Source organism: Hylobates moloch, unplaced genomic scaffold, assembly GCF_009828535.3.
Source record: "Hylobates moloch isolate HMO894 unplaced genomic scaffold, HMol_V3 SCAFFOLD_10, whole genome shotgun sequence".
NCBI lineage: Eukaryota > Metazoa > Chordata > Mammalia > Primates > Hylobatidae > Hylobates > Hylobates moloch.
Window position 1 is genome coordinate 31,883,147 of NW_026652285.1, and position 285,824 is coordinate 32,168,970.

A 285,824-nucleotide genomic window follows, 5' to 3' on the forward strand; every position below is an offset into this window, starting at 1 on the left:
AGTGGTGCAATCTCAGCTCACTGCAAGCCCTGCCTCCTGGGTTCACACCATTCCCTTGCCTCAGCCTCCTGAGTAGCTGGGACTACAGGTGCCCGCCACCATGCCTGGCTAATTTTTTGTATTTTTTGTTGAGACAGGGTTTCACCATGTTAGCCAGGATGGTCTCGATCTCCTGACCTCATGATCCGCCTGCCTCGGCCTCCCAAAGTGCTGGGATTACAGGCGTGAGCCACCGTGCCTGGCCTAAAATATTAAATTCTATACTGTAGTTAATAGTATTATGCCAAGGTTAATTTGTTTGTTAATTATTCTATGGTTTGAAAGATACTAATATAAGGATAAAGTATGGGTGAAAGGTATATAGAAATTCTTTGTATTATTTTTGCAACTCTCTGTAAATTTAAAATCTCAAAACATTTTTTAAAATTTAGTGCCCCAAATTGGACATAATATTTCAGTAAAGATTATTTTGAAAATTACTCTCCTGAATAAGATAGGAAGAATATTTTCCCATAGTTGGTGAATTCACTTAATTTTTTTCAGCTTTTTATTATTATATATTGAATAGATATAAAGTTTATAACAAATGTGTAGTTGTAAAGAGTTAACAATAACAGAAGCACACGTATAGCTTGAAGCTCCCAGTATTCTCTATCTTACCCCTTTCCTTCTCTCTAACCTCTATCCTAAATTTTCTATTTTTTATTTTCTTACTTTTATTTATAGGTTTACCTTGATCTTTAACTTTATGTATGTAAATGATATAATACTGTATGTCTTCTTCTTCAAATTTTTTCCCTAAATATTATACTCCTGAGATTTATCAATGTTGATGTCATTCACTGATTTTCACTGCTGTATAGCTTTCCATTGTATGACCATACTAGAAGATACTTATTGATCTTATTGTTAATAACCATTTGCTGGTTTCCAGTTTTGCTGTTATAAGCGGTGCTATTACATACATCCTTGTTTCTTTAGGATATACACCTAAAAATGGACATGGTAATAAAAAGTTTCTTTAGGATATACACCTAAAAATGGACATGGTAAGATATCGAGTACATGCTTGATCAACCTTTTAGATAAGGCCAAATTGTTTTCTAAAGTGGTTGTCCAACTTTTAATACCACCACCAATATATAAGTGTTCTAGTGGTTCCATTTTTTCTGTAACACAATATTATTAGACTTTAAATTGTTTTACTTATATGGTGGGTATGTATGTTAAAATATTTAACCATTGCTATTTATTGATGGAGTACTTTGTGCCAAGCACTGTGGCAGGCAATTTCATACATTAATTAATTTCTCTCACAACTCTTCTATCGTAGCCCCATAATGAAGACTAATGCTATACTTCATTTTAAATACGTAAGTACTCCTAAACCTCTTCTGACAAATTTATTTATTAACTGGTCTTTCTCCACCCTGTATCTAAGTTATTTACTTTTAAAAAATTATTTTAGAAATTTGAGGCAGAAAGTTGTTAATAATTTATCCCAAGTCACATTGTTGTTAATTAGTAGCAGACCTTAAAACCCAATTTTCTGGCTCCTAGTCCACTTTTTAAAATTTAATTTTTTAGAACAGTTTGTGAATCAAGCAGCCCTCTGAACTAGAATAGGTTCAAAGAGACCGTCTAATCTATTTTTTGCTCCATCTCTTCCCTTTTTCCTTCTACACCTCAGTTCTTCCTCCTTTCCTTTCACATTCTTCCATGCCTTCTCTGAGTTTAACAGCTTAAATATACTTTCCAGTTGGCTGCCATGTGACATGATGTGTGTGCAGAAAACATTGCAAGATTGATGAGCACGTGGTTCCAACTGGAACAGTCATTACTCAGGCCCCTAGTTGGCTGGTATGTGCCTTATACCCATTTCACATTTCAAGGTGTGCTGCTTATAGGGATTTGGCCAGACTACCCTCTCAAAGCTGCTAGTGGCCCTGAAGGGGTGGGAGAGCTTCCAGAACTTCAGGCCATCCCATCCTTGGCTTTCCTTTTTCAGCCGTGGTAGGAACCCCATGCATGCTCTGGGAGTACAGGCAACTGGGAGTAGGTCTGGGTGCCCAGAAAATGGTGATATTGGAACTGCTAACATTGTTTAGGAGAACACAGATTCTGTGGATAGAAGAGACAGACCTGAAGTGGGGGTACAAAATGTGCAGCCCACAAACACAAGTAAATTTTGTTTGGCCTGCACCGTATTTAATTTTCTTTTAAAAAAAAATCTGGATACTTTTATAGGAAGCATTTGCTTACCAATTTGTCACAATGCCCAGCACTTCATTTCCTATAGTTTTTATCTGACTGCTGTTAACTTTCTAGCTCCTAAAGGTTTAGGATGCAACTCTGCCTAGATTCCTGAAATACAAATTGTATTCATAATGAGGTCACTTGAGACTCACTGAGGGCAGAACTAGAAGATGTATTATCTTTCCAAAGTGATCACAATTGTCAAGGTTATTTTTTTTTTCTAGCTGTTGAATATATCATGGCTGGGAACACCATTTTAGTTAGACTTTACACCTCTCTCAAGATTATTTTTCCCCTATGTTGGGATGTCTGGGAAAATTGAGGTGAAAATACCTATGAAGTTTTCTAGTCTTGACTCATCTATACTTTAGGGGACCTGAAAGAAATTGATTAAAATACATATACTTTATTGGCCTTTTTTGAGTTGGGTTAAGAATGGAGAGAAAAATAGGAAGCAAAGAAGGATATGTCTGTATAGCAAATCATGGGGTTTGATAAAGTATAATTTTTCCAAGTATTAAAAAATTCGACTTTTATATAAATATGAAATTAATAGGTCTCCAATATTTTATTTAATTTATTAATTAATGAGAGAACCAGTAAGATATTAAGATCAGTTCAAATGAAAAACTAAGAGCTAAATATTTATAGGCAATTTAATAAAGGAATGTTAAAATCTGATTTCTGAATGATATACAAAACTAATTAAGGTCTTAAAGTGCAATAAGTCATAAACTTTGGAGTCATCTTTTCCACCAGATATAAAAGATTTTTATCACTACTAGATAAAAATCTGTAAGTTAACCTCTGCCCTAACGAGTTATAAAATAGTCCAGTCAATAGAAAACTAATCAAAGATATAAGCCCAAAACTGTACTAAAACATCACCCAATAATTTCTTTCACCTATTTCTAGGTTTCAGATGATTTTTCTGACAATTGTAGTCATCGATTTCAACTTGGTTGTCAGGAAATGAAATCTGTTTCCCAAGCTTTGAAACTATAACTATGATGAAGATAAATAAAGTGAATTCCAAACTACCGTATGTGTCTTAGAGATAGATCATTTTGGACTTCAGGGATCAAGTTCCAAGTTTCTTAAGAATGTTTTTGAATGACACAGTATCAGCATGAGAAATTCTCATATTCTGAATCTTTATTTCCTTTATAGAAATTCCATGGAATTATAGTTGGTCTACTCTGCAATGTCTCTATTTAAAAGCCAAAGTGAGGACAGACAAGATGAACGTAGGTAAACTCAGGAAAATGTATCTGAGTATGTCATTGTTATTACCTCTGAAGTGTGTGTGTGTGTGTGTGTGTGTGTGTGTGTGTGTGTGTGTACATGCACATATGGCAGATCAACCTGGCAATCAGATTGTTAACCTACCAAACAACTGATCAGGAAAGGAAATATATTTTTCAAAAGTAAATACTTTGTACTTACAAGTACAAGCTCCACTATGTTATCATCTGAAAATCCTAATTTGAGTACTGCTCTCTTAACTTTTATATTTGGAAATTCACCAGTAAAGCTTGTGTACCTTTCCTTCTCTCCCCATTCTTCGTAACTGCCTCCTGCTAAAAAGAGGTGATCAGTGTGAAAAAAGGCTGCTGAGGCAGATAAGGTCCTCCTTTGCAGCCTTTTTGTGGACAGAACAAATGGATCTGTCTCTGTAGTAAGGGAGGATTTCCATACCATTTCCGTGCTTTCCTTTGGTGAATCAAGATTCTAAAGGGAGGCTGGGCGTGGTGGCTCACACCTGTAATCCCAGCACTGTGAGAGTCCAAGGCCAGCAGATCACTTGAGGCCAGGAGTTCAAGACCAGCTTGGCCAACATGGCAAAACTTATCTCTACTAAAAATAAAATTAATTAATTAATTAATTAACCAGGCATGGTGGCACATGCCTGTAGTCCCAGCTACTTGGGAGGTTGAGGGACAAGAATCACGTAAGCCTGGGAAGTGGTGGTTGCAGTGAGCCAAGATTGTGCTATTGCAGTCCAACCTGGGTGACAGAGGGAAACTCTATCTTTAAAAAAAAAAAAAAAAATTCCTAAAGGGAGCAGGAGTAATCACACTCCAGCCATCTTTCAGAATGGAACTGCCTGTTATGTGAGAACAACAACAACAAATTGTTTCTAACGTGAAATTTTGAAAAAGGAAGATTCAGATTTAGGCTTCCTTTTGAGGAATGGAGAAGGTGCAGAATGAAATCAGTTCACTAATTGAAGGTCGCAGTGTACTTTCTTTTCTTTTTTTTTTTAATAAGATGGAGTCTCGCTCTGTTGCCCAGGCTGGAGTGCAGTGGTGTGATCTCAGCTCACTACAAGCTCCGCCTCCCAGCTTCACACCATTCTCTTGCCTTAGCCTCCCGAGTAGCTGGGACTACAGGTGCCCACCACCACACCTGGCTAATTTTTTGTATTTTTTTTTAGTAGAGACGGGGTTTCACTGTGTTAGCCAGGATGGTCTCGATCTGACCTCGTGATCCGCCCGCCTTGGCCTCCCAAAGTGCTGGGATTACAGGCGAGTGTACTTTCTTTACTTGCTGTCATTGGGCGGTTGTCCGATTTCTTCCTGGAGGAAGCCCATGTCAAGGACACTGGTCCTAGTTCCACAAGTAGAAAGTCAGGAAGCTTCCATCCAAAGGAAAACCAAGGAGTCCTCTGCTACCCTCAGGAGAGCTAAAGGGCTAAATAACCCAGAAGATAATCAACTGCTCTGCATATTCTTATGAACAGAAAATACGGAGAGCAGAATACTTTAGGGAGTGGTAAGTTCCAGGCAAATGAAAAATGTAGTAATCATCGATAAAGACTGATCAATTCATTTGACAAATATTTATTGATTATTAAATAAGTGCTAGCCACTGTGCTAGGTATGGCAATACAATAGCAACAAAACTAGACAGAATTTCTGCTGTTAGCGAGATTATGGTTTAGTGAGGGGAAACGTTAATTAATTAACAGCATATTTAATAGCACCAATAAATATAAAATATCTGCCATAAATGCAGTGAAATAAATACCATATGGGAAGCATAGTAGTCAAGAGCATGAATTCTGGAGTCATACTGTCTAGGTTTGAATCCTAGCTCCACCACTTACCACGTTATCTTGGGCAAATCTCCTAATTTCTCTGTGCTACAGTTCTTCTTCTATAAAATGGGGATAATAATAAAAGTGGTACCACATAAGGTTGCTGTAAGGATTAAATTAGGTAATATTTATAAAGCATTTAGGATGGTATCTGCCACATGATAAACACTGGTAAATGTGTAAAAAATAATCTATAAGAGCTTGACACTTTCAATCAGAAAGATAATTAAGAACTTCATTTATAAATGTGTGTTATTTCAAAAGCCAAACATTTTACCAAGGAAAAAGAATTGAAACAAGTTTTCCTGGCATAAATCCCTACAGGTAGGCTAGGGTACTGCAGGTAGAGTTACTGCTTCTGCTATTTTGAGCAGTAAGCAATTAATACTGGTTTACTCAAGATTTTGGCCTATTGCACTGAATTTACAAAACAACAGTGCTAAACCCAATAATTTGGCAGGTAACACTATTTTGAATATTCAGAATCTTCAGGCCTATTCTGGTTGGAAAATCTACAGTACATAAATACTGGTCAGTTCTAACATCTTGGTTGTCTACCCTCTCCTTTCTATTTTCTTTTCTTTTTTTTTTTTTTGAGACAGAGTCTTGCTCTGTTGCCCAGGCTGGAGTGGAGTGGCATGATCTCAGCTCACAGCAACCTCTGCCTCCCAGTTCAAGCGATTCTCATGCCTTAGCCTCTCGAGTAGCTGGGATCACAGGCACGCACCACCATGCCCGGCTAATTTTTGTATTTTTAGTAGAGACGGGGTTTCACCATATTGGCCAGGCCAGTCTTGAACTCCTGACCTCAAATGGTCCACTCGCTTTGGCCTCCCAAAGTTCTGGGATTACAAGCATAAGCCACCATGCCGGGCCTCTCCTTTCTATTTTCTACCACCTCTTAGTTCAGCCTTTCATAATTTTAAGTGTTGACTATTACAGCCGTCTTTTAAGTGATCCTTCTGTCTGCACTCTGTTCCCCTGTAAATCTATCATATTAATGTTTCTGAAATTCCAGTTTATCACATTTTCCCCTGCTCAAAATCTTTGTAGGATTCTCTGAGATAAAATTTAATATCATTATCCTAATGTTAAAGTCCTGACTTGAAGTTCTTGTTTTCTGCCTCCTTCAGATTTTTGTACTTACTGTACTATCATACAACTTGTCTAATCTCAATGCCAAGCCTTTCATTAAGTCCTTTTTCCTGCCTACAAAACTGACCCCTGCATCTCTACCTAATTAACCTGTGTTCATCTCTTGAGTTTAGTGCAAGTCCTTCTCCATGAAGCTCTTTCCAACAATTCTGCCCTGCCTCCCTTTATCTCTCCTTCTTGAATTCCTGTAGTGCTTGGGTTCTACAGTCTTTGTTTGAGGCAGAGTTTCACTTTGTTGCCCAGGCTGGAGTGAAGTGGTGTGACCTTGGCTCATTGCAACTTGAGGCCCATTGCTTGAGCCTCCTGGGCTCAAGTGATCCTCCCACCTCAGCCTCCCAAGTAGCTGGGGCTAAAGGCACATGCCACCACACCCAGCTAATTTTTGTACTTTTTTATAGAGATGGGATCTCACTATGTTGCCCAGGCTGGTCTCAAACTTCTGGGCTCAAGTGATCCACCCACTTGAGTGGGCTCCCAAAGTGCTGGGATTACAGGTGTGAGCCACCATGCCTGGCCCAGTTTTTTAAAATAACAGTCTTATTGAGATACAATTAACATGTCACAAAATGCACCCTTTTAAAGCATGTAATTCAGTGATTTTAAATATATTCAGAGTTTTGAAACCATGACCATAGCTTAATTGTAGAACATTGTCATAATCCCAGAAAGAAACCCTATACCCGTTAGCATTCACTCTCAGTTCTTTCCTCTGCTCTCCTATCCCCTGGCAACCACTAATGGATTTTTCTGGACTTGACATATAAATAGAATCATATAATGTGGCCTTTTGTTACTGGCTTCCTTCACTTATGTTTTCAAGGTCCATCCTTATTGTAGCATGTGTCCTTTTTATGGCGGAATACTATTCCAGTGTTTGGATATACCATAATTTATTTATCTCTTCATCAGGTGATAGACGTTTGAATTGTTTCCATTTTTTGGGTATTATGAATAATGTTGCGGTAAACATATGTGTACAAGTTTTTGTGTGGACATATAATTTTAATTATCTTGGGTCTCTACAATTCATTTAACATCTTATGTATACCCTGCCTTGACATGCTTTGCTGTTTTACATCTATGTTGTGTGATTCCACTAGATTTTCTGCCTAGCATAGTGCCTACAGAGTTCTCTCTGTCCTAGAGAGTTTGCAAGACTGTCCCATTATTATATTTCTCCTTTCCCTTTCCTTTACCTTCCACACACTTCTGCAAATACCATCTTCACCACCACCACCACCACCACAAGACAACAATAAAAATTATCAACAGTTATCGAGAGGTAGCTTAATAATACTAGGTAGTAATTCAAAAGGTTGGAGTAAATCTATATGTATTGACATGGGAAGATGACCAATGCATAGTGTAAAAAGAAAAAGGTAACTTGCAGAGCAATACATTTAGTAGGATCTCATCAAAAATATATAGAGAGAGAGATGTGTATATATGCATAAATATTTGCATATAAATTCCTTGAAATGGAAGGGACCCAAAGGATATACACCAATCTATTTTTAGTGGTTTCCTTAGGAAAAGAAGGAGTGGAAGGCATAGGAAAGGAAACTTTAAATTTTTTCTGTATATATTTTTGTTTTTGAATCTTCTACAGTGAAAATGTATTTTTACATTACTTTGGGTAATTCTTAAAATTAATAAAAAGAAAAAAGTGTAATCACGAATGGAAAATAACTAAGTTGGAGAAACTAAAAAGAAAGGACAGGAAAGGAAAAAAAGAAAAAGAACTCCAGGAAGGAAGAGGGCATAGATATTGTGGCATGTAGAGAGGAAAGTTAATCAGAGTCTTAGTAACAGAATACTCTACAAAAGAGCATTTAAATAAACACAAAAGTAGACATTTAGGTTGCACAACTCTGTGAACATACTAAAAACCACTAATTTTTATACTTTCAATAGGTGAATTGTATGGTTTATAAATTTTATCTCATAAAGTTGTTTAGAAAAGACAGCTCAAAAGTTCCCAGTGGCCGGGTGCAGTGGCTCACACCTGTAATCCCAGCACTTTGGGAAGACAAGATGGGCAGATCACTTGAGATCAGGAGTTCAAGACCAGCCTGGCCAACATGGTGAAACCCTGTCTCTACTAAAAATACAAAAATTAGCCAGGCGTGGTGGCGTGTGCTTATAATCTCAGCTTCTCGGGAGGCTGAGGCAGGAAAATCGCTTGAACCCAGGAGGCAGAGGTTGCAGTGAGCCAAGATCATGCCACTGCATAAACAAAGAACTTTTTAGTATGTGTGTCCCATCAGATATTTGGGACATACTTATCTTGTATCTGAATGTTTTATTTGCTAAATCTGGCAACCCTAAACAGAAGGGGTTAAGGTTTGAATCTTTTAGATTTAAATTGCTTTTTTAGCATCACCAAGGCATTTTGTTTCTAACTGATGGCTTTTCATATAACTCCCAAACTCTTGTCTCCTATCCCAGGGAAGGTTTTATGATTGAGAAGCACTGAATGTAATGTCTAGCAGTTCAGTCATACAAGACTGATTTTACCTTTACTGCACTGATGAGAAATCATTGGTCCCAGATTCCAAATGTGGTCAGAGTACGAAAGCACAACTCCCAATTTCCATCCACCTGGATGTTCCTGTCAGCTTCTGCCCTACAGAAAGGGAGAAGCCAAAGGTCTGTAAAGGGAGTAGGGAATAGGGCCTTTGGTTTTTGAGCATGTCCTAAATTGTGCCAGCCAAACCAACCTTCTATGGACCCTTGTTAATAAATTGGACAGTTTTTATGATTATTTTGATTTTCTTTAGGCTCTTATCTTTTGAACAATTTTAGACTTGTTTTTGCTTAACTCAGACAGAAGAATTAATGAAGCTTTAGGGGATGGTCAGACTTAGAGGTGCAGGAGATCAGTAGTAGCTCAGGAGCTGGACTTTTCATGACACTCCAGACTTTAGTGAGCTTCCTCTCAAAGCTCTTCTTAACACTGCATTCAACACACCCTCTTCAGCCATGCTGAATATCCTCTGATTTGCTGACTTTTGCATAGACGTGTCAACAAACCATTAGCCTTAGCTGAGGCTCCTCTTTGAGTCCAGCTGTTCTGTGATTATATAGATCTTCCCATAAGGAGGAGGTGATTGTCCTCTACTGGAGGAGTTTGGACAGCAATCTGACCCCAATTTAGCAGAACATGTTTCTAAGCATTTTTCACTTGTGTACTTGTTCATTCAACAAATCTTTATTATATCCAGAGCCTAATGCTGAGCCAAGCAGTAGGCTACAGAGATTTAAAGAAAAGAAAAAACATAGTCTCTACCTTTTTTAAATAAATTGACACGAAATTGTATGTATTTATTGTGTACAACATGATGTTTTGAAATATAGCTTGATATACCTTCTAGAATGGTTATATCAAGCTAATTAACATATGCAGTACCTCACATAGTATCTCTGCAGGGAAGGCTTATGGCCTGGGGCAATTTTTAGTTCTGAGCAAGACGGCCTGGACCTTAGCTTGCTGCTGCTAGTGGATTACTGGGACTGTCAGATCTGTCTTGTCATGTTAATGGGAGCTGGGTGGGGCTTACTGCTACCTGCTACTCTTCACTCCTTGTGCGAACTCTTCTATACAGTAGAAACAGCTATACTTCTCCTTGGAATAATATCCCAGTGGCCAGAGAACTGCCCCTTGAGCTCCACAGGGGCTGCTACTTGCCCTGCATGTGGAGAGCCAGAGCACAGGACCTGCCTTATCCAGCCTCCACCTGGCTTTGCCCCTCCACCCGCCCTGGTAGCTTAACACAAACAACAGAAACTTTTGGGAGCTTTATGGCCCTACCCATTGCCTGAGAAATCAGAATACCCTCCCTGGAGAATATAAGGCAAGCACAAATCCCACCACTACTACCACAGCTGGTGCTCTTTTCCAAGTGCCACCTTGTGGCTAGAGGCCAACACAGTCCATTACAGCACCTCCAGGTAGAATAACACTGCACCCAGGAAGGAAGAAACGTGTGCCTAACCTCAGCTATCACCACTGTCTGCACCACCTTAGCTGACCAGGAGGTCCTGAGTCTGTTCACGTGACCAGGTCATTACTTACTACCACTGGCATTTGAGAAAGCCAACACACTAAGTCTATCTATAACCAAGGAATCTCACAGAGTCTATGTAACTCCCCTGCAAACCCCATCAGAGCCAGTGCTAGTACCTGCTTCTGGGAAACTTGAGAACAGGTCATATCACTGGATCCCTTGCAGACATTCCCTAGTACCAGCCTGGAGTGTGGCAACCCCTCTAGGTGGCTAGATCCAGAAGAGCAACAGAATTCACAGTAGTCTGGCTCTCAGGGACTCCTACTTCTAGGGGAAAGGGGAGTATACTACATCAAGGGAATACCCCATGGGACAAAAGACTCTGGATGGCAGGCCCTGAGTCCCAGATCTTTCTGCTGGTGGAAGTTTCTTTCAGCAGGGGCACAGTTGCAGTGCTGGGCTTAGCAGGGAAAGTCTGCAGCTCTACTCCAACAGCCAGGCACCAAGCCTGCTGCTTGTGAAGAGTCTCAGAGAAGGGGACTTCTTTTCCCCCTCATCCACCATTGCAGACACAGCTGGGGCTTCTCCCCTGGGAGCTTGGTGTGAGTGCATCTATGCATAGCCTTTCTGGAACACTTCAAGGTGACTGTATCCTCATAGGAGGAGCACTCTCCAGGTTCAGGCTTGCACAAGAGGTAAGTCACAATTCTTCCTTACTTGAAACATCAACATTCCTGCAGATGAAAAGAGGTACCTGTCTGATCTGAATAGCTAGAACACGGTCAGGAGTGTGCCCTGCTGGCCTGGCAGGGGAGCTATGTGGCTCCCACCCTTCCCCCGATAAAACCTCAGTGTTTCTCACTGAGAGCTCCCCCAGCCACCTCTGACAAAGTTGGGACCTCTGCCCACCATTGGGTACTGCATTTACCCACCTGCTTCAGCCACAACTGGTTTCTACACAGGAATACCTCCTCTGCTGGCCTGAAGCCCAGACTGTTCAACCAGTAAATAAAATACTAGGGAAAAATAAGTAAGCAAAAAGGTGTATACCACAGGGGAATGAAATAAGTAAGCTTCAAGAGAACTCTGCCATTCCAACCTCCTGTGAGACGGTAAACTTGCGCACACACTGTGCACATTGTTACTACAAACTAGCATCTGAGAAGGCCATCATACAAAGACTCCCAATAACCAAGGAACTTACATAGAATCTTCACCCCTGAAAGCATCAAGAGCCGAATTAGGCTATAGTAAACATTAAAGTCAGATCCTTAACAGGGTAAAAATAAATTTTTAAAAAACACAATAAAAATAATTCTATAATAACTAGAAGAAATGGTCTACCCAAAAGAGAGGGAACCAGAAAAATAATTGTGGTAATATAGCAAAACAGGGTTCTATAGCAACCCCAAAAGATCACATTAGCTCTCCAGCAATGGATCCAAACAAAGATGAATTTTTTTTTTTTTTTTTTTGTGATGGGGTCTCCCTCTGTCACCCAAGCTAGAGTGCAGTGGCGTGATCTTGGCTTACTGCAACCTCCGCCTCCTGGGTTCAAGCGATTCTCCTGCCTCAGCCTCCCCACATAGCTGGGACTACAGGTGTGTGCCACCACTCCCAGCTATTTTTGTGTGTGTATTTTTAGTAGAGACGAGGTTTTACCATGTTGGCCAGGCTGGTCTCGAACTCTTGACCTCAGGTGATCCACCCACCTCGGCCTCGCAAAGTGCTGGGATTACAGGCATGAACCACCACACCCAGCCAAGCTGAAATATTTGAAATACCAGATAAAGAATCCGAATGGTTGATTATTAAGCTTTGATTATTTCCTTGAGTACAAGGAGATACCAGAGAAAGGTGAAAGCCAACACAAAGAAATTTTAAAAAAAAAAATTCAGGGTATGAATGAAAAATTTTCTAAAGAGATAGAGATCTTGAAGAATAGCTAATCAGAACTTCCATAAATGAAAGACACATTTAGGGAATTACAAAATGCAGCAGAAAGATTTAAAAATAGAACAACCAGAAGAAAGAATTTCAGAGCTTGAGGACAAGGCTTTCAAATTAACCCAATCAGAAAAAATAAAAAAGAATAAAAATAAATGAACAAAGTCTCCAAAAATATGGAATTATGTAAAATGGCCAAACCTAAGAATAATTGATGTTCCTGAAGGAGAAGAAAAAGCAAAAAGTTTGGAAAACTTATTTGAAGGAATAAATGAGGAAAACTTCTCTGACCTTGCTAGAGATTTAGATATCCAAATACAAGAAGCATAAAGAAATCCTGGGAGATTCCTTGCAAAAAGGACATCACCAAGCATATAGTCATCAGGCTATCTAAAGTCAATGTGAAGGAAAGAATTCTAAGAGCAGTGAGACAAAACCATCAGTTAACCTGTAAAGGAAAACCCATCAGACTAACAGAAGACTTCTCAGCAGAAACCTTACAAGCCAGAAGGGATTGGGGTCCTATCTTTAGCCTCTTTAAACAGAATAACTGTCAGCCAAGAATTTTGTATCTATCAAAATTAAGTTTCATAAATGAAGGAGAAATAAAGTCATTTTCAGACAAATGCTGAGGGAATTTGCCACTACCATACCAGCCCTACAAGAAATTCTAAAGTTCTAAATCTTGAAACAAAAGCTTGATAGGCAGCAAAATAAACCTCTTGAAAGCATAAAACTAACAAGACCTATGAAACAATAACACAATGAAAAATACAAAGTACCTAGGTAACAACGTGATGAATGGAACAGTACCTCACATCTCAATGTTAAATATAAATTGCTTAAACGCTCCACTTAAATGATACAGATTGGCAGAATGGATTAAAAAAAATCACAAACCAAATATCTGCTGTCTGCAAGAGATTCACCTAACATGTAAGGATTTATATAAACTCAAGGTAAAGGGGTAGAAAAAGATACTCCATATAAATGGAAACCAAAAGCAAGCAGGAGTGGCTATTCTTATCTAAAATAAAATAGACCTTAAAGCAACAACAGTGAAAAAAAGACAAGGTCATTATACAATGATATAAGGCTCAATCCAACAAGAAGGTATTACAATCCTAAATTTATATGCATCTAGTGCTGGAGCTCCCAGATTCGTAAAAGAGTTACCACTAGACCTATTAAATGAGATGGATAGCAACATAATAATAGTGGGGAACTTCAGTATTCCACTGACAGTACTAGAGAGATCATCAAGACAAAGTCAATGACAACAAAAAAATGGACTTTAAATGACACTCTCGAACAAATGGACCTAACAGATATTTACAGAACGTTCTACCCAAGATATGCACAATATACATCAATACATTTAACATTCTCCAAGATAGGCCATATGATAGGACAAAAAACAAGTCTTAATAAATGTATAAACATCAAAATTATATCAAGTATTTTCTCAGACCACAGTGGAATAAAAGTAGAAATTAACTGCAAAAGAAACCCTCAAAACTATACAAATACATGGAAATTAAACAATCTGCTCCTGAATTATTTTTGATTTAACAGTGAAATCAAGATGGAAATTTGAAAATTCTTTTAAATGAATGACAATAGTGACACAGATTATTAAAACCTCTGAGATACGGCAAAAAAAGTGCTAATGGGAAAGTTTATAGTGCTAAATGCCTGCATCAAAAAGTTGGAAAGATCACAAGTTGACAATCTAATATCACACCTCAAGGAACTAGAGAAACAAGAACAAACTAAACCCAAAGCTAGCATAAGAAAAGAAATAATAAAAATCAGAGCAGAACTAAATGAAATTGAAACAAAAAAATGCAAGAGATAAATGAAAAAAAAAAAGCAGGTTCTCTGAAAAGATAAAATTGATAGGCTATTAGCTAGATTAACCAAGAGAAGAGGGAAAATTCAAATAAATTCAATTAGAAATAAAACTGGAGATATTACGGTTGACACCACAGAAACATAAAAGATCATTCGAGACTACTAACAACACCTCTATGAACAGAAACTAGAAAATCTAGAGGAAATGGATAAATCCTGGCAACATACAACTCTCCTAGATTAAGTCAGGAAGAAATAGGTCCCCTGAACAGACCAATAACAAGCAGTGAGACTGAATGAGTAATTTTTAAAAATTGCTAGCAATAAAAAAGCCCAGGGCCAGATGGATTCTAATGTGAATTCTACCAGACATTAAGAGAAGAATTGGTACCAATTCTACTGAAATATTTCAAAAGATTGAGAACGAAGTAATCCTCCCTAAAACATTCTATGAAGCCAGTATCACCCTGATACCAAAACCAGGAAAGAACATTTAAAAAAAAGAAAACTACAGACCAATATCCCTGATAAACATAGATGCAAAAATCATCAACAAAATACTAGCTAACCAAATCGAACAGCACATCAGAAAGATCAAGTGAGTTGATGAAACCTACCATAATCAGGTGGGTTTCATCCCAGGGATGCAGGGATGGTTTAACATATGGAAATCAATAATCATGACACATCACATAAACAGAATTAAAAACATATGATTGGCTGGGCACGGTGGCTCACACCTGTAATATAACACGTTGGGAAGCCAAGGTGGGTGGATCATGAGGTCAGGAGTTCAAGGCCAGCCTGGTCAACATAGTGAAATCCCATCTCTACTAAAAATACAAAAATTAGTCAGGCATGGTGGCATGCACCTGTAGTCCCAGCTACTCAGGAGGCTGGGGCAGGAAAATCACTTGAACCCGGGAGGCAGAGGTTGTGGTGAGCCACGATTGTGCCACTGCACTCCAGCCTGGCAACAGAGCAAGACTCTGTCTCAAAAAAAAAAAAAAGTATTATCATCTCAATAGATGCAGAAAAAGCATTTGATGAAATCCAGCATCTCTTTGTGATACTCTCAATAAACTAGGTATAGAAGGGGACTTGCCTCAAAATAATAAAAGCCATATATAACAAACCCACAGTCAACATCATACTGAAGGGGAAAAGTTGAAAGTATTCCCTCTGAGAACTGGAACAAGACAAGGATGCCCACTTTCGCCATTTCTATTCAACATAGTCTATTAGGAAGTCCTAGCCAGAGCAATCAGGCAAGAGAAAGAAATAACGGGCATCTCAATTGTAAAGAGGACATCAAACTATCTCCATTCACTGGTGATGTGGGCATATACCTAGAAGACCCTGAAGACTCCTCCAGAAGACTCCTAGATTTAATAAACGAATTTTGAAAGTCTCAAATTACAAAATCAGTGTACACAAATCAGTAGCACTACTATACACCAACAGCCACCAAGCTAAGAATCGTATCAAGAACACTCAATCCCTTTTAAAACAGCTGCAAAAAATATAAAATACCTAGGAATATATTTAACTAAGGAGGTGAAAGATCTCTACAAGGAGAACTATAAAACAATGCTGAAAGAAATCATAGATGATACAAACAAATGGAAACACATCCCATGCTCATGGATTAGATGAATCAATACTGTGAAAATGACCACAGTGCCCAAAGCAATCTACAGATTCAATGTAAGTCCTATCAAAATGCCAGCATAATTTTTCACAAAATTAGGAAAAACAATTCTATAATTTATATGGAACCAAAAAAGACTCTGAATAGCCAAAGCAATCATAAGTAAAAAAAAAAAACAAACCTGGAAGCATCACATTACCAGACTTCAAATTATACTACAAGGCTATAGTTACCAAAACAGCATAGTACTGGTATAAAAGTAGGAACATAAACCAATGGAACGGAATAAAGAACAGAGAAATAAAGCCAAATACTTACAACCAACGGATCTTTGACAAAGCATACAAAAACATGAATTGTGGAAAGGACACCCTATTTAATAAATGGTGCTGGGAAAACTGGTTAGCCACATGTAGAAGAATGAAACTAGATCCCAATCTCTCACCATATACAAAAGTCATCTTAAGATGGATCAAGACTTAAATCCAACACCTGAAACCATAAAAATTCTAGAAGATAACCTCGGAAAAACTCTCTTGAACATTGGCCTTGGCAAAGAATTCATGACTAAAACCCCAGAAGCAAATGCAACAAAAACAAATAAATGGGACCTAATTAAACTAAAAAGCTTCTGCACAGCAAAAGAAATAATCATCAGAGTAAACAGATAACCTACAGAATGGGGGAAAATATTTGTAAACCCTGCATCCATCAAAGGACTAATATCCAGAATCTAAAAGAAACTTAAACAAATTAGCAAGAAAAAAACTAATAATCCCATCAAAAAGTGAGCAAATGACATGAATAGACATTTCTCAAAAGAAGATATACAAATGTCCAACAAACATGAAAAAAATGCTCAGCATTACTAATCATCAGGGAAATGCAAATTAAAACTGCAATGATATACCACCCTGCTCCTACAAGTCTAGCCAAAAAACAATAGATATTGGTATGGATATGGTGAAAAGAGAAGGATGTGGTTGTAAGTATTTGGCTTATACACTGCTGGTGGGAATGTAAATTAGTACAGTCTCTATGGAAAGCACTATGGAGATTCCTTAAAGAACTAAAAATAGATCTTCCATTTGATTCAGCAGTCCTACTGCTGGATATCTACTCAAAAGAAAAGAAGTAATTATGTGAAAAAGACACATGCACACATGTTTACTGAAGCACAGTTCACAGTCGCAAAGATACAGAACCAACCTAAGTGTGCATCAACCAATGAGTGGATAAAGAAAATGTGGTATACATACACCATGGAATACTACTCAACCATAAGAAGGAATGAAATAATGTCTTTTGCAGCAACGTGGGTGGAGCTGGAGGACATTACTCTAAGTGAAGTAACTCAGGAATGGAAGACTAGCTACTGTATGTTCTCACTTATAAGTGAGAGCTAAGCTATGAGTTCACAAAGGCATACAAAGTGGTAAAATGGAGTTTGGAGACTCAGAAGGGGGAGGTTGCAAATGGAGTGAGGAGTAAAAAACTACATATTGGGTACGGTGTACATTGCTTGGGTGATGGGTGCACCAAAATCTCAGAATTCACCACTATATAATGCATCCGTGTAACCAAAATCACTTGTACCTCAAAAGCTACTGAAATATTTTAATGGTTTTTTAATTAACATGAAATTACATATATTTATTGTGTACAACACGTTTTGAAATGCACACACACACACAAAACCCCTTCCAGAATGGTTAAATCAAGCTAATTAACATATACATTACCTCACATAGTTGTCATTTTTACGGTGAGAGCACTTAAAATCTCTTTGAATTTTTCAAGAATACAATGTATTGTTATTTATTATAGTCACCATGTTGTACAATAGATCTCTGGAACTTATTCTTCCTATCTAACTGAAATTTGTAATCTTTGATCAACATTTCCCCAACTCCTCCCTCATCAGCCTCCCAGCCCCTGGTAACCACCATACTATCCAGCCATAAAAAAAGAGGTAAATCCTGTCATTTTGCAACAGCATGGATGAATCTGGAGAACATTATGTTAAGTGAATAAACCAGACACAGAAAGACAAATACTGCATGATCTGACTCATATGTGGCATCTAAAAAAGCTGATCTCGTGGTCTCTACCTATAAGGAGCTCTTTGTTTAGTGGGAGAATGCTGGTATTGTAAGTAAGTATGATAAGTAAGTTAAATATAAACCATGGGATGTAGCTGTGGGTAGACTGAACCAGAAACACATAATGAAATGGTGGTGAGAAAACAAATTAGTTACTGCCCTTTCTGCAGGGCCATGGATACTGGCCTTTTCTGTGATGACTCTGCTACATCATTTAGCTGTTCTTCTTACCATACGTTTTTTTTTAAGAGATGGTGTCTTGCTGTGTTGCCCAAGCTGGTGTTGAACTCCTGAGTTCGAGCAATCCTCCCCCTTCAGCCTCCCAAAATGCTGGGATTACAGGTGTAAGCCACCATGCCCAGTCATTTTACCATTCCTTACGTGGAAATATCTGGTGGTTATGCTCCAGATATCTCAGGAATGAAGTCTGGAGAGATGAAAAATAAATTTTCTTGTGTATTCAAGACTTTAAGCCATATGGTTAGCTAAAATCTACTGATAGCTGTAATGTTTTAGATTATTTGACTACCATAGGATAAACTGTGATCATTTGGAATCTGTGTGAGAAATTCCAGTATTCTTAATGCAAACTGACTCTGTATTAGTTCATTCTCATGCTGCTATAAGGAAATACCCAAGACTGGGTAATTTATAAAGAAAAGAGGTTTAATTGACACACAGTTTCCACATGGCTGGGGAGGCCTCGGGAAACTTACAATCATGGCAGAAGGCACCTCTTGGCAGGGCAGCAGGAGAGAGAATGAGTGCAAGCAGGGGAAATGCCAAAGACTTATAAAATCAGATCTCATGAGACTCATTCACTATCATGAGAACAGCATGGGGGTAACCACCCCTGTGATACAGTTACCTCCGCGTGGTCCCACCCTTGACACGTGTGGATTATGGGATTACAATTTAAGATGAGATTTTGGGTGGGGTCACAGCCAAACCATAACTGTCTCCAACTAATCTGACCTGAAATTAGCCCTTTATCCTTCCCCTTGCAGCTATCTTCACTTATTTTTAGAGACAGGAAAAGGAGATTTCTATGACAGCCATTAAGTGACTTGGCTGAAATCACCTAGGCATGCTAATCTAGAACTACAGCAAGAGGTCATTGCTAAATTTGCCCTGCCATCATGTGGGCTTAATAGAACTGTGAATACAATAGTATATGGAGAGTAAACCTTGACTAATCCAGTAGTTAAGAGACTTGCACTCCAGAAGATCATCTCATTGTTCTTGCATTAGCTGGAAAATCCCATTTGTGATCAATTCCCCATTGTGAGCAAGGCAATATTTGTTCAGAATCTCCTAAGCCTGATTGCCACCTGACTAACTGGCCTTCATTCCTTTTCTGCCCTCCTCCTTCTTTTCCTGGTTACTTATATTTCAGTGTGCTACTTTCTTTTGTTTCATCTTACAGAGCTCATTTTCCATTTTAGTTTCTGCCATTTCCTTGCTAGGATAATTGCCAATCTTCTGTAGCTTTAACCCCTAAAACCTGAGGTGGTATTACATATATTGCATAAGAGCTAAGTCTTTCACCCTGGCATTTGAGTCAAAACTCTAAGCATTATATCCTTAAACAGAGGCTTCTTCTACTTTGAGACTTCTACTACCTTTTTACCAGGTAGACAGAATTCTCCTCACTAGACTATAGCTTTTGTACACTTCCTTTTCCACTACCTGGATTAGCCTAGTGCATCCACAGAAGGTAGCTGAAAGTTCAAAATCTATTTTGGGCACAGACAACTATATCAGTGATGCATATGGAATCTCCTTGACATATTATATGATAAATAACAGAATATAACATTTAATGTGTACTCTTTTTTTGGTTGTTGTTAGAGGCAGGGTCTCCCTCTGTCACACAGGCTGAAGTGCAGTGGCATGATCAAGCTCACTGCAGCCTCCAACTCCTGGGCTCAAGCGATTCTTCCACCTTAGCCTCCTATGTAGCTAGGACTACAGGTGTGTGGCACCATGCCAGCTACATTAAAAAAAAATTTTTTTTGTAGAGACAGGGTCTCGCTACCTTGACCAGGCTGGTCTTGAACTCCTGGCCTCAAGTGAACCTCCCACGTTGGCCTCCCAAAGTGTTGGGATTACAGGCATGAGCCATTGCACCCAGCCTAATGTGTACTTTTGTGTGGTTCTTATTTTTTATTTATTTTTCATTCACCTTTTCTCAGGTTGAAAATGTGTACTTTTGATTTGTCAGGAATCAGATAGGCGCTTTACATTTATCACCTCATTTAGCCCTATTAGCATATACAGTAGGTTTTACTACCCCATTTTACACATGAAGAAACTAAAGCCAAGAAATGAAAAGTGACTTGCCCTAGGTCACTTAACAATTTAGTTGCAGAGTCCAGTCTAGAATAGCTAAAATGTCCTGAGCATTTTTAATTATTAGGAATTGTTCTCAAATATTTTGTGTGCCTTAACTCATTAATCCTCCCAATAACCTTATGAGTAGATATTATTATCATTTCCATCTTACAGAAAAACAAAATGAATCTCAGGCTAAGTTACTTTCTCAAGGCTAAGAAATCTGGCTTTCTAGCCCCCAATTCCTCTTCTCCTCTTGGTGAAAATCCTACTTTCCTTTTTCCTTCTTTCTTCGTGGCAGGTCTGTCATCAAAGAACCAAAACAAGGTGAAGGTTAATCCTGCCCTGACTTTGGAGTCTCAGTCCGTCTTCGCCAACTCAGGCTCTGAAGTAGAAGACTAAGATTTGAACCCTGACAGCCTGACTCAATTGTCTGTGTTCTTAACCACTATGGGAGCTTGCTATATTTTTTAACTTTAAGTCTACTGCACACTTTATAACACCAGATTGCCTCACTTCACCAAGATGTCTGGCCCTTTTAGTTCAATTATTTCACCATGCCCAGGCCAGCTTTTAGGACAGGTCCTTTGAAACCAGTCTTTGACTGAATAGGCTGTAGACTCAACCCTCAGTTCCTAATGGAGAATGAATTTTCCATAGTCACAAGTGGCTAGAAGTAGGTGTTTGTCCCCTTGAGTTCCATAGCTAGAACTTCTTCAGCTAGACTATTTCCTAGACTCTCCTTGTCTCAACTAATTTCCAACCTTCTGTCATTCTAACCTCTCACCCATAATTCATATTTTGTCATTCTTGTTTCAGCCAAACAGGAATAACCTTTGAATTAACAAGTAATGGGGAAAACAGTCACCCAGTCTTCTCTCACAGTATTTACATGCCCCAGGGAATCTTGAATTAATTTTTATTATCCAGTCTGAAAACTTTCTTCCTGCCTTTATGATCTCAAACAAGACTGGTTACTTTCTTTCCTTACAGCCTGCCTTTTTTCTCTCTCAAACATTTAGTTTATTCTCTTAGATGGTTGTGCAAAGTGATGTTTTAACCACTTTTCTCATCATTCCTTCTTTTCATTCATCATAGACCTCTTAGGAAATCTGGCTTTCTAGCCCCCAATTCCTCTTCTCCTGGTGAAAATCCTACTTTCCTTTCTCCTTCTTCTTTCTTCATGGCAGGTCTGTCATCAAAGAGCCAGAACACGGTGAAGGTTAATCCTGCCCCTACTTTGGAGTCTCAATCTGTCTTTAGCAACTCAGGCTCTGAACCTTGGGATCTACTGCTTTACTTTACTCTTCAACTCAAAGAGGGAGATATGTGTTCAGTATTCAGTTGTTGTGTAGAGGCTGAACCCCAGGTATCCCTCAGAACTAGTGAGAGAATGGCCTGTTTCACCCAGATAAGCTACTGGCAGAGGCTGTTAGACCCTTGTTAGGTTAAAAAATAATCAGGGATATTTAGGATTAAATTTAATAAGAAATGTGAAATCCAGTAAGAAAATATTATAACTTTATCAAGAGTTATAAAATAATATTTTTAAACAAATAGAGAGGTTTTACTGGTCTGAAGGGATAAATGGCATGGGAGAAACTGATTTTATTCACTAATCCATTAATATATTGAGTATGAACATAGCCTGTCCAAGGACTGGAGAATCTCAACACTAGTAGAAACACCAATACTTCTCTGGTGCCCTGCCTTAATCAGGTAGCTATCTGTGCCCCCTGAGAAAGTCCCTGCACAAAGGGCATAGGCCATACACCAGCTCTAAATCCTAGATGTGACTAAATTATCTGAGCTATGCATATTCCACTGCTTCAGAGAAGCTAAGCTTCAATGATTAGCAGAAGCCCTTGCATCACGCAATTGTAAATAAGCCACTAACCAGTCAAAATAAAGCTCCACAAAATATATCAATCCCATCTCACATAAGTATAAAACTTCTCCCACGTTTATTCAACTAGTAATCATCCAGTAACCATCTGAATAATCACAAGAATAAAATATAACAAGGAAGAAATGTCCTAGTCCAGTAGAACAAACTACAAGCTGCATAGCTGGGTTGTAAGCATAGTCTAGAGAAGACTCATAGCCATTTGCTTACGTATTGCTGGTAAGCTGACTATACAGACATGATCATCATGCACAAACGAGTGGCGTCCCAGGAGGACACCAACAGCTATCTCTCTGTCTCTCCCACAGGAATATAGCATGTTACCAGATAGGGGACTAATATTGCAAAAATGTCAACTCTATGCAAATTAGTGTATATAATCTAAATCTGTTTACTCTCAAATCCTTGGGCAAACCTAGCTGAACATCCCAGTTTCATATTGGTCACAATTTGTACAAATGGTAACCACAAAGAAAAAGCCTCTAGTAGATACAGAAAAGAGAAAGATAGGAATCAAAGCACACCACTACAAAAGTCATCAGATCACAAAGGAAGACAGCAAGAGAGGAACAAAGGAACTACAAAACACTCAGAAAACAACAAAATGGCAATAGTAAATACCTATCTATAATTACTTTAAATGTAAATAGATTGAATTCTCCCATCAAAAGACTGACTAGAATGGTTGAATGAAAAAACAAAACAAAACAAAAAAATAAGATCTAACAATATGCTACCCACAAAAGAGTCACTTTAGCTTTAAGGACATACATAGGCTGAAAGTGAAGGGATGTAAAAAGATATTCCGTGCAAATGGTAACCAAAAGAGGGCAAGGGTGGCTATACTTATGTCAGAAAAATCTGTCATAAGACACAGAAAGGTCATTATTTAATGACAAAAGGGCCAATTCATAAATAGAATATAACACTAGTGAATATAAATGCATCCAACAACAGAGCACTTAAATGTATAAGGCCAAAGGAAGACAGCAAGAGAGGAACAAAGGAACTGCAAAACACTCAGAAAACAATTAACAAAATGGCAATGGTAAATACTTACCTATCTATAATTACTTTAAGTATATAAGGCAAAGATAAACAGAACTGAAGGGAGAAATAGACAGCAGTACAGTAAAGTAGAGAACCTCAATAATCCACTTTCAGCAATAGAATCATTCAGAAAGAGAATCAAGGAAGCAGTGGACTTGAATAACACTATGAACAAATGGACCTAACAGATATATACAGAACATTCCATCCCCAAACAGCAGAATGTATTGTTCTTTTCAAGTGCACATGGATCTGTTCTCCAGTATAAATCATATGTTGGGCCGTAAAACATGTCTTAACAAATGTAAAAAGATTGAAAGTATATTAAGTATCTTTCCTAACCACATGGTATGAAACTAGAGTAACAACCAATGGGTGAAAAAAAAAAATCCAAAAGGTGAGATAAAAATACCTTTATACAAATGGAAACATAACAAAACTTACGGGATGCAGCAAAAGTTGTTCTAAGAAGTTTATTGCAATAAATGCCTACATTAAGGAAAAAAAAAGAAAGATCTCGATTAAACAACCTACCTTTATACCTTAAGGAACTAGGAAAAGAACAAATTAAGCCCAAAGTTGGCAGAAGGAAGGAGTTAGAGTAAAAATAAATAAAATGGAGAATAGAAAAACAAGAAAAATTAATGAAACTAAGAATTGGTTTATTGAAAAGATAAACACAATTGACAAACCCTTAAGTAAACTTTTATTTTTAAAAGAGAAGACTCTAAAATCCAAAATGAAAGAGAAAATGTTACAACTGATGCCACAAAAATAAAAGGGATCACAAGAGACTATTATAAAGTTATATGCCAACAAATTAAATAACCTAGAAGAAATGGATAAATTCCTAGAGACATGCAACCTACCAAGCCTGATTAACAAAGAAAAAATCTGAACAGACTAATAAGTAAGGAGATCGAATTAGTAATCAAAAACCTCCCAGCAGGCCGGGTGCAGTGGCCCACGCCTGTAATCCCAGCACTTTGGGAGGTCGAGGCAGGCAGATCACTTGAGGTCAGCAGTTTGAGACCAGCCCGGCCAACATGGCGAAACCCCATCTCTACTAAAAATACAAAAATTAGCTGGGCGTGGTAACAGGCGCCTGTAATCCCAGCGTCTTGGGAGGCTGAGGCAGGAGAATTTATTGAACCAGGGAGGTTGCAGTGAGCTGAGATCGTGCCACTGGCACTCCAGCCTGGGTGACGGAGTGAGACTCTGTCTCAAAGCAAAAACAAAAACAAAACCTCCCAACAAAGAAAAGCCCAGAACCAGATGGCTTCACAGGTTAATTCTATCAAACATTTAAAAAATAATTAACACTAGTCCTTCTTAAACTCTTCCTAAAATTGAAAAAGAGAGAACACTTTCAAACTCATTTTATCATGCCAGCATTACTCTGATACCAAAGCCAGACAAAGACACTACAAGAAAAGAAAATTATTGGCCAATACTCCTGATAGATGCAAAAATCCTCAACAAAATCCTAGCAAATAAATTCAGTATCACAGTAAAAGAATCATATATCATGACCAAGTGGGTCTTATCTCTAGGATGCAGAGATCACTTAACATATGCAAATTAATCAATGTGATATACCACATTAACAGAGTGAAGGATAAAAACCTCATTATCTCAGTAGATACAGAAAATGCATATGGTCAATTGATTTTTAACAAGGACGTTAAAACTATTCATTGGGAAACGAATAGTCTTTTCAACAAATGGTGCTGGTAGAACTGGATATACACATACAAAAATATAAAAATAAAAACGGACCCCTATTTCACACCATATGCAAGAATTAATGCAAAATAGATTAAAGACTTAAATGTAAGAGCTAAAACTATAAAACTCTTTTTAATTTTTTTTATTTATTTATTTTCGGAGACAGAGTCTTGCTCTGCTGCCCAGACTGGAGTGTGGTGGTGCAATCATGGCTCATTGGCCAGCCTCAATCCTGGTCTCAAGTGATCATCCCACCTCAGCCTCCTGAATAGCTAGGATCACAGGCTGCACCATCATGCCTAATTTTAGTTTTTGTAGAGATGGGGTCTCACTATGTTGCCCAGATTGGTCTTGAACTCCTGGGCTCAAGCAATCCTCCTGCCTCAACCTCCCAAAGTGCTGGGATTACAGGTGTGAGCCACTGCATCTGGGCTATAAAACTTTTAGAAAAAGAAATAGGAGTAAATTCTAATGACCTTGGATTAGCAATGGTTTCTAAACTGTGACACCAAAAACACAAGTGACCAAAGAAAATTCATATAGGACTTCATCAAAATAAAAAACTTTGTTGCTTCAAAGCCAACTATCGAGAAAATGAAAAGACAACTCAGAATGGTACAAAGTATTTGCAAATCATATATTTGATAAGGGCCTTCTATCCAGAATATGTAAAGAACTCTTACAGTTCAGTGATAAAGAGACAACGCAATTTAAAAATGGTCAAAGACATTAACAGGGGAACAGTAGACACTGTGGACTACTAGAGGGGGAGGGGTTGTGGGTGCAATATACCTATGCCACAAAACTGCACATGTATGTCTGTAAAACAGAAGTTGAAATTTTTAAAAAATGGTCAAATAATCTAAATGGACATTTCTTCAAAAAAAATACAAATAGCTAATAAGCACATGAAAAGATAACATCATCATTAGTCATTAGGGAAATGCTAATCAAAACCACAGTGAGATACTATTTCACAGCCTTTAAAATTGCTAAAGTAAAAAGCATGAGCAATAACAAGTGCTGGAGAGAATGTGGAGAAATTGGGACACTTATACATTGTGAGGAGGGAATTTAAAATAGTACAGATACTGTGGAAAACTGTTTAGCAGTTGCTCAAAAAATTAAACATAAAGTTCCCATTTGACCTATTGATTCTACTCCTAGGTATATACTCAAGAGGAATGAAAACAAGTTTACACAAAAACTTGTACATGGATGTTCATAGCCATATTCTTCACAGTAGCCAAAAGGTGGAAACAAACCAAATGCCCATGATGGATGAATAGATAAGTAAAGTGTGGTACATCCAAACTTTGACATATTGTTCAGATGTAAAAAGGAATGAAATACTGATACGTACTACAACGTGAGTGAACCTTGGAAACATTATTCTAAGTGAAAGAAACCAGTTTCAAAAGACCACATATTTTATGCTTCTGTTTATGTAAAATGTCCAGAATAGACAAATCCACAGAGAATACATTAGTGTCCACCAGGGACTGAGAGGGGAGGTGAGAATTGAGAGTACAGGTATGAGGTGTCTTTGGGGGGTGATGAATATGTTCTGGAATTAATGACGATGGTTGCATAACCATGAATATACTAAAAGCCATTCAATTGTACACTTCCAGGGGCTGAATTTTATATTATATGAATCATAGCTCAAAAAAAAAAAAACTTGAACAATTGCAGAGTTGGGTTTCTAGGACCTGGAGCCAGAGACTCCTCTTGGAGGAGTGAATCAAGTAGTTCAAGATCAGAGTAGGAGTCGGAAGCCTAGGATAGAATTTTTGAGGGCCAAGGAAAGAAGTTTCTTTTTAATCTTGGGAGCCATGGGCCAAGGAGGACCTTAGAGGGCCAGAAGAGCTTTAAAGTAGATACTCAATACAACTCAGAGGCAGAGAGGTTGCTACGGCCCACTCTCTGAGGGGTCAAATTCTATGGAGACATTACGTAGGAATTACTAGAAGCATTAAGGGCAGAAAGCTTAGGAGCACTGTCAGCCTTCAGGCTAAATTCTATATTGCTTGGTATAATACACAGGCTTATGAGAACTGGGAAGCACTTAATCCATATCATCCAAATAACTAAGGCATCTTCTCCTCCAGGAATACTTCTATGTCCTACTTTCCCTGACTTCTATCCCCTCTTCTGTGCACCTCCAACCTGTATCTCTTCCCTTACATTAGATTGAAATTTTATTTTATATTTGTCTTTCCTACTAGGAATAGGAGTACCAAGATGGTCAGGATGATGTTTTCCTCATCTCGTAACCCTAGGACCTAGCACAGGGCCTGAACCTGCCAAGAACCCAGCAAATGCTTGCTGAACCAAGGAAGAACCAAAGAGAATATAAGAATGTTTCATTCAAGGGAGAAAGATCTATTGATTATATATATATATATTTGTTTGTTCATAACATGGTAACAGGCTCACTATTTGTAGTAGTTTGTAACAAACACCTCTATGTTTTGATGTGATGATTTTGTCAAGTAGTTATCAGGCTTACTCCTATTATACTAAAGTCCTTGAAGTCAGAGACTGTCTTACTCATCGTTTTATCCCTCCACGGCATCTAGTACACTGGCCTCTGTGCAATAGATGCTCAGTCATTATGTATTAATTTAAATTTAGTTAAGCAAGTGTAGGACAAGCTGACTTGGAAAAGAGCCTCAGATATATTAAGACAAAGTGCTAAAATTGACTTCTGAGGGAAGGCTGGGTTTCTGTGTTTGGCAGTAAAATTGGTGCAGACCATCTTGTTGCCTGTGGAGACATGATCTAGGAAGTACTAGAAGCATTGATGGTGGAGAACTCCTCAGGAGTTACTTGTCATGTTGCCTCCAGAAAACTTGAATACTTGAGTATTTTTATTTTTATTACATTTCTTGATTCTTTTGATTAAAGAGACAAAATCCCATGCTTAAATAGATATCTTCAGCAAGAAAGTGTGGGGATCTGGTGAAGTCTTCACTGGCAGCCAGCATCCCAGTCTGATATATACAGGGGCATCCATCTCATCGTTTATCCCATCTTTTTTCAGAACATGAGAGATATCTGCAAGCCAACAACAAAGAATTCAACAGTATTTTTGGATATCCGGTGAGTGTCATCCCTCTGGCTGTTTCAGAAGGGGGTCAGTATTCTCCTATAATATTCTTCTTTGTTGGGGTAGCATGAAATTCTTTGTAGATGTGGATCCTATAACACAGATTCTATTACACTTTCTTTCAAGCTCCTATACAATGAGTGGTGCAATGAAGGCTCAGAAGCCAAAATTAATCCAGTGACATAAGCTAGGGAGAGAATGTCTCAGATTTCAGGTTTATATATAACTCCCAGAAAATAAATACTGTAGTTTTTCTTGCACAAATGAAAGCATAGTTCTACAATTTTCTTTTTTCACTTAGACATGTATCTATGACGGCACATACAGATATCCCTCATTTATTTAATAGCGACATTGTTTTCCATTATATTGATAAACCTTAATTTATTTAGTTAGTCTTCTACTGATGAACATTTAAATGTCTTCAGTGTTTTGCTATGCTAAATGGTGCTGAATGAACACCATTATACATATATTTTGGAACATTTGTGTGACTGTATCTTATGAAAGTTTCCTAAAAGTAAATTGTCTGTGCCAAAAGAAAAACACACTAAAAATTAAAAATTATCAGAGGCCAGATTGCCCCCAAAAAGAGTTATATCCATTTATGTTTCTACTTAAAGTAGAGACTGCTCGTTTCTCCACGTTCCTGTCAAACTCATTATTATCAATCTTTGTCATCTTTGGCAGCTCTTAGATGAAAATGACATTCATGTTAATTAGCCTTTTGTATTTCTTTTTCTGGAAAATACCTATTAATGATCTTTGCCCACTTCCTATTGTATTGTTCATGTTTCACTTATTTATGTATCTATAACTAAGTAATTCATGAAAAGATATATATTGAAAAGGCATGCTCCAATACCCCATCCTTGTCCATATCTGCTCCCCTGAGGGAACCACTGTTAGTTTTCTTGTGTGTATTAATCAAATTAGTGTTTCTTTGTGCAAATAAAGCAAATACAAATATATAGTCTTATTTTCCTATTTTTACACTATTCTGAACCTTAACAGTATATCCTGGAGATGTTTTCATCATCATAATTTCATAATAGTTTTTTTCTTTTTTTTCCTTTTTCAGCTATAATATGTAGTATTTCCTCTGCAGATTTAACATATTTTATTTAACTAGTTCCTTTTAAATGGACATTTGGGTTGTTTTCAATCTTCTGTGATCACAAGCAATGGTTTTATACATAATATAATTCCATGCATGTGTAGCTATGTATACATACACATAGCTATAATTATATAAAAATATATGTCTGCAGTCTGTGGGATATTAGTTTATGATTTCTGAGTGAGAGTGGTATATTAGTCCAATCTCACACTGCTGTAAATAACTACCTGAGACTGGGTAATTTATGAAGAAAAGAGGTTTAATTGACTCACAGTTCCTCAGGCATAATTGGAAGCATGACTGGGCCACCTCAGGAAACTTACAATCATGGCGGAAGGCAAAGGGGAAGCAAGCACCTTTTTCACGGGGTGGCAGGAAAGAGAGAGAGAGAGTGAGGAGGATCCTGTACTTTTAAATCATCAGATCTTGTGAGAACACAAGAATAGCATGGGGGAAATCCGCCTCCATGATTCAGTCACCTCCCACCAGGTCCCTCCCCAACACTGGGAATTACAATTCAACATGAGATTTGGGTGGGGGACACAGAGCCCAACCATATCAAATAGTTCTGGATAATAATAGTATCCAAGATATGACCATGAAAGCAGGTTTTTCTCTTCTCTATCTTCTAGACCTACGTAACAAGCAGTGGGGACAGTAAATCTAGGTTTGGGCATCAGACAGATCTGAGTTTGAATATAGCTCAGCCTTTACTAACCTTAATGTCTTAGGCAAGTTTGTTAATTTCTCTGATCTTCAGTTCTTTCATCTGTAAAATGGGCATAATAATGTTCACCTTGCATGGTGGTCACAGGAGTTAAATATGGTTCTGAAAATGTTAGTTCTGTTTCTCCAAAAAACTATTAGCTCTTGGAAAAAGGGTATCTCATTTATCTCTGTATACACAGTATATTTGTGATACAGTTTCTATCACAATGTCGTGCACGCAGCCAATATTCAATAAATATATATTGAATATTTAATGAGTGAATGAACAGATTTGACTGATTGTGATATATTTAATACCATTTCATTTCCCTGGCCCTGAGCATTGCTCATTTTCCTATTTCTCTAACTTCTTCCACTGTGACTTCTTGTCATCTTCCCAACTCCTAACTACTGATTCTCATTATATCCTTGGCCTTTTATTCTCTTCTATTTTCCCAGTTAACCTTCAGTCCCATATCACTGCCCAAAGAAAAAAATAACCAAAACAAAATTAACCACCTCTATCATATTTAAATTTTATCACCTCTGCCAAAAGGACTAAACTCTGAGGAACTTCATAGTTAAGGAGATGCTATTAGGATATTGCTTCTGGTTTTACGTTTAAGAGCAAAATGAAACAATGTAGTTGCCAAGTTAATAAATAAATACCTGTACTTCTATCGTGAGGCAGAATGCTACCTACATGAGGAGAAACCTGAAATATATTAAACGGCTATAAAATCAAATGGAAAATCAACAGTGAAGGCTAGCTACATCAGTAAGGCCACCTCTCAGAAGATCTTTGGGTCCAAGTATCACAGCCATCTGGACTTAAACACTGAGAAATTCAAAGTATCTTATGATCAAAGAAAGCTATTTCCATGTTAGAATTATATACTCTCATGACAAGAAGGGCCTGTAGAGATCATTTCACTAGAACTTCATTCAAGACAGACCATGAGCTTCTCCAGAAGAGATCCTGTCTAATTATTTTTCAGCCTCCACTAGTATAGTCCAGCATAGGGCTGTGAACAGAGCAAGCCTTGAGAAGTGCTATAGTGTCTGATTGATTATTATTTGGAAAATCATGGAGAGAACACCAAGGAAATCTTAGTTTTGGCTTGGATCTCTAAACTCCTAAGTGCTAAGCTATTTGACCAGCTTCTCATCCCTAAGGAAATAGACCTCGGGCAGTGCTTGGCTGGATAGCCTATCTAACTTTCTGGGTGGGGACACAAGATTCAGGTTTTAGTCTTAGCACTGAATGGTTTTAATTCTCTGAGATAAAGACTTTGATGCCCTCTTAAGGCAGGGCCTAGCAAGAATTCTTCATGCTTGAGCAGTATCTGTACTCCAGGCCAGCAGGTAGGTTCTTCTTTTTAAAAAAACAAAAACAAAAACAAAAACAAACAAACAAAAACTTGTATTTAAGTTCAGGGGCACATGTGCAGGATGTGCAGGTTTGTTACACAGGTAAGCCTGTGTCATGGGGATTTTTTTGTACAGATTATTCAATCACCCAGGTATTAAGCCTGGTATCCATTAGTTATTTTTATTCTTTTGTTCTGTCCTTTTAAATGGAAGAGGTAGGAGATAAGCCCTGAACTTAGGGAATTATTTGGTCCTATTCTTCTGCTTTTAGAGCTCTTAGATTTGAGCTCTGACATCTTAGGACAAATGATTTAAGACTCCAAGGTAGAAAGTAAGATGGTCCTGTGAACATCTTGAGATCAGAATTGAGGAAGTAGACAAGTTCCCATTTTCATTCAGCAAAATATTAGCTTAGATATAAGCCAAAACTCTTTAAATCCTCTTAGGACAATTAAGGGCCAAATGATTCTCCAATGCTGATAGTGACCCCTATAGAAAACTTCAGTGGGCTAGGGTTGAAAGACAGTTTTTTACTTTTAGCATCTGACGTCCTTCAACATTGCAAAAAACACAGAGAGGCACACCAAACTGAGTTTGCTCGGCTAAGAAAAGCTTTGTTAGAGAGCTTTGGATGCAGTACCTCAATTTCCTCATCCTCAAAAGTACCCCCCTCATAGGATTGTTGTGAGGAGTAAATGAGTTGCTACATATAAAATGCTAGAACAGTGCCTTTCACATAGTAAGTACTCAATAAATGTAAGTTTTTATTGCTGTTGATTTGATTATCATTATTACTGTCAATAACATCAATAAGCAAGAACTCTATCAGGGCAGAGATAAATTGCCCCAAGTACCCTAGCAGTCTTGCCATCTTTCTATCCTCTAGGCCTCTCTAGGGGTAGACTGGCAAGTAGGGGCAGCTGCTTATCAACCCAGTTTTGAGCTGTCTTTTTTCTAATTGTGTATTTCTTGTTTGTTTGTTTGTTTACTCACAGAACAATACCATCAAGACCTCAAAATATAGTGTCTTTAATTTCCTGCCCCTGAACCTATTTGAACAGTTCCGGAGACTTGCAAATGCATATTTCCTCATTTTGCTATTTTTACAGGTATTGCTTTTGGGGGCCTTTTTCACAGAGTATTTTATGAACCTCTCTGGGGTCAGGCTGTATAATCAGTTTCTCTCCTCCCTAAACTGGGAAATGTCTTCTCTCTTTAGACAACAGGAACGTGGATGGCTGGAGTCTCAGACCAGTCCCTTAGAATAGCTGTGGTCAGGATTAGCTAGTGTATAGCAAGCCTCTACACAAGGAAAGGGACAGGGTCACCACATTCCAAGGAAGGGGAGCTCCTCATCGTGGCTGCATTGCCGCAGTTCAGCTTGACCATAGGGGGCTACAGAATTCTTCACCCCAACCACAACTCCAACTCTATTCTTCCTTCTTGTCCCAGCCTTCCTGACATAAAATTAACGTATGGGAATGCTAAAGAAGGTTTAGAATGGTTTAGAATATGAGTGCCAGCATAAGAACAGGAAGCAGGGCAGGATAGGCCCAAACTGGGAGACAGGGACACATGTTATCTCACTCCTACTTGTACTGAAGGGTGTGGGAGAGCATGTAGTTTTTCTTTATCTACTTTTACCCACTCTCCACACCCATTACTTTTCACTGTCAAAGGAGAAATGGGTCTTTGCCATCAACACAAAGGTAGTGGGGTTCAGGATAGATAGGTAGCAACTTATAGCCTTTTATTCTTTTATCTTCCCTTGGGAAATGTTTACTTATATTTGGGAGGTTATATGAAAGATACAACAGTGGAAAGCAACTAGGATAGTTGGATTTAGTATGAACAAATGGAGGTGAAAATGATGTTGAGGGTAAGGGATGTGGTGTGGGGGAATGTATTATCCTTTCAGTTTTCTGACCCAAGATCCTCTTCCTTTCCCTCTCTTAGTTGATTCCCCAGATCTCCTCCTTGCCATGGTATACAACTATGACACCCCTGATGGTGGTGCTGTCCATAACAGCCGTGAAAGATGCCATCGATGACCTGGTGAAGTGGCTTCCTGGGCCTCTAGTTCCTCACTGCACCTAGTCAGACTGTGGGCATGAAGGACTTCCCAGAACTACCTAGTGCTAACAAGAAACCCTGAATGGAAGGAGATATTTTCCTTTCTTCTTTCCTTATTCATCCCAGAGTAATATGCAGTACCTTTAGGCCCAAGATTGGTGGTCTATGTATGGCCAGAAAGGGGCAAAACAAGGCCTTTCTCTGTCTTCCTACTGCCACCACTTTTAGCCCCTCTCTTGAGCCTCCTTCCATCTTTAGTAACCCACTCTTTCTTTACTCCTCTCTTAGCTTTTTCTAGCTTTGTTCTCATCCTTTTTCCTCTGCTCCTCCTTCTCCTACTCTATATTCCCTTTCCCTTCTTCCGTCTGCCCCTGCTCCATCTCTCCTATTCTTTCTCTTTCTTCTCTCCACATTTCCTGTCTCCTCTCCAACTCTATTTTCCTTTCCAACTTTCAATTCTGTTAAGTGTGCACAGCTAGGAACCCTCTGTCCTGGCCTTGAAAGAGAAACTGGCTCACAGTGAGTGCTGCATGGCTTCCTCTTTGCCTCTTACAGCAGGCCCAGCATAGAGGGGTGAGAGTAAGGACCCAGTACCATGCCTACTGGTGGGATTTGGAAAGCCAGTCCTATAGACCTGCTTGCAGTTTCCCTAAGAGGGTCTTTCTGATTTTGCCAGAATAGATTTTTAGCCTAGTTTGAGAGCACCTTGTTTCCTCAGCACTTTATCTCTGTAAACCCAGGATTAGCATGTTGTGGTTTACCTTTCAGTCACAACTTAGATGTACAAAAATATAACTTTATTTCTCTATAACTGAACTCAGTTTAGCTTATAACCACATGCATACCCCATCTTAACTCTCTCCAGTGAGAACCAAAAATTAATTTGCCAGTTCATGGTAACCCAATTACTTCTGGTTTAGAATTCAGTCTCTTTGTGATAAATATTTGGAAAATTTTGAATTCTGACAAATTCAGGATTCTCTCTGCCCACTCCCAGTCCTACCCTTTACTCAGGGAGTAATCTCAACTGGAAGGAAGATATTTATGTGAATCCTGGCATCAGGACATAGCCTCTATTTGTTTCCCTTCTATTTGATCTTTAAATATTGGCCTCTTTCCTCAGCCACTATAGAAGCTTCTGTATGTCAACCATGGTTGGAGATAGGGTAGGAGTCTGCTTGAGAATACTCAGCTTTCCCTGCACCTACCCAGGCACACAGAATTCTGTAGCCCTGCCCATCATTTGTATTGTGTCCTCTGCAGCTTTTGATATGTTATTCTCGTTCCCCCAGGTTTTTTTGCTTTTGATATTTAAAACTAAAATTTTGTCTCTTTCTTCTCCCTGGATTATTTTCCTGCCCTCTCTTCCCAACTTCCCAGAGATAATCAACCTCTTGGCCTGGTTTGAAGGAAAGAAGGGCTTGGGGATAGGGGAAAAGGAGAATTACAAAGAAGGGAACTACATTGTGTAATATTTCAAAATGTTAATCTTCTATATGCAGTTTGTTATAGGTCTATTTCCTGAACATTTTCTTGTGTGATTTTAGAAAAGGCATCAAAGTGACGATCAAGTCAACAACTGGCCTGTTCTGCTACTGGCGAATGGCAACTAGTTCTTCTAGCGAAGCTAGTTTAGGTAGGACCAGTCCTGAAAAAGGGTTGGGTTTAGCTCAGGACAATGAAAAGAACCTCAGACATAGAAATAATTTTTTTCTAGGTCTAGCATGCCCTGAATTTGTCATGTCACCTCAGATATCTGTGTGGGCCTCATTTTTCTTTTCTATAAGATAGAAATAATATTCTCTACCTTAGAGGATGCTTGTGAAAATAGAAAGGAAATAATATATATTAAAGCAATTAATATTTTATAACATGATATTACTATGCAAGTGATATTATTAGTGTGGTAGTTAGCATGGAAACATCTGTCTTTAGAACATTAATGGATTCTGACTGGTTTTTGTCCATTCTACTATAGGCTTTGGTCAGGTCATCTTTTCTGTTAACAATCTAAACAGAGTACTGATGTTGGCTCCACTGCTGTAGTGTTTGGTCATAGCTATCTAAAGTGTTGCAGGAATGGAAGAAGGCAGGCATCTTCCTATGTGAGGCAAAATATGAAGACTATCCTAAGAGGTACAAAAAATTACTATAGGAATTAATAAAAATAAGCAATTATAACTGGTTAAAGGAATCAAGGAAGACTTTCTGGAAGAGATGTGTTTGTACTAGGCCTTAAGGGAAGGGGAAGAATTCAACAAGTAGAGATTGTGTGAAAGGAAAAGTGACCAGTGTGGGCAGAAGCATGATCACAAGAAAGTGCAAACCTGAAGGAGTTCAGGATTGAGGTCCAGCCTTTATCATGGTGGCCTTACCGAACACCCGATAGCTATAGTATTTATCATATAATTCTATTATCTCAAGAGCTCGGGCAGCTAATCCTGTTGTGTATTGTGTCTGCTGATTCTTACACATGATGGATTGTTTTCTCAAGAGTTTTGACCTGTTGAAATGTCCCATAAGATACCACCAAAAAAGTCAGTTGTAGTTAAAAAGAAAAGAAGGGAAATAGAAATAAAAAGAAAAGACAAAACTGAGTATATTAGGAATTGCTGACCAAAAGGATTTAGTCAATTGAACTCACCCAAGTAGCTTGAGCACTTGGGTTTTATAAGATTATTGAAGAATTTGTCATAGAGAGATTTTAAGGTGGGAGTTAACAGGCAAGGCCCTGGTTAGACTTTGTAAGCTACCGAGTATCTGATTAGATTAATATGCAGAGGTGAGGTTGGTTGTTGAAACAGTCTGTGTTCCAGAAAACAGCTTTCTTTTTCTAGAACACATGAGTATAAACAGAGCTGCTATTTTAAAAGTTTGTCTGTTTTATAAGTTGTAATTTTTGTCCTTTTTCATTTCTCAGTAATTTTGTTTACAAACACATCGTTAGCAGAACTTTAAGGGAATTCTAAGTGGCTGGAGGAGAGGTTGTATCCCTCTATAAGGGTTTGTGTTTGTTTCTGCGAGTTGACTCAAGGGTATTACCTGCTGATACCTAATTTGAAAGAAGTATAAATTTGAGCCCCATCCAATATGAGGTTACAGATTTTCAGGGAAGAGTCCTCCACTCACTGACCCCCCAACCCTCCAGACTAAGATAGACAAACTTTCTTGCCAGTGAGCCGATTTTTTTTAGAGCACTCTTTCACTAATGATGTTGCCTTTCAAGGGTCCTGACTTTATGAGAAATTCTTAGTTTCAACTCACTGACTCTCAAAATCATAAGGCTTTATCTCTTGTGCCTCTGGTGGGAGAAATTGAAATTCAAATTATTAGATTATTAGGATTGGCAATCCCTCCCCAACCCAAGACAAGAACAGCTTCAGAACATGCTTACTATTTTGGATTACAGGATTGAGTATTTTAAATCAGTAAGGAATGTCTTGACCTCTCCCAAATCTGGGACACATGATTGTTACAATGTCCAGGAACAAACTGGTAATAGTTTGGCAGCTCCTTATGTAAGAAATTATAAATTTGTATATCTCCAGGAGAAGCCAGAATGTGACAGCACTTGTTCTTCATTATGTTTTACTGGTGACAACCATGGAAGATAGAATACCAGAGTAACAGTGAATGTCAGGTCAAGACAAAATAAAACAAAGACCCAGATGTCTGTCTCCAAGGCTTATAGCTACTATTCTACAGTACTATCAGAAAATTCTTTAGAAGAAACAGTGGATTTATATAAAAGGACTTTTTTGGAAAATTTGGCCCTCCTCAAAGCAGCTGTCTTCTTAGAAAAGGTGTTCTAGGAATACCCATGCCTATGTGTAGCTGGCAAAGTGGTGATGTATGTCATGCCCTGCAGATAACAATCCTGTGTTCAGAGACAAAACTGACAGTGGCCTGTAGACTTTTTCCCACTCTTTGGGTGCTTGGCATAATATAACTGTTGCAAGGATATAGCTCATGTTTCCAAAATGCTTGTGGCAATATGTACATTCTTCTTAGTCCTTTCTCAGAGAGGAAGGATTTATGGACGCTGTGTATTTGGGGAAATTGAGGTTAAAAAAAAAAACAAAAGAGGAGGGCAGAGAACCACCATTATTGTAGAATCTGCTCATACTGCCAGGTTGCCTTTTATGGAAAGTAGGGATTTGAGGATCAAAGATAATCTAATTTTAACATAAGTAGATAAAGGCCGGTCGCAGTGGCTCACACCTGTAATCCCAGCACTTTGGGAGGCTGAGGCAGGCAGATCGCGAGGTCAGGAGTTCGAGACCAACCTGGCCAATATGGTGAAACCTCGTCTCTACTAAAAATACAAAAACTAGCCAGGTGTGGTGGCGCAAGCCTGTAGTCCCAGCTATTCAGGAGGCTGAGGCAGAAGAATCACTTGAACCCGGGAGGCAGAGGTTGTAGTGAGCTGAGATCATGCCACTGTACTCCATCCTGGGACACAGAGTGAGACTCTGTCTTAAAAAAAAAAAAAACATAAGTAGATAAAATTGATGTGACCTTATGATAGAACACATTTAAGCTATCAAAAAGAATGAGGTACATCTTCTATAAATGCTCTCCAAGATGGATTGTTAAATGAAAAATGCAAAGTGCAGAAAATTATGTATCTAGTATGTGGCTTTTAAATGTGATTTAAATGTGTATTATATGTGATTACATGGATTGATATTTTCTAGAAATAAATACAAAAATATTATTAACAGCGGCTATCTTTGTGGAGCAAAACTAAAGGCTGGAAATAGAAAAGACTTTAATTTTTCCTTTTACACACTTTACCATTGGAACTATTTTACTTTAAAAACCTTTTTTTTTTTTTTTCTAAATGTTTTTGAGGCAGGGCCTTGCTGTATTGCTCAGGCTGGTCTCGAACTGCTGGCCTCAAGCAGTCCTCCCAACTCAGCCTCCCAAAGTGCTAGGATTACAGGAATGAGCCACTACACCTGGCTAAAAAAAAAAAAAAAAATTATGTGCCTGTCTACAGATACTTTTGTAGGGCTTTAGAACCCTTCTAGCCTGAAGTCAAGAGAAATGGGCCCCACTCTTGATTGCAGCAAGGATGCATCACAGACTAGTTTGAGCCTTGTCTTTATTCCTTTCAGCCTTTTTTGGAGGGTGGGGAATCATCTTGATTGTCAAAGCAGAGCCTTGGGGAAATTCTCAGAGCAGATATTCAAGGGTCATTTTCTTACAGGATGAAGGAGGACAAATGGATGAGTGTTCAAGTGGGAGATATAATAAAACTAGGAAATAATCAGCCTGTCACAGTGAGTACCTCTTTTGGCTGTGACTTGTTCTTTTTTGGATTGAGTGGGTACCAGGGACTCTTGGAGCACTTCTGCTACCACTCCTTTTGGTGACCTTTGTTGCCTCATTTTGCATCAGAAATCAATAGCTCTTGCAGTAAGAAGCTTGTTCTTGCCTATTTCTCACTGTAGTTACAGGGAAAGTGAGTAGCTTTGGGAGAGGGTGTATGATAGCAGTGATAGATCCTAGGCAAAGAAAGTAAATCAGTGTCTGTAAAATGCTTAGGGTGAACATCTGTTCCTAAGGTGACTGCTTTTGTCACACTGTAATGTTAACAGCCCACCTTCCTTCTTTCCTGACTTTCTTTGACTTTTCTGACTACAGGCACATATACTATTACTCTCTAGCAGTGAGCCATATAGTCTGACATACGTAGAGACAGCAGACCTGGATGGGTAAGTGTTCCCTCCTGATGCTCCATTAAGATGATTTAGCCAGCTTAGAGTGGTCTCTCACTGAGGGACAGCATTAGTCAGGGAATTAATTTTATTCTCAGATGGAACATTGAATATATGAGACAGAGAGCCTAGAAATATCCAGATAAGAGAAGATGGACACCACATCCTTGGGACCCTCAAATCTAAGACTGAGCTCTTGACAGGAACAGTTGAGCATTGACTGGGCACAGAATAGGGCAAATAAACCCCACATTCTCCATCTCTAAATTGGAGACACTCTGGCCATATTCTATAAGGCTGAGTAGCAGGAAAGAGGATAACAGAACTGTAACATTTCAGAGTACAGTTTCAAAGTTTCCAAGGGAAAAAATGTGAATATAAACATATCTATTTACTGTTAAAATACCATGTTCTATAAAGGATTTAAGGTAGACATTTATTAACATCCAAAAGCTAAGGTCTTAGGAGGACAGAGCCATCTGCAGAAAGCTTATCCTGGAGAGTTTTGTATTGATCTTCATTCCTACAAATGTACTTCTTGATGCACACAATTTTTTGAAACATGGATTCCATTTTTCTTTTTGTCTATGCATTCCAGCAAGCAGTTACTTAAGAGCCTGTCCTGGGCCCCATAAATATTTATGAGGTGTGGAGTATGTTTCCTCGGAGGTATCTGCAAGTTTTTACCAGGATCTGCTCCTTACTCTTTTTTAAAAAATTAAATTTAATTTTAAAAAATAGAGACAGGGTCTCGCTGTGTTGGCCAGGATGGCCTTGAACTGCTGAGCTCAAGTGATCCTCCAGCCTCGGCCTTCCAAAGTGCTAGGATCACAGGCATGAGCGACCATGCCTGGCCATACTCCTTATTCTTTTTTTTTTTTTTTTTTTTGAGATGGAGTCTTGCTCTGTTGCCCAGGCTGGAGTACAGTGGTGCAATCTCGGCTCACTGCAAGCTCCGCCTCCTGGGTTCACGCCATTCTCCTGCCTCAGCCTCCCTAGTAGCTGGGACTACAGGCACCCGCCACCACGCCCAGCTAGTTTTTTGTATTTTTAGTAGAGACAGGGTTTCACCGTGTTAGCCAGGATGGTCGCCATCTCCAGACCTCGTGATCCACCCGCCTCGGCCTCCCAAAGTGCTGGGATTACAGGCATACTCCTCATTCTTGAAGGGAGAAGGTACTGTCCCCAGGTTGTTTATGATGTTTCTTCAGCCTCTCTAGAGCACCTGACCAGCTAGATCTCGTGAGTTGATTAAGTAGTGGCAGTGTGTTGCAGGGAGTGAGAGGAAAGAGACGGGAGTGAGTGGGCTAACACTCAGCTTCCTTGAAGAGCCATCTCACCTCAATACTGAGAGAGGAGCAGTGGGAGTGATTTTTACAGCTCGGACTCATAGCCCAGGCTCTACTGGTAACATCTATTTTCTAAAACCCCATGAAAAAGTAGGAGATACTGCACCCGTGCGACAGTTCTGTTTGTGTCCTGTACTGTGGTCACTTGTCTTTTACTCTAGTGAAACCAACCTGAAAGTGAAGCAGGCCATCTCAGTTACCAGTGACATGGAAGATCGCCTGGAGCTTCTGTCTGCCTTTAATGGTGAGTTAGGAAATGGGTTTTCCTACCTAAATTTTCATCAGTAGAGTACTGATTAAATAAATATGGTACATCCATAGTGATTTCTATACAACTTATTACAACAATATGCAAGTTGATATTTATTGAAATATAAAAAATACAGCATGTAATTAAAAGAAAAATACAATTTACAAAAGACTGCATAGTATATATAACATAAACCTGTTTTTGGAAACATAGGTATGTTTATGAGTACTTACATAAAAAAACATAGAAGGATGTACTTCAAAAGGTAAATAGCACTTTTCTCAAGACAGTGAGTGAATTTTGCTTCCTTCTTTACCATTTTATTATTACTTAAACATGTACAAAGGGCATATTTACTTTACTAATCAGGAAAAAGTCAAGTTGTTTCCATTTTGAAAAAAATACTAGGTTCGCTTTAAGTCATTTTTGAGTTTCTTCAGATTCAGAGCTCATATGATCTGGCAGTACTGATGTCACCATCATGTGGGGTTTTCTGTCTCTCTAGATGATCCATGTCACATACAGAATTATTCTTCTTTAGTTTCCAGAAACCTTTGTCTGCCTTTCTTGAAGGAGCTGGTGAGAAATGGGCAGTAACTGAGAGAGGATAGGAAAAAGATGTGTACGTATTTTGGAAGAAGGATTTTATTTCCTCCTTTCTATTAAGTCTCCTTTCATCCTTAGGAAAAGCCTAAGATTACAGATCCAGAACTCTTACACCTTCATTTTTCTGCAGGAGAAGTGAGATGTGAGGTTCCCAATAACAAATTGGACAAATTCTCAGGAATACTGACCTATAAGGGAAAAAACTACTTCCTGGACCATGATAGGCTGCTACTCCAAGGCTGCATCATCAGGAATACAGATTGGTGCTATGGCTTGGTGATCTACACTGGTACGTTTCCCTTGGCCCCCAGCCTGCTAAATTCCATTCATGGCTGAGCTATGGGTACTTAGTTTTCAGGATGTGGATATGACACTCAGATATATATCAGAACACTATGGCTTTGAGATAGATAGGCAAGTGGAAGGATGGATGGATGGATGGATGGATGGATGGATGGATGGATGGATGGGAGATTTGTGGGAAAAAACCTTGTTTCTTAGGGGAAAAAAAAGTGACTTCTGTTTCCAAGCAATGAACTTCCAACATGTCGGTTCTACCTTTGTTAGAGGAAGGCATTGTGTTCCAAAACCACAGGGCATTCATGAGTCTCTTTAACCAGATCTGGACAGAGGAGAGGGTATACATACAGAGGAAGTACAATAGAATTACCATGTGAAGGGGGAGAGTATACATATGAACTATTCTCATGAAGAGAGGATGGATACAATGCTTATTATAGCGAAAAATATAATGTAAAAAGTTCATGCCAGAGAAAAGTCACATAGGGATCATTAATATTGGCCCCTCTTGAGATGTCATTTAGAATCACAATTCATTATATTTAGTAAGAGATTTTCTTGGGTTATGATGTGGTTCAGGAAAATGGAGGAAGCCTCTGTGCTACCCCATTCCCTCAGTGACAACAGCCATAGTAGGAAATATCAAGAAAGATTTACCACAGTGAATATTATTCAACTCAGATTCCCAGAGCTCCCCTTTTAGAGCATCTACTACTCATAGACATGAGGCTTCTAGACTCCTTGCTTCTGTGAAAAGTAGAGACCAAATCCCTAGGGAGAAGCTTAAGAGTCTAGGGAGGCCCTGGTGGAACTTCCTTCATTGGTTCTTGATCTAGAGTGGCAATGATTAGGCTACCTAATTCCCAAACTCAAAAGACTTAAATTAGACTTACTTTCTTCACTATATGTACTTCAGCAGCTACTCACACACAATTGCCACTCATAAAAGCTCATTTTTCAGCAAAAGGTTTTTTTCCTGAAGGCAATAACAGTGAGGCTGCCAACCAGCACAAATGTAGTTAAATTTTCCCAAGGTTGGTTACATGGTAGTGAGTATCTTTGGGAAGCTCTGAGCAGAGAACTAACGCCACCTAAAAGCATTTTGAGGTGTTTGTATGGAATTGAGTTGCTGTTCCTGCTACATGATGTCCAAGTTCTATGATGATTTCTACCTTCTTCCTGAAGCCTGGGGTAAGGTCAGTCTAAGGACCCTTAGAAGATATGGTCCCTGTAGCTTCCAGGCTATGAGCCAAACTTCTCATGTCTTGAAGCCCTTCAAGGAATGCTTAAGAGGAAAGAATGTCATAGCTTATGCTCTGCACTCCCATTGTTTGCCCACATATCAGAGATGTCCCAGCTCCCCATGTGTAAACATTGATGAAATTCCTTTTTCTGTCCTTTATCAGAACACTTGTTAGAATAATGTTCAGATGGTGAAAGGCCAGAGAAATTGCTGCTTACAGTTTCTTCTAAACCTCTTACGTTTTCTCTGGAGCCGTAGCTCGAATTAGTAATTTCCAACTCTAGTCCCATTGGCCATTAAAAGCTCCTTACTTCTGCCTACCATCTGTCCTGTCATGAAGAAACATGGAATCTCTGTCTCTCAGCTCCAGAGGAGTCTCAGCTCCCCTGCTTCCACCTCAGAAGAAATCACTGCCATTGCCTTTTCGTTTCTTCCATTCTGAGTTAGAAACTTTCAATATAGCCTGAGCCAGCAGTGGGCTTCCTCAAAAGATGGTGGGGATCTCTTTATCAAAAAATTCCTTCTCTAAGCTAAATAAAGCAGATGGTGATAAGAGAGAAGCTTGCGACTCCTCTTCTAATTTAACTCATCTATGAAAGTTGAGACTGTCTGAGGTGCTACAAAGAGAGGGATCTGCATGAATGTACTTTACAGAAGTCGTTGGAACTATCCTTAGAAAAAATTTTCCGTTTTTTGAGTTACTGAAAACCGTGAGCCTTTCTCTAGGGCTTTATCCTCTAGCATTGGAAAGTGGTTAGATTAGATTATCATAAAGGTACAGTTCAACCAATTCCAAGCCTCTGAGTATATTCAGTGATTCTAATATCTGATATCTTCCTGTTTTATTTAGGGCCAGATCCCAAATTAATGCAGAATAGTGGAAAGTCCACTTTTAAACGAACACAGATAGACCATCTCATGAATGTCCTTGTACTCTGGGTAAGTTAAATACTTTTTTTTCTTTGTTTCTTTACAAATAGACATACTTCCCTTCCTTTCACAGGAAAAATGGTATTTCCAATTCAGAATTTAGCTGTTTGAAAGTCTCAAGCACAGCTTCAAGTGAAGTTAATCTGAGGTGAAGCAAACAGAAAATTGTGGAGGTTTTGTTGGTGTGCAATGGAGGAACATGGCTCAAGAAACTAATCACAGCCAAGTGCCTATGCTTTGTTCCACTGGCTGCAGATTTTATGGAAACCCTCGTACAAATGGCATGTGTTCAGTATGCTATAAAGAACATCTTCAAAGACTGAATAGTATTAATGGTAGACTAAGCCTACCTGCAACCTCTGAATCTTTACCAGTTCAGTGCACAGATGGCAGTGTCCCAGAAGCTCAGTCAACATTAGACTCTACATCTTCATCTATGCAGCCAAGCCCTGTATCGAATCAGTCACTTTTATCAGAATCTGTAGCATCTTCTCAATTGGACAGTACATCTGTGGACAAGCAGTACCTGAATGAGAAGATCTGCAGGCTTCAGTATCAGACATGGCACAGCAGCCATCTGAAGAGCAATGCAAGTCTCTTGAAAAACCAAAACAAAAAAAGAATCACTGTTTCATGTGTAGGAAGAAAGTGGGACTTACTGGGTTTGAATGCCGGTATAGAAATGTTTACTGTGGTGTACACTGTTACTCAGATGTACACAATTGCTCTTACAATTACAAAGCTGATGCCGCTGAGAAAATCAGAAAAGAAAATCCAGTAGTTGTTGGCGAAAAGATCCAAAAGATTTGAACTCCTGCTGGAATACAAAATTCTTAATCATCTGCAAACTAAAAATTGACTTGAGTTTTTTTTTTCCTAGTCATTGGGAATGTAGAGCAGTGTATCTTGCATGTCATCGGAAGAATAGATTTTTGTTTTGGTTTTGTTTTGAAAACGACTCTGAACATTTATTTCCATTGCAATTTCTGTGGCTGAGAAGACTTAAACTTTGTAAGTATTACCCTTTTAAGATCATTTTAATTTTAATTGAGTGCAGAGGGCTTTTATAACAAACGTGCAGAAATTTTGGTGGACTGTGATTTTTCCAGTATTAAATATGCATGCATTAATCTTGCAGTTTATTTTCTCACTGTGTATGTATATATCGCTTTTCTCTGCAGCACGATTTCTCTTTTGATAATGCCCTTTAGGGCACAACTAGTTATCTGTAACTGAATTATCTTAATCGTTATGGCTGCTTCTGTTTTTTCATTAACAAAGGTTATTCATATGTTAGCATATAGTTTCTTTGCACCCACTATTTATGTCTGAATCATTTGTCACAAGAGAGTGTGTGCTGATGAGATTCTAAGTTTGTGTGTTTAAACTTTTTTTTGAGTGAGGGAAGAAAAAGCTGTATGCATTTCATTGCTGTCTACAGGTTTCTTTCAGATTATGTTCATGGGTTTGTGTGCATACAATATGAAGAATGATCTGAAGTAATTGTGCTGTATTTATGGTTATTCACCAGTCTTTGATTAAATAAAAAGGAAAACCAGAAAAAAAAAGTCTCAAGCAGTCTTAGGATCCCAGAGATTAAGTTCTGAGGCAGAAAAGAAAAGACAAATTACAAGAGAGTCTAGCTTAAGCCTCTGTTAGGAAGAATAGTCACAAAGTGTTTAAAAAGATATTATGCTTTGATTAGTGGTACAAGAATGGATCAAGGACCCAGTTTAGAAATTAAGACATATTTTTATTTTCTCATAATCAGTTTTACTCATGACCACTTTAATAAAACCTTACTTAGACTAATAGAACACCTTATTTGAACTGATGATTTTCAAACTCTTTTCTTAGAGGACTCTTAAGGTCTGGTGCAGTGGGAATAGGGGAGATCAAGTGGATTTTATTCTAGCCTCCTCATTTTGAAGTTCTTGCTTTAAAAAGAACAGCTTCATGTTTATCTATTTTATAAAATTTCAGCTGTAAAAATAGAAGGGGGTTCTATTAAGAAGTGAAATTTGAAAAGCACCGCAATATATAATAATCAGCTTTGATAATAGATGTTTAAATTGAAGACTAGTTAATAAATTATTTCTATGCTATCTGATATAAGCTGCCTTTATTCTTATTAGTTATAGACAGATTAATTTCCTCTCTTAAACAGCTTCTTTGCATAGCTGAGCAGTTCCTGTAATGCCTACGCTTGATCTCATAACTTTTCATTTTTATTTTTACTCTATTATTTAGATTCTGAAAACTCAAAAAATACCTTTTCTTTGTACACTGTTATCATTAATATTTGAATTATAAACTGCCTTTTTTCTTTATTATGGGAAACATCCCAGATCCTTTTCAAAATCCTTGGATCTGGCAAAAGGGGTTTTAGAAAATTAGGAAGGTTCGTTCAGCTCAGAAACTAGTATTCATTCTTTATACTTCTCTTTCTACTATGGAGTAAGTAGTTTTCAGCAGTTGATCAAAGTTCCATTTCCTAGTTTCTTAATGAGGAAGACAATCATGGTCAAGAATTCAGGAAGGTAACATGAGCAAATATGCTTTTGACAACATTAGCAACATATATCATTAGACAGTAAGCTAGGTCATTTAGCCTAGGCTTGTGTTCAAAACAGGATGTCTTCAAATGGGTGTGATGGCACACACCTGTAATCCCAGCAGGTTGGGAGGCCGAGGCAAGAGGATTGTTCAAGCCCGGAAGTTTGAGAGCAGCCTGGGAAACAGTGAGACCCCATCTCTATAAAAAACAACAACAAAACACAAAAACACAGGTGGAACAAGATGGCTGAATAGAAGTCTTTATTAATCACCCCCCCCAAACACTCCCACAGAAACACCAAATTTAACAACTATCCACATATAAAAGTACCTTCATAAGAAACAATAATGAGTTGAACAATCACAATACCTGGTTTTAACGTCATATCACCAAAAGCAGCATTGAAAACAATCTTAAATTGCTGATGCCACCATTCCCCCATCTCCTGGTGGCTGTGCATGGTGCAGAGAACTTGTAAGCTTTGGGGAGGGAGAGCACAGCAGTTGTGGAACCCTGCATTGAACTCAGTGCTGTTCTGTCATGGTGGAAAGCAAAACCAAGCTGAACTCCGCTGACACCCACCCATAGAGGGAGCATTTAGACCAACCCTAGCCAGATGGGAATCGCCCATCCCAGCAGTCAGAACTTCAGTTTCGTCAAGCCTCACCACCTTGGGCTAAAGTGCTCTGGGGTCCTAAATAAGCTTGAAAGCAGTCTAGGCCACAAAGACTACCATTCCTAGGCAAGCCCTAGTGCCGTACTGAGCTCAGAGCCAGTGGACATGGTGGGGCGGGGTGGGTGCACACAACCTAGTGAAACACCAGCCAGAGCAGAGAAGGGAGTGCTAATGCTACCCCTCCCACAGCCCCAGGCAGCACAGCTTGCAGTAACAAAAGTGACTCCTTTCTTCTGCATGAGGAGACGGAAGAGTAAAGAGGCCTTTGTCTTGCAAATTGGAGACCAGGTCAGCCACAGTACCACAGGGCAGTGGACAGAGTCACGAGGCCCCCATTCTAGGCCCTAGCTCCCGGACAGCATATCTAGACACACCCTGGACCAGAAGGGAACCTGCTGCCTTCAAGGGAAGGACCCAGTCTTGCCAGGTTCATCACCTGCTGACTAAAGAGCCCTTGGGCCCTAAAGAACCAGCAGCGATACCCAGGTAGTACATTGTGAGCCTTGGGTGAGACTGTAGAGTGGCAGCATCTAGACGTGCTGGCTTCAGGTGAGACCCAGCACATTCCCAGCCATGGTGGCTATGGTGAGAGACTTCTGCTTGAGAAAAGCAGAGGGAAAGGTAAAAAGGACTTTGTCTTACAGCTTAGGTACCAGCTCAGCCACAGTGGGGTAGAACACCATGTGGGTCCTTGGTGCCCCTGATTCCAGCCTTGGCTCTTGGATGGCATTTCTGGACCTGCCTTGAGCCAGAGGGGAGCCCACTTCCCTGAAGGGTGAGTCCCAGGACTGACAGTATTCAACACAAGCTAACTAAGCCCTTGGGTCTTAAGTGAACATTGGTGGTAGCCTGGCAGTACCCTCCATAGGTCTTTGATGGTGGACATGGGGACTGGCTCCTTTGCCTGTGGAAATGGGAGGGAAGAGTGGGAAGGACTTTGTCTTATGGTTTAAGGGTCAGCTCAGCCGTAGTAGAATACAGTACCAGGTAGACTTCTAAGGTTTTTGACTTCAGTCCCTGGCTCCCAGGTTGCATCTCTGGACACCCCGGGGGCTGAGGAAATTTGCCGCACTAAAGGAAAGGACATAAGCCTGGCTGGCTTCACCATCTGCTGATTGTGGAACCCTGGGGCTTGAAGTGAACATAGGCAGTTGCCAGGTAGTGGTCACAGCAGGCCTTGGATGAGACCCAGTGCTGTGCTGACTTTAGGTCTGACTCAGCACAGTCCCAGTGGTGGTTGCCTCAGAGTTGCTTGTGTCACCCCATTCCCAGCTGTAGATGGCCTGGCACAGAGATAGACTAAATCTGTTAGGGAGAAAGGAAAGAGAACAAGAGTTTCTGCCTGGTAATCCAGAGAATTCTTCCAGATTTATTCAAGACCACCAAGGTGATACTTCTATGAGTCTGCAAGAACTGCAGCATTACTGGGCTTTGGGTGCCCTCTAATGCAGATATGGCTTAGATCACAACACCCAAGTCCTTTCACATACCTGTAAAGCCTTCCCAAGAAAGATGGGTAAAAAGAAGCCCAGACTGCAAAGACTATACAAACAATTAATATCTAACTCTTCAATGCCCAGACACCAACAAACATCCACAAGCATCAAGACCATTCAGGAAAACATGACCTCACCAAACAAACTAAATAAGGCACCAGGGACCAATCGTGGAGAAACTGAGATATGTCACCTTTCAGACAGATAATTCGAAATAGCTGTTTTGAGGAAACGCAAAGAAATTCAAGATAACACAAAGAAGGAATTCAGAATTATATCACATAAATTTAACAAAGAGGTTGAAATAGTTAAAAAGAATTAAACAGAAATTCTAGAGTTGAAAAATACAATTGACATATTGAAGAATGTATCAGAGTATTTTAATAGCAGAATTGATCAAGCAGAAGAAAGAATTAGTGAGCTTGAAGACAGGCTATTTGAAGATACACAGAGAAGACAAAAGAAAAAAAAATTAAGCATTCTTACAAGGTCTAGATAATAACCTTAAAAGGGCAAATCTGGCCAGGTGCAGTGGCTCACGCTTGTAATCCCAGCACTTTGGGAGGCCGAGGTGGGCAGATCACGAGGTCAAGAGCTCGAGACCATCCTGGCTAACACGGTGAAACCCCATCTCTACTAAAAATACAAAAAATTAGCTGGGTTTGGTGGCGGGTGCTTGTAGTCCCAGCTATTTGGGAGGCTGAGGCAGGAGAATGGCATGAACCTGGGAGGTGGAGTTTGCAGTGAGCCGAGATCGCACCACTGCACTCCAGCCTGGGTGGCAGAGCGAGACTGCATCTCAAAAAAAAAAAAAAAAAGTCAAATCTAAGAGTTATTGCCCTTAAACAGGAGATACAGAAAGAGATATGGGTAGAAAGTTTATTCAAAGGGATAACAGGGAACTTCCCAAACATAGAAGAAGATATTAATATCCAAATATAAGAAGGTTTAGAACACCAAGAAAATTTAACCCAAAGAAGACTACCTCAGGCATTTAATAATCAAACTCCCAAAGGTCAAGGATAAACAAAGGATTTTAAAAGCAGCAAGAGAAAAGAAACAGATAACATACAATGGAGCTCCAATACTTCTGGCAGCTGACTTTTGAGTGGAAACATTACAGGTCAGGAGTGTTATATATAAAGTTTCGGTACCACAAAGAAATAGCACTTGAATATAAAATTTTCTTTTTAATTCTCAGCAAGGCAAGTTACTTCTATATAGAAGGGTGTGCCCTTACAGATGGAACAATGGTGAATGCACACTTGGACAAGGGAGGGGAAGGGGTTCTTATCCCTGGCTCACGTGGCCCCTGCTGCTGTGTTGTTCCCCTATTGGCTAGGGTTAGACCGCACAGGCTAAACTAATTCCGATTGGCTAATTTAAAGAGCATGATGGGGTGAGTGCTTTGGCGGGAGTCAGGGCAGAGCAGGTAGCAGGTAATTGGAATGAGTTAGGGTGGTGCAGGTGATTGGAATGAGTCAGGGTGGAGTATATAATCGAAAAAGGTTGCTTAACGAGGAAGTTTAAAAGTAGAAGAATTGAACATACGGACATATTAATTCTTTGAAAAGAAATTTAGAACTCATTTCTAATAATCCCTCCCCTTGTATTTCCTTACAGCTTTCTTTTCAAACTTTTTTTTAACATGTCTTGGCTTAGTTGTTTTGCTTGATTTTCTAAAAGAAGAAGCTTCTCTGGATAAGGTGGAGGATAGTTAAGGGAGGTTTTAGTAAATGCCATTTTTATGAGCCTCTGCATCTACTTACGGATGCATGGTATGACACAGCACCCGACAAGAATAAATACACCTATTACGGCTGTGAGGGAAGTAAGAATTGAGGCTATTATTCCCTTCCATTTACTGGACTTTTTTTTTTAGCCATCCTGTAAAGGGATCATTTACCCCTGAGTTGCTGGCTAACTCATTGGATAAAGCAGTCAGACCTTGCATTGCTTTTGTTATACTTTTACTACGGGTGGTGGTGTTTGGGATGAAGGTGTAACGTTGAGTTTTAATCATGACGCAAACTCCTCCTCTTTCTGCTAATATCATGTCTAAGGCTATCCTATTTTCCCAAGTCATCTGGCTAGTAGCCCCTAATTGCTCAGCTATTCCTTTAACAGCATCTCTAGTGTAGTTAATAAATCGCTATTGATTGTAATAGATGTAGTTTATCCAATCTACATTTTATTAATTGTCACCCACCAAAATATTGACTCAAATCCTGCAGCTATTTGATTTTGGGCTTTAAATTGATCTGGTATTCCCTGTGGGACTTTAATTGTGTCTAAATAGACATGAGAGTTGAAAAACCTATAATGGGCTTCTCTCGCTTTACAATGTCTTATTTTTCCTTTCTCTAGTTGATGAAATGCCAGGGTGAAAGGGATAGCCAATTGGACTAAAGCACAAGTACCACTCCAGTTATTTGGCAAAGTGTCCAGTAAAGGTCCACCACAATACCACCACACATCCGCTTGGGGATGAACAAGGGCTGACTGATAAGCTCTTGAAAATTCTTAAGCTCACTGCATCCCTTCAGGTCTCCAAGGAACGCTAAGTTTCCTCCCTGTCGTGAGAGACACAAAGGGAACTTAGTGTTAGGAGATGGAAACTGGATGGCCCTCGGGGGCTGACCCTCAGGGTGCCAGAGTTTGGGATATAGCAGAGTGAGAGCTTAGCATGACTTGTTACCCCAGGCTGTAGAATCTTGGAAAAGAGCTACCATGCAGCCCATGCCTGGTTGACTGGAGGACCACCCTAGTGGAAAGGGGACAATCTGGGCCTCTGGCCTGCCGTGCACACAAGCCTAACAATTGCTTTTGTTTAACGTGCGGACAGAATATTTGATCCATTTCAACCAGGGATTTACATCCTTGGTATCCTGTCTCAATTGCCAAAGTTTGTTTTAAGTCTTTAACTTCTACCATCACTATCTTGGCTTTGTCGCTAGATGGAGGAGGATCAATGGTTCCGTTGTGAGAGGTTTTGGAAAAAGGCTTAGAGACAGGTGTAGGCGGCGGGGGATCAAGGAAATGTATTTTAAAGAATCCAGTAGGGTCTGTCCCTGAAACCTCAGCCCCCATAACATAAAACTGGCTTAAACAAGGGAACCAGCTTAGAAAAGGGGAGAACTTTGGGGGCTTGAAATAATAGCCTGTATAGGGTTGCACTGGTTTAGCTGACAGTTAGCGGGGCTGTCCCTTTAGTAAAATGAATGTATGGTTTTAGGAAATTATAAAAACTGGTTGGGGCAGTCTATCCTTGCTCTTTAGTGGTCCACAGAACATTGGACCAACTACGGCATAAAAGTTCTACATCGGGGGGCAAGACTCATGGTTGACACCAGGGTCTTTATCAAAATCTCCCTGGATTAAATGGTCCCAATTTACTAAGGCCCATTCTGAGGAGAGTCAGGAGGGACAGAGGTACTTTTCTGAAGTAGAGAGCTGTCTTTGACTTGGCAAGTCCCCACAGGGTATAACAAGGCAAAAGCATTAAATGCAATAGTTTGAGGCGAAATTGACTTGGTTATGTTAATAACTAGATGGTCAGCAATAGAGTGAGGAAAGAAGAAAAAGTAATGGAATAGATGAAAGAGTTAAATTTTTCTTAGCTTTAGTTTGGTAGGGTTTTCCCCTGGGATTGTGGCCCACGACTCTGGAGGGGGTGGCACTTTGACTCGTGTGTGATGAGTCCATCCCTTTTTCACTGTATGAACAGCAGTCTCGGTGGTTAGCAGCACAAGGTAGGGTCCTTCCTAGGCTGGCTCGAGTTTTCCTTCTTTCCACTTTTTGATGAGAACGTGATCTTCAGGCTGGTGCTGGTTTACTGGAAATTCTAGGGGTGGTACCTGTGCTAAAAGACTTTTAGTTTTGAGGGAAGATAAACCAAGTATATAATTTCTAAGAAATTGACCTTTTGTTTTAAATGTGGGGACATCAGCTCTTCAACATGCCTCAACTTTCTTTTTTTTTTTTTTGAGACAGAGTCTCGCTCTGTCGCCCAGGCTGGAGTGCAGTGGCGCGATCTCCGCTCACTGCAAGCTCCACCTGCTGGGTTCACGCCATTCTCCTGCCTCAGTCTCCCGAGTAGCTGGGACTACAGGCGCCCGCCACCACGCCCAGCTAATTTTTTGTATTTTTAGTAGAGATGGGGTTTCACCATGTTAGCCAGGATGGTCTCGATCTCCTGACCTTGTGATCCGCCTGCCTCGGCCTCCCAAAGTGCTGGGATTACAGGCGTGAGCCACCGCGCCCGGCTCAACTTTCTGATTTGTCGCAAACATCCCTTTTTTTTTTTTTTTTTAAACAATTAGTTAATTTATTTTAGGACAAGAATTTACCATATAACATTCTTTTTACATAAACTCTCTCCCCCTTTTTTTCTTTTTCCTTTTTAAATTTTCCTAGAGATGATAACCATTCTTTTCTAAAGCGAACTTCCTTCATGTCTGTGGACTAGACTGCCTAAGGCCATAAGATTACACGTTAGGATAATACATGTTACATTGATAACTTTTAGCAAACTTTACTTTTGTCGAAAACCTTCTAAGTTTCGGATTTCAATTATCCTTTGCTGTTAATAAGACCTTGGTTAGTCTAAATTAACTTAGAATTGGTATAGATGGTTCCTTCCTGGTTCTGTGAGTACGTTAAAGCTTGGCTGAGTGCAAACAGCTAGCAGGTTTGAGCAGACCAGTTATTAGGAAATTTTCCTAACTCTGCTTCTACAAGAGTTTCCCTATGAATTACTGAATACCCACTGTGGTTTGTTTTTTTTTTCCCCCTCAATCAACCGGGAGGAACCATCTATCGTCCTGTCCTGAAGGGGGTTCCAACTAGGTCTGGTCGGACCTTTGTATGGTAATTAAGATTTAAATCCCCGGTTAGGAAACCTGCTGGGTTAAGGGAATTTTCAGTGGTTAATGATAAATCATCTTTTTCTAACAGAATAGCCCCATACTTTAAGATTTTTTAGTTAGTAAGCTACGTTTTTGCTTTTTGACTTAGGATAGTTCTGAACTGGTGAGGTGTGCTCACAATGAGGTTTCCTCTAAAAGTTATTTTTCTACTTTTTTCTGTTAGTAAAGCAGTTGCCGCTATAGATTGGGCCATCTGCAGGTTACTGGGTTAAGGATTTTTGATAGAAAGGCTACAGGTTGTCAGTGGCCTCAGTGCTTTTGGGCTACACCCTTGTTTACACTGACAAAGAGGTGGTATTGGAGTGTTATAGGGTCACAGAGAAGACCTTCAATTATCAACTATAGGTTTTAAATTTACCCTGGCTTTTAAAGGAATAGGGTACACTGATTTTTCTTTACTACTTCTATCTTTCTCTTTCTCTTTGACTTTCTCTCTTTCTCTCTGACTCCCTCTTGTCTCTCTGCCTCTTTCCCCTCTGTCTCTCTGCCTCTTCCCCCCCCCACACCTCTCTTTCCCCTCTCTCTCTGCCTCTTTCCCCTCTCTGTCTCTCTCTGCCTCTTTTTCCCCTCTCTGTCTCTCTTCTCCCTCACCACCGCCTCTTTCCCTCTCTCTCTCTCTCTCTCTGCCTCTCTTTCCCTCTGTCCTCTCTGTCTGTCTGTCTCTCTCTTTCTCTCTCTCTCTTCCCCTAGGGTAGGGACCTGCCGGAGTGGAGCTACTCTCTCTTCCCCCAAGAAGAAAGGAAAGGGCGGTGGGGGGGTTGTGTCAGGTTCAACCCTTGAAATTAGCAGAAGGCTCAACCCCTCAACACCAGAGATATCTCGCCTTGCCTGTCCCAGAAGGCTCAACCCCTCAAACCGCGGGGTGTCTCGCCTTGCCTGTCCTGGAAGGCTCAACTCCTCAAGCCAGGGGGTGTCTTGCCTGTCCCGGAAGGCTCAACCCCTCAAGCCAGGGGATGTCTTGCCTGTCCTGGAAGGCTCAACCCCTCAAACCAGGGGGCATCTTGCCTTGCTTGCCCTGGAAGGCTCAACCCCTCAAACTAGGGGTGTCTTGCCTGTCCTGGAAGCCTCAACCCCTCAAACCAGGGGTGTCTTGCCTGTCCTGGAAGGTTGACTTGTTTCTCCCCTTTTCCCCCTCTGAAGGTCCTTTGCATGCTTCCTACTCGTGCTGCCCTCTCTGGCCGCTCCCCCAAGGTAGAATCAGGCCCTTCTTAGTGTTGGCATGCCAGTATAAATCCTACGGCAGGATCTGCCCTAAGCCATATGAGGTAGCTGTGGAACCTCAGAGAGGACCCACTCACTCTATCCAGCAGTAGGATTTGTCACCGTCCACACTAACAACACCACAAGCAGGGTTGTTGGTCATCATTCACGCGCACACACATTTAGCCCTCCAGAATTTGACCACCAAGGAAGTACTTTATGGGCTCCTATGGCATCTCCTTCCTTGGTCTGTGCAGAGTCATCGCTGCAGTATGTGAGGATCCTTTAAGCTAGGTTGCTGGCCAGTACCCCCTCTCCCTGACCCCCCGTTTTGTTAAGAGCTCAGGTTATTCCTCACACTGGGTGGGTCTTGATTTCTCACCCCTGAGGCCGCCACAATAGGGCGGGGTGCACCTCCTCACAAGAGAGAACCAGAGACAGTCCTGGAGGGGAATGTAATCCCAGACGAGCCCCCCAAATTGTTATATATAAAGTTTCAGTGCCACAAAAGAAATAGCACTCGAATATAAAATTGTCTTTGTAATTCTCAGCAAGGCAAGTTACTTCTATATAGAAGGGTGTGCCCTTACAGATGGAACAATGGTGAATGCACACTTGGACAAGGGAGGGGAAGGGGTTCTTATCCCTGGTGCACCTGGTCCCTGCTGCTGTGTCATTTCCCTATTGGCTAGGGTTAGACCACACAGGCTAAACTAATTCCGACTGGCTAATTTAAAGAGAATGATGGGGTGAGTGCTTTGGTGGGAGTCAGGGCAGAACAGGTAGCAGGTAATTGGAATGAGTTAGGGTGGAGTAGGTAATCGAAAAAGGTTGCTTTACGAGGAAGTTAAGTTTAAAAGTAGAAGGCAAATAACTGAATATACTGACATATTAATTCTCTGAAAAGAAATTTAGAACTCATATCTAACAGGAGAGAGTGGCATGACATATTTAAAATGCTGAAGGGGAAAAACTTTACCTAGACTAGTATATCTAGTGAAAATATCTTTCAAACATGAAGGAAAAAGAAAGACTTTTCCAGACAAACAAAAGTTGAGCAGTTTCATTAACATCACACTTGTCCTACAAAAAAATGCTGAAGAGAGTCCTTCAACTAGAAAGAAAAGGACATTGAGCAATAAGAAATCAGCCACCATGCCCGGCTTCATTGTAGTTTTGATTTGCATTTCTCTGATGATCAGTCATGTTGAGCACCTTGTCATATGCCTGTTTGCCATCTGTATGTCTTCTTTTGAGAAGTATCTATTCAGATCTTTTGTCCATTGTTAAATTGGACTATTAGGTTTTTTCCTATAGAGTTATTTGAGCTCCTTATAATCCCAGCACACAGGCAACCAAAGCAAAAATTGACAAAATGGGATCACATTAAGTTTAAAATCTTCTGCACAGCGAAAGAAACAATTAGCAAAGTGAAGAGACAACCCACAGAATGGGAGAAAATATCTGCAAACTGTCCATCTGACAAAGGATTAATAACCAGTCCCAAACAAAAGAACTGCTTTTGAAAGAAATTTAACAACCTACCTGCAGAGAACTAAGGCTTGTAAATGTGAGTGTCAGCACTTAGAATAAAACCCACTTAATTTTAAATTTGGGGGGCTTGAGTTTGCCTGCAAGTTTCTTGTACAGCCTAGGGTGAAATTTGTTAAACAACGTATTCTTTCTACCTACACAGAACTCATGGTTTCCCATTCAGGGGAGTGGTCTGTTAGGAAAACAAAATTAACCAAAAGAAATGAAATCTACTCCAGCAACCTATAATAATCAAACTGTTATTTTACTTATATTTTTAAGTGGACTAGAAGGAAACAAGTGGCATAAAAAGGTGGATGAGGATGAACAAATAGAATAACTGACTCTGGAAGCTGGGTGTGGTTCCTAGCTACTTAGGAGGCTGAGGCAAGAGGATCACTTGAGCCCATGAGTTCAAGGCTATAGTGCACCATTACTGCACCTGAGAACAGCCACTGCACTCTACCCTGGGCAACATAGCAATATTCCATCTTAAAAAAAAATACCTGAACCTAGAATAAACAAATTATATTTCAGGGAAGAGAAAAGAAAAGAACTTTAAAACATTTTTATGACTATTCTCAGAGAAAAGAAACAATTACATATATAAAATAAGAATAGGTTGCTTTAAAAGGGGGAAAGAAGAAAAATATCTAAAAACAACAACAAAATAGAATTTGGGAAATCAAAAATGAGATTGCTAATATTTTTTAAAAACCCATTAAAGGATTAAAATCTCTCCTGGACCATAAAACAAAAAGACACAGAGATAGAAAATATTAGAGAAATAATTTGTTTTTAAACAGAGGATCAAACTAGAAAGGTTTAGTTACAGAGAAGAGAAGTCCCTTTAAAATTCTCATACAGATAAAAATAAGATATTAACAAAAATGAGAATTAGATTGGTATCGGATTTCTCAAAAGCACCATTGGGTCCTAGAAACCAGTAGGGTCATACCTTCAAAGTTCTTAGTGAAAAATATTTTGACCTAGAAATCTGTACCCAGGAAAACTACAAGTCAAGTAAGAGAGCAAACTTGTTCCTACCCTAGGACATTTACCCTTGGTGGCAATGTCTGCCCCCAAGTCTTTGCATGGCTTGCTTCTTTTTCATAATTTAATGCTACCTTTTCAGAAAAAACGTCTCTAACACTCCCATCAAGACCCTCTATTCTATTAACCTGTTTTATTTTCCTCACAGCATTTATCACTAAATGGTATTTTTTTCATTTCTTGTTTGTTGTCTACCTCTCTCCACAAGGATGTTGTCTTGTTTCACCACTGTGTCCCTAAGTCCCTGGAACAATCCTTGACATATAATGGGAGCTTCATTATTATTTGTTGAGTGAGTGAAAAAAATGAATGAACGTCTTAGCCACCAGATTATGAGCCTCTACAGTAGAAATTACACCATATTCATCTTCATATTTTTGGAAGTGCCTTGCACAAAGTAGTGCTCAGTAAATCTCTATTGAATTATTAAATGAAGAATTGTTCTTGAATTAGCTAGGTTCTTATCAGCTCAGCAGTTTTGTTTCTGTGGTATTTGTGCCAGGACATTGTCAATGTAGTCATATGTAAAACACTTCCATTTCTTGAAGTAAGCTGAACCAGAAATCCTTCCTGATTTAAACACTTCATTTTCCCCCATTTTTTGGAAATGCCTCTTAGAAGAAAATCTGGCAGACACAGGATGCACGTTTAGCAAAGCTCCTTCCTGATGAGCCCACAGCTGAGCTGGGGGTTAGATCCCTTCTCTCTCCCCAGTGACCAGAACTCCCAGTGACAATGCCTTCTAAATCATGATCTGTTAACTAGGAGTGTATTTGTGAGACAAATGAGCAAAGTGCATGAAATTGAAATGGTGCCAGAGATCCAGGATCTCCTTCGGAGTAAGGCACAATGTAAAGCACAGATGTGAAGGGCCAAAGGCCCAAGGAGTGCTTTCTTTTGACAGGCTGCCTATGAGGCCAGGGAGCACCTTTATGAGACCAGTGGCCTTGATTGTAGGTCAGTTTTGTCAAGAGTGACAAAATTATTTATTTCACTCTTTATTGAAGCCACTTTTTGCTAAATGGGAGGCTGTCTGTGCTTCTTTGGTCTGACTAGCTCTGGTGTTAAGTAATCTCTAGGGTCTGTAGCAATAACCAAACAAACTAATGATGTCTTGTTTCTTTCTCCTTTTAGAAAGGAAGTAAAGTGAAGCTTTAAAGACTAAGTACCAAAAAACCCTATCACAATAAACAGAAATGTAAAACATCTGCAAGGGCTTTGAAGGCCTCATGATGGCAGGAAAAGCTCTAGCAATGAAGAAAGAAAACACTGTGCCCTACGCCTTCAGGATTCAGGCTGCCGGGGAAGCCCTGCTTTCTGGGGCTTGGGCTGATAAGAAGTGGTCTTCCTTTCTGGTGGCTTAGTTTGAGCAGTAGAACTCAAACTCAGATCAATAATTCACTGAGGCTTTATCTGAACCATGAGAATAGCTTTGTTTTCACATGATTAATTGAAGAGAAAGATAAGAAGTGGGTATAAGATTGAGAAGGAAAGATTGCGTGGCCCTCTTGCCATGAGATGAGAGAAACCCTCATCACAAAGAGCTAAACTACTCAGTGTGAATCTGGATTGGGCTAGGAATAAAAGCATATTTTATGTGTTTTATCCCAATTCTCCTTTGTTTTGTTGTTCCCTGGCCCCTCACTCAACTCTCAAATACCAGTTTTTGATACTGAATGATATTAAGCGTTTAGTGTTAAATTTTAAGTGATACTGGTTTTGAATGTGTTTTAAAATAAGATCTTTACCATTTAGAACTATATATTAAACTATTTACAGATGAAATTGCATAATGTGACAGATTTGTTCTGGGAAGGCAGGGGAAGAGGAGGTTTGGATGAAATTAGACTGGCTATGAATTGACAATTGTTGAAGCTGGGTGATGGGTACATGGGTGCATGGGGGTTTGTTGTCCTATTTATATACTTTAATTGGTGTTTTAAATTTTCCATAATAAAAAATAATTTAAAACCTCAGTTTCTGGGAATGGTCCCAGTTAGACCTGTTTCGCCTACTTTTCTAGTCTTGTCTTCAAAGACCTTCCCATCAGTGGCACAAAGATGAGACCTCCCATTATCTAGCAATGGGGATGGGTTGCTTTGAGCCAGCCATACTTTGTGACCAAGGTCACAGATGTGAAGACTGTTGGGTAGACTTCGAGGCGGTTCAATAACATCATGTTGTCTCTAGAGGCATATGGACATATAGTGCTGATAGGAATGTAAAATGGCATAATAACTTTGGAAAACATTTGGCAGTTTCTTAAAAAGTTAAAGATAAATTTGCTATAGGATCCAGTGATTCTACTCCTAGATATGTACAAAGGAAATGAAAGCTTATGTCCATGAAAAGACTTGTACACAGATGTTCCATACAGCCTTTTAACAATAGCCAAAAACTGGAAACAACCCAAATGTTCAATAAAAGAAAAATTAATACACAAATTGTGCAATATCAATACAATAGAACACTACTCAGTATTTTTTAAAAAATGAACGATTGATAGATGCAAAAACATGGATGAATCCCAAAGTCATTATGCGAAGTAGAAGAAGCCAGAAAAAAAGAGTACATACTATATGGTTCCATTTGTATAAAATCTAAAAATTTCAAATATTCTAAAGTGTCAGAAAGCAGATTAGTGGTTGCCTGAGGACCAGAGGAAGGGAGAAGTGGGAAGGTGGGAAGGAGGAATTACAAAGGGGCACGAGAAACCTAGGAATAATGAATATTTCATTAACTTGAGTATGGTGATGGTTTCACAGATATGTGTGTGTATGCGTGTGTGTGTATGTCTAGTATATAGTTGTATACTTTAAATATGTGCAATTTTAGGGGGATAGTGACTGAAAGGGGACATAGGGTGGTTTCTGGGTGCTGAGAATATTCAATTTATTTGTTCTGGCTATTTGTTCCATTAGTGTGATTACTTTGGGAAAATTCATCAACATGTATCTGTGATTTCTGCATATGTCTTTATGTGTGTTAATAATTAAATGTTAAATAATCAAAAATAGAGGGCATCAGATTAATCTGGAACTATGAGTAGTATAGTTGTATTAGTCAAAGTAAGATAACCAAAATAAAAAAGAATCTGGAACTATGAGTAGTATAGTTGTATTAGTCAAAGTAAGATAACCAAAATAAAAAAGAGCCTTAAAATCTCAGTGACATGTGACAATACAATGAAGGTTGTTGTGGGGAGGGGCAGCTTGCTCCACCAATAATTCAAGAACACTCTTTCTAGCTAATGGCCCCACCAACCTCTTGGATTTCAGGATCTTCTACTGGATTCCCTGCATTCAACCAGCAAATGGGGAAGAAGAGAGAATAGGAAGACTCACACATGATTTTTTTTCTTTTCTTTTTTTTTGAGATGGAGTCTCGCTCTGTCGCCCAGGCTGGAGTGCAGTAGCGTGATCTTGGATCACTGCAACTTCTGCCTCCTGGGTTCAAGCGATTCTCCTGCCTCAGCCTTGAGGACTGAGTAGCTGGGACTACAGGTGTGTGCCACCATACCCCACTAATTTTTGTATTTTTAGTAGAGATGGGGTTTCACCGTGTTGGCCAGAATGGTCTCGATCTCTTGACCTCATGATCCACCTGCCTCGGCCTCCCAAAGTGTTGGGATTACAGGTGTGAGCCACTGCATGATAGATTTTTAGGGCCAGGCGTGTAAGTAGCATAATCACTTCCACCAACATTGCATGGGCTAGAACAGAGTTACATGACCCATATAACTGCAAGAGAGCTTGGGAAATGTGCTCTAGATATGTGCTCAGAAGGAGAAGAAAATAGAATTTAATGAATACATATCATTATCACTGCCACAATCTACCCTTCTGATCATCATACCATTTCACTTTTCCTCCCACATATGGAATACCCTCATCATCTCCTCCAAATCCTACCCAGTCACTGCATCCAACTCAGAGTCCAAGATCTCTCACTGATGCACAGTCCTCTCTATCAGATCTAAATGAGGTTCCTCTTGGTCTGGAGATGTGAGAGGATCTCCTTTATTCATTGCTGTCAGTGATTTCTGGCTCCACTCCTGAGTTTTCCCTCATTCTTTATCCTTGCTGACCAACCCTGAAGTGGATGTTGGGGAGTATGCTCTTCTTAGGGACTGCAGTTTTTATAACCTGCTTCCTGCCCAGTGTGGTTTTAAGGATTTCCAAACAGTCACAGGCTTTTTTAGACCAGGCTCATAGTTACCTAGTAATACCATTCCTCCAAAACCCATAAGGCTTCTCATCTGTTTGCTTCCAATTAGTTTCATGTGTCAGTAACCCCGCCCCCAAAAATTCTTTCCTAGACATAGTTTTTGAGTTTATCCTATTTCTTTGCTTCCTTGCCCCTCCATGCCCTTCTCTCTCAACTTAATAGCCTGAAAGTTGAGGCTATGTGGAATAATAATCATGGGTAAGAAGGTATCACTTTTAACCTGAACTTTGCCTGAAGGCTGAGTCACTTTATTCAGTTGAAAATAATTACTGGCCTTTTTTGCTTAAGGTCTCAATCTTATCTCTTCCGGTTTAGCGTCTAGAAGTCGTAGTTCTTTCATGCCCCAAATTTCTGTACCTTCTTATTTCTGCCTATAAATTGGCTAATTCTTTCCCTACTTTAACTTTTAAAAAATTTTTTTAGTACAGATGAGGTCTCAGTATGTTGCCCAGGCTGGTCTCAAATTCCTGGCCCCAAGCAATTCTCCTGTCTGGTCTTTCCAAAATCCTGGGATGGCAGGCATGAGTGACTGCACCCAACCAACTCTTCCTTTTAATACCTGTCAAAGGCAGCCAATACACAATGATATTTTGATTCTTTTTAACCATTTCTCTTAGAGCTGCAGGTTCAGTAGGCATATGGTCTACCTTTCAGTTTTACCACATTCTTTAATGTTAACATGACTATCATATTTTCAGCCTTTTATATCAGTTTCCTTATCACCCACCCCCTAACTGCTAAGCCCCACACATTTTAGACTTCTGTTAAAGCAGCTTCAATAATGGAATGATTAAGTGCTTGGGTTCTGGAACTGGTTCAAAACCTGTTTCTTCAAATTTTGCCAAACTTTTTTTGCCCTATATTTCCCAGCATAATTTGATTAGAAAGTACAAAAAGAACCGGGCGCAGTGGCTCACACCTGTAATCCCAGCACTTTGGGAGGCCAGGGCAGGTGGATCACGAGGTCAAGAGATCAAGACCATCCTGGCCAACATGGTGAAACCCCGTCTCTACTAAAAATACAAAAAATTAGCTGGGCATGGTGATGCGCACCTGTAGTCCCATCTACTAGGGAGACCGAGGCAGGAGAATCGTTTGAGCCCAGGAGACGGAGGTTGCAGTGAGCCGAGATTACGTCACTGCACTCTAGCCTGGCGACAGAGCGAGACTCCAACTCAAAAACAAAAAAGAAAGTACGAAAAGCACTTGCTTTTATATTACATCATAAGCGGTAGTTAATAAAGTTGTATACTCTGAATAAGAGGTGGGCATTATGATTATTTTTTATTTATTTTATTTATTTATTTTTTTTTTTGAGTTGAAGTCTCGCTCCTGTCACCCAGACTGTAGTGCAGTGGCATGATCTGGGCTCGGTGCAACCTCTGCCTCCCAGGTTCGGGCAATTTTCCTGCCTCGGCAGAGATGGGGTTTCACCATGTTGGCCAGGCTGGTCTCGAACCCCTGACCTCAAGTGATCCACCTGCCTCAGCTTCCCAAAGTGCTGGGATTACAGGTGTGAGCCACTGCGCCCGGCCGGCATTATGATTTTGTGTACTCTTGAAATGGTTATCTTTGTGGCTGATTTTTTTTTTTAAGCTGAAACTTACCTCATGAATAACTTGGTTAAAGTAGTAGGTGATTAAAATTTCAATAGAATCAAATGAAACAAAAATTTTAAACCGACTCATTTGAGTTTCAACTTTACAGTCATTGACCATAAAGCACACTAAAAATGTAAGTTATTTTTAAATACATCTGAAATAAAAATACTTATTAAAAAGGAAGAAGCTGAAGATGTATATTTAGACCAGCACACAATTTTGATTTCAATTAGCCTTATTCTAATATTTAGCTTTTAGATCTTTCATACACATTTTCACGTACTTTGCAGTTGAGACTAGAAAGACTTGTAGGTCTTCCTGCAGAATTAGTGGGTCCTTGCAAAGTGAGTGGGAAACTTACTCCTAGATCAGAAATGTTTGCCTCTCTGAGTAAAATGTTTCTTTGAGATGGGCCATAGAGGGGGCACCTTTTACTCAACTTTTCTTTGTTTTGAAACTTTGTTTCCCATATTGTTTTCAGCCTTTTGTTTATAATTAGAAATTGTGAGAAGCTTCATTTAGTGTTTAAAAATGTGGGGAGATAAATCAGACTTAACATGTATGTAAGATCAATTCACTTAAAAGTATGGTCCAAATAGCAAAAATAGGACCAGGTGAAACATTTTTTAAAAACATGTACTCGGTCTTTTGTGTGTGTCTGTTTTATTCCATTAGAATAAATGTGTCCCTGATGTAAATGCAAAGCATTTCTTCCTAATTAAATTGTAGATGTAGACTTTACAATATAATTCAATAATAAAAAGTAATTAACCTCTAAAAAAAAAAAAACCTGTTTCTTCTACTCAGTAGCTAAGTGGCTTTAGACAAAATTCTTTCTCACTCTTAAGTTCTTCATCTATTATTAAAAGAGGATTATTGTAAATATAAATAATATGTATAAATACTTAGCATAGTACATAGCACTTAGTTAGTTATTACTATGTTTTATTACTATTATCTCCCTTCAAAATCCCAAGGAGGGCTTCTGCTGGACTTTCTTTTCTGTCCTATGTACTGCTGCCTAGAGCCTGTGAACTATAGGGCCTCCCCACCCTCCTGGGAGAGGGACGCTTTGTTGAGAGATAAGGCTCTAGACTGTAGAACTGAAGCAGCATATATGTTGGATGAAATGTTCATTTAATTCTTTTTTTTTTTCATTTATAGAATTTCCTGGTTTTAGGCATCATGTGTTTTGTCCTAGCAGTTGGGCATGGCATTTGGCAGAACAAGAAAGGCTACCACTTCCAGATTTTTCTGCCATGGGAAAAATATGTCTCTTCATCAGCTGTCTCTGCCATCCTCATATTCTGGTCCTACTTCATTATTCTCAATACCATGGTGCCCATTTCCCTCTATGTCAGGTAGGCTTCTTTGATCACTTTGGGGTGTGGGGGAGGAGCTGACTTCATACTATCTACTTAATTCCCCAACCAGAGTGTGAACTTTTAAAAAGCAAACACTTGGGCTCTTTAACCCCTCTCTCTCCACGGTAGGTGGTGTACAAAATGCTCTGAGATATATCTAGAGATTGCATAAATGCCTTCCATGTCCAGAATACTGTGCTAGGAAGACACTGTGTGGTTTATACAAAAAGACAATTATCCCTGCCCTCAAATAACTTATAAAGTAAGTGGCTAAATAAGACATACAAACACATGAAATAACTAGAAAACATACACACAAATTTGGTGATGCTAAAGCATGGGTAGGTTCCCCAGGAAGATAGGCCAGGCAGCCCATAGTTTACCAATGAGTTAGGTCCAAACATTCACTTGTAAGTCAATTAATCAGAATTCAGAATCCATTTTCCCACACAAACAGTGTGACAGATGGTAGATAGGTATAATTGTGACCTAAGTTCAATTCCTAAAAGTTGTAGAAGAGAAGAGGAAGGGTTTCCCTTCCTCTTTTTCATAAGCACCTTGGATGAAAATTTGAAATAGCTGAAAAAAGTATTTACCCTACTCTGATCATCCTTTTCTAGGTTCTGCATTTCCTTACACATACACACACCCAAACACATTTTAGTTTCCTCCTTTCCAGGCTTTCTAAACCCTGTATCGGGGCTTTTTGGCAATAAAAAAAAGGATGCTATGTAACTAGATTACCTTATTTAGTAATATTTATTGAGTATCTACTACGTGCCAAGGTTTAGAGAGATTGCTATGGTGGCTGATATGGTAAAGGATGGGAGGAGTCCCAACTCCAGGCATAGAGATTATCAATAATGAGTCAATGATGAGGACCTGAGCACCTCCTTCCTCACCTCAAAGGAAAAAATCCCCGTCTCTCAGTGCAGCTGTCTCAGATAGGGATTACTAATAATCACTCTTATAATAAAGCAGACTAACACACATTAAGTATGAATGATGATAAGAGGGAGACCCCTTAAAAGTCTTCACTGTTTTAAAATGGACATGCTTGTTAGCCATAAAGAATCTATAATGGACGCTATTTGGAGTAGAAGAGGAGTATGACAAAGGCAATAGGGAAAACTCATATAAAATGAGAAGAAGTTGTTGTGGGAGGAGACACACTACAGGCAGGCTGGCTCTGCCTGGAAATTTATCAGAGGGTCAGCCCATAAACTATTCCTGATTTTCATAGCTTCTTTCCTTCTTCTGAAATAAACTCTGAGTGTGTCAAGTTTCTCTATCTTCCCCATGTGACAGGAGCAATAATCCTCCAACTGGGCCAACAGAGCCTTTTATAAGTTAACTGTTACTCTATCACACCTTGTATTACTGCAGAAATTCCAAAATTGTAACTTTTCCTGAATATATTATGGAAAAAAAATAATAAAAGCCAGGTATGACTCAAAAAAGTTAATCAAGTATATCTGGGTCCAGGTGGTAAAGCCTTGAGTGATAATGGCCAAAGTCAGCATTACCATGGGTTGGCTGGTGGGAAGGGTCCTTCAGAAGGGTAGAATCCCAAGGAAGACACTCTGATTTTCAGATGCTAGCCCTGATCTACCACAGGACTGCTAAGAAAGAAACCAGGATGATGTATTTGCTTGTCCTGTTCTGACGCAGAACCATTCTTTTTCTGCTTTCTCCTCAGTGTTGAAATAATAAGATTGGGCAACAGTTTATATATCAACTGGGATCGGAAGATGTTTTATGCACCAAGGAACACACCAGCACAGGCTCGTACTACCACCCTCAATGAGGAGCTCGGCCAAGTCAAATATGTGTTCTCTGACAAAACAGGGACTCTGACTCAGAACATTATGATTTTCAACAAATGTTCTATTAATGGGAAGCTCTATGGTATGCATGTCTTCCTGCTTTCCCCAAGTCCTGGGAAATTTTTACTTTGCAAATTGTTTTCAAGACTAATCTAGCTCTAAATCTATAAGCCTCTGGAATTCACATTTACCTCCTATTCTCACAACTGTCTCTATTCTCTAAGCAAAGACCCACCCAGCCCAAACAGTTCTAACCAAAAAGCATTTATTTAGCATCTTATAGGTACAATCTATTGTGTTGAGCATTGAGAATACCAAGATGTACAAGACTTAGTCTCTGTCCTCAAGGAGTCCCCAATGTTTATATACTCAGTTCACTTCCATTTTAAATCAGATGGATGCTGGTCGAAGGGTACAAAGTTTGTTAGGCGAGAGGAATAAGTTTTCAAGATCCATTGCACAGCATGTTGATCCTAGTTAATAATAATATATTGCATATTTCAAAATTACTAAAAGAGTTTTAAATGTTCTCACTACAAAAAAATAAGTATGTGAGGTGATAAATATGTTAGTTAGCTTGATGTAATCATTCCACAGTTATGCATACATGAAAACATCACACTGTATCCATAAATATATACAATTATTATTTGTCAATTAATAATAAAATTAAAAATAAATTAAATGGAGCAGTCAATGTATTACTGAAGCTGCTAATTTCCTGATTCCCCTTTAGAGCAATATATATTATTGAGAGAAATCATCAAAGGGTAGTCAGAGTTTGATCAGTGTATCCCAGGCCCAATCCCTTATTTGTCTTATGCCTTAAGCATAAGCTTGTTTTTGTGATAGAGTTAAGTCCTCATGTGTGTGAACACTCATACCCAGCGTCCTAGCTAACAGAGGAAGGTAATCACATCTAAAAAACTGGAATGCATGGAATAATCTTTCTGGGGTGACGAAAAAGTTTAGAAACTTGAGAGAGGTGGTAGTTGCACATTGTAAATGCACTAAGTGCCTCTAAATTGTACACATTAAAATGGATAATTATATGTTAAGTAAATTTCATATCAATAAATAATTAAAATTTTTGAATTATAAAAAAGCTAGGCCGGGTGCGTTGGCTCACGCCTGTGATTTCAATACTTTGGGAGGCTGAGGCAGGCGGATCACCTGAGGTCAGGAGCTCAAGATGAGCCTGGCCAACATGGTGAAACCCCATCTCAACTAAAAATACAAAGATATTAGCCAGACATGGTGGCACATGCCTGTAATCCCAGCTACTTGTGAGGCTGAGGTGGGAGAATTACTTGAACCCAGGAGGTGGAGGTTGCAGTGAGCCAAGATCACGCCACTGCACTCCGGCCTGGATGACAAGAGTGAAACTCCTGTCTTAAAAAAAAAAACAAAGACTAGAACACTCTAATATTTCCTATTATTTCCTATATTTCCTATTATTTGTTTGGTAACCATGTCAAACAAATTTTCACTTATATAAACTCTGAAGACTTATTTTTGGATGAGCTGATTTGGGTAAGCCTCTTAATTCTCTGACCTGACCATATACTGGGTAAAGTTGAAAAGGACCATGAGTGTTTCCATGCTTGGCATCAGACATGTCTTCTACCCCGATTCGGTCTGTCATCCACTGGTCAAGAAACCCAAACACTCTAAAACTATGTCCACATCTCTTCTGGGTAACTCTTATGATTGGAGGGCTTCCTGAGGTGTGAAGTCTCTCACAGATCCAGTGACTAACTTCTAGCTTCATCTTATTCTCACTTAGGGGAGAAGAGTTGAGGCCCAAGCAAACCTCTTCTTACCATTGGTTTAGGGAAAGGAGCTTACTGGGCACTGGGAGCTAGGTGGCCTGAGGAGACTGGGGGGCAGGTATCTTGACTGCAAGTCTAGGATGAAGGAATCAGAATAAATAAGCTTTTAAGGCCTCTCCTTTAAATCACCATATGACCCAGCAATTTGGTTCCTAGGTATATACCCCCAAAACTTGAAAACAAGAACTCGGATACATGTATACCAACGTTCATTGTGACATTATTCACATAAGTCCAGAGGTAGAAATAACCCACATGTCCATCCACAGATGAATGGATAAAGAAAATGTGGTACAGCATATACATACAATGGAATGTTAATCATCCATAAAAAGTAATGAAATTTGATACATGCTACAACATGGATGAACCTTGAAAGCATTATGCTAAGTGATGTAAGCTAAACACAAAAAGACAAAAATTTTATGATTCTACTTATGTGAACTATCTAGAATAGGCAAATTCATAGAGACAGAAAATAGATTAGAGGTTACTAGGGGCTGGTGATGGGAAAAAATGGGAAGTTTCTGTTTGGGGTGCTGAAAAAATGTTGGAAATATATAGTGGTGATTGTTGCACAACATTGTGAATATAATTAATGTCATTGCATTTTACACTTAAAATAGTTAAAATGGCAAGTTTTATGTGATATATATGTATATTTTTTAACCACAATTTAAAGAAATTCAAACCCTCCTTTAAAACCCTTGCCAAGTCTCTGCTGTGTTCACTTACCAACAGGTGATACTTGTGACGAGGATGGACAGAGGGTGACGGTCTCTGAGGTGAGTGATCACAGCTCCATGGGAAATGCATGTGGGAGCTGAGTGAGGCTGTGCTTCAGAGAAGCATCTTTAATACAAATCGAGACTCCCTTAGCCACTGAAATATTAAAGCTTTTACTGGCCCCGTAATATCAGAAAGCATTACATAAATGACCTATGTTTAATTCTGAAGATCTTCGTTTGTTCTTTTTAAACAAAAATAGCTTTATTGGCTTTTACTCTTTAAAAAATAATCCATGCTCATTGTAAAAATAAATTAAATAATACAGAAATGTGTGAAGAAAGTTAAAATTATTCCATCCCATTTAGATAGCCAATGTAAAGTTGGGGAGTATATCCTATGCTTTTCATATGTGTATACACACACACATGTGTACATCTAGATCTAGAAGACGGGGGAGATAAAATCATAGTATGCATGCTATTTCCAGTTTCCTTTTGTTCACTTGACACTATTATTGTCGTCATCTTTCCATGTCGGTAGGTCTAGGTCTACATCATCATTTTGAATGAGTGTCTACTATTCAATTGTATCACTGTACCTTAATTTATTTAATTTCTTATTTTTATTCCATTTTCTTTTGCGATTACAAATGACATTTTGGTAATCATTATGGCACATACATTTTGTCTACTTTTCTGATAATTATTTCTTTAGAATAAAGTCCTAGAAGTAAAATTCGTTGGTCAAAAGGTAGCCACGTTTTAATACATTAAATAGTGCCATATTGCCCTCCAGGTAGATTTGCATAACTTTATAATCCCACCAAAAATATATGACAATTTGTTTTCCCCCATATGCTTGTCAGAACTGGTATTAACAATTTTTAATCTGTTGAAATTTAATTGATGAAAAATGGTATCTAATTATTTAATTTACCTTTTTTGATTACTAATTAGGTTGAATCATTTTTATGTGCTTATTTTTCTTCCCCTTATCATCTCTTTATTGCCCATTTACACTTACTTTGTGACTGTCTATTCATATTCTTTGGCCTTTTTTTCTTATTCGAAAATGCTCTTTATACAGTAAAAATACCAGCTCTTCCTTTGTCTGGTACATATGTTACAATTATTTTTCCCATTTTGTCTTTTGGTTTTTAATTTGTTAAATAATATTTTGTGTAGAAGTGTTTAATTCATGTAATCAAATCTATCAGTCATTTTCCTTTATAACTTAAGGATTTGTGACATATTCAACAGTCTTTATAAAATTATAAAAATATCTTCCTATTCATTTTTCTTATCTCTAGCTGGTTAGTTTTTACTGTTTTCTCTAGTATTGGACCCAGCTTTTGTTTATGGATTTGTTTTTAAGTGTCCCTTCACAGGGGTTCTTCTGTTGCCTTCAGGGTATTCCTCACCTTATCTCTGTCTTGCTAGACCCAATTCCAAACTCATCCACTTGACTCATGTACCAAACATCTGACTCCAGTTCTCAACTGTTGTCTTACCCCTGTCCATCCAAAGAGATTGAGAAGGGGAAGGAAATTCAGTGATTTGCCTTAAATCATCTTCCAGGGGCTTGGCTAATGACCTTGGCAATATAGGCAAAGTTATAGCTTCTAGGGAGTAAATCCCTCCTGGAGTTTCTTTCCTCTCCTTCTTCTGTCCACTACTGATTGACCATAACACATTTTTCACTAAATCACTGGAATCTTTGTTCTCTTATAAACAAACTTACCTATAGCCTCAATCCCTTCATTAATTGAAACATGATTTTCCCTGATAACGTTCCTTTTTCTTCCATCTCTCTCATACTCTGCATACCATAAACTCTGGGTACAATAAGCCCAAAGGTGTTGCCCTCATTATCCTGTGCCATGTTTAACCATTAGTTTTTCTCTGCTACACAATCTTTCTTCCTGTGATGCTTTGACTTCTGGCTATACTCATCTGTAAACTCTTCTTGTTGTTGATATCTAGGAAGCTTCTGGCTTCTACACTCCATTCATTGAGGGCTTTGAAATTTTTCCTCCCCTCCCAACCACTGCTATTGTTTTGGGTGGTATTGTCATCTTTATGGACGACCTATCACCGTAGACTCTTTCAGGTATCTGAAAGAATCCTTCAGATGATCTCTTGGACAAAAAAAAAAAAAAAATCTGTATCACCCATTTCCATGTTACCATGTAATTGTCCAGAGTTGTACTAATGTGGAATTATAAACTTTCTTTTCACAATCTTTGATCACAAACCTTATTCCTCCATATTCTCAGTACATGGCTCATACTTGAGATTTTTGAAAGTATTCCTGCTTTTCTATCTCATGGAGATTTATAAACCCTTGGCTTTCCTTTTTCTCCAGTCTATCAATTCCTTATGACTTTACTTCCTTTCCTAGCTTGCCTGTCTGTACCCTGGGATCATAAGCATTCTCAGTACCTTACTAGTTCTCCTTTTCTACTCTTTAATCACTGAACAAATCTCAACCTTGAATTAACCAAACCATCGACCCTGCTCTTTTCTAATTTGAGAGTGTTAAGCACTGTTTTGGAGATCATAAAACCATGACAAATTCAGAGACTCCACTGTCCTCTGTCCCAGTGCTACTTGGCAAATTTTTCACCATTTTGTAATTGGCTTCATATTTTATTCTCCGTATCAGCTTTTCTAAACAATCACCATTCTCAGGCCTTCTACCACACTCTCCTGGCTCCCCAGTGTGTAGCAAATGATATTGCCTTCTATTTTACTGAGAAAAATCCAAACTATCAGCTAAATGTCCTCCTCTGTACATATATTTTAACCCGCCTTTACCTCCTTTCCTTCAGTCTCAAAAAAAGTATAACTTTTTCCTTCAGTACTAATCTATATATTCTAGATTCCATCCCTTCCTACTTCTTCAGGAACCTCAGTCAATCCTGTATTCTCTCTTTCTCAGTATCTGAATACCCCCTTATATGATTCTTTCCCCTCAGCTCGCCTTTTTTTTTGTTTTCCCCCGCAGAGTCTGGCTCCATCCCCCAGGCTGGAGTGCAGTGGCACGATCTCAGCTCACTGCAGCCTCTGCCTCCTAGGTTCAGGTGATTATCGTGCCTCAGCCTCCTAAGTAGCTAGGATTACAGGCGTGGCCACCATACCCAGCTAATCTTTGTATTTTTGGTAGAGAAGGGGTTTCGCCATGTTGGCCAGGCTGGTTTCAAACTCCTGGCCTCAAGTGATCCACCCGCCTCGGCCTCCCAAAGTTCTGGGATTACAGACATGAGCCACCATGCCTGGCCTCAGCTCAACTCTTTACATTAGTACATCCATACATTGGAATATTATTCAGCAGTAAAAAGAAGTGTGCTATCAAGCCACACACACACACACCACAGAGGAACTTTAAGTTCATATTGCTAAGTGAAAGAAGCCAATCTGAAAAGGTTACATACTGTGTGATTTCAAATATATGACATTTTGGAAAAAGCAAAACAATAAAGGCAGTAAAAACAAAAAGATCAGTGGTTACCAGGGGTTTGGAGAGAGTGGGGAGAGGGATAAAGCAGTGGAGCACAGGGCATGTTTGGGGCAGTGAAACTATTCTGTATGATGTTGTCATGGTGGATTCATGACATTATGCGCTTGTCAAAACCCATGAAACACAACACAGAGTCAAAGATGATGTAAACTATGGCCATTAGTTTATAATAATGTAGCAATATTGGTTCATCAGTTGTAACAGATGTACCACAATAATGCAAGATGTTGATAGGGAAAACTGTAGGGTGGAGGTGAGAGAGGGAGTATGCAGGAACTCTCTGTACTTTGCTCAGTTTTTTTGTAAACCTAAGACTGTTCTTAAAAAAAGAGTATTAGGCCAGGCATGGTGGTTCACTCCTGTAATCCCAGCACTTTGGGAGGCCAAGACAGGCAGATCACTTGAGGCCAGGAGTTTGAGACCAGCCTGGCTAACATGGCAAAATCCTGTCTCTACTAAAAATACAAAACTTAGCTGGGCTTGGTGGCCATGCCTGTAATCCCAGCTACTCCGGTGTCTGAGGCACAAGAGTCGCCTGAACCCGGGAGGCTGAGGCTGCAGTGAGCCAAGAGTGTACCACTGCACTCCAGTGAGACTCTGTCTCAAAAAATAATAATAATAATTTTAAATGAAATAAATGGCCTTTTAAAAGCCACAGATTGTTGACCAGAAGTAACCACTAACAATAGATTTTTAATATTTTATTTTTATTCATATTTTTAAAAATACATAGAACCTCACCTTGTTCTTGCATTCCCCTCTAGCCATTATCTGCCTCCATCGGTCAGTCCAAAATATTTATTGAGTGTCTGCCATATGTCAGACCCTGAGTAAGTACAAAACGTTTGGGGAAAACAAAACAGACTTGATTCCTACCTTCAGAGTTGGCATCCTAGAGCAGGAGTCACAGAAGTAAACAGGCAATTATAGGAGTCTCTAATTCCTCACCTTTCATTCATTCTTCAGCCTGCTTTATGTATTCAGACTCTGTCCTATCATATCCACTGAAACTATCCTAGCCAAAGTCATGAATGACTACCTTGTTATTAAATCCTGATTTTAACACTCTTAAACTCCCCTTTTTCTTAAAGCTCTCTTGTCCCTGGACTTCTGTTAAATAACAATTTTTTCTTGTTTTTCCTTCTTGTCTGATTGCTTTTTTTCATCTCATTGCATTGGGTGCTGATGTTCCCTCAGGGCTCTATTATTTAACCTCTTCTCCATCTGTGTAGTCTCCCCATGTAATCTTCTATATTTACGTGGCTTTAACTACTACTGATAACCTCCAAATCCATATATCCAAGGAAACCTGGATAACTCCCTCCAATCCATGGCCAAAGCTAAAGACATCCTATAAAAACTATGTTATAGCTATACCACAACAACTCAAGAGTTTCCTCAGTTGCTACCTTCTACCCTCCATTCTGAATCCACTTCCTCTCAGGTGTCATCCTAAGTTTCTGTCCTTTTGTGTAGTACTTGGACTTGCTTTTCAGCATTGTTTGACTGGTTGTCTTGCTTTCAGTTTCAGAGTTATTCATGAGTGCTGCCTCTCAGATCATGCTGTTCTGCAGCTCTCAGCCAAGCCCTGCCTCAGTCCTAAGCCAGCCAGGTTCAGTGTTCTCAAACATTACTTATCTGAAAGGGGAGATCATAAATTAGCTCATACCTCTTTCCTGAGCTTCAAAACTTCATGTACAACTGCCTGCTTTCATTACTACCTGTATGTCTTCAGGATCTCCAATTCAGTCTGTCAAAAAATCTCCTGCTGGGTATTCTATCTCAGTGAATGGTCTCACTGTCTACCCAGGTGCCCAATTAGGAAATATAAAAGTATTCCTGGCCAGGCATGGTGGCTCACACTTGTAACCCTAGCACTTTGGGAGGCCGAGGTGGGTGGATCACGAGGTCAGGAGATCGAGACCACGGTGAAACCCCATCTCTACTAAAAACACAAAAAATTAGCTGGGCGTGGTGGCGGGCGCCTGTAGTCCCAGCTACTCGGAGAGGCTGAGGCAGGAGAATGGCGTGAACCCAGGCAGCGAAGCTTGCAGTGAGCCGCGACTGTGCCACTGCACTCCAGCCTGGGCGACAGAGCGAGACTCCGTCTAAAAAAAAAAAAGGTATTCCTAACTCTTCTCTTTTACTCCTTATATCCATGTCCTATCAATTCTAGCTCTGTATATTTTCAAATCCATCCCCTTAATATAATATTTATTGTCACTACTTCATCATTTATCTTGTGAATCACTGAGTGGTCTCCTAACTGGTCTCCCTGCTTCTTATCTAGCTAGTTCCAATATATTCTTCATGCTGCTACCAGAGGACTTTCTCTGAACAAGAATCCATGTCACTTCCAGTGGAAAATCACTATGACACCTTATTGGTAATAAGATAGTAATGCAGGATCTGGCTCATGCCTTCCTCTCCATCCTTGTCTCTCCTTACTCACGAGCCTCTAGTTTCAAAGAGTGTGTCACTGTAAGAGCCCAATTCTAGGAAAGCCTTAGGATATATGTGCTATGTAATGGGTCTTCTTAATTTACTGAAGCCATGAACTTCCCAGAGCTCATAACTCTATGGCTGGCCAAGTCTAGGGCTTGGTTCTGGACCTGAACATACTTCTTTGCTGCTCTGACAAACTCCCTCTAGGTAAGATATAGAAAAGAGCCAATATACCTCACTACAAACTTCCCTTTCCCCAACATAGCACCAAGCAACAAAATTGTGTCTTACTTGACATAGTAGGGCCCAGCCCAAGTAACACCACATATACAGAGAACTGGAAAAAGATCCTTGAGAGTTCTGGTATGAGCTGGAGAAATGTGTTCACAACATTGTACTCCAGGGTGGAGAAAAGAAAGTCTTGGGGCCAGCTGGGTGCAGTGACTCACGCCTGTAATCCCAGCACTTTTTGGGGCTGAGTTGAATGGACCACGTGAGGCCAGGAGTTCAAGACCAGCCTGGCCAACGTGGTGAAACTCCATCTCTACTAAAAATACAAAAATTAGTTGGGCGTGGTAGCACACGCCTGTAATTCCAGCTACTTGGGAGGCTGAGGCACAAGAATTGCTTGAACCCAGGAAGTGGAGGTTGTGGTGAGCCAAGATTGCACCACTGTAGTCCAGCCTGGGTGACTGAGACTCTATCTCAACAACAACAACAAAAAAAAAAAGAAAAAGAAAAAGAAAAAGTCTTAGGGCCAAGCTGAGCCAGAAAAAAGTGTTTGCCCAAGGTGGCTACGAGCAGCCTAGCTGAAATGGAGAATCAGTCAATGGCTAAAGGAGCCAAGGTCAGCCAGGAAAATGGTTAGTGACTATTAGATCCACAAGATTGAAGGAAGGACCGAAATAGGAACACAAGCAGCAAAGTCAGTGACCATGAGGGTTAGAGGCAGGAAGAATCAGGTATGCTGACAGGTCAAGCAGGAATTAAGTCTGTGAACAACAAGCACGTACTGAAGCTTCCTTGTCATGTGGCCTTGCTCTATCTTGCAATATTCTTCCCTAGCCTCCTTTTAACTCTGGTGGGGCCAGAGAGGAATAGTGTAAAACAATGAGACCACTGTATCTAGGACTGTACTCCCTACTCAGTTCCCAAAATCAGGCAACGGACAACCAGAAACAATGCTCTTTCCAGTCACCACCTACAAATACAGAGCAATTACCCCCTCTGTTTTGATTATCCTCAGGTATGATTATCATAGATTTGGGACCTAGAAGAGCAGAGTTTGAAGATAGCCATTAACCATTCAGAATAGCTGGAGTGAATGAGGCCAAGAGGGGTCTGCCGAGCAGTGCCCAGCTTGTCTCCTATAAGAAGGATGTTTTCTGGCCCCAGGTCAGAGCTACAAGGGCCTTAGAAACCAGCACAGGATCTCCTTCATTTATCTTGCTTTTCCTTCCCATCCTCCTAGGAGTTCTCATCATATTCCAGAAACTGCCTCCAAATTGATCTAAAAAGTATCAAGCTGCTGCTGAGAAGTTTGTTCTGGCTTATGTGTTCCAGAAAGAAAAGGTCAACTTCTACAACAAACTGGCTGATCCTAGGTTTTCATTTTATGACAAGACTTTGGTGGAAGCAGTGAAAAAGGGAGATCACTGGGTGCACTTGTTTTTCTGCTCACTCTCATTGTGTCATACCATGATGTCAGAAGAAAAAGTAGAAGGTGAGGAGAGGCCTAAGGTAGCTTCATGGACTGAATATGTCATGGAGTCTAGGCTGGAGGTAAGAGTGATTTGATATGCTTTGCAATGGCTTAATCTAAGAAAGAACTTTCTACTAGGTAGCTCTGTCCAGCAATGGAATGGATAGTCAAGATAAGTGTGAGCTCCTATGAATACCAGAGGTATTCAAGTAGAAAACAAACTCTTGGTTTAAAAGAAGATTCATTCATTGAATAGGAGTCAAACTTGGTGCTCTCTGGGGAGCTTCAGATTCTTTTTATTTATTTTAATTTTTTATGTTGCTCTACATTTTCAGAGAAACTTCTCTAGTAACTAACTATAGAATGATCCCTGAGGCTGAGAGCAGTGGCTCACACTTATAATCCCAGCATTTTGGAAGGCCAAGGCGGGAGGATTGCTTGAAGCCAGCCTGGGCAACAAAGTGAGACTCCCCCTGTTCACCCCTGTTTCTACAAAAAATAATTTTAAAATAAATAAAAAAATTAGCCAGGTGCTGGGCGCATTGACTCACACCTGTAATCCCAGCACTTTGGGAGGCCAAGGCGGGCAGATCATGAGGTCAGGAGATCAAGACCATCCTGACCAACATGGTGAAACCCCATCTCTACTAAAAATGCAAAAATTAGCTAGGTGTGGTGGCGCGTGCCTGTAATCCCAGCTACTCTGGAGGCTGAGCCAGGAGAATTGCTTGAACCAGGGAGCTGGAGGTTGCAGTGAGCCGAGATAGTGCCATTGCACTCCAGCCTGGTGATAGAGTAAGACTCCGTCTCAAAAAAAAAAGAAAAAGAAAAGAAAATTAGCCAGGTATGGTGCTGCAGGCGTGTAATCCCACTTACTTGGGAGGCTAAGGCAGGAGGATGGCTTGAGCCTAGGCGTTTGAGGTTGCAATGAGCTATGCTCATGCCACTGCACTCCAGCTTGGGTGGCAGAGAGAGACCCTGTCTCTAGGAAAAAAAAAAAGTTATCTGAGGAGGGTGGCGGGAAAAAGAAAAAAGAATGGTCTCTGAAAGCATAGCCTTGGGAGCTTCTGATCTTGAAACTCTGCGAAGTTCTGCCCTCCAGATCAGCCCCACTGTCTCTGACAAGGCCTCCTAAAAGATGAGTTGTCATCCTCTTGTTGCTTCACAATTTGAAGATATCTCTACTATCCTAGTTTCTTTAGTAACCAGATGTGGCTATGTCATCCATTAATTTATCCACACCTCTTTAGAAACAATGAATGAGAAATGACTGTAAATTAAGACTTGGCAGGGTGCAGTGTCTCATGCCAGTAGCAGAAGACTGAGCAGGTGGATTGTGTGACTCCAGGAATTCGAGACCAGCCTGGGCAACATGATGAAACTCTGTCTCTACAAAAAGTAAAAGAAAAAAAAAAAATTAGCTGGGCATGGTAGTGTGCACCTATAGTCTCAGCCACTCAGGAGGCTGAGGTGGAAGGATCACCTGAGCCCTGGAAGTGGAGGTTGCAGTGAGCCGAGATCATGCCAATGCACTCCAGCCTGGGTGACAGAGCGAGACCCTGTCTCAAAAAATAAATAAATTAATTAAGAAGACTTTTTTCCCTTAACAAATAAGAATTTAAACAACCAGGCCGGGCGCAGTGTCTCATGCCTGTAATCCCAGCACTTTGGGAGCCTGAGGCGGGCAGATCACGAGGTCAGGAGTTCAAGACCAGCCTGGCCAATATGGTGAAACCCTGTTTCTACTAAAAATACAAAAATTAGCCAGGCGTGGTTGCGCGCATCTGTAGTCCCAGCTACTTGGGAAGCTGAGGACAGAAGGATCACTTCAACCCGAGAGGCGGAAGTTGCAGTGAGCCAAGATCGTGCCACTGCACTCCAGCCTGGGTGACACAGCGAGACTCCATCTCAAATTAAAAAAAAAAAAAAGAATTTAGACAACCAAATGAATCACATCCTTTAAAGTCAATGTACTCTTAATACTACCAGTAGTGACACCCTATATTTGTATATCACTTTACAGTTTTACAAATTGCTTTCATTTGTATTATCTCATACAGTCTTCACGTCAGCCCTCTGAAGTAGGCAGAACAAGAAAGATGGAAACTGATGCTAAGGGAGCTTAAGTTACTTGCCTAAAATCCTATAGCTAAGAAGAGCAGAGATAAAAACCCACTCTCACGTCCACCGCATGCTTCTCTGGCCTACTGCTATTCCAACAAGCTGCTATTATTTGAAGCATATTTGGCCTTGACCTTGTTTACTGCCTCGAGTGACAGAGCAGGAAACACACAAGAAAATAATCTAAATTGTTCAGTAGATATATCTTATATCTGACCTAAAATTATATTCCCCACCTACCTTATTCACAAGCATAAGACTCTGATGATGCATACCTGTTTTAAAAATCAAATCAACCTTCAGAAGAGAAATAATCTAAAATATACCTCAAGTTGTGATAATATTCTAATAGAGGAGTTCCAGAAATATCTTGAATAATATCAGATTGAAAGACTGATTCAATAAGGTGAGTCATTTAGCTTCCCAGGGTGACTTTCAAAGGTGACAACACTCATTTACATATATATGTATATGTTTGTTTTTAATTGTTTACTAAATCATCAATCTTATTTTCTTATAGCAGTGTTTTTAAAAGTGTGGTTAGTCTTATGCAGGAGTACTTATGCAGGACCATCTGCATGAGAATCACCCAGGAGATTTGTTAAAAATTCATTTTCGGCTGGGCGCGGTGGCTGACGCCTATAATCCCAGCACTTTGGGAGGCCGAGGCGGGCAGATCACGAGGTCAGGAGATCGAGACCATCCTGGATAACACGGTGAAACCCCGTCTCTACTAAAAATACAAAAAAATAGCCAGGCATGGTGGCAGGCGCCTGTAGTCCCAGCTACTCGGGAGGCTGAGGCAGGAGAATGGCGTGAACCTGGGAGGCGGAGTTTGCAGTGAGCCAAGATCGCACCACTGCACTCCAGCCTGGGCGACAGAGCGAGACTCCATCTCAAAAAAAAAAAAAAAAAAAAAATTCATTTTCTTAGGCCCTCCTCCCAGATTTTGTGATTATGGATTCAGTTAAGTTTGGGAGAGATCCCAGAACTACCATTTTTAACAAGCTTCCTGAGCCATCTTTACTCACTAAAGTCAAAGAGTAACTGCCTGTTCAGTTTGTTTGTATATATTGTATGTACCACGTACCTCTGTAAAGTAAGTCTGTAAAGTAAGTTGAAAATAATGGAAATGAAGGCCAGGTGTGGTGGCTCATGCCCATAATCTCAGCACTTTGGGATGCCAAGAAGGGAGGATCACTTGAGCCCAGAAGTTCGATAGTAGCCTGGGCAACATAGGGAGACCCCGTCTTAAAAAAAAAAAAAAAATCCAGTTGTGGTGCACACCTGTGGTCACAGCTCTTTGGGAGAGCGAGCTGGGAGGATTGCTTGAGCCTGGGAGGTTGAGTCTGCAATGAGCTGTGATCACACCACTTGCACTCCAGCCTGGGTGACAGAGTGAGACCCTATCTCAAAAAAATAAAAAACTACAAATTAAAAAAAGGAAAGGAAAAGAGACTGATATGTTCTATGCAATCTGGCCTTTTAGAGCCAGACTTGTGAGGTAGTTTTAAAGAAACATGCCCCTTTCTGAACTCTATCTTTATATAAACCACTTAGAAGACAGTGTCACTTCTGGGTGGACTTCAGCTACTCATCTCTGTGGGCTCTGGTTGCCCTCTTCTCTCCTGTCAGGCATGCTGGTGTACCAGGCTCAGTCACCAGATGAAGGTGCCCTGGTCACTGGTCCTGCCAGGAACTTTGGTTTTGTGTTCCGTTCCCGCACGTCTGAGACAGTCATAGTGGTCGAAATGGGGAAAACCAGAGTCTACCAACTGCTGACTATTTTGGACTTCAACAATGTGCGCAAGAGGATGTCTGTTATTGGTGGGTGCCCTTCCTAGTTGGCCTTCTCCCCTTCTTTGTCCTTCATACATATTCACACGTTGCCTTTCTCTTTTATCTACACACAAATGCTTTCTCCCACTCACATACCTTCTCATAGGTATGTGCCTCAAATACAAACACGCAGCCATCCCTACTTTCTCCCATATCCTTTAACTTTTCTCTTACACACATATGGGGACTTGCTACCATATGCTAAGTCCACACTAAGTCCCTAGTGTTCCTGAGCAGTGGCTTGTCAGCACCCTCAAAGCCAAGGTGAGGGCAAAGAATAAATTTATAAAGCCTGAACGTGGAATGAGAGATGGGAGCAGACAGTCTAGGGGAAATTCATACTGTCTTACTCTCTCAGTTAGTTTGAGATTCATACTAAAGAGGAAGAGGTCATTTTTCACCCTTGGCATTACTAGATATGAGCCTTGGTCTGGGACTTAGAGATACTAAATATGATTCTACATCAGACTCTTCCACGGGTAGTATTGAACCCATGGAAGAATTGGTTCTGTAAGTTCCTCTCTCACTTTTAGCAGCCCTCGCCACATCATTTATCCTGTGTGACCACTCATTGAGTACTTAGCCTCCATTAAAGGTAGAAACAATGTCATAGGGAATAGCCTCCTATTATCCCTCATTGGCTCAGACAAGTTATAATAAGGGACTGATAAAGTTACTTTGCTTAATTTGCTTATCTTTAGTGCGGACACCTGAAGATCGGATAATGTTGTTTTGCAAGGGTGCAGACACTATCATCTGTGAACTGCTTCATCCATCCTGTAGTTCCCTCTGTGATGTGACCATGGAAAATTTAGATGTAAGTGTTTAGGCTGCAGGAGAAGGAAGATGGGGGTAGTTCCCTGTATCTGGATATGTAGCCACATATGTGTCCCTGGGCCATTGTGTTTCTATATGGCTACATAATGATGTCTATGTCTCTTTAATTGGTGGAAAAATAAAACTATCTTATTTTGTGGGATTTTCACTGACCATATTGCCAACTTCTATATCAAAGAGTTGAGTGTGACAGTGCCCCAGAAGCATGATGAGGATTGTGTCCATGGGAGTATTACACAATCAGAATAGTTCCCTGGTTCTTGGTTCAAGAGTTTCCATGGTCAGACCTGGAGTTTGCTTTAGAATAAGACCTGTTGTTTCTTTCTCTTGCCTGATTGCCCTGGCCAGAACTTCCAATACTATGTCGAATGGGAGTGGTGAGAGAGGGCATCCTTCTCTTGTGCTGGTTTTCAAAGGGAATGCTTCTAGCCTTCACCCATTCAGTATATTGGCTGTGGGTTTGTCATAAATAGCTCTTATTATTTTGAGGTACATTCCATCAGTACCTAGTTTATTGAGAGTTTTTGGCATGAAGTGGTGTTGAATTTTATCGAAGGCCTTTTCTGCATCTATTGAGATAATCATGTGGTTTTTGTCATTGGTTCTGTTTATGTGATGGATTACATTTATTGATTTGCATATGTAGAACCAGCCTTGCATCCCAGGGTTGAAGCCGACTTGATTGTGGTGGATAAGCTTTTTGATGTGCTGCTGGATTCTGTTTGCCAGTATTTTATTGAGGATTTTCACATCGGTATTCAAATAGGAAGAGAGGAAGTCAAATTGTCTCCATTTCCAGATGACATGATTGTATATTTAGAAAACCCCACTTCTCAGCCCAAAATCTCCTTAAGCTGATAGGATACAAAATCAGTGTGCAAAAATCACAAGCGTTCCTATACACCAATAATAGACAAACAGAAAGCCAAATCATGAGTGAACTCCCATTCACAATTGCTGCAAAGAGAATAAAATACCTAGGAATACAACTTACAAGGGATGTGAAGGACCTCTTCAGGAAGAACTACAAACCACTGCTCAATGAAATAAGAGAGAACACAAACAAATGGAAAAACATTCCATGCTCATGGATAGGAAGAATCAATATTGTGAAAAATGGCCATACTGCCCAAATTAATTTATAGATTCAGTACTATCCCCATCAAGCTACCATTGACTTTCTTCACAGAATTAGAAAAAAAAAAACAAACTACTTTAAATTTCCTATGGAACCAAAAAAGAGCCCAGATAGCCAAGACAATCCTAAGCAAAAAGAACAAAGCTGGAGGCATCACGCTACCTGACTTCAAACTATACTACAAGGCTATGGTAACCAAAACAGCATGGTACTGGTACCAAAACAGACATCTAGACCAATGGAACAGAACAGAGGCCTCAGAAATAATGCCACACATCTACAACCATCTGATCTTTGACAAACCTGACAAAAACAAACAATGGGGAAAGGATTCCCTATTTAATAAATGGTGTTGGGAAAACTGGCTAGCCATATGCAGAAAATAGAAACTGGACCCCTTCCTTATACCTTATACAAAAATCAACTCAAGATGGATTAAAGACTTAACCATAAGACCTAAAACCATAAAAACCCTACAAGAAAACCTAGGCAATACCCTTCAGGACATAGGCATGGGCAAAGACTTCATGACAAAAACACCAAAAGCAATGGCAACAAAAGTCAAAATTGATAAATGGGATCTAATTAAACTAAAGAGCTTCTGCACAGCAAAAGAAACTATCATCAGAGTGAACAGGCAGCCTACAGAATGGGAGAAAATTTTTTACAATCTACTCATCTGGCAAAGGGGTAATATCCAGAATCTATAAGGAACTTAAACAAATTTACAAGAAGAAAACAACCCCATCAAAAAGCAGGTGAAGGATATGAACAGACACTTCTCAAAATAAGACATTTATGTGGCCAACAAACATATGAAAAAAAGCTTATCATCACTGGTCATCAGAGAAATGCAAATCAAAACCACAATGAGATACCATCTCACGCCAGTTAGAATGGTGATCATTAAAAAGTCAAGAAACAACAGATGCTAGAGAGGATATGGAGAAATAGGAACACTTTTACACGGTTGGTGGGAGTGTAAATTAGTTCAACCATTGTGGAAGATAGTGTGGTGATTCCTCAAGGATCTAGAACCAGAAATACCATTTGACCCAGCAGTCCCATTACTAGGTATATACCCAAATGATTATAAATGATTCTACTATAAAGACACATGCACACGCATGTTTATTGCAGCACTATTCACAATAGCAAAGACTTGGAACCAACCCAAATGCTCATCAATGATAGACTGGATAAAGAAAATGTGGCACACATACACCATGGGATACTACGCACCCATAAAAAATGATGAGTTAATGTCCTTTGCAGGGACATGGATGAAGCTGGAAACCATCATTCTTAGCAAACTAACACAGGAACAGAAAACCAAACACTGCACGTTCTCACTCGTAAGTGGGAGTTGAACAATGAGAACACATGGACACAGGGAGGGGAACATAACACACCAGAGCCTATCAGGGTGGGGGACTAGGGGAGGGATAGCATTAGGAGAAATACCTAATGTAGATGACAGGTTGATGGGTGCAGCAAAGCACCATGGCACGTGTATACCTATGTAACAAACCTGCACGTTCTGCACATGTATCCCAGAACTTAAAGTATAATAATAATAATAATAATAAAAAATAGGACCTGTTGTTATGGGAGGCCCTACTCCACCAGCCATGATGAGAACAGACTTCCTAGAATAGAAAACATCAGGCCTGGACTGTTCGATACCTCTCTCTGTTGGCTACAGGATTGGAATCATCAAAGGCACCTTCCCTACCCTACCCTACCTTACTTCTACACTCTAGGATTTGGGATGTATCAAAAAGAGAGAGTAGCTCCAGCCATCTGGCACAAGAAAGGAAAACCAGATCCATACTCTCTGAGGTTTTCACCTCCAAATCTGTATATGCAAAGGGTTGGGGGAGTAGGGAGAGAACAAGGGACAGAATAACAATGAAGATAGATCATAAAAATGTTTGAGAAATCAGGGAATATGCTATTTTATTAAGCCACCTCAACTTGACTCTCCATTAACACACAGCCAGAAGCCAGAGAACAAATGGCCAATAAGCACATGAAGAGCTGTTCAGCATCTTTAGTCATTAGAGAAATACAAAAATCAAACCCACAAAACCCACTTTACACCCACTAGGATGGCTAAAATCAAAAATTTGAAGAAAAAGGCCGGGCGCGGTGGCTCACGCTTGTAATCCCAGCACTTTGGGAGGCCGAGGCGGGCGGATCACGAGGTCAGGAGATCGAGACCACGGTGAAACCCCGTCTCTACTAAAAATACAAAAAAATTAGCCGGGCGTGGCGGCGGGCGCCTGTAGTCCCAGCTACTCGGAGAGGCTGAGGCAGGAGAATGGCGTGAACCCGGGAGGTGGAGCTTGCAGTGAGCCGAGATTGCGCCACTGCACTCCAGCCTGGGCCACAGAGCGAGACTCCGTCTCAAAAAAAAAAAAAAAAAAAAAAATTGAAGAAAAAAAAGATAGCCAGCACTAATAAGCATTGACAAGGATGCAGAGAAATTGTAACCCCTCTACATTGCTGATGGGAAAGTAAAATAGCACAGCCATTTTGGAAAACAGTCTGGCATTTCCTTAAAAAGTTAAGCATAAAGTGATCATATAACCTTGCAATTCCACTCCAAGGTATATTTTCTAGAGAAATAAAAATATACACCCATACAAAAATGTATACACAGGTGGAGGGATGGGAGCAAGATGGATAAATAGAATCCTTCGCTGATCATTTTCCCCATAGGAACACCATATTTGACAACTATCTACATTAAAAAGCACCTTCGAAGAACCAAAAACAGGTGAGCAATCAGAGTATCTGATGTTAACTTCATATCACTGAAAGGTGTACTGAAGAGGGTAGGAAAGACAGTCTTGAATCACTAGCATCAGCCCTCCTCCATACCCCAGCAGTGGCCACATTGTGCAGAGTATCTGTGAATTTGGGGGAGGGAGAGTGCAGCAATTATGGGAACTCAGTGCTGCCAACACCAGTGAAAACACAACCAGTGCCTACAGAGGGAGCATTTAGAGCAGTCCTAGCCAGAGGGGAATCGCCCATCCCAACAGTCAGAACTTAAGTTTCTGGCTGGGCACGGTGGCTCACGCCTGTAATCCCAGCATTTTGGGAGGCCAAGGCAGGTGGATCACCTGAGGTCGGGAGTTCGAGACCAACCTGACCACCATAGAGAAACCTGTCTCTACTAAAAATACAAAAAATTAGCCAGGCATGGTGGTGCATGCCTGTAATTCCAGCTACTTGGGAGGCTGAGGTAGGAAATTTGCTTCAACTCGGGAGGTGGAGGTTGCAGTGACCTGAGACAGTGCCGTTGCACTCCAGCCTGGGCAACAAGAGCGAAACTCCATCTCAAAAAAAGAAAAAGACCTTGAGTTTCTGCAAGCTTCACCACCACAGGTTAAAGTGCTCTGGGGTCCTAAATAAACTTGACAGGCTGTCAAGGCCACAAGGACTGCAACTCCTAGCCAAGTCCTAGTGCTGTACTGGGTTCAGAGCCAGTGGACTTGGAGGGTCATGAGACCCAGTGAGACACTAGCCCGGGCGGCTAAGGGAGTGCCACCCCTCCCCCAACCCCAGGCAGCCCAACACATACCTCCAAAAGAGACCGCTTCCTTCCATTTGAGGAGAGGAAAGGGAAGAGTGAAGAGGATTTTGTTTTGCAACTTGGACACCAGCTCAGCCATGGTAGGACAGGGCACTGGGCAGAGGCATGAGGTCCCCATTCCAGGTCCTAGCTCTTGGGTGAGATTTTTAGACACACTCTGAGCCAAAGGGAACCCACTACCTTGAAGGGGACCCAGTCCTGGGAGGATTTATCACCTCCTGACCTAAGAGCCCTAGGGTCCTGAATAATCAATAGCACTAACCAGGTAATACATGCCATGGGCCTTGGGTGAGACTGTGAGATGTGCTGGCTTCAGGTGTCACTCAGCATATTCACAGCTGTGGTGACTACAAGGAGAGACCCCTTCTGTTTGAAAAAAGGAGAGGGAAGAATAAAGAGGACTTTATCTTGCAGCTTAGCTACCAGCTCCGCCACAGTGGGGAAGAGCACCAAGCAGGCTCTAGGCGCCCCCACTTCCAAGCGTTGGCTCTTAGATGGCATTTCTAAACCTACCCTTGGCCAGAAGATAGCCCAGTGTCCTGAAGGGGGAGTTCCAAGCCTGGAAGCATTTACCACAAGCTGATTGAAGAGCTTTTGGGCCTTAAGTGAACATCATCAGTACCCTGGCAGTACTCCCCATAAGCCCGTCATGATGGTGGACACAGGGAGAAACTCCATTACCTAGCAAAAAGGGAGGGAAGAGTGGGAAAGACTATTGTCTTGTGGTTTCAATGCCAACTTAACTGCAGTGGAATAAAGGACCAGGTGGATTTTTTGGGTTTATGACTCTGGGTCCTGGATCCCAAATGACATCTCTGGACCAGTCTGGAGCCTTGGAGAATCACCACCCTGAAGTGAAGGACACAAAAGTGGCTGGCTTCACCACCTGCTGCTTATGGAGCTCTGGACCCTTGAGTGAACATGGGTGGTAACCAGGTAGTGGTTACGAGGGCATTGGGCAAGACCCAGAGTTGTGCTGGCTTCAGGTCTGACCCAGCACAGTCACAGTAGTGGTCACAGGGTTGCTTGTGTCCTAGCTCGAGGCAGTTCAGCAGAGAGAGAGAGAGAGAGAGACTCCATTTGTTTGGGAGAAGTAAAGGAAGAAAATAAAAGTCTTTGCCTGGTAATCCAGAGAATTCTTCCAGATTTTATCCAAGACCACCATCTTATCCAAGACCACTTGTACCGCTACAAGTCTGCAAAAATGACAGTGTTCCTGGGCTTCGAGTGCCTCCTTATGCAGATACGACTTAGATCACAACACCCAAGTCCCTAGTATCATACTGAATGGAGAAAAACTGAAAGCTTTTCCTCCAAGATCTGGAACACAACAAGGATACCCACTTTCACCACTGTTATTCAGCATAGTACTGGAAGTCCTAGCTAGAGCAATCAGACAACAGAAAGTAATAAAGGACATACAAATTGGAAAGGAAGAAGTCAAATTATCCTTGTTTGCAGTTGATATGATCTTGTATTTGGAAAAAACTAAAGACTCCACCAAAAAAACTGTTAGAACTGATAAGCAAATTCAGTAATGTTGCAGGATACAAACTCCATATACGAAAATCAAAAGCATTTCTATATGCCAACAGCAAACAATCTGAAAAAGAAATCAAGAAAGTAATCCCATTTACAGTAGCTATAGGGAGAATTAAATACCTCAGAATTAACTTTACCAAAGAAGTGAAAGATCTTTACAATGAAAACTATAAAACATTGATGAAATAAATTAGAGAGGACACAAAAAATGAAAAGATACTCCATATTCTTGAGTTGGAAGAGTAAATATTGTTAAAATGTCCATACTACCCAAAGCAATCTACAGATGCAGTGCAATCCCTATCAAAATACCAATGACATCCTTCACAGAAATAGAAAAAACAATCCTAAAATTTATATGGAACCATAAAAGACCCAGAATAGCCAAAGCTATCCTGAGCAAAAATAACAAAACTGGAGGAATCACATTACCTGACTTTAAATTATGCTACAGAGCTATAGTAATCAAAACAGTATGGCAATGGCATAAAAACAGACACATAGACCAATGGAACAGAATAGAGAACCCAGAAACAAATTCATACACCTACAGTAAACTAATTTTAGACAAAGGTGCCAAGAACATACACTGGGGAAAAGACAGTCTCATCAATAAATGATGCTGGGAAAACAATATTATTCATATGCAGAAGAATGAAACTAGGACAGGCATAGTGGCTCATGCCTGTAATCCCAACACTTTGAGAAGTCGAGGCGGGAAGATCACTTGAGCCCAGGAGCTTGAGACCAGCCTGGGGAACAAAGCAAGACCCTGACTCTGTTTTTTTAAGTAAATTAAAAAAAAATTTTAAAGGAGAATGAAACTAGACCCCTATGTCTCACCATAAACAAATATCAAATCAAAATAGATTAACGACTTGAATCTAAGACCTCAAATTATGTAACTACTAAATGAAAACATTGGGGAAACTCTCCAGCACATTAGTCTGGGCAAAAAATATCTTGAGTAATACCCCACAAGCACAGGCAATCAAAGCAAAATGGACAAATGGGACCACATTAAGTTTAAAAGCTTCTGCACAACAAAGGAAACAATCAACAAAGTAAAGACACAACCCACAGAATGGGAGAAAATATCTGCAAACTACTCATCTGACAAAGGATTAATAACCAGAATATATAAGGAACTCAAACAACTCTATAGGAAAAAAATCTAATAATCTGATTTAACAATGGGCAAAAGATCTGAAGAGACGTTTCTCAAAAGAAGACATGCAAATAATAAACAGGCATATAAAAAGGTGCTCAACATCATTGATCATCAGAGAAATGCAAATCAAAACTACAGTGAAATATCATCTCACCCTAGTTAAAATGGCTTTTATCCAAAAGACAGGCAATAACAAATGTTAGCTAGGATGTGGATAAAAGAGAACCTTTGTACACTGCTGTTGGGAATGTAAATTCCCAACTATGGAGAACAGTTTGGAGTTTCCTCAAAAAACTAAAAATAGAGCTACCATATGATCCAGAAATCCCACTGCTAGGTCTATACCCAAAAGAAAGGAAATCAGTGTATTGAATAGATATTGTCACTTCCATGTTTATTGCAGCAATATTCACAATAGCCAAGATTTGGAGGCAAAAAGTTAAGTGTCCATCAACAGACAAATGAATAAAGAAAATGTGATACGTATACACAAGGAGGACTATTCAGTTATAAACAAAGAATGAGATCCTGTCATTTGCAACAACGTGGATGGAACTGGAGATCATTATGTTATTAATAAGTGAAATAAGCCAGGCACAGAAAGGCAAACTTTGCATGTTCTCACTTAGTTGGAGCTAAAAATTAAAACAATTGAATTCATGGAGACAGAGAGTAGAATGATGGTTACCAGAGGCTGGGAAGGGTAGTGGGGCAGAGGGAGGGAAGTGAGGATGGCAAATGGGTATTGAAAAATAGAAAGAATGAATAAGATCTAGTATTTGGTGGCACAACAGGGTGACTATAGTTAATAATTTAATTGTACATTTTTAAGTAAGAATATAATTGGATTGTTTATAACACAAATGGTAAATGCTTGAGGTGATGGACACCCCATTTACCCTGATGTGATGATTATATGCCTGAATCAAAATATCTCATATTTCTCATAAATATATACACCTATGTACCCACAACAATTAAAATTTTTTTTAAAAAGTGTACACAAATGTTCTAAGCTGCATTGCTCATAATGGCCAAAAAAGTGAAACAACCCTAATGTTCATCAACAGATGATTGGATAAATAAAATGTGGTTTATCTGTACAATGGAATGTTATTTGGCAATAAAAACAAGTGGAGTACTGATAAATGCTACAACATAGATGAACCTTGAAAACATTATGCTATGTGAAGAAGCCAGTCACAAAAGACCACAAAGATTCCATGTATATGAAATGTCCAGACTATGCAAATCTATAGAATCAGAGAGTAAATTAGTGGCCATGATAGAACTAGGGGAAAATGGAATGGGAATGACTGCTAATGGATACAGGGTTTTGGCTTGGGATAATTAAAATATTCTGCAATTATATATTAGTAATGGGTGCATGAACTTTGTGAATAGACTTTCAAAAGGCCACTGAATTGTATACTTTAAAAGGGTGAAATTTATAATATATGAATTATATGTCAATTTTTTTTTAAGTCAGTGAAATGTCCCACACAAGACAGCTCTTATGCCTTATACTGGTTCCCAGAGGCCATAGTATTTTTTGTGGACTCGACTTTTATCTTTTAACCTTTCAGAACATGTGAGTTAGGGTACCTTTTCTGAAAGCATTTCCACACACTAGCTTCAAAGGAAGTCAGAACACTGTTTCAGATCTTTTGACATGCTTCCTGCTTACCATCCTCAACAGACACTTATAGGGAGGCCTGACTATACTACAGTATATTCACCACTGATGGCAAATCTGTAAGAGTCAAGCTCTAACAACCCACTCATGCAAAAGCAGAACTCCAGGCCCTCTGAGACAGGGATCAGCAAACAGGTCATGCACATACAGGTAGCAGGCAGGATTTGGCTCCCAGGCCCTAGTTTGCCTCATACCAGCACTAAGAGAAAAAACACACAAGTAGGGATAAAAGATAATGTTAACACATACTACTAAGTTATTTGTTGAATGGATTAATGAATCTGTCATTATATTATTAAGCTTGTCAAGTTATTTTATCTGTGTCCTATACAAAACCAGTTTCTGCCGCTGTCACTTCCTTCTTAGAAACCCTCCTGAAATCTTTTCTGGGGCTTCTTAGACTGCCAACAGCATAGAGGTTTAAGAGATGACATTCTGTCCATATATTGTCTTATGTTAATTTCACCTGACAGCTAGCATCAAACACTCCGGAGTTACAGAGAGAACTGAGAGTAAATTCTGTTTCTCTTTGCTCTTGTAATGCCAAAGTGAATTAGTTTGCCACTCACTATAGCAATGATCACGTAGAATTGTTGTCATGTGCAGTTCTTGATATACAAAATCTGTTTCTAACCCACCCTGAGATGGATATGAATTCTGCCGTAAACCACCCACACTCTCATCCAGCCCTCCTATGACCAAGAGTTTATTCCTGCAAGATGGTTAGCTATGGTTAGTTAGGATATGTCAGTGGCTAAGGAGCAAAACGATGCTAACTCACCCAAAGAGCATTTCAGTAGTGCCCTCATTAACATGCCGGTGATGGCTAATCAACCGAACCAACCAACTATAGACAAATACACAAGTATGTGCTGTGTAAGATGCCCAATGAATATTTGAGGAAGGAAGAGAGAGAGGAAAATGGAAATGAATGTGTGCTTGTAAATCTAGGAACACCTTTGATTACTTTTTATAACAACTGCTTCTTTTTACTTTATTATTCCCTTCATTCTCATATCATAGTCATCATTATCCACTCTGTAGAGGGTACATTATCATCCCAATTTTACAAGTAAGAGATCTAGACTTGGTTTTTCCCAGAGTCACACAGCAAATTACCTAACTACAAGTAAAAGCTAGAACCTTCTATCCTTCAGAATTACTCTCAACCTTCCAGCTATGCTGGCCCCATCTTTGGGACGTTTTGCTGAAAAAGCACATCAGTTGCTTTCTGCTTAGGCTAGGAACTAGCCCCATGTTACCAATTATTAAACCCTATTTTGCAGGCAGATGAAGCCTGTGAGGTCGGTCTGCCACTCTCTTAACTCAGCCTTAACCCAGCCCAGGCCCACTTAGTGCACACACATGTGTGTCTTCCAGGATTATGCCAGTGAAGGCCTTCGCACCCTAATGGTGGCCTACCGAGAGTTGGATGAAGCATTCTTCCAGGACCGGAGCAGGAGGCACAATGAAGCCCGCTTGTCTTTGGAGAATCGGGAAAGCAAATTATCAAGTGTCTATGAAGAAGTCGAAAAAGACTTGATGGTTAGTGAGGAAGCCAGGGATAAACTGGGGGCAGTGATGGGGCCTGGCAGTCAGCAGACTGAGCAAGGGCTCTGCAAGTGGCTCCCAGACGATTGACAGATGCAGGTTCTCTCTGGGAGGAAGGATAGGAAGGCTCGGCAGGAGAGCTCCATAGCTTTGTGCGAGGGAGGCTGGATACTGGAATCCCAGCTGATTCAGTATATCCTGGACCTTCTCAATCCATAATGGAAGAATGCACTGGTTGTAATTTTTACCTTTCTGGCAGTGTTTCTAATCCCAAAGCTGTTCACAGAAGCTAAGGAATCTAGTTGAAAAGCTATGTGTGTTGTGAGGCAGAATAAGCTGATTTTTATACTGCTGAGATCCTCACACCAGGACATAGCCAGCTCACTAAAGAGAGTGCTGAGGTGCCAGTTCAGTCATTGGGTAGCACTAAATGCTCTGCCTCTTTCCCTTTTCCTCATTCACTGATGCATCTTTTCAAAGCTGTTAGGGGTCACAGCCATAGAAGACAAGCTACAAGATGGAGTACCTGAGACAATCATCATCCTGAACAAAGCCAAAATTAAACTATGGGTTTTAACTGGAGATAAGCAAGGTAAAACCCCTAGACTGACTGATCCTCTTCCCTATCCACCTTAGCCATTTATTTTCCTCCTCTTTCCTTTTTTTTCTTAGCCATTTTTTGACAAATATCTTGTAAGTCAAATCAAGTCCTTAGAAGACAACTTTCTTCTCAATCTTGTATACAATTTGCTGAGCATATACTTTATGCCAGATGATATATTAGGCATTGAAGACAGATGAATCAATCAGACATGACCTGTCACCCAGGAACTCACAAGCTAAACTTTAAAATTGTCTTTGACTGTACCCTATTGTCCCATAGAGTCACTCTCTTACTATATCCCACAAATTTGTCTGAAAATCCTCCTATGTTACCCTCCCAGTTCAACCTCATTTTCTGTTGGCTGTACTTAATGCAAACTTCTGAACTCATCTCTCTGTCTCTTGCTCTTATTAATTTCAGTACAGCCAACATACAACCATCAGTTTAATCTTCCTCAAATATACTAATTTTATGATGTTACTCCTCTGTTCAGGGATCTACAGTGACTCCATGTTGTAAAGGTTGAACTTCTCTATCTGGCCTTCAAGACTTTGATAATCTATTGCTCTTCACATCCTTATCTGCATCCTAATGTTACCATTACCTTAAGTATGCCCCCCAAACAAACCAATTCCTACTCTAGGGCCTTCGTTTGGGTTGTTTCCCCACTTAAAATGCCTTTTCCTTCAAGTCTTATTCATCCTCCAAGGACTTCCTTCAAGAAAGTTTCTGTGACAGTTGCAGGCTCTCCTCTGAATTCTGATACCATGTGTAGCCAGGATTCAGGGCTTGATTTTTTTCTAAGTATGAATTTATTCCAAATTCCGGACTATTTTATGGGGGCATAAAATCTAGCATAGAAATGGGCACAGTGCTATTCAAAGAAACACATCCTGATTGCCTGGAGAGGTGGATAAAGACTGAAATTGTAGCCGGGCATGGTGGCACATGCCTGTAATCCCAGCACTTTGGGAGGCTGAGGCGGGCAGATCACAAGGTCAGGAGATAGAGACCATCCTGGCTAATACGGTGAAATCCTGTCTCTACTAAAAATACAAAAAATTAGCTGGGCGCGTTGGCGGGTGCCTGTAGTCCCAGCTACTCGGGAGGCTGAGGCAGGAGAATGGCGTGAACCCGGGGAGGCAGAGCTTGCAGTGAGCCGAGATAGCGCCACTGCAGTCTGGTCTGGGTAACAGCGTGAGACTCCGTCTCAAAAAAAAAAAAAAAAAAAAAAAAGACGGAAATTGTTCTAAGAAATAGCGTAAGGCTTTCTAGAGAAGGCCAGAATGACCGTAGTTATTGATAAATAACCCACAAGTCTGTACAGGTAGATAATCATCCGTGGATGTTTGAACATGATCTCCACTGATTCATTAAAAATGCACTTTGATTGCATCCATGGCAAATGTGGATGAATGGGCTCTGCAGCCCAATATTAGAGCCTGTGTACCTGTACACTGTGAAGATCCTGTCTCTGTCTTAAACACCAGCCAAAATGAGACTTGTGCTCCCCCTTCGCTACAGAGACTGCTGTGAACATTGCCTATTCCTGTAATCTATTTGAGGACGAAATGGATGAGGTTTTCATCGTGGAAGGCAGGGATGATGAGACTATTCGGAAAGAACTCAGATATAGATGGGAGATTGGCCACAGCCAGTCCCTGGACTCAAAATTTCCCACCCATCTCTTCCCTTAGTATGGCTCCCACACCACCAGAAGGAACAGATAAGACATGGAGGAGGGAAAAAAAACTAAAATATTTGAAAAAATTTTGTAAAGCAGTATTTGGGCTAAATGGGGCTGGAGTGTGCAGGATGGAGAAGTGTAGCATGTGGATGGTCAGGGACCTATGGCAGTGGCAGGTCTTGAGAGGCTGTCAAGTCTGAGCTCTTGGCTGGTGCTTTGCAGAGTTCCTGTATCCCCTTTGCCTTTCATCTGGGGACACATTTTCCCTCCTAAATTCTGAGCCTTCAGGTCAGACTCTGACCAATACTCTTGGCTTTCAGGACAGCAAGGAACAAGATGAAACCCGAATCTCTCCTGGATTCAGACCCCATAAACATTTACCTCACCACAAAGCTCAAACTACCTTTTGAAATACCTGAGGAGGTGGCCAATGGCAACTTTGGCTTGATCATCAATGGCTACAGTCTGGTGGGCAACACAGAGCTACACTCTATTCTCTTCTTCCAAGGAACCCTCTTCCTAGGTCCAACACACTGCAGGGAAATTTCAAGATTGCCTTTCCTATTCCATGAGTCACGCTATTCCCCTTCCCTTCTGGTGCCCTTGCCTGAAAGACTCCTTTCCCTAGGCTTCTCTAGGAAGAAGTAAATAAGGAAAGAGAAGCCAAGGGCATATTTCTTCCTTATCCAAATTCAAATTCTTCTCTACTGATGTGGACTGTCACTTAGGGGAAGAGGGAAGCAAGCAGAAACAGGTCCCCCAAGAAGTCACTTGGCCTCATAGCCCCATCAATGGATTTGGCCCAACGAGAGGTCCCGACCAGCTTCCCATTGGAGGCTGAGTCAGATGTGAGGATGCCTAGAACTGACTTGGGGGCTTGGCCTCCCTTGGGGGTGGAGTGTCTTGGGAGCAGCTATGCCTGCCCTGTGAAGGACAGGAGAGTGTGGAGGGAAAGGGAACCATTTGGGAAGGTCATACTCTGAGAGCTTTTTTGGGCAACCTGAAGAGTGAGTATGTCCTGGTGCTGCAGGCCTATGCTCTAGAAGGGAACCTGGAGTTGGAACTGCTGCGAACAGCATGCATGTGCAAGGGGGTGATCTGCTGCCGGATGACACCCCTTCAGAAGGCCCAGGTGGTAGAGCTGATGAAGAGGTACAAGAAGATGGTGACACTGGCCATCGGGGATGGGGCCAATGACGTCAGCATGATCAAAGGCATGTGAGGGGAGGGGGGCAGTTGGCTTCCAGCCATGGGCTTGCCCCTTCCTTCCTCCATGGGCAAAACTGATCTGAGTGGTACTCTGTTGCTGGCTCACACTCCTGCCTCTCATATGTGTTACACATTTATACCGTTTTGCAACTCCATTCATACTCCTCTATGCCTGCACTCCCACTTATTGACACATGCAGGCATCAGCGCATATCCACAGGCATGCACACACATTCAGATTCATGCACTTACACTATGAGTGTAAGCACACACACAGATACACATGGCTCCCACAAGAACACATGCTTACATTCACAGAACAACAGGCTGTGCAACTACCACACCTTCTTTCTGAGATGACTCAAGGTCCATGGAAAGGACCTCTGGGCAGGAGTCATAGTCTGTTTTTTTTTTTTTGAAGGCTGTTTTTTTTTTTGAAGGCTGTAGGCTGTGATGCCCAATTCAGAGATCTTTTCTTTCCCAAGTCTATGTTCCCAAGAGCTTGCCCTGCTCCCCTGGCTGGAGGAGAATAGGTGACTTACTGATCACTTTGGACCAGTAGAAGCAAATGGCTGACATTTACTAGGGTTTTTTTGTTTTGTTTTGTCTAGAGAGAGTCTTGCTCTGTCACCCAGGCTGGAGTGCAGTGGCGTGATCATAACTCACTGCAGCCTTGAACTCCTGGGCCCAAGCAATACCCCTGCCTCTGCCTCCTGAGTAGCTGGGACTATAGACACACACCACCATGCCCAGTTATCTTTTACTTATTAGTAGAGGTGAGGTCTCACTATTTTGCCCACACTGGTCTCAAACTTCTGGCCTCAAATGATCCCCCCATCTCAGTTTCAAAGTGCTGGGATCACAGGCGTGAGCCACCAAACCTGGCCAAATTTTCTGGTTTCAATTTCTGGTGAATGTTGACCTACCAGCCTCCAGCAACATGTAGGTCTGTGAGATATGGACAAATCTAGAGGTCCTCTAGTCCAACCTCTCTGCCCATACAAGAAACTCTAGCAGATATTCCAGCTTCAGCTTTAATACTAGGAAATATTCTCGCTCTCTTCCCCAGTTTCTAGACCCTAGGGGTATTTAGGAGTTGAGAGGTTTGAATGATCCCATCAAGCAGTGCAGTAGGCATATTCCAGACCAGTGAATTTGGTATATACCAGAAAAATGGCAAACTACCACAAACTAATTAAAACTTTTAGGAACTTGGGTCTTCTCATCCATCAAATATAATAATTGCTTTATCCAGAAAAAGTCACCTTTAGGTCTCCTGAAGAACTTGTTTCTCACTAACAAAGTATGTACATCACATACAGTTGGATTTTAGCCCCTTGGGTAAACTTAGGTAATTAAATATTGTATTGGATTGGCATCCATCCTGCATCTTGAATTAAGTGGGTTCCAGAGATAGCAAGAAATTTTAACCTCAGCATCTGGACAGTAGGAAAGAGCCCAGATGGCTAGGGTAGTGGCAAAGAGCATTCAGAACAGCTTCTAGTACTGGCCATGCCAGGCATTCTAGAGTGGCAGTGTCCGAAACAAACTACAGAAGAGATGCCCAGCACAGTGGCTCACACCTGTAGTCCCAACAGTTTGGGAGGCCAAGGCGAGAGGATCGCCTGAGTCCAGGAGTTTGAGACCAGCTTGGGCAACACAGGGAGACAGTGTCTCTGTAAAAACAAAACAAAAAAGTGCAGAAAAGGGAGCTGCTTTCCCGTTTGTGAGGAAGGGGCAATCCACTAAGGAGAAAAGACTCCGCTAAGTAAGAGACAGTTTGCACTGAGCCTAAAAGCATTTTCCAAATGTAAAATAAAGGGGTTTGTACAACATCATCTCAACTTTCCCTTTATACTTGCCAGGCTGGGAGCCCAGCAAACAAGCTTTCTGGCTGAGAAGTTTCTGGGGTTTTATTGCAGCTGCCCACATTGGGGTTGGCATCAGTGGCCATGAGGGACTGCAGGCCATGCTCAACAGCAACTTCGCCTTCTCCCAGTTCCACTATCTTCAGCGTCTACTCTTGGTCCATGGCCACTGGTCTTATAAAAGCATGTGCAAGTTTCTCAGCTACTTCTTTTATAAGAACTTCACCTTCACCCTGGTGCACTTCTGGTATGCCTTCTTTAATGGGTTCTCTGCACAGGTAGGTGATCAGTGGCAATCTCCACTGTGGTCAACTGGGTTTTCTCTAGTCATCTCTCACTTCAGCTAGCTCAGATCTTTTTTCGCCTCTAGAGACCAACGTATGACATGCTGCCATCCATTCATGAAGCCCTTCACCCCACGCTGATCATCTCCTAAACCTACACAAACCTTAGATTTCCAAGCCATAACTGGTATAGCCTGGCTCTGATTTGACCTTGACTTCTACTTTAAAACTTTCTTTTTATTTATGTATCTACTTATGTTGAGACAGGGTCTTGCTCTGTTGCTCAGGCTAGAGTGCAGTGGTGTGAACATGGCCCACTGTAGCCTCGACTTCCTGGGCTCAGATGATTCTCCTACCTCAGCCTCCCGAGTAGCTGGGACTAGAGGTGTGCACCACGACACCCTAATTTTTTGTAGTTTTGGTTGAAATGAGGTTTCACCATGTTGCCCAAGCTGGTCTTGAACTCCTGGGCTCGAGGTATCTGCCCACCTCAGCCTCCCAGAGTGCTGGGATTACAGGCATGAGCCACACCACACCTGGGTTAAACTTTCCCTTAAGCTGTTTTCACTGATGTTGAGACTTAGAATTTCCAAACATATGTAATGGGAACAAATTCCTGGATCTTGGAGTTTTCTTAGCATCCAAAGTCATCTTTTTGGAACAGGCTAAGCCTCAAGGAGCCTCTGGGTCATGCCAGATAGGCCAGATATGGTGTTCACCTATATCCATACTCGGAAATACAGCTTCCCTTTGCTTCTCCTTCCCCACTCAGACTGCCTGTACTCCTGACCCCAACACACATGCAACTGTTACTTTGATGAATTAATTCCACATTTGAATGTGAAACCTCCCCCACCTTAGTGGGGAGAAGTAACACCTGGATTTTGATGTTCTAAGAGGAGTCCCTTTTCCTATGAGAAGTTTTTCAGAAGCATCTCAAGGATTTCCAAGAGAATCAACCTCAGAAACAATTATCTTGGGAGTCCTACTTTTGTTGCCGTAGACTCCAGGAATAACAGGCCAGTCAGCAAATAGTAGCAGATTTGTATTCTCCCAAGCCCTAGCAAAGCCAGTCTGCTTTGTGGGAGGCGTATGTGTATACATGTGTTGCTGCTGACCTCTTGTGGCTAATAAAGAAAAAGCCCTCTCTAGGCCCCAGGATGGAGCGTCCAGCTAGGGAAGGGTCATTGGGTCTATTCTGCTTGCCAGTATTAGGAGGTATGCAGTGCTACAGAAGCCACTGAATGCCACTAAGCAAGTAAAGAGTCCAAAGACTGGGCAAAGTGGCTCACGCCTGTAATTCCAACACTTTGGGAGGCTGAGGCAGGTGGATCACCTGAGGTCAAGAGTTCAAGACCAGCCTGTCCAACATGGCAAAACTCTGTCTCTACAAAAAATACAAAAATTAGCTGGGTGTGGTGGTGGGCGCCTGTAGTCCCAGCTACTCTGGAGGCTGAGGCAGGAGAATGGCATGAACCCAGGAGGCAGAGGTTGCAGTGAGCACTGCACTCCAGCCTGAGTGACAGAGCAAGACTCCATCTCAAAAAAAAAAAAAAAAAAAAGTACAAAGGTTTACATGCCTAGGAGTGCAGCGGTACAGCTAGCATTCCCTATCAATCACTCTGGGTCCTTTCTGTGCGGGGCTGTATCGGTTATGGTGGGATTGGTCCAGATCCACCTTGAAAGCTTGGTGTGGCCTTACTCTATCCTAGGACCTGGGGTTCTAATAAACTAGGATCAAGTAGAGACTGGGGTCAACATTCCCAGTCAGGTTTCTCCTGCTGTAGGTTAATGTGTGTGGGGGTGGGACAGGGGGGCAGGGGTCGAGGGATGAAGGTGGCTGTCTTGGACCCGGAAGGTGGAGCTGGGACTGTAGAGAAGAGAGGAGCCCACAAAATCTCCTTGGTATTCTTCCAGACAGTTTATGAGACCTGGTTTATCACATGCTACAATCTGGTCTACACTTCCCTCCCTGTCCTGGGCATGAGTCTGTTTGATCAGGTAAGATCCAGCAGCAAGCCCCTGGTCAGAGTTGAAGCCCCTGGGCCCTTGAGGAATATCCCTAAGAATGAAGAATACAGCGAGAGCTGGGCTCTACAAAATCCAGTGTAAAGGGAATAATTTCCAGAGCGGGGAAAAGAGCTCATCACCTAGACAGGTATCATGAGATAAAGTAAAAAATCCTCCTCAACAGAGAATAATCCTCAATTTTAGAAAGCCAAGTTTTCCTGTATCAATTTTATCTTTGTAGAGAGAAACATGGAAATTGTGCTGTACAGTAAATTGAGTATATATAAAAGTAATTAAAATATATATGGAAAAAATAAGGAAAAATTAAATAACATAAGCAGAATATGAATGGAAAAAAATAAAGAAAAGAAAATAGAATTATTGGGGTAGGACTAGGTAACTTGTGGGACTTCAAAAAGGAGAGACTCCTTCAGGGATAATGAAGATGAGATAAGCCAATGCAGGAAGGCCTGGGTGGGAGTCCTGAAGGCCAGGCATGGTAGTATGGGTGTGATAGTTTATATCATAAGGAGCCAGACTAAGGGATACCATCTGTCCCTGTCAGAAATTCCCTGGGCATTGAGGGTCCTGGTACCCTACCTCTCCCTTGTCTTCTACCCCAACCTCTAGTCCTGGGCACATGGAGTAGAAAATGAGTCTCCAAAAAGGAATAAAGTAGCTGAAATAGGACATCATGGGATCATGGCTCTTGGTCTCCACGGGAAATAGCTCTAAAGGAAATTCTCCAGGAAGTAACTGCTAACCTCAGAACAACAGGAGGGATGGGTTATATTACTCAACAGTCCATCCAGCTTCAGTGGCCTAATTCTAGGGACCCATCTCTGAAGCCAGCCCCAAACTTTGTATCCAAAGTTTCAGATTTAGGAGATGAAGATAATTCAATGAGAGTAATTTTTTCACCTTCAGTTCACTGGTAGCTATGGGAGTGGGAGAAAGCTCACAGAACATGAATACCTCTAAAAGACTAACTAGTCCCCATTGACGTTGCTTTCTCCCACATTGACTTTTGACATAAAGAATATTCAACTATGGCCGGGCACGGTGGCTCACACCTGTAACCCCAGCACTTTGGGAGGCCGAGGCAGGTGGATCACTTGAGGTCAGGAGTTTGAGACCAGCTTGGCCAACATGGCGAAACCCCATCTCTACTAAAAATATAAAAATTAGCCGGGTGTGGTGGCACACCCACTAATCCCAGCTACTCAGGAAGCTGAGACAAGAGAATTGCTTGAACCTGAGAAGTAGAGGTTGCAATAAGCCAAGATGGTGCCACTGTACTCCAGACTGGGTGATAGAGCAAGACCCCATCTCAACTGAAAGAACTCTTACACCTGGGGACTTATGTCCCAGCTGCCTCCCCTATCTCAAGCTCCAGTCCTCCCTCCCAGCTACCCACAAGCCTAGTTGCTCCCTTTCATAACTCCCCAGTTCTAACTCCCTCCAAGTCCTTCCCAGCATCCTGACCTTCTCCCAGCTTCCTTCCACTACCCAGATCCTTGCCTAGAGAGTAGGACTTCAGGAAGGGTCTGTGGTCACTGCTGTGTTTCCTGGTTCCACTTCTCAAGTAACCCATAAGGAAGCTCCTAGGCAGCCTGACAGCAGACCTGGTGAGGGGAGAAGCCTCTACTCTGATGGAGATGGGACCTTCTATGGAGAGACCTTGAGCCTCCCTCCTTACCCTCTGGTGCTTCCAGGATGTGAATGAGACATGGAGCCTCCATTTCCCAGAGCTGTATGAGCCAGGCCAGCACAACCTCTATTTCAACAAGGAGGAATTTGTGAAGTGTTTAATGCATGGGATCTACAGTTCCTTCGTGTTGTTCTTTGTCCCCATGGGGACTCTTTACAATGCAGAACGAAATGATGGGAAGGACATCTCCGACTACCAGTCCTTCTCCCTGGTGGTGCAGACCTCCTTGATCTGGGTAGTCACAATGCAGGTATGGCCAGTGGTGGTGGGGGTAAGGGGATTGGGTGGGGGCCTCTCTGAAAGAGTAGGAGGAATAGAGGGAGGGAGTGCGGGAAGGGAGCAACCTTCATTACATAACTGGAGGGGGGAGGTAGCTGACAGGTCCCAGGTTACAGGTCCCATAAGAGGGTACTTTTCAGATCGCCCTGAGGACAACCTACTGGACAATGATAAGCCATGTCGTCATCTGGGGTAGCCTGGGTTTCTACTTTTGCATGTCATTCCTCCTGTACAGCGATGGCTTGTGCCTAGCATTCCCTGACGTCTTCCAATTCCTAGGTAAGGCCCTGCCCAGTGGGCGGAGGGTGGGGAACCAGGTATATTATTTAATAAATGTTTACCGAGAAGCCATTACTATGTGCTAGGCTAGAGATATAAATAAGACATGGTCTCTGCCCTAAAAGGGCTCAAAATGTAGCTAGGGAAATAAGTTACCTTATTTGAGTTTCCAAGGTATTTTCAAATGCCTTATGAGATTTGCTATTTATCAGCATCCTAAGAGGTAGGCAGTGCAACAATTTTTAGAGCCATTTTAGACACTGGAGGGTTTTTTTTTAATTAAAGGACTCAAGTGTAGGTTTCCTGGTTCCAGTTCAATGTCCTTTATGCTGTGGCATATTGCCTTATTGTCTCCCATAATTTTCCCTCTCTCTCATCTCCACTTTGCTGAAGACAAAATATAGAGAGTAGATATGTAGATGTAGTTGGCTCCCATCTTTTTGTTTTTAATTTTTTGAGACTCTTGCTCTATCTCTGTCGCCTCGGCTGGAGTGCAGTGGTGCAATCTTGGCTCACTGCAACCTCTGCCTCCTGGGTTTAAGCAATTCTCGTGCCTCAGCCTCCCCACTAGCTGGGACTATAGTTGTGCACCACCATGCACTGCTAATTTTTTTGTATTTTTGGTAGAGACGTGCTTTTGCCACGTTGGCCAGGCTGGCCTCAAACTCCCGGCCTCAAGCAATCTGCCTGCCTGGGGCTCCCAATGTGCTGGGATTACAAGCGTGAGCCACCGCACCTGGCTGTCTCTCACCTTTTGTCAGGCCACTAACTCATTTTTCTCCTTCAAATCTTTTTTTTTCTTTTTTTAATTTTTTTTTTTTTGCCTTTTTTATTTTTTTGTTTTTTCCTCCTCCAAAGCTTTCTTTCCCATTTTTGGATGCAAGCCAGTGCTCTAGGATTCCCTCATAACTTACCCCTGCCCTCCTATCTCCTGCCCTACCCTGCCCTGCCTTCAGAGGGAGAGAGAGGCACATGGATTCACAGTGACTTTGGCTGCGCAAAGGACCCAACTGCAATTCTTTTGTATTTATATTATTTCTCAGGAGCCTAAACTAACTCCAAATCAATAACTTCCTTCTTTGGACTAGAGAGGTGTCTGTGTTCTGGCTAATAACTCCTACCCCTGGTCCTACCCCTGTCCTCCAGGCTCTGTTTCAGCCTTTCCCCTCCTGGCTCACTGTTTACAGGTGTGGTCAGGAATTCTCTGAACCAGCCGCAAATGCTGCTGAGCATTATCCTCCGTGTGGTCCTCTGTATGTCGCCTGTGATTGGGTACCAATTTCTTAAACCACTATTCTGGCCTATCAGCGTGGACAAGGTGAATGGAACAGAAAGTCTACCCAGATATAATTCATGACCTTCTTTTGCCTTTGCCTCTGTGGATGAAAACCCTATCCCCCATGCTCTGGCTATAGGTTTTTGACAGAATTCAAGAGTGCAGGAGACTTCCACGGCAGTTCCCAGTCCGGACCAAACTGAAACACTCAAGTGCTGGACGTTCTGCCTATGCATTCTCCCATAAACATGGCTTTGGGGCCCTCATCGCTTCTGGCAAGACAATGAAGTCCAGGATGTCCAAGAGAAACACCCTTTTTTCAAAAAGATAGAGGCCCTAGGGAAATTCCAAAGGAGGCAGTCAGTGCTCTTCCTCCCTTACACTCACGCAATTTAGGAAGAATTAGAGTCCCTGGGAAACCAGCATAAACCTGCTCCTTCATTCTCACTAGGGACTAAGCCTCCTAATTGTCCAGAAGGCTATGCCCAGAAAGGCAAGGAGGGGTAAGGAAAGAGCCCCCAGATATCTGCCAGAGTTGCAGCATTTCAAGAAAAAGAAAAAAAAAAAGCAACCTCAGGCCTGCCTCCCACCATCTCTTGCAAGTTTTAATCCAGACAAGCATACGTAGAGGTAGGGGATGACAAGGGACAATATGGAGAAGGGAAAAGAAGATGGGACCTAAGAATTTTACTTTGGGCCCTATCTCCTATACTCAGAGCAAGCATAAACCTTCCCAGGGCCCTACACAAACATATTCCCATTGAGGCATCCTTCTCAGGTTTATCTGGGAGATTCAGGGTAAGTCTTTTGTTGGCATTGCATAGCAAAAGAAAGAGGCAGCTGTGAGGAATTGGTCTTATAAAGCTGAAAGAGGGTTTCTGGACCATAAATAAATAAAAAGAAATGAAGGCGGTTCCTGCCTGGATAGGACAACTCAAGGTTTTCCCTTCTTCTGCCCTCTGTGACTTCTCTGACTCAAGAACTGATACCTGCTCAGGCCTCAGAACTGAGAAGGAGATACTACAGGAGATTTTAAATATTCTTTTCTTGAGGGGACGTAAGCCATAATTGGTGAACATATGTCCTTATTCCATAAAATTGAGAAGAAATTGTATGTACTTGGAAAATTGTTTCTAAGGAGTTTAGAATTGGAACAATAAATTGCTTATTTTGGAGAAGAGAGATTTGTATGGTCTATTGGGACCCCAGGGACAATAATATAATCTGAGCAATATCTTTGGTCCAGACTCCCACCAACCTCCCCCTTCAAATTAGACCAATACTTCCCCTTTTCCTGCCTTCTTTTTCAGCTCCACTCCACTTTTCTGCCCCCTCTTGCTAAACTCTAATGTGGCCTCAGTATGACCACATCTTTTACCAATATGGCTCTATCCTCTGCGTACCTTAAGTATTGTTTCTTAGGTTCTTTGCTTATCTTTCTCTGTACCCTTTTCCTGGGTGACTTCATCCAAACTCTCGACTTCATTTACCAACAAAGAAGATTCACAGTCTCTAGCCCAGATCTCCCTGCTAAGGTCCAGATCCATATATTAAAGTGGCTCCCAGACCTTTCACTTTGTCGCACCTCTGGAAACTTACACTCAACCTGCACTAATCATTTTCCCTCCCAGTTCTACCCCAGGATGCCACCACTACCGTCTGAGTTACCCGAACCCAAATGATGAGAATCATCCCATACCCCTTCCTCTAGCTCGATGTCAAGTCAGTCAAGTCATATAAATTCTGCCTCCTTATTATTTGTTGTTTTCAATTCCCTCCATTATTACTACCATTGACCTTGCTCAAATTTCATCACCTCATATCTAGATTATGGCATAAAATCTCCCAACTCATCTCCCTGGTTCTGGTTCTCCCTTTTGTTTTCTTTTCTTTCTTTTTCTTTTTCTTTTTTTTTTGTTTTTTGACACGGAGTTTCGCTCTTGTTGCCCAGTCTGGAGTGCGGTGGCGGCGATCTCGGCTCACCACAACCTCCACCTCCTGGGTTCAAGAGATTTTCCTGCCTCAGCCTCCTTGGTTCTCCCCTTTGTAAAGCATCAGCAATATTATTTCAAGAATAATCTTTCTGAAAGGCAAATCTGATCATGTCAAGCCTCAGTTTAGCATCCTTTAAGGAAATCTCATGCCTTCTGGATCTAGTTAAAATTTGGACGTTTTACTCTTGGGCCCTCTCTAGCCTTGCCTTCCACCACTCCCCCATCTGCATGCACTCCAGTCATGATATTTCTGGCCTTCATGTCATCAAACACACTGTTCTCATATATTAAAGTGCTTTCCCCCACAACCCTTTTCATCTAGTGAACCTTCGTCACCCTTCAAAACTCAGATTAGTTGGAACTAGACAGTGATGGTTGAACAATACTGTCAATGAAGTAATTGCCACTAAATTATACATTTTTAAATGGTTGATTTTATTTTATGTGAAGTTCACCTCAACTTTTTAAAAACAGCTCAGATAAGGCATTGTCTCTTCCAGGAGCTTCTCCTAATTCCTCAGTGTGATTCATTACACCTATTCTGTTTGTCGAGGTTTTTCTCCCTCTTTCCTTTGTCTAGATAACGTTGGTCTGCCCTTAATTCTCAGCTTGCGTCACTTCATTTAGGAGCCTTCCCTGAGAACACAACCTCCAATTCTGAGCTGGATGCCTCCTCCTTCATGAGAGCACCTTGTATCTTTCTCTTATTTTCATGTCCCAATATTTGACTATATTATCACTCACATGCTCATTTTGATTATGGCTTAATTCTCTGTCTTCTCTGCTAGGCCATGAATAATCTTGAAGACAAGAATTTTATGTCACTTTTTTATTCCCATCAACCAGCAAAATGCTAGCACCTAGATTATTAATGTTTTTGTTTTTGTTTTTTGAGATGGAGTCTCACTCTGTCACCCAGGCTGGAGTGCGGTGGTACAATCTTGGCCCACTGCAACCTCTGCCTCCTGGGTTCAAGCAATTCTTGTGCCTCGGCCTCCTGAGTAACTGGGATTACAGGCTTACACCACCACACCTGGCTAAGTTTTGTATTTTTGGTAGAGACAGGGTTTCACCATGTTGGCCAGGTTGGTCTCAAATTCCTGACCTCAGGTGATCCACCTGCCTCAGATTCCCAAAGTGCTGGGATTACAGGTGTGAACCACCATGCTTGGCCGTTATTATTGTTTTTCAATGAACAAGTGAATGAATGGAATCTATTACCTTTTATTTTTCTTAAACTTGCTTCTTACCCTTTCCTTTCTAAATGAATCTCATCCTTCTGTATCTAAGTTCCAGTTATACTTCAGGGGCCTCTTTTTATAAAACATGGTTACTCGTGGTCTCCCATCTAACGTATCTGTAAAAATACAGTTTGGACCAGTAATATCTCCCAAAGCCCCTAAACAATCACTACCCCCTCTTGGTGGTTTATATGCACACTGGGAGATTTGAATCTCAGTTTCTGCTAAGGATCCAAGAAAGTAAATGCCACATTCCAAAGTGTGCTGTGAGATGGCCACGCAAGACTTGCAAAAAAAAAAAAAAAAGGAAGGTTTATAAAAAACAAGTTTACAACTCTTAATTGCTGACCCACCTTGAGAAAAGGACCAGAAATGCAGACAGTAGAGAGAGGTCTTTGAAAGAATTGTTAATGGCTTTAAGTCCTTCCCCTCAGTTCAGTTTAAGTTGAGAAGACTTTAAGGAAATTACTTGGTGAGATTAATATGATTAATGTGTCTGGGAGACACAGAGGACTGATACCTACCTCATACCTGGAAAATCTAAAACAACAGTCTGTTCTGTGGCAAAGCAAAAACTGGCTGTGGTGAAATTGGCCTGTGTTCCCATTTATAGGCAAGGGATGCATGAGTGCTACCCATCGACCGGATATGGGCCGTGTCGTTAGGGTTTCTTGATCTTGTTAGATAAATTATCTGAAATTTTGAGGAGACTTCAGCAGAAAGAAGCAGGGGATATGCTGTCAAATGCCTGTGGATTTATAGTAAGAAGGAAGGGGCATGAGGTAAATTTTCTTTATCTCGATTTTGGAGGTGGTTACATGGGTATATATTTGTCAAAATTGATTGACCTGTATACTTATAATTTATACATTTTATTTTATGTAAACTATATCTCAATAAAGTTGAGTTTTTTAATGTCTAGAGATTTTTAATGGAGTTGTAAGTGACCAACTACAGGAGCCAGATTCACCCACATTGAAGTAACTAGCTATAGGAGAGGTATCTCCACCAATGGGGAGAGAATTTCTGAAGAACATATAAAAGGACCTCTTGAAAAAGAGTCAACTTTAGATACCTTCCAGGCCTTTATTTTTATTTTTATTTTTTTGAGATGGAGTCTCACTCTGTCGCCCAGGCTGGAGTGCAGTAGCGCTATTTTGGTTCACTGCAACCTCTGCCTCCCAGGTTCCAACAATTCTGCCTCAGCCTCCCGAGTAGCTGGGATTACAGGCTTGCACCACCACACCCGGCTAATTTTTGTATCTTTAGTAGAGACGGATTTTTGCCATGTTAGCCAGGCTGTTCTCAAACTCCTGGTCTCAAGTGATCTACCCGCTTCAGCCTCCCAAAGTGCTGGGATTACAGGCATGAGCCACCACGCCTAACTTATCTGCCAAGCCTTAAAATTAGTTTATGACTGTATTAGTCAAGTAAAGACTTTCTTCATCTCTTCCCTCTCCTGTCCTGCTCAAGCCCCAGAGAAAAAAGAATTAGCAAGTTGAAGGAGGGAGGAGGGGTAAGTAGAAAAACAGACATCTACAAAGCCCGCTGAACCTGGCAACATGCAGCAGCCCAGCTGAAAGATAAGGAAAAGCATTAATTGTAAAGGTTGAAGTTTTTAAAAATTATTTCATTAAATCACGTTAACTACTAAAGTGAAACTTAAAGTGACAAGTACTGGTTGTTACTAAAAAGGAACATTCATTAAGTACATTTTGCATCAGCACTTGTTCCTTCACCTTGTACTTTTATGTTATAGAGATGACTTCTTTCTGTAAACTTCATGAACCCACCTCTGTTGGCATCCAACTTTTCTTCTGTAACTTCCTCCCCAGCCTTCATAGAATTGAAGAGAATTAGGGCCTTGCTCTGGATTAGGTTTTGGCTTAAGGGAATACTGTGTCTGGTTTCAGCTTCTATACAGACCACTCAAACTTTCTCTGTATCTTCAATAAGGCTGTTTTGCTTTCTTATTTGTGTGTTCACTGGAATAGCACTTTTAATTTCCTTCAGTAACTTTTCCTTTGCATTCACAACTTGGCTAACTGGTGTAAGAGGCCTAGCTTTCAGCCTGTCTTGACTTTCGACATGCCTTCCTCAATAATCTTAATCGTTTCTAGCTTTTTATTTCAAGTGACAGACATGTGACTCTTCCTTTCACTTGAACACTTAGAGGCCATTTAGGGTTATTAATTGGCCTGATTTTAATATTGTTGTGTCTCAGGGAATAGGGAGGCCTGAGGAGAGGTAAAGATGGGAATGACAGGTTGGTGGAGCAGTCAGAACAGGCATTTATTAAGTTTGGCAGCTTCTACGGGCGCAGTTCATGGTGCCCCAAAGAAATGAACAAGGAACACTGTCCTAGCCCCAACATATCCCTGTGATTCCAGCTCCAAATCATCTACCAAATCTTCTAAGATTCATGCAAAGCGTTTTGGAAAAGACACATCATTTGGAGGATCCTGGGAGTCATTCAAGACTATTCGCTGTACCTTACCCCACCCACCCCCATGACACATTCAACTAATCACTAAATTCTACAGATTTCTATACCGTAAATCATCCTTGAATCTATCTCCTCCTATCTAAGCCTTCAGCCACTGCCCTAATTCAGACTCTCTCAGTTCTCATCATAATTATCAATCTCCTAACTGGTCTCCTTACCTTCCTGTAATTCAATATCCACGCTCCTACTGAAGTGAGATTTCTAAAGCTCAGATCTGTTCACATCACTCCCCTGCATGAAATAATAGTGCCAACAGCCTTCAGAATAAAATCCAAACTCAGCTGTGAGTGGTGGCTCATGCCTGTAATCCCAGCACTTTGGAAGGCCGAGGCGGGTAGATCACCTGAGGTCAGAATTCCAAGACCAGCCTGGCCAACATGGTGAAACCCCGTCTCTACTAAAAATACAAAATTAACTGGGCGTGGTGGCGGGCTCCTGTAATCCCAGCTACTCGGGAGGCTGAGGCAGGAGAATCACTTGAACCTGGGAGGCAGAGGTTGCAGTGAGCCAAGATCACACCACTGCATTCCACCTGGGGTGACAGAGCAAGACTCCGTCTTAAGAAAATAAAATCCAAACTCCCAAACACACATACAAGGCCCTTCTTAATCTTGCTGCTGCCTCCCTCCTACACTTTGCCCATGCTTAACTAATGCCCATACTACTTGAGTTTCCCTAAGGCATCATGCTTTGTTTTTTTTTTTTTTTTTTTTTAGACAAGAGTTTCACTCTTGTTGCCCAGGCTGGAGTGCAATGGTGTGATCTCGGCTCACTGCAACCTCCACCTCCCGGGTTCAAGCAGTTCTCCTGCCTCAGAGAGGCAAGTAGCTGGGATTACAGGCATGGGCCACCATGCCTGGCTAATTTTGTATTTTTAGTAGAGATGGGGTTTCACCATGTTGGTCAGGCTGGTTTCGAACTCCTGACCTCAGGTGATCCACCCACCTCTGCCTCCCAAAGTTCTGGGATTACAGGCGTGAGCCACCGCGCCCAGCCTCTTTGTTTGTTTGTTTTTGAGATGGAGTTACGTGCTTGTTGCCCAGGCTGGAGTGCAATGGTGCTATCTCAGCTCACTGCAACCTCCACCTCCAGGGTTCAAGCAATTCTCGTGCCTCAACCTCCTGAGTAGCTGGGATTACAGGCACCCGCCAGCATGCCCAACTAATTTTTGTATTTTTAGTAGGGACAGGGTTTCACCATGTTGGCCAGGCTGATCTTGAACTCCTGACCTCAGGTGATCTGCCTGCCTTGGCCTCCCAAAGTGCTGGGATTACAGGTGTGAGACACCACACCCGGCCAGCATCATGCTTTCTTATGTCTCTGTGTTTTCGTATATTCTTTGATTTGCAAGTGTCTGGAAAACTTAAAGAAATACTCTGAAATGAGTGTCTTTTTAATGGAATGTTGGGTGCTGTTAAGGATCTTTGGGAATTATTTGATTATATTAGTGGTGAGAGCCTTCGATTTCCTTTGACTAGGTTCCTATTTTACAAGTAAGCTATTTTCTAACTCGTTGGAGTTAGAAGTTAACTTCAGAATACTGATAATAAATAATACAAAATATTTTCTGCCCATAACAATGCAAATGATTCCTGTTCTGGGTGATGCAAATAAATTTTGTCCATTACAGAAAAGACATTTCTAAGTCAAATCTTCATTTGGACTGGTTTTAATATCTTACTGGTTCCCTCATTAGTTAAATAAAATATTTGAAATATGTTCATTGTATATTTGTATACTCTGCCAGGCTCAGTGGCTCACGTCTGTAATCCCAGCACTTTAGGAGGTGGAGGCGGGTGGATTGCTTGAGCTCAGGAGTTCAAGACCAGCCTGGGCAACATGGCAAAACCCTGTCTCTACCAAAAATGCAAAAAATATCTTTAGTCCCAGCTACTCTGGAAGCTGAGGTGGGAGGATCGCTGAAGCCCGGAAGTCGGGGCTGCAGTGAGCCATGATCGCACCACTGCACTCCAGCCTGGGTAACAGAGAACCTGTCTCAAAAAATAAAAAATAAAAATACTTGCATAAGGCTCATTATTTTACCTTTTGAAAGTTATTCTTTAACACAAACTACAGGAAGTAACCCAACTCGCTGAAGCCAAAAATGAGATTCCTGTGAATGGATAGAAGGATGCGTCGTGATCCTGGGGAAGGAATCCAGCTGGGCCTCAGAAAGAAGTGGAACCAGCTGCTGGAAGGTCCCAAGAACCTAGGGAGTAGTCTCTTTGTGTCTAGACTTGCTTCTCTGTGTGCAACTGATTGATCTTCCTTCTCAGCAAACTGGTTTTCAATGCCGCTCAGGCCAAATGGGCAAGTAGAAGATGGCTACTGCATAGCTCCCAAATTACCCTTAAGTCCAATTTAAGTCTGAGCAGAGATGTAGCTCTTTGTCTCCCAATTCCAAATTCTTAGAGAAGTAATTCTAATTGGCCTGGTTTGGCTTAAGTCCCCAACCCAGACAATTTAACTGGGGGATTACACTGTGCAAACATGCGATTTCTCATTGGTTCCCCACTTGCAATGCTAGCCCTCTCCACGTCACCCTTATTTAAGCCCTCAGAACTTTATTTCTAACGTTCATATCTGATCTTGTCATTCCTGCCTCTGCAATAAAGCCCTTCAGTATCTCTCCCAACTCTTTAGTAGTCATAGGAGTTTCATCACCAAACCCTGACCAGCTCTCCTCAGCTGTCTCCGTTGGCTCCCACACTTCTCAATCACACTGGTCATTTTGCCCCTCAGTTCTTTTGCACATGCCAATTCTCCCTTTACCTCCCACTCATTCTTCAAAATTCAGCTCACACCACTTCTGTGAAGCCTGAAGACAAGCTACACATCCTGACATTTATCTGCTTCCTTGACTGTGACCCCAGTCTCTAACTCTTTCAGTGAGTATGGAACCTAGAACAGAGTCTTCTATTTTTTTTTTTTTTTTTTGAGACAGAGTCTTGCTCTGTTGCCCAGGCTGGAGTGTAATGGCGCAATCTCAGCTCACTGCAACCTCTGCCTCCCAGGTTCAAGTGGTTCTCCTGCCTCAGCCTCCCAACTAGCTGGGATTACAGGCATGCACCACCACACCCGGCTACTTTTTGTATTTTGAGTAGAGACGGGGTTTTACCATGCTAGTGGTCTCAAACTCCTGACCTTAGGTGATCCGCCCGCCTCAGCCTCCCAAAGTGCTGGGATTACAGGCGTGAACCACCACATCTAGCCTAACAGAGTCTTCTCAATGGATGATATGGTTTTGTTAGTGGTGGAAGAGATCTGAGTTACCCCAAGTTACGTGCAGCCTATCCTTATGGGTTTGTAGCAACTTTAGTCCTTGCTTCATAAGAAGAAAGAATTCGACTGTGGGGCATAAAGCAGAAAAAGAGACCAAGGCAAGTTCCAGAGTAGGAATGGAAGTTTATTTAAAAAGGCCTTAGAACAGGAAAGAAAGGAAGGTGCGCTTGGAAGAAACCCAAGCGGGCACTTGAAGGTTAAGGAGAGAAGGTCAAGTGCCTAACCATGATCCCAGGACTTTTACAGGCTCGCCTCTTTCCCATGAGTGTTCCCTTAGAGTGGGCTTCCGGAATGCGCAGTGCTTTCCTTCCCCTTTTCTGGTGGAGGGTGCCCCCAGGAGATCATACTTCACCATTTTTGTCTCTTAACACGCTTGCCCAGAAAGTTGCTTCTCCCTGAGGCCTGCATTCAATTAGCATTTTGATGTTAACAGGTGTCGACCATCAGGAAATGGCCTCTTCCTGGCCCAGCCGAATTATCCTTTTTAAAGAAGCAATGAGATAATTATGGAACTGTCACCGGTAGAGGGTCTGGCTGCAAGTTGTCCACGTTCTTGGCGTTTTGAACAAAGAATTGGACAATACGCCCAGCAAAGCAAAGAAAGAATGAAGCAACAAAAGAAAGAAAGCAGGGATGTATTGAAAACGAAAGCACACTCCATAGTGTGGGAGCAGCCAGAGCAGCGGCTCAAGGGCCGGGAAACAGAATCTTTTGGGTCCAAATACCCCCTAGAAGTTACCCGCCACTTTATGCTCACCTCATGTAAATGAAGTCGTAGCCCGCAATCAGTCTGACTGGTTGCAGAAAGCAGCCAAGCAGAGGCTGAAATGAAGTTACAAAGGTCGCACACCTGTGCAAACTTCTGATTGGTTGCAAGAGGCAACCAATCAGAGGCTAGGGTGAAGTTACAAAGTTAATACTTCTATGCAAAGTTAGACTCGGCTGCAATCAGTCTAATTGGTTGCAGATAGACAATTTCCCATCTGCTGGGCAGAAAAGGTGGGGGGTTTTGTTATTGAAGTGTGGAAAGTTAGGCTTTTCCTTTCAATTTAGTTCCAGGAAGTTGGCGTGAACCAGTCTTAGGTTCCCTGCCTCCAGTCCCTATTCTCCTGCCTCAGAACCATCACCTGACATCCCTAGTGGGTAGCAGGGGAGAACCCTCTCCTGCCCCGCTCATGCCTAACTACCTGTAACAGTTTGGCTGTATCCCCACCCAAAATCTCATCTTGAATTGTAATCCCCATAATCCCCCTGTGTCAAGGGCGGGAACAGGTGGAGGTAATTGGATCATGGGGCTGGTTTCCCCCGTGCCCTTCTTGTGACAGTGAGTGAGTCTCACAAGATCTGATGATTTTATAAGCGTCTGGCATTTCCCTTGCTTGCACTCACTCTGTCCTGCCACCCTGCGAAAAGGATGGCTACTTCTTTGCCTTCTGCCATGATTATAAGCTTCCTGAGGCCTCCCCAGCAATGCGGAACTGTGAGTCAAACCTCTTTCCTTCATAGTATTTCTTCATAGCAGTATGAGAACGGACTAATACAGTGGGTTTCCCATAACATTTGCAGGACTGCCTGCCCTATCCCCCTCTGGCTGTAAACAGCAGGAGTCACACACAGGCATCTTCCATGTCCCCCACACATCCGGGTGGGGGGCGCATGGGTTCTACGTTTTACCAGGGCTTCCGAACCCTGGCTATGCACGAGAGGCCAACCCCACCTCACCCCATTCCACCCTACTCCACCCCAGTGGTTCTGAGTCGGTCCAGTGTGAGGTCAGCCCTCCGTTTGTTGTTTGGTTAGTTTCCACACTAGGTTCTACTGGGAAGCCAGCGTTGAGAACCGCCGCCTCAGGCGAAGCTGGGACCCACACCCACCGGCCCTGGAGGTCCGCGGACCCGCGCCCTAGGTTTCCCTGGGTTCCAGCACCCGGGAGCCGCGCGTCGCCAGGCACCACCCCGCGGGGGCGGGCGCGGGCCGCAGAAGGCGGGGCCACGGCGGAAGTCTCGCCGCTTCCCTAGCGGGAAAGCTCTGCGCGTGACTGCGCTGCGCCCATCGCTGCGGGAGCCGGGGAGGGGGCGAACACCTTAGGCCGGGCGGACCGAACCAACGCGCCGCCTGGAGGGGCGGCCTGAGGGCAACCCAGATCGGACCATCGCGCCACGCCGACAGGGGCCGGCCTTTCCAACCCGCCCGGAGGGAGGGGTCGCCGGCGCCTCTAGCCTGCAACGCGACCCCTGGAGGGCGAGACACGCCGCCGCCGCCGCCGCCGCCGCTGGCGCGGAAGGAAGAGGCTGAGGCGAGAAACGAGGTAGGAACGCCTCTCCGGAGGCGGGCAGGGTCCCACAGACCCACTGCCCCGCGTTCCAAGGACTCCCTTAGGGGAGGGCCTGTCTGCCCACCTATGTGCCTTCAGCGCCTGCCCTTCCCTTCAGCCCTTCCCCCTCGGCTGCACCCGCCCTCTGCGTCCGCTCAGACCCCCTGGACAGACCTTGTCCCCAGCCCTTCTGACCCTTGGCCTTCTCCTGACCCTTCAGCTCTGCGTCCACCGGACCTTCAATCACCCAGCACCCGCCGTCCCTTTGGGCGCCACCCCAGATGCATCCCCAACCGTCTCTTCAAACTGCCCCCTTGGGGACACCCTCCCCCACAAAACGACTCGCGCCCAGTAGTCACCTTGATACCCCAAGTCCCTGTGACGGCTTTGGGGAAGCGTGGCCGCCCGGCACCCAGGCCCGCGACTGCAGCGGGGGCCTCCCTACTGCCAGTTCCCGGCCGGCTCCTCTGCTCCCTCCACCCTTTTAGTCCCTGCCTCCCTTTATTATCTGCCCGGCGCCGGCGTCGCTTCAGTCTCCGTCTCTCTGTCATCCAGTTTTACCTGGAGAAAACCTTTGGCTTGGCAGTACCGGTCCCCTACTACTGCACTCACTTGCCGCGAACGGCACGGTGATCCTGTTGCCCACGGTTGGCTGTGGACCTCCAGGCCGGCCCTGCGGACACGGGGAACTGTCCTGGGGGCAAGGACGGTACACCACTCATCTTTGTATCCCCAGTCCCCAGCACGGTGCCTGGCACATGGTAGTGTTGCCGGTGGAGGGTCTTCACTACCAGTTGTCCTTGGCGTTTTGAACAAAGAATTGAACAGCGGAGGAATGAAACGCAGGAACGAGTAGACCAGAGTCAAGCAAGGATTACCACAATGTGAACAGTGTCTGTAATAAAGAACACAGGCCTTAAAAGAAAAGAAAAGAAAAGAAAAAAGGCGGAATTTTCAAAGGACAAAGGGCCTGAAACCTGTTTTTGTTTATTCCTAGGTGGGCGACCTGAGCAGATTTAGTTTCCTGGGGGTTTGGGTTCCACGGGGAAGCAGGTGGTATCGCTGAGGGATGAAACAATGGCTGGAAAGCTGTAGGAGTTGATAAGCTAGAAAGTAGTTACCTAATTAGTAGTGGCATTATTGTAACTGGGGCTCAAAGTATTAGCAAATAAAAGTAGTGATTGGATTTTCTTAGCCGGCGCCTTAGATATTAAGCAGTGGTGGATGGCTTAATGGAAGGAAGAGCAGATCCAAACAGTATACCTGATATTCTGTAACTTATGCCCCTCTTGCTGTATGGCCAGCCACTGTTTCTCTTCTCTTTTGAGCCAGGTTAGGATCCCTCTGATTTCTGTGCTGGTGTTTAAGATTCCTTTTTGAAGCCACAGTTGCCTTAACTGGAGGCTGGGCATGTTCTCATTCATCCATTACTAGTTTTGATGTATCCTTTTCCACTTTCTGTCTCCCACCCTCTGACATGTCTTTATAAAGTCTTGGATCAGGCCAGGCACAGTGGCTCAGCCTGTAATCCCGGCACTTTGGGAGGCCCAGGTGGGCGGATCACTAGAGGTCAGAAGTTCAAGATCAGCCTGGCCAACATGGTGAATCCCCATCTCTACTAAAAATACAAAAATTACCAGGCATGGTGATGTGCACATGTAGTCCCAGCAACTCAGGAGGCTGAGGCAGGAGAATCACTTGAACCTGGGAGGCAGATGTTGCAGTGAGCTGAGATCATGCCACTGTACTCCAGCCTGGGTGACAGAGCAATGCTCTGTCTCAAAATAAAGCCTTGGATCATAGAAACCCAGTGTGGGGAGGGGCTCCTGAGCTGGATGGATTAAGCAATACAATTTTTTTTTTAACAGTATCTTTTTAATGGCCTTTTCTACTTTTTCCTGTCTAGGCTTCCTGTTAAGACCTCAGTTACCCCAGAACACCCTGGGTTATTTTTCTCCTCACCTCCAATACTTCAGTGTTGCCAGATAAATTGCAGAGTGCCCGGTTAAATTTGAATTTCAGATAAACAACAGGGAATCCTGTATTTTTACTTGCTAAATCTGGCAAGTTCATGGGAAGGCTTATGTGTTCTATTTTTCTCTCTGGGCTTATCTGCAAATTTAGGATAATAACTCACCCTTTTCTTCCTGTTACTCATACACAATGACTATGCACCCTGCTAAAAGTCACTTGACTGAAGAGATGGTTCATTTCATGTTAGGGTAAGGGCAGGCTATCTAGAGATGGTCTTGATTGATCAATGTTGAAGTTACCCAGGGGAAAAAAAAAACCCATTCAGACATCGGCATTTAATATAATTTTTGTCAAATAAGTCCATCATACAAAATGAGAGCATCATTTTGAGTAGCCAGATGTCAACGTTGCTCTGAGAGAGCTAGGTGACGGGGTAGAAGGGAATCCTAACAACAACAAAATAACTCATAGCAGAACCTGTGCTGTACCATATTTACTCTTTATTGTAGTAAAATATATATAACATAGAATTTACCATTGTAATCATTCTCAAGTGGCATTAGATATATTCACATTATTGTACAACCATTACTGATGTCAATCTCCAGAACTTTTTTTCATCTTCCCAGACTGAAACTCTGTACCAGTAAGATACTAACTCCCCATTTCTCCCTACTCAGCCCCAGGCAACCACCATTCTACTTTCTATCTTTGAATTTGACTGCTGTGGGTACCTCATATAAGTGGAATCATGCACCGTTTGTCCCTTTGTGACTGGTTTATTTCGGTTAGCGTAATGTCTTCTTTTGTTTTTTGGTTTTTTTTTTTTTTTTAACTTTTATTTTAGGTTCGGGGGTACATATGAGGGTTTGTTATATAGATAAACTCGTTTCACAGGGGTTTGTTGTACAGATTATTTCATCACCCAGGTATTAAGCCTGGTACGCAATAGTTCTCTTTTCTGCTCCTCTCCCTCCTTCCACCCTCAAGAAGACCCTGGTGTCTGTTGTTTGTTTCTTTGTGTTTATACATTCCCATCATTTAGCTCTAACTTATAAGTGAGAACATGCAGTATTTGGTTTTCTGTTTCTGTTAGTTTGCTAAGGATAATAGCCTCCAGCTCCATCTATGTTTCTGCAAAAGACATGATCTCATTCTTTTTTATGGCTGCATAGTATTCCATGGTGTATATATACCACATTTTCTTTATCTAGTCTGTCATTGATGGGTATTTAGGTTGATTCCATGGCTTTGCTATTGTAAATAGTGCTGCAGTTGGTTAGCATAATGTCTAAAGTTCATCCACATTATAGCCTGTATCAGAACTTCCCTCCTTTTATTTTTATTTATTTATTTTTTGAGACAGAGTCTCCCTCCATCACCCAGGCTAGAGTGCAGTGGCACGATCTTGGCTCACTGCAACTTTTGCCTCCCAGGTTCAGGTGATTCACATGCCTCAGCCTCCTGAGAAGCTGGAATTACAGGTGCACGCCACCACGCCCGGCTAATTTTTGTATTGTTAGTAGAGAGGGGGTTTCACCATGTTGGCCAGGCTGGTCTCGAACTTCTGACCTCAGGTGATCCACCAGCTCAGCCTACCAAAGTGCTGGGATTACAGGTGTGAGCAGGTGTCAGCCACTGCATCTGGCCAGAATTTCACTCCTTTTAAAGGCTGAATAATATTCCATTGTATGTATACACTATATTCTGTTTATTCATCTTTTGATGGATACTTTGGTTGCATCTATCTTTTCGCTATTATGAAAAATGCTGCTGTGAACATGAGTGTACAGATATGTTTGAGTACCTGCTTTTAGTTCTTGTGGGTATATACCCAGAAGTGGTGTTGCTGGATTGTATGGTAATATTATGTTTATGTTTATTTATTTATTTATTTATTTTGAGGAACCACTGTTTTCCACAGTGGCTATAGCATTTTACATTCTCATCAGCAAAGCACAAGGGCTCCAGTTTTTCCACATCCTTGGCAACGCTTGTTTTCTTTTTTTTTAAATAACAACCATCCTAGGCCGGGCATGGTGGCTCACGCCTGTAATCCCAGCACTTTGGGAGGCCGAGGCGGGTGGATCACCTGAGGTCAGGAGTTCAAGACCAGCCTGGCCAACATGGTAAAACTCCATCTCTACTGAAAATACAAAAATTAGCCAGGGATAGTGGCCCACACCTATAATCCCTGAGGCAGGAGGCTGAGGCAGGAGGCTGAGGCAGGAGGCTGAGGCAGGAGAATGGCTTGAACTGGGGAGGCTGAGGTTGCAGTGAGCTGAGCTCATGCCACTGCACTCCAGCTTGAGTGACAGAGCAAAATTCCATCTCAAAATAATAATAGTAATATAACCATCCTAAGCAGTGTGAAGTGATATCTCATGATTTTGATTCATATTTCTCTAATGAAAAGATATTGAGCATTTTTTCATGTATTTCATACCTATCGGCCATTTGTATATCTTTGGAGAAATGCCTATTCAAGTCCTTTGCCCATTTTTTGATTGGGTTGTTGTTAAGTGTAAGAGTTTTTTAATACATTTTGGACATTAATCCTTCTCAGATGTATGATTTGCAAATATTTTCTCCTATTCCATGGATTGCCTTTCACTGTGTTAACAGTGTCCTTTAATGCACAAAAGTTTTTAAATTTGAAATCTAATTTATCCAAGTTTTCTTTTGTTACCTGTGCATTTAGTGTCTTACCCAAGAATCTTTGCCAAATTAAGTGACATGAAGCTTTCCCTGTTTTCTTGTTTTATATATATTATATATCACATATATTATACATATTATATATTATATATCATATATAATACATAATATACATATTATATATTATATATCATATATAATACATAATATACATATTATATATAATATGATATATGATACATATATCATATTATATATAATATAATATATAAAATACATATACATACTATATAAAATTTATATATAATATATAAAATATATAATATATGATATATGATATATAGTTTTAGCTCTTATCTTTAGGTCTTTGATCCATTTTGAGTTAATTTTTGTATGTGACGTAAGATAAGGGTCTAACTTATATTCGTTTGCTTGTGGATATCCAGTTTTTCCAACACCATTTGTTGAAAAGACTGACCTTTCCCCACTGAATGGTATTCACACCCTTGTTAAAACTCATCTGACCAGATATGTGAGGGTTTATTTCTGGGCTCTCTAGTCTCTTCCATTGGTCTTTATGTCTATCTTTATGCTGATAAAACACTGTTTTGATTACTGTAGCTTTGTAGTAAGTTTGGAAAATCAAGAATGTAAGTTCTCCAACTTTTTCTTTTTCAAGATTGTTTTGGTTGTTCAGGATCCCTTGAGATTCCATATGAATTTTAGGATGGATTTTACTATTTATGCAAAAAACATTGTTGGGATTTTGATAGGGATCGTATTGAATCTCTAGCTGACTTTGGGTAATACTGACACTTCTAATGATAGCAAGTTTTCCAATTCATGATCACCAGATGTTTTTTCATTTATTTATGTCTAATTTCTTCCAGCAATGTTTTGTATTTCTCAGTGTACAAGTCTTTCACTTCTGTGGTTAAGTTCATTCCTAAGTATTTTATTCTTTTTGATGTTACTGTAAATGGAATTGTTTTAATTTCCATTTCAGATTGTTCATTGTTAGTGTTTAGGCATACAGCTGATTGGACAAATTTGCTCCAAAACAGATGAAGAAAATTACACCAAAGCAAAAGAAGCATCAGGGAGTGATGAGCGAGCTAGTAACCAGAGAAACTCTCAAGTCAGTAGTTGAGTTAGCAATGGAGGAGGAGGGCTTAGATCTAGACAGAGTCCGAATGAGAAGCATGCAACAAGTGGAGACCTACCTCGAGGCTGCAGAGGTTGAGGCATGAGAGAGCCAAACCTCAATCGAACAGGTTCTCAGGAAGCTCTCGGGGAGGATCACAGAGAATCAACAGGAAACAGAAGTCTCTAGAGAAACTCGACTTAAAATTAAGTCAGGCAGTATCACCAATTGAGCCATAAATAACAGGCTCATCTCCATAGAAACAAAACTGGGTGCATTAAATCTTCTTTTGTTTCTACAAAGGCTCCCCAAGGGTTGGCTAATCTTAGAGATGCTATGTCTCTTGCACCTGTAGTCACTTATCCTGATCTATCAAGCTTGCAACTGGCCAGCCCATCTGCCCCTCCTGCTGAAGGTGATGCATGGGATCCATGCTCAGACTATTGTAAACCAAGTTCTGTGATACGTCAACTCCTGGTGTTGTCCTATTTGAATATCCTAAATTTCCCATAAGAGTTGTTATGAATGTAACATGTAAAGTTACTATCACTGATGATTCCTCTGAAGAATTTCATGCAACCACCAGAAGGTGCAAGATATCTTAGGCATTTTCCAGGAGTACTCCTTCAACTGTTGCCCTGCACCGGATTAAGCTGGATGTACTATAGTAAAACAATATGTAACAGATCCATGCACTACATGGTGGTATTGTGGAAATGGCCCTGACATATGGCCACTCACTTGACAGCTATACAAAAGACAGTGATGTTTTTGCCTAGAGGGTGCTAAGGTTAAAATCGTCTTTATTGCTCATCTTCCCCACTTATACTGAGCACACGTGGCGTAGCTGAGCTTAAACTATGAGTATGTATACTTGAATCTGGCACCAAGTTATCATTTAATCCTTGCAAAACGAATAGTGACTACAGTCAAGCATCTTAACGGGCAAGTACTTAAGCACCCAACCCATGTAAAATTTGACAATCTGCACCTCTCCTGTCCTTCCCCTTAGATAGTGAGTACAAGTTTCTAGATGACAGGTTCGGTGTAGACTGTTCAGATGCATCTGGCCAAGTTGTGATGATTTCTCATTGAGGGAAGAGAGATATGGCACAGCAGTACATTGTGGATATGTTGAGTCCATTAATTGATAGTGCAGCCATCACTGAGAAGCAACATTCAGTCTTTTCTTGCAGACCTTTACTGTACAACCCCTTACTGATATGACCCCCTTTGTTGAGCATGTTGTGGATGAAAAGAACTTAACTGGGTTAGTAAACTGGAGAACTGTTTTGTTTTGGTGTTGCAAACCCATTTGGGTAGAATTTGTTCCATGGGTCAACAACTCTCTATCCCCTGGCCATGTATAAGAACATCACAATTATGTATTATCAGCCATATACCCGAATACTAGATGCTACTTCTCCTGAAGTCGGCAGCAGATTGTATGTCCTAATAAACGCATCAGTGGGAAACTATCTTAGGACAACAAGATCTTCATTATACCCCAAGAAGATCTCCAGACCTAGGGTGATTAAAACATTAACTGCAGACATTAAAGACATTGATATTATTAATGATATGCACATTCATGTCCATTTAACTGACCCTCTTGCATTGGCAGTGGGCCCATTAGTAGATGTAGAGGCTATTCAACATGAGATCATTGGGCATGCAGATTCAGTCTCTTCCTTTCACTCCTTTGGTGTACAGGATTTATCACTTCTCTGTCCCTGTGGAACACTGTGAAAGATACGTTATCTACATCTGTCACACTTAGACGGAACTTTGTTTCTCCTATCTTTTGTTGTAACTGTCATAGGAAAATGACACATGTACTACAGGACAATAGAACAACTTTGCCTATATTCTCAGCTAATTAAATAAAAAAGCTGATTTTTATGTGTTGATTTTGTACCCTGCATCATTGCTGACACTAAAAAATGCTTAGGGTATTTGCAACTAATCATTATTAGTTCTAATGTTTTTGTGGTATCTTTAGGGTGTTCTCCATACAAGATCACGTAATCTTGGAACAGAGATAATTTTACTTTTTTTTTTTTTTTTTCCAATTTGGATGCCTTTTATTTCTTTTTCTTACCTAATTACTCAGGTAGGACTTCCAGGACTGTTAAATAGAAATGGCAAAAGAATGCCAGGTTTGGTGGCTCATGCCTGTAATCTCAGCATTTTGAGAGACTGAGTCAGGCAGATCATGTGAGATCAGGAGTTTGAGACCAGCCCGGCCAAAATGGCGAAACCGTGTCTCTACTAAAAATACAAAAATTAGCCAGGCATCTTGGCGCTTGCCTGTAATCCCAGCTACTTGGGTAGCTGAGGCAGGAGAATTGCTTGACCCCAGGAGGCAGAGGTTGCAGTGAGCCGAGATCATGCCACTGCACTCGAGCCTGGGAGACAGAGCAAGACTCCATCTCAAAAAAAGAAAAAAAAGAAAAAGAGGCCAGGCGCGGTGGCTCACGCCTGCGATCCCAGCTCTTTAGGAAGCCAAGGTGGGTAGATCACGAGGTCAGGAAATCAAGACCATCCTGGCCAACATGGTGAAACCCCGTGTCTACTAAAATTCAAAAAAAAAATTAGCCGGGTGTGGTGGCACGTGCCTGTAGTCCCAGCTACTCAGGAGGCTGAGGCAGGGGAATCACTTGAACCCAGGAGGCAGAGGTTGCAGTGAGCCAAGATCACGCCACTGCACTCCAGCCTAGCGACAGAGTGAGACTACGTCTCAAAAAAACAACAAAAAAAGAAAAAAGAAGAAAAAAAACAAGTGGCAAAAGTGAACCATTTCTCTTAACACATGATCCTTATGGGATTGTTGATTTGGTATGCAAGTCCTTAATAGACACTGAAAACAACATTATTTTAAGCCTGGTATATTATTAATGTTAACAGTAGTGAGGCCGGGCATGGCGGCTTATGCCTATAATCCCAGCACTTTGGGAGGCTGAGGCAGGTAGATCACTTGAGGCCAGGAGTTCAAGACCAGCCTGGGCAACATGGTGAAAGCCCAGCTCTACTAAAAATACAAAAACTAGCCAGGCGTGGTGGCATGCACATGTAATCCCAGCTACTTGGGAGGCTGAGGCACAGGAATTGCTTGAACCCAGGGGGCAGAGGCTGTAGTGAGTTGAGATTGTGCCACTGCACTCCAGCCATGGCGACAGAGTGAAACTCTGTCTCAAAACAAAAACAAAAATAGTCATCAAGAAAAGTTAAATTATAGCCTACATAATACATTTTAAAAAGTTCTACCAAAACACTTACAGTTTTTAAAAAATTAATTTTGATACTTTAGGAAGAAACCCTCTGTTCCTTGGAATTCTTGGTTTAATAAAAATCTTTTATCTTCAAGAAGATGAGATGGTAAACTCTGAGGTATGTGTTGAATTTTTGGCTTCTCGTGTGAGTTCCTGTGGACAAGGACAATAGACTAATAACTGGGTGGAAAGAAAAATAGGGCCAGCCAACTTCTGACTAAAGTTTAATTATCTTAGGATCAAAAGTCTATACTTCTTAGGATCAAAAAAAATCTGTATTTAACTTATCTGTTTTTATACTTTGTGCTTCCTTTCTTTTCCTGTATAATTCTTTTAAAAAAAGAAAATGCACCCTTGTATTTAGTGTACTTAGGGAAAATGGACATTTATTTTTATCCACACCCAGGCAAAAGAAAAAGAGCAAAGTTCTCCTAAAGGCAGCATAGATAGGATTTAGATGAACCCACGGTAAAAAGCAAAAACTGCAGGGGAGAAAGTTGGGAACCCATTGCTAGTCCCATTCATCCTCGAGTTGTTTCTCTTCCAAAATATTCTTTACTTGTTTTTTGAAAGCTGTTTATTTCTGTTTAAAGATACAGTCAAACTTTGTTAAAGTTGGCTGTATTCTATTTATTTAAAGTTATAGCCAAACAGAACAGCTTATTTTTCTGGAATTCTGGATAGCTAGAGTTTTTCTATAAGACTAATGATTTCCTTTTAAACATCTCCCAAAGCCTAGTGATTCAGACATTTCTGCCTTACTGTATCAGTCCATTTTTATGCTGCTGATAAAGACATACCCAAGACTGGGCAATTTACAAAAGAGGTTTAAAGGACTTAAAGGCAAGGAGGAGCAAGTCACATCTTACATGGATGACAGGCAGAGAGAGAGAGAGCTTGTGCAGGGAAATTGCCCCTTATAAAACCATCAGATCTTGTGAGACTTATTCACAATCACAAGAACAGCACAGGAAAGACCTGCCCCCATGATTCAATTACCTCCCACCAGGTCCCTCTCACAACACGTGGGAATTCAAGATGAGATTTGGGTGGGGACACAGCCAGACCATATCACTTACTTATCTATTACGGTATAACAAAACACCCCAAAACTTAGTGACTTAAAACAACAATTGATTTTATTTCACAATTTTGTGGGTAGGCTGGTGGTTTTTTGTACTTCTAAAAAGAGTTCTAAGAATGCTTTTACTAGGAGCACTACTGCAATGAGTTAAATTTGTCAAGGTGGCTTTGTTTTTTGGAGTTTTAAAAATTCTTTGCTCTTGCCAATTATTCCCTCATAACCAATGTGACCACTTTGAAGGACATATCTTATTTGGTCATACAAGAGCTATTCTTTAAAATATTACTGTCTTTAGTTTTATATTTATAGCTATAGTTAACTTCTTAGATAGCATAGTGTCTCTTTCAGTTTATAAAATGTTCTTTGCCTGATAATCCAACACAGCAACCTGCAACCGTATTAGTTTTTTCATCCTTAATGAGAGTGGCTGGAGAAAGGAGGGCTGGAAGCAGGATCACCTGCCTCATTGTACATTTGTGAGTCCTTTCTGACAACCAGGTGGTGGTGATGAATAGCTAACAAGGACCATTAATCTTATGAGGAAAAAAGGACAGCTGTGGCTTTTTATTGGCCTGTGAGAATCTATAGTAGAGAATAAAGAATTTCAAACTTTTTTAAAAACAGAATTTTGTTCAAATATATTCTACAGGAAAGGGACTCAAAAAGATAAAATTTGGGCTGTTTTGGTTGAATGCATGAAGTTGGGAGAAGTAGAGTCTAACCTGTTCAGGTTTCCCTCTTTTCATCTATATCCCCTTCACTTCCTTTTCAAAGTCCCCTGAAGGAGCTCTGTAAAGAATAGTTCAAAAGTCACTGATACAGGCCGGGTGCAGTGGCTCACACCTGGAATCCCAGAACTTTGGGAGGCCAAGGAAGGTGGATTGCCTGAGCTCAGGAGTTTGAAACCAGCCTTGGCAACATGGGAAAACCGTGTCTCTACCAAAAATAAAAAAATTAGCCAGGCATGGTGGGGGGCACCTATAGTTCCAGCTGCTCCCGAGGCTGAGGCACAAGAATCACTTGAGCCTGGGATGCAGAGGTTGCAGTGAGCCAAGCTCATGCCACTGAACTCCTGCCTGGGTGACAGAGTGAGACTCCATCTCAAAAGAAATGTCACTGATACAGATATTTCTCCTACTGAGTTATGACTCCAAGATAGAAAGAGATAAAGATAAATGGTTGGGTTTGGGATATATATAGTCTTCAACTGACCATGCACCAGTAGTAGCCAACCATGGTTTGAGAGACATGTAACCAAAATATGTGCTGCATACATACAGTCTCCAAATTCCTATGTGAAATCCTTAGGCTTAATTAATTTAATAAGTTTCATGGAACCAGAAATGAATTATAGATCCGTTTTTCCTCCTTTAGTTTAGGACCTATGCTAGTTTTTTTTTTATCCACTCTAGTCCTGAGTCAAGATATTTTTTCTAGCCATGCTTTCTAGTTTATAATATGAAAACAATAGTTGTTTTCAGAGTATTTAATAATGTTTATACTTTAAAAAAATATACACTGAACATTGAGGGCTCTGCACCTCTTTCCCTTTGAGTACTGTTGGTCTCTTTGTCCAATACTTCTACACGTGTGCTTCTCAAACTTGATGGAAAAAAAAATCACCTGGATCACCCCTGAAATTCTGATTCAGTACATCTGGGATGGGGCCCAAGTATTTATCTGTGCTTAGTAAGTTCACACGTGAGGCTGATTCTGCTAGTCTGCAGACCACACTTTGAGTAGCATGATTCTTAGATCTAAACTCTGTTCTCAGCCTCTTACTTAGTGGTTCTCAAAATGTAAAGGCTTTCCCCACACCCCACCCGCTAAGAAAAAGCCCTGGTGCACCAGACCCAAAAATTGAAAGTCAAATAGTGCCACTATCTAAGAGTGTGGGATATATCATCGTGGGTTTTCTTCCTCTAGAGATTAGGGTTATAAATCTCTCACTCCCTCAAGATTAAGGGATTGTGAAGAAGAGTTCTAAGGAAATACTTTTAGCTGCCCAGACTTTAACCTCGAAAATCCTTAAACTGAAGTTCCTTTTTATGGAAAAAGATTAAAAGTGTACATTTTCCCTTGAAAGTTAAAAAATATTTTTTGTTTAAAAATATTTTCTGAAAAAAATTCTTTTTCTGAATATAGATGAAATATATGCTCACTGTAGAGAATCTACAAAAGACAAGTATAAAATGAAAACATATCATTGAACAGTTCTTAGAGGCCAAAATTTTAATAGTTGTATAAGAAATCTATGTTTGAATGAGCCATAACTTGCTTACCCCAAATGGACATTTGTGGTTTTATAGTATTTTTAAAAATTTTTCAATAGTTTTTGGGATACAGGTGGTTTTTTTGGTAACTTAGATAAGTTTTTTGTTTGTTTTTTGTTTTTGTTTTTGTTTTTTTTGAGACAGAGTTTTGCTGTTGCTGCCCAGTCTAGAGTGCAGTGGTGCAATCTCGTTTCACTGCAACCTCTGCCTCCCAGGTTCAAGCGATTCTCCTGCCTTAGCCTCCTGAGTAGCTGGGATTACAGGCCTGCGCCACCATGCCCAACTAATGTTTTGTATTTTTAGTAGAGATGGGGTTTCATCATGTTGGCCAGGCTGGTCTCGAACTCCTGTCCTCAGGTAATACACCCGCCTTTAGCTTCCCAAAGTGCAGGGATTACAGGTGTGAGCCACTGCACCCAGCCAGATAAGTTCTTTAGTGGTGACTTCTGAGATTTTGGTGCACCCATCACCTGAACAGTGTATACTATGCCCAAATATTGTATTTTATCCCTCACTGCCACCCCCGCCATTACTCCTCTAATCCCCAAAGTCTATTATATCATTCTTACGCCTTCCTACTATGAGTGAGAACATAGATATTTTCCATTCCCGAGTTACTTCACTTAGAATAGTGGCCTCCAGCTCCATCCAAGTTGCTAAAAAGGCCATTATTTTATTCCATTTTATGGCTGAGTAGTATTGCATGGTGTATATATACCACATTTTCTTTATCCACTTGGTTGATGGGCATATAGGTTGGTTCCATATTTTTGCAATTGCCAATTGTGCTGCTATAAACATGTGTGTACATGTGTCTTTTTCATATAGTGACTTCTTTTCCTTTGGGTAGATACCCGGTAGTGGGATTGCTGGGTCAAATGGTAGTTGTACTCTTAGTTCTTTAAGGAATCTCCATACTGTTTTCCATAGTGTTTGTACTAGTTTACCTTCCCAATAGCATCCCAATAGCAGTGTATAAGTGTTCCCTTTTCACCACGTCCACAGCAACAACATCTATTATTATTTTTTTTCTTTTTTGAGACAGAGTTTCACTCTTTCATCCAGGCTGGAGTGTAGTGGCATGATGTCAGCTCACTGCAGCCTCCACCTCCCAGGTTCAAGCAATTCTCCTGACTCAGCCACCTGAGTAGCTGGGATTATAGGTGCGTGCCACTATGCCCAGCTAATTTTTGTGTTTTTAGTAGAGACAGGGTTTTGTCATGTCGCCCAGGGTGGTCTCGAACTCCTGGCCTCAAGTGATCTGCCCACCTCGGCCTGCCAAAGTGTTAGGTTTACAGGCATGAGGCACCGCTCCTAGCCATTTTTATACTTTTTAATTATTAACTTTGTGCAAAAATCTTTGTCCACATCTCTGATAATTTCCTTAGGATAGAATTCTAGAGGTGTAGTTATTGAGTTAAATGATTTGAACAGTTTTAAGACTTGAGATATATATTTTTCCGAGCTCATTATGAAGATTGTACCAAAATATACATACACTGGCAATGAATGAAAATGCCTGTTGTACTTGCCTTCACCAGAATTAACTATTATTATTTTGTCTGATAATTGGTAGCCAAAAGGTGGTAATTTATTATTTTAAAGTTCAAACTTTTTGTATGTTCATTAAGTATATTTTGTTTCCTCTTCTGTGAAATGTTTGTTCATATCCTGGCAATTTTTCTACTAAGATCTTAGTTTTTTTTTTTTTTTTTTTGAGACAGAGTTTCACTCTTGTTGCCCATGCTGGAGTGCAATGGCACAATCTCGGCTCACTGCAATCTCTGCCTCCCAGGTTCAAGTGATTCTCCTGCCTCAGCCTCCCAAGTAGCTGGTATTACAGGTGTGCGCCACCACGCCCAGCTAATTTTGTATTTTTAGTAGAGACAGGGTTTTGCCACGTTGGCCAGGCTGGTTTTAAACCCCTGACCTCAAATGATCCACCCGCCTCGGCCTTCCGAAGTGCTGGGATTATAGGCATGAGCCACCATACCCAGCCAAGATCTTAACTAAGTGAAATAAGAAAGTCACAGGACAAATATGGCATGATTCCACTTGTATTAGTTATCAAAAGTAGTTAAAATCATAGAAGCAAAAATAGAAGGAATGGTGGTGGCCAAGGCCTGGGGTGGGGGTTTTGGGGGGGGAATGGGGATTTGCTCCTTCATGGGTATAAAGTTTCAGTTATACAAGCTGAATAAGTTCTAGAGATCTGCTGTACAAGGCTATGCTTATAGTTAGTTAACAATATGTGCTGTACACTTAAACAGCTGTTAGGAAGTTAGATCTTATGTGTTTTCACCACAATTTTTTTAAGTCTTAGTTTTTAGTTATTCACACAAGTTCTTTACACATTAAAGATATATGCCTATATGCCTTTTGTTATAATTATAGCAAATATTTGCTTGCCTTTTAATTTTGTTTGTGATTTCTGACATACAAAATTTCATAATATCTATATGGTTAAGTCTTTAGTTTTCTTTTGTAATTTCATTACTCCTTTCAGCAAATGCCCTGGGAGTCTATGTCTTGAGTCTGGGACTGTGGAGCTCAGATCTTTCTGAGGAACTCTTTGTATGCACATGGTTTTCTCTAACTGCGATCCTTCCTTAGTCCCTGACCCCACCACATATTTCTACTCCTCCTCTAACAGTTCAGTCATTTGACCCTCCTGAAACCTTTCTTGATTATCTCATGCAAACTTGGGTATGATTTCCACTATGCCTTCATTTGACCTTGTCTGGAGCTCCATTATAACAATTAACAAATTATTTTATATAACCATAAACTCCATGAGGACAAGAATAGAGTCTTTGAATCCAGGGTCACTCAGAGATCTAGAGAGAAATTGACCTCTTTCATTTAATATATGAAATTCTTCATATATTGAAAATGATTGAAATCCAAACCACTATTATAATAATTTTAGTATATTTTAAATATTTACCTTAACAAATTAATTTTAATACTGTAATGATTGTACTTAAGACAGAAACAACATGATCATCTCAGTGGATGCAGGAAACACATTTGACAAGGTTATGATAAAAACACTCAACTAGGAATAGCATCTAACTTCCTCAGCCTGACAAAGGACATCTACAAAAAACCCACAGCTAACATCATTCTTAAGGTGAAAGATTGAAAACTTTCTAAGATCAGAAATAAAAGAAGGGTGTCCATTCTCAACACTTCTATTCAATATTGTTCTGGAAATTCTAGTCATAACAATTAGGCAAGAAAAATAAAAGGTATCCAGATTGGAAAGGAAGAAATATAACTATTGCTATATGCAGATGATATGATTTTGTATATAGAAATCTTAAGGAGTCCATAAAAACTATCATAACTAATAAACTAGTTCAGTAAGATTGTAGCATACAAGATCAATGGGGACGGGCTTGCTTTTAGGAGTGATGAAAATATTTCAAAGTTAGATTGTGGTCAGAGTTGCATAACTCTGTGAACACACTAAAAACCACTGAATTGTATACATTAAAAAGGTGAATTTTATACTATATGAATTACATGTTAATAAAGCTGTTATTTAAAAAATATACTTATAACTTTGAATATAAGGATGAAAAGCTAAATTTGAAGTCCTTTGTAAGTATCAGGCTTGAGCCTAAGATCTTCCTGTCCCCCTTCCTCACAATTCATGATAGGCTTTGTTTTCCACTATATATTTCTGGTGCCTAACACATGCCTGACAAATGGTATAAGCTCAGTAAATATTGGTAGAATGAATAGAGAATGAATGAATGAATTACAGGGGTTGAACTGACATTAAGCCTAGCTCAGCAAATCTGTTACATTTCTTAGGTTGCTTTGCTTTCACAAAAGATCTGATTAATTTAGTAACATTCACAGAGATTATAGCCTGGCCCCCAGGATGAGTATGATTTTAGCTCTATGAACAAGTTTTAAAGAAGTACAGAAGACAGAGTGGTCAGTGCTGACTGGTTGACTAGATAAAGCTCATACAAAAAAAATCTGAGACCCAAGCTGAACATGATCTAAAGCATCTAAGCAGGAATTTTAAAAATCAAAATAAATATATAAAAATGGGCCAGGCATGGTGGCTCACACCTGTAATCAATCCTAGAACTTTGGGAGCCCAAGGCAGGAGGATCATTTAAGCTTAGGGGTTCGAGACTAGCCTAAGCAACATAGTGAAACCTCGTCTCTACAAAAAAAATTTAAAAATTATCTGGGTGCGGTGGTGCATGCCTGTAGTCCCAGCTACTTGGGAGGTGAGGTGGGAGGATCATTTGAGCCTACGAGGGTGAGGCTGCAGTGAGCTCTGATTACACCACTGCACTCTGGCCTGGGCAACAGAGGGAGACCCTATCTCAAGAAAAAAAAATAAGAATAATCACAAAATAAATTTAAATCACCTATAATCCCACTTTCCTATCCTTTCTGTCTGCATGCATATATAAATTTTGCATGGATGTAAGTGTAGCATTAAGATTATTTTATATTCTGCTTTATTTTAATTTAGTTCCTAAGCATTTATCCATGTTGCCACGTAGACTTTATGATTTATAGCTTAGTGTATTCCATTCACTTGTTGAAGTATCCTCACTAGTAGTCCTTTAACTTCAATAAAACTTCACTGATACTACATTCTTTTAAAAGTATACTTGCCTGATAAAACCCCAACCCTGAATGAATATAACCCCTTACCTTCTGCATGTCTGTACTCAAATAGCTCAGCTTTGCTGGAGAAAATTGTATAGGCCAGCATATTTAGCGTCACTCCAAATTCATCATTACCAGCTGATAGTGCTCCAGCAAACACGGTGAATGTTCCTAAAACCCACCGTACTTTCTGTAAGAAGTATCGCAAGCACCAACTCCACAAAGTGACATAGTCCAAGAAGGGCAAGGATTCTTTGTGTGTCTAGGGAAAGCGGCATTATGACAGGAAGCACAGTGGCTGTGGTGGGCAGAGTAAGCTGATTTTCCAGAAAAAAGGTAAAACTACAAAGAAGATTGTGGTAAGGCTTGAGTGTGTTGAGCTAAATTTCAGATCTAAGAAAATGTGGCTATTAAGAGATGCAAGCATTTTGAACTGGGAGGAGATAAGTGAAAAGGCCAAGTGATCCAGTTTTAAGTGTCATCTTTTGTTTTGTTATGAAGACAATAAAATCTTGAGTGTATGTTCCAAAACATTTAAAAATAAATTCATCATTACCAAAGTTAATATTGGCAGCAGTCTTACTGTATTTCTCTAACAAGTATTCCACTCTACTCTTTGCAACAAATATTTCATCCTTTCATTACTCTCTTCTACCTCTCACTCTCCCTGTCTCCTTCCCTATGTTGTTGGTAGTCTTGACTCATACCTCAGAAGGAAAAAAGCCATCATATGTGAACTCTCTTACTTCCTACCACCAATCCGCAAACGTGTCTACAGCCATCCTCTCCTCCCTAGTTGGAGGAAATATTCCACCTCCTAACAAAAGCTAAGTAATCCCTCCCTGGCGCTCTGGATTGCATACCCTCCTACTTGATCACAATTGGTTGCTTACCCAGCAATGACTTCTCTATTCCTCCTTTGAAGCGTTAACAGTTTGTTTAGATATCCACCTTCCTCCACACATGCCTGTGAATGTGAACATATCTCAGTGTAATGTTTGAGATGACTACTGGAGCCATTCTCTGACCTAAGGATGGCAGGTTTTTTTTTGTTGTTGTTGTTGTTTTTTTTTGAGACAGAGTCTCGCTCTGTCGCCCAGGCTGGAGTGCAGTGGCGCAATCTCGGCTCACTGCAAGCTCCGCCTCCCGGGTTCACGCCATTCTCCTGCCTCAGCCTCTCCGAGTAGCTGGGACTACAGGCGCCCGCCACCACGCCCGGCTAATTTTTTTGTATTTTTAGTAGAGACAGGGTTTCACCGTGGTCTCGATCTCCTGACCTCGTGATCCGCCCGCCTCGGCCTCCCAAAGTGCTGGGATTACAAGCGTGAGCCACCGCGCCCGGCCAGGATGGCAGATTTAAATGACATGTTGAACCTCTGAATTCAATAACCTGGCAGTCGCTGTGCCTCTGGTCTTCTTGATATGTGTGACAATAAATGTCCTCTGTTGTTTAAGCCACTCAGATTGTTGTCATCCATATGCAGAGAATATCCTACCAAAATGGTATACTCTTTAAGCTACCCCAAATAAACCTATATTCCAAGTACAAACACTGTCATTGCTATACAAATGGAACTTTATGACAATTCCCTGATGCTACTCCACTCCCACCTATCCCTTTTAATCTGTTTGCTGCTCCTGAATTCAACCTTTGGTGAAATTCTGGAGCCACTACAGCTTCTTAGGTATGTTATTCCATCATTTAACCTCTTTTCTTAACCTTTCACATCAGTGGGGACAAAAACAAAAGGAAAAGACAGAAAGAATACAAGTACATTTCCCAGAACTGAAGAACATGAGTCTACAAATTCAAAGAGTCCACTGAGCACCCAGCATAACAAATAGAAATAACTTATCCCAGGGTCCTTCATCTTGAAAATTTGGAAAACCAAGGTAGAGAAATTCCTAAACTATTCTTTTAAGAAAAAGTTATAAAAATATCAGGAATCAGAATCAGAATGAGGCTGGGCACAGTGGCTGTCACCTGCAATCTCAGCACTTTGAGAGGCTAAGGCCGGATTGCTTGAATCTAAGAGTTCAAGACCCTCGTCTCTTCAAAAAAAAAATTAAAAATTAGCCAAGTGTGATGGTGCACACCTTTAGTCCCAGTTACTCAAGATGCTGAGGCAGGAGGATCACTTGAGCCCCCGAGGCACACCACCTTGTCCAGAGAAACTTTTCTAAAGCAGAAGCCGTGGAACTTAGGGAGGGTCACGTGGTGTACATGTCTGGAAATAATTAGATCTTTTAAGGAGAATCTTGTCAGCCCATGAGTTTACATGGAAGACTTGCTTTTACTGTGTTGTGGTGACAGTGAGCAATTCAAGTAGACCTGTACCTACCTGTGTTCATTGGGTAGGAAATTCTTGATTTACAGTTAACATAAATTCACTCTAATCTCCTTTCTATTTATTTTCCCGAGATGTTGCCTAGGTTAGAGCTGCTTAACTTTACAACTTACAGGGGGACAAAGAACAAAGCCGTGAAGAAAAGTTGAAGAATTTGAGGTAGTATTCCTATTGAAAAGAAAACACTGGCTATGACCATGACATGGTTTCCTGTTGTAAACTGGTAAATTGAACAGTAGTACAGTCTCAAAAAGGCAATAGGAGAGATTCAGGTTAAAGAAAAGAGGAGATTCCTGATTCACATTTAGTATAGTTGTCATTTATTGAGCCCTTCCTAAATACCAGTCCCTGTCCTAGGTGTCTTATATATCTTCTCTGTAACTCCTACCACCACCCTGTAGGAAAGGTATTATCCCCATTTTAAAATGAAACAGAGGCTGAGGGGAATCAAATAACTTTCCAGGTGCTACAGAATTAGTCCTGAAGAGCAGAGTTCTATACCTACCTTTTCTTAGCATTTTACATTGACCACAAAGAAACAAAAATGAATGGCCTGATGCTGGAAAGAGCAAATCAGGGTTCTATTTCTCCAGTGTCACGGACAATAGTTTGTTAGTTGAAGTGAGTTCCTATGCCGTAAATAAAAATATGTAATATGAAAATAGGTACTGAACTCCCACAAAATGAATGGGAATAAAAGTGGAGCTTAACCAAGTGTATGTTATTGATAGAGTCCGGTGACTTTTCAAGAGTTTTCAATTCAGACATAAGTAATTGGCTGGGCATGTGGTGGCTCACACCTGTAATTCTAGAACTTTGGGAGGCCGAGGTGGGAGGATCGCTTGAGCCCAGGAGTTCAAGACCAGCTTTGCCAACATAGTGAGACCCCGTCTCTACAAAAAAAATTTTTTAAAGAAAAAACAGATAATTTTAGTTGCCAATACAGTGTAAACTGGACCCTGATTAATAAATACTCTAATTGGCCTCCCTGGACGGAGCTGGCTTTAGTGATTTAACTATCTTTCCTTTGAATGCAGCACATTCCAAAGGCCTACTTAATCGAGTATACAGTCATAGTTATTTATTTGTTTAGTCTCCCTGGGTGAACTATAAACTCCATGAAGGCAGGCATCAGGTTTGTTTCTTTCACACACTACAGTGTCTGGCACTTTGGAGATACTCAGTTAAGATTTATTAATTCCTTTAGTCCTTGGGTGAGACTTTGCATTTAAGGTTCTCAGAGCCACAGATTCCTTCAAACGTTTGCCCAAAGCAGAGAAGGGAACTCTTCTAGAGCACTGTTGTGTACTACCGGGTTGGGCTGTTAGATTTCCCAGGTCCTGCCTCCTTTGGGTGGGCCCCTAGGGCTTGATGCCAGATGGGCTGTGTTTTTGGCAAAGGGCTTGTTCTTATTCTGAGATTTTGACTATAAATGGACTATGCTATTTGCTATCCCCACTGAACCCAATGGGGCAGCAGCCGACAATGGAAGCACAGAGTTACTACTTTTTCTGCTGGAACCTCCCAACATCTACCCAGAGATAGCTCCCATAGGTTGGCCAAGCAGGAAATTCCAAACCCTTTTCCTGAAACTCCAAACAGCCTGAGGAGTCTCTTCAGATGGAGTTGGAAAGGCTCCCAGCGAGCAGAGCTGGGTCTTATGTAACTTTATAGACTGCCCTTTTTAGGAAAAAACAAACTGTTCCTCAGCTAGTGCTGGACTTTTGAAACATATCCTGCATTCTTTCCTAGCTACTCAGCAGTCCCTGTTGGAAGCAGCTAATAGGACAGGGTTGAAGACTGAGGTTAAAGGGGGAGAAAGGGAGGGCAGGATGTCTGTCATTCTGTCTGGAACCTGCTGTTCTGGGTCCCCTGCTGTGGCTCCCACTGGCAGTAGAGGGAGCGCATTGCCAGGTATGAAGGAAATTCATACCTGAGTATGAGTATGGTATGAAGAGAGGAGCTGTCGCAAGATACTCCCCCTGCATATTCCAGAAGCCCATCACTGGATTCCCTAGATCCGTTTCAGCACCCCACATCCCAAAAAGGAGGGCTAGAACTAAGTATGTGTAAATATGTCCACATCTGTAATGAGCCAAATTCTGCTCTGAAGAAATGTTTCCAGTTTATTTGGTGAAGATTTCAGTTCCTCCTTAGTTCAACTCAGTAAACATTTTAATCATCTACTCTGTGCCAGACTTTAGGCTAGGTTCAGTGACTACAAAGATGAAGATAGCCTCTGTCCTTAGCATGCAACCAAGAAGGAAATAGAAAATGTATATAAATGGTTATAATATACTTCCTTGTTTTATAATCCTTAGTGCTTTTTGTAATTCTTGTATTTTTAACTCTCCTAAAAGATATATATCAGGTTTATGTTATCTACCTGTAAACTAATGTGCTAATTCAAGATAAAAATATAGGAAAATCTTGGCCGGGCGCGGTGGCTCATGTCTGTAATCCCAGCACTTTGGGAGGCCGAGGCGGGCGGATCATGAGGTCAGGAGATCGAGACCATCCTGGCTAACAAGGTGAAACCCCGTCTCTACTAAAAAATACAAAAGATTAGCCAGGCGTGGTGGCGGGTGCCTGTAGTCCCAGCTACTCGGGAGGATGAGGCAGGAGAATGGCGTGAACCCGGGAAGTGGCGGTTGCAGCGAGCCGAGATCACGCCGCTGCACTCCAGCCTGGGCGACAGAACGAGACTTCCATCTCAAAAAAACAGAAAAAAAAAAATAGGAAAATCTCTTCAGGTGTGACTCTTTACAAGTTTCTCATGAAAGGGGCAAGCACAAGTTTCAAGAATATTTTCATCTAATTTTTTGTTTTTATTTTCATAATTTTCTCAAGCTAATATAAGGCATTTTAGAACTTTGAATATAATTTGAATCTTTTAAAACAACATTTGGCTTTGTCAATGAATTATAATTTGCCCTATGCATGCCTGTAGCTTTTATTTCTTCTCTGAATTAAGGTATTAGGCATTTAGTGGGCACTCATTAGATACTTGTTCTCCCAGTACAGGTAGCTGTCCTCTTTGAGGCTGTGAGTAGTCCCTCATGTCTCCTGTGCTGATGTTTCATGAGGTCCAGGCTTTCAGGCCTGTGAGGATCCCAGATGGCCCAAAAGAGTCCATCATCCCACTTATTGCCAGAAAATACAGATGAGCAAAAAGAAGATGTGTATGTATTTTTTTAAATAAGATGGGATCATACCATGAGTTATACTTTGTTTTCTGTTTTGTTTTGTTTTTCCTTCCTCCTCCCCTCTATTATACATCAAGCAAAAGAGCGCAGCTACTGTGGTACCAAACACACCTGGGTATGAAACTCAACTCAGCCACTCCCCAATTATAAAAACATGGACAATTTTTGTAAAACCTCTGGGCCCCTGGGAAATAATAACATTAAGTTTAACCTTATGAAATGGGCATTTTTGCAGGTTAAAAAAAATACATATTGACCATTTCACATCACCCTAACAGTTCCCTCCTTGTATAGTTTTGTCAGCATTAAATGAGATGATGCACATGCAGTTATCATAATGTCTGGCAGGGAGGTACTCACTAATGACTATAAATATTAATTGCTACTACTACTAGGATGACAATGATGATGACTGCTAAGAAGCAGAAGCAGAAGCACAAATCAAAGGGAACTGAAAGAGCAGCCATTCTTAGGTTTTCAACCATGGATTTTGGACTTGAGAATTATACTTTGTTTTGTTGTTGTTGTTGTTGTTGTTTGAGACAGAGTCTGGCTCTGTTGCCCAGGCTGGAGTACAGTGGCATGATCTCGGCTCACTGCAACCTCTGCCTCCCGGGTTCAAGTGATTCTCATGCCTCAGCCTCCCGAGCAGCTGGGATTACAGACACGTGCCACCATGCCGAGCTAATTTTCATATTTTTAGTAGAGATGGGGTTTCGCCATGTTGGCCAGACTGGTCTTGAACTCCTGACCTCAAGTGATCCACCTGCCTCAGCCTCCCCAAGTGCTAGGATTACAGGCATGAGCCACTGCACCCAACCTGAGAGTTGTACTTTGTAAATTGCTTATTTAAAAGAAAAAAAAACTATATCATGAGCATAGTTTCATCTTGACAACAATTCTGACACATCTTTTTGTGTTTTGTAGAATACTTCATTGCATGGATTGCATCATAATTTATTTAACCAATTCATTACTGGGGGATTTTTAAAATATTTTTAAATTTTGGCCGGGTGCAGTGGCTCATGCCTGTAATCCCAGCAATTTGAGAGGCCAAGGCGGGAGGATCACTTGAGCCCAGGAATTTGAGACCAGTCTGGGCAACATAGCAAGACCCTGTCTCTATAAAAAATTGTTTTAAATAGTATTTTTTTGCTTTTGTAAATAGTGCTTCAACAAACATATATATATATAACTTTATGTGTCTTTATAATGTTATTTCTTTTAAATACGTTTCATAGAATGCTACATACTGCTTGACTGCCCTCTTGAACATTTCATTAATTCACTTGAAAATATTAATCTATGTATCCCAGACACTGCTAGGTTCTGAGTATACACCAACAAATAATGGTAGACAGGGTTCCTCCCCCATGAAAGTTGCTGTCTAGTGTTAGAAGCCAAATAAACAAGTATAAAACACAACATAGAGAAGTGCAAGGTGCTTTGAGAAAATACAACCAGTAGTCTGGGAAGGGCCGCTGGATTTGGAATATTTTAGCTAAAAACCTAAAGGATGATTAGGAGTTAGACAAATGGAGGGGCAGTGTTCCAATCAGTGCCGAGCTGATCCGAGTTGATAGTGTGACTACAGGGCAAAAGATGAGAGTGAAGAGGTGATTTATCAAGGCTAGGATATACCTTTAGGGAATTTGGATTTTATGGAAAGCCTTTGAAGGGTTTTTAAGCATGAGAGTGATATAAATAGACTTCATTTGATGTCTATTAAGATGATTCTAGGAAGGGAAACCAGGTTAGAGGTTAATGTAGGAACTTAGATAAGTGATATAGGTTGGTCTTTAGTAGCAGTAGGGATGGAGAATGTGGTAGGATGTATAAAGTAGCAATAGATATGAGTAACAGAAACCCAACATTGGTGAGTTAAATAAAATGGAGGTTTTTTTCTCTCATCAACAACAGAAGTACAGAGGTAGACGGTCCTGGGCTAGTATGGCAGCTCCACAGTCATTAGAGACCCACACCCTTTCCAGTTTTTGCTCAGCTATCTCTAGGCCATCCTTACGGCGCAAGATGACCTACTATAGTTCTAGTCATCACACCTACCTTCCTAGCAGCAGGATGGAGGAAGGGATGAAGAAGGTTGCACCCTGTTCATCGTAAAGAGACTACCCAGAAGTTGCACACAACAATTCCACCATAACTCGGTCAAATGGCCAACCCTACTTGCAAGGGAGGGAGAAATGTGGAATTTTACTTGGGCAGCATTGTACCCAGCCGAATATCAGGGTTCTGTTAATTTGAAAGATAAAGGGAGAATAAATATTTGATTGACAACTAATAATCTGGGGCCTGGGAAAATGGGGAACTAATTTAATTCAGCTAAATTGTTTACAAAATAACAGCTCACACAAAGATACACATATACCACTGTTGAAAAGAGACTTATTTGGCTACGAGGCAAAGATTTAACATTAAAAATCCTGTTTTCTTGTAAAGAATAAACAAGTGTTAGCTCATGTACATCTCCAGCTTTGGTAGGAATACAGCTGTATTCATTTGACCTGAGTCACTACCATGTAAAAGTGTCATACTTGTGATTTTTAGTACCTTGTCATTCATTAACATTCAGAGTATAGAAAAAGGCAGACCAACAGATTGCTGCTATTTTTTTTTTTCAAGCCCACAGCTAACATCATCGATCGCTGCTATTTGGAACAAAGTCAAACAAGACCCAAATTAAGGGATTTGCTTAGCGTTTTTCTCTATCAAGGATATTAGCTGTGTATTATAGTAGAAAGAGCAAGGGCTTTGGATTGAGTCAGACAAAAATTGTAAGCCCAACTCCTCTACTTTCTGGCTTTGTGATCTTAGATAAAGTTTATCTCTGCAAGATCCTCAGTTTCCTCAACTGTAAAATAGAGATAATAATATCTACTTTGCATGGTTATCGTGAGGATTAGAAATGCACTTATGGGCTGGACACAGTGGTTCACACCTATAATTCCGGCACATTGGGAGGCTGAGGTGGGAGGATCACTTGAGGCCAGGAGTTTGGGAACAGCCTGGCCAACATGGGGAAACTCCATCTCTACTAAAAATTCAAAAATTAGCTGGGCATGGTGGCGCACACCTCTAATCTCAGCTACTTGGGTAGCTGAGGCACGAGAATCACTTGAACCTGGGAGGCAGAGGTTGTAGTGAGCCAAGATCACGCCACCACATTCCAGCCTGAACAACAGAGCAAGATTCTTGTCTCAAAAAAAAAAAAAAAAAAGAAATGCACTTATGGCAAACATCTAGCATGGCGAGTAACATAGTAGAAATAAATAATTGCTAATAATATTAGAAGAATTACTCTTTAGCAATAAGTCATTTGTTTCCTCTAGCTTCTGGTGTGTGGGGAAGTGTAACTACAAAGATTCCTAACCATTTCTACATCATTCTTAGGATGCTTCTATAGCAGTTTGCCACCTGTTTACAGAACCTGTAACTATTTGTGATGGTGCCTAGATTAAAGTCAGCCCTAAATCTTTGCTCAAAATGAACTCACCCCTACCCTCATGCCTCTCGTCCATATTTACTGTGTCCAAATCCATCTGTCTGTTGATAGTTTCCTTGCTATCCACAGCCATACCACATATAGAATGGGGAGTGAGTTCAGGCCTGAGCCAATTCAAGCGTGGATTTGGAACCTGGGGGAAAGAAAAAAAAAGGCCTTGTAGGGGTATGGGATAGCATTAAGCAGAAACAGAAAGATAAAGATGGTTTATGGTTCATTCTACACTCCAGAATGATAATGCAATAAGCTAAATTCTATAGATGCTTTTGAAGTGTTTTATGTGAGAGAAATTAGCCAGTCTGTCAGCTCCAATACAAATAACCTCAGGATTCTTCTTTCACATTCCTCAGTGGCTCCTCAGAGAGGAGTTGCCTCTGAGACTCGTGTCAGCCCTGTGGACAGAGGATCTCTAGGCAGGCCCACCAGGGTCAGAATTTTAAGATATAGACCTTGAATAGAGAGGCCTTTAAGGTCTAGAGTAGGAGTCAATCAGCAAATTATGGTCCCTGCCAGGGTGTTTTCATTCACAAGCTGAGAATGGCTTTTACATTTGTAAAGAGTTGTATTTTGTTTTTTTAAGAGAATTGCTAAGAAAGTAAATTTCAAATATTCTCACCAAAAGAAGATAAGTATTTGAGGCAATGGATATGTTAATTGGCTTAATTTAATTATTCCACATGATATTCATAAATCATAGTATCACTTTGTGATCCATAGATACATACAATTATAAATTGTAAATATACAAGAAAAAATATTTAAAAAGATGTGGCAGTACTATATGGCCCACAAAGCTGAAATATTTACAGAAAGAATTTGCTGATCCCTGATTTTGAGGCCTCTTCTCTGAAAGGAAGTGGGTCTCACCAGAGGCTGCAGGAGGTTTGAACATCTGTTTTGAATCCCAGGGTAGGGACTTACAGAAAAAGTAGGTGTCACCATCAACAAAGAATAGATTTCTAGTTCTCCTCTTCAGGAGTTCCGGAGACCTGGCAAACTAACTTAATACTCAGGGATTGCTGGGCTAGAAAGAGTGAAGGCTTGTGTTGGGTTTAGAATACAGTATCGCCTTTGTTCTAACTGAGCAGTAGAATACATCCCTCATTAATGTTGCTCTCTCAGGCCTTTTAGGCTACGTTCCAGTGAGTCCTGCTGCTGAATGCCACATCAGTGGGATACAGGCCCCAGATCAGTGTCCTGGGCCCACAAACGGGAGAATTAGCTTTGTGGCTGCTAGATAGATAAGGGAGTAAGTGAAATTGTTTCTTTTGCTTGTGTATTTCTAAATTCCTTATTATAAGTTAGTGGAAATTAATACCTTATGTCTAGGTAAGCATATTCCTATTTCATCTGTTCCTCAAACCAGAGGTGGGGATTATAGGCCTGAAAGGAGGGCACTGCCTCTCTGGGCACAGACCAGGCCTATTTCCTAATGCGGCCACTGTGACCCTAGAAGAGGGAGGACACAGGAGAAGGCCAGGGCGCTCTGCCTGCCTGCGTGGATGATCATTATATTTCTGAAATACTTTAGTCCAAAGACTACAGCATTTACCTTTCCCTTAATCTTTTTATTTTTCAAATATTTTTTCCTACCATACCCCAGAAGATGGATACAGTTAGTCCTTTTACTAGATGGTAAATATAGAGCTTTGAGAGAACAGGTACCCTGCCCCAGATGACCCAGCAAGTTGGAGGAAAACCCAAGAATGAAAGCAGTGTTCCTGTCTTTGGGCATCCTGTCACTATCCTAGGCATGGGTAGTTTCCAGATGGAGCTAAGATCAAACTCCTTTATCACTAGTGATCAAATCTGTTTTTTTCTAAGGCTGCACTGTTGTTCTGATGACTGAGTGGATCATCCTTGAATGACGGGGAAAAAATGTATTAAATGAGTCCCTCACCAGCCTGCCTTCTTGCCAGCACCCTGGCTTCTTAAGGTATTAACATGTTGTGTCACTGACGATGACCTACGATTGCAGGAAGATGACGGAGTCACTGTTCCTGTGTGCTTGGCTGCTCGGCTGTTTTGTTTGCACTTCAGCATTCCTACCTGGTGTGTGGTACATTTTTGTCATTCCACAGCAGTCTGCTGTGCTCCTGGCTCCAGAGTAAGCTAGTCTACATCTATTTACATCAGCTTTCCAGCTGTCAGCCTCCCCATGCTCCTGTCTGCCTGATGGGGCAAGTAGACACTCTGGCAGGAGCTGCCTTTCAGGGAGGTTAGCGGGATATCCACAGAGTTCCAGATACTATAGTCAAAGTATAAAGTCCCTGGGACCCCAGTCTCTAGGTCTTGCAGGGATGAGAAGCTTTCAGGAGATTATCTAGGCACAGCTCCTGGCCCAGCGAGATTTCTATCCTAGTGTGTCATGTCTAGGAAAAAATCTCTGGTGGCAGATTTTCAAGGAATTTGATGTACATGCTAAAAACCATACAGATCGGTTGAGGACTGGCCTAACCCATCCTTTGTCTCAAATTCCTATAAAACCCTCCCAAACAGGCTTTTTCTTTTTCTTTTTTTTTTTTTTTTTGAGACGGAGTCTTGCTCTTTCGCCCAGGCTGGAGTGCAGTGGCGCAATCTCGGCTCACTGCAAGCTCCGCCTCCCGGGTTCACGCCATTCTCCTGCCTCAGCCTCTCCGAGTAGCTGGGACTACAGGCGCCCGCCACCACGCCCGGCTAATTTTTTGTTTTTTTTTTTAGTAGAGACGGGGTTTCACCGTGGTCTCGATCTCCTGACCTTGTGATCCGCCCGCCTCGGCCTCCCAAAGTGCTGGGATTACAAGTGTGAGCCACCGCGCCCGGCCTCTTTTTCTTTACAATGTCAGCACTCAGTGCCCTAGTCTGGGACTTATGACTGATAAGGCTGAGCTTCTGAGTAGTTGAGTGGCAGTCTTTCTTTGTTTTTATTCAGATGATTTCAATGCAGCCAATTTGTGTGTGTGTGTGTGTGTGTGTACCCTGTCCAGAACAACAGGGCCTACCTGACTCAAGAGAGTACTGTGAGCAACAGCTTTCAACTTGAGGTCCACCTGGTCCCAGAGGTTTGGCGCTAGACAGCTGGACATATGAAAGCTCTGTTTGTTCCCCTTCGTCTTCCCTGTCCTGTTTAAAGCTGAACTGTTTTCAACAAGACTTGCTTCCTGTAGAATCCAACTTAGTAACCTGGAGAAGCCTGAGGCCACTCCTGGAGCAGGAAGCTGCCCTAGATTTGGGCAGTAACCAGTAGAACTTGATACTGACGCCAGAGTGTAAAAATAAACACCTCCTACAGTTCTGTCTTAATCCATTGGCATCAGAGTTGCTATTATTAACCCATAGGCCTCACAGGCAGCTGTGATGGTCAGACAACAGCCTGGACAAAACCTATCCTGCCAACTTGGGATCACACTCTCTCCCCTTCACCTACTGGGATATGATCTGGGGCCCCAGGAGAAGCACCATCAGTCTAGGAGCATGCCCTACAACAGGTAATACTAGCGGTGGATTAGTATCTTTGGTTTTGGAGAGCCTTGAGGCTCCCAGGGCCAGCCTACCAACCTAGAGTATGATGGGCACAGACAGGATGACTGATTCAGTCCTAGTGTAGGGGAGGAAAAAAAGGAATGTGACCCTTCCATTTCCTTTGGCTCTTTTAAAGGATTTTGCCTGCCACTTCCGTGACCTGAAGCCTTTAGATTTTCTGGGAAATTGGGACAGGAGAGAGGAAAGAGCTCCACTGGTCATCTGCCAAAGATATAATAATAATAATGACTTATTACTAAGCACCTACCATGTGTTGGGTACTTTATGTACAATATCTTACTTATTTTTACTTCAAGCTTTTCAGGGAAAATATGACAGTTTTACAAATGAGGAAGCTGAAGTTTAGTGAGGTTGAGTGACCACCCAGAATTCCACAGCTGGCAAGTAATGTGTGAGAGTTGGACCCAGACTTGTCTTAACACCAAAATCCATGTTGTGAATCATTATAGAACCTAGGCTGCTGAATACTCAGGACCCAGGCCAGGCTTCAGCTACCTGCTTTTTAAATTTGGGGGCTTAAGTAAACAAAAATATATAAGTTACTCTCACTTTAGTCTTACAACTAAAGCAGTAGTTACTGGTACACAGAAATGGTTTTTGCTGCCACCTGCGAGTGAGCCAGCCCCAGTGCTCTTACTGTGTGCATGGTGAGCTGGACTCCAGAGACTAGCAGGGCAAGCCTCCTGGAAGATGAGATGCCTCCGGGGAAAGGCTTTGACTCTGCCTGAGGAGTCTCAGACCATGGCTCCTCTGTAGAGAACATGGCCAGATTGGAACCTGGTTCCCCAGGGGAACAAGGCTTTGATGGCTCTGGCAGTCATGCTGAGGGAGGGGTGTACTTGAGTAAAAAGATTCCTTGAAGGACAACTAGGCTTCCCCCCCTCTCTTTTTCCAACCTCCTCCACCCTGGCCCCACAACTGGCTTCTGTAATTCAATCTAGATTCTTCTCATAGCCTACTTTACTGTGCATATGTGGCCTTTTATTTACAGCTTTGGGCATTCTGATTGGATAGCAGCTTCCTAGCCTGCATGCTTCAGTCCACTGCCTGTGGGGTGGGGGAGCACAGTACACTTCGATTTTTGCTTCCTGAAGCCCAGGAGCTAAAAGGAATAGCCAGAGGGCTGCCCACACAGCCAAAGGACTGACCACACTGAGCAGTCAAAGAGCAGCATAGGGGCCTTTTTTGTTCCAGCTAACTTGCTCCTGCAAATACACACTTGAGGGCCATCCTCCAAGCAAAGCAGTCTGTGCTGGGGCTTTCAGCATCCACCCCTCGTACACTGTCTCTGGTCTTGGTGGCTTCCTGCTCCCTTGCTGCTCACCTACACCTAGCATTGAGAGGCTTTAGCCTGTGGGCCTTACTCACTGCTGCTGTCTCCATCGCCTCATCTGAAGAACTCTGTCTGTCAAGGTAGGAACCAAATCTTTCCTTATTCCCTATAGTCTTTCTCTCTCCCCCAATACATCCTCAAAAGAAATAGGGTTTACAACAAATTCCCAATCTCTAGAGACTTACAGCTAGCAGTTAGAAGCCAGGCACCTGGGAGTATAGGTGTGTTTATGTGTATTTGTATTCATGTTGGAATGCAGGAGGTCATTTTTTTAACACACTGCATAGGAACCTTCCCTTGGGCTCCAGGTTTTAATTTGGCTTAGGTTATAATTAGACCTGAAAAGGGCCTTAAGAGGTCATCTGATTGAGCCCGCTGCTTCCCAACAGGTGCTACAAGTTGAGCTAAGGAGGGAATCAAATGGTTGGCCTAATGGAGAAAGGTGTATACTTTTGCTGGCTGGATCAGCAGAAGAAAATAATTTTTTGTTTTCTAGATTGAATCCCTTTTGAGCATAGAGACCCTAGGGGCAAAGCTAGGTTTATTATCATCAGATTTTAATGGAATAAAGAAAAGCAACCCTTTCAGCTCAGTGAGGTTCAACGGCTTTAGCTTATTCTTTTCCTGGGTATACTTTCCCAATGCTGCAGTCTCCATTTATTGAATTGGAGCCTTGGGCACTTGGGGCCTTTTACCTGTTAGGCTGCTAAGCCCATTCTACTTCAGAGCCAAGCCTCTTCTGGAATGTTTGTCTTTGACTTTTTGGGGGTGGACGTTTAGCTGAACTTTTCTACAACATATGTGAGAAGCCAAAAGCAAACCAAGTTCTGTGCTTCGAAAGAGGACTCTATATTAAGAAAGCCTAATAAGGCAGCAACTGGTGTGTCTGGGACAGCCTTCAGGCTAGGCCCCTTCCAACACACTCCCAGCATGCTGTCTGGCCTCACTTGGAGTCCAAAATAACATGATACGAGTTAGAAACAGCGGCCTCCTCAGCTAGCAGCAGCTACACTCTACTTGGAGGAAAGACAGGTGACCTCCTGGGTGTTGGCTGCTATTCCATTTATAGAATCAGACTCCTGATGCCATAGCCAGGTGCTCTCAGCATCTAACAACTTGTTTATTCTCTCTTTACAGTTCAGTCCTAGACACCCACAGGAATCACTGTTACCACCAGTTCTGAAATCTCCAAATTCTTTGAGCCTCTCTCACACATTTCACAGAGAAGTACTTGTCCTATAGGAAACTCAGAGCCTCTATCTAATCTCATGGCAAGGATGGAGGGTAGTTATGCAAGCTGACTTTCCAAATTCATGTACAAAGTTTATTTCTGTTCTGGGAAGTTAGGTTTGCTATTAGTGAAGTTAATCAGCATCTATTTACAAACATTTGATTTGGGAGGCATGAAAAAAGAGAGATGTTTCTGTCAGTTAATTATTTCACTCCCCATATCTCTAACTCCCAACAAACCATGGTCAGTTCTGCCTTTTCCTAGTATCCCCTGGAGGTGCCTCTGGGGCCCCCACAGTAAGGAGAGGGAATTGGAGTGCATGGGGCATTAGGCCTCCTCTGCTTCAACCAGGGTAGCTGTTTTATGTATTGGGGCTAAAAAATTAAAAGCATTGCTCTAACCCTTACATCCTGAAACTTTCTTTTTGCTGTTCTGGCCTTCTCCAGAGGCATATTGGCAATTATTTGAACAGAATTATGAGCCCCTCAAATTGGGCTGTTACCCCTGAACATCCAGCATAGCTCCTTATACACAGGAAGAGTACGGTAGATGCTTGTGGCTTGATTGCTTGCTTGATTAATTGGCTCACAAGATGATATTAATTGATAGCCTCAGGATAATTCTAGATCAGAGAATAGAGTACAGTATGTAATAATTTGTTTTGATTTGTTATGGTTTGAGCATTTCTGACCTTTGCTACTGGAATCAATCACGCAGTCTGAGGTGAAAACTTAGCCAAAAGGAATTACCCTAACTGAGGTTGTCGCTGTTGGAGAGGATACCCAAGTAAGTCAGCACAAACAAAAGTACCTTCTGTTGATTTCCAAAGATTTGTATGATTTCAATCCACCTCTGTCCCTGGTGTACTGAGGTGAAAGGTCAGCAGAGTGATTATTGGGAAGACCAGGCATAGAGGTGTACTAAAATCATATAGTCCTGTCTATTGATTAGTACTGCTTACTTTTGCTAAAAATTACCTTCTTGGACAGTTCCCAAAACTACTCATTGTCTTGATTGTGGGAAATGCAAAACTTTTCTCTGCTAAGCTATACTTATTAACAACATCTAAACTGTTTATCTGCAGCCTGCATTATACATCTGCATATCTTTTGTGAGGGTGGCTTTGTTTTTAATTAGCTTGTATGTTTTATAAAATTATAATGTTTTGTTTTTTATAAAGCTAAATAACAGGACATAAGTGAAAAAAGCAGCCACATTCAAATAAAGTCTGCAAGTTCAGTTAATTGTAATGTACTCAATGTTAATTGCTTTGTTTTAACAAATGTACCTTGATTATATAAGATGGTAACATTAGGAAAACTGGTTGAAAGACATACAGGAACTCTGAACTATCTTTGCAACTTTTTATAACTGTAAATTATTCCAAAATAAGTAGTTAGCTTTTAAAAATTCATACACAGCAATAAAGGTCTTACACAATGAAAAAAAAAGCCAAATAGTGGCTGGGTGTGGTGGCTTATGCCTGTAATCTCAGCACTTTGGGAGGCTGAGGTGGCTGGATCCTTGAGTCCAGGAGTTTGAGACCACTAGCCTGGGCAGCATGGTGAAACCTTGTCTCTACAAAAAATACAAAAATTAGCCAGGCATGGTGGTGCGTGCCTGTAGTCCCAGCTACTCAGGAGGCTGAGGTGGAAGGATGGCTTGAGTCCAGGAAGCGGAGGTTGCAGTGAGCCGAGATAGGGCCACTGCATTCCAGCCTGGGCAACAGAGGGAGACTCTATCTCAAAAAATAAAAAAAAAAATTAAATAAAAATTTATGCCAAATAGTGCCAAATCTGGGGCAGTCTGAACATCAAAATCAGTAATGGATTATGACCCACTGACTTTTTAAAATCCAGGGGTCCATATTTATACTAAATCAATAAATTAAGAAAGGAAGGAAAAGGGAAATCTTTATTATGTTAGAATGCCAACTAATAAATGTAGAAGGAATAATAGAAAATTGTTCATTTTTTGGCCAGGCGCAGTGGCTCATGCCTGTAATCCCAGCACTTTGGGAGGCTGAGGTGGGTGGATCACTTGAGGCCAGGAGTTTGAGACCAGCCTGGCCAACATGGTGAAACCTGTCTCTGCTAAAAATATAAAAAATTAGCTAGGCATGAGGCACACACCTGTAATCCCAGCTCCTCGGGAGGCTGTGGGAGACGGAGGTTGCAGTGAGCCAAGATTGCGCCACTGCACTCCAGCCTGGGCAACAGGGTGTGACTCTGCCTCAAACAAAACAAAACAAAACAAACCTGTCATTTTTCAACCATCATAGTAAATAACTGATTCAGATGAAACTCATCAATGGATGCTAAAATGATTGGATGAAAGTTTGTTGGGAACAGGTTATTTATCTAATCTAAAAGTAATCTTTCCATAGATTGCTTATTAATTAGAGGAGAAAATGATAACTTTACAATGGAGAAACCTGACAGACACTATCTTAACAAGGGACTAGTTCAAAATTAGCATCATCAATAAAGTGACAAAATGACCTCGTGTTGGGTTTTGTCTTGTTTTGTTCTGCATTGTGTGTTTCTCCCAGACTCCTATTTTATGTTTTTGTTGTACTCTTTGTTTTCTGTTGGAGGCTGTCCTCAAAAGTCTGGTAATCCCAGGCCGGGTGCAGTGTCTCACGCCTGTAATCCCAGCACTTTGGGAGGCCGAGACGGGCGGATCACGAGGTCAGGAGATCGAGACCATCCTGGGTAACACGGTGAAACCCCGTCTCTACTAAAAATACAAAAAATTAGCCAGTCGTGGTGGTGGGCGCCTGTAGTCCCAGCTACTCAGGAGGCCGAGGCAGGAGAATGGCGTGAACCCGGGAGGCGGAGCTTGCAGTGAGCCAAGATCGCACCACTGCACTCCAGCCTGGGGGAAAAAAAAAAAAAAAAAAAAAAAGTCTGGTAATCCCTTGGCTACTGATTTTAAAATGAGCCATTTAAAAACACTGGAGGTTCTGTGAGAGTGGAAAGATATATCAACTGGCAAACTTGTCTGGTGGGCAGGTGCAACAGGCTAGCCTTTTTTTGTGTGGGGAAACCCCCAGAGAATTTGACATTCTTTTCTCTGAGGTAGTTCAGTTTCTGTAGAGAAATAATCTACCAGGGGTAGGGTGGGATAAATAAGTCTGGCTGTTGGTATTATCCTGAAATAGAAGGAAGAAGTCTAGCAATTCTTTGGAGATTTTCACTTAACCCCTCAGTTTTCAGATTGGCCTCTCATCCTGCTTTCTTCCATGCCTTGTTTTCCTGAGTCGAATGCAGTTCCACTCAAAGTTCTCCAGAAATAAATCTCCAGTAATCCTGAGGAGCAGGAGACCAGTGGTCTCCTGACAGTGTAGGGTTGTTGGTGGGGACTGGGCGTCTAATTACTTCTACAAACTTTAACCAACTTTAACCAACCAATTCTTTTTTTCCTTTAAAAAGAATTTTTGGTCAAGCATGGTGGCTCATGCCTGTAATCCCAGCACTGTGGGAGGCCGAGGCAGGCGGATCACCTGAGGCCAGGAGTTCAAGATCAGCCTGGCCTACATGGCAAAACCCCGTCTCTACTAAAAATACAAAAATTAGCCTGGCGTGGAGGCGCACTCCTGCAGTCACAGCTACTCGGGAGGTTGAGGCAGGAGAATTGCTTGAACCCAGGAGGTGGAGGTTGCAGTGAGCCGAGATCACACCACTGCACTCCAGCAAGCCTCAGCCAGCTTTCAAACATATTTTTTAGGCCAGGTGTGGTGGCTTCTGCCTGTAACCGCAGCATTTTGTGAGGCCTAGGTGGGCGAATTGCTTGAACTTAGGAGTTTGAGACCAGCCTGGGCAACATGAAACCCTATCTACCAAAAAAAAGAAAAGAAATACAAAAATTAGCTGGGCATGATGGCACGTGCCTGTAGTCCCAACTACTTGGGTGGTGGCCATGCAGAGTGAGTTCCTAGCATTTTAACAGTGCTTTATATTTCTATAAAATGGTCAGTTTACAGAGCACTTTCACGTACTGTTTTGAATAGACAGACCACTGTTCAGATCTATAGTAGGGGGCATATGTTTCCCCCTAGCCTTCAACTCCCCATAAAGTAGCCTGGTCCAGGCACAGGAAGACTCAGTAACCAATGTTTATATTCATGCCTGCTTTATTTTGAGCACTCCTGGATCTCTCTATTGCTTATGAAAGCTGCCCAGACCACTACTGAGTTCTGGAGGATGCTGGGATTGAGGAGTGGGGAAAGGTATCCATATCCAGTCTTTTCATGTTTCTCCAAGGTTACCGTCCTATTTTGGTCAGAGTTGTGTAATCTCCTTTGTGGGGGTTTTGGATATTAACCAACATCTTATCACTTGATAATAGTATTACACTTACTGGGTATTTACTGTATGTCAGGCACAGTTTAAGTGCTTTATAGTATTAATTCACTTAATGTTGGTGGTATTTTCATCACCATTCTACAGGAAATGGGGGCAGGGAAAGGCAAGATAACTGGCCTAGGATTACACAACACTCAAACAGATATTACCTCATCTTGTAACTATTAAATTTATTGCATTCAGATTTTACTTGGTGGGGTACAGTGGCTCATGCCTGTAATTCCAGAGCTTTGGGAGGCTAAGGCAGGAAGATCACTTGAGCCCAGGAGTTCAAGGTTGCAGTGAGCTAGGATGGTGCCACTGCAGCCTGGGCAAAAGGCTCAAAACAAAATAAAAGCCTGTCTCAAAACAAAATAAAAGCCACACACAAAATTTTTACTGATGTACAGTTTAGATACTTGTTACTGATATTCTTTATCCTGAGATAGTTTTACTTCCTAAATCCATGGATTCATGTTTTCTAATAACTTCTGAAATACTATCTGTCATTGTCTCCTCAAATATTACCTCTCCTTGATTCTCTACCAAAGATTCTAAGTATATTAAACATTTTCATTCTATCTTCTCTCTTAACTTCTCATTCAGTTTTCTGTTCCTTTGTTTTTTTGTGCTGTATTCTATGTGATTTCTTCAGATTGATCTTCTAGTTCACTAATTCTCACTTCGACTTTGTCTTTTCTGCTGTTAAATTTGTCCTTTCATTTTTTTTTTTTTTTCTTTTTTGAGACAAGGTCTCACTGTGTCACCCAGGCTGGAGTGCAGTAGTGCTTTCATGGCTCACTTTAGCCTCAATCTCCCAGGCTCAAGCAGTCCTCTAACTTCAGCCTTCTAAGTAGCTGGGACTACAGGTGTGCACCACCACACTCTGCTTGCTTGCTTGCATATGTATGTACTTGTGTATGTATCTAGCAACAGAGTCTTGCTATGGTGCTCAGGCTCTTACCAAATTCCTGGCCTCAAGCAATCCTCCTGCCTCAGCCTCCCAAAGTGCTGGGATTACAGGTGTAAGTCACTGCACCTGGCTGAGTTTTTATTTTATTTTAATAATTATTTTATTTTAATAATTATGTTTCTAACTTCTAAACATATTTCATTCTTTTTCAGATCTGCCTGGTTATTTCTAATAATTCATTGCCACTCACTTACCTTTGAGGTTTATCTTTTATTTTAAAACATTTCACACATAGCTGATTTATATTCTGTAACTGACATTTTTGGTATCTGAAGTTCTCGCAATCTAAATATATTATTTATTGTTTTCTCTGTTATTTGCTCATGGCATCTTTGTGATCATTAATTATAAACTAATTTTTGTTGCTCTTTAATTTTGAAAATTCTGTTGACTTAGGTTGGGAAATATTTTCCCCCAGAGAAGATTCATATCTGCTTCTACCAAAAGCTGTGGAACACCACTTACTGTGGATCATGATGAACTTCCTTCAGGCTTCCCTGTTTCTGCTTAATGCAGAACTCTCAGGTTTAGCTCCCTCACCTTTCCAGTGGCTCAAGTATGGTCATCTTGGCTGCAGTGATGCTCTGGGAATTGGCCCACAAGGAACCCTGGTCCTCCCCCTTGCTTACTGCATAGCTCATGAATTTTTCCCTTTTTGGGGAATTGGGTAGAGTAGTCACAGAGATGTCTCCTATATACTGAGAGACCTGAAATGCTTTTAAAAGTATATATTGCCCAGGCACTGTGGCTCATGCCTATAATCCTAGCACTTTGGAAGGCTGAGGCAGGAGGATTCCTTGAGGCTGGAAGTTCAAGATCAGCCTGGGCAACATAGCAAGATGCCATCTCTACAAAAAATTTAAACATTAGCCAGGCATGGTGGCACATGCTTGTAGTCCCACCTACTTGTGGGGGCTGAGGCAGGAGAATTGCTTGAGGCCAGCTCAAGTTTGCAGCGGGCTGTGATTGGGCCACTGCACTCCAGCCTGGGTGACAGAGTAAGACCCTATTCCTTTAAAAAATATATATATATATTATACAGGATCTCATATTTCTCATGTTTTGTAGTGAAAGGGGCCCTGTAATGTCTTGATTACCATAATGTGGAAAGCAGAATTCTCTTTATGTGATTTGATACCCTTTTTTTTTTTTTTTTTTTTGAGATGGCGTTTTGCTCTGTCACCCAGGCTGGAGTGCAGTGACGCTATCATAGCTCACTGGAGCCCAAAATTTCTGGGTTCAAGTCAGCCTGCTACCTTAGCCTCCCAAGTAGCTAGGACCATAGGCATGTGCCACCACATCCAGCTAATTTTTAAATTTTTGTGTTGACAGTGTCTTGCTTTATTGCCCAGGCTGGTCTTGAACTTCTAGGCTCAAGCAGTCTTCGCTCCTCAGTCTCTCAAAGCACTGATATTTTACTTTTTAAATTAGCTTAAAAGGGTCGGGCATGGTGTCTCACACCTGTAATCCCAGCAGTTGGGGAAACCAAAGTGGGAGGCTCACTTGAGGCCAGGAATTCAAGACAGACCTGGCCAACATAATGAGACCCCTATCTTTAAAAAATTAAAAAAAAAAAAAAAAGAATTTTTAAAAGTTTAATAAAGAAAACAAAAAATAAATAAATTAGCTTAAAAGACTTTTTCGATACCATTGAGTATACCTTGTATACCCAATATTAATGGTTCTATTATATTCCATTACATGGGTAGCTCACTAGCCATTTTTTCATTGGATATTTAGAATATTCTCAATTTTTCTGTGTTGCAAGTAATATTGCAGTGAACATCATTGGGGAAATATGAGGCAAATCAAGGAGGGTAGAGATATAAAGAAAATGCATAACTGTTATTCTGGGGCAAGAGTTGCAAACTCAGATGGCTTATAGGAGCTAGACAAATAATGCAAATAAGTAAAATGAACCAGTGAAGCTGCCATGAGGAGTGGTGGGAACACGGCAAACTGAAGGTCACGTGCTCATCCAATGACGGGAACCACTTCTCAGCTCCAGCTGATTGTTAATCATGTAGGAATGAGGGCCTAGTGTAGCCAGTTCTTTTGGTTTTTTTCAAGCAAGACAAGCTGGAAATCTAGATTTTTTTCTAGAAATCTCCAAAATGTTTATGGTGGCATTTTTACTATGCAAAGCACATAAAACCTATTGACATACTAGATGTGACAGTCAGTCTGTCACTTTGCAGCCTTTGCTAATGTTTATGATGGCATTTTTACTGTGCAAGCCACGTAAACCTATTGACATACTAGATATGACAGTCAGGCTGGCACTTTGCAGCCTTTACAGCCTTTGCTCCAGGGTCATGACTGTGGCTATAAATGGGAGGGAATGTACTGACTGAAGACATACCTGCTTAGTCATGTTTCCATCCTCAGAATGAGCATGGCGTGTAATGAAGGGTTTAAGATCTTGGCATTAAAGATTTATTTACTAAGCACTTTACTAAGGCTCAGCTTTCAGTTTTTCTTCTTCCTTACCTTCTTCTTCTTCCTCATCAAATATGCTGTTCTCAGAAGAGGCTGACCTTCTCAAAGCCAGCTGGACTCCATTTAGCCTGCTGTGCTTGCCGTCCATTGAGTAGCTTTGTTTTTGTTTGTTTTTGAGACTGGGCCTTGTTTTGTTGTCCAGGCTTGAGGGCAGTGGCACAATCTCCACTCACCGCAACCTCTGCCCCCCGGCCTCAAGCCTTCCTCCCACCTCAGTCTCCCAAGTAGCTAGGACTACAGTGCACACCAGCACACCCAGCTAATTTTTGTATTTTTTGTAGAGACGGGGTTTCACCACGTTGCCGAGGCTGGTCTCAACTCATAAGCTCAAGCAATCCGCCCACCTCAGCCTCCCAAAATGCTGGGATTACAGGTGTGAGCCACCCTACCCAGCCAGCCATTCAGTAGCTTTATCAAACATCATTGGTCCTCCACTATGTGCCAAGGCCCTGTGCTCAGAATTACCTACCAATGTATAAGACACAGCTCCACCATCTAGAAGTGTACTGTCATCAAGAGATAATAAAATGGCCAAGTCTTGATACCAAATGAGTAGTATGTATAATTGGTATTGAAGAAGTATAGGAGAAGGATTTCCATGATAAAGAAAAGCTTCCAGATATGGTAGAATTTGAGCCACATCCTTAAAATGAAGGGTGGGAGGGAATGGGGAAAACATTCCAGATATCTTCCCAGTGAGTAAAGCCAAAACTCAGAGTATATTCGGCATGTGACGGGAATGGGGTTGGATAGGTAGAAAGGAATTTTGGGGGGGTTTTGGTTGTTTTTTGTTCTTATTTTTTATGAGACTGGGTCTCACTCTGTCACCCAGGCTGGAGTACAGTGGTGCGATCTCTGCTCACTGCAACCTCCGCCTCCTGGGTTCATGCGATTCTCCTGCCTCAGCCTCCCAAGCAGCTGGGATTACACACACACACCACCACACCTGGCTAATTTTTGTATTTTTGTAGAGACAGAGTTTCACCATGTTGGCCAGGCTGGTCTTGAACTCCTGACCTCAAGTGATCTGCCTGCCTCAGCCTCCCAAAGTGCTGGGATTACAAGTGTGAGCCACTGCACCTGGCCGGTAGAAAGGAACTTTGAACGCCACATTAAAGAATTTGGGGCCGGGTGCAGTAGCTCACACCTGTAATCCCAGCACTTTGGGAGGCCGAGGCGGGTGGATCACGAGGTCAGGAGATCGAGACCATCCTGGCTAACGCGGTGAAACCCCGTCTTCACTAAAAAATACAAAAAAATTAGCCGGGCGTGGTGGCGGGCGCTTGTAGTCCCAGCTACCCGGGAGGCTGAGGCAGGAGAATGGCATGAACCTGGGAAGCAGAGCTTGCGGTGGGCCGAGATTGCACCACTGCACTCCAGCCTGGGCAACAGAGCAAGACTCCATCTCAAAAAAAAGAAAAAAAAAAGAATTTGGATTTATCCTGTAGACAGCAGGGAGCCACTGAAGATGTTTTAGCAGTAGAGTGACTTGTTGAAGGAAGTTGAGGAGATTACCCTTGTGCCTGTATATGTGATAGCTGGGAACCAAGAGACAATGAAGATAAGAAACTAGTTAGAAGACTATATAATTCAGAGGAGAGGTAAAATACAGGCCTGAATTTGGAGGATAGAGTAGGGATAGGAACTGGAGAGGCAATAGAGGAAGTGGTTAAGAATACTGACTCTGGAATCAGACAGGTCTTTATCTGAGTCCCAGCTTAGACATTTACTGACTGAGTTACATTGGGAAGATTAATATCCCTGAGCCTCAGATTTCTCATTCATGAAGTAAGGATAATAACACCTAGCTTAGAGAGTGGTTATATGGATTAAATGAAATGATGTAAGTAAGTGTTTAGCATAGTAACGGAAACATAGTAAAAACAAATTATTGGGCTGGGCGCGGTGGCTCACGCCTGTAATCCCAGCACTTTGGGAGGCCGAGGCGGGCGGATCACGAGGTCAGGAGATTGAGACCATCCTGGCTAACACAGTGAAACCCCGTCTCTACTAAAAATACAAAAAAATTAGCCAGGCGTGGTAGCGGGCGCCTGTAGTCCCAGCTACGCAGGAGACTGAGGCAGGAGAATGGCGTGAACCCGGGAGGCAGAGCTTGCAGTGAGCAGAGATCATGCCACTGCACTCCAGCCTGGGCAACAGAGCAAGACTCTGTCTAAAAACAAAACAAAACAAAACATAAGAAATTAAGTCAATGCCCAAAATTAAGTCAATTGGAAGGAAGAGTCAGCATGACTTGGTAATTGTCTGAATGTAAAGAGAGTCCAGATGATTCTTTTATTTTCAAGTTTGTGTTACAGGCAGTCCAAAGAGACCTAATTTGAAATTTAAAAAATCGATTTGGTTTTAGATGTGTTGAATTTGAGGTAATAATAAGTATCTGATAGGCTATTGGAGATTTGATTCTAGAAGTTCAGGAAGAATGTAAGATTTGGAAATCAACAGCAAAGGTATTGGGAAGTACTAAAGACTGTTCAGATTGAAAAGTCTTCAGATCTGAACCTTGCTGTAAATTTGCATTTAAATATGAGCCAGGTATTGTTTTATTAAACAACGAAGAAAGAATTATCTAAGAAGTAGAACTAGGAGGATTGGTTTATAGAAGACAAAAGGGGCTGGGCGTGATGGCACATGCCTATAATCTCAGCACTTTGCAAGGCTGAGGTGGGCAGATCACTTGAGCTCAGGAGTTCAAGACCAGCCTGGCCAACATGGTGAAACCCCATCTCTACCAAAACCACAAAAATATAGCTGGGTGTGGTGGCATGCACCTGTAATCCCAGCTACTTGGGAGGCTGAGGAACGAGAATCACTTTAACCTGGGAGGTGGAGGTTATAGTGAGCTAAGATCAGCCACTGCATTCCAGCCTGGGTGACAGAGCGAAACTGTCTTAAATGTCTCAAAAAAAAAAAAAAAAGCCAAAGAGAAAAGAGGAGTTGAATAGGAAAGGATGACTGCTGATAGTGTTGGATGATTCATATTATAAGTTAAAAATTATAACTGCTTCACACAGGTCAAATGTTATTAGAAAAAAGATTTCTGGTGGTTAGGAAACAAGGAGAGAGTGGAGAGAGAATTTTAAGAGTCCATTTGTTAAGGAATTTTGGTGTCGAGGCTGGGTGTGGTGGCTCACGCCTGTAATCCTAGCACTTTGGGAGGCCTAGGTGAGCAGATCGCTTAAGCTCAGGAGTTCAAGACCAGCCTGGGCAACATGGCAAAACCCCATCTCTACTAAAAAATACAAAAATTAGCCAAGCATAGTGGTGCATGCCTGTAATCCCAGCTATTCGAGAGGCTGAGGCACGAGAATCGCTTGAACCCAGGAGGCGGAAGTTGCAGTGAGCCGAGATTGTGCCACTGCACTCCAGCCTGGGTGACAGAGCGAGGCTCTGTCTCAAAAAAAAAAAAAGAAGAATTTGGTGTTGAAAAAAGAAAGAGAGGACTATGACATCCTTGGGATTGACATGCAGTGATAGCCTCTGCTTTCTGGTACCCTGACATTCCACATCTCACCCATACCTGCAGTGACGGGATTCTCAAAGACTTCAGCCTCTGTGGAGCTGAGCAACACCACTCAAGCTCCTACAGCAACTGCCACTGTTTTTAACAGCTTTATTGAAATATAATTGACATACCACACATTTCACCATTTAAAGTATACAATTCAATTGTTTTAGTATATTCACAGAGTTGTGCAACTATGACTGTAGTCTAATTTTGGAACATTTCATCATTCCCAAAAGAAACCCCACACCCATTAGCAGGCACTCCCCATCTCTCTGCCTCTCCAGCCTCTGGCAGCCACTGATCTACTTTTTGTCTCTATAGATTTGCCTTGTCTGGACATATCATGTAAATGGAATGAAACAATATGTGACCTTCTGTGCTTCTTCTTTCACCTAGCATGTTTTCAAGGTTCATCCATGTTGGAGCACTTATCAGGACTTTATTCCCTTTTATTGCTCAATAATAATTCATTGTGTGTACCACCTTTTATTTATCCCTTCTTCTGTTGATGAACATTTTGGTTGCTCCTAGTTTTTGACTATTACGAATAATGCTACCAGGAATACTCATATACGAGCTTCTGTGTGGATGTTTTTTGTTTCTCGTAGGTATATACCTAGAAGCAGAATTGCTGGGGTCATATGGTAACTCTTAAACTTTTTGAGAAACTGCCAGAACTGTTTTCCAAAGTAGTTACACCATTTTACAGTGCCCTCAGCAATGTGTGAGGGTTCCAATTTCTATACATCATTGTCAACATGTGTGATTGCCTGCCTTTTTTTATTTTAGCCATTCTAGTGGGGTCAAGTAGTATCTCACTTTAGTTTTGATTTGTACTGCCTAATGATTAATGATGTTAAGCATTTGTTTATATAAGTACTTGTTGACCATTTGTGTGTCTTCTTTGGGGAGATGTTTATTCAAATCCTTTGCTCAGCCAGGCATGGTGGCTCATGCCTGTAATCCCAGCACTTTGAGTAGCCGAAGCAGGAGGATCACTTGAGCTCAGGAGTTTTGGACCAGCCCAGGCAACATAGAGAGACCCCCATCTCTACAAATAATACACACACACACACAAACACACACACACACACACACACACACACACATCCTTTGCCCATTTTTATTTATTTATTTACTTATTTACTTTTTTGAGACAGGTTCTCACTCTGTCACCCAGGCTGGAGTGCAGGGGTGCGATCTCAGCTCACTGCAACCTCTGCCTCCCAGGTTCAAGCACCTCTTGTGCCTTAGCCTCCTGAGTAGCTGGGATTACAGGTGTGCACCATCACACCCAGCTAATTTTTATATTTTTTTGGTAGAGACAGGTTTTGCCATGTTGGCCAGGCTGGTCTCGAACTCCTGACCTCAAGTGATCTGCCCGCCTTGGCCTCCCAAAGCTCTGGGATTACAGGTGTGAGCCACCATGCCCGGCCCCCTTTGCCCATTTAAAAATTAGATTGTCTTTTTATTACTGAGTTGTAAGGGTTTTTAAATATATTCTGGATAGAAATCCCTTATCAGATATATGACCTGCAAATTTTCTCACATTCTGTAGGTTGTCTTTTGACTATCTTGATTGTGTCCTTTGAAGAACAAAAGTTTTAAATTTTTATGAAGGCAATTTGTTATTTTTTTATTTTTTCATTTTGCCAGCAGGAAGTCAAAGTTTTTCTGTTTTTTTCTTTTGTCACTTGTATTTTTGATATCATGTCTAAGAATGTGTTGCCTAACCCTAGGTTATGAAGAATTACTTCTTTGTGGCCTAAGCTTCTTTTTTTTAGATATGGAGTGTCACTCCTGTTGCCCAGGATGGAGTGCAATGGTGCAATCTTGGCTCACTGCAACCTCCATCTCCTGGGTTCAAGCAATTCTCCTGCCTCAGCCTCCCGAATAGCTGGGGTTACAGGTGCCCACCACCACACCCGGCTAATTTTTGTATTTTTAGTAGAGACAAGGTTTCACCATGTTGGCCAGGCTGGTCTTGAACTCCTGACCTCAGGTGATCTGCCCACTTCGGCCCCCCAAAGTGCTGGGATTGTAGGCATTAGCCACTGTGCCCGGCCGCCTAAGCTTCTTTTTAATAGATTTTTTTTTTTCACATAGAAAACAGAGTCTTCTCTTCCAACCCTATTGAGTCAAGTCTACCCACCACTTATTCTGATTTACACACAAGGAGCATCTCTTTTTTTTTTTTTTTTTTTGAGACGGAGTCTTGCTCTGTAGCCCAGGCTGGAGTGCAGTGGCGCCATCTTGGCTCACTGCAAGCCCCACCTCCTGGGTTCACACCATTCTCCTGCCTCAGCCTCTCGAGTAGCTGGGACTACAGGCATTGGCCACCACGCCCAGCTAATTTTTTTTTTGTATTTTCAGTAGAGACGGGGTTTCACCGTGTTAGCCAGGATGGTCTCAATCTCCTGACCTCGTGATCCGCCCTCCTCGGCCTCTCAAAGTGCTGGGATTACAGGTATGAGCCATCGTGCCTGGCCGAGCATCTCTTTTTAGATTATACTTGTTCCACAAGACTTCCATATGCCAAGCATAAGACACCTTCTACATGCCAAGCAGTATGCTAGGTTTTATGGGAAATACAAAATAAAAATGATATTGTCTTATATACTGGATGATGGAGATGCACAGATGACTATAACTCCGACCTTGCAGTCTAGAAGAGATGTTAAGGCAGATATGCAAAAAAGAACAATAACCATGTTAAGTGACATGATTTCCTTAATCAAAACTTCTCAGGGACCGATGCTAGTTGCTGATGAAGTTTGCCATCAATATGCAATGCAATGAGAAAAGTACAGTATGCTTTTTCTTATAAAATGATGATCATTGATGTAAAGTTTTTTGTAATGACGCTACTTGACAGCATAAGAAATTGGCAGTCCAATATTGATCCCCGTTTTTTGTGGAAGTTGTTTTCTTGTCTGTAAAATCAACAACCTGCAACCACTGGTTCAGAGCACAGATTATTTCTGGCTCTGGGGTAATCAGAGAAGACTTGATGGAGGAGTTGCTCTGGGCCTGGTAGGTTTGGATAATTTTGAACAGGGCCAAGTGTAACAGGAAGGAGAGTCTGAATGAACAAATGCAGCAGAGTGGAAATGAGCTTCTGAAACATGTTTCAAGGACTGCATGATGGGAAGGCAAGGTTGAGTGGAGTAGAGTAGACAGTCGAGGCCGGGCACGGTGGCTCACACCTCTAATCCCAGCACTTTGGGAGGCCGAGGCGGGTGGATCACCTGAGGTCAGGAGTTCCAAACCAGCCTGGCCAACATTGGGAAACCCCGTCTCTTCTAAAAATAAAAAGCTTAGCTGGGGCATGGTGGCGGGTGCCTGTAATCCCAGCTACTCCGGAGGCTGAGACAGGAGAATCACTTGATCCTGGGAGACAGAGGTTGCAGTGAGCCGAGATCGCGCCACTGCACTCCAGCCTGGATGACGAGTGAAACTCAAAAAAAAAAAAAATAAATACCCAAGATGGATGACCTCTAAAGCCAAAATGAGGAGGCTCAACTTGATTCTCTGGGTAATGAGAAACCATTAAAAGGGGCAGGAGGAGTGGCATGTTGAAGAAAGGTGGTGCTTTAGGGAGATGAATCTGGTAGTACTAAAAAGTAAATTGCAAGTGGGGAGACTAGTTAGGAGGTGGCCGAGGTTTATAATGTATCAGTATTTGTGTTTTGCTTCTGGCTGGAAAATAATTTGATCTTTCCTCAAAAGCCCTAGATCTTTGGCAGTAGTGGTTAGGAAGTAAGTGGCAAGGTTGTCTGTGATGTAGTGAATTAAGCCAAGCACTAGAGGTCTGAGAGCTGCCACCTTCCATAGGCAACTGGAAACACTGGCTGTCCAGCACAATGCATGACTTAGCCTCACAGAAATTTCAGAGTCAAAGACCCTGGGCCCAGAGCTCTCATGGTAAGAAGCTCGAACTCCAAACGCTTGGGCATGAAGATTGACTTTGCCCTAACCTACAGATGCTTATCCAACCCCGCTTTGTGGTATCAGCTAGGCGAGAGGAAAGCATAGTGACACCATTTCCTCACCCGTCAGCCTCCTTGAGAGGACCGCTAATTGTTGGCTATGAACAGCAGCCTCCCTCCTTCCTTCTCTTCCTCACTGTTTCTTGCTTTATAGGATGAAGGGCCCATGGCTGCTCAAACAAGTCAAGGCTGGAGATGGGTCTTTGTGTCTTTGTGTGTTTTTGTTCTTCTCTCTACAATTGACTCTGCTCAGCATGGTGTCAGTGGACACATGGGTGTCATAGGGAATAGGAGAAACAAGAAAGGAAAAGAAAAGTTACATCTCTTCCGGATCCTGAGGGATAGCTGTTATGGTCTTGGCCAGCCTCCAGAGGCTTCTTTCTAAGGACCTGAAATCCAAGGGCATGGCGTGGAGTCCAGATAGTAGTCACCTTGGGAGAAGCCCTAGGCAGGGCTAGTGTTTGGGGACCAAGCCCTGCTTGAGACTATCTCTGTGTTCAAGCGTAGCAGCAGGGAGCAGTGGCACAAAGTGGACGGAGACCTCACCACTACTTTCTATACAACTGGCTCTAGCTGCAGTTTCTCCCTTTTTTCCTTATTCCCACAGAATTGGCCCAGAACCTGACCAGGGTGGAGCAGGGAAGGAGCAGAGGACTCTGTAGGTCTCCAGGCAGAACTGAGATTTTTCTGTGGCCTAGGAGAGACCACTCCCTGTTCCCTGCCTTCCTTTCCCTGGGAAGATAAGCTTCCTGGCCTCTCAGCCTGGCTAGAGGGATTCTGCCTTCATACAAACCCAGCTGGACCCAGCTGAGCACTGACCAAGAACTGATGTATGTGAGAGGGGCCAGTTCTACTTCAGCCACAGCGAGTAGACCTCTGAAGACCCAGGGAACTGAATTGAATACCGTATTAGGAAGAGGGCCTGCAGCCTCCATGGTCCTTAAGACTTACCACCACCCAGTGTACAGAAGCCTGCCTACCACCCTGTCTCTCTAGGAAGGCCAGTGCTAAGACTCGTGGGCCATCCACCAGGACTGAGTTCGAGTTACTGCTGGCAGAATGGTGACTGGTCCCTGCAGCCTCCCTTCTGGGCTTCAGGAATCCCCTCCCAGGCTGACTGCCCCACCCTGAGGCTAGTCTGGAATCCTGGTTAGAGGAAAAAGCTGGAAAACAGAGAGTCATTCACAATGGGCAAAAAGAGGAGGGAGAGGTTTCTGGTTAAGATATAAAAGGAGGAGCCTACAGAAGGAAGGAAGGAAGGAAGCTCCAAGGCTCTGCCCAGACATCTTCCCTGAGATGTCTAAGGACAAAAGAGGAGCTAGACACAACTCTCCCCATTTTTCCTTTGCTTCTTGAGAGTTCTCCATCTTCCAGCACTGACTGCCCTCTGTGGCTGGCTCCTTTCTCTACCCTCCCCCTTCCCTAGGCTAAAGGGCCCACAGGGACTGGAAGGGAGGGAGGCTGAGTGGCTGTGCTGTGGGCCCGCCTGCTCCTTTCCCTTCCCCCTTCCCTTAGCAGCAACGTCACCGCAGCACCAGCAGCCGCGGCAGCAGCACGGAGACTGGGGCTGGGATTGCGCAGCCTCCCTGCATTAGCAACGATGCCATTGTATTAGCAGAAATCAGATCTTAGGAAATCGGTCCAGTTCCCCTGTGTGGTCCCGTGGAACAGTGTCTCAGCTGGAACTGTCGGGGTAGAGCTTGGTCGGAGTGCAAAAGGGACAGACGCATCAGGGGTCCAGCTCAAGGCTCCTGACAGAGGTATGGCTCAGGGAGCTGGGGGAGGGGCAGGGCAGAGATGCTAGGATACCGATCAGCACATTTGGGCCCTGGTTTCTGAGGGTTGGCTTTGTCTTTCCAAAAGGGAGAGGGGGGTGGTGTGGGGGGTATAAAGGGGGGAACGTGCGGGAGCACAAGCATTAGACAAGCTCATTGCATACATTTGGGCTATGGTGCAGAGATGGGGAAAAGCCAAGGCTTGGGCTAATGCCATTTATGCTATTCTGTCAAGAAGCAGATCTCATCCTTCCTTTTTGGGCATTTCTAATGAAGCTTCTAGTATGGGTCAGGGATGGGGGAGTCAGATCTAGAAACAAAGGCTTAATGGGAGGAGACACCCCTACAGCTACTGTAAGTTTATGATGGAGAACATGCAAGGATCCACGCAGCTTTCAAGAGGAGGGCTGGGAAACCTTTCTCTCCACACACACACATACATACACACACACACACACACACACACACACAGCTGTACATGCACATAGACACACATACCACATCTTCTGGTGCTGTGGGAGCCACCAGGCTCCAGGTAAGGGTGGAGTAAGAAAACATTGACCAGGGTGCCCCACAGTGTATGGCAGGGGCAGGGACAGTCATTGTAATGCCTAGGGCACCTGATCTGTTACAATAAGCCTTCAAGAAGAGACCTAAGCATAAGCTAACCCTCCCAAATCTACCCTCCTGCCCTTCTCCCTTTGATCCTACCCAGGAGAGGACCAGTCAGGAAAAGGGTTTCCAGTCCTACAGAGGCACGTTATCAGGATCTCAAGTCAAGGTCAGGTTGCTAGAGAAGACCAATTGAAGACCATTGTGTTCCCCATCTTTATTCAGAAGGCCAAAAAAGAGGGAAGGGGTTCTATGACTAGCAGAAAGACACTGATGACCAAAGCTAGAGTAAACCTTCCTTCTGGGGTTTTCCTGCCCAGAGTTGCTCCATTGCTGAGCAGGTAGAAAGAGTTTCCTAAATTCCCATTTCCACACCTGTAATGCCAGCGCTTTGAGAGGCTGGGGTGGGAGGATCACTTGAGCCTAGGAGTTGAGACCAGCCTGGGCAACATGGTGAAACCCTGTCTCTACAAAAAAATTTAAAAATTAGCCAGGCATTGTGGTGTGCACCTGTAGTCCCAGCTACTAAGGAGGCTGAGGTGGGAGGATCACTTGAGCCCAGGAGTTCAAGCTGCAGTGAGCTATGATAGCATCACTGCACTCTAGCCTAAGCAACAAAGCTAGACTCCGTCTGTAAAAAAGAATTGTAAAAAAATTCCCATTTCTAATAACCACCTTGGTAGAGGGTTCAAAAACACAGGATAATAGGAGACAGTAGTGCCATGTTGTGCAAATATATGGTTGAGGAATACACTGGATAGTTATGGGAGTGTATTTGTTCCCAGGAAGTGTCTAGGAATGTGAACCACAAGAGCAGGGAAAAATGAGCCTTGAGACCATGAATGGGGCAGGGAGATGAGGGCTGGGAACTGGGGCAGGAGGTGGGATTGGCAAGTGTTATCATAGCCTGGGGACAGTATGAAAGGGACTGTAGGTTCATAGAATAGAGAGGCAGGTAGACATAACCTGTGTAAATGGAGGCTGAAATGTGGGTCTACCCAGGACAGGTAGGAAGCAGCTGCTCTGGGAGCAGAGTAATTGCAAGGACTTTAGGAAGAGGGTGTGGCCCCGATCATTTTCTTTGGAAGGCCGTTGTAGTGGAAATAATTACAAATTGGGCAGACCTGAGATTGAATCCCATCTCAGATGTGTAAATGTGGACAAACTACTTACACACTCTAAGCTTTGGTTTTCTCCTCTTTACAATGGGAAGGATTATGCCTACTTAAAAATGTTACAGTACACTTAGAGATGATATATGTAAATTAATGGCATATAAGTGTTTAATAAATAATCACTTATAGTATTATAATAGGACAAGAGACACCCATTTGGGACAAGGGCCAGGAAAAGGGCTCTCATAGAAAGCTTTTCCTGATTTTGGAGAGCACGACCTCATAACTTTATACTGGCTGAGCCCACCATTCCACTCTACCTGGTAGGCATAGCTAGAGGGCTCATCTTCTGAAAGAGCTGTCTTCTACTTTCTTCTTATTCTGGATCCTCTGTTTCTTCCCCATCCTCATCTTCCATGTCTCTCCATTTGTCAGGGCAGAAAAAGTCTGAAATGAGCTCTTCCAGCTCAGTGTTTTCTCTTCACCTTCATTAGAGGGGATGGGCCACTTGTCTTGATGTAGAAAAAGTCACTCCCAGGAAAGGAGCCTGAGATACTCTCTCAGTAAATGTTCTCTGTGGTGTCGTATGTACAGTTTACTCTCTTTTTTTTTTTTTTTTTTTTTTTTTTTAAGATGGAGTCTCGCTTTGTCGCCCAGGCTGGAGTGCAGTGGCACGATCTCAGCTCACTGCAACCTCTGCCTCCTGGGTTCAAGTGATTCTCCTGCCTCAGCCTCCCAAGTAGCTGGGAGTACAGGAGCGCGCCACCACACCCAGCTAATTTTTGTATTTGCAGTAGAGACAGGGTTTCACCATGTTGGCCAGAATGTTCTCAATCTCTTGACCTCATGATCCACCTGCCTCGGCCTCCCAAAGTGCTGGGATTACAGGCATGAACCCCCATGCTAGGTCTACTCTCATTATATTCTTAACTGATCAAGAAAAAAGGTCAAAAATTAGGATTCCTTGTAAGTAAATATGAACGGGGTGGGCAAAGCATGAGTACAAAATCTCATGAGATGCCTGGAGAACTTCCCCTTAGATGGCTGAATTGGAATCGTCTATGGAGGAGCCATTGCTGGGCCTTTCTCTTGGTTGTGTGGAGATCAGAAAGGAGTAAGATCTTCTCTGAGATACAAAAGTATAAAATAAAATGAAATCAATCAGTGAAAGAGCTTGACAGTTAAAGTAGGATTCAATACAACCTAAATGTGAAAGCTAAAACTATACAGCTTTTAGAAGAAAACATAGGTACATTTCTTTATGGTCTTAGGACAGGTAAAGATTTCTTAGGATACAGAAAGATTCAACCATAGAGAAACAAACTGATAAATTGATCAATTTAAATTTAATAAATTAAAACCTATTTATCAAAAAACACAGTTAAGAAAACAGGGACAAGCCACAGGCTGAGAGAAGATATTCATGAGGCGTATATCTGACAGAGGACTTGTATCCCAAATAAATGTTAAAACTCCTATAATTCAATCATAAAAAGACTAACAACTCAGGTTCTTTTAATGGGAAAAGTCGTCAACAAATAACCAGGCACCTACTGTGTTCCAAGCACAGAGTTCACCGTATTGCAGTCTCCAACCTCAGAACTGTGCTCCAGTCTGGGAGATAGATACGTCAACATCACATTACAATACAATTGTCAGTGCCCTCCAGCCAAGGGCTCCGTCATCTCCCACACTCATGTGTTCTTCATCTCTGATTTAGAGAGTTAGCTTTCTGCATTCTGTATCTGTACATCAGTTTTTCCATAGTAATGCATGTATGTCCTAGTAATGGTTTTGTGGGCAGAATCATACATTCTTTTATGTGATACTTGTGAATGCCTCTTGAAAATGCTTTAAAAAGGAAGAAAAGGTACTCATTGAAGGTCAGTGATGGCTGCAACCCATAGGTATCCCTAAAATTACTGCTATCTATGGAAGAAAGTTCTCCACGCTCCTTTTAGTCCAGGACTCGGGATTATGGCCAGGACTCCAGGGGAAACCTAGTATGTATGAAAGGAGAAACCCCCTCAAAGAAAAAAAATTGTTTAGGCCTGGCATGGTGGCCCACATTTGTAATCCTAGCACTTTGGAAGGCCAAGGCAGGTGGATCAATTGAGCCCAAGAGTTCAAGACCAGCCTTGGCAACATGGAGAAACCATGTCTCTACAAAAAATACAAAAATTAGCCGGGCGTGGTGGCACACACCTGTGGTCCTAGCTACTCAGGAGGCTGAGGTGGATCACTTGAGCCCAGGAGGCTGAGGCTGCAGTGAGCCATGATCGCACCATTGCACTCCAGCCTCGGTGACAGAGTGAGAACCTGTCTCAAAAAAAAAGAAAAAAAATTGCTTAAATTACGCACAAAATGCGTATTTATTACATACAAATTAGAAAATACAGCTGAAGCAAAAAGAATGAAAATAATCCAAATCACTCAACAGAGATAGGCACTGGTAACAGTTTGTTGCATGTTACAGATTTTCTTCTATGCATACAGACATGTTTATTTACAAAAATGGTGACAAACACCCAGCTAATTTTTGTATTTTTAGTAGAGACAGGGCTTCACCATGTTGGCCAGGCTGGTCTTGAACTCTTGACCTCAAGTGATCCGCCCGCCTCAGCCTCCCAAAGCGCTGGGATTACAGGCATGAGCCACCGCGTCTAGCCTGATTTCAGGACATTCTATTTCTATGGATTTGCCTATTCTGGACATTTCATATAAATGGAATCATACACATAAAAGTCCTTTGTGACTGGCTTTGATTGTGCCCAATTTTTTGGCTACTGTGAATAATGCTGTTATGAACATTTGTGTACAAGCTTTAGTGTGAATATATGTTTTCATTTTTCTTGGGTATATACCCAGGAGTGCAGTTGCTGGGTCATGTGATGACACTATGTTTAACATTTTGATAAACTGTCAGACTTTTCCAAAGTAGCTGCACCATTTTACAATACCCCCAGCGATGTTTCAGGGTTCCAGTTTCTTCATATCATCATCAACATTTGCTAGTTGTTATTGTCTATATTTCTTATTTTATCCATCCCAGCTGGAGTGAAGTAGTTTCTCATTGTGATTTTTATGACTCTAATGACTAATGATGTTGAACATCTTTTTATGTGCTGGTTAGACACTTGTATGTCTTCTTCAGAGAAATGCCTATTTATACTGTTTGCCCTGTCTTAAACTGGATGTCTTTTTTTTTTTTTTTTTGAGACAGAGTCTCACTCTGTTGCCAGGCTGGAGTGCTGTGGCATGATCTCAGCTCACTGCAACCTCTGACTCTCTAGTTCAAGCGATTCTCCTGCCTCAGCCTCCCAAGTAGCTGGGATTACAGGCATGCACTACCACACCCAGCTAATTTTTATATTTTTAGTAGAGACAGGATTTCACCATGTCGGCCAGGATGGTCTCTATCTCCTGACTTCGTGATCCTCCTGCCTCGGCCTCCCAAAGTGTTAGGATTACGGGTGTGAGCCACCGTGCCCAGCCTCGTATGTCTTTTTATTGTTGAGTTGTAAGAGTTCTTTATATATTCTGGTCAGAAGTCTTTTATCAGGTATATGATTTGCAAATATTTTCTCCCATTTTATGGATTGTCTGTCTTTTCACTTTCTTGGTGGTATCCTTTGAAGCACAAAAGTTTTTGGTTCTTATGGAGTCCAATTTATGTTTTTTCTTTTGTCACTTGTGCCTTTGGTGTCATATCTAAGAAACCATCACCTAATCCAAGATAACAAAGATTTACTCCTATGTTTTCTTCTGTAACCCTTAATCTTGTAGCTCAGACTCTCTTAATATCTGCCCTTCTACATCTCTACCCATTAGCCCATTAAACACACAAAGGCTTGGAAGTTCAACAGAGGAGCCTGCCTTCCTCTCAGAAAGGGGAGGAGGAAGCAAGATTGTAAATAATTGCTGCTTAAATTTAACACAATTATATTTTAATACTTGTCCCTCATACATATACTTATTAGCCATATTTTTTATGCATTGTTTGTTCATGTCCTTGAGCATATGTGACTTGCCTCAGCCTTTACCACATTCCACATGACGAGCTACGACCCTGTGGTCTAAATGAGTTAAATTTTAAGAAATTGATTGTGTCAAGGATTCAGTTAAATGATGAATAAGAGAAAGGCAATGGGGGATTTAGACTCAGGGTGAGTGAAAAGGAAATGATAGGAATAAAAAGAGAAGGGAAATGAATGAATTTTGGAACATTACATGTGAGGAGTCGAAGGGAATGAAGACTGTTGCGACCTGAACGTGGAAACACAGGAGACTAGAACTTGAGCAGGCCACACTGCCACGGTGCAGCCAAGAGACCAGAGAAGCTCAGGATGGGTTCTGTGTCCTTGGCACCAGGAAACCTTGAACAAGAGAGAACTTTGCTTTAGCCTATAAGAGGTAAAACTGGGAAGAGAAGACTTTCTAGTGGATCCCAGTAGTGAAGGTTCTAAGCTAAAACTAGGCAGCATTTGGGCACTTCAGGATGTCTGTATCCTGAGCTAGACACATGTTAAGAATGTATTATGCCTTTCACATTTATCTTATGTCATGTGTTAGAATGATACAAAAGACATAAAACTAGGTCCCCCCATTGAGGAGGAAGAGGTTGACATCAGTCATACTTGCAGTCACCCTAATGCCCAACTCAGTCCCTGCATTCAAGAAGTTCTAGTACAGCAGTGAGGACAATAAGGATACTTAGCCCACGGTCATCAGAAAGGGACAAATATTCTGGGGCTCGTAGGATGAGAAAGGGGATCAGAGACAACAGTCACTTGGTCAGATGATACCGTATATTTTTAAATATGTTTCTTGCAAAATTATAGCTTATTGCTATGAGTTCATATTATTCACGATTTTCCCTCGTCTGTAAACTTGTGTGCTATAGCTGTGTCTAAGCCTTAGACGTCGTAGATGGTTTTTTCTTAATTGTGTCATTATTCATCGTTTTTTTGTGCTAAGGACTAGTCATTGTTTACTGCCAAGGACAGGGTCCTTGAAAGAGAAAGGGGAAGTACTGCCCAAACCTTCATATGTGGCATTAGAAGGACTTGGCCTTTTGTCATAATTTGATGCATGGTGACCTTAAAATTAAGGGGGATCTCAGGTGCTGCACCTGTGCAATGTAGAAAGCATGGTTACGTCCCCACCTGCCTATTGGGCTGTGTGGTCAAGCTCCATCTTGACTCAAGCCTTTTCTCTTCCTGGGCTCTTCTCCATCTGAAAATGATGTAGGGAAGGGCATGCCCCTGACTTCCAGGGAGGTGACATTAGGTTCCCTTTCTTTCCCTCTCTCTCCAGGTGCCAAGCTCTCCTGATGAAATGTGTTCTGCCCCACTGGGCTCCAGGGACAGTGTCTGGTGCTGTTGAAGCCCTTATTCGAACTTTCCAGAATGGATAGTCCCCCAAAGCTGACTGGAGAGACCCTCATCGTTCATCACATCCCCCTGGTGCACTGCCAAGTCCCAGACAGGCAGTGCTGTGGAGGGGCAGGTGGAGGTAGTGGGAGCACAAGACCTAATCCCTTCTGCCCACCTGAGCTGGGCATCACCCAGCCCGATCAAGACCTAGGACAAGCTGACTCCCTGCTATTCAGCAGCCTGCACTCTGCTCCAGGAGGAACTGCACGGTCTATAGACAGCACCAAGAGTAGGAGTCGGGATGGAAGAGGCCCTGGAGCCCCCAAACGACACAACCCCTTCTTGCTGCAGGAGGGTGTGGGTGAGCCAGGACTTGGTGACCTGTATGATGACAGCATTGGTGACAGTGCCACCCAGCAGTCCTTCCACCTGCATGGCACTGGCCAGCCCAACTTTCATCTATCCTCTTTCCAGCTGCCACCATCTGGCCCCAGAGTGGGCAGGCCATGGGGGACAACACGCAGTCGGGCTGGAGTGGTGGAAGGGCAGGAACAGGAGCCAGTGATGACCTTGGATACTCAGCAGTGCGGCACCAGCCACTGCTGCCGGCCAGAGCTGGAAGCAGAGACAATGGAGCTGGATGAGTGTGGGGGACCTGGTGGGAGTGGCAGTGGGGGTGGAGCCAGCGATACCTCTGGCTTTTCCTTTGACCAGGAATGGAAGCTCAGTTCAGATGAATCCCCAAGGAACCCTGGATGCTCCGGCTCAGGGCCCCAGCACTGCCGTTGCAGTAGCACATCCAGTCAGTCCGAGGCAGCTGACCAGTCCATGGGCTATGTGAGCGACTCCTCCTGCAACAGTTCAGATGGTGTGCTGGTCACCTTCAGCACCCTCTACAACAAGATGCATGGCATCCCCCGTGCCAATCTCAACTCTGCCCCACAGTCCTGCAGCGACTCTTCCTTCTGCAGCCACTCAGACCCTGGCGCCTTCTACCTGGATCTGCAGCCCTCCCCGGCTGAGTCTAAGATGTCTTATGAGTCCCATCACCCTGAAAGTGGAGGAAGGGAAGGGGGCTATGGTTGCCCTCATGCCTCTTCTCCTGAGCTTGATGCCAACTGCAACTCCTACCGCCCACACTGTGAGCCGTGCCCAGCAGTGGCTGACCTCACAGCCTGCTTCCAAAGCCAGGCCCGTCTTGTTGTGGCCACACAAAATTACTATAAACTTGTCACCTGTGACCTATCTTCCCAATCATCCCCAAGCCCTGCTGGCTCTTCCATCACTAGCTGCTCTGAGGAACACACCAAGATAAGTCCCCCACCAGGCCCTGGCCCAGACCCAGGCCCCAGCCAGCCCTCTGAGTATTACCTATTCCAGAAGCCAGGAGTCCAGCCAGAGGAACAAGAAGCAGTGAGTTCCTCCACCCAAGCAGTAGCTGCTGTGGGCCCCACTGTGCTTGAGGGGCAAGTATACACGAATACTTCGCCCCCCAACCTCAGCACTGGACGTCAGCGCTCCCGCAGCTATGATCGCAGCCTGCAGCGCAGCCCTCCTGTCCGCCTGGGCTCGCTGGAACGCATGTTGAGTTGCCCAGTACGCTTGAGTGAGGGCCCTGCAGCCATGGCCGGGCCTAGCTCCCCACCCAGGAGGGTCACCTCCTTTGCTGAGCTGGCCAAAGGCCGGAAGAAAACTGGAGGCTCTGGCTCACCCCCACTTCGTGTGAGTGTTGGGGACTCCTCCCAGGAGTTCTCACCCATCCAAGAAGCCCAGCAAGATCGGGGGGCCCCACTGGATGAGGGCACTCGCTGTAGCCATAGTCTGCCACCCATGCCCTTGGGGCCAGGCATGGACCTACTTGGCCCAGAGCCAAGTCCACCCTGGTCCACCCAGGTCTGTCAGGGACCCCACTCCAGTGAGATGCCTCCTGCTGGCCTCAGAGCTACTGGGCAAGGCCCCCTGGCTCAGCTGATGGATCCAGGGCCTGCTCTCCCAGGGAGCCCAGCCAACAGCCATACCCAGAGGGATGCAAGAGCTAGAGCTGACGGTAAGGAGCCTAAGGGTTAGCAAATATGTGGCTATTCGCCAGCAGGATATGCATGGCCACCTCCATGACAGGTCCCTGCCAGACCACCCCATCCATACCACCAGAGGTTCCACATCCTAGATCTGTTATCCTTCCAGGCCAGGGCAGGACCCACAGCTACAGTGGAATGGGCTCACTGGAGAAAGACAGAGGACTCAAAAATACACTGAGCAGACCGGGTGCAGTGACTCACACCTGTGATGCCAGCCCTTTGGGAGGCCGAAGCAGGCGAATCACTTGAGGTCAGGAGTTTGAGACCAGCCTGGCCAACATAATGAAACCCCAGCTCTACTAAAATAAAAAATAAACTAGCCAGGAGTGGTAGCACCCGCCTGTAATCCCAGCTACTCAGGGGGCTGAGGCAGGAGAATCGCTTGAACCCAGGAGGCGGAGGTTGCACTGAGCCGAGATCATACCACTGCACTCCAGCCTGGGCAGACAGAGTGAGATTCTGTTTCAAAAAAAAAAAAAAAAAAAAAATATACACTGAGGAGATAAAATCAGCAGGACTTAGAGGCTGACATATTGGGAAATGAAGGATTCAGAAGACTGATTCTGAACCTGGATGATGGGAAAGATGAGGCCATGGATAGGGGCTGTAATCACAGGAGATTTCCTGGAAGAGGGATAAGACGTAAGTTCAGGTTCGAACATTTAGGAATTTGCAGTGCCTAAGGGGCAACCAAGGGATATGTCTAACAACAACAACAACACACACACACTGGGCGTCAGTGAAGTTTGTTTTTTTTTCTTTTTGAGATGGAGTCTTGCTCTTTCGCCCAAGCTGGAGCGCAGTGGCCTCCCTAGGCCAGCTCTTTCCCTATTTATTTTGTTACATTTTAAATAAATACTTTATACCAGTGTGTTAAGGTGGTGCTAGTGACAGAGAGATGAGAGGGATGACTCTGTTTTCAAGGATTCCAACTAAGGATGGAAACAGAAAACGTAGTCGACCATTAAAATGCAGAGACGGCAGTGTTCTGTACTGGCCAGTGAGGGGGGATCTAAATCAGACTGAAATGTCAGGGAGGAACTGCTAATGCAGTTTACATTTAAGCCCAATTTAGAAAGATGATTAGGATTAGGCTTTGTGAAGACTTGTAAGAAGAATGTTCTAGGCTCACAGGATTGTCTGTACAAAACCACAAAGGCACAGAATAGCTTGACCCTTTCTAGGAACTGCATATAATTTGGTGTAGCCATAGTGGAACGCAGGTGGAACCATTGAAAGAGTTTAGTCAGAGAAATGGCTTTTGGCATTTGTTTGTTTTTGTTTGGTTTGGTTTTTCTGTCTGCTTAATTATATGTTTTGATTTGCATTTTAGAAAGATCACTGGTTGTTCCTTCAGGCCTTGTTTTAAAAAAAAAAAGTAATTGGGCTGGGCACAGTGGCTCACACCTGTAATCCCAGCACTTTGGGAGGCCAAGGCGGGCAGATCACCTCAGGTCAGGTTTTCAAGACCAGCCTGGCCAACATGGTAAAACCCCATCTCTACTAATAATACAAAAATTAGCTGGGCATGGTGGCGCATGCCTGTAATCCCAGCTACTCCGGAGGCTGAGGCAGGAGAATCACTTGAGTCTGGGACGGAGGTTGCAGTGAGCCAAGATCACGCCACTGCACTCCAGCCTGGGCAACAAGAGTGCAACTCCACCTCAAAAAAAAAAAAAAAAATTGGATCACTGGTTGTTTGGGTAGAAGATGGACTGGAAGGGGTGTCTTTCCTGGAGTCAGGAGAAAGCACTGTGTAGATTGGAAAGTCATTGGAATAAAAGTGGTAGCTGGCACTTGCTTGGCGTGGTGACTCATACCTGTAGTCCCAGTACTTTAGGAGACTGAGGCAGGCAGATCACCTGAGATCGGGAGTTCAAGACCAGCCTGGCCAACATGGTGAAACCCCATCTCTACTAAAAATACAAAAATTAGCCGGGTGTGGTGGTGCATGCCTGTAATCCCAGCGATGTGGAAGGCCGAGGCAGGAGAATCACTTGAACCCAGGAGACAGAGGTTGCAGTGAGCCTAGATCATGCCACTGCACTCCAGTCTGGGAAACAGAGTGAGACTCTGTCTCAAAAATAAAAAACAAAAGTGGTAGCTGAAGCTATGTGTGTGGCTGAGAGAGGATCCAGGGAGAATGTGTGGAGTTACAAAGGGAAGAAGGGGATACTATGACTTAAGGGACGAGCAGCACCCTCAAAAGAGACAGAAGAATTAGGACAATAGAAGAAAAACCAGGAGAGGCCGGGCATGGTGGCTCATGCCTGTAATCCCAGCACTTTGGGAGGCCGAGGTGCGTGGGTCACCTGAGGTCAGAAGTTCACCAGCCTGACCAACGTGGTGAAACCCCATCTCTACTAAAAATACAAAAATTAGGCATGGTGGCGGGTGCCTGTAGTTCCAGCCACATGGGAAGCTGAGGCAGGAGAATTGCTTGAACCCGGGAGGCAGAGGTTGCAGTGAGCCAAGATTATGCCACTGCACTCCAGTCTGGGTGACAAAGTGAGAGTCCGTCTCAAAAAGAAAAGAAAAACCAGGAGAGAGTGAAGTCACAAGAACCAAAGGAGGAGAAAGTTTTAAAAAAGTTTGAACCAAAAGAGTTCTAAAGAGAAATCACCTAAGATAATGAAGAATCCTGAAGGCAACATTCGGGAGTAGTGAGAGTGGAAGCCAGATCTCAGAGGGTTTAGAAGGAAAGGGAGGTAAAGCAGGGATAGCAGAGGCTCACAGCTGTGCTGTAGCCTTAGGTTGGGTCTGTTGGCTTCACAAAAGAAAATGTTTTAAAACCATAAATAATATCTGTGCTGTCAGGGAGCTCACAGTCCATCAGAAGACTTCATGTTCCTAACATACACTAAAGAGCTGTCCTTGGGGTGGGCATGGGAGGGAGATCTCTAGGGAAGAGGCAGGATCAGAAACAGCAAGGATTGACTGGGTCCTTTGAACCCACTCCCTTAGAGTGCAGTGTCTGTCTGCTGGGTGCATCTCGTGGGATACTATGACTGGCGTTCTGAGAGCAAGAAATATCCTGGTCAGAGATGTGAGGAGAGGCGTTAAAAAGTGTTTATCAGATTTCTGCTGGGTGCATCTCGTGGGATACTATGACTGGCATTCTGAGAGCAAGAAATATCCTGGTCAGAGATGTGAGGAGTGGCGTTAAAAAGTGTTTTCTCTATCAGATTAAGACATATCAAGATGCTGCTCTGTTCCATAAGTCTCCAGTCTTCTCTTGATTCTGTACAGCTTTTTTCTAAATCAAAAACGAATGACAATTCATTAAGCTTTGAATGACAAAAGAAGGGACAGATTGATCCAATCTAGGAATGACAGTATAGGAAGCTGAGAAGGTCGGCTGGGCATGGTGGCTCACACCTATAATCCCAGCACTTTGGGAGGCTGAGGCAGGAAGATCACTTGAAGCCAGGGGTTTGAGACCAGCCTGGGCAATATAGTGAGACCCTGTGTCTACAGAAAAATTTAAAAATAGCTGGGAGTGGTGGCACACGCCTGTAATCCTAGCTACTCGGGAGGCTGAGGCGGGAGGATCGCCTGAGCCCAGGAGTTTGAGGCACAGTGAGCTATGATTGCACCACTGCATCCCAGCCTGGGCAAAAAGTGCGATCCTGTCTCTAAAAAAAAAAATTAAAGTAGGCCAGGTGTGGTGGCTCACGCCTGTAATCCCAGCACTTTGGGAGGCTGAGGTGGGCAAATCATTTGAGGCCAGGAGTTCAAGAGCAGCCTGGCCAACATGGAGAAACTCCATCTCTACTAAAAATACAAAAATTAGCTAGGCATGGTGGCGCACGCCTGTAGTCCCAGCTACCAGAGAGGCTGAGGCATAATAATCGCTTGAACCCGGGAGGCGGAGGTTGCAGTAAGCTGAGATCACGCCACTGCACTCCAGCACGGGTGACAAAGTGAGACTGTCTCAAAAAAAAGTAAATTAAAAAATAAAAAAGGCAGCTAAGATGGCTCTTCGAGATACTGAGCAGCAGAATCAAGATTTAAAGGGATCTTACTGAATCTTGAAAGAACAAAACTAATAAAGCAGAGACCAATGTGAAGTTTGATATGTAACCTGCACTTGAGTTGATTTGGGATATTTGATTGCAAACTCAGAATGAGTCAGCAGTTGGTAGAGCTTCCAAAAAGTTAAGATGACTGGATTCATTCACAGACTCCAGAAAGAATGAGTGGATAGTCCCACTCCTCCGAACCAGTGACTGCTCAGTGGTATTCCATTGAGTTCTGGGCACCACATCTTAAGAAGGAACTGAGGAACTGGGGGACTGGGGCTATTTAACCTAGAGAAAAACTGACTCAGGTGAATATGGTCTCTGTCTCTGGTTTTCTTAATGAATGTCATATAGAAAAGTGAGAAAACTTATTCTGTGTATTCCCTGAGGGTAGAACTAAGACCCATTCCCCACAGGGACCCCCTTCTTACCTGATCTTATTCCTCTGCCTCAATCTGTATCCTGGGAACTTAGCAGAGAGGAGTTTTAAAAGGGTAGGAATAAGCAGTCTAATTCAGACATACTTTGTATAGGGGGTATAATAAAGCTGTGGTTGGGATGACCTAATCCGATAGCCAGAGTCAGCTCAGCCTTGAAAACTGATACTTAAATAGGCAGAAAGGAAGAACACATTCCTGATGGGAAAAGCCGTGGGCTTCATGACAGGGATGGACTGGGAAGAGTAGGGTCAGTGGGGACAGGTGTGGAAGTCTGAAGGGAGAGCAGCCTAGCTTGTAGCAGGTGTGGGCACCTAGCTCGCTAAGATTAGACTTTATTCTGGGAGATAAAATTTGTATCTTAGAAGCTAGTTGGTGTATGTAAGAAGCTTCTGGTTGTAGTGAGACTGGCTTGAATCAAGAGTGACCGTGGAGATTCCCTCATTTAACAGATCGTTACTCACTGCATACCGTGTGCCAGCCTCTGTTCCAGGCATTATGGATCCAGCAGTGAACAATATAAAATCCCCACTTTTCTGGAGCTCTTAGGAGTAGCAATGGACAATAAACACATTAAGAGGACAATTTTTAATTGCTGGAAAGTTCAACAATGCTGAAGAGAAAATGAAACAGGGTAATGGGATAGAGAGCAACTTGCCAGAGGGGCTGAGGTAGTCAGAGAAGGTCTTATTGAGGGGGTGATATTTGAGCTGATGCCTGAATGGTGAGAAGATTCAGGGAGGAAGAAAAGCAGGTACAAAAGAGATGTTCATGCATCTGGTGTGTTTAAGGACAGGGAAGTGTGGCTGGAGCACAGTGGGCCAGGGAGAATGCAGAGTTTGTGTAAGCACCGACTGGGGATAGCAGGAGGGTGGAGCTTGAAAGTGTCCCCTGGGAGTGATTCAGAAGCACCTTCCTAATGGGATTGTGGTCCCCATCCCCTCTGACTCTTTGATGTAAATAAGATGAGGGATAGGAAAACCTGGCCTGATACAATTTCACATGTAGTACAATGTGGTAAAAAGAACAGTGGCTCCGAAATCAGACTCTAGGTTAGGCAGAATTCTAGCTCTGCCACTTCCTAGTTGTTTGACCTTGAGCAAGTGCTTTAATCTGTCTACATTTCACATTTCCTAATATGTCAAGTAAGAGAACTAATTCCCGCCTCACAGAGCTAGTGAGCCCCCCTGCTGGTGAGCTTTCACCAGGGCTTTAGGCCGGGTGCGTGCTTATAGCGCCATCTTGCGGTTATTCTGAGATCTACAGTGTTTTGTTGGAAGTGCAGTCCATCCACTGTCCCACTCCAGTGTCCTGGAGTTTTGTGTTTAGTTCTGAGCACCATGTTTTGAGGGACATTGACCTGAAGACTGCCTGAAAGAACAGGAGAGGCCCAGCCTTGGGGAACAGACCTCCGTTCAGGGGGAGCAAATGTGGACCCTGAGGTTCCAATGCCAGGATCGTGAAAAGAGTGGGAGTGGGGGTAGATGCGGATAAAGGAAGGCTGCAAGTAAAGGAATATCTTACTATGGTTAGATATGCTCAAGAATGAAATGTGCTGGCATGATTGGAGATGGGATAATGAGCAAAAGCCTGTAGTCAATAACATCTGAAACATTTTCATCACTGAAAATGTGTGTGACTGTGACTCTAAGACTTAGAAACAAAGAAAATGGTTCTGCCATTGACAGAAATGGAAGTCATCGGAAAAAAGGAAAAAGGTGATGGATAAGCTGTTATAGCACATTTTAAGTGAAAGCAGAACTATAAAGCAGAATGATCTGGAGATCAAGAGGAAGGTCCAGGCTAAAGCTGTGGGTTTGGGAGTCATCCTGTAGAAGTCTGAACTCAAACTGTGCAAGAAATAAAGTGTAAGGTGAGATGCAAGAGTTGAGCCTTAAGATACACTCACCTTTGGAGTCAAGAAAAAGAAGAGGGACTGAACAGCAGAGAGGTACAAGATAGTCCAGCACCATAAAAACAATAGGAAACATTTTACAAGAGAGGGGAGCAGTGTCCCATTCCACGAACTTCTACCCCATTCAGTTCCTCCCAGCCAGGTCCCTGCTCCTCTCCCCTCTCCCATCTCTGCTTCTGGGTTTTTTCTCATGTGGGTTTCAGTGTCTGTGTCTGTCTACTGATTTCTTCTCCATCCCTTTGCAACAGGGGGTGGCACCGAGAGCCGACCAGTCCTTCGCTACAGCAAGGAACAGAGGCCAACCACGCTGCCCATCCAGCCCTTCGTGTTCCAGCACCACTTCCCCAAGCAGCTGGCCAAGGCCCGGGCCCTCCATAGCCTTTCCCAGCTCTACAGCCTCTCAGGCTGCAGCCGTACACAGCAGCCTGCCCCACTGGCTGCCCCTGCTGCTCAAGTCTCAGTCCCAGCTCCCTCAGGGGAACCGCAGGCATCCACTCCCCGAGCCACTGGCAGAGGTGCCAGGAAAGCTGGGTCTGAGCCAGAGACCTCTCGGCCATCGCCGCTGGGCAGCTACTCCCCCATCCGGAGTGTTGGCCCCTTTGGGCCCAACACTGACTCTTCTGCCTCCACTTCGTGCTCCCCTCCCCCAGAGCAGCCCACAGCCACAGAAAGCCTGCCCCCATGGAGCCACTCCTGTCCTCCTGCTGTCCGGCCTGCCACCTCCCAGCAGCTGCAGAAGGAGGATCAGAAGATACTGACCTTGACTGAGTACCGGCTCCATGGAACAGGAAGCTTGCCGCCTCTGGGCTCCTGGCGATCTGGCCTCAGCCGAGCAGAGAGCCTGGCCCGGGGAGGTGGTGAGGGCAGCATGGCCACCAGGCCCAGCAATGGTATGAGCTCCAGCATCTCCCTACCCAACCCGCCACCTCACGCAAGCACTTCCACCACCTCCCCTTTGAGTGGTTGCTTACACTCTCACCTGGGGCCAGAGGTTAGGATGTCTGCATCCCTTCCCCAGCATCAGTAGATAATATCCACAGATAATCTAGTGTTTCATATGGGCCCACTGGGTGGATGTGAAACTCTGTCTCGCTGTCTCCTGCCAACTCTTGTCTTTCTACTAATCTGTTCTGCTTCCAGCCAACCACCTATCCCCTCAAGCCCTCAAGTGGCGGGAATACAGGAGGAAGAACCCACTAGGGCCACCTGGTTTGTCAGGGAGCCTAGACCGAAGATCACAAGAAGCTCGGCTGGCCCGAAGAAACCCTATCTTTGAGTTCCCTGGCTCCCTCAGTGCTGCCAGCCATCTGAACTGCCGGCCAAATGGTGTGTGAGCAGGGTCCTCAGTACACCCGGGGCAGGCTCTGCCATGGCTGGGAAGGGCTAGAGAAGGGGTCAGTCCCAAAGGAACGTGTCTCAGACGGTACGAGGCACTGAACTAGGCGGGAACTCCTGCACCGAGAGTTGCTCAGGCTTGATTTTTCTCTTCTTTCCAGGCCAAGCAGTGAAGCCGCTACCACTGACCTGCCCCGACTTCCAGGACCCCTTTTCCTTGACAGAGAAGCCTCCAGCTGAGTTTTGTCTGTCCCCAGATGGCAGCTCAGAGGCCATTTCCATTGACCTGATTCAGAAAAAAGGTGCATATAACCCCCAGCTCAGGCCAGGGACTCTGCTGTCACTATGTCCTCACACTTGCCCTACTACCTAGCCAGTCTTAAATCTCTAAGTGCTGGCTGGGCCCAGTGGCTCACGCCTGTAATCCCAGCACTTTGGGAGGCCAAGGCAGGTGGATCATGAGGTCAGGAGTTTGGGGCCAGCCTGGCCAACATGGTGAAACCCCATCTCTACTAAAAATACAAAAAAAATTAGCTGGGCATGGTGGTGGGCACATGTAATCCCAGCTACTCAGGAGGCTGAGGCAGGAGAATTACCTGAACTCAGGAGGTGGAGGTTGCAGTGAGCTGAGATCACACCATTGCACTCCAGCCTGGGCAACAAAAGTGAAAACTCCTTTTCAAAAGAAAACCACAAACAAATCTTCAGGTGCTGGGAAGGAGTTGGAGCACACAGGCTCTGGGGCCAGAGGAGGAAGCTGTGTGCTGTGTATCATGAGTGCATGTGAGTAAGCAAGGGTCCTTCATCAGAGACTTTCAGAGTCGTGCTCCAGTCCCTTCCTGCAGTGAGCAAAGTCTCATGAGGAGGCTTCCATGTCATCAAAAAATGCCTCAGTGCTCTTGGAGGGGCGGGTGAAGGTACTAGAGGGCCCAGCAGCTTGGGTAAGCGTGTTGGTGACATCTAGGAAGATGAAGACTGACAAGACCCACTTTATTTAGCAAATAAACGACCACTGAACTAAGAACATTTTTAGGGAGATGGAGAGAACTGAGCATAATTGTGGGCTGAAGATGAGCCTGTGAAGAGAGAGCTGAAGTTCCTTGCGAAGGCAGAAGGGGAGAATCAGAGCTCAGGGAGAAAGAACCCGGGCAAGAAGGGAAACGGCCACCTTCCTCCAGGACATGAAGGGGATGCAAGTGGGCAGGGGAGTGAGGGGTGTACATATGAGGTTGTTATGGATTTTGGAGGCAGAGGGAAGTTAAAGGAGTTTATAACTAGGGGCCTCTGTTCTCTGAAGCAGAACCAAGGGCTTGAGAGGAGGGGTGTCGATTTCACATGGCAACTTGAGGGTATGGCAGAGAGTGCTGACAAGGCACGTGTCAAAGAACCGCCCTTGTCTGGCACTGGCACTGGGGTGAGGGACTTGGGTTTTCTTCAGGTCAGTGGCCTGGTTTCTCAGAGTGGAGAAAACCAATAGTTGGCCTGACCCAGGATTGGAATAAGGGCTGAGAGGTGAGGACATTGAGAGGCTTGACAATGGCATCATTGAGGTGGCTCCAGGCTGGGAAGTAAAGACAGGAAGAGCTTAAGAACTGGGCAGAACCAGAAAAGGGCCAGGCCTGAATGTTTTGATGAGACCCACGTGCAGGTGTGGAGACTGAGTAAGTGTGGGAGCCTTCCCCACCCCTGCTGAGGTTTCAGCCCCAGCTGAGTTGGCTAAGGACTTGCTCAGGGACCTGTCACATCACATTCTTCCCTGCAGGGCTGGTAAAAGCTGTTAACACCGCTGTGGACCTCATTGTGGCTCATTTTGGCACAAGCCGGGATCCCGGGGTGAAGGTAGGCAAGGAAATGTGGAGAGCTGAGCTCTGCCTGCAAGCCCTCACCTGTCCTGCGCTACCATCTTTCCTTGCTGTCTTGCATTTAGAGCCCAGGGCTGGGTACTTAGGAGTGGGGATGGCAAGAGAGGAACCATGAGGGCCCGCTACGAGAGGCCCACGGTCAGGCCTGAGGGGTTTCCTGCACTTCCCTACCACACCTGCAGGCAAAGCTGGGCAACAGTTCTGTGAGCCCCAATGTGGGCCACCTGGTTCTGAAGTACTTGTGCCCTGCTGTCCGCGCCGTGCTGGAGGATGGGCTCAAGGCCTTTGTACTGGACGTCATCATCGGACAGCGTAAGAACATGCCATGGAGTGTGGTTGAGGCTTCCACACAGCTAGGTAGGTGCTGGGTGCCAAGACGGGGACCCGGGGCTGATTTTAGGGTTCCAGAAATTGGTCATGTGACCTGCAACCCTGGCTTCCTCCCAGGCCCATCCACCAAGGTCCTGCATGGCCTCTACAACAAAGTCAGCCAATTCCCAGAGCTCACCAGTCATACCATGCGCTTCAACGCCTTCATCCTCGGCCTGCTCAAGTGAGTGCACAGAGCGGCAAGATCCCCTAAACAACTTGCCCTGCCCCCCCACCCCCGGGCTCTGCCTGCACCAAGGAAACAACTCCCTGGACAGACAGAAAGGGTGGATCTGGAGGGTCCCCCCAGCCCGCTATGGCCTCTCAGTAGGTCACTGCCTTCCCACTGTGCCCATGACTCTGTCACTGGTCACCAACGTGGTCTGCTTTTACAAATCTGTAATCTGGCTTATTTGGAAATTAGTTGGGTTTCTTAATTTCTCTGAACCTTGTAAACCCTGATCCTCTCCATTCCAGCACTACTTCCAAATCCTGCTTGACCCTAAGTCCACCTTGGGACCCACATCCTAGTAACATGCTTTCTCAGGTATGAGCCCAGGCCATTCCCTTTGGCCATGAGCTGCCTGTACTTTCACACAGTAGCTGCCTTGATTTCTTAGGTCTACTGCAGGCTGACTCCACTCCAGGAGGAAGCAACTGGCTTGTAAATAAAATGTCCATCTCCCTCCACACATCCCCACTGACTCTCTGGAATTAGGTGAAATGAATCGTGCCACGGAAGGGCACGTTCATCTATTCTTCCTGTGCCTGACCCCCTGGATCTGTCTCCTTATCTGGCTGTATTCACACAAGACTCAACTCTCTTCACCTGTCTCCCCACAGCATCCGGTCCCTGGAGTTCTGGTTTAATCACCTCTATAACCACGAAGGTAATGCCCAGAACCCTGCAGGTCAAACTCAATGGGTCAGAATTCAGAGGCACGAAAGAGGAAGGAAGAGCTGTCTTTTCATTGCTGGAGGTGGGGAGGGGGACCACACAAGCATTCATCCTCAGAGCCTCAGGCTTCCACCCAAGGCATTCCCCAGCCTCTGCTTGAGTTAAAACCTTGGGCCAGGCACGGTGGCTCATGTCTGTAATCCCAGCACTTTGGGAGGCCGAGGCACGTGGATCACCTGAGGTCAAGAGTTCGAGACCAGCCTGGGCAACATGGTGAAACCCCATCTCTACTAAAAATTCAAAAATTAGCCGGCTGTGGTGGCGCATGCCTGTAGTCCCAGCTACTCAGGAGGCTGAGGCACGAGAATTGTTTGTTTGAACCTGAGAGGCAGAGGTTGCAGTGAGCCGAGATCATGCCACTGCACTCCAGCTTGGGCAACAGAGTGAGACTCAGTCTCAAAAAACAAAACAAAAAAACTTGGAGCCAGCAGGATACTCCAGCAATCTGGGAGTTAGGGTGGCCAGGAATCCCTGCATCTCACTCCTCTAAACTCAGGGCCACCGCCTGGGGTTGGAGAGTTTAGGCACTGCACAGCTGTGGGCAGCAGCGTTTATACTTAGTACATGCAAGATGACTAGTGCACAGCCTGCACCGCTGTCTGCAGCAGCTCTGCCCAGGCTGTCTTTCAAAGTCCCACTTGGGCCAGGCTCTGCTTCTCTGTATGGATCAGTCCCTCTCTTTTCCCCTAGACATCATCCAGACCCACTACCAGCCCTGGGGCTTCCTGAGTGCAGCTCATACCGTGTGTCCCAGCCTCTTTGAAGAGCTGCTGCTGCTGCTACAGCCCCTGGCCCTGCTGCCCTTCAGCCTCGACTTGCTGTTCCAGCACCGGCTGCTGCAAAGTGGGCAGCAGCAGCGGCAGCACAAGGAACTGCTGCGGGTGTCCCAGGACCTGCTGCTGTCTGCCCACTCCACGCTGCAGCTGACCCGGGCCCGGGGCCAGGAGGGCCCTGGAGACATGGACAGGGCAGCCCAAGGGGAGCGGGTGAAGGGTGTGGGTGCCTCAGAAGGTGGAGAAGAGGAAGAGGAAGAAGAGGAGACAGAAGAGGTGGCAGAGGCAGCCGGGGGCTCAGGGCGTGGCAGGTGGGCCCGAGGTGGGCAGGCCGGCTGGTGGTACCAGCTCATGCAGAGCTCCCAGGTCTACATCGATGGCTCCATTGAGGGTTCCAGGTTCCCTCGTGGTAGCAGCAATAGCAGCAGCGAGAAAAAGAAAGGGGCAGGAGGTGGGGGGCCTCCCCAGGCTCCACCACCCCGAGAGGGAGTAGTGGAGGGGGCTGAGGCCTGCCCTGCCTCTGAGGAGGCCCTGGGCCGGGAAAGGGGCTGGCCCTTCTGGATGGGGAGCCCCCCTGACTCTGTGCTGGCTGAGCTGAGGCGCAGTCGGGAGAGGGAAGGGCCTGCTGCCCCGCCAGCAGAAAATGAGGAAGGCGCCTCAGAGCCTTCACCTGGAGGCATCAAATGGGGACACCTCTTTGGCTCCCGAAAAGCCCAGCGGGAGGCCCGGCCCACAAACAGGTGAGAACCTGCCCATGGTAGGGATGGAGGGAGTAGGGAGCCTGCTGTAAGCCAGGGCACGGGCAGAGCCAAGCCTGGGCAGAGCCTGAGTCCAGCTGCTGTCCCTAGGCTCCCCTCGGACTGGCTGAGCCTGGACAAGTCCATGTTCCAACTAGTGGCACAGACAGTGGGTTCCCGCCGGGAGCCAGAGCTCAAGGAGAGCCTGCAGGAGCCACACTCTCCAGCCCTGCCCTCCAGCCCTCCGTGGTAAGCCTGGTAAGGGCTGAGGGGCTGCGCTTGGCTTTTGATGGGGTTTCTCTGACCTCCATGTGCTGTTTCCCCAGTGAGGTGCAGGCACTGTGCCACCACCTGGCTACCGGCCCTGGACAGCTGAGCTTCCACAAAGGAGACATCCTACGAGTGCTGGGGCGAGCTGGAGGAGACTGGCTGCGCTGCAGCCGTGGCCCCGACTCTGGCCTGGTGCCCCTGGCCTACGTGACAATGACCCCAACTCCAAGTCCAACCCCTGGAAGCAGCCAAAACTGAGGCCCTGTGCATGCTGGTGGCCTCAGGGACCCTCATAACCCCCAGACTCAGAGCCCGAGAGCCCTTCCCAAGCCATTGGCTTGGCTGCAGAGTAGACTGAGAGCTGGGGCCATGTATCCCTGTGCTGGCACCTGCTCCCTGTGCTCAGTATTAATTACGCCCCCTTAACTGTCCCAGTGACCTCGTCCAGACCTCCACCCAGGAAAGGAGGGACGGGACGCGGCACTGGGCTGCCAGGATTCCCCTGGCCCATCTGGGCCAACCCTTCCATGGGTGAAGACAAGCAACTCCCCCTGGAGGCGGGTGGCCCAGAAAGCCATCTACAGGGTTCCCTAGGCCAGGTGGAGATGAGGATGGGTAACAGTATTGGGGCCAGATCCCTAAGCCCCCCGGCTGTAAATAGGCCGTGGCCAGTGCCTGGTCATCAGAAGAGGGAGGAGGAGCCCAGGCGTCTGTTTATGTATTTATTTATTTATTTATTATACCTATTAATAAAAAAGGTGCTCAGCCTCCAGACCATTTTCTCTTTGTGCTCCCCCACCTTTCTCCCTTCCAAAAGGATGGCTGGGATAGGATGAAAAGGGAAGGGAACTTGATATCCAGGGGCCTAAGCCAAGAGCTGCTTCTGGAAGGTGCTGAGGCCCAGAGCATCATGGGTGAGATGGCCAAATGTGTGGCCAAACTGGAACTTATACCCTGTGTGGCCAAGACAGTCTGTCACGTGTAGCCAGCAGCATGGCAAAGCCATTTAATTCTCAGCCAGTTAGCTAGACCTCCAAACGGCCCTCTGAAATCTAGCTCTAATTCCCCACTGTGGGTAGCTACCTCGGTTTCCTTTTCTGCCTAATGATAAAGCCAAACCACATGATCTGAGCCCTCCCATATCTATTAGTTTCAACCCCCACAAACCACCCAACCCACCCCATACTCATACAAACATTCCAGTCCCCAAAGCCTCCCCGGGGGCTCTTCTCACCTGGCACATAGCCCCCATAGTTAGGTAAAAGACCCAGGTTCTGAGGGTATGTCCTGGGAAGCGAGGGGAGATGTTTGGGGTCCTGGGCACTGCCTGGTGAGTGCTTCTGCCCAAAATCCTGCAGTGCCTGGTTGGTAAGCACAGGAAAGCTGGAGCCAAAGAGGAAGCGGGCGTGGGGCACATAGCCGGTGAAGCCTGGGGATGGGGACACTGAGCCAAGACATCCTGGGGCCTCCCCACGCCTCTGATCCTGACCCCCCGGCTCTCACCTGACATGAAGAACTTCCGAGGGTCCCTGTCATCCATGAAGTAGGGAGAAGCCTGTGAGAGAAGCTCCTGTGCTCTCACACAATCTCCCAGGGAGGTGGAGCTGACAGTCAAGTGCACATCCCCTGAACCCAACAGCCACACTACTCATGGCCGCCCCTACCACCCGGACACACAGTAAGGCCCCCACTCCCACCCCTCTGCACTCCCCACCAGCTTCTTGGTCTCACTTGTTCCACCACCTCCAGTGCTGTCTCCTCCAGCTGCCCCTCCGGCTCTGGCACCTGGTCCTTCTCCGTGTCCTTTCTTCCCTTGGCCTCCTTTGGCAGCTCTTCACTCCCTTGCTTTCCATGCAAGTGAGTAAAGTCACTCAGAGCCTCGGCCCAGAACTTGCTGCAGTTCTTGGCAAAGATGAACTGTGCCCGGGGTACAAAACCTGGGCAGGCAGGGACAAGGAAGACTCGTTAGTGTTTGGAACACATGCTCCTGGGAGGGGCACCTGTGCATACCTGTGTACAAACCTGTGTACCCAGGGATCATGCTGGAGCTGAGCCTTTCGTGCCCACGCCTGAGAGGTAGGCTCTCCCTGGGAACCTCAGGAGATCTTGGACGCCGAATGGGAGGCAGAAGTGTGCGGTGGACAGGAGGGCCTTGAAGTAGCTGACCAGTCACCTGCCCATAGGTCTGGCCCATGCTGAACCGAAGTAGTGGGCAGTGTCCAGTGTACCTGCAGCACAGACTCACCCACTCACCAGAATTGCCCTGCCCCGCCATCCCCAGAGGCAGAAGCAGAGAACTCTGAAGCCCTGATCTTTCTGGACTCAGCAGTGTATATATTTGGAGCAGGCATTTCTAAGTTCTCTGCCTGGGCTTTCAATCCTTCCTCTGCTGTTAACCTGTTCCCATGGAGAGAACAACACAAAGCTTTGGGGCAGACCTGGGGTCTCACTAGTCCCTTGCTTCTCCTTGTCCATCCAACACCATAGAGACCCCCAGCCTCCCAATCCAACCTGTCCGCTTGGCCCCATGCTCTAAGCAGCTTAATTCCTCTACCTTCTACCCCTACTCCCAGCAGCAAGCGGGGAGCGCTGGGTGGGAGTCTTACCCTGGGATATAATGAGGGTTCTGAGGGTTAAGCCCCGGTATGAAGGTGCTGGCCACAGCCATGGGGAGCCAGGCAGTTCCTTTTGTTTGCCTTTGAGCCAAGGCTCTGGTCTGTGTGTACCGTGTCCAGGGCTGTGGGGCTAAAGGAGGCGGGGCTAAGGGAGGAGAGAAGGGAGGGGGCACTCGTATGAGGACAGCCAGGGCCAAGGCCGGCAGAACTGTAGAGGCTAGCAGGTCTGTCTGTCCAGGACAAAGGTGGTCCTGCCTCGTGGGGCAGGGCCCAAACCGAAGGAAGCCCTGAGGTGGGACGTGGGAGGTGAGGGAGCAGAAACCATTCGGGCCACTGAGCTCTGTCTCAGCGACTTCCTTCCTGAGCGTCTGCCTGAGAGGCGGACACTGTGCTCCTCATGAGTCTTCATCAAAGGAGACGGGGGACCTGGAGAAAGGATGTCTGAGGGAAGCCAGGGCCCAGAGGGGAGGTGAAAGAGGACAGGTGATGGGGGAAAAAAAGGAACCTAGACACCTCTAGGGAGTAACATCGTTTATTTTCAATAATTTAACAAGAGTGGCTTACTGCATACCTGCTATAATCAGAGTCATCCATTCAACAAATGAGCCAGGCTCTGCCAGGCTCCGGCCACGGTGGCCAAGTGTGCACTCCATGGGAGCCAGAAAAGCTGTGGGGGGTTGAGAGAAGGAAACAGGATAAAGTTGTCGTAGGGGTGGGCGGTAACACTAGGGGGCAAGTTAGAATTTGTTAAAAAAAAAAAAAAAATTTGGATTCTAAGAGAAGAAAAAGCACAGACCAGGAAGATGAGATCTCAGAGGAGGGGAAACATGATTAAAACCCAACTCTGGGCCGGGTGCAGCCACGCTCACATCCAGGTACTGAGGAGGCTGAGGTGGGAGGATCACTTGGGTCCGGGAGTTTCAGTCCAAACTGGACAACACAGCCAGACCCCACCTCAAAAACCAAAACAAACAGTTCTGGGTCAGGGCCAGGCTGAGGGCTCAGGACCCACGTTTCTGAGGCAGAGCTCTGCTCCTCTCCCCACCTCCAGTGACCATGCCTGCGCTGACCAAGGACGGCACTGACATCCCAGGGGAATTACACAAGAGCACTGGGCCCCAAGGCACACATTTCATGTTCCTCACTGTTCTGCCAAGGACAGTGAATGTGTCATTTAGAGTTGTGGGGACTTACCTCATAGCTGAGGAAATATGTTAGAGTGAGGATGGGAGCCGAGGGGCAAGCCCAGAATAGCAGCAGCATGTCAAGCTTAACAACCAGACTTGGGATTCTGTGACAGACACTATCACAGCTTATAACCTATTCCTGACCCCCATCTCCTTTCTTCCAAGGAGCCAGAAACTTCATCAGGGAGGCCTGGAGAGCCAGCCTGGAGGAATGAGCTGGATTAGTCTAAGCATGGTCCCATGCTCCTTGCCCACGACCGCTTAGGCACGGGCTTCCGGCATTCTGGATAATACGAGGGGAAATCTGCTGGGGCAGGGGAGGGTCCTGGGAAAAGTTGCTTTGCTCTTAAAGATAAGATTCACATCAAATTAGAGCAAGTGAGAGAGACAGAGATACACAAGACGAAACGATGTCCATTCCTGCCCCTAGACTTTTGGGGGATGTGAGGCTGGAACACTGGCAGGCATGTGGAAGCCTCACGGAAAGCTAACCTGGAGACAAGTCCTGGACACATCGAGGATGGATGGTAGAGGAGAAAGGCCGGGGTCCTGAGGGTAATGTAGAGCCATGGAACTAGCCAGCCTTTTTATGTGAAATAGTAAATTTCATTATTAAGGCCACTTTGTTTTCTTTCACTTAGAGCCAAAGGCATCATAACTTTAAAAAACAAAATAAGGCTGGGCGCAGTGGCTCATGACTGTAATCCCAGCACTTTGCAAGGCCGAAGTGGGCAGATCACGAGGTCAGGAGATCGGGACCATCCTGGCTAACATGGTGAAACCCCGTCTCTACTAAAAATACAAAAAATTAGCCGGGTGTGGTGGCGGGCGCCTGTAGTCCCAGCTACTTGGGAGGCTGAGGCAGGAGACCCCAGCCTGGGTGACAGAACAAGACTCTGTCTCAAAAAAAAAAAAAGTTTAAAAAACAAAACAGCCAGGCACGGTGGCTCATGCCTTTAATCCCAGCACTTTGGGAGGCCGAGGCAAGAGGATCACAAGGTCAGGGGTTTGAGACCAGCCTGGCCAACATAGTGAAATCCTGTCTCTACTAAAAATACAAAAATTAGCCAGGCGTGGTGGTGGGCACCTGTAGTCTCAGCTACTTGGGAGGCTGAGGCAGGAGAATGGCATGAACCCAGGAGGTGGAGCTTGCAGTGAGCTGAGATCACACACTGCACTCCAGCTTGGGCAACGGAGTAAGACTCCGTCTCAAAAACAAAACAAAACAAACAAACAAAAAAACACCACTAGATCAAATCCTAGCTTCACCAGAGATATGGACTTTGTCCAAATTCATCTCATTGAGCCTCAGTTTTCTCATCTGTAAAATGGAAAAACTAATGTTACCATCTCATAGAGTAGGATATCAGCTAGCTGAGATGATACGTAACGAGCAATGACCCCAGTGTCTAGCTGGGTTAGCATTTGGCAGGAACGGGAGGAAGGAAAGGAGCTGGGAGCAGTCACAGATGTTAGAAGTTCAGGGGAAAGAGTTCATGAAATTGAAAAAGGGAAAGGTTTGAATGGAAGTTGGGGTATAAATTAGGATGTAGGGACTAGAACACATTCTGCAGAAAAGACCATGGCAGTTAGAATCCGGGTATGCATTAAAACACAAGTTAGGAAACAGATTAGGATTAGTCTTAGGTTTATGGCTTATGAAGAAACAGCTCTATCCACCCGAGCCAAGATCACGCCACTGCACTCCAGCCTGGGCGACAGAGATTCGGTCTCAAAAAAAAAAAAAAAAAATTAAAAAAAAAAATATAGACTTGATCCTGGCTCAATCACTTATGAGCTATACAACCTTGGGCAAGTTAGCAAACCTCTCTGTATCTCTTTTTCCCTCCTCTATAAAATGAAAATGCTAATAGTGTAAGGATTAACTTAAATGGTACAATAAAGCACAATAATAAATAAACTATCAATATCATTACTAACAAATGTTCTAGCGGGAGCTGCTCTAAGAAACAATTGTCTACTTTGGCGGGTCCAAGTAAAAGAAGAGAGCCAAGAGTGGAAGGAAGAGAGGATAGATTTCCTGAGTATCCAAGGAAGGAACTGTACACTGTACAGCCTGCCATATAGCTAGGCCTCGTGAAACTGGAATTGAGAACGTGAAAGTGAACAGGAGCTGAGGCAGCTATTTTCACTCTCACCCTGGGGCCAGGTGCTTCTCTCTGCACATCTGCTCAACTCCGTCTGTCTCTGTCTGTCTCTCTCGCTCCCTTTTCCAAATTGATTTGTCACTATTAGTTTCTACTCCCTGATAACTCTGGTATGCATGTGTTCATCAGGAAATCTCTACACCCCACATCCCCCATCATCTCTACAAGTAATTTCTTAAGCAGAGTGTGCTGCAGAATTACCCAGAGTTTCTATATCAAACCTATAGAAAAGTTGCAAGACAAATGTCACTTTTACCTAGACTTACCAGTTGTTCACATTTTGCAACTCAGAAGTATAGTCTCCCATGCGTCCCAGAAAGGAGAAACAGACACAGGTGAGCATCATCATCCTGACCTCACTCATCTCTCTCGGCCTGGCCTCACTGCAGATGAAGAGGCCACCACCTCAACCAGGCAGCTCGGGATGGAGGAGGGCATGTGTGCAGACCATGATGGCTTCGGCAGGACAGGCTGCAGACAGAGTAGCCAGGCAAATGAGTCTAAAAGCAACTAGCCAGCTAACTAAATTAACTAGCTAATAACTAAGCAGTCAATTCAAGAAGCTAGAAAAAGAAGAACATCATAAAGCTAACAAATATAGGATAATGAAAATGATAGAAACCAATAAATCAGAAAACAGAAAAACAATTGAACTGTTATAAGAGTTGTTTAAAACAACAACAAAATAAGCAAACTGCTGGCAAAGTTAGCCAAGAGAAAGACTATACAACACCCCTAACAGATTGAGGAAGTGGCTAAAAACAGGCACATAGGAATTTGTGGGGGTTTGTTTTTGTTTTTGAGACGGAGTCTCGCTCTGTCGCCAGGCTGGAGTGCGGTGGCGCAATCTCGGCTCACTGCAATCTCCACCTCCCGGGTTCAAGCAATTCTCCTGCCTCAGCCTCCCAAGTATTTAGAATTACAGGTGTGTGCCACCATGCCCAGCTAATTTTTGTATTTTTAGTAGAGACGGGGTTTCACTATGTTGGCCAGGATGGTCTCGATCTCTTGACCTCGTGATCCACCTGCTTCGGCCCCCAAAGTGCTGGGATTACAGGCATGAGCCACCGCGCCCAGCCTGGAATTCGTGTTTTAATTACAAAAGAATACTAAGTGAAACTCTATATAAATAAACTAGAAAATGTCAATAAGATTGAATATTGTCTTGGAAAATATAAATCAAAATCAACTCAAAATGATAGAACATCTGAATAAAATAACAATAGAAAGAATTGGGCCAGGTGCAGTGACTCACATCTGTAATCCCAGCATTTTCGGAGGACAAGGTGGGAGGATTGCTTGAGCCCAGGAGTTCTAGACCAGCCTGGGCAACATAGTAAGACCTCATCTCTACAAAAAAATTTTTAAAAAATCAGCCAAGCCTGGTGGCATGTAGTCCCAGCTACTCGGGATGCCGAGGTGGGAAAATCACCTCAGCCCGGGAAGCTGAGGCTGCAGTGAGCCATGATTGCATCACTGCACTCCAGCCTGGGTGACAGAGACCCTGTCTCAAAAAGAAAAAGAAAGAATGGAAAAAATGGTCAAGTCGATGCCCCTACCAAAAGACCCACACTCCACTTGATTTACAAAATTTGCAAGAACTTAATTCAAGACAACAAATTCAATACCTAACAAACCTCACACAAGTTCTACAGATAAAAAATGCCACCAAGTAAAACATCAAACTAGCAACAGCAAAAAAGCAGGATGCTTACTATCACTGTATCTTTCCTCCAATTCATAGCAGATGCCAATAAAGGATCCCAATCCCCTTTCTGAGATCTTCCAAGACTCTGCAAGACAGCATGTTTTGAGTGATTTCTGCCAAAGGTTCAGATGAGGGGAGTGGTGGCAAATATTCTGCTCTTTATCACCCCTGAACTGACTGACAGCTCAGTAAGGGCAGAAACCATGTCTGTCTATCTTGTTCATGATTACATCCTCAGCATCAAGCACGAGTGTCTGGCACGTGGTATGAACTATACAAGTCTAGTAATATTGTAAAAGGATAATATACGTTACGACTAGTAGAGCCAGGTGTTGTGGCTCATGCCCATAATCCCAGCACTTTGGCAGGCCAAGGCAGGAGGATCACTTGAGTTCAGGAATTTGAGACCAGCCTGGGCAATACAGTGAGACCTCATCTCTACTAAAAATAAAAAATTAGCCAGACGTGGTGGCGCATTCCTGCAGTCCCAGCTACTCAGGAGGCTGAGGTGGGAGGATTGCTTGAGCCCAGGAGGTCAAAGCTGCAGTGAGCCATGATTGTGCTACTGCATTCCAGTCTGGGAAACACAGCGAGACCCTCAAAAAAAAAAAAAAAAAGAGACTAGTAGGATTTATTCCAGAACTACCACAGTGATTAAACTAGAAAATGTCTTAGTGCAATTAACATATGATAAACCAAAGGATATAAAAGCCATTTGATCACCCTGGCAGATATTGGAAAGGTATTTTATAAAACTAAATATCCACTTGTGATTCTCCTTAAAAAGGACTTTTAGTAAACCAGGAATATAAACATGATAAAGAATATTTGAAATGAATAGCCAAGATTAAACTACATCCAGGAGAAACATTAGAGCCAGGACTGGGAAATAAATCTTATCTGTTGTACCAAATCAAATCAGCTATAGTCACTAATTGGAATGTTACTGGGGAGCTTCTGAAATAGGGTCATAGCTTAGCAAGAAAAGGTACTAAGAAAGATTAACTATGTTTGCCATGGGCATAAGATGAATGCCAGCATGTCGGATTCATAGTCCTTCACTTTATAAAAGTCAGAACCAAGACAAGAATGTTCATTATCACCTTTACTATTCAAAGTTACTATAGACAATGCATAAAACAAAAATAATTAATAAGAACCATAAGCATTGGAAAGAAAGAAAAGAATCACCATCGGCCTAACTACAAAATCCTGAGAAGCAATTGAAGAACAATGAGAACTAATAAGAGTACTGTAAGATGCTTATTACCTGAAAAATATATTCAAATATCAATAGCTTTATTAGGCAGCATTACCAGTTAGACGACACACTGGAGGACTTCCACTTCCAGCGTTATGGCAGAATAGTTCAGAAGATTATCTGCAGCAATCAATTACATATTACACAGGTCATGTGAGGTGCTACAGCTTTCACAAAGAAAGGAGTCTTCAAGAACATACCTTCCCCTCAAAAATAACACAAAACAAAAACAATAAAATGTAAGGACAGGTGTGGTGGCTCACGCCTGTAATCCCAGCACTGTGGGAGGCCAAGGCGGGCAGAACATTTGAGGTCAGGAGTTCAAGACCAGCCTGGCCAACATGGTGAAACTCGTGAAACCGTGTCTCTACTAAAAATGCAAAAATTAGCTGGGGGTGGTGGCACATGTCTGTAATCTCAGCTACTGGGGAGGCTGAGGCAGGAGAATTGCGTGAACCTGGGAGGTGGAAGTTGCAGTGAACCGAGACCATGCCACCGCACTCCAGCCTGGGTGACAGAGTGAGACACTGTTTCAAAGGAAAAAAAAAAAAAAAGGTCGAACTCATAGAAGCAGAGAAGAATGGCCACTACCAGAAGCTATGGAGAGATAGAAAGGGGGAGGTATTCATCAAAGGGTGCAAAGTTTTGGTTATGCAAGAGGAGTAGGTCCTAGACATCTACTGTACAACATCGTGCCTAGAGCCTATAGTTAATAATATTGTATTATTATAAAATTTTTTAAAAAATTATACTGAAAAATGTATATTTAAAAATTTGCTGGCCGGGCGCGTGGCTCATGCTTGTAATCCCAGCACTTTGGGAGGCCGAGGCGGGCAGATCACGAGGTCAGGAGATTGAGACCACGGTGAAACCCCGTCTCTACTAAAAATCCAAAAAAAATTAGCCGGGCCAGGTGGCGGGCGCCTGTAGTCCCAGCTACTCGGAGAGGCTGAGGCAGGAGAATGGCGTGAACCCAGGAGGCGGAGCTTGCAGTGAGCCAAGATCGCACCACTGCACTCCAGCCTGGGTGACAGAGCGAGACAACGTCTCAAAAAAAAAAAAAAAAAAAAATTTGCTAACAGGGTAGATTTTTTTTCCATATGCTCTTCTAAGATACTAATAAACCAAAAGATGGTAGATCTTATATTAAGTGTTCTTATCACTAAATAAATTGGGCAGGAGGAAACTTTTGGAGATGATGGATATGTTTACGGCATTGACTATAGTGCTGCTTTCATGGTTCTATACTTACCTCCAAGTTCAAGCTGTATACACTAAATATGTAGTGTTAAGTCCTCAATATTGTCAATAGGTTCTTGGAAACTGCAACTTTCAGTGAAATGATGTGTACCGAAATGATGTGAAATGATGTGTACGAAAGTTTACCGTACATGAGGAGAGCGTGCAAACTCCATATAGACAGTGGTCCTGACCTGAATCAACTTTTTTTCTCCCCTGGCCAGGTGCAGTGGCTCACGCCTGTAATCCCAGTACTTTGGGAGGCTGAGGTGGAAGGATCACTCAAGCCCAGGAGTTCAAGACCAGCCTAGGCAAGACGGGGAGACCCCGTCTCTACAAAAACAAAAAATAAAATTTAAAAAATTCATTTAATTAAAATTAATTATCTGGACTAATTAGCCAGGCAAGATGGTACACACCTGTAGTCCCAGCTACTCAGGAGGCTGAGGTAGGAGAACCGTTTGAGCCCAGGATTTTGAGGCTGTAGGGAGCTATGATCACACCACCACACTCCAGTCTGGGTGACAGAGACCCTGTCTCTATAAAAATAAAAAGTTAAAAAAATGATAAAAGTAAAATATTTTTTCCTATCAATGTTATAAAGAAACAACAGTGAGTGAAACATTATTTGAGAACCTGCTGTACAACTTTTCGTATGTCAATAAAGTGATTTTTAAAAAAGGGAAATCAACAGAGGCCAAAAACTAGAGGCAAAGGATAGAAGGCACTTTTGGCTTAATGGCATTTGCCAAGCCACATGAACTTGAGGGTTCATTTTCACAGGTTCATGAAGTACAGAGAAAAAGATAAAACTCAGTGACCACCCAAGATGGAGAGTCTAACAGAAAACTTTTCCTTCATAAAACTGGCATGCATCAAGTTATGTCCCTTTAGTCTTTTTTTTTTTTCTTTGAGATGGAGTCTCATTCTGTCACCCAGGCTGGAGGGCAGTGGTGCGATCTCGGCTCACTGCAACCTCCACCTCCTGGGTTCAAGCAATTCTCACGCTTCAGCCACCTGAGTAGCTGGGATTACAGGCGCCCACCACTACACCCGGCTAATTTTTGTATTAACTTCAGTAAAGACTAACTTTCACCATGTTGGCCAGGCTGGTCTCAAACTTCTGACCTCAAGTTACCTGCCTGTCTTGGCCTCCCAAAGTGCTGGGATTACACACGTGAGTCACCACACCTCACCTTGCCCCTTTAGTCTTAAAGTGAACTAGAAATCAATCTGCCCCGCAACTCCTTCCTCAGGGGACTACGAAGAAAACTGCCTATCTCAAAACTTGGTACCAAGTGGAAAAGTGGGACATATTTCCCCTAAAAATTCATAACTACAAGCTGGCTCATGCGTGATTTGCAGATGTAATTCACTCTACCTGAGTAGTCTGAAATACTATCAAGATAATGAGGTAGGAGGTGGAACTGGACTCCAGAGGCAGGGCTCAGCACCGGACCAAATTGAGGACTAGCTAAAACAGGGATAGGGCAGAAGTGGTTTTCCATATGACATAGCCACCAGTGTGCTATGTCAGTTTACCACTGCCATGGCAACACCCAGAAGTTACCACCCCTTTCCACAGCAATGACCCAATGAACTGGAAGTTACCACCCTTTACATACAGAAATTACTGCATAGTCTACCCCTTAATTTGCATGTAATTAAAAGTGGGTATAAATCTGAATGCAGCCCTGCCTTTGAGCTGCTGCTCTGAGCATACTGCCTGTGGGATAGCCCCGCTCCACAAGGACCAGTACCTCTGCAGTTTATTAGGATCTTAGAAGAGCATAATGGGGAAAAAAAAGATATATTCTGTTACCAAATTTTTTAAGTGTACACTGCTGCTTCAATAAAAGTTGCTGTTTAACACCACTGGCTCGTCCTTGGATTTTCTTTCCTGGGCAAAGCTAAGAACCTTCCCAGGCTAAGCCCCAGTTTGGGGGCTCACTTGCCTTCCCATCATCTGGTGATCAATGAAAGGAAAAAGACAATGAAAGGCAGCAAGTCAGCGGAGACGGTGGCAGTCAGCAGACAGGTGAGATGGTGAGACAGCAGAGATGGTGGCAATCAGCGGTCAGTGGAGAGGTGACACCTGTGAGAGACAGCAACTGGTAAGACAGTGAGAGACTGGCAAGACCAAGCAGAGACAGCGAGAGACCGCAAAGTGGTCTGTGATCAAGGCTGCAAGAGCTGTAACACTGAGGCTGTAACAATAAGGAGCTGCTAACACTAACCAAAGGCTCTTTTCAGAGCCATCATTTTCCCTGGCAGGCGGCAGGCCAAGCAGACACGCTAATGGCCACAATGTCACTGCCTCATGTGAGCTCTGACCATGGCAGGCCAGTGGGTTACCAGTCCCTGTGCTTGCCCCCTGTGTGACAGCTGAGCCCACCCAAGTTGGGGGGTCCTGGAGGGACCTTCACCAGCGTCCCATATGAAAGACTGGCTGGTGCCATTTGGCTTCTATGGATGGGTAATTGTCCCCTCTCCCCCTACTCCATAACATCTAGTGATCTGGGGAATAAAAAGCCTTCGGCTAAGTGGTTAAAAGTCCCCCACCGTTTGAGTGCCCTGAGGCACATCCTTGTGACCCCTTCCCCCTGTCCTTTCTTCTCTGACTCCATTTTATTGTTCCACCAATCATTTTATTTTTATTAAGAGTCCAAAAATTTGTTTCATTTGAAGCGTTATGTTTCCTTTTGACTTTCTGTTAACTGTATTTAAGCAATCGTTTAAGGCAGGATGTTTAGTTGTGCTCTGTTGCGTCAACTCTGGGACACCAGAGTCACATTGTTCTATGACCCCAACTTGGTCTTGGGTTCACTGTTGGCCACTCCCTTGGTGCCCCCAGGTTTTTGGCATTTGGTGAGGGAACCCTCATTGGCTGAAACAGACACTCTGGGTTTCCAGCATCGGTATTACAGGCCACTTCCAGATGCTCTGGGGTTTTTAGGATTGACATTCCCTCTAGGATCGTCATTCCCTCTAGGATTGTAGGTTATAGCCCCACCCACTAAGGGAATATTGGTCTCAACTTTTTCTGCCCTGAAGTTAGAAGTTATTGTTTTCCTGACAGCCAGTTGCAAGCCCCTTACTGCATTGTCTTACAACTGCCTTGCTCAAGCCCCTCTTCATCAAATGGACCAGGAGTTCCTAGGCCCCTGGCCTGATGGACACCCATTTAACAGCGGTAGACGAGTGGCCACCTGAACTTTTTTTTTTTTTTTTTTTTTTTGGTGTCTCCACAACTGGGAAGCATCTCTGGCAAGTCAGGGCCTCTGCGGTCTCTCCTCAGGCAACGCTGCTTATCCCCTTCCCTTCCTCTCTCTTCCACAGTCTCCATGTGTTTAGCCGCCTTCTCTGAACAATCCTCACTCTTTGTGGAATTTAAGCTCAACATTCTACTGCCCTTTTGTGGCTTGTAATCCACTTTTGTAATGCCTTCCTACCTATACTTACACCTTCTCTACAGGGAGTGGGAATATAAAAGGGAAAAATAACAAGGGCCTAGTTACTTTCCCTCTTGCTTAGAAAAATTTGTGCGAGTAAAAATCCTTGTTAGTCATGGGGACAATGATGAGTATTCCAGATAACTCACCACTAGGATGCCCTTCAGGCTAATTCAGCTTAAAGAAAAATTCATTTTCTATTGCAAAACCGTTTGGGTTCAATACAAATTATCAAACCAACAGATATGGCCTAAACATGGTTCTATATGCTATGATACTTTACAACTGGACTTATTCGGTAAAAAAGAAGGAAAATCGGAAGAGGTCCCTTATGTACAGTAGAGGGCTATTATGACCCTTCACTGGCTCACATTAGTTAAGGCACCAGAAAGCCACATCTAAGGGATCTTCGCCTAGCTGCTCCCCCTAGAAGGTCTATGCCTTCCCCGGAATCTCCTCAGTCCCCCAGTTGTGAGGGGGGTCCCACCAGTTCTCTAACAAAGGATTCCACCCCAAGGTCATCAGGCACCTCTCCCCCTTTTCCAACTAGCCTCAGCCTATACCCCCAACTGCCCAAGAAAATACACCCAACCAGTACCACCAGGAGTGGGGCTGCCCCTAAAGTCAAACTGTGTCCCTTGTGGGAGGTAGCCCATGGAGATGGGGGAACACCTGGAGTGCATGTGCCATTTTTTATGTCTAATTTGGCTTTATACAAGGAGAACTTTGGCCAGTTTTCAGAGGAGTTTAAGTTGACCATGTTCTTTGATTTGTCATGACTTGCAAGTACTGTCGTCTGCTTGTTGTGCCATGGGGAAAAAAAAGTGGAGAAAAAAGTATGTGGTTAAGCCAGCTAATGATGACAAAGTTAGAAAAATAACTCAGGGAAAAGATAAAAATCCCTCTGTTTCAGGGTCATTTTGTTGAGGCACTCAGGAAATATACTAATGCAGATTCAGACTCCCCAGAAAGGCAAGCTCTCCTGTGTTACATTTTATTACTCAGTCTGCCCCTGACATTAGGAGGAAGCTACAGAAAGCAGCAATGGGACCTCAAATCCCTATGAGCCAACTCAAATTTGGCCTTTAAAGTTTACAACAATAGGGATGGAGCAAAAGAGGTTAAAAAAAAAAAATAAAAAGAAAGAAAGAAATAGCCAAAAAGTGCAATTGTTAACAGTTGCTTTAAGCCCCCTGCCATCTCAGAATTACCCATCCCAAGAAAGCGTTGTGAGATCGGCATCTGGGATGCCCAGAAAAGATCTCTCGACTCACTGGTCCCTGGGCCACGATCAGTGTGGCCACTGGCAATCACAGCATCCTAACCATCCCCAGTGAGAGAGGAAAAGGCTCCCTATCAATAGTAGAGCTAACCTTCTTCCACTAGCCCCAACAAGCTGCTTGCTCAAGTAAGGTTACTAAAGTTCTCAGCCCCTTGGCCTAACTGACAGCTTCCCACAGTAGCAGATAAGTGGCTGCCCAAACATTTTTCTTTGGTGTCTTGGTTGCTGGGTGAGCTCTCCAACAGCTCAGGGACTCCAGAATCTCCCCTTGAGCAATGCAGGTTGCACCATCCCTTCCTTATTTGATGCTGTAGGATCCCCTTCCCTGCCTCTTCCTGTCTTCCAAACCTATCTGGGCAAACAACATTTGGCTAGGTAGATGGGTTCCAATTGTGTAAATAACTTGAATCCAGCTGTCTTATGTAAGTCGTTTTATTTAATGTGTTTGTTTAGGTGTATATACAGGTATCGTGATGAGCATTGTGTCTAGCATGCTATCAAACTGGCTTATAAATAAAAGAGCACTCATAAATAAGACTAGTCTAAGCTTATTAGTTTGAAGAGAATGTTGTGTCTTCTAAAATTTAAAAATTTTTACACGGGTAAATCACTGATGTTCATAGGCTTTAAAATGGTTAAAATAGCTTTAAATGGTGACTAGCTTTGCATGGTATCTTGGTTCTGGGAGGTGGGCTAGATACAATTGTTAAAAGTAAAAAGGTTAAGTATATATGAATGGAATACATGCTTAAATAGTGAGCTTAATGTGAGGTTTAAAATCCCAAAATGTTGGAATGGTTCTCATCTATTGAATGTCAATGTCTGGTGGGCATTTCAGAATTTCTTTTTAACTTTTGTGGGCACATAGTAGGTGTATATATTTCTGGGGTACAGGAGATGTTTTGATACAGGTATGCAATGTGAAATAAGCACAACATGGAGAATGGGGTCCCCATCCCCTCAAGCATCCTTTGAGCTACAAACAATCCAATTACACTCTTTATTTTAAAATATAAATTTTAAAATTTTAAATTAAATTATTGACTATAGTCACCCCATTGTGCTATCAAATAATGGGCCTAATTCATTCTATTTTTGTACCCATTCACCATCCCCACTCTCCCCCATCAGTTCCCCACTACCCTTCTGATATGGTTTGACTCTGTGTCCCCACCCAAATCTAGGTTGAATTGTAATTTCCAATACTGGGGGAGGGACCTGATGGGAGGTGACTGAATCATGAAGGCGGATTTCCCCCATGCTGTTCTCATCATAGTGACTGAGTTCTCACAAGATCTGGTGGTTTAAAAGTGTGTAGCACTTCTCCACTTTGCTAACTCACTCTCATACCACCATTGTAAGATGTGTCTTGCTTCCCCTTTGCCTTCCACCATGACTGTAAGTTTCCTGAGGGCTCCCCTAGCCATGTGGAACTGTGAGTCAATTAAATCTCTTTTCTTTATAAATTACCCAGTCTCAGGTAGTTTCTTTATAGCATTGTGAAAACAGACCACAGAAAATTGGTACCAAGAGTAGGGTACTGCTATAAAGATACCTGAAAATGTGGAAGTGACTTTAGAACTGGGTAATGGGCACAGTTTGGAACAGTTTAGAGGGCTCAGAAGAAGACAGGGAGGTGTGGGAAAAGTTTGGAACTTCCTAGAGATTTGTTGAATGGTTTTGACCAAAACGCTGATAGTGATATGGACAATGAAATCTGAGATGGTAATCTCAGATGGAGATGAGGAATTTATTGGGAACTGGAGCAAAGGTCACTCTTGCTATGCTTTAGCAAAGAGACTGGTGGCATTGTGCCTCCGCACTAAGGAATCTGTGGAACTCTGAACTTGAGAGAGATGATTTAGGGTATCTGGTGGAAGAAATTTCTAAGCAAGAAAGTGTTCAAGATGTGACCTGGCTGCTCCTAACAGTGTACAGTCATATGTGTTCACAAAGAGATGGTCTGAAATTGGAACCTATGTTTAAAAGGGAAGCAGAGCATAAAAGTTTAGAAAATTTGCAGCCTGATTATGTGGTAGAACAGAAAAACCCATTTTCTTGGGAGAAATTCAAGCTGCTGGCTGTAGAAATTTGCATAAGTAAAGAAGAGCCAAATGTTAATCACTAAGACAATGGGGAAAATGCCTCCAGGACATTTCTGAGATCTTCACAGCAGCCTCTCTCATCACAGGCCCAGAGGCCTAGAGGGAAAAATGGTTTCATGGGCTGGGCCTAGGGCCCCACTGCTCAGTGCAGCCTCAGGACATGGTACCCTGCCACTTCAGCTCGAGCCATGGCTCAAAGGGGCCAAGGTACAGCTCAGGCTGTGGCCTCAGAGGGTGCAAGCCCCAAGCCTTGGTGGCTTCCACATGGTGTTGTACCTGTGGGTGCACAGAAGGCAAGAGTTTGAAAGCCACCACCTAGTTTTCAGAGGATGTATGGAAATGCTTGGATGTCCAGGCAGAATTCTGCTGCAGTGGAAGGGCACCCATGGAGAATCACTACTAGGGCAGTGTGGAGAGGAAATGTGAAGTTGGAGCCCCCCCCCCACACCCCGCAAGAGTCCCCACTGGGGCACTGCCTAGTGGAGCTGTGAGAAGAGGGCCACTGTCCCCCAGACTCCAGAATGATAGATCCACTGACAGTTTGCACCATGTGCCTGGAAAAACCACAGGTACTCAATGCCAGCCCATGAAAGCCCCCCAAGGGGGCCGTACCATGCAGAGTCACAGGGGTGGAGCTGTCGAAGGCCTTGGGAGCCCACCTTTTGCATCAGTGTGCCCTGGATGTGAGACATGGAGTCAAAGGAAATTATTTGGGGGCTTTAAGATTTAATGATTGCTCTGCTGGGTTTTGGACTTGCATGGGGCCTGTAGCCCCTTTGTGTTTTTGTTGTTGTTGTTGTTATTTTGGGGTTTTTTTTTTTTTGAGATGAAGTCTCACTCTGTCACCCAGGCTGGAGTCCAGTGGCATGATCTTGGGTCACTGCCACCTCTACCTCCCAGGTTCAAGCGATCCTCCTGCCTGAGCCTCCCCAGTAGCTAGGAATACAGGTGTGTGCCACCACTCCTGGCTAATTTTCATATTTTTAGTAGAAACAGGGTTTTACCATGTTGGCCAGGCTGGTCTCAAACTCCTGACTCAAGTGATCTACCCACCTTGGCCTCCAAAAGTGCTAGGATTATAGGTGTGAGCCACTGCACTCGGCTGTTTTGGCCAATTTCTACTATTTGGAATAACAGCATTTACCCAATGCCTATACCCCCACTGTATCTTGGAACTACCTTGTTTATTTTACAGGATCCTAGGCAGAACAGACTTGCCTTGTCTCAGATGAGACTTTGGACTTGAACTTTTGGGTTAATGCTGGAATGAGTTAGGACTCTGGGGGACTATTGAGAAGGAATGATTGTGTTTTGAAATGTGAGAAGGACATAAGATTTGGGAGGGGCCAGGGTGGAATAATATGGTTTGGCTCTGTATCTCCACCCAAATCTCGTATTGAATTATAATCTCCAATGTTGGGGGAGAAAGACAGTTGAATCTTGGAGGCGGATTTCCCCCAGGCTGTTCTCACAGTAGTGAGTTCTCATGAAATGTGATGATTTAAAAGTGTGTAGCATTTCCTCCCTTGCTGTCTCTCTCCTGCCATGTAAGATGTGCCTTACTTCCCCTTTGCCTTCTGCCATGATTGTAAGTTTCCTAAGGCTTCCCCAACCATGTGGAACTGTGAGTCAATTGAACTCTCTTCTTCACAATTACCCAGTCTCAGGAACTCTTTGTTTTTTTGTTTTGTTTTGTTTTGGCAGACTCTCACTCTGTTACCCAGGCTAAAGTGCAGTGGTGCAATCTTGGCTCACTGTAACTCTTCTTCCCAGGTTCAAGTGATTCTCGTGCCTCAGCCACCTGAGTAGCTGGGATTACAGCCATGTGTTGGGAACTGGCCCCCAAATCTGGCCATAAACTGACCCCAAAACTGGCCATAAACAAAATCTCTGCAGCACTGTGACATGTTCATGATGGCCATGACACCCACACTGAAGGTTGTGGATTTACTGGAATGAAGGCAAGGAACACCTAGCCCACACAGGGCGGAAAACCACTTAAAGGTGTTCCTAAACCACAAACAATAGCATAAGTGATCTGTGCCTTAAGGACATGTTGCTGCTGCAGATAACTAGCCAGAGCCCATTCCTTTGTTTTGGCCCATCCCTTTGTTTCCTGTAAGGAATACTTTCAGTTAATCTATAATCTATAGAAATAATGCTTATCACTGGCTTGCTGCCAATAAATATGTGAGTCAAACTCTCTTTGGGGCTCTCAGCTCTGCAGGCTGTGAGTCCCCTGATTTCCCACTTTACACTATATATTTCTGTGTGTGTGTCTTTAATTCCTCTAGTACCGCTGGGTTAGGGTCTCCACAATGGAGCCGGTCTCAGCAAGTGGGGCTTGAACCCAGGTCGAAGGATCGCCAGAGCAATGGTTGCAGAATGTGGAACTGAGCTGGAGGACACCCGAGTACTCTTAAGCAATCCCTGTAGTGAGTAAGAAGGGGAGCTCAGAAGCATCAGGGTAACAATGGGACAAGTGTGGGCTCTGGTTCGTTCCACCTTGGAACCTTTTCACACTGATGATGAGGAGGAAGGAGAGTATAATGAAGTAACAGAAGAGGTAACAGAGCAGGTTTGTTTGCCAGCTAAAGCTAAACAGGCAAAGGAGGAAGAGTTCATCCCTACCCTTCTGCACCCCCTCCTTATTTTGAAGAAAAAGAGTGGCCTGACCCTCCAGATCTTTCTGTTCCAGAGGACACTGGGCAAAAAGTAGTTGCCCCAGTGACTGTTCGAGCAGCTCTTCGAGTGACTGCTGTCAGTTCTATTCAGGCAGGAATCCAGCAAGCTAGAAGAGAGGGTGATATAGGCCGGAAGTGGTGGCTCACGCCTGTAATCCCAGCACTTTGGGAGGCTGAGGTGGGTGGATCACAAGGTCAGGAGATCGAGACCATCCTGGCTAACACAGTGAAACCCTGTCTCTACTAAAAATACAAAAAAAATTAGCCAGGCGTGGTGGCGGGCACCTGTGGTCCCAGCTACTTGGGAGGCTGAGGCAGGAGAACGGTGTGAACCTGGGAGGCAGAGCTTGCAGTGAGCAGAGATCATGCCACTGCACTCCAGCCTGGGTGACAGAGTGATACCCGTTTCAAAAAAAAAAAAAAAGAAAGAAAAAGAGAGGGTGATATGGAGGCTTGGCAGTTCCCTGTTAGGATATGCCCCCCAGATCAACAGAGAAATATTATAGCTATATTTGAGCCTTTTCCCTTTAAATTACTTAAAGAGTTTAAACAGGCTATCAATCAGTATGAACCAGGTGCATGCCCAAAGTGTAAAAAAGGAAAACATTGGGCCAATCAGCATCATTCTAAATTTGATAAGGATGGAAACCCAATTTCGGGAAATGCCACATGAGGGGCCCATCCCAGGCTGGTTCCAAACCGGGGCATTTCCGGCTCAGGCCATTCCCTCACCCCTATACAATGTCTGTCCCCTGCCACAGCCGGTAGTGCCGCAGTAGATTTATGCTGCACAAAAGCTGTGGAGCCTTCTGCCTGGGGAACCTCTGCAAAAAAGTTCCAACAGGGGTCTGTGGACCCTTGCCAGCGGGGACAATAGGATTACTTCTAGACGGGTCTAGTTTAAATTTAAAAGGAGTGCAAGTACAAACAGGAGTCATTGATTCACATTACAATGGGGAAATTCAAATTGTTATATCTACTTCTGTTCCCTGGAAAGCAGAGCCAGGACAGCATATAACACAACTCCTGATTGTGCCATATGTGGAAATGGGGAAAAGTGAAATTAAATGAACAGGAGGATTTGGAAGCACAAATAAACAAGGCAAAGCAGTTTATTGGGTGAATCAAATTACTGATAAACATCCTACCTGTGAAATAACTATTCAGGGAAAGAAATCTAAAGGTTTGGTAGATACATGAGTGGACATTTCAATCATTTCTCTACAGCACTGGCCGTCCACGTGGCCAATTCCATCTGTTCAATTTAACATAGTTGGAGTTGGTAAAGCCCCTGAAGTATATCAAAGTAGTTATATTTTGCACTGTGAAGGGCCCAGTGGACAACCTGGACTATTCAACCAATTATAACTTCCGTACCTACAAATTTATGGTGGAGAGATTTATTACAACAATGGGGAGCACAAGTTCTAATTCCAGAGCAATTATACAGCCCTCAAAATCAACATATGACGCATAAAATGGGGTATGTTCCTGGTATGGGACTAGGAAAAAAATTGCAAAGTTTAAAGGAACCGCTTCAAGCAGAAAGACAAAGTTCCCGCCAAGGTTTAGGATTATCATTTTTGATGGCAGCCATTTTTAAGCCTCCAGAACCTATATCTTTAAAATGGTTAACAAATAAGCCAATTTGGATAGAACAATGGCCACTGAGTAAAGAGAAACTGGAGGCTTTAGAGGACTTAGTTACTGAACAATTAGAAAAAGAACACATAGCTCCAACATTTTCCCCTTGGAATTCTCCAGTTTTCATAATTAAGAAAAAATCAGGTAAATGGAGAATGTTAACTGACTTAAGGGCCATTAATTCAATTATACAACCTATGGGGACATTATAGCCAGGACTGCCTTCTCCTGCTATGATTCCAAAAAACTGGTCTTTAATAGTCATAGATTTAAAAGACTGTTTCTTTGCTATCCCCTTAGCTGAGCAAGACTGAATGGTTTGCATTTACAGTTCTTGCAGTAAACAACCGGCAGCCTGCTAAGCATTTTCATTGGAAAGTGTTGCCTCAAGGCATGTTAAACAGTCCAACAATTTGCCAGACTTATGTAAGGCAAGCAATTGAACCTACTCGTAAAAAATTTTCAGTGTTACATTATTCATTATATAGACAACATAATTTGTGCTGCCCCCACTCGAGAAATGTTACTCCAATGTTATGATCACTTGCAAAACTTGATTTTTCATGCCACTTTAATTACAGCCAGGACTGCCTGGCTCCTGACAAACTGCAGACTACTACTCCTTACTCCTACTTGAGGACCTTAGTAAATGACACTACAATTGTGCCACACAAAGTAACCATACGTAGAGATCAATTGAAAACATTAAATGACTTTCAAAAATGACTAAAGAACATTAATTGGATATGACCTGCTCTAGGCATTTCTACCTATGCCACGAGTAATCTATTTTCTATCCTTAGAGGAGATCCTAGTCTCATTAGCCCTAATAATTAACAAAGGAGGCTGAGGCAGAGTTACAGCTGATTGAAAAGCAAGTCCATAAGGCCTACCCAGAAAAATCTCACTGCCATCTCCCCAGACTATTACTTGTTAGGTGGAACTCTCCCCCACTTAATGGGTTCCAACCGAACCCCCTCACTGCTATTATGTGGACCTGGAAAGTTGGGTATCTATACTTCTAGTGCACTAATGATTCTCTATCTTTGGCAGTGTTGTGTTAATGACACAAAAGCCAAGTTTCCTGCAATGCTCTGATGCAGCCTTAGTTGCCAAGTTCCCAATGCCACAGCAAAGTAAATGAAATAGAACTTGTAAGCAATGAGACGCATCTATGGTTCCTTCTCCTGGATCAGAACATACAGGAGGAAAAAAAAAAAAAAAAAAGGAACACGAGAGAAAAACAACTATCTAGTCTGGGAAGGTTGGAGTACCTCCTCCCCTTTCGGAAAACAAAGATTGTTCAACCAGCGCAATTAGAACAGGGAAAAATATCTCCATAGACACAACTTGGCAGCAAAGGGTAGGCATCACACCCCATAGGGCCCCTGTTTGTGCTCCATCTGGGCTTGTTTTTGTTTGTGGCCATGAGTGGGAAGAAGTCATGCCCAGTAACCACTCTTGACTCCCTGGGGAGTCACCTGTTCTTTTAAGAGTAGCTTTGCCTTGTATATCAAAAAACATGAAACAGAGGTAACTGTATGTTGGCCACCCTTTCCCCTCCAGGAGTCACACAGTCTATAATCCCGTAAGACCCAAGAACACCAGAAATAAATGAGCAATAGTGTTACTGGTTGAGGGTAGTTGTCCAGGTTCTTGGCGTTTCGAACAAATAATCGGACAAAACACATAAAGCAAGGCAGTAAAAGCAGAGACTTATTTTAAATAAAAACACACCCCATAGGGTAGGAGTGGGCTCAAGCAAGTAGCTCAAGAGCATCAGTTACAGAATTTTCTGGGGTTTAAATACCCTCTAGAGACCAGGCGTGGTGGCTCACACCTGTAATCTCAGCACTTTGGGAGGCCAAGGCGAGTGGATCACCTGAGGTCAGGAGTTCGAGACAAGCCTGATCAACATGGTAAAACCCCGTCTCTACTAAAAATACAAAATTAGCTGGGTGTGGTGGTGCATGCCTGTAATCCCAGCTACTCGGGAGGCTGAGGCAGGAGAACTGCTTGAACCTGGGACGCAGAGGTTGCAGTGGGCCAAGATCGCACCACTGCACTCCAGCCTGGGCAACAAGAGCAAACCTCTGTCTCAAAAACAAAACAACACAAAACAAAAAAACTACAAGTTCAGAAAACATATTGGAGGGAATAATTGAGGAAAACTTCCCTGGCCTTGCTAGAGATCTAGACATCCAAATATAAGAAGCTCAAGGAATACCTGGGAAATTAATCGCATGAAGACTATCACCTAGGCACATAGTCATCAGGTTATCTAAAGTCAAGACAAAGGAAAGAATCTTAAGAGCTGTGAGGCAATAGCATCAGGTAAACTATAAAGGAAAACCTATCAGATTAACAGCAGATTTCTCAGCAGAAACCCCTACAATCTAGAAGGGATTGGGGTCTTATTTTTATTCTGCTTAAACAAAACAATTATCAGCCAAGAATTCTGTATCCAGCAAAACTCAGCTTCATAAATAAAGGAAAGATACAGTCTTTTCCAGACAAACAAATGCTGAGAGAATTCGCCACTACCAAGCCAGCACTACAAGAACTGCCAAAAGGGTCTCTAAATCTTGAAACAAATCCTTAAAATACACCAAAATAGAATCTCTTTAAAGTATAAATCTCACAGGACCTATATGACAACAACACAATAAAAAAAGGTATTCAGGTAGAATGGCATGATGAATAGAATAGTACCTCTTATCTCAATACTAACATTGAATGTAAATGACCTAAATGCTCCCCTTAAAAGATACAGAATGGCAGAATGGATAAGAATTAACCAACCAAATTTCTACTGTCTTCAGGAGACTCACCTAGCACACAGGATTCACATAAACTTAAGGTAAAGGGGTGGAAAAAGATATTCCATGCAAATGGACACCAAAAGCAAGCAGGAATAGCTATTCTTATATCAGACAAAACAAACTTTAAAGCAACAGCAGTTTAAAAAGGCAAAGAGGGACATTATATAATGATAAAAGAACTAGTCCAACAGGAAAATATCACAATTCTAAATATATATGCACCTAACACTGGAGTTCCCAAATTTATAAAACAATTACTACTAGATCTAAGAAATGAGATAGATGGCAACACAGTAATAGTAGGGGACTTCCATACTCCACCAACAGCACTAGACAGGTCATCAAGACAGAAAGTCAACAAAGAATCAATGGACTTAAACTATACCTTACAACAAGTGGACTTAACAGACACAAAACATTCTACCCAACAACTGCAGAATATACATTCTATTCATGAGCACATGGAACATTCTCCAAGACAGACCACATGATAGGCCACAAAATAAGTCTCAGTAAATTTAAGAAAATCAAAATTATATCAAGTACTCTCTCAGACCACACTGGAATAAAACTGGAAATCAACTCCAAAAGGAACGCTCAAAACCAGGCAAATACATGGAAATTAAATAACCTGCTCCTGAACAATTGTTGGGTCAACAATGAAAACAAGATGGAAATTTAAAAATTATTTGAACCAAACGATAATAGTGACACAACCTATCAAAACCTCTGGGATACAGCAAAAGCAGTGCTAAGAGGAAAGTTCATAGCATTAAAAGCCTAGATCAAAAAGTCTGAAAGAGCACAAATAGGCAATCTAAGATCACACTTCGTGGAACTTGAGAAACAAGAACAATCCAAACCCAAACTCAACGGAAGAAAAGAAACAATGAAGATTGGAGCAGAAATAAATTAAATCGAAACAACAACAACGCAAAAGATAAATGAAACAAAAAGCTAGTTCTTTGAAAAGATAAAATTGATAGACCATTAGCGAGATTAACCAAGAAAAGATCCAAATAAGCTCAATTAGAAATGAAATGGGAGATATTACAACTGAAACCACAGAAATACAAAAGATTATTCAAGGCTACTATGAACACGTTTACATACATAAACTAGAAAAACTAGAAGAAAAAATTCCTGGAAATATGAACCTGGAAACATACAACCCTCCTGGATTAAACCAGGAAGATATAAAATCTCTGAACAGACCAAAAATAAGCAGAGACTGAAATGGTAATTTTAAAAAACTGCCAACATGGCCAGGCACAGTGGCTCACACCTGTAATCCCAGCACTTTGGGAAGCTGAGGTGGGCAGATCACCTGAGGTCAGGAGTTCGAGACCAGCCTGGCCAACATGGTGAAACACTGTCTCTACTAAAACGACAAAAATTAGTTGGGCATGGTGGTGGGTGCCTGTAGTCCCAGCTACTCAGGAGGCTGAAGAAGGAGAATAGCTTGAACCCGGGAGGCGGAGGTTGTGGTGAGCGAAGATCATGCCACTGCACTCCAGCCTGGGCGACAGAGTGAGACTCCGTCAAAAAAAAAAAAAAAAAAAAAAAAACCTGCCAATAAAAAAATGTCCAGGACCAGACAGATTCACAGCTGAATTCTATCAAACATTCAAAGAAGAATTGGTATCAATCCTATTGACACTATTCCAAAAGATAAAGAAAGAGGGACTCTTCCCTAAATCATTGTATGAAGCCAGTATCACCTAATACCAAAACCAGGGAAGGACATAACAAAAAAAAAGGAAACTACAGACCGATATCCCTGATGAACATAGATGCAAAAATCCTCAGCAAAATACTAGTGAACTGAATTCAAAAGCAATCAAAAGGATAATCCACCATGATCAAGTGGATTTCATGATCAAGTGGAGGTTGCAGGAATGATTTAACATTTAACATATGCAAGTCAATAAACGTGATACACCACATAAGCAGAATTAAAAACAAAAATCACCTGATCATCTCAATAGACACAGAAAAAGCATTTGACAAAATCCAGCATCCCTTTATGATTAAAACCCTTGGCAAAACTGGCACAGAAGGGACATACCTTAAGGTAACAAAAGCCATCTACAACAAACCCACAACCAACATTACACTGAATGGGGAAAAGTTGAAAGCATTCCACCTTAGAACTAGAAAAAGACAAGGATGCCCACTTTCACAACTTCTATTCAACATAGTACCGGAAGTGCTAGCCAGAGCAATCAGAAAAGAGAAAGAAAGAAAAGGCATCCAAATTAGTAAAGAGGAAGTCAAAGTGTCTCTGTTACTGATGATATGATCATATACCTAGAAAACCCTAAAGATTCATACAAAAAGCTCCTAGAACTGGTAAATGAATTCAGCGAAGTTTCAGGATACAAAATTGACATACACAAATTAGTAACTCTGCTATACACCAACAGTGACCAAGCTGAGAATAAAATACTCAACCCCTTTCACAATACCTGCAAAAAAAATAAAATAAAATATTTATAAATATACCTAACCAAGAAGGTGAAAGACCTCTACAAGGAAAACTACAAAACACTGCTGAAAGAAATCATAGGTAACACAAACACATGGAAACACATCCCAGCTCATGGATGGGTAGAATCAATATTGTGAAAATGACCATACTGCTAAATGCAATCTACAAATTCAATGCAATTCCCATCAAAACACCATCATCATTCTTCACAGAGCTAGAAAAAAAAATCCTAAAATTCATATAGAACCAAAAAAGAGCCTGCATAGCCAAAGCAAGACTAAGCAAAAAAAAACAAATCTGGAGATATCACATTACCTGACTTCAAAATATCCTATAAGGCCACAGTCACCAAAACAGTATGGTACTGGTATAAAAATAGGCACATATGGCCAGGCGTGGTGGCTCATGCTTGTAATCCCAGCACTTTGGGAGGCCAAGGCGGGTGGATCATCTGAGGTCAGGAGTTCAAGACCAGTCTGGCCAACATGGAGAAACCCCGTCTCTACTAAAAATACAAAAACTTAGCCAGGCACGGTGGCAGGCGCCTATAATCCCAGCTACTTGGGTGGATGAGGCAGGAGAATCACTTGAACCTGGGAGGCGGAGGTAGCAGTGAGCCGAGATTGTGCCACTGCACTCCAGCCTGGGCAACAAGAGCAAAAACTCCATCTCAAAAAAAAAAAATAGGCACATAGACCAATAGAACTGAATAGAGAACCCAGAAATAAAGCCAAATACAGCCAACTGATCTTCAACAAAGCAAACAAAAAATATCAAGTGGGGAGAGGACACCCTATTCAACAAATGATGCCGAGATAGTTGGCAAGCCAAATGTAGAAGAACGAAACTAGATTCTCATCTCTCACGTTATACAAAATCGCATTATACAAAAAACTTAAGATGGACAAAAGACTTAAATCTAAGACCTGAAACCATAAAGATTCTAGAAGATAACATCAGAAAAACCCTCTAGACATTAGCTTAGGCAAAGACTTCATGGCCAAGAACCCAAAAGCAAATGTAACAAAAATAAAGATAAATAGATGGGACTTAATTAAACTAAAAAGCTTCTGCACAGCAAAAGAAATAATCAGCAAGTTAACAGACAATCCACAGAGTGGGAAAAATTTTTCACAATCTATACATTTGACATAGGACTAATATCCAGAATCTACAAAGAACTCAAACAAATCATCAAGGAAAAAAAAACAGACAATCCCAAGGTCGGGCACGGTGGCTCACACCTATAATCCCAGCACTTTGGGAGGCCAAGGCAGGCAGATCACAAGGTCAGGAGTTTGAGACCAGCCTGGCCAACACGGTGAAACCCCGTCTCTACTAAAATACAAAAATTAGCTGAGCCTAGTGGTGTGCGCGCCTGTAATCCCAGCTACTGGGGAGGCTGAGGCAGGAGAATGGCTTGAACCGAGGAGGCAGAGGTTACAGTGAGCCGATTGTGCCACTGCACTCCAGCCTGGATGACAGAGCAAGACTCTGTCTCAAAAAAAATAAAAGAGAAAAGTAAAAAACAATCCCATCAAAAAGTGGGCTAAGAACATGAATAGACAGTTCTCAAAAGAAGACATACAAATGGTAAACAAGCATAGGGAAAAATGCTCAACACCATTAAGTATCAGGGGAATATAAATTAAAACCACAGTGCAATACCACCTCACTCCTGCGAGAATGGCCATAATTAAAAAATCAAAAAATAATAGATGTGGGCCGGGTGTGGTGGCTCACACCTGTAATCCCAGCACTTTGGGAGGCTGAGGCAAGCAGATCACCTGAGGTCCGGAATTCGAGACCAGCCTGGCCAACATGGTGAAACCCCGTCTCTACTAAAAATACAAAAATTAGCTGGACGTGGTGGTGGGCACCTGTAATCCCAGCTACTCGGGAGCCTAAGGCAGGAGACATCACTTGAACCCAGCTAGCGGAGGGTGCAGTGAGCCAAGATCATGCCATTGCACTCCAGCCTGGGTGACAAGAGCAAAACTCCATCTCAAAATAATAATAATAATAATTAGATGTCGGTGTGGATGCAGTGAAATGAGAACACTTTTACACTGCTGGTGGGAAGGTAAACTAGTACAATCACTGTGGAAAACAGTGTGGAGATTCCTTATAGAACTAAAAGTAGAACTACCATTTAATCCAGCAATCCCATTACTAGGTATCTAACCAGAGGAAAATAAGTCATTAAACGAAAAAGATACTTGCATATGCATGTTTAACAGCACAATTTGCAATTGCAAAAATACGGAACCAGCCCGAATGACCATCAATCAACCAGTAGATAAAGAAAATGTGGTGTGTGTGTGTGTGTGTGTGTGTGTGTGTATATATATATATACACACACACACCCCTATATATACATATATATGTGTATGTATATATGTGTGCATATATACACGTCTATATATGTATGTGTATATATATACATACACCATGGAATGCTACTCAGCCATTAAAATAAATGAAATAATGCCATTCACAGCAACCTGGATGGAAATGAAGACTATTATTTTAAGTGAAGGAACTCAGGAATGAAAAACCAAACATCATATGTTCTCACTTACATTTGGGAGCTAAACTATGAGGACACAAAGGCATAAGAATGATACTTTGGACTTTGGGGACTCAAGGGAAAGGGTAGGGGGTGGCAAGGGATAAAAGACTGCACAATGGATACAGTGTACACTGCTCAGGTGATGAGTGCACCAAAATCTCAGAAATCACCACTAAAGAACTTCTCCATATCAAAAAAAAAAAACCACCTCTTCCCCAAAAACCTACTGAAATAAAAAAATAAACAACAGAAATTGAAACTAAGTGAACAAAAAAGGAGTTTGGTATTCATTCAAAAAGTTAAACATACATGCCTTCTGGCCTGAGAAGTCAGCCATTAATCATATTGCTGTTCCCCTGTACATCATAAGTCATTATTCTTTTGCTACTTTCAAGATCTTATCTTTGGCCAGGTGCAGTGGTTCATGCCTATAATTCCAGCATTTTGGGAGGCTGAGGCAGGAGGACCATTTCAGCCCAGGAGTTCAAGACCAGGGAAACGTGGAACAACCTCATTTCGACAAAAAAAAAAAAAAAAAACCAAAACCAAAACAAAAAAAACACTTTGTAATTCAACTATCTGACTGATTGCTTTTAATTTTTATTTATCTATTTTTTTTGTTTTTAGAGACAAGGTCTCGCTTTGTTACCTAAACTGGAGTGCAGTAGCAGGATCATAACTCACTGCAGCCTAAAATTCCTGGGCTCCAGAAATCCTCCCACCTCAAACTCCTGAGGAGCTGGGACTACAGGTGCATGCCACCACACCTGGCTAATTTTTTTTAAGTTTTATAGAGTTGGGGGTCCCACTCTCATTGCCCAGGTTGGTCTTGAACTCCGGGGCTCAAGCAGTCCTCCCACCTGAGCCTCCCAAAGTGCTGGGATTATAGGCATGAGCTACCCCACCCAGTGATTATTATTGTAATCCCTACAGCAACCACTAAGAAAGTTATTAAATATATATAACAATATATTTATCCTATAAATGCAATGTTGGTTTAACAGAAAATTAACGTAGAAGACTGATGCCACCAAAATGGCAGAGTAGAATTAATCTGGCTTCACTCCCTCCCACAGAAAACCAAAAACAAATATCCAGGACCAAAATTATCATCAGCAATATCCCAGAACTCAAATATGAGGCTGAGACAATCCCCAGGGACACAGAAGTGGAAAAACTTTGAGCAGACAATAAGAGAAATAGACTTCTCTATCTGTGACAACCCTCACTCAGTTTTCTAGGCACCACACATGGAAAATTGCTCCTGGATTCAGTTTCTACACCAGAAAATGTGAGATCGAGGTAGACAACCAGCTTTCCCATCATCCTGCATTCCCTTGCAGGAAAACCATTCCTGCCTCAACCCACAGGAGGCATCACAAGTGCCTGTAGGAAGAAAAATCCCCAAGAACAGCTAGAAACAAAGAGAGGAGATAGGACTAGCAACCCTAGCCCATGTAACTCTGTTCTTCATCTCAGCCAAAGGAGATGCCAAATTAAAGTGACTTCTCAGTAGCTCCGCACTGTTAGAGAAATACTCCACAGGTTTTCCGGTCACAAACACCTAGCCAGGCTTCCCACATAGCCAGAGTATCCCGTTTGGGACCTCCCCCCACAACCCCATTTGAGATGGGCAGTGCTCTGAATGTTTGCAAGAGCCAAGGCAAACCTGGGCTTAAGGCACCATCTATTACCAAAAAGGAGATGGTGATCTAGGAATACGGGGACTCACTGGGCAACTGCAAAGAACCTCTAAGCAAACATACCCTAGAAAGACCTAAAGAAGTCAGCCAGTGAAGACTAGAATAAATAACAATCCATTAATGCAAAGCCATAGATGTACATCCACAAAAAAAAACAACAGCCAACAGGGAACCCCTAGCTCCCCAAAGAAAGGAGCCAGTGACCAACTCTAAGGAGACAGCAATGTTGAACTCTCAGATCAAGAATTAAAAATAGCAGTTTTAAGGAAACTCAGTGAACTATGAGATAACAAAGAACAATTCAGAAATTTATCAGAGAAACTTAAGAGACAGATATACTTTTTAACCTTTTACCTCGTTGCACTCCTGAGAGCAAGATGGGTCACCAGCAGCTGTACTGGAGCCACCCGTGAAAATTCGGCCAGGTTTCTCGCTCTTGTCGTGTCTGTTCAAACCGGCAGGGTCTGATCCGGAAATACGGCCTCAATATGCGCCACCAGTGTTACCGTCAGCACGCGAAGGATATCGGTTTCATTAAGTTGAACTAAATGACCTTCCTTCAAAGGATTATCCAAGGCATCTACTCAATGAAAGACCATGATAGTTCTTTGTATATAAAGATTTGAAAAAACAAAACAAAAAAAAATACTTTTTAAAATATTAAACAGAGGCTGGGTGCGGTAGCTCACACCTGTAATCCCAGCACTTTGGGAGGCCAAGGCGGGTGGATCACCTGAGGTCAAGAGTTGGAGACCACCCTGACCAACAGGGTGAAACCCCATGTCTACTAAATACAAAAAAATTAGCCGGGCACGGTGGCAGATGCCTGTAATCCCAGCTACTTGGGAGGCTGAGGCAGGAGAATTACTTGAACCTGGGAGGTGGAGGTTGCAGTGAGCCAAGATCACACCACTGCACTCCAATCTAGGCAAAAAGAGCGAAACTGTCTCAAAAAAAAAAAAATTAAACAGAAATCCTGGAACTGACCAATATATTTGCTGAACTGAAAGATGCATTAGAGGTTCTCCACAGCAGAATGGATAAGCAGAGGAAAAAATAATTGAGCTTGAAGACAGGCTATTTGAAAATACACAGAACAGAAAAAAGAAAAAGGAAAATGAAAAGGAACAATGAACACCTACAGAATATAAGGAATAACCTCAAAAGTGCAAATCTCAGAGTCACTGGTGTTCAAAAGGGAGTTTAAAAAGAGCAAGGGGTACAAAGCTTATTCAAAGAAATGATAACACAAAACTTGCCAAACCTAGAGAAAGATATACCCAGGTGCATAGAGGAAACCATACAAGCCAGGAGGGAGTGGAATAATACATTCAGAGTGCTGAAGGAAAAAAAAAAAACAAAAAAACTGTCAACCAAGAATACTATGCCCAGCAAAACTTTCCTTCAGATATGACAGATAAACAAAAGCTGAGAGAATTCATCACTATTAGTTCCATCTTACAAGAAATGCTAAAGAGAATTCTTCAATCCGAAAGAAATGGATACTAACATGCAAAAAGAAAACATTTGGGGCCGGGCGCGGTGGCTCACGCTTGTAATCCCAGCACTTTGGGAGGCCGAGGCGGGCGGATCACGAGGTCAGGAGATCGAGACCACGGTGAAACCCCATCTCTACTAAAAATACAAAAAATTAGCCGGGCGTGGTGGCGGGCGCCTGTAGTCCCAGCTACTCGGAGAGGCTGAGGCAGGAGAATGGCGTGAACCCGGGAGGCGGAGCTTGCAGTGAGCCGAGATCGCGCCACTGCACTCCAGCCTGGGTGACAGAGCAAGACTCCGTCTCAAAAAAAAAAAAAAAAAAAAAAAAGAAAACATTTGAAGGCAAAAAACTCACTGGTAAAAGTAAGTACATAGATACATTCAAAACACTTTAATATTGTGGCCAGGCATGGTGGCTCACGCCTGTAATCCCAGCACTTTGGGAGGCCGAGGTGGGCAGATCACTTGAGTCCAGGAGTTCGAGACTAGCCGGGCCAACACGGTGAAACCCTGCCTCTACTAAAAATACAAAAATTAGCTGGGTGTGGTGGCATGTAACTGTAATCCCAGCTACTTGGGGGGCTGAAGCAGGAGAATCGCTTGAATCCAGGAGGGGAGGTTGCAGTGAGCTGAGATTGTGCCACTGCACTCCAGCCTGGGCAACAGAGTAAGATTCTGTCTCAAAGAAAAAAAACTTTAATATCATAATTCATAACTGTGATGTATAATCCATTCATATCTCTAGTAGGAAGACTAAAAGACAAATCTATCCAAAATAATAACTACAGCAACCTGCTAAGAGATAGGCAACATAAAAAGATGTAAATTGAGAAAATGTAATGTACCATAGTTTAGAAATATTTTCTCCCTTCCTTTATAGATAGAGTGTACTTCAGGCTTGGCCACATGACTTGCTTTGATCATTGGAATGGTGGCAGGCATGATGTGAGCCAAAAATATGAAAAGCAGTCGCACAACTGTGCTTATCTTCTTTTCCCTTCTTCTATCACTGTAAGATCATTCCCAGCTATCCTGCTGGTGCCAGGAGGAGGATGACAGACAGGTGGAGCAGAGCAAAACCTCTCTAGCCAATTCTCATTTAGAATGCCAACTCCAGTCAATCCGCAGATTTATAAGAATAAATGATTGTTGTTTCATGTTACTAAGTTTGTTTTGTTTTTGAAATGGAGTCTCATTCTGTCGCCCAGGCTGGAACGCAGTGGCATGATCTCAGCCCACTGCAACCTCTACCTCCCAGGTTCAGGTGATTCTCCTGAGCATTCTGCCTCCCGAGCAGCTGGGATTACAGGTATGCACCATCACGCCCGGCTAATTTTTTTTTTTTTTTTTTTTGTATTAGAGACAGGGTTTCACCATGTTGGCCAGGCTGGTCTTGAACTCCTGAACTCCACTGGCCTTGGCCTCCCAAAGTGCTGGGATTACAGGCGTGAGCCGTTGTGCCCAGCCAACTGAGTTTTGATATGGTTAGTTATGTGGCATTCTTGTGGTAATAGTTAATTGGCATAGGTAGTGACCAAGAAACAGTAAACATCATACTTAATCGTAAACCATTAAAAACATTATTTGGCTGGGCACAGTGGCTCATGCCTGTAATCCCAACACTTTGGGAGTCCGAGGCAGGTGGATCACTTGAGCCCAGGAGTTCGAGACCAGCCTGAGCAAAACAGTAAAACCCTCTCTCTAGCAAAAAAAAAAAAAAAAAAAAAAAAAATAGCCAGGCATGTGGTACACACCTATAGTCCCAGCTACTTGAAAGGCTGAGATGGAAGGATCACTTGAGCCTGGGAAGTGGAAGTTGCAGTGAGCTGAGATCATGCCAATGTACTCCAGCCTGGGTGACAGAGTAAAACCCTGTCTCAAAATATAACAAGATAAGAGTATCTACTGCCACATTCACTGAAAATTATATTGAAGATCTTAGGCAAGGAAATGGAAATTAAAAGTATAAAAATTAGAATGAAAGAAATAAAATTACAGGAAAGATGTTACGTTTGATTCTGTGATGGCAGAGGGTTTTGAGTAGAGGTAAAATGATCTGACTTACATGTTTAAAAGAGTATTCTGACTGCTGTGTAGAGAATAGGCTGAACGGGGGCAAAAGCATAAGCAGGAAGACCAAAAAGGAGGCTACTGCAACAATCCAGGCAAAAGACATGATGGCTTAGATTGGGTCAGAGGTAGTGGAAATGTCAGAAGTAGTCAGGTTATGCATAGATTCCAAAGGTACAGCTATATGCTTTGCTGATGGGCTGGCTATGGGGTAGAAAGAAAAGAGTCAAGGATAATTCTGAATTTTCTTGCCTGAGCATCTAATACATTGGATTTATTTATTTATTGTTTTTTTTGGGGGGGGGTTTCTGAGGCAGAGTTTCACTCTTGTTACCCAGGCTGGAGTGCAATGGCACAATCTTGGCTCACTGCAACCTTCGCCTCCCAGGTTCAAGCGATTCTCCTGCCTCAGCCTCCTGAGTAGCTGGGATTACAGGTGCCTGCCACCACACCCGGCTAATTTTTTGTATTTTTAGTAGACATGGGGTTTTGCCATTGTGGCCAGGCTGGTCTCAAACTCCTGACCTCAGGTGATCCTCCCACATCGGCCTCCCAAAGTGCTAGGGTTACAGGCGTGAGGCACCATGCCTGGCCGCTACATTGGATTTATTGAGATAAGGAAGACAGAGAAAAAGGTGGAGAAGAGGGACAGGAATCAAGAGTTCTATTTTGGGCTGGGTGCAATGGCTCATGCTTATAATCCCAGCACTTTGGGAGGCCGAGGCAGGAGGGTGGCTTGAGCCCAGGAGTTTAGGACCTACCTGGGCAACATAGGGAGACCCTGTCTCTATCAAAAATTTAAAAATTAGCCAGGCATGATGGCACATGCATGTAGTCCCACCTATTGGGAGGTTAAGGTGGGAGAATTGCTTGAGCCCAAGAGGGCATGGCTGCAGTGAACTGTGATTGTACCACTGCAGTCCAGCCTGGAAAACAAAGAAAGACCCATCTCCGAAAATGTAAAAAAAAAAAAAAAAAAAAAAAAAAAAATTATGTTTTGTACCCATTGATTTTGATTTTGAAAAGCCATTTAAATATATCCAAGTGAAAATGATGGCCAGGTGCATTGGCTCATGCCTGTAATCCTAGCACTTTGGGAGGCTGAGGTGGGCAGATCACTTGAGGTCAGGAGTTCAAAACCAGCCTGGCCAACATGGTAAAAGCCCATCTCTACTAACAATTAAAAAAAAAAAAAAAAATTAGCCGGGCATGGTGGCAAGCCCCTGTAATCCCAGCTACTCGGGAGGCTGAGGCAGGAAAATCACTTGAACCCAGGAGGCGGAGGTTGCAGCAAGCCGAGGTCGCATCACTGCACTCCAGCCTGGGCAACAGAGCGAGACTCTATCTCAAAAAAAAAAAAAAGAAAAGAAAAAAAGAAAATGATGAGTAAGCAACTGAATATAGGAATCTAGAGTTCAGAGGAAAGGTTTGGGCAAGGGAGAGAAAATGGAAGTCATCAGCAAGTAGATAGCATTTAAGGCCTTAGAGTTAATGAAATGACTCACAGTGTATATGTAGAGGGAGAAGAGAAGAGGTCCAACGACAGAGCCCTGTGTATTTCACTGTTTAGAGGTCAGGAAGCTGAAGAAGAACCAGCAAAAGAGACCTGGGAGAAGGAGCCAGTGAAATATGAAGAGAATCAAGAAACCAAATGAAGAAAAGTGATTCAAGATATGGTATTATGTTTTCATAGAAAATGACCTTAGGAGACACTGCTAATGATTTTGAAATGAAGATGACACCTTCCACGTACTTTTTTTTTTTTTTTTTTTTTTTTTTTTTGAGACGGAGTCTTGCTCTGTCGCCCAGGCTGGAGGCACAATCTCGGCTCACTGCAACCTCCGCCTCCCAGGCTCAAGCAATTCCCTGCCTCAGCCTCCGGAGTAACTGGGATTACAGGCATGGGCCACCACACCCAGCCTCAAGATATTTTCAAATGCTACAATAAGATTTATATTATAGGCCAGGTGCGGTGACTCATGCCTGTAATCCCAACACTTTGGGAGGCTGAGACGGGCAGATCACGAGGTCAGGAGTTTGAGACCAGCCTGGCCAACATAGTGAAACTCCATCTCTACTAAATATACAAAAACTAGTCGGGCATGGTGGCATGTGCCTGTAGTCCCAGCTAGTCGGGAGGCTGAGGCAGGAGAATGGCGTGAACCCAGGAGGCGGAGGTTGCAGTGAACCGAGATCGCACCACTGCACTCCAGCCTGGGCAACAGAGCGAGACTCCGTCTCAAAAAAAAAAAAAAAAAAAAAAACTGGGCTGGGTGCAGTGGCTCATGTCTGTAATCCCAGCACTTTGGGAGGCCAAGGCAGGAGGATCACTTGAGGCCAGGAGTTTGAGACCAACCTGGGCAACATGGTGAGACCCTGTCTCTACAAATAAATTAAAAATTAGCCAGGTGTGATGTCACATGCTTGTAGTCCCAGTTACTTGGGAGGATGAGATGAGAGAATCACTTGAGCCCAGGAGGTCAAGGTTGCAGTGAACTTTGTGCCACTGCACTCCAGCCTGAAAAAGAGTGAGACCCTGTCTCAAAAAGAAATAAAAAAATAACTAGCAATAATTGAGTACATCACATATGTGTTCAATTATGAGTTCATAATGGTACTTTAAAAAAACCTCATTGGTCAACTTTGGAAGATGCTGGGGAACCAACTCATTACTTTGAAAGCTGGTAAAATAAGTGAGAAACAATCAAGTATTTATTCTGCCTTTCCTAGGAAATGTATCTCTGTGTAACAAATAGTTAATGTGGAAAAGTTTCTCCTCATAGAATTATTCTACCTAATACTTCTATAGGAATTCATTCAAAGAAGGAATGATAATATTATTTTCTAAATTTTTATTTATTTTGAGACAGGGTCTTGCTATGATGCCCAGGCTGGACTCAAGCAACCCTCTCGGCTCAACTTCCCAAGTAGTTGGGACTATAGTCGCATGCCACCATGCCCAGCTTTAACTCCTCTATTAATGAACCTAGACCAGTGGTTCTTATTCGGATCAATTTTGTCCCCCAGAGGACAACTGGCAATGTCTAGACACATTTTTTTATTGTTACAGTCGGGAGGAGGTGCTACTGGCATCCATTAGGTAGAGGCCAGGGATGCTGCTAAACATCCTACAATGCACAGGACAGCCCCCTACAATGAAGAATTTTCCAGTCCAAAATATCAATAGTGCCACAGTTGAGAAACAAATATCAGTTATTAACATCACAAAAAGACCACCACTGTATACCTCCTGATAGAAGTGCTAAAACCACCTACAAATTAGTTTTGCCAAAATAAATCTAAATTTGATTAAGTTACCAATTTATATCAAATACAGAGGATGGAGGAACATGCTAAATTACAACAGAAATCAAGACTAAGAAACTCTACAGGACAAATGAACCAGTTTAAAAAAATAGTAAGAAAAAAGATGGAGAATAAGCATAGATCTGTAAAGACTTAAGAAACATATGGCTGGGTGTGGTGGCTCACACCTATAATCCCAGCACTTTGGGAGGCCAAGGAGGATGGAATGCTTGAGCCCAGGAGTTGAGACCAGCCTGGGCAATGTGGCAAACCCCATCTCTACAAAAATACAAAAATTAGACAGGTGTGGTGGTACCCACCTGTAGTCCCAGCTACTCAGAAGGCTGAGGCAGGAGGATTGCTTGAGCCTCGAGGGTGGAGGTTGCTGTGAGCCGAGATCAACCCACTGCACTCCATCCTGGGTGATACAGCCAGACCCTGTCTCACAAAGAGAGAGAGAGACAGACAGACATATCACCTGCAAAGTACAGACCTAATTTAGATTTTGATTCAAATAAACAATTTTTAAAAATCAAACGTAAGACAGTGAGGGAAATGTAAACTGGATGCTCGATGATATGAAGGAACTATTGTGGTTTTTTTTGGTGTGACAATACTGTGATTTGGTTTTAAAGAAGAATCCTTATCATTTAGAGATAGCGTACTGAAACGTTTACAGGATGAAATGATATGTCAGAAATATACACAAATATGGAATGGGGAAGAGGGCACGGGTATAGATGAAACAAGATTGGCCATGAATTGCTCATTGGAGAATCACTGGCATAGAAGGGTAAATGAAAGCAGGTACTTTCACCTGGGTCAGGTCAAATATGGCAACAGTACAACTGCGGCAAAGGCAAGCCAATTTTGCACTATGGGTTTCCAACAAAACGGTTTTACTAATCCAAGGTAAATAAATATTCATTATTCTATTCTGTGTGCGTGCGTGTGTGTGTGTGTGTGTGTGTGTATGTGTTAAGACATTTTCCATCATAAAAAATTTTAAAAACAACAACAAAAGGTTTTCTTTGAGACAGAGTCCCGCTCTTGTCGCCTAGACAGGAGTGTAATGGCGCGATCTTGGCTCACTGCAACCTCCGCCTCCCGGGTTCAAGCGATTCACCTGCCTCAGACTCCAGAGTAGCTGGGATTACAAGGCGCTCGCCACCTCATCAGGCTAATTTTTTTGTATTTTTAGTAGAGACAGGGTTTCGCCATGTTGGCCAGGCTGGTCTCATCTCCTGATTGAACCACAGTCACAGCCTCCTTCCTAATCAGTCTTGGCCAGGTTGGTCTCATCCTTTCCTGATTGAACCACAGTCACAGCCTCCTTCCTAATCAGTCTCCCTGCCTCCATACAACCACCGCAATCATCTTTCCAAAATAGGCACCTGGCTCTTTGGCTTGGAATTACCATCACCAACTACTACAGTAATTCTCAAACGTGATAAAGGGCCAGAACCCAGTGTCGGTTAAAAGATCTATGATATTAAACAAAATGAGGCATAAATTCTTAGTGTTTACAGATGTCATACAATAAAAAGCAAATTCACAAATTAGTTGTAGATGTTAACATTAATGTGATGAATGAGCGTGTGCTGAGACCAAATGCCTCCAGGAAAAAGAACAGGAGGCACGTGCCCCGCGCAATTCTGTGAGGTTGGCCTGCCTCCACCGGCTGTGGAAGGATTGCGAATGTCTCCCGTTCCTCTCGCTCCTAACTTGTGCAATACCTTCCCTTGTACGGCGCACCAAGACAGCATCTGGCCTTGTCTGGACTCTAAGGCATCATATATCATTTATGACCGTCGTTATTCTTTTCTCAGTAGCCCTCGACAAGTGAGTAGTATTTCTTCACTCCAACTCTCATAAACGTGTAACCGGACTCCATTGGAAGACGGTAACCCCACGCGATACGGACTGTGCTTGTATTAATTTTCTTTTAAGCTTACTACAGAAATATTAATACAGTACTTGAGAATTCCCGAAGGCCTCGCTTCCTCAGCTCTCTCAGCCTGCGTCCGCATCCGAGACCGCAGCTTTCACTCCCGCCGCCCACCGTTCCGCCGCTAGGTGGCAGGCGGCTCAACGACGCCCTTTTAAACCGTTTGCCCCGGCGTGTCCCGCCGGGATCGCGTGTCACCACCCAATCCTGGCGATGATTGGCTATTTCGCCGAGGCCGGAGGAGGAGCCAGCAGCAGAACCGGAAGCGTCTGGTACGGCGAGTGCACGGAGTCCTCAGACTGCGTGCGCACCCAGGCACCGCGCCGACTTAAAGAGGCCAGTTGCAGCCCCTCCTCCGGCCTGAGGGGGCAGACCTTGTCCCTATGTGGAGGGCGGAACCCTCACACTGAGGAGGGCTGGGTCACACTGAGGGGAGGAGTCACCTTGAGAGGAGGGGTCACAATGACTAGTGGTGTCCCTCGGAGGTGGGGTCTCACTGCGTGGGAGGAACACAGAGCAGGGGGTGCAGCACTGAGGGGTTCTGACACACACTGACGGTGGCAGTGCCACACTGGGGAAAAGTGCCCCTGAAAGGGAGGTGTCTCACTGAGGAAAGGAGGGGTCTCCGAGGGACAGCGTTCTTTGAGGGGGTGGGATCTTGCGGAAGGAGCGGCTTCCCTGCAGGTGGAGGCTTCTCTCTTAGAGTCGTTTGGACAAAGTAGTAAGAGGGAGGTCCCGGCTGGGAGGAGGAGCTGGACTCTCTTCTTTATTGGGAGGCGGCAGGATGAAGTGAGGAGGAGTCGGGGCTAAGCTGGGTGTGGGCCGGCCAAAGGCTCCCTGTAGCCCCGGGGTATCACAACCTCCCGTGAAGGTAGAAGGTGTTAGGGAGGCCAGAGGTTCAAGGTGTCGGAGTCGAAGAGACCTGGGAAATGGGCAGGCTGGGCCGGGGCGCAGGCCAGGAAGGTGGACAGGTTGCTGGGCTGCCTCTGATTGCGGCTGGGCCTGAGGGGCCTACGTTTCTGCCCCGTTGGTCCCTGGAGCCCAGGAATCCGGCAGGCTTGGGCCCGACCCTCAACGGACAGTAACCCAGGGAGGAGAGGGGACTCCCTGGGCAGCTAAGCTTCGCATGCGCACCATCAGCCCTTAATTCCCTTCCGTTATTCAAGCTCAGGCCTGAGCTTATTTGACCCGGGCGGCCCAGGGCATCGCGGCCGGAAAGCCGGGAGGCGGGGTTGCGCACCTGAGGGGGCGTGGCCGCTGCCGGGAGGCCGGGCTGGAAGGAGTTAAGCGGAGGCCCGGCCCAGCCCCGCCCCCGGCAGGCCGCTGAGCCTGAGCCCCGGCGGCTCAGCGGAGCAGCCGCCGCCCGCCTGCCCGCCCGCCTCCGCCCGCGGCAAGCCAGCCCGCCGGCGCCCGGGAGCGCTGCCGCCACCGTCGCCGCCACCGTCACAGCCACCGCCCGGTCCAGGCCCAAGCCCAGGCCCTGCGCGGAGCGGAGCAAAGCGGCGCGGCGTCCACCCGGGCCCAGCCAGCCGGCGCGGCGGGGGCGGGTCCAGGATCTTCGGCGGATCTTCCATTCTCAGGGCGGGAGCGGGAGTCCGGGCGCCCGGGATCGGGCTGGGCCCGCGCCCATGGCCAGCGCGGCCTGCCCGGGCCCCGGAGACCCTGCCATGTGAGGCAGGCCCGGGCTGGGGGCCCGGCCATGGCCGGAGAACGGCCCCCACTGCGGGGCCCTGGGCCCGGGCCTGGCGAGGTGCCGGGGGAGGGGCCCCCGGGGCCGGGGGGCACGGGCGGAGGCCCGGGCCGGGGCCGCCCCTCCTCCTACCGGGCTCTCCGCAGCGCCGTGTCTAGCCTGGCGCGTGTGGACGATTTTCACTGCGCGGAGAAGATCGGGGCCGGCTTCTTCTCTGAGGTCTACAAGGTAGGACCGGCCGAGAGGGCAGAGGGGTGGGACCGAGCCTTCAACAAGAGGCCGAAACTAGGGGGCCGGGAGTGCGGGGAAGAGGGTCCAGACTCCGGCGACCCGCCCGACCTGCCCGGCCCTCGCCGGCCGCTCCTGCCCCCAGGTTCGGCACCGACAGTCAGGGCAAGTCATGGTGCTGAAGATGAACAAGCTCCCCAGTAACCGGGGCAACACACTACGGGAAGTGCAGCTGATGAACCGGCTCAGGCACCCCAACATCCTAAGGTGAGTGGCTCCAGTCTCTGGACAGCTTGCTGGGCGGGAGAGAAAGGGAAAGATCCCGCGGGAAAAGTGGAACTGAGGAGGAGCTGAGGCCCTTAACAGCCTACCCTTCTATCTTCCCCATCCTCTTGCAGGTTCATGGGGGTCTGTGTGCACCAGGGACAGCTGCACGCTCTTACAGAGGTGAGGATAGGCCAGGAAGGAGGGATCCCCACCCCCCTTCACCCCCAAGGATAAAGGGAGTCAACAGGCCTGGTGGATCTACGGAGGACTAGTGAGAGGCAACAGGATCTCCTCCCAGGGGAGGCTTTCCTGAACTTCCCTTTAGGCAAACCACATATAAAAGGCCTCAGCTGGTCTTATTCTCTGTATCCCCTAAAACAGTGCTGTCCAATAGAATTTTCTTCAGTGACGGAAATGTTTTCTATCTGTGAGATACTGTATAGTGTCCAATACAGTTGCCACTAGCCGTATGTGGTTAAATTTAAATTATTTTCATTGTTTAGATTATTTTTTGTGGGTCAACTTGATTAAATAAAAATTTTTTTAATTATTTAAATTGTTGCGCATGGCTAATGGCTACTGAGTTGAACAGGGCAACCCTGGAACATGGATGGGGGTGTCCTACAGCACAATCTTACCCCTCTGACCTCTGTGATCCTCTGGAGTGTCCCTTAGCGTATAAGTGGGGGACCTAGAGTACAGACTGAAGTCTGACATCCATTCCCATTCTCCTCCTATGCACCAGTATATGAATGGGGGGACATTGGAACAGCTGCTCAGCTCCCCTGAACCCCTATCCTGGCCGGTCAGGCTCCGCCTGGCCCTGGACATTGCCCGAGGCCTGCGGTACCTGCACTCCAAAGGTGTATTTCACCGGGACCTCACATCCAAGGTAGGCTAGCGGGGTGGGTGGAGGCATGAAAGAGGGTTTGAGACTATTAGGTTGTAACTGGCCTGTGGATGTTGGAATGTGGATAATAGATATATTAGGATGTTGGAGTGGCAAGGCATTGGAGAATATTGGGGGACCAGGGTGAGGGGAGTGCTCGGAGGGACTGAGCAGCACTGTTTGGAGTGTTGGATGATGTTGCAATATTGAAATGCCTTGAAAAACTGGGAGAGCAGAGAGGGTTGGAGTTATGCTGGAGTGACAGGGCTTTGGGTTATACATTGGGAGGCCAGAGAGCAGAAGATGATGAGTGCGTGGGGATACTATGTGTATGTGTGTGTCAGAACTGTCTAGTCCGACGGGAAGATCGAGGATTCACCGCTGTCGTGGGTGACTTCGGGCTGGCTGAAAAGATTCCTGTGTATAGGTGAGATGAATGTCCCTGTTCCCTCCAAATCTCCCAGAGTGCCCCTATCTGATGTCCCCAGAGCCCCAGCGATGTTTCCCTTGGGGAGAGGAGGGAGTTCGCTTCATCCCCTTTTGCCTGGGGGGGATGCCTGAGTAGGATGTTTCTGACCACCCTGCCCCTGCCCCTGCAGGGAGGGGGCAAGGAAGGAGCCATTGGCCGTGGTGGGCTCCCCATACTGGATGGCTCCAGAGGTGTTACGGGGTGAGCTGTATGATGAGAAGGTGAGACATCAACCCTTCAGATCCCCAAGGCCTTCGGAGACCCTTGAGGTGTTCTCATAAAGCCCCATCCATCCCCAAAACAACCCTACCAGATCTTCAGGAGTCCCCAGGATCCCTTTGCCCCTCACAGTCACCCTTCCAACACATGAAAACTGTCAAGATCCCCCACCCTCAACCAAATTCTGCTATATTCTGTCAAAATTCTGAAATGAAAACTGTTAATTCTTCCCCGACACTATTATCTCTGACCCCCAGGCTGATGTCTTTGCCTTCGGAATTGTCCTCTGTGAGCTCATCGCCCGAGTACCTGCAGACCCTGACTACCTACCACGCACTGAGGTGAATGTCTCTAGGTTTGCAAAGAAAGAACTCCAGACTAGCTGGCTTATAACCAAGGAGGATTCCCTAGAGGCTGAGGTTCTGACTGGGGAGCAGAAGGAGAACCCAAGAAAAGCTGACTTGGAGGTCCCTCCTTCTGTCCCCACAGGACTTTGGCCTGGATGTGCCTGCTTTCCGAACTCTGGTGGGGGATGACTGCCCACTGCCTTTCCTGCTCCTGGCCATCCACTGCTGCAGCGTAAGAGCCTCACACTCCTTCCTGCCCCACCCTGCCCCCATCCATAAGCTGCCATGGCTGCCCTATAGGACCCAGGTGATGGGAGGAAACTCAGAGACCCTCTTTCGGAGCACTGAGTGAAGCCGTTCCTGTCTCTACCCATCAGCTGGAACCCAGCACCCGTGCCCCCTTCACCGAAATTACCCAGCACCTGGAATGGATCCTGGAGCAGCTGCCTGAGCCAGCCCCACTCACCAGGACTCCCCTGACCCACAATCAGGGTAAGTGAGCATGACCTTGACCCAGCTTGAGTCCTTTGGCCTTTCTCCTCCTTAGAACTCAGAGGTGACGTGGGGGAGGCTAAGTATATTTATTAGTTGAAAAGGCTGGGGGTCGGGCTGGGGTAGGGTGGGAGGACATCTCCAAGAAGACAGTTTCCTAATGCTAAAGCTTGAGGGAGAGGAGGGGAAAGAAGTAAAAGGGGCCTGGAGAAGACATCGTCCCTTACCAAAGCACCAGGTGGGACTCCCTTTTTCAAGCTGTAGTCCCACCAGCCTCCTGGAGAATAGTGAGGCCCTCAAGGAGCTGTGATCAAATGCTGAGGACAGTGATTCCAGACTTCTCTGTCTACAGGCTCTGTTCCAAGAGGGGGTCCCTCTGCCACGCTTCCCAGGCCAGACCCCCGGCTTTCCCGAAGCCGGTCAGACCTCTTCCTGCCCCCATCACCAGAATCACCCCCCAACTGGGGGGACAATCTGACTCGAGTCAACCCCTTCTCACTACGGGAAGACCTCAGGGGTGGCAAGATCAAGCTCTTGGACACACCCAGCAAGCCAGTCCTGCCTCTTGTGCCACCATCACCATTCCCATCCACGCAGCTGCCCTTGGTGACCACTCCGGAGACCCTGGTCCAGCCTGGAACACCTGCCCGCCGCTGCCGCTCACTACCCTCATCCCCTGAGCTCCCCCGCCGTATGGAGACAGCACTGCCAGGTCCTGGCCCTCCCCGCATGGGCCCCTCGGCTGAAGAGAAGATGGAGTGCGAGGGTAGCAGTCCTGAGCCGGAACCTCCAGGACCAGCACCCCAGCTGCCTCTGGCTGTGGCCACAGACAACTTCATCAGCACCTGTTCCTCAGCCTCCCAACCCTGGTCCCCTAGATCAGGACCTGTCCTCAATAACAATCCCCCAGCTGTGGTGGTGAACTCCCCACAAGGCTGGGCTGGGGAGCCCTGGAACCGGGCCCAGCATAGCCTGCCCCGGGCGGCAGCCCTGGAGCGGACAGAACCCTCGCCACCCCCTTCAGCTCCCCGGGAGCCCGATGAGGGGCTGCCCTGTCCTGGCTGCTGCCTCGGCCCCTTCAGCTTTGGCTTCCTGTCCATGTGCCCCCGCCCCACACCAGCTGTTGCCCGCTACCGCAACCTGAACTGTGAGGCGGGCAGTCTCCTCTGCCACCGAGGGCACCACGCCAAGCCACCCACACCCAGCCTGCAGCTGCCTGGGGCACGCTCTTAGCAGTGGAGCCTGTGGTCTCAGGCCTCCAACTTTGGCCTTCAGGACACCCTGTAAGAACAGAGCACACTTGCTGGACAGTGCCAGTTCTAGATGGGCTGACCGGCTCTTCTCCCCATGTAGGGGAGCCCCAGCATGGACTCAAGGGACAGAGCACTTCCAGTCGACCCCTGGCTCGCATTCCCGTGGGGATCACTGAACCAGACACAGCATTGCTGACACATGAGACTAACACGTGCAATTATTTAAAAAGATTTCAATAAAACTGCCTGGCTGGCTCCGGGCTGCCCCTATCCGCTCAGCCCGTGCGCCCTCCTCCCCCACCCCATTCTACCATGGGAAGTTCTTGGGGGGAAGCCAAAGTCCCTTCTAGAGGTGGCTCCACCCTTTTCCCAGGAACAGTCCAGTTTCAGGAAGAGGGAGCAGGCAGCAGGCTGGCTGGAAGTATCAGGTGTGGATCAGCTGGTGGCTGGGCACTGCCCACAATGAAGGAGATGGTCTGAGGACCCGCAGGCCTCAGGTTAGGAAGGAGGGGCACAGGTTCTTGTTGGCATGAGTGTCTGGAAGAGTAAAGTATTGGTGAGCTCTGCGGTTGACTTAACCCTCATCCCGCTCACCCCATTTCCTCCTCAGCTCTTGACAGCCACATCACCAGCCTCCCATAAGTTGTAGGCCTTACCTGTCCCTCCCTGCCCACCCCACCCTAACAAGCAGACCAAGCAACTGGAGGCTGTGGAGGAACTTTCATCCCAGGTACAAGTTTTCTCTCGGGCCCCTGGGCCCCTGCTCTGAGTCCCTCTGCCCCTGGACTCCCCATGCCTCAGCCCCATCCCTCACTCTTACCAGCTCAGTGCAAAGGGCTGTCCAAATCTGGAAACCTGAAAGCTGTCATCTCACAGATGTAGGGAAGATAACTTCTACATGCCTCTGACTCCAGTTTCCACCATGTCCAACTTTTATGTACCTTGGTACATCTTGAGCTTTGAGCATAAGTCCTAAAAAGTAGTAAGGTAGAGCTGGGATATGCTCTGGACATATCCCACCCTCCCTTCTCTCCCCTTCCCCTGCATAAAACCTAAGTCCTAACTCACCTGCCTACCTAAGGCCACATCTGGGCATGGTTCAGGACAGATGTCTGGAGTTCAACTAAAACAGGCTTTAGAACCAGCAGAGGGAAAAATCACTTTGAGGTCTTAAAGATGGGAAGGCCAGGCTGGGCACGGTGGCTCACGCCTGTAATCCCAGCACTTTGGGAGGCCAAGGCGGGCGGATCACAAGGTCAGGAGATCGAGACCATCCTGACTAACACAGTGAAACCCCGTCTCTACTAAAAATACAAAAAAATTAGCCAGGCGTGGTGGCGTGCGCCTGTAGTCCCAGCTGCTGGGGAGGCTGAGGCAGGAGAATGGCGTGAGCCCGGGAGGCGGAGCTTGCAGTGAGCCGAGATGGCACCACTGCACTCCAGCTTGGGAGACAGAGCGAGAATCCATCTCAAAAAAAAAAAAAAAAAAAGATGGGAAGGCCAACTGGGGAACATAAGGAGGTTGCCACCCTGTTTCAGGGTCCCTAGGGTTGATCCTCAATGGTACCCCATTGCTCTCTTGATCACAGTGAAGTGGAGCTTCGATGGTACCCCCGCTGCTCCGTTGCTTACTTCACTGAGGCAGCTCTAGTGCCCCAAGTGGCCGCTACTGAGAAAGTACAACCTCAATTTGGGTGGCCTTGTCGAAGGATGGAGAAACGCTGCTGTCCTCAGCTGTGGAGCCTTAACTAAATCCTTAATGTCTCCCCCTAAAAGATAGCGTAGGTCCCAACCTAGTAGTTACTGAAACAAAAAAGCATGTGCCAGGGACTTCTAGGTGGAAATAGAATGGAGAATAAGATTGTCCTAAGAAGTTATTAATCAAATAGAGGAAACAGACAAATAGGCAATTACAGTGTTGATTTATGGGAGAGTTCTGAGGGGAGCAAGTGGGAAGGAAATCTGATTACCATGTCTTTATGGAGGGGATTATGGAGTTGAAAATACCCAGAAGTCCTAACAGACTTACCTAGTGTGTTGTGTATCATCGGTCAACTTCCCATCCTTGTTAGAGCTGAGGCCAGTCCAATATGAATCCCCTGAATCACGATTTGGCAACAGCCAATTTAAGGCGAAGTAAGAATGCTAAGGAGAGATTCAGAGAGACCAAAGATAAGTGGAGAGTGATGAGAAATACGGAAGAAAATGCACGCCCTAGGGAGGACTCAGCTTTGGCAAGGGGGCTGTATATATAACAGCTCTTTGGTAACTTGTCCCTGAATCCATCAAGTGCCACCCTGCAGATACAGGCTCACTGCTAAATTTGCCTTCCAGCTAAGTGAGAATCTCTGCCAGCCTTTGGAGGGGAGTCATTCTGTGTGCTGTTCTGGCCCCAAGGGACTAATCCCTACAATCCAGCCCACCCAGGTGTGGGACCTCTCTGCCTGAGAGGCCACAAGAGTCAAGGAACCTGTCAAGCAGCCCAGGGAGCTGACCAGCAAGCTGAGATGAGATACAGATTAAAGTAGAGGCCGGGTGCGGTGGCTCACACCTGTAATCCCAGCACATTGGGAGGCTGAGGCAGGTGGATCGCCTAAGGTCAGGAGTTGGAGACCAGCCTGACCAATATGGTGAAACCCCATCTCTATTAAAAATACAAAAATTAGCTGGGCGTGGTGGTGTGTGACTGTAGTCCTGGCTACTCAGGAGGCTGAGACAGGAGAATTGCTTGAACCCAGGAGGCGGAGGTTGCAGTGAGCTGAGATTATACAATTGCACTCAAGCCTGGGTGACAGAGTGAGACTCTGTCTCAAAAAAAAAAAAAAAAAAAATGTAGATATAGTTCCTAAGTTTCCACTCTCATGCCAACTCTAATCAGTTAGTAGGGGCTGCCTGGACCACTGTGCTGAGAAGATGCAGAGGTTATTTCCAAGCTCAGAGGTCAAGAGTATTGTGATTCTCAGTTTCTTCCATGGAAAAGGAATGGCCACCCCAGCCATGTGTGCACTGCCATTCCTGACTTGATGACATATGTCCCTTTACCTAATAGTACCCACTACAGTCTATGAGTAAGGATATGCTTACTGATTGTTGATAAATTTCTCTGAATGTGGCCAGCTTGGAAGTCAGAGTTTCACAATGTTTTTGGCTCTCCTGCCAATTTTTCGAAGTAGGTGAGATGTAAAAGCAGCTTTTCTGATGCATTATCCATCCCATTGGACAGCAGGTGTCTAAAAAGCAGAAAGAGTGTGATAGCAGCAATAGTTGGGATGAAAGTGACTACTCAGCAATCTTTTGCTAACGATGTTCCCCTAGGGCTAATCTCAGCACCTTCATGGACTTCTATGATCTTTGCAATCTTTCTTTCTTTTGCATCCCCTGGAAACACCATACCTGTCCTTACTTAGTAAAAAGACTTTAACATTCAACAACATTACTTCTTAGCAATCTGGGACGTCTGTCTTAATAGGGCTGATTTTATTACCCCAATTTCTGAACAATTGCAGTCCACCCTGACACTTTACCTAACATCTCTTGGGCCCATCTCCTCCACTCCCTAAAGCACCCCCCACTGCACATCCTCCACTCCTCCATCACTGGCCCCCTCCTTCCCTCTCCAATTTCCTACAAGCAGAAAATGTTGGGTCCTGTTTTGCAGAAACTGAGCTCTCTCCTTTTCCCTTCTCTCCACCTCAAAATTTCTCTTCTCTGTTCTTCTTTTCCCAACTATCCATAAGAAATAAATATCCCTCTTTCTTCAACATCCTATATCCCAATCTGCACTTCTGATCCCAGGCCACCTCTCTCCATTGCTTTGTTCCATCAGTCCTACCTTCATCACTCAAAAATCATTCCCTCTCCACTAGCTCCCTCTCTTCTCTCTACATGTCCTCATGTCCCCACCCTGCTACTCCCTTGAGCTACTGTCCTATGGCAACTTAAAGGAATAAAAAGAAATCCCTGCTGGGCACAATGGCTCACTTCTGTAATCCCAGCACTTTGGGAGGCCAAGGCGGGGTGGATCACCTGAGGTCAGGAGTTCAAGACCAGCCTGGTCAACATGGTGAAACCCCACCTCTACTAAAAATACCAAAAAATACCCAGGCACCATGGCGCATGCCTATAATCCCAGCTACTCAGGAGGCTGAGGCAAAAGGATCGCTTGAACCCAGGAGGCAGAGGTTGCAGTGAGCCCAGATCACGCCACTGCACTCCAGCCTGGGAGTGCACTTCAGTCTCATAGAGTGAGACTCCGCCTCAAAAAAAAAAAAAAAAAGAAATCCGTATGGCCAAATGGAAGAGGGTGAGGAGATAAGTGGCACAGTGAAAGGTAGGCAGGGGTGTTGGAAGCCATGTTAAGGATTTTTATTTTTATATTATGAGGAAGAGAAAGTCAGTGTAGGGTTTTACATAGAGGAATTTTGTTCACTAGCTATATCCCAAGTGCCTGGGTGCAGTGCTAGAACATATTATATGTTGTGTATTCCATAACTGTTTATGTAATCAATTAACTGGAATGCTCTAGATTGGGGTGACATGATCAGATTTTTGTTTGTAAAAGATTACCCTGGCTCCAGTATGAAGAATGGACTGCAGGGAGAGGAGTGAGTAGGAAAAACATTTAGAAAGCTGTTGCAGATATCCTTGGAAAAGATGAGGATGGGCAAAAATCCAAATGGATATATAGACTCGGTGATGGAAAGTGAAGGGAATTCCTCTCTGAAAGAGTGGAAGATGAGGGCATCTGCTGAAAATGAGGGAGAAGGAGTTACTATGGAGAGTAAGCTGACCACTGCAGAGGTTGCCAGGCAGTGCTGAGAGACTAGAGTCTCAGTGGCACTGAGCAGAATGATTCCACAATTTGTCACACCTTGGTGCTGACCATGGGCAGTTGGGTTCATCCAGAGTTGAAATTTTGCCCATCAGGTACACTAGAAGGATAACGGAACAAAGAAGTGAGTGAGGCAGGTGCGGTGGCTCACGACTGTAATCTCAGCACTTTGGGAGGCTGAGGCAGGAGGATCGCTTGAGCCCAGGAGTTCGATACCAGCCAGGGAAACATAGTGAGACCTTGTCTCTATTTTTAAAAGTAAGTGAGTAGTTAAAGTGATGGGCTCCAAACCCATGATAGGTAGGAGAGAAGTGTGGACAGGAGACAGCTGATGGGAAGGGATAAAAAAGGGTGTCAGTTGATTGGAGGCCTCGGCTGACGGGAAGGGAGATAAAGGGGAGTTAGCAGATTGGAGGCCTCTATGAGATCAAAAAAGTATGGGGAAAACCTGCAGGAGTGGTGGGCAGCTGTGATCAGAGTGGAAGTCTGAAACCATCCTTTTGCCGGAAGAGCAGTTTGGGAGGTAGAGGTCTAAGGTGCTGCTAAGAGAAAGGGCAGCCCTGGCATGGAACTGATGGTCACAGAGGGTAAGGTTAAGGAAATGAGGGCAAGGGGTGCCTGCACATAATCTTGCTGTCTTATGCCTGGGGATATCACCCAGATGACCCCCAAACTAGACAGAGCCTAAACCTGATCATAGCCCAAAAACACCCCAGTCCCCTCGGGCCTGGCACCTTGCCTAGACCCTCAGCCTGTTTTGATACAGCCTTACCTCTTTTATGTGTCCCTTTCCCCATCTCCACCTACTGGCTGGGGTCCTGCTTTCAAAATGAATGCACACCCCATCCTAGTTCCCTACACCACAACTCTCAGCTCCACCTCACTGTGAGTGCTGAGCGCCTCACTGCCTTGCCCCACCACCAGGTTGCACTCCATGTCAGCCAGTAAGTCTTACCCTTTGGGGAGATTTCAGCTATAATGAAAATTAATTAAAAATGAGGTCCCTGTCTTTAGAAAGATGTGCAAACTGCCAAGTTCACATCCAAATTTGGGGGCGTTCCCAGATCCTTGTCACTGATATCAACCGGAAGAAACCTTGGACAGTGTGATTTGGACTGCTGGCTGCCATCCTCCTCTCCCCTACAGGATGAGCCTTGGAGCTGGGTGGGTCCCCCTAAATCTAGTATGCAGCTTGGTCCTTCTCTCTGTTGGCCAAGGCTGAACAGCTCATGTCAGCCACCACTCTGGTTCACTGCCCCTTTCCTGAACACCTCACAGGCCCCTGGGTGATAGACCCCTGCCACTAGTATCTCCTTGCTCCAATCCATCCTTCCCTTCTCTCCTCTACCCAGAGCCAATACCTGCTGGATGGCATGGGAAGAAGGGCTTCAGTGTGTTCTCCATGTTGCTCAGCTTCTGCTCCAAGGCCCTCCTCTGTTGCTCCTCACTTTGCAAGGTCTCCTTCGTCTTCTCTCTGTCTGCCTGGCAGGCCTGTAGCTGCCCTTCGGCCGCCTGATGAGCCCTCTGTTCCACCTGTAGTGCTTCCTGACTCTGCGCCAGCTCTCTCCTGGACCCCTGCAGATCCTCTGCACTCTGTCCCAGCTGCGTTATCTTGAGGCGGAGCTGCTGCCTCAGGCTGCTGTTAGTGGCTTCCAGAACCCTGTTCATCTGCTGGAGCTGCTGAGACACCTGCAGATCTGTTTGGCCACAGAGATTTGGTGGATGTCTTCTCCAGCCCTGCCCTAGTGCCCTGAGACTGCAGCAGCAGCCCTTTTTCTACTTCTTGCAACTTTTTGCATCACAGGCTGAAATACAAGATTTGACCGCCTAAAGCGTAAGGAGGTACTGGATTAGGTGAGGACAATTCAGGAAGACAACAGCCCTGGCTGGAAACCAAACCCAAAGCTAAGGATGTGGTGGTAGTGACTATGATCCCTGCTGAGGAAGATCAGCTTGGGGGCGAGAGTCGGGACGAAAGTCGTTCGGTGTAAGTGGGAAGTGGGGACAGCCTTACTCACAGCGCACTCCCAGGCAGATGGCGGCCACTCCTAACAGCAGGCAGGTGAGGAGCAGGCCGAGCAGGAGGTATCGCAGGCAGGCTGTGCGGCCTTAGGGAGACAGTGGGATGGATGCGGGCAGTCAGCCCCCGGAAAGAATGTAGAGAGGAGGGGACAGGTCCGTGGGGGAGACCCCTGGGGAAGGCATCCCTAAGAGGAGGGCGGTGCAGAGCTGAGGGGGCAAGCATGGTGGTTTCTGTTGGGTAGCGGGGTGTTTCGCAGGTAGGGGAGAGGGTGTTCCAGAATCAGTGCTGGTGAGGACTCGGGGGCGTTACCTGGGAGAAGGGGAAGGAAATATCAGACGGAGAGAGGGGAACGGGGGCAGGTAGGTGAATTGGGACGATCCGCAGGGGGGCGGTGCACGTCGGATTCAGGCGCACCGGATGAAGGTGAATGTGGCACGGCAGCCGGGGCAGTCGGAAGCGCTGCGCCCGGGCTCATCCCGGGAAGAGCTGCACCACCCCGCGGGGCCCAGCGCCATCCGCAGCCGGGACAGGCGCGAGCACGTGACCCCGCGGCCGCCCCGCACAGGCACTCACAGGAGAGAATCCGCCAGACAGCTGGTGACGTCACGGCTCTCCAGGACTCAGTTGGCTGCTCCGACTTGACCGCTGTCGAGGGGAGCATCCAGTGTGAGACGGAAAGCCCCGAGGATTGCCCCTTCTCCTCCTGCGCACCCGCTTCGCCGTCGCCACTGGGAAACTCCAGTCTGCCCCACGTTGCCCGCTAGAGTTGCTCTGGGACAGCGTGTCACTCTCCTGAGTTCTTCCTCTGCCCGGGACTCTCTCGGCTCCCTCCTGGGTCTCACTGTATCTTTTCCCGGGACCCCCTCATCTCTCCTAGTTCTCCCTTTATCGTTTCCTCAGACGCCCCTTATCTGTCGGCTCCAAACCCTCTCCCCCTTTGCTCTCATCCATCTCCCATCACCTCTTTTCCCTCCCATGGCTCCCCGTTTCCCATTAGAACTCATCCCCCACAGGGCTGCCCTATCCCTCCGCAGCCCTTATCTCCCCGACTGGGGTCTCCACCTTGCCGGAGGAATCTTTCTTCCTCCCCTGGCTCCCATTTACCCTGTTCCTATTCTTCTGTTTCCTAAGAACCGCCCTCCTCCTTTCCCCAGGGTATTGTGCTCTCAAGAATACTGTGGGCCATGGCGTGGGGGCGCACGCCTGCAATCCCAACACTTTGGGAGGCCAGGGCAGGAGGATCACTTGAGCCCAGGAGGTCGAGGCTGCAGTGAGCCATGATCACGCCACTGCACTCCATCCTGAGTGACAGAACAAGACCCTGTCTCAAGAACAACAACAAAAACATTGTGGACTCCCCAGCTCAAGACACAGCCCCCCAACAAACACACATCCCCCAGGCTCTCCAGACCTGCTTTGTCCCCTAGTACAGAAGAAGCCAAGCTTGAGGGCCCCCCTCGGACTGTGGGCACTTGAACATTCTCATAGGTGAGTTCCCCATCTTCGTCAGCCCCTGGGTCTGGAGAGAAGAGAAAAGGGACCAAGGTGGGATTTGGGAATGGGATCTGTGGGGCGGGGAGTGGGGATGCAGGATCAAGGCGAGGCCTCATCCCCCTTACCCTGTCCTAACCGGCTGGAGATGCTCTTCTTCAGGGGAGCCTTCACAAACCTCAGATCTGCATAGGTGATGGCTTCAGCCATGGTCCCGAGCAGCTCTGCCCCCACTCCTCTTCCCTGTCATCAACCGTCCTCCCTTGCCCCTCTCTTCTCTGTCCCTTTACAACTAGGCTCTGTGTTCCCTCTGTGACTGCACGGCTTAGCAATTGGCCCTGTGACTTCCAGTCACAAAAGAGGAAGGTGTTAGCAAGTCTCAAACAGATGGGCTCAATGAAGCAGAAGGCATCCCTGGGCCAGGGCCAAAGGGGCCACGGAGGGGACACTGAGGTCCAGAGCGCAGGGGTAGGGGCTGGGCCTGTCCCCGTGTCCTCCCTGTGCTTCCTGTCCATGCATCTTAGACCCATGTGGGCTATGCTGGGCCCCAAACTCGATCCTTCTGGTTATCTGCCCTGATCTGCCCCACCCTCCTCCTGGCTGCCTTGTCCACTGGGGCTTATGATGTGTAGCTGGAGCTGCACTGACCCAGACGATCTCCCCAGCTCCAGGGTGAGGCTCCATTCTCCCCATGAGACTGGGGGTTCCTGGTTTGCATCCCTAGCTTCTCATCATCCTGGGGTTTCCAGTAACTGGGGGTTCAGGAACAGGCTTGGGCCAGGGGTGAAGGTAAGGAACAGCCATGGCTGCAGCACCTCTGGAAAGGCATGCGGCAGCACTGCCCCCCATGCACCCTCATGGGGAGCCAGGGAGCAGGTGAGCAAGGGAGTTGCAGAGGGCTTAAGAAGGGCTGCAGCTTCCTAGGCAGAGGCAAGGCAGAGGAGCAGAACAGAGCCAGAGGCCGAGCGCAGATTCTGGACCAGCAGAGGTTTTGACATTTTCTTGGTTTGGTTTTGGTTTTTCTCTTACTTTCCTAGCAAAGTTCTTCCTTTAAAAAGTTCCAAAGCTGTCCTTTCACACCCAGCCCCAAGGAAAAAGGCGGCATTTGTGGCGGAGGACCCAGGGACTGCAAGGCCCTCATAGGTGGTGGGGGCCTGGCTGACAGAGGAGGGAGGGAACCAGTTAGGGGAAAGGGGGCTGCTGAGCAGGGGTGCCCAAAGGTGCTCCCTAATGTTCTTTTACCAGGATGTGACCCCTAATAGGAGCCCCCAAATGGCCTACATCCGGGATAGGAAGGAGCTAGAACAAGATGTAGTGTGGGGGTGGGAAGAACCCGCCCCTAGCAAAGTGACATCCACCCCGCAGAACCCCCCTCCTGCAGCTGTGGGGAGGAAAAAGGAAGGGGGAAAAGGTCCTCACCACATGCCAACAGATCGGATGATTGGTGATGTGTGGCAGGACACTGCCAGGGACACTAGAGCTCTGCCAATAGCTCCACCCAGCCAGCCCTAGAGGAAGTGGCCATTGAGGCAAAGCTGTCACCTCAAAAATGTACTTGTAGAGAGGCACATGTGTGCATGTGTGTGCATGGACACGCATGTTCCCAGGACTTTGCAGTCTGTTAGGGCATCTGTGAGGTGAGTGGCTATGTCAGAGCCTGCCTGGAGGAGGAAGCCTTCTGTGGGCCGAAGGCTGCCTGTGATCACTGTTATTTTCCATGGCAGAGAATGACAGTTCATTTTCAGAAAAGTCGTCAAAGGTCATCACAAGAGATCCTACAAGTATTTCCTTTTTGAAGCTCACTGTTTCCTAAGGTGCCTCTGCAGCTGTCAACTGTCCTTGATGATTAAAGTTTCCAACAACCCAGACCTTCCCCCAGATACAGAGAGTGGTATGTGGTGGTGACTCCCTGGGGGCCTCATGGGCCCTGAGAGTGAGTGGGAGGGTATAGAGCAGCTGGTGGCAGGGGTGGGTGAGGTGGGAACAGACAAATACTTGAACCTGTGGTGTACGGGGGCGGGGGGGTGTGGGCAGTGTGTGAGTAAATCAATTGCAGGAACATTTGCAGGAGTTCCACAAACTGTAGAATGTCCCAGTTTTCAGATCCAATACGTAGGTGAACATGATGTAGATGCCAGGTAAAATGCCAAAACCAAGCTTCTAGACTGCACTCAAAAAGGAATCCGTGGCCAACATAGTGAAACCCTGTCTCTACTAAAAATACAGAAAAATTAGCCAGGTGTGGTGGCTCGAACCTGTAGTCTCAGCTACTCAGGAGGCTGAGGCAGGAGAATCGCTTGAACCCAGGAGGTGGAGGTTGCAGTGAGCCAAGATCGCACTATTGCACTCCAGCCTAGGCAACAAGAGCAAAGCTCCATCTCAAAAAAAAAAAAAAAAAAAAAAAAATGGAATACACGGACTTACTGCCTAACTTGACCTGTGGAGAGGCTTAAGAAGGGGATCTCCTGGTCGGGTGTGGTGGCTCACACCTGTAATCCCAGCACTTTGGGAGGCTGAGGTGGGCAGATCACCTGAGGTCAGGAATTTGAGACCAGCCTGGCAAACATGGTGAAATCCCATCTGTATTAAAAATACAAAAATTAGCTGAGAATGGTGGCATGTGCCTGTAATTCCAGCTACTAGGGAGGCTGAGGCAGGAGAATTGCTTGAACCCGGGAGGCAGAGGTTGCAGTGAGTCAAGATTGTGCCCATCCTGGGCCACAGAGTGAGACTCTGTCTCCAAAAAAAAAAAAAAAAAAAAAAATAGAAGAGGATCCCCGGATGGAACTGCACACCCATTACCTTGAATGTCTTAACCAGGCTTGATCTATATTTTTCTCCTCTTTAGCTCTTTTGGTGATGGTTACATATCTTTTCATCACAGACCACATTCGCTTCTATCTTAGACCAGCTTGTAACCTTCCTTTGTGAACAGGGTAAGAGAGTGGGATCCTTCCCCTTCCCCATGTGTGTCACTTGGGGTCTTTACAGTTTTGACATTCACATTACATTTAGAGGCTGGACATGAGAAAAGATACCTGTAACTCCAAGCTGTACCTCTACTGCCCAAATATCAGGGAAGTTTTAAGAGCTGAGGGGTCAGTGCTGTACATTTCAGCTTTTCCAGAACCATAATATCATCATCTGAGAGCCTGGAGGGCAGACACCAACACCCATGTTTTGCCCTCTCCTGGCCTCCCCACTACTCATTACAGAGAATGGGTGCTTACGGTTGACAAGAGGATGGGGCCCAACCATGAGGGCATCAGATAGAATTTGCCATGTGGAAGGGGGCTCACCTGATCAACTTTGTGTCATTGATACAGTCTATGTCAGGACATCAGGAGCATCTCCTAAGACTCTGAAAGTCAGGCTATATCTGTCTTCATTACCTTAACCCACTGGCCTCCGGGAAGCCCTAGTTTACTGACAGGGTGTGGTAGCCAGAATAATGGCCTCCCAAAAATGTTCACACCTGAATCCCCAGAACCTGTGAATATGTCACTTTACCTGACAAAATATAGATGTGACTACGTTAATTAAGGTCCTTTAGATGGAGAGATTATCCTGTTTTATCTTGGTAGATGGACTCTGATCACGCGTCCTTGAAAGAAAGACCCTTTCCCATCATGGGAAGAAAGAGATTCGGTGAGGGAAGGAGGGCCAGAGAGACGCCACAGGAGAAACACTCAACCCACAGGTCCTGATTTTGAAGGTGGAGGAAGAGGACCATGAGCCAAGGAATGCAAGAAGCCTCTGAGAGCTGGAAAAGGCAAGGAAACAGATTTTCCCCTTCAGCATCCAGAAAGGAACCAGCCCTGCAGACACCTTGACTTTAGCCCAGTGAGACCTGTGTCGACCTGATCTCCACAACTGTAAGATAATAAATTTGTATTGTTTAAGCCACCAAGTGTGTAATTTATTGGAGCAGCAAGAGTTTCCTGAACTATGGAGGAAGCATGATGTAATAGAAAGAATAGGGAGACTCTGGTTAAAGAGACCAGCCCTGCCACAGTATGTGACTTTGGGCAAGTCACAGTTTTCCATCTGTAAAATACAAGATAGTCTGACCTCAATCAAGGGTATGATTGCTGGAGACACACTAGGTGTGGACTTTACAAAGACCTCTTTAAAAGCCTGTCACAAAGGCTTCAGAGTCAGGAGGGAGAAAAACGGGCCACCTGATTGCACCATGAGGGAGACTTGGATTTCTTTGATCACTGAAGCCAAAGAGTACAGATAGGTCTTCGGTGACTTGCCCCAGGCCTCTCCTTGGTCCTGCCTCAAATGGTGACACAGAAAGCACGTTCTCTGTGCTAATGGCACAGAGCTGAAAAGAAAAGCAAATACATCAAAAGGCCAACTCAAGATTCAAGCCTTGCAACAAGGCAAAATGATGGCTCCAAACCACAGAATGAAATGTCATAAAAATAATAACAGCAGGCCGGGCACGGTGGCTCACACCTGTTACCTCTTGGGAAGCCAAGGTGCACAGATCACGAGGTCAGAAGTTCGAGACCAGCCTGGCCAATATGGTGAAACCCCCGTCTCTACTAATAATACAAAAATTAGCCGGGCATGGCGGCACGCACCTGTAGTCCCAGCTACCCGGGAGGCTGAAGCAAAAGAATCGCTTGAGCCCAGGAGGCAGAGGTTGCAGTGAGCCAAGATGGTGCCACTGCACTCCAGCCCGGGTGACAGAGCGAGACTCTGTCTCAAAAAAAAAAAAAATAATAATAATAATAATAATAGCAAAGTCAGGCACAATGGTTCATGCCTATAATCCCAAGACTTTGGGAAGCTGAGGTGGCAGGATCACTTGGGCCTAGGAATTCGAGACCAGACTGGCCAACACAGCGAGACCCCATCTCTACAAAAAATTTAAAAATTAGGCGGGTGTGATGGCACACACTTATGGTCTCAACTTCTTGGGAGGCTGAGTGGGGAGGATTGTTTGAGCCCAGGAGGGCGAGGCTGCTGTGAGCCATGTTTGTGCCACTGCACTCTGGCCTGGGCAGCAGTGAAACCCTCCCTCGAAAAATAAATGAATCAAAATTAAAATTAAAAAAGATAAGGCCGGGCACAGTGGCTCACGCTTGTAATCCCAGCACTTTGGGAGGCCAAGGCGGGCGGATCACGAGATCAGGAGATCGAGACCACGGTGAAACCCCGTCTCTAGTAAAAATACAAAAAATTAGCCAGGCGTGGTGGCGGGCGCCTGTAGTCCCAGCTACTCGGAAAGGCTGAGGCAGGAGAATGGCGTGAACCCGGGAGGTGGAGCTTGCGGTGAGCCGAGATCGCGCCACTGCACTCCAGCCTGGGGGACAGAGCGAGACTCCGTCTCAAAAAAAAAAAAAAAAAAAAAAATTAAAAAAGATAATACAGCAAGCATTTATTGAAAAATGAAATTTGGAATTCAAAAAATAAATTGCATAAGCATAGGATGGAGGGAGTCCTGGGTTAACAATTGTTTATGGAAAAAAATTTGAGGAGAAAGGCAGTTATTATTTTACACTTGAAGGGATCTTAGAGAGCCCAGCCTGCTTATTTTACAAATTGGGAAACTGGACTCAGCAGGCTGTAAGCGCCTTATAAACTGACCCAGTGACTGGAAAGAAGCTTGTGACAAAAGGCTGCCACATAGAACTGTAGCCCCCTTACCAAATACATCAAACATTGTGCCAGCCACACCTATAGCCTTTTTTTTGTTTTGTTTTTTACTTTGTGTTTTTTATCCCATACTTAAATACTACCCATAGCCCTTTTTAAGCAGGCAAACCCCTGCTGATGAGGCAGCCCTAGTCCCCAGAAATTGTGTCTTGTCACCTCCAACCCCTTTGACCTCAGCTGATTAAAATTAGCAAGTGAGGCCTGGCGCAGTGGCTGACACCTATAATCCCAGCACTTTGGGAGGCCGAGGCAGGCAGATCACCTGAGGTCAGGAGTTCAAGACTAGCCTGGCCAACATGGCGAAACCCTGTCTTTACTAAAAATACAAAATTAGCTGGGCATGATGGTACACGCCTGTAATCCCAGCTTCTCAGGAGGCTGAGGCAGGAGAATAGCTTGAACCCAGGAGACAGAGCTTGCAGTGAGCTGAGATTCCACCACTGCACTCCAGCCTGGGTGACAGAGCAAGACTCTGTCTCAAAAAAAAAAATGGGTTAAAAAGACAAATTTATAAAGGCCGGGCCCAGTGGCTCATGCCTGTAATCCCAGCACTTTGGGAGGCCGAGGCGGGTGATCACGACCAGCCTGACCAACATGATGAAACCCCATCTCTACTAAAAATACAAAAATTAGCCGGGCGTGGTGGCACATGCCTGTTATCCCAGCTACTCAGGAGGCTGAGGCAGGAGAATCGCTTGAACCTGGGAGGCGGAGGTTGCAGTAACCAAGATCACACCACTGCACTCCAGCCTGGACAACAAAGGGATACTCTGTCTCAAAAAAATAATAATAATTAATTTAATTTAATAAAAATATAAAATGAGCAAGTGGACCTCTGCCTAAGGCTGGCCAGTCCATGGACAAGCCAGTGACCTGGACATCAGGATGAGTTTATCAAATGCCCATTTTCAGGAATTTAAGTGGGAAAATATGGAGATGACCACTGAGTTGGCAGTGGGAGTTAAAGATGAAAGGATGTATAGAGAGCGTCTACCTTGACCCACAGAGTTCTCCATACCTAGCGATCGTGCCTGGCTACTCCTAGCTCACATACTTAGTGGGGAGTGATTACCCTGGCAGAGGTGACTGAACCTGATTGCCTGATTATCATGAGGGGTTAGGGCTGCTGCTACATACTGTAGGAATGTCCAGGCACACCTCATTTTATTGCACTTCACTTATTATGCTTCACAGATACTGAGTTTTTTACAGGTTGAAGGTTTATGGCAACCCTGTGGCAAGCAAGTCTACTGGTGCCATTTTCCAACAGCACATGCTCACTTCGTGTCTCTGTGTCATCACATTTTGGTAATTCTTAAAATATTTCAAACGTTTTTCATTATTGTTGTATCTGTTATGGAGATCTGTGATCAGTGATTTTTGATGTTAATATTGTCATTGTTTTGGGGCACCATGAACCATACCTATAAGACATTGAACTTAATAAAAGTTGTGTGTGTTCTGACTGCTCCACTGACTGGCTGTTCCCTGTCTTGCTCCCTCTCCTTGGGTCTCTCTATTCCCTGAGACACAACAATATTAAAATTAGGCCAGTTAATAACCCTACAATGGTCTCTAAGTGTACAAGTGAAAGGAAGAGTTGCACATCTCTCACTTTACATCAAAAGCCAGAAAGGATTAAGGTTAGTGAGGAAGGCATGTCCAAAGCCAAGATAGGCCAAAAGCTAGGCCTCTTATGCCAGTTAGCCAAGTTGCAAATGCAAAGGAAAAGTTCTTGAAGGAAATTAAAAGAGCTGCTCCAGTGAACACAAAATTATAAGAAAGCAAAACAGCCTTATTGCTGATATGGAGAGCGTTTGAGCGGTCTGGATAGAAGATCAAACCAGCTACAACATTCTCTTAAGCCAAAGCCTAATCCAGAGCAAGACCCTAACTCTCTTCAATTCTCTGGAGGCTGAGAGAATTGAGGAAGCTGCAGAAGAAAAATCTGAAGCCAGCAGAGGTTGGTTCATGAGGTTTAAGGAAAGAAGTCATCTCCATAACATAAAAGGGAAGATGAAGCAGCAAGTGCTGATGTAGAAGCTGCAGCAAGTTATCCAGAAGATCTAACTAAGATCATTGATAAAGGTGGCTACACTAAACAACAGATTTTCAATGCAAACTAAACAGCCTTTTATTGGAGAAGAGGCTATCTAGGACTTTCATAGCTGGAGAAGAAAAGTCAGTGCCTGGCTTCAAATCTTCAAAGGACAGGCTGACTCTCTTGCTAGAGGCTAACGCAGCTCGTGGCTTTAAGGTGAAGCCAGTGCTCATTTGCCATTCTCAGAATCCTAGGGCCCTTAAGAATTATGGTAAATCTATCCTTCCTGTGCTCTATATATGGAAGAACAAAGTCTGGATTACAGCACATTTGTCCACAGCATAGTTTAGTGAATATTTTAAGCCCACTCTTGACACCTACCTCTCAGAAAGAAAATTCCTTTCAAGATATGACTGCTCATTGGCAATGTACCTAGTCACCCAAGATCTCTGATGGAGATTAATGTTCTTTTTACTCCTAACAAATTTCCATTCTGTAGCCCATGGGTCAAGGAGTAATTTTGACCTTATTTAAGACATTTTGTAAGGCTACAGCTGCCATAGGGATTCGTCTCATGGATCTGGGCAAAGTAAACTGAGAACTTTCTGAAGAGGATTCACCTTTCTAGATACCATTAAAAACATTCATGACTCATGGGAGGGGGTCAAAATATCAACATTAACAGGAGTTTGGAAGAACTTGATCTCAACCCTCATGGATGACTTGGACGAGTTCAAGACTTCAGTGGAGGAAGTAACTGTAGCCTGATGGAAACTGCAAGAGAACTACAGTTAGAAATGGAGTCTGAAGATGTGACTGAATTGGTGCAATCTCATGATCAAACTTGAACAGATGAGGAATTGATTATTATGAATGAGCAAAGAAAGTGGTTTCTTAAGATGGAATCTACTGGTGAAGATTATGTTGAAATGACAACAAAGGATTTAGAATATTCTATAAACTTAGTTGATAGAGCAGTGTCAGGGTTTGAGAGGATTGACTCCAATTTTGAAAGTTCTACTGTGCATAAAATGCTACCAAACATTGCATGCTACAGAGAAATCTTTCATGAAAAGAATCAACGTGGCAAACTTTATTGTTGTCTTGTTTTAGGAAATTGCCAGAGCCACTCCAGCCTTCAGCAGCTACCATCCTGATCAGTCAGCAGCCATCAACATCAAGGCAAGACCCTCCATTGGCAAAAAGATTATGATTCACTGAAGGCTCAGATGATCATTAGCATTTTGTAACAACAGTATTTTTTAATTAAGGTATCACATTTTTTTAAGGTATAATGCTACTGCACACTTAATAGACTACAGTATAGTATAAACATTACTTTTTTTTTTTTTTTGAGATGGAGTCTCGCACTGTCGCCCAGGCTGGAGTGCAGTGGCGCAATGTCAGCTCACTGCAAGCTCTGCCTCCTGGGTTCATGCCATTCTCCTGCCTCAGCCTCCCGAGTAGCTGAGACTACAGGTGCCCGCCACCATGCCCAGCTAATCATTTTGTATTTTTAGTAGAGATGGGGTTTCACCGTGTTAGCCAGGATGGTCTCAATCTCCTGACTTCGTAATCTGCCCACCTCGGCCTCCCAAAGTGATGGGATTATAGGCGTGAGCCACCACGCCCGGCCTTTTTTTTTTTTTTTTTCATTTGGAAACAAAAAAAAAATCCTGTGATCATTGCAGTGATCTCAAACCTGAACCCACAATATCTCTGAAGTATGCCTGTATCTGCATGTTAGGGGATTCATGGGTGCCCCTTGGTGTTCCATGCTCAGTGATATATTGGGCAACTTTAACTACTACCACAGCCTGGAAAGAACCCAGTTATCAGAAGGCTGAGAAATGAAGGTCTGGCTCACCCACTGGGCAAGTAATTCAGTCCAGCAAGAAGTACTGCTTGAAAGTGAGGGGAGTCTAGTGTGGATGGAAGGGGAGGAAAATGAAGAATGTCAGTTACAGTCTCAGAACCAACCACAGCACTGGGGATTTTAGCTTGTCCCACTGATGCTCCTATGATAAGTTTTTGTACCTCTTTTTTTTTCTTTTTTAATCAGAGTCAGAGTCTCACCCCGTCACCCAGGCTAGAGTACAGTGGTTCGACCATAGATCACTGTAGCCTCAAACTCCTGGGTTCAAGTGACCCTCCCACCTTAGCCTCCCAAGTAACTAGGACTACAGGCACTCACCATCACACCAGACTAATTTTGTTGTTGTTGTAGAGACAAGGTTTCGCTATGTTGACCAGGCTGGCCTTGAACGCCTGGCTTTAAGCAATCCTCCTGCCTCAGCCTCCCAAAGTACTGAAATTACAGGCATGACTCACTCTGCCTGGCTTTTTCTTTTTTAAAAAAGAGACAGGGGTCTTGTTATGTTGCCCAGGCTGGACTTGAACTCCTGGGCTCCAGCAATCCTCCTGCCTTGGCCTCCCAAGTTTCTGGGACTACAGGCACATGCTACCAGAGCCAGCTTATTCCTCTTCTTCCTCCTCCTTTTTAAAGAAACTATGACCTGGGCCGGGTGTGGTGGCTCACGCCTGTAATCCCAGCACTTTGGGAGGCCGAGGCTGGTGGATCACGAGGTCAGGAGATCGAGACCATCCTGGCTAACACGGTGAAACCCCATCTCTACTAAAAATACAAAAAAAATTAGCTGGGCATGGTGGTGGGCGCCTGTAGTAAGAAACAGTGACAGCATGAATTTAACACAAGACATAAGTGGATCTCAGTGATGCTTGCTGCTTGGCAGATACTGTCAGTGCCTCAGCCATTTCTTCTCAGGCCTCACCGCTGGCTGCACATAAGCCCAAAGGCTAAGGGCAGGCCTGCAGCTCCTTGCCTGAAGCTTTTCTCTAGTGGGTGAGCAGAGGAGAGGGCCAGGAGTGCTGGAGAATCCATGCCTCCCACCACAAAGCAGCTCTCAAACAGACTGGTGGGAACTGGTATATGAATACACCAGCAACCTCACCCCGGGAGTGGGAGAGTAACTGTGAGGGCACATGTTCTACACTGGCTCTCAGAGTTCCCCACTGGTTTTAAGCTCCAGTTTTTCACCATGCATGTAAGTGGTATCTTTTTTTGTTTTTTGTTTTTTGTTTTTTTGAGACAGGATCTTGCTTTGTTGCCCAGACTGGAGTGCAGTGGCATGATGACTGCTCGCTGCAGCCTCAACCTGCTGGGCTCAAGCGATCCTCCCAATTCAGCCTCCCAAGTAGCTGGGACTAAAGGCATGCACCACAATGCCTGGCTAATTAATTTTTTTTTTTTTTTTTTTTAGAGATGGGGGTCTCTCTAGTTGCCCAGGCTGGTCTCAAACTCCTGGGCTCAAGCAATCTTCCTGCCTGGGCCTCCCAAAGTACTGGAATTACAGACATGAGCCACCACGCCTGGCAGGCATCTCATTTTTACTTTAAGCTGCATGTCCCTGATTCGTAGTGAATTTGAGCATATTTTCATGTTTCTTAACCATTTGGATTAGCTCTTCAATTGAGGTTAGAATCCTTTGTGTATATTTTTCTATCCCCCCAGAATTTTATTTTGAAACATTTTAAGCTTAAAGGAAAGTTGAAAGAATATCATGAACACTTGTATATCCTTCATTTAGTATGTCAGTCAAGGCCCATCAGAGAAGTAAAACCACTAGCATATGCATATGTATGTATGTTTATATATACATACACACACATAAATTTTTTTCAATTAAGAGATTTAGTACACAGAGTTGCTCTTATTTGGTACAGAGAATTGCTCAATTATGCAGTTGTGGGAGCAAGCTCGACAGTCTCTGAAAGGCGTTGTCTTTGCTTCTGCTGCTGGAGCTCGGATTCTGCAGGCCAGGCAGCCGGGAAGGGAAGATGGGCAAAAGTGGGACAGAGCAAGGATGAGCCAGAACCCATGAACATAGACTGGAACCCAAGTCAGTCTCTCCCCGCCTCCACCTTTGATGACGCGAATGTCCTGCCACAGAAGGTATGCTTTTACCCACCATGCTCTGCTGCTACATGGGTATGCAAGCCCTGCTAGTGCACAATCCCAGCACATGGTAGCACTCAGTAAGGAGAGCTGGATGTTCAGTTCCATTGATTATGTCAGCCCACTTTCCCCAATGACTTGAATTGTCATGTTTTTGTATATACAATCACCTTGTTTGGGATTCTCTGTTTTATTCCACTGACTAATTTTTCCCCTTTGCTTTATTCATTTGATTAAGTGGCCTTATAATATGTTATCATATTTGGTAAAGTGAATTTCTTTTCTTTTTTCTTTTCTTTTTTTTTTTTTTTCGAGATGGGGGTCTTGCCCTGTTGCCGCCCAGGCTGGAGTACAGTGGCGTGTCTCAGCTCACTGCAACCTCCACCTCCCGGGTTCAAGCTATTCTCCTGCCTCAGCCTCCTGAGTACCTGGAATTACAGGCATGTGCCATCACGCCGGGCTAATTTTTGTATTTTTGTAGAGAAGGGGTTTCGCCATGTTGGCCAGGCTGGTCTTGAACTCCTGACCTCAGGTGATCCACCCGCCTCAGCCTTCCAAAGTGCTGGGATTACAGGCGTGAGCCACCGCATCCGGCCGGTAAAGTGAATTTCTCTATTTTTTTCTCAGTATTTTCCCTATCAAAATCTTTGTATTTTGAAAAAATAATTTTTTCTTTGCTCGTTCTTTGTTTTACTAATTGGAATTATACACTTTAATTTTTGGAGAACTGACACTTTTTATGATATTTTCTCTTCCCAAAAGGATATGGTTAATTTTCTGTTTGTTCCCATCTTGTTTTATAGCATTTAATAATATTTTACTATATAACTTTATTCATATGAATACTTATGTGTTTCTTGATTAAATATGAGTAAATGTATGTACCATATCATAGTGGTTACAAGGGAAGTATCTGCCAAACTGCCAGGGTTCGAATCCCAGCTCTGAGATTTTACCAGCTATTAATAGTAATCTGGGGCTAAATCACTTAATCTGTGTGTTCCTCAGTGTTCTCTTCTATAAAATAAGAATAATAATAGTGGCTGAACGCAGTGGCTCACACCTGTAATCCTAGCACTTTGAGAGGCCGAGGCAGGTGGATCGCTTAAGCCGAGGAGTTGGAGATAAACCTGCGCAACATGGCAAAACGCCCGTCTCTACAAAAAATACAAAATAATAATAATAATAATAGTAATCTGTTTCAAGAGGATGTTGTGAGGCTTGATTGAGTTGATACAAAGTGCTAAGAATAGTTCATGGCATTATGGTGGCTATCATTATTATCCTAAGAATTTGTTTTTCTGAGTAGCTTCATTATCTATATATTATCCTAAGAATTTTATAACTTTGTAACTCTAAATTGAAACTGCTTCCATTTTCAATTCAATATGCTTATTGCTAGAGTAAAAACAATTTATTTTCATTATATTTATCTTGTATCCAGTCAGCCCTCATATTGCTTTTTACTATGGTTTTTTATTTTTACTAGTCTTTTGGTTTTTCTGGTACAATCATGTCAGCAGCAAAAAAGATAATATTATTATTTCTTTTCAGATGAGCGTAACAATTCATTGTCTTGTTTTACTGAATTTGGTAAAAATTCCAAGATATGTCAAATAATAAGGATAATAGCAGGCATTTCTGTCTAAATTTTTATTTTAATTGAAGTGGTTTCACTGTTTCACCATTGAGAACCATATTTGCTTTTAGGTTTTAGTAACTAGTCTTTATTATATTTAAGCAGTTTTCCTCTTTTTCTTTTTTACTTAGAGTTTTTATTGGGAATAGTATCAAGTTGTACTAGCTTTACAATTAAATCTTGGAGCCTTTCTTCGTTTTCTATGCTCTTGACTAGTTTAAACGGCATAGAACGGCCGGGCGCAGTGGCTCACGCCTGTAATCCCAACACTTTGGGAGGCCGAGGCGGGCAGATCACGAGGTCAGGAGATCGAGATCCATCCTGGCTAACACGGTGAAACTCCGTCTCTACTAAAAATACAAAAAAAAAATTAGCCAGGTGTGGTGGCAGGCGCCTGTAGTCCCAGCTACTCGGGAGGCTGAGGCAGGAGAATGGCATGAACTGGGGAGACAGAGCTTGCAGTGAGCCGAGATGGCCGAGCCACTGCACTCCAGCCTGGGCTACAGAGCCAGACTCCACTCAAAAAATAATAAATAAATAAAAATAAATGGCATAGAAATTATTACATAAGGTTAGAAAAAACTCATATCTGGTGCCATGTGAATGCAGTATTTCCCAAAAGGAGTCTCTCCTCACCTTCCTATTGCAGTCTTTTCTAAAATAAGTTGGGCTATTCAAGCTTTCCTCTTTCTCCTGGGTCAATTTTGGTAATTTATATATTTCTTGAAAGATATCCATTTCCTCTAAATTTTCAAATTGGTTGATTTTCAGTGGTACTGTTTTATAATTCTTCAATTTTCTCTTTTTTTTTTTGAGACAGAGTCTTGCTGTGTCACCCAGGCTGGAGTGCAGTGGCACGATCTCGGCTCAGGTTCATGCCATTCTCCTGCCTCAGCCTCCCGAGTAGCTGGGATTACAGGTGCCCACCATCACGCCTAATTTTTTGTATTTTTAGTAGAGACGGGGTTTCGCCTTGTTAGCCAGGATGGTCTTGATCTCCTGACCTCGTGATGCGCCCGCCTCGGCCTCCTAAAGTGCTGAGATTACCGGCATGAGCCACTGTGCCCGGCCTTCTCCTCTATTTGTAAGAATGTTTTCTTTCTCATAACTAATCTTGTCTATTTAATCTTTCTCTCCTCCCCCCCTTAATTTGGCTTGCAAGAGGTTTATTTTATTAGCTCTTTTTTTTTTTTTTTTCCGAGACGGAGCCTTACTCTGTCACCCAGGCTGGAGTGCGGTGGCACCATCTTGGCTCACTGCAACCTCTACCTCCTGGGTTCAAACGACTCTCCTGCCTCAGCCTCCCAAGTAGCTGGGGTTACAGGTGTCCGCCACTGCACCTTGCTAATTTTTGTTTTTTGTTTTTTGTTTTTTTTTGAGACGGAGTCTCGCTCTGTCACCCAGGCTGGAGTGCAGTGGCGCGATCTCAGCTCACTACAAGCTCCGCCTCCCGGGTTCACGCCATTCTCCTGCCTCGGCCTCCCAAGTAGCTGGGACTACAGGCGCCTGCCACCACGCCTGGCTAATTTTTTGTATTTTTAGTAGAGACGGGGTTTCACCGTGTTAGTCAGGATGGTCTCGATCTCCTGACCTCGTGATCCGCCCGCCTCAGCCTCCCAAAGTGCTGGGATTACAGGCGTGAGCCACTGAGCCCGGCCGCACCCTGCTAATTTTTGTATTTTTTAGGAGAGACAGGTTTTCACCATGTTGGCCAGGCTGATCTCAAACTCCTGACCTCAGGTGATCCGCCCGCCTTGGCCTACCAAAGTGCTGGGATTTCAGGCATGAGCCACTGTGCCCAGCCTTATTAGCTCTTTTAAAAGACAATTTGTTTGGATTTATTTATCCTTTTTAGTTTCTTTGTTTGTTTGTTTGAGACAGGGTGTGGCTGTGTTGCCCAGGCTGGAGTGCAGTGGTGCAATCTCAGCTCACTGCAACCTCCACCTCCGGGGCTCAAGCTACCCTCCCATCTCAGCCTCCCAAGTAGCTGGGACTACAGGCGTACACCACCACATCTGGCTAATTTTTGTAATTTTTTTTTTTGTTCAGAGATGGGGTTTCACCATGTTGCCCAGGCTGGTTTCGAACTCCTAAGCTCAAGTGATTCTCCCTCCTTGGCTTCCCAAAGTGCTGGGATTACAGGCATGAGCCACTGTGCCTGGGCTTTTTTAGTATTTTTATTATTATTATTTCATTAGTGTTAGCTTTAGTTATTATTTTCTGATTTGATTTCTTTTCTTATTCTTTTAATAATTTCTTGAAATAAGTGCTCCCTTTATTTTTCCTCTGCGTGTGTTTAAAGCTTGCTATCTTTTTGACAGTATAATATATGATACAGGGTAATTGAGAGAGTTTCTCATGTTACGCTGTTTTCTCATTTCACATTTTTATTTTGTGAACATAGTATTTTCATTCTTTTTTTAAAAAACAGTTTTATTGCATTGTAATTTATATACAACAAATTGATCCGTTTTAAGTGTACAATCCTATGAGTATTGACAAGTGTATTCAGTTGTGTAATTATCACCACAATTAAGATACAAAACATTCCTATCTCTCCCCAAATCCTCCTATCCCTTTGCAGGCACTCTTCTCCCACCTCCCCCAGCCCGTAACTTAAATTTCTCTTGTTTGATATCAGTACAGATGTTCCTTGACTTAGGATGGGACTACGTTCCGAAAAACTCATCATAAGTAGAAAGTAATGTTAGTCGAAAATGCATTTAATACCCTGATAAACCTATCGTAAAGTCAAAGAATCCTAAGTTAAACCATTGTAAGTTGGGGATTGTCTGTATATAGCCTCTGGTTTTTAAAATAATATTTAATATTTGCCTGGTATCTCTTTCCATGTCTTTATTTTAAAACTTTATCACTTTAAGTGTTTCTCTTAAGTAATGTGTACCTAAATTTGATTTATAACAAAATCTGACAGTCTTTTAATGGTAGATTTCAGTCCACTTGTATTTACTGTAATCAGTGATGTATTTGATTTTCTTTTTCCCATCTTATTTGTTTTAAAGTTTTTTTATATTGTTGTTAACTCTTCTTTTTTTAATCTTTGCTAGATTAAATAAATTACTACTCATTCAATTTTTCTCCTCATTAATTTGGAGTTTGTCATTCTATTAATAGTTACTATCCCTGTCCCTGCTGTCAGATAGATACATATGACTTTTCTAGTGTATGAAAACAACAGCTACTATTTCCAAAATACTTTAATTATCTTCTATTTCCTCCCCATCCAAATAAAATGTAATCTTTTTTTATTTTTGAGACGGAGTCTCACTCTTGTTCCCCAGGCTGGAGTACAGTGGCATGATCTTGGCTCACTGCAACTTCCACCTCCTGGGTTCAAGCGATTCTCCTGCCTCAGCCTCCCAAGTAGCTGGGATTACAGGAGCCCGCCACCACGCCCAGCTAATTTTTGTATTTTTAGTAGAGACAGGGTTTCGCCATGTTGGCCAGGCTGGTTTTGAACTCCTGACCTCAGGTGATCCGCCCACCTCGGCCTCCAAAAGTGCTGGGATTACAGGCGTGAGCCACCGCGGCTGGCCAAAATGTGATCTTTAGATTACTTTCACTTCCCTTCCTTTCTCCCCTTTTTCCTCCCCATCTCTCCCTGCCTTAGACTTCTGGAACACTTTTACCTTCCCCTTATCCCCACCGCCTGACTCCACAGTTTTAATGAGATAATTTAGTCCTTATTAGAATTTCCCTTAGAGTGTGTTCCATCTGTTTCAAGAGTCCTTATTTAGCATATATGTTACACCTCATAAACAGACATGGTTCGTTGCTCCCCACTGGTTTCTTGCCTCTTCTCTTCCCCTGTCTTGAAGTCTCTGTTAGGATTCATTTGTTGTTTATTAGAGTCTCTTCTCAAAAGTATTTCTCAGATGAGGTACTCAGTGATTTTTGCAAATCTTTTTTTCTTCCTTGGCTGGGTATAGGTTGCAGGTCTTTTCGTTCATTAGCCCACATTCCATTTGGGGGTCTTTTAACTTTCAGGGTTGCAAACGAGAAAAAAGAACTTGCTTTCTGCCTTACAGTATGAAAGATTTCCTATATTCCTAGAGTTTTGGAATTTTTGCCTATATGTAGCTGAGTGTGTGTCTTTTCATTTCAATTGGAGCTGGAATCAGTCTTTCTTCAGCTTAGAGAAATTTCATCTATTATTTAGTTATGACCTCTCCTCTCTTGTTCCTTTTCCTCCTGAAACCCACAGCATTTGCAGGTTAAGTCTACTGTATCTGTTCCAGGCTTCTACCTTCTACCACATATTTGCAATTCTATATTTTTGTGCTAGATTTTGAGACTTTTTTTCTATTTAATTTTCTAGACCTATTTTGGGGTTTCAGCAATGACTGTCCTCTCCTTTGATTTATCAATGGAAATTTTTAGTTCTGAGATCACATTTTCTAGTTCAAGGAAATCTTTTGTGTTTGAGCTTCACACATATCTCTCCAGGCTTTCATTTTTTCTGTCAGGGATTCAGCTGTCTCTGCCAGCAGGTTCCTCTGCCCTCTGGTTTTTCTGCATTCTCCCAGCCTCAAGGGCTGAGAAATTAAATCCACCATTAGTTTTGCTGGGAGTTAAGACTCAGAAGAGTCATGATTGTCCTTGGGAAGCAGGCTGTCTCTGAGACTTGCTTTCTTCCTGAAAGTCCTTGCTTTTGGCTCTGAGGCTGTTTTCCAGAACTTGTCTGTAAGGAATTCTCTCTGCTTGGAGCCCAGAGGAGCCCACTTAAAGTTTGTCACCTATAGCTGGAGTTGTCAGAGGGGGTGTGGAATGGAGAACCTCACTGGAGTTTCCTAGAATTCCCTTGCTCTGAGAGGTCTAAGTATCACTATTAACAAATACCAAGTCACCAAAACACTTAAAGCCAGAAGTGTTGAAAGTGGTTACCTCTGGGAACTATGACTGGGAGTAGGAATGGGAATTGGGGGAGAGAGCTTTTACTTTTATTTTTTCCCCTACGCTAGGATTTCTCACCCTCAGCACTATAAATTTTGGGTGAGAAATTCCTTATTGTGAGTAGCTGAGCTGAGTTTTGTAGGTTGTTTAACAGCATCCTTGACCTCTTTCCACTACCACCCCCTCCCCAGTTGTGAAAACCAAAAATGTTTCCAGACATGCCCTAAATGTTTCCTGCAGGGGGTGGGGTGCAAAGTCACCCCTGGTTGAGAACGACTGTTGTGTAGCTTTTGGTTCTATTTGAGTTTTTTTTTTTTAACCACGTGCACGTTATTTCTATAATTAAACATTTAACTGAGGTCACAAGACAGAAGAGGAAATATGAAGCTGTTATAAGGAACCAGAACAACTAAGTAGAGAATATAGAGTAAAGGGTAGGGAAGCAAGTTAGCAAAGTGGGAAGAAAAGGAATATTAATAAAAGAAGTAGAAATGAAGAAATGAGAATCGCTTAAATCTGTTCCCTCCTTGTAACAAAACCAAGCTGGAAGTTTAAACCCATCTTTGAGAGACTGCAGAGCAGGGCCAAAGATGGAGGGGCCCTGGCGGCATGGCTTCCAAAGACCCTCCCCACCTATAAGTAATTTCTTAAGAACTTCCTGGCCAGGCACGGTGCCTCACGCCTGTAATCCCAGTACTTTGGGAGGCCTAGGTGGGTGGATCACGAGGCCAGAAATGAAGAGAGTATCTGAGTCTTGGAACTAGAGGAGCAGGATCCTGAAGTCCCACATACTCCTGTCACTGAGGTCCCTGTCAGGCCTCTGAGCTCAAGCTAAGCCATTATATCCCCTGTGACATGCACGGATACATCCAGATGGCCTGAAGCAACTGAAGATCCACAAAAGAAGTTAAAATAGCCAGTTCCTTCCTTAACTGATAACATTCCACCATTGTGATTTGTTCCTGCCCCACCCTAACTGCTCAATTGACTTTGTGACAATACACCCTCCCCACCCTTGCGATAAGTACTTTGTGATATTCTCCCACCCTTGTGAATGTACTTTGTACGATACACTCTCCCTACCCTTAAGAAGGTACTTTGTAATATTCTCCCCACCTTTGAGAATGTACTTTGTAAGAAGATCTACCCCCTGCCCGCAAAAAATTGCTCCTAACTCTACCACCTATCCCAAACCTATAAGAACTAATGATAATCCCACCACCCTTTGCTGACTCTCTTTTCGGACTCAGCCCGCCTGCACCCAGGTGAAATAAACAGCCTTGTTGCTCACACAAAGCCTGTTTGGTGGTCTCTTCACACGGATGTGCGTGGCATTTGGTGCTGAAGAACCGGGAGAGGAGGACTCCTTCAGGAGACGAGTCCCCTGTCCTTGCCCTCACTCTGTGAGGAGATCCACCTACGACCTCGGGTCCTCAGACCAACCAGCCCAAGGAACATCTCACCAATTTCAAATTGGGTAAGCGGTCTTTTCACTCTCTTCTCCAGCCTCTCTCGCTACCCTTCAATCTCCCTCTCTTGCTACCCTTCAATCTCCCTATCCTTCCAATTCCAGTTCTTTTTCCTCTCTAGTAGAGACAAAGGAGACATATTTTATCTGTGGACCCAAAACTCCAGCTCTGGTCACGGACTCTGGAAGACAGCCTTCCCTTGGTGTCTAATCACTGCGGGGACGCCTGCCTGATTATTCACCCACACTCCATTGGTATCTGATCACTGCGGGGACACCTGCCTTGGTCATTCACCCACATTCCCTTGGTGGCAAGTCAATTGCGGGAATGCCTGCTTTGGCTGCTCACCCACATTGCAGCCCAGGGCTGCTCCCCACCCTCCTTCTCCGTGTCTCTACCTTTCTCTTTAAACTCACCTCCTTCACTATGGGCAAACTTCCACCCTCCATTCCCCCATCTCCTCCCTTAGCCTGTGTTCTTAAAAACCTAAAACCCCTTTGACTCACACCTGACCTAAAACCTAAATGCCTTATTTTCTTCTGCAATACCGCTTGGCCCCAATACAAACTTGAAAATAGTTCCAAGTGGCCAGAGAACGGCACTGTCAATTTGTCTATCCTACAAGACCTAGATAATTTTTGTCAAAAAATGGGCAAATGGTCTGAGGTGCCGTACATCCGGGCATTTTTCATGCTTCATTCCCTCCCTAGTCTCTGTTCCCAATGCGACTTGTCCCAAATCCTCCTTCTTTCCCTCCCACCTGTCCCTTCAGTCCCAACCCCAAGCATCGCTGAGTTTTTTGAATCTTCCTTTTCTACCGACCCATCTGACCTCTCCCCTCCTCCCCAGACTGCTCCTCCTCAGGTCACTCCCCACCAGGCTGAATTGGGCTCCAACTCTTCTTCAGCCTCCGCTCCCCCACCCTATAACCCTTCTATTACCTCCTCTCCTCACACCCAGTCTGGCTTACAGTTTCCTTCTGCGACTAGCTCTCCCCTACCTGCCCAACAATTTCCTCTTAGAGAAGTGGCTGGAGCTGAAGGCATAGTCAGGGTACATGTGCCTTCTTCTCTATCAGACTTTTCCCAAATCAGCCAGTGTTTAGGCTCTTTCTCATCAGACCCCACTAAATATATATAGGAATTCCGATATCTAACTCTGTCCTACAATTTAACCTGGAGTGACTTAAATGTCATCCTAACTTCTACCTTCTCCCCAGATGAACGGGAAAGAGTTTTTTCTCTAGCCCAATCTCACACTGATAACCGCCGGCTTCATGAGCCAGACCTCCATGAAGGCATTAGAGCAGTTTCCCGAGAAGATCCCCATTGGAACTATCAGGCAGATTCCCCAGGTATAGCTAGGTGAGATTACATGATTTCCTGCCTAGTTGAAGGGCTTTAAAAGGGAGCTTACAAAGCTTTTAATTATGACAAACTTAAAAAACTACCCAAGGTAAAGATGAAAACCCAGCCCAGTTCATGGTCCACTTAGCAGCAACCCTTAGATGCTTTACTGCCCTAGACTCAGAGGGGCCGGAAGTCCGCCTTATTCTTTTTTTTTCTTTAGATGTATTTTACTTTTATTTTTTTAATCTTTGGGCACAAAGATTTGACACATTATTTCAAAAGAATACAACTACTCATCCAGTGGGAATAAATTCAACAAACATTAATTGATGAGCAAAGTACTGGCTTTAAAAAAATAAACTAAGTAAATTTTTTTTCCCTTGGGTAATAAAATAAGAATAAAAGAAGAGACATTGGGTTAAGAACCCTTAGGGCAAAATAAAAATGCAATTGGTTTCTCAAAAACTTGCTTTTGACGTCTCAAAAAAAGTCATGCTAGGGAAATGAGCTAAGAAAGCACATTGTTATTTGTACGTGATAGTGTGACATCCTTGCCGTGTTGAAGGTAAGACCATCTAAAGGTCAAGACAGTGCACAGAGACTATAAAAACAAAATTGAAATAAAAAGCAGGATAATAAGATGAGAGGAAAAGTAGAAACTGCCAGAAAGAAGCAGAAGCAGCACAACTGTCAAGGAGACAGTGTAAATTCAGATGCCATCAAGCTTTACCACAAAGAGATAAAGGAAAAGGCCAATTTTGATGACAAATGACAAAGTATAACATCCAAAGAGAAATGGGGAAGAAAGAGGTCATATGTCCTCCTGTGAACATTTGAATAGTTCTCAGATACACTTAGTTTGAGCAGAATTATGTGATTGCTGAGTTCTTTCCTCTCTGCTTGGCAAAAATGATGGAAGTCTTGTCTCCAATTTTAACCCTATTTGCCTTTTTGCAACAATATGGCAGGTTGTTTCCATGCTGGGTGGGGAAAGGGAAACTAAGAGTAAAAACCAACCAGTTGTTACTTTGCAAAACGGAAATGTAACTTTAAGGATTAAGCAATCTTGACTGCTAATAAAATTAATTCCTGAACACTACAAAAAAGGAAAAAATGCATAGAAATTGATATTTTAAACATTAAATATTCAGCAGTTTCTCTTATTTGGCAAAATCTTTTTGAAGCAAAGCTGATCTCATTTTGGTTTAGATCACATCAAAGAATTTCCACCAAAAATGACTGAATTATTGCTATTTACTAAAATGGTTTTCATTCCGTGACATTTTTCTGTTTCAACCAAAACTGCTGTACTAAAAGTCATTTCTGGCACTGACCATCTAGAGTTAGTGCAGACTCCATAAGTTAAGGGCTTAATCCTTCACAAATCTTCTCTTCAGATTCCAGCTGTACTTTGGGGGTCCCCAGGTCACCCACACTTCTGAACAACTAGCTATAAATTTGGTGATTCCCATGACCCTCTTAGTGTTACCATGGGTCCTTGCTCACAGAGCTCCCAAGATGGTGGTGAACCACTTCCAAGATGGTGGCAAGCCTCATATTCTCTGACCTGGGGTTCTTGGCCTCACGGATTCCAAGGAATGGAATCTTGGGCCATGCGATGAGTGTTACAGCTCTATTAGAAGCTGTGGGTCACGGAAGAGAACTGTGGAACCCAGTGACTAGTGTTCAGCTCGATTAGGACGAACCCAGGCACTTAGCCGTGCAAGAACAATGGCAAGCCTTTAGCACGATCGGGAGTGGCAATGGGAGTCTCGCTGAATCAGGAGCACAGCGGACACCCTGCCGGATCTGGAGGGATGGGAGTCAGCAGCAGGATGGGAGTCAGCGGCGGGTCTGCGACAGTGGCAAACAGCAGTGGTGGACGGCGAGCAAAAGTTCAGCTCGAGCCGTAATAAACATGGACCAGAAGAGTGCAGTTGCAAGATTTAATAGAGTGAAATAGAATGAAAACAGAGCTCTCATACAAAGGGAGGGGACCCAAAGGGGGTTGCTCGAATGCCTGGGCTTAAATCCTGATCCTTGTCCCTCTTGCTGTGCTCTCACGCAATAGATGATTGACTATATCTTTACCTCCTGTTTTTGCCTAATTAGCATTTCAGTGAGCTCTCTGATTGGTTGGGTGTGAGCTAAGTTGCAAGCCCCGTGTTTAAAGGTGGATGCGGTCACCTTCCCAGCTAGGCTTAGGGATTCTTAGTCGGCCTAGGAAATCCAGCTAGTCCTGTTTCTCAGTACCCCCTCTCAACAGGAAAAAACCCAAGTGCTGTTGGGGAGGTTGGCCGATGACCACTCTGCTTCCTGCTGAATTGGGGCATAGTAGGGGTTGTGCAGTTCAGATTTCCTCGGGAGGGGTGCCTTCGACGTCATTAACATTGGAGCATGGGCTAGCAGGCCGGTCCAGGGGTCCACAGTGGATCTTAGTCATGGACTCCATCTCGGGCTCCATTTGAAGAACCATTTGTAGTTTTACAGTTTCAATTCTGGAAGAGACAAACTTAACAAGGAGGTTAAAGATACAGGGATTGAAATGTATGGCCTGCAGTGCAGGGGATTACTTCTTTGGCACACTTTACAGGCCCTGACTATCTCCTTGATAGTTTTGAAAGGCCTGGTCCAGTAAATAATAATTTGGCCATCTGATGGGTGCCATCAATGCCTAAGTGAAAGATTTGGTGAAGGGTTTTAAGTAAATTCCATTGGTTAGCTGCAGGCATAAGTATTTTTCCTTCTTGGTGGCTAGCCATCCTGAGGGAGGAAACTATGTCCTCATGAGGTTCCTCATTCTATTTCTTCTGCTGGGTACTGGGGCTTGGTTTCCTGGAGGGGACTACCTCATACTAGGGGTCCTTCTATAAGCATTTCTAATGGAGGGTCCTGCCTTGCAGCGCTTTTGACTTTAATATCCGCTTGGCGGTTCCTTTCTATTTCCCTTTCCTTTCCCTTCTGGTGACCCTGGAAGTGTAAGACTGTCACCTCTTTAGGTTTCTGTACAGCCAATAGTAATCTCCTAATGGCTTCCAGATGTTTGATAGATGTCTCCTCAGAAGTTAGGAATTCCCTTTCTCTCCATACTGCTGCAAGGGCATGGAGGACTAGGTAAGCATACTTAGAGTCTGTATATATATTTAACCCTTTTCCCTTCTCCTAATTCTAGTGCCCAAGTGAGGGCTATTAGTTCTGCCAGCTGAGCACTAGTTCCTGAAGTGAGAAGATTACTTTCAAGTATTCCATTATCACTGACCACTGCATACGCCGCTTTTCGAAGTCCTTTTTCTGCAAAGGAACTTCCATCAGTATACAAGTTGAGGTCGGGATCAGTCACGGGAACCTCTAAAAGGTACCCTCGAGCGGCATTGGTTTGAGCAATTACTTGTTGACAGTTATGTTCCATCTTCATTGTCTGGAAGAAATGTGGCTGGGTTAAGAGTTGCACAAGTGCACAGTCGCAGCACTGGCCCTTCAAGTAATAGAGCCTGATATTTAAGTAAACGGTTGTCTGACAGCCACAAGTCTCCTTTAGCAGTGAGTATGCTGTTCACATCATGAGATGTCCACACAGTAAGATCTCCTGTATTATTTTAACTGCTTCAGATACTAAGACTGCTACTGCTGCCACTACCCGTAAACAATGGGGCCAACCCTTTACCACTCCATCAATTTCCTTACTCAGGTATGCCACGGGTTGCAAGCTCATCCCTCGGACCTGTGTAAGGACTCCTAGAGCTATTCCTGTTTCTTCTGTGACGTATAAAGAAAAGTCTTGGGCTGGGTGCGGTGGCTCATGCCTGTAATCCCAGCTACTCCGGAGGCTGAGGCGAGAGAATGGCATGAACCCAGGAGATGGAGCTTGCCGTGAGCCGAGATGGTGCCATTGCACTCCAGCCTGGGTGACAGAGTGAGACTCCGTCTCAAAAAAAAAAAAAAAAGACAGAAAAAGCGAAAAAAAAGAGAAGTCTAGAAAAAAAAAGAGAAGTCTTGCCCCATTGGCAAGCTTAACACTGGGGCTTGGGTTAGGGCCTTGAAAGCTGCTTCTGCTTCAAGTGTCCATCTTACTAAACGGGTATTGGCTTTCTGAGTTTCCTTAATTAGTGTATATAATGGCCTGGCTATTTCGCTATACCTGGGAATCCATATTCGGCAGAAGCCTGTTATGCCAAGGAACCCTCTTAGTTGCTTTTGGGTTGCCACCTTATTCTTGATATGCATTTTATCACCCAATCTGCTGCTGACATTAAGAAAAAACTCCAAAAATTGGATTCCGGCCCTCAAACCCCACAACAGGACTTAATTAACCTTGCCTTCAAGGTGTACAATAATAGAGAAGAGGCAGCCAGTGACAACGCATCTCTGAGTTACAGCTACTTGCCTCCGCTGTAAGACAACCCATAACCACGTCTCCAGCATACAAAAACTTCAGAACATCCAAGCCACAATTCCCAGGGGCTCCTTCTAAACCTCCTCGTGGACCTTGCTTCAAACGCCAAAAGCCTGGCCACTGGGCCTCAGAATGCCCACAGCCCGGGATTCCTCCTAGGCCGTGCCCTGTCTGTGCAGGCCCCCACTGGAGGTCGCACTGTCCGACTCACATCGCCACCATTCCTAAAGCTCCTGGAGCTCAAACCCAACATTCCTTGGCTGACTCCATCCCACATCTCCTCTGCTTAGCAGCTGAAGACTGACACTGCCCAATCGCCTCGGAAGCCCCCTGGACCATCACAGACGCGCATAACAGTCCCAGCACTGCAGAGATCTGAGATCCAATAACAGTCTGCAGAGGTCTACTCACACCATAGCCACTGTTCTGGGATGCCCATTCCATTTAGCCCTCCTGATCCCATGTGTCCTTACAAAAAACACTGCTTCTCTTAAAGAGTTGATTCCTCACAAACAAAGGCCTGGTAGACTTAGCACACCGAGTCAAAGAGATGGCCCCCCACCATGTGTTCCCGGTACTAGATTCACTTCTTAGTGCCACACATTAAGGATCAAGCCGAAAAGGAGTGATGAGTAGGCTGCAAATAAAGTCTGTAAAAGAAATGTAGAAGGGGCCGGGCTCGGTAACTCATGCCTGTAATCCCAACACTTTTGGAGGCGGAGGCAGGCAGATCACCTGAGGTCAGGCATTCAAGACCAGCCTGGCCAACACAGTGAAACCCTGTCTTTACTAAAAATACAAAAATTAGCCAGGCATATTGGCACGCCCCAATAATCCCAGCTACTCCAGAGGTTAGGAGGCTGGGGCAGGAAAATCGCTTAAATCTGGAGGTGGAGGTTGCAGCGGGGCCAAGATCGCACCATTGCACTCCAGCCTCGGTGACAGAGAAAAACTCCGTCTCAAAACAAACAAACTGTAGAAGGCACTTTAGAAAGCTTCTCCTGAAAAGGAAAAAAAAAAAAAAAAGAAAGGCCAGGCATGGTGGCTCATGCCTGTAATCCCAACACTTTGGGAGGCTGAGGTGGGTGGATGACGAGGTCAGGAGTTCGAGACCATCCTGGCCAACATGGTGAAACCCCATCTCTACTAAAAATACAAAAAATTAGCCAGGCATGGTGGTGGGTGCCTGTAGTCCCAACTACTCTGGAGGCTGAGGCAAGAGAATTGCTTGAAACCGGGGGTGGGGCGGAGGTTGCAGTGAGCCAAGATCACACCACTGTACTCCAGCCTGGGCAACAAGAGTGAAACTCTGTCTCAAAAAAAAAAAAAAAAAAAAGACCTAAGTTATTTGTAAGGACTGGCTCCCAATTCCTCCAGGGCTGTCAGACCAGTATTGGCAGAACCAGTGAAACAAGTAACAAGGAAGCCGACTTTGGTTCCAAATTTTAAAAGTTCTTTCAATAAGAAAGATTGGAAGAGAGTCCTTGGAAAGGTAGTGAGGTCCTTACCAAGGAGAGGTTCAGCTTCTGGAAGTGTTCAAGAAGAAATCATAGGGCAGTTCCTGCAGTGGGTGTAACTTTGGGCCAGATCTGTCAGCCTCCTTTAGGCTATATGATTCTAGAAATTTATAAGCTATACAAGAGATCTGATTAACTCACATGTTAAGCAGAAATATCTTAGGGCCAAATGGCATGACAGTACATTTAAGTCAGAGGAGGGTGGCTCATGGAGGAATTGGGCAATAAAAGAAGACATCAGAGGTTCAGCATCTTCAGCTGGCTCTGGTCTGTTGGTCTTTCCCCCACAGAATTAGTCAGAACTCGTGATTGCAAGAGATAGAAAACAACTTTGACTTAAGCAAAAAAAAAAAGCCGGGCGTGGTGGCTCACGACTGTAATCCCAGCACTTTGGGAGGCCAAGGTGGACAGATCACCTGAGGTCAGGAGTTCCAGACCAGTCTGACCAACACAAAATTAGCCGGGGGTGGTGGAGCATGCCTGTATTCCCAGCTACTTGGGAGGCTGAGGCAGGAGAATCGCTTGAACCCGGGAGGCGGAGGTTGCAGTGAGCCGAGATCTCGACACTGCACTTCAGCCTGGGCAACAAGAGCGAAACTGTGTCTCAAAAAAAAAAAGGAATTCATTAGCTTACATAGCCAAAAAGTTCAGAAGGCAAATATAGCTCTGGGCATGTCTAGATTCAAGGTTTCAGATGAAGTCATTAAGACTCCGTCTGGGCCAGGCGCTGTGGCTCACGCCTGTAATCCCAGCGGGCGGATCACTTGAGGTCAGGAGTTGGAGACCAGCCTGGCCAACACGGTGAAACCCTGTCTCTATTAAAAATACAAAAATTAGCAGGGCATGGTGCTGCACACCTGTAATCCCAGCTACTAGGGAGGCTGAGGCAGGAGAATAGCTTGAACCTGGGAGGCGGAGGTTGCAGTGAGCCGAGGTTGCACCACTGCACTCCAGCTTGGGCAACAGAGCAAGACTCCATCTCAAAAAAAAAAAAAGCTTGGTCTGTATTATGCATTGTATGCGTATATCAAAATATCTCATGTACTCTATAAATACATACACCTACTATGTACCCATAAAAATTAAGAATTAAAAAACACTTGGTCTCTCTCCACATCCCAACTCTGTTTCCCTCCTTGTAACAAAACCAAGCTGGAAGTTTAAACCCATCTTTGAAAGACTACAGAGCAGGGCCAAAGATGGAGGGGCCCTGGCCGGATGGCTTCCAAAGACCCTCCCCACCTATAAGTAATTTCTTAAGAACCTGGCCGGGCTCGGTGGCTCACGCCTGTAATCCCAGCACTTTGGGAGGCCCAGGTAGGCGGATCACCTGAAGTCAGGAGTTCACCAGCCTGCCCAACATGGCGAAACCCCGTCTCTACTAAAAATACAAAAATAATTAGACGGGCGTGTTGGCGGGCGCCTGTATTCCCAGCTACTCAGGAGGCTGAGGCAGGAGAATCGCTTGAACCTGGGAGGCGGAGGTTGCAGTGAGCCGAGATCGTGCCATTGCACTCCAGCCTGGGCGACAAGAGCAGGACTTCGTCTCAAAAAAAAGAACTTCCTGCTGTTGAACCTTTGACTGTCCCGGAGACCCTCCCACTTCCGTTTTCAGTGTGTCCCTATCCTCCTAGCTGGGCTTTAAGAAAGAGGGGGGGACAGCTGGGGCCCTAGGGGCTCCCCCTGAGAGTCTGTCCCTGGGAACGGGGCGCTGGGACGGGCACTCCTTCTGCCTGTAATGCTACACCGGTGAGGGAAAGGAGTCCACTAGGGAAGTACCTGGAGCTGGAGACGGGGAGAGAAATCACAGGTATTTGTGAGTCTATTAGCTAGAGGGTGTGGCGAGCGGGGCCCTCGGAAGATAAGTCTTAAGTTCCAGGTTCAGGAATCAATAGGGAACTTGCCCAGTCCTAGTGTTCAGGGCTGAGGGCCTAGGTGACGGAGACGAGGTAAGAAGGTAAGAAAACGGAACGGCGGTACAGGAGAGAGAAGACAGAGAATCCGGGCTGGGGGATGGAAAACAAAGTTCAAATCATACCCCGCTACAGTCACACATGAAAAATAAAACTGTTTTACAGAAACTCAGTTTACAAACGACTGCTTGGGAGCAGTCATGTCACCCAGTCCAGAGGGAGCCGGTCAGCTGCGTTCCGCGAACTTCGGAGGCTACTGCGGGGGGCCGGCGGGGCCCTCACTGAGCGTCGTCAGGGACCAGGCCCTGGGGCGGCCCCGAAGCCTCGAGACTACAACTCCCGGGATGCCGCGGGCCAGGCTGCATCCCGCCTGCGCAGACGTAGTGGCAACTCCGCCCCTCGCCAGGCGGCGGCGCTGCGGGCTCAGTCCTAAGCGGGCGGAGGCGGTGAGCGCCATGGGTCTGGTCGGGCCGGGAGAACCGGGTGCTTCGGGGAGATCTGCGGGCTGGGTTGGGGGCGTTTGAGCCCTTGGCTCGTCCCAGTGGGTAGGCGGGACCCCAATCCCCGCCTCCTCCAGGGTAAAGCTCTCAGGTCCACCTGGCGCGACGCTGAGCCATCTTCAGAAGCACCGCAGCCCTCAGAACCCCACATCCCACTGCCGGTGGTTCCCCGCATCCGGTGTCCGCCCCCGAAGCCTCCCTCCCTCCCTCCCCCGCAGCCCCAGCTACCTGCCCTTAACCGCGACCTGGGCCTCTCCTGGGGAGGCCCAGGGTGGGGTCCTCAGAGGTCCAGGGACCCAGGGGCATTCGTGGGGTGTGTAGGGGGATGGGCTTAAGGGAAGGGTGGTCCCTTTCAAATTGGGACCACCAGGCTGGAATCAGCTCACGGGTTCCTCCTCTGTGGCTTCCTGTGGCACTCCAAGTGGGAAGAAAAGAAGCTTGGAAGTGAAAGCCTCAGCTTCTCCTTTCTTCAGCCCCTGAAGCCTCAGAAAGATCTGTCAAGCTCGGCCCGCCTCTACAGAGGCCATGGGGAGATGGCCTAGACCTTGAAATATCCTAGAAGAGGTTTGACAGGTTGGAGTTTTTGCTAGAGAGATGGATCACAGATGGGCTTAAGGGGTGGAGGGTGTGTGCGTGTGTGTCTGTGTGTGTGTGTGTGTGTGTGAGAGAGAGAGAGAGATTGCCAGGTGAGGAAGATGATGAGCTGAAACCAACTTGGAGCTATGCTGTATTATTATGATGAGGATTTGGGTTGGGGGATGTTACAGGCTCTAACCAGAAAGCTGGAAGATGTGATAGGTGGGGCCATTTAAAAAAAAAAAAAAACCCTAAACATCTCTTTGTAATCCATCCCTCCTCTGCATCCCCACCGCCACTGCCGCCATCCCCTCTCACTTAAATCTTGCAACTGCCTCCGAAAGGCACCGCCTGACTCCAGACTGCTGACCACTAGATCAGCACAGCAGCCAGTGGAGTTAGAGCCTTTAGCTCACTGTGTTCATCCCTCGCTTAAAACCTTCAGTGACTCCCTTTCACCCGCCCTGCAGGATAAAGCCCAAGCTCCTTGGCATGACTTACGGGCGCAGTGTGATCTGGCTCTGTCTGCCCCTCCAGCCTCATCTTACCATTGCCCCCGTCTCACTCTACCCTCCGCTGTGCCTAATGCACTTCTGCCAGGTCCTCTGAATAAGCCTCTCCTTTGCCTGTGGTTCCCTTTGCCTTGGAGCATTTTCTGTCCTTCGCTTCTCCTGGCAGATTCCTTCTATGTGTCATGTCTCTACCTAGAAGTCACTTCACCTATGAGCTCCCATAGAGGATCCTGTATTTCTCTTATTTTAATAATGCCTAGCATTATTGAGCATTTATTGTCTAAGTGCTTTACAAATGGTAACTCAGCCTCACAACCACCTTTTTTTGAAGTAAACACCATTAATATCCTCTCAATCTTACAGATTCAGAAACGGAGGCACAGTTGCCCAAGAACACACAGCTGGTAAGTGGTAGACATGGAATTTGAATGCAGGCAGTCCGGCTCCCGAGCCCAGAGTCTTAATCTTTGTGCCAACTGTCTGATGTAGCATGCTATATGGGGCAGGAGGCTGGGGTTAAGAATCAGCAGGTGATGGGTGGACAGGCAGGACAAATTAGATGGGGATTAAAATGAAAGTGGTGACAAGCAAAACTGTTGCCAAGACTGCAGGTGACAACTGAGAGAGTGAAGGCCGGGCACGGTGGCTCACGCCTGTAATCCCAGCACTTTGGGAGGCCAGGGTGGGAGAGAGTGAGTGGAGATGGACCGCTGTCATAGTGATGGGGTAAGGAGAAGGCCTTTAGGGGTATATGATGACTAAGTGCAGATAAGGCTACTGATGTCAAAACAGGGGTATAGGTGGGACTCATAGCTGACAGGGGGACGTCAGGTTGGGGGACTTGATGAAGGAACCAGGCTGGCAGGTTGTGGAGGTGGTGGCAGTTATAGCGGTCAAGGGGAGAGTAGCTCAGGACTGTGAGCTTGCAGCCCCCAGGGGGAATGCAGTGGCTCTGAGTGCAGATCCCAGGGATGTTGTAGCAGCAGCAAGAGCAGCTGAGGAGCTGGGCTCCAGCCCTCCACCCCGGCACCCACCTCTGCACTGTTGATGCCGCAGCCCCTCTTGGCCCCTCATCCCCAGCTAGGCACCCCCAGAAAGAGCTCCCTGCAGACAACAAAGCTCACACCCCATCTGCGGGGCACTTTGCAAGTCTTCAGCCTTCTAGGTAAAAATCTAAACACTTTTTGGAAAGTTTTATTTGAAAACTTGGGGACAGGACAGAGACAGCAGGATGGAGACTGTATTCTCCTGCTAGAGTTCTTAGGTCAAAAGCCAGGCTCGGGTCCCTCAGGTCTCTAAGTTCCAGGTCCGCTCCAGTCTGTGGACTCCCAAGGAATATATCCACCCACCCACTGTCAGGCCCTTACCCCTCCCCCACCGCCCACTTCCTGTGCCTGAGGAGACACTGAGGCGTGGGGGTAGACTATGAGGGAGCGGGGGTGGGGAGGATCTGGTTAAACTCCAGAAGAAGGAAGTGAGAACCTGGGAGTTTGGGGGCTAAGAGGAACAGACAGAAAAAAGAAATGAGGAGAGGGCTACTGTCTTTGCCTCCTCCATCACGAAAGCTTTGCCCAGAGATGTCTCCCTTGAAGCTCAGATAGGAAGTCCGGGGTAGATCACATCCTGTGACTTGGCAATGGCGTCCGTCTTTGGGTGCTGGTTGGGAAACAGTCATGCCCCTGCTACGGGGGGCTGGGGCAGTGCATGCCCCACTGTGCCAGGCCCTCCATCTCAGCTGGCTGCAGGCTGGCTGTTGGCATAGGCCTGATCGGGGAAGGAGGCCCGGGCCCTGCGGGTCTGGGCACATACTGAGGCATAGAGCTCTGGCTCGGGGCCCGAGGCCTGGGACTTTGGCTCAGAGTCCAGCACCACCTCCGAGTACTTGATGGGGGTTCCAGGGCCAGGGATCCGACCCTGAGGAGGCCGCAGCTGCAGGCTGGTATAGCACATCACCTCCTCTGCAGCCTGGAGATGCAAGGCTGTTAGAAGTTCACCGGACCCTCGGAAAAGCCCGAAAAGCCCCCCACTTCCTTCCCTCCCCCTTTTCTCCAGCCACAGCTGACTCACCCTGGCAGGGCCTCCAGGAGTTGGATCCTGCTGGTCTGGCTCTGGGTCTTGAGACAGACATCCTGGGACAGGGAACAGGAATCTTGTCAGCAACTTGTCCCTCCTCCTGCATGCCCCCATCCCAGCCACCCAGGACCTGGCCTCTGTGTCCCCCCTCTCTGCCAGCTCCCTACCTGTCTGTAGATAATGCAGGTTCCCATACAGCGGGACCTCTTCCACAGACTCTCCAGAGCTGCAACACAGAGTTTAGGGGATGAGTGGGGACTTCTCGGTAAGAGAGAACTGTCAGTCAACCCATCCCTGTTTTCCCTCACCCACCGTCCCTGCCCCAGATGGCTCCTGCTCCGGCCCCTGGTCCACTGGGACAAGTGTGCAGCCAGTGAGATGAGAAATAGCAGCGTCACAGCCCCTAAGAGGACCCATAGTCCCCAGGCCTGGGTTATGGAGGGGATTCCTGTGGATGTGAAAGGAAGTGGGGTGTAACTGCCCCGCCCAGCCCCCAGGGCCCAGCAGGTGGGACCTGGGGCCACATGACCCCTCCCCCCCCAGCCCCTGCCCCGCCCAGCTCACCCAGTGCGATTAGATCCGTGCAGTTGTCGCCTCTGCTCATGGCTGCTGATGTGAGCGTCCACAAGCACACTGCTCTGAGCCGAGGGTCAGCCTGGTTCATGGCCTGCCAGTTTCCACAGCCCTTCTTACTCCCACCCCTCCTCAGGCCTGTACCCCACAGCTCAGCATCCCCAATACTGGTGGTGGCAAAGTCTCTGGTTTCCGGGGAGGAAGGGGGAGGGGAGGGATGAAAAAAAGAACAAAGACCCCGCCCTGTGCCTGCACCTGCGCCACTCCTGCAGCTCCTGAGCTTCCCCCACCCTCGCTGCCCGGGCCCTATGCCCCCCTTGAGAAGAGAAGCAGGCCTGTGGGTAATGTGTCACGGGCAGTTGAGTCCCTGAGGACTCTGGGGGCAGGGGGTGGGGGCAGAAGTGGTGTGAAGCAGGACTAACAAGGACAGGAACGCCCCTTCTTCTCCAGGATGCCCACCTTCCTTCCCGAGTCTGGTCCCGGAAGAAAGATGTATTCCTCAATGAGTGTGGTATAAAGTGGAAGGGTCGGGGGAGCCTCCTGGTACCTCTGATCCCATCATACCCTAAGGCTGATCTGAGAGGATATGTGTTTAGATGATGCTTGTTATTGTTTCATTGGGGGCATTATAATTTGGGGGACACCCCCAAACCTCCCCTTTCAACCCACTTCATCCAAACTGTCCGTAAGAACTGTCACTCTCAATAATTAATTGCATTTTAAAACTCTTTGCCGTAGGACTGTCCTGGGAAACTGAGCCCCATCTTTGCACGTGTTTACTTCAGCGGGTGTAGCACCTGCCATACCTAGAGCTAACTCCATCATGTGCAAGGCTATTGATGTAGAAAGAGGGATTTTAAGTTGCAAATATACACCTGAGACCAGAAGCCAGAGATGTGTTTTGTCTAGCCCATACAACATTTTTTAAAAGTTTAAAATCAGTGCAGTGGCATGCCAACAATGGGGATGGCAGAAGTCCTGCCCCTTGAGTTGCAGGCAATAACGGGGTACATTGTCTGTAGAGAATTTAAAAAATAAAAATCAGCCCTCTTCTTATCACCATGTTTCAGAAATTCTGAAAAAAAAATCAGTGATAAAATTATCCTCCCTGAAAAATATTTTGTAGATCTAAGTTTTATTTTATTTTTTGAGACAGGGTCTTACTTTGTCTCCCAGGTTGGAGTGCAGTAACACAATCTCAGTTCACTGCAGCCTTGACAACCTCCTGGGCTTAAGTGATCCTCCCATCTCAGCCTCCTGAGCAGCTAGGACTACAGGCATGTGCCACCACACCCAGCTAATCTTGTTCATTTTTTGTAGAGATGAGGTCTCCCTGTGTTGCCAGGCTGGTCTCAACTCCTGGCCTCAAGCAACCTGCCCACCTCTGTCTCCCAAAGTGCTGGAATTATAGGCATGAGCCACTGCGCCCAGCCCAGATCTAACTTTTAAATTGCTGTGGTTGACCAGGTGCAGTGATTCATTCCTGTAATACCAGCACTTGGAGGCCAAGGCAGCAGGAGGATTGCTTGAGGCCAGGAATTCAAAACCTGTCTGGGCAATATAGTGAGACCCTCCATCTCTCCCAAAAAAACAAACAAAAACAGTAGACAGGCCTGATGACACAAGCCTGTAGTCCTAGCTTCTTGGGAGACTGAGGTGGGAGGATCACTTGAGCCCAGGAGTTGGAGTCTGCAGGGAGCTATGATTGTGCCACTGCACTCCAGCCTGGGCGACAGAGGGAGAGACCCTGTCTCTACATTAGATACACAAATACCATTGTCTTACAACTGCCTACAGTATTCAGTACAGTAACATGCTGTAAGCATTGGGGCCTAGGAGCACCAGGCTACACCATATGGCCTAGGTGGATAATAGGCTACACCATCTAGGTTTGTGAAAATACACTCTATGATGTTTGCACAATGACAAAGTTGCCTAGTGACTCATTTCTCAGAACATATCCCTGTTGTTAAGCAATGCATGACTGTTTTTATGCTGACATGATTATATTTACAAAGTTCAAGGAAAGAAAATATTCACTGAGTTTATTTCTTGGCCCTTATTATTAATTTTATAATTATCATTGAAAATAATTTTGTCATATAAAGAATTTTTAAATTTGTTTTAGTTTTATTTATTTATTTATTTGAGATGGAGTCTCCCTCTGTCGCTCAGACCAGACTGCAGTGGCACAATCTCGGCTCATTTGCCCAGGCTGGAGAGCAGTGGCGTGCCCAGCCATAAAGCATTTTTTTTAAATGATCCACTTGAAAAATAAAATTTTGTTCCAGGTGTGGTGGCTCACGCCTGCATTCCCAGCACGTTGGGAGGGTGAGGCAAGAGGATCACTTGAGCCCAGGAGTTCGAGACCAGCTTGGGCAACATGGCAAAACCCCATCTTTACCAAAAATACAAAAAATTAGCCAGGTGTGATGGTGCACGCCTGTAGTCCCGGCTACTCGAGAGACTGAGGTGGGAGGATTGCTTGGGCCTAGGAGGTAGAGGTTTCAGTGCGCCAAGATCAAGCCTCTGCACTCCAGCCTGGGCAACAGAGTGAGACCCTGCCCCCCACCCCCCAAAAAAGAAAGAAAACAAGAAAAATTTGGGTCTGGGCATGGTGGCTCACGCCTGTAATCCCAGCACTTTGGGATGCTGAGGTGTGCGGATCACCTGAGGTCAGGAGTTTGAGAACAGCCTGGTCAACATGGTGAAACCTCGTCTCTACTAAAAATACAAAAATTAGCCAGGTGTGGTGGCAGGTGCCTGTAATCCCAGCTACTCTGGAGGCTGAGGCACGAGGATCACTTAAACCCAGGAGGTGGAGGCTGCAGTGAGCCAAGATCACTCCACTGCACTCCAGCCTGGGCGACAGAGCAAGACTCCATCTCAAAAAAAAAAAAAGAAAGAAAAATTTGGGCCAGGTGCGATGGCTCACACCTGTAATCACAGAACTTTGAGAGGCTGAGGTGGGAGGATAGCTTGGGCCCAAGAGTTTGAGACCAGCCTAACCAATATAGTGAGATTCCCATCTCTGCAAAAAATTAAACAATTAGCGAGGCATGGGGGCATGTGTGCCTGTAGGCACAGCTACTTAAGAGGCTGAAGTGGGAAGATTGCTTGAGCCTGGGAGATAGAGGCAGCAGTAAGCCATGATTGTGCCACTGCACCACTCCAGCCTGGGCAACAGAGTGAGAGCTTGTCTCAAAAAAAAAAAAAAAAAAAAAGAGAGAGAGAGAGAGAGAAAGGAAAGAAAAATGTTTTTAAAATGATCCGGGACAGGCAAGATGGCTCATACTTGTAATCCCAGTACTTTGGGAGGCTGAGGCAGGCAGATTCCTTGAGGCCAGAAGTTCAAGACCAGCCTGGGCAATACCCTGGTCTCTACAAAAAAAAAACCACAACAACAACAACAACAAAACACACAAATTAGCCAGGCATGGTGGTGTGCACCTGCAGTCCCAGGTACTCAGGAGGCTGATCCAAGAAGTTTGAGGTGGCAGTGAGCCATGATCTCACCACTGCACTCCTGACTGGGCAGCAGAGGGAGACCCTGTCTCTCTCTCTCTCACACACACACACACACACACACACACACACACACACACACACATCCACTTGGTGTCAAATATGCTAAGTATGCCACTGATTCCTTGTCAACAGTTAAAAATTGGGAGATTTCAAATTTTTAAAATTCTAATTTGTTGATTCCTTCGAATAAAGATCTGGCAATAGTGCCCTGAGTTCTCTACAGGCAATAATCAGTTGGGGACCACTTATCATTATTATATCTGGCCTGAACCCCTTATTTACACCAACTGTGCCAACTGGCTTAGATTCAAGGTTTCTATTACCTTGCTCTGCGAACCCAGGCTGTCACTGGGTCGTCACCTAGACCACTGGTCCCCAGCCGTTTTGGCACCAGGGACAGGTTTTGTGGAAGACAATTTTTCCATGCACTCCTGTGCAGCAGTGGGGGATGGTTTTGGGATGAAACTGTTTCACCTCAGATCATCAGGCATTGTGGTTTTTTTGTTTTGTTTTGATTTTTTGACAGGGTCTCGCTCTGTCACCCAGGCTGGAGTGCAGTGGCGTGATCTTGGCTCACTGCAACCTCCGCCTCCTGGGTTCAAGCAATTCTTATGCCTCAGCCTCCCAAGTAGCTAGGATTACAGGCATGCGCCCCCATGCCCAGCTAATTTTTGTATTTTTAGTAGAGCCTTTTTTTTTTTTTTTTTTTTTTTTTTTTTAACATGTTGGCCAGGCTGGTCTTGAATTCCTGGCCTCAAGAGATCCGCCCACCTTGGCCTCCCAAAGTGCTGGGATTAGAAGCATCAGCCACTGCGCCTGGCCTAGATTTTCATAAGGAGCCCACAACCGATATCACGTGCATGCACAATTCACAATAGGGTTCGTGGTCCTATGAGAATCTAACGCTGCACTAATCTGACAGGAGGCGGAGCTCAGGCGGTAATGCCAGGATGGAGAGTGGCTGTAAATACAGATGAAGCTTCCCTCGCTACTTCGCCGCTCACCCTTGCTCCTCCGCTGCTCACCTCCTGCTGTGCGGCCCAGTTCCTAACAGGCCATAGACCAGTAGTGTTAGGGACCCTTGAACTAGACTATGATAACTCCCCTTGGTGAGGGTTTCTCCCTGTCCTGCCCCTCTCCCTCCTTTCAGGAAAAACAAGAAGACACACCCATATTTCGTTTGTTTGTTTATTTATTTATTTATTTAGAGATGGAGTCTTGCTCTGTCACTGAGGCTGGACTGCAGTGGCGCGATCTCTGCTCACTGCAACCTCCGCCTCCCAGGTTGAAGCTATTCTCATGCCTCAGCGTCCTGAATAGCTGGGATTACAGGTGCTGGCCACCACACCTGGTTAATTTTTGTTTTTGTTTTTGTTTTTTTTGAGGCGGTGCCTCACTCATTTGCCCAGGCTGGAGTGCAGTGGCACGATCTCGGCTCACTGCAACCTCCACCTCCCGGGTTCCCGTGATTCTCCTGTCTCAGCCTCCCAAATAGCTGGGACTGCAGGCACCCGCCACCACACCTGGCTAATTTTTCTATTTTTAAGAGACAAGGTTTAGCCATGTTGGCCAGGCTGGTCTCGAACTCTTGACCTCAGGTGATCCGCCTGCCTCGGCCTCCGAAAGTGCTGGGATTACAGGCATGAGCCACCGATCTTGGCTTCATTCATTTATTTAACACACATGATGTACTGATTGCCTGTTTGTATGCCAGGCTCTGGAGATAAAAATGTGATGAATGGAACGTGGTTTCATGTCAGAGAGCTCTTGATCTAAGTAGACAGACGACCCAGTGTATCCCAATTAAGAGACCATGAAAGACTCTGTGGAACATTAAGAGACTGTGGAACAGGAGGAATACCTGCCTGCCTGGTGAAGTCATGGAAGACAAGGATGGGGAAAGGCTGTTCGACAGAAGGTATAGAGACAGGCAGAAAACTGGTGAAATCGCCACCCTGCCTCTTACCTGATTAATAGCGTACTTAACCTTCCTGAATTGCAGTTGCCTCATTCTTTGAAAGACCTTAATTATATTACCCTTTTGGGTCATTTTAACCATTCATTAATTTCATTCAACAACGATTCATTGAGTGCCTGCTATCGCCAGGTGCCACGTGCTGTGCTAGGCTCTGGGAGTAAAATGGTAAAGAAAAAAGAGAGCTGGCTCCCACCCTCGTGGAATTTAGGACCAGCCTAGCTCAAGGGTCTCCAACACCCGACCACAGGCCAGCACCAGCCTGTGGCCTGTTAGGCTCCGGGCCACATAGCAGGAGGTGGACAGCGGGGCCAGTGATCATTACCGCCTGAGCTCCGCCTCCTGTCAGATGAGCACGGCATTAGATTCTCATAGGAGAGCGAACCATATTGTGAACTGCACATGAGAGGGATCTAGGTTGCGCGCTCCTCATAAGAATCTAATGCTTGATGATCTGAGGTGGAACAGTTTCATCCGGAAACCATCCCTCCACCCCGCTTCGTCCATGGAAAAATTGTCTTCCACGAAACTGGTCCCTGATGCCAAAAAGGTTGGGGACTGCTTGTCTAGTGGTATTGAAGAAAGTGAAACAGCGGCACTAAAAAATAAATTAGAAGTTGAATTAAGGGTTCTGAATGATGGGAACACACTTGAGCTGAGACCTGAAGGTTATGTAGAACCCAGCTATGCAGAAAAGGAATGCAGCGGCATGTCAGGGAGAGAGTCAGTGTAATTTCAACTGTCTGGGTAGTTGCTCAAGTTAAAAAATCACTACAGTCCGTCGTGGTGGCACGTGCCTGTAATGTCAACTACCTGGGAGGCTGAAGCGGGAGGATCCCAGGAGTTTAAGACCAGCCTGGGCAAGAGAGCGACCCGCCGTTTCAAAAAAAAAAAAAATCACTAATACGTAGGCACGGTTCTACTTGAGTGATCCCATTTAATCATCATAGCTCTTGAAGTAAGTGCTTATCTTCATTCCTCAGAGTGGAAAGGAAGGCACGGAGAGAGAGAAGTAAGTTTCACAAGGTCACCGCTCTTGAGTACAGGAGGCAGGATTCTAGCCCAAGCAGAGTCCATATGTTGTGTACCAGCTACACAGTGAATGGTGGCTACTATGGCGTTTGCCAGATGGAGAGGGAGGTAGAAGAGGAGGCTGTTTCACGAATGCTCCATATTTGAAGAGTAATGAGGCACAAGGACTTCATAGCAAGGCCAAGAACAGCGTAAAGCTGCACGCGCATGAAAAGCAGCCGCGTTGACCGGGCGCGGGGTCACGCCTGTAATCCCAGCACTTTGGGAGGGCGAGGTGGACTGATCGCTTGACACCGGGAGTTCGAGACCAGCCTGGGCAACAGGTGAAAATCCGTCTCTACAAAAAATGCAAAAATTAGCCGGGCATGATGGCGAGCGCCTGCGGTCCCAACTACTTGCGAGCCTGCGGTGAGGGATCGCGTGAGCCCGGGGAGGTCGAGGGTGCAGTGAGCCGTGGTCTCAGGAACAAAAACAGCCGCGCTGAGAATGAGCCCCGTGTGGTTGGTGCGCGGAGACGCACTGCCTGTGTAACTAGAAGAGCTGACGGACGACGCCCCCGCCCCACGCCGCTCAGCGGGATGCGCTTCTTGGCGGACTTTGGAGTGGGAAGCGGGGAACGTTTACGTGCGTATACACGCGGCACTCTCTGCCCGTGGTCCGGGGACTTTCCCCTAGGCGGAAAGCAGAGGAACAGAGTCCACAGTGTGTAGCCTAGGATACAGGCCTTCAGCACGACTTACAATTTTAGTCTCACGCCGTATCACTTTATAGCCCTAAAAGAAATTTTGTTTTTAGATTAGGGTGAGAAAGTTGGTGGAGTGAGATTAAAAAAACAAACCGTTTTTGGGCATAACTTTCTAAGACTATAGGCTTTCAGAGGCATTGTGGCTAGGAGAATAGCTTAATAGACAAGAGATGAGCAAATACAGGAAAGCTAGAATGACACTATCTTATGCAAATATGGTCGGGCCCCGCCCTTCGGGGAGTGGGCGTCGCCTTCCCGGAGCGGGCCTGCTCGCGTGCGCGTGCGCGTGCGCATTGGGGCGGCCGACCAATGCCGCACCGCTGCGGCAGTGCCCGCTGGATCCCTCCACCCATGCGTGGGCGCGCAATGGCGGGCGCAGTTTCGCTCTTGGGTGTGGTGGGGCTGCTGCTTGTGTGTGCGCTGCCCGGGGTCCTAGGAGACCGCGCCAATCCCGACCTCCGGGCACACCCAGGTACCAGCTAGGGCTGCTGGAGGAGGGCTGGGACTGCGCACGGGTCCCAGGCCCCAGCTCGGCTGACTCGCCTGTCTCCTCCCTCCGCAGGGAACGCAGCCTACCCCGGCTCTGGGGCCACGGAACCCCGGCGGCGACCACCGCTCAAGGATCAGCGCGAGCGGACCCGGGCCGGGTCGCTGCCTCTGGGGGCGCTGTACACCGCGGCCGTCGTGGCTTTTGTGCTGTACAAGTGTTTGCAGGTGCGGGGCCGCCAGGGATGGGGGTGCCCCTGCAGGTGCGGGACCGCCGGGGTGGGGATGCCCAGCGCCCGAATCTTCCATGGGAGCGCCAGGGTACCAAGAACAAGACACAGCTTCCCTGTCTGTAAAATAAAGACAATAGTCCTTTGGCCTTCCAATATTAATGAGGTTATTTTGAGAATCCAGGGAGGTAACGGATGTGAAGAGTGTGTGGTGAACTGTAAATAATGACCATCGCATTTAGTTCTCCTACAATCCAGTGAAGAGTAGTCATTTGCTCGAGGTCACCCAGCGCTGGCAACTGCTGGAGCTGGGATTTGAACCCAGCTAACAGTGTCCATGCTACAAGAGTGGGGCCAACCTTGGCACAGGAGGTTGATTGCTGCAGCCAGTGTTTCTAGAGTTCCAGATATGAAGTAGTCTCATGTTCTCCTTGGGAAGGAGGCCCTGAAATGTAAGTTGATAGTACATTTTGAAAAGTAGTACCTTCCAGGGCTGTGTCTTTAGCCCTGACCCTATTACGTACTTGCATTATAAAATAGAACCGATGGAACCAGTTTAGATGTATGAAACTAGAAGAGATAGCTAATAATGACCCCAGATAGATGTGACAGGCTAGGAGGAATGACTGAATTTAATGATGAACTTTGAGAAGGATAGACTAGTAAATTCTATTCTTGGACCTGAGTACAGTCTGGAAGAAACATAACGTAGCAGCAGCTCTTATGAAAGAGACTTAGGCATTCCAGTTGACTTGAGTTCACTGTGGGATGTGACAAGCCACTTCCCAATCAGTGCTGGGAACATGGCACTGTGCTTCACCTGCCGATCAGAATGCCCCTGGAGAATTGTCTTCTCCTCAGGGCGCTGCTTTAAGAGCACTACATGTTCAGGAAACAACCAGAGAAAACCACCGTCAATGAGCACTGACTGTAAAGACTGAAGTTATTAAACCAGAAAAAGCTCAGGAAAGGGGGTGAGGGTGTGACCATTGCCTTCAAATTCCTGAGGGGCTGTCACGTTGAGGAGACATTTTGGAAGGCTCCAGTCAGCACTATGGAAAGAAGATACATAAAGGACAAATTTTGGCTTTGTGCATAAACTGTCTAACAACCAGAGTTTTTGTTTTTTTTGAGATGGAGTCTCACTCTGTCGCCCAGGCTGGATGGAGTGCAGCGGCGCGATCTCGGCTCACTGTAACCTCCGGCTCCCAGGTTCAAGCGATTCTCCTGCCTCAGCCTCTCAAGTAGCTGGGATTACAGGCACCTGCCACCACGCCCGGCTAATTTTTCTATTTTTAGTAGAGACAGGGTTTCATCATGTTGGCCAGGCTGGTCTCAAACTCCTGACCTCAGGTGATCCACCCACCTTGGCCTCCCGAAGTGCTAGATTACAGGTGTGAGCCACCACACCCAGCCACCAGAGCTTTTTTCAAACCGGATAGAGTTGCTTATTCCTAGAGGTGTTTCAGCAAACTGAATGACCGTGTGTGGGACATAGGACATGTTGCTTCATGTGCTGGGTGAGGAGCTAGATAGACTAGGATTGTGATTCTCTGAGGTAAAAACCCAATCACTGTCTCCACCTCAAATTGCACTCTTTCTTGGCTGGCTCTGGAGACTGAGGTGATGGAGCAGAACCTTGTTGCTTCAGTACTGCCCTTCTTCCACAACAGGGGAAAGATGAAACTGCGGTTCTCCACGAGGAGGCAAACAAGCAGCAGCCAGTGCAGTCAGGTGGGTTTAGCAGAAGTCTGTGCTGGGTGGGGGGAGTTTAGGGGACAGCAGAAGATACGTAACCACTTCTGCCCCCTTTTTTCCCTTATCCCCAGAGCAACAGCTGGCCCAGTTGACACAACAGCTGGCCCAGACAGAGCAGCACCTGAACAACCTGATGGCCCAGCTGGACCCCCTTTTTGAGCGGTGAGGAGAGCAATGATTCTGTGAATTCTGGGGGAATTTGTGGCAGGAGGGAGGAATGGGGACATAGGTTGGGAGCCGCTGAGTGGACATTTCTTCAGTGTGACTACTCTGGCTGGAGCCCAGCAGGAGCTTCTGAACATGAAGCTACGGACCATCCACCAGCTGCTGCAAGATAGCAAGCCGGACAACGATATAGAGGCTTCAGAACCAGGTGAAGGCTTGGGAGGCGAGTCTGCTGGAGGTGGAGACAAAGTCTCTGAAACTGGAACATTCCTGATCTCTCCCCACACAGAAGCCAGCAGACCTCTTCCTGAGGACTTTTGTTTAAAGGAGGACGAGGAGGAGGTTGGTGACAGTCATGCCTGGGAGGAGCCCACAAACTGGAGCACAGAGACATGGAACCTAGCTACTTCCTGGGAGGTGGAGCGGGGGCTACGGAGAAGGTGCAGCCAGGCTGTGGCAAAGGGCCCCAGTCACAGCCTTGGCTGGGAAGGAGGGACGATAGCTGAAGGTTGAGTAAAAGAAAGTCTGTTTTCTGATGGAGCGCTCCTGTGTGTTTTTTCCATCCTAGTTGGTTGTACACACCCATACTAGGTGCCTAAGGACAACTGGGCCTTCTTGAAGAGCTGTCCTTATTAGGACAAAAAGAGGCTGCCTTCCAGTGTGACAGCAGAGAAGATAGAGGGAGCTCCAGCTCTTTTCCTTGTATTCCTGAGGCCACCAGCATGCCTGTATTCAGGGCCCAAAAATCCCTTTTCTCATAGCAAAACTGAGACAGAAGGGTCTTTCCCAAAAAAAAAGAAAAAGACTTTACTCAAATCCAGTGGAAAAATAAATGATAGAAACTATACACAACATAAAAATAGCCACATTTACAAAGCTGCCACCTTGATAAATGACGGGCCATGGACACAGCACAGAGCTTATCAGTCCCAAATCCCCTCATCTGTGTTAGGGGCTGGTTTGGTTGAGGTTCAGTTGGGTTGGACTTGGTTTCCTGATTCTTCTTTTTTAATAAAATTTCTTAATTATTTTTTCTTAAATAGAGACAGGATCTCACTCACTGTGTTGCCCAGGCTGGTCTTGAACTCCTGGGCTTGAAGGATCCTCCCACCTCTGCTTCCCAAAGTGCTGGAATTACAGGCATGAGCCACTGTGCCTGGCTGTGATTTTTAAGAGTTGGTCAGATGATCTGGAGTAGCTTGGTCCAGGCAAACACAAAGTGACTTTTGTCAAATCATGAAGGGTTCTGTTCTGTTCAGTACTGAAGAAGATTTCCTTTGTACTCCTGGCTGTGACCTATCCCTGAGGTATCCTGAGTTCTGGAATCTGTAAGATTCCTCTAGTTTTTCTGGCTGCTGTGGAGAGAAGACAGTCAGTTCAGGCACTGGCATAAGTGCTCTATTCAGAAAAAATCATCTGGGGGTTGGTGGCTGGGGTGTGCCAGACCAATGTAGGGCGTGAGACAGGAACTGCATATTTCCTGCTTGTGGGCCTCATCACAGCACCCTTCCTGGGGGAAGACACAACTTACCTGATAGCCCAAGTCAGACTGTGGTACCAGCGTGACAGCTCCTCCTGGTCTGTGGACATAAGCAGTAGCGTCTCATGAGGGAAGGACAGCTAGAGAGAGACCACCTCTTAGCGCATGGCTCAGAAAGGTCCAGGCCAAAGCTGAAGCCCTTGCTGTTTCCATGGAGCTAATTCAGGGATGAGACAATGACTAGGTATGAAGCCCGAGCCCCAGCTATCCTCTCTCAATGTAGATGGCTCTGTTCCTATGAAAAGGGACCCAGACCTGGGAGATAAACCAGCCCATAAGCACCTGAGACATATTGTGGGTCTAGGGTTCCCACGTATTACTTACACTGAGCAACCCACCACAAGGGCCTCCTGAGTGGCCAAAGACCCTGCTGAGATGACACTGGGTCATGGGGTAGAGGGCCTTGCAGGCAAAGGTGCCACTCCGCAGCAGGTGCAGTGGAGGTCGAGGCTTGGCCATGAGGAGCACATCAGTGAAGAGGAAGAACATGCGGGGCCGAGGCTCCCCATGGGGAGGCACCACCAACAGCCAGCCCTGGCGTAGGAACCAGCGCCCTGGGGGATGGGAGCACTGTTATTCTGGTGCAGCTTCAGGATCCATGGGAATAAGAGGGAAGGGAGGCTGAGAAAATAGGGGTTATGTGCTGGGTCCATACAGGAAGAAGGGTGAGTAAGAAAAGAGCAGCTGGTCGGCATTTGGAGTTAGATAAAAATAAAAGATGGGGCAGTTGAGGATTGAAGGGGAAGTAGGCAAGCTACCTGAGGTCAGCCCCTTTGCCTGACGTCCACTGAGCAGAGCCTGGACACGCCGAAGGTGCTGGTCATTCTTCTGTTTCTGACCAATAGTGTGGACTCTCTGGGCAGTCTCACTTATCAGTCGGGCAGCGCCTGGAATAACATCTCCCACCTTACTCCCCATATAACTTTGACTTTGGGTGCCATGGTTGTGAAAGAGGTTATTCTGGAAGGGACCAGGGTCAGGGTCTGACTTCTTGAAGAAAAGGCAGAGCACTGGGTACACTGTATACATGTCAGTGGAAGATAGGGTCATACCAGACATTGTTGGAGGTCAGAATCAGAAAGGGATACAGGAGAGGAAGCCTCCAGCCTGTGTTGCAGAGGAGCAAGAACCTACGTGTGAGCTGTTGATGGTCAGGGCTGTTGGGACCTGTGTTTTCAGCCAAAGCAACAACGAGATTCTCATACCTGGAATTCAACAGTGGGAAGTCTGAGGGGAAGCAGAGCCAGGCAAAATTCCCCCTGCCTGATGTACAGATCACCCTCTACCCATACTTCAATTGCAAGGCCAGGAAAGATCTGCTTCTGGGTACTGTATCCCCTTCTTTCATGTAGGACTCAGAACCAGGGCTCACACCACACAGCCCTCTTCTATCCCACACTGAAGAGTCACTGGCAGACTGGCCATAGTCTGGAGGCCAGATTGGAAGATGAAAGTTTATCAACCCAAGGAGGATGCTACAGACAGCCTGATTATAGCCCTTAACTCAGGCTTAACC

The 285,824-nt window shown here is 44.1% G+C and overlaps 9 protein-coding genes, 1 long non-coding RNA gene and 1 pseudogene across 29 annotated transcripts in view; 7 read left to right on the forward strand and 4 right to left on the reverse strand.

The window, feature by feature from the left end:
* LOC116475383 (phospholipid-transporting ATPase FetA-like) overlaps positions 1-103,600 on the forward strand; it is a 110,822-nt gene extending 7,222 nt beyond the window's left edge. Inside the window, 28 exon segments of the mRNA XM_058446046.1 lie at positions 1,334-1,373; positions 3,427-3,507; positions 28,137-28,195; positions 32,397-32,510; positions 33,358-33,456; positions 35,022-35,086; positions 38,687-38,759; positions 39,124-39,194; positions 40,708-40,790; positions 41,533-41,691; positions 43,796-43,884; positions 64,311-64,507; positions 66,210-66,418; positions 68,910-68,953; positions 76,425-76,584; positions 80,320-80,511; positions 81,225-81,340; positions 91,892-92,056; positions 92,543-92,654; positions 94,191-94,323; positions 94,674-94,821; positions 95,384-95,567; positions 97,485-97,708; positions 99,632-99,715; positions 101,440-101,685; positions 101,855-101,993; positions 103,181-103,311; positions 103,409-103,600. Of these exon segments, the coding sequence (XP_058302029.1) occupies positions 3,498-3,507; positions 28,137-28,195; positions 32,397-32,510; positions 33,358-33,456; positions 35,022-35,086; positions 38,687-38,759; positions 39,124-39,194; positions 40,708-40,790; positions 41,533-41,691; positions 43,796-43,884; positions 64,311-64,507; positions 66,210-66,418; positions 68,910-68,953; positions 76,425-76,584; positions 80,320-80,511; positions 81,225-81,340; positions 91,892-92,056; positions 92,543-92,654; positions 94,191-94,323; positions 94,674-94,821; positions 95,384-95,567; positions 97,485-97,708; positions 99,632-99,715; positions 101,440-101,685; positions 101,855-101,993; positions 103,181-103,311; positions 103,409-103,600 (3,498 nt within the window). The 5' untranslated portion in view covers positions 1,334-1,373; positions 3,427-3,497.
* Positions 44,034-44,810, forward strand: LOC116475056 (AN1-type zinc finger protein 6-like). Its single transcript, XM_058446047.1, has 2 exons — positions 44,034-44,397; positions 44,517-44,810. Exons 1-2 carry the CDS (start codon positions 44,075-44,077, stop codon positions 44,683-44,685), a joined length of 492 nt encoding a protein of 163 aa, XP_058302030.1. The 5' UTR covers positions 44,034-44,074; the 3' UTR covers positions 44,686-44,810.
* A 10,656-nt stretch (positions 103,601-114,256) lies between the features above and the next one.
* Positions 114,257-186,561, forward strand: RUSC2 (RUN and SH3 domain containing 2). 2 transcript variants are annotated; one of them, XM_032164084.2, is made up of 12 exons: positions 114,257-114,600; positions 170,967-173,072; positions 179,726-180,367; positions 180,618-180,803; positions 180,974-181,114; positions 182,575-182,651; positions 182,857-183,031; positions 183,122-183,227; positions 183,887-183,933; positions 184,692-185,514; positions 185,623-185,760; positions 185,838-186,561. In XM_032164084.2, the coding sequence occupies exons 2-12, from the start codon at positions 171,059-171,061 to the stop codon at positions 186,037-186,039; spliced, it is 4,551 nt and encodes a 1,516-aa protein (XP_032019975.1). In that variant the 5' UTR covers positions 114,257-114,600; positions 170,967-171,058; the 3' UTR covers positions 186,040-186,561. The 2 variants fall into 2 exon arrangements, with proteins under 2 accessions (XP_032019975.1, XP_032019973.1); XM_032164082.2 differs by lacking the exon at positions 114,257-114,600 and adding an exon at positions 163,435-163,908.
* Positions 186,544-225,930, reverse strand: CIMIP2B (ciliary microtubule inner protein 2B). Of its 10 annotated transcripts, XM_058445123.1 has the most exons (10): positions 225,566-225,930; positions 223,909-224,026; positions 192,018-192,222; positions 188,968-189,063; positions 188,388-188,541; positions 187,804-188,009; positions 187,513-187,718; positions 187,285-187,336; positions 187,016-187,164; positions 186,544-186,735 (listed from the first exon to the last, which is right to left on the reverse strand). In XM_058445123.1, the coding sequence occupies exons 4-10, from the start codon at positions 189,047-189,049 to the stop codon at positions 186,544-186,546; spliced, it is 1,041 nt and encodes a 346-aa protein (XP_058301106.1). In that variant the 5' UTR covers positions 189,050-189,063; positions 192,018-192,222; positions 223,909-224,026; positions 225,566-225,930. The 10 variants fall into 10 exon arrangements, with proteins under 10 accessions (XP_058301106.1, XP_058301107.1, XP_058301108.1 ...); XM_058445124.1 differs by lacking the exon at positions 192,018-192,222; XM_058445125.1 differs by lacking the exons at positions 192,018-192,222; positions 223,909-224,026.
* Positions 217,093-217,263, forward strand: LOC116475061 (small ribosomal subunit protein uS14-like; annotated as a pseudogene).
* Positions 225,927-231,660, forward strand: TESK1 (testis associated actin remodelling kinase 1). Of its 3 annotated transcripts, none has more exons than XM_032164086.2 (10): positions 225,927-227,454; positions 227,600-227,721; positions 227,853-227,901; positions 228,467-228,613; positions 228,955-229,037; positions 229,210-229,300; positions 229,556-229,639; positions 229,788-229,877; positions 230,023-230,137; positions 230,490-231,660. In XM_032164086.2, exons 1-10 carry the CDS (start codon positions 227,236-227,238, stop codon positions 231,368-231,370), a joined length of 1,881 nt encoding a protein of 626 aa, XP_032019977.1. In that variant the 5' UTR covers positions 225,927-227,235; the 3' UTR covers positions 231,371-231,660. The 3 variants fall into 3 exon arrangements, with proteins under 3 accessions (XP_032019977.1, XP_032019978.1, XP_032019979.1); XM_032164087.2 differs by having other exon boundaries at positions 230,735-230,962; XM_032164088.1 differs by lacking the exons at positions 225,927-227,454; positions 227,600-227,721; positions 227,853-227,901; positions 228,955-229,037 and having other exon boundaries at positions 228,474-228,613.
* Positions 231,661-231,749: 89 nt separating this feature from the next.
* CD72 (CD72 molecule) lies at positions 231,750-240,061 on the reverse strand. The gene is made up of 9 exons (XM_032164089.2): positions 239,863-240,061; positions 239,655-239,762; positions 238,817-238,888; positions 238,239-238,328; positions 237,582-237,917; positions 234,474-234,619; positions 233,419-233,534; positions 232,211-232,362; positions 231,750-231,927 (listed from the first exon to the last, which is right to left on the reverse strand). The coding sequence occupies exons 1-8, from the start codon at positions 239,942-239,944 to the stop codon at positions 232,215-232,217; spliced, it is 1,098 nt and encodes a 365-aa protein (XP_032019980.1). The 5' UTR covers positions 239,945-240,061; the 3' UTR covers positions 231,750-231,927; positions 232,211-232,214.
* A 28,286-nt stretch (positions 240,062-268,347) lies between these two features.
* On the forward strand, positions 268,348-269,565 carry LOC116475066 (uncharacterized). The gene is made up of 2 exons (XR_004249818.2): positions 268,348-268,512; positions 268,781-269,565. It is a non-coding gene; the product is annotated as an uncharacterized LOC116475066 (long non-coding RNA).
* A 1,779-nt stretch (positions 269,566-271,344) lies between these two features.
* Positions 271,345-273,018, reverse strand: SIT1 (signaling threshold regulating transmembrane adaptor 1). The gene is made up of 5 exons (XM_032164090.2): positions 272,841-273,018; positions 272,589-272,724; positions 272,444-272,502; positions 272,271-272,332; positions 271,345-272,168 (listed from the first exon to the last, which is right to left on the reverse strand). The coding sequence occupies exons 1-5, from the start codon at positions 272,938-272,940 to the stop codon at positions 271,935-271,937; spliced, it is 591 nt and encodes a 196-aa protein (XP_032019981.1). The 5' UTR covers positions 272,941-273,018; the 3' UTR covers positions 271,345-271,934.
* Positions 273,019-280,397: 7,379 nt separating this feature from the next.
* On the forward strand, positions 280,398-283,309 carry CCDC107 (coiled-coil domain containing 107). 3 transcript variants are annotated; one of them, XM_032164099.2, is made up of 6 exons: positions 280,432-280,601; positions 280,692-280,843; positions 282,519-282,579; positions 282,675-282,765; positions 282,864-282,976; positions 283,058-283,309. In XM_032164099.2, exons 1-6 carry the CDS (start codon positions 280,439-280,441, stop codon positions 283,279-283,281), a joined length of 804 nt encoding a protein of 267 aa, XP_032019990.1. In that variant the 5' UTR covers positions 280,432-280,438; the 3' UTR covers positions 283,282-283,309. The 3 variants fall into 3 exon arrangements, with proteins under 3 accessions (XP_032019989.1, XP_032019990.1, XP_032019991.1); XM_032164098.2 differs by having other exon boundaries at positions 280,398-280,601; positions 282,864-283,309; XM_032164100.2 differs by lacking the exon at positions 283,058-283,309 and having other exon boundaries at positions 282,884-282,941.
* The window catches only part of ARHGEF39 (Rho guanine nucleotide exchange factor 39), a 6,597-nt gene continuing 1,622 nt past the window's right edge, over positions 280,850-285,824 (reverse strand). Inside the window, exons 5-10 of one of the 6 annotated variants that reach the window (XR_009215326.1) lie at positions 285,443-285,513; positions 285,067-285,195; positions 284,633-284,862; positions 284,300-284,465; positions 283,830-284,123; positions 280,850-281,290 (exon numbers count right to left, since the gene is read on the reverse strand). Coding sequence is in view for 5 of the 6 variants with exons in the window: in XM_032164093.2 (XP_032019984.1) it covers positions 284,313-284,465; positions 284,633-284,862; positions 285,067-285,195; positions 285,443-285,513 (583 nt within the window). In the remaining variant the exon portion in view is untranslated. Of the gene's footprint in view, positions 281,291-283,550; positions 284,124-284,299; positions 284,466-284,632; positions 284,863-285,066; positions 285,196-285,442; positions 285,514-285,824 lie in introns of those variants that run through there. The other 5 variants (XM_058445702.1, XM_032164096.2, XM_032164095.2 and 2 more) reach the window with 5 other exon arrangements.

Bases quoted from the DNA above. Each gene is read 5' to 3' on its own strand.
- TESK1 (XM_032164086.2), top strand. From the start codon at position 227,236: ATGGCCGGAGAACGGCCCCCACTGCGGGGCCCTGGGCCCGGGCCTGGC. The intron at 229,301-229,555 runs GTGAGACATCAA...TCTGACCCCCAG, and splicing joins GTGAGCTGTATGATGAGAAG to GCTGATGTCTTTGCCTTCGG. The intron at 229,640-229,787 runs GTGAATGTCTCT...CTGTCCCCACAG, and splicing joins ACTACCTACCACGCACTGAG to GACTTTGGCCTGGATGTGCC.
- RUSC2 (XM_032164084.2), top strand. From the start codon at position 171,059: ATGGATAGTCCCCCAAAGCTGACTGGAGAGACCCTCATCGTTCATCAC. The intron at 180,368-180,617 runs GTATGAGCTCCA...TTCTGCTTCCAG, and splicing joins GGCCACCAGGCCCAGCAATG to CCAACCACCTATCCCCTCAA. The intron at 180,804-180,973 runs GTGTGTGAGCAG...TCTTCTTTCCAG, and splicing joins TCTGAACTGCCGGCCAAATG to GCCAAGCAGTGAAGCCGCTA.
- CIMIP2B (XM_058445125.1), bottom strand. From the start codon at position 189,049: ATGGAGTGCACACTTGGCCACCGTGGCCGGAGCCTGGCAGAGCCTGGC. The intron at 188,010-188,387 runs GTAAGACTCCCA...TCTGTGCTGCAG, and splicing joins AACCCTCATTATATCCCAGG to GTACACTGGACACTGCCCAC. The intron at 187,165-187,284 runs GTGAGAGCCGGG...CTTTGGCTCCAG, and splicing joins TCGGAAGTTCTTCATGTCAG to CTTTCCTGTGCTTACCAACC.
- SIT1 (XM_032164090.2), bottom strand. From the start codon at position 272,940: ATGAACCAGGCTGACCCTCGGCTCAGAGCAGTGTGCTTGTGGACGCTC. The intron at 272,725-272,840 runs GTGAGCTGGGCG...TCACATCCACAG, and splicing joins CACGGATCTAATCGCACTGG to GAATCCCCTCCATAACCCAG. The intron at 272,503-272,588 runs GTGGGTGAGGGA...TCTGTGTTGCAG, and splicing joins AGCCATCTGGGGCAGGGACG to CTCTGGAGAGTCTGTGGAAG.
- CD72 (XM_032164089.2), bottom strand. From the start codon at position 239,944: ATGGCTGAAGCCATCACCTATGCAGATCTGAGGTTTGTGAAGGCTCCC. The intron at 233,535-234,473 runs GTAAGCATATCC...ATCTCTCCTTAG, and splicing joins GAGAAATTTATCAACAATCA to CATTCTTACTTCGCCTTAAA. The intron at 232,363-233,418 runs GTAAGTCTGTTA...ACTACTTTTTAG, and splicing joins GATGATACACAACACACTAG to GACTTATGCTCAAAGCTCAA.
- LOC116475056 (XM_058446047.1), top strand. From the start codon at position 44,075: ATGGCTCAAGAAACTAATCACAGCCAAGTGCCTATGCTTTGTTCCACT. The intron at 44,398-44,516 runs GTACCTGAATGA...TTTCATGTGTAG, and splicing joins AGTACATCTGTGGACAAGCA to GAAGAAAGTGGGACTTACTG.
- CCDC107 (XM_032164098.2), top strand. From the start codon at position 280,439: ATGCCGCACCGCTGCGGCAGTGCCCGCTGGATCCCTCCACCCATGCGT. The intron at 280,602-280,691 runs GTACCAGCTAGG...CTCCCTCCGCAG, and splicing joins CGACCTCCGGGCACACCCAG to GGAACGCAGCCTACCCCGGC. The intron at 282,580-282,674 runs GTGGGTTTAGCA...CCTTATCCCCAG, and splicing joins GCAGCAGCCAGTGCAGTCAG to AGCAACAGCTGGCCCAGTTG.